The sequence below is a fragment of the Centruroides vittatus genome, unplaced genomic scaffold (genome assembly GCF_030686945.1).
Source record: "Centruroides vittatus isolate TY-2023 unplaced genomic scaffold, ASM3068694v2 contig_3084, whole genome shotgun sequence".
In the NCBI taxonomy this organism is placed as follows: Eukaryota; Metazoa; Arthropoda; class Arachnida; order Scorpiones; family Buthidae; genus Centruroides; species Centruroides vittatus.
Window position 1 is genome coordinate 14,601 of NW_027121983.1, and position 268,330 is coordinate 282,930.

The following is a 268,330-nucleotide window of genomic DNA, read 5'->3' on the forward strand; positions in this document are numbered from 1 at the left end:
GAATCAGTTTGATAGCAACATAGTTGATTTTGTATTTAATAATTATAAAATATTGACATCTTATAATAATATCTAATTTGTTCAACATTGATATATATTTGCAATACTGCAAACATATGTATTGATATATTATATCATATTACATAACTACAAAAAATTTTTTAAATTATACAAATTATCATCAAATTGTAATTTTTTTCACATACAAAATGCTTAGTTAGTATTTCATTGTTGATCTTGTTCGTCGCACGGAAGTTATATCTGTTTCGTAACACTAGTGCCTCGTTATAAAACGACACTTATAATTTTTGGGGGATAAAAACCCCTACATCTAGGATTGCACCAACTGCAAGGTTAGTCTGTATTATGACATATTATATAAATTTTTTTATGCAACAATAAACTTATTACCATTTACACTCTTAATTTGAGAGCAATTTTAATAAACTGATTTATCTTTTTTTAAAGTGTAAAAAATAAAATGTAATACCACATAAATTAAAATTATTCATTATTTTTCACTTCAATAATAATGATTACATAAAACAATTTCTAATTTTTTTTCCAGTTTATTAAGGGATAAATTTAATAAATTTATACATTTGCAATGGACTACAGAATTAATCATCTAATGAATGAAGAAATAAATGATAATGATGATGAACACTCAAAAATGATTTTCAAAAAACCACCTAATATATACAATATTTTAAGAAATGATAAGGACACGATTAAAAAAAAAGAAAACGCAAGCATATATAAAATTCAGTTTGCAAATCAGAAAATAGGAATTAAGAAAGACAATATTAGGAGCACATAAAGAAATTTAGCTACCAGACTTGAAGAGCACAAATACGATATTAACAAAGGGCACTGCAACACGATTATCGTATGGCACAAGCAGAGGACTCTGTGGTTAAACGGAATGAAGCGACTATCCTCAGGACTATGCATTCTCCATCAGTGGCAATGCAAAAAGAAAAAATCAAAATATATAAAAGTAAATTAAAAGATGGTTTTATTAATGCCAGGGATGTGGATGGACTAGCTTCCACAGGAAAGCTCTACATGAAAGAATAACAAACACAAAAATTCTTACCCAGCACCTGTCCTTATACTTAATGGCATTTTTGTGTATTTATTTTAATTTTTATTTTACATACGTTATTTTATTACATTATTTACATCATTATTGTATAAGTATATTTGTTTTATTTTATTATTTATTTGTTAATTTATCCAGTATTTTGGTTTTAAATTTAAATTGTAAAAGTGTTCAAACGTTCTGGCATTTAAATATTAAGTTAAAATACATTCGCAAATACTTGCATCTGAAGATGGCCTATCACATTAGGTTGAAAACGTTACTGTTTTCTTTAATAAACGTTTTCTCAGCATCAGGTGTTAGATAATTAATTAAAAAAATAAATATTGTTTTTTCCTGTTTTTCCAAAACCATGCAGTTTTATAGTTGTGGATTAACAACAAAATAAATTATTGTGCATAGTAATTCAACTGCTGTTTTATTTCATCAATTTGCTGTACTTTAAGGGTGTGAAGGTCAGGAAATTTGCACAAAGTTGGTCAGTAAAAGTCATGGAATTTAAAACAAAATCTTGAGTAAAAACCATATATATATTACATCTTGCTTAAGTGAAAGAGAGTATATATTATAAAATGCTGTTTCACAATTATTTAAGGTACATACTACATCAAGAAATGATGTACAAGTGAAGCACAAACAATTTTCATTGTACTGATTATAATTTCTCATTATAAGCAGGGGAAGCTAATGTTCTTGAGCAATAATGTAACAAAATCAAACAAAGCAAAAATTCAATACAATACTTTTGTTCATTTTAATTGGTTTTAATATATGTAATTTCACTAATGGATTTAGTTTAAAAAAATATGAATTGAGGAGCTGATTAATTCATGCTGTGTCTGTTTGCTTGTGGCATTATTTCTAGCCTTACTCTCTCTTTAAATATCTCATTTCTCAGTCTTGTTCATATATTATCTCCTCTGCCGCATTTACTTCCACTTCTATTACTTGCACTCCCCTTTCTACTCTCTCTTCATCATTACTCCATACTGATTCATCATTCTGTAGAACACAAATTTTATGTAAACTACAACATGCAGTTATAAGTTCTATCATTAAGTCCATGTGAAACATATCCAAAAACTTCAGCCTTCTAAACCTAACAACCAGATGAGCAATTGCTCTCTCAATAGTCTGTCAACATGAAAACTTATTGTTAAAAATAATTTTAGATGATAAAACACCATTGTCTCTGTAGGGAAATATAAAATACTTTGAAAGTTGGTATGCACCATCTCCTATAATACAAAAATCTGCATGTGGAAAGCCATCACCACTTCAAACTCTGTGATAAACTTCACGTCTCTTAAATCTTGTCCAGTCGTGAACAGATCCAACTTCACCGGTGTAACAATCAATAAAGTTCATTTTCTCATCACATACTCCCTATAGAACGAAGGAGTGAAATCCTGTTCTATTTATATATGCTTGGGGTTTCTCTATAGAAACCTTGATTGCTCTATTCTTCCTATTTACACAGCCAATAACTCCAGTAATACCATATTTCATAACAAATGTCTGAGCAGTTTTCCTTGCCTTCTGAGCTAAGGCCAATTTATAATATGGTTTTGTGTATTTAGAACATTTATGGCTCTAACAATTCTCGTCCAGCATCTCCATAAAGTTCTCTGACAAATTTGTCTCCAACTGCTCTGTAATATGTGTGGAAAACAGAATAGTACACTTAGATTTTACTGATTGAGGTAATTCAGTACTATCAATTTGCTTACTGGTACTGGAAAGATTCTTGGGTTGCAAGCAGCAACAGTGACATTGAAAGTTGCTGGTCAACTGACAGTGCATTTCCTCCTTTTCCTATTATTATTTTTTTGATTGTAATAAAATGGGAACAAGATCCTCCAGTAAATTTTTGAAAGTAAGTTTTCAATCCTACTTGTATACTTTCTGCCATGACATAAGCGATCTGTATCATGTGATAAGGACTGATCCATACAAAACAAACAGATTATGCACCTCTAGTAGATAATTGTACTGCTCAAACCAATATACTATCATTATGAAATGTTAAAATATTCTACTTTTCTCCCAATTGTACATCATTGCTGCAACCACTAGATATGAATATAATTTGGAGTTTTAAACAAATACACATTCCATTTAGTGCAAATAGTGTTAATAAACATTGAAAAAAGTTTCCAAATCCACATAATCTCAGCACCAAGATGAGGTTGAAATAGTTCTGAGGTTGGGATGACTGATCTACTTAGTCTCTTACTACACAAAATGAGTGGAAACAGTAAAAAAGAAAACAGACATTCTTTAAATCTAAAAGAAAAAACTGAAAATTCTGAAACTACTAACCAAAAGTGTCAGTAGGCAGACTATTGCTGAACAGTTTGATGTTCATCCAACTGCTATCAATAAAATAAAAGAAAGAGGAGTTGAATACTTAAATGCTGGTGGTCTGTCACTAACAAAGATGATAAAAAAAAAAAAATTTGATTTGGAAAATTTGTAGACTTGGAGAAAGCTCTAGTGGTGTCGGTTACAGAAAGGAATACAGTTAATATTCCCATTACTGATGATATGCTGAAAAAAAAATTTTTACAATTTTTCAAAACAATAAACATTCCAGAAACTAAATTTAAAGCATCTAATGGGTGGTTACAAAACTTTAAAAGATGTCGTGGATTTGTCTCTAAAACATTTAAAGGAGAAGTTGCAGCAAATGCTGATATTGAAGGAGCAATTGCTACTTTGACAAAACTTCAAGAGATTTTAGAAAAGTTTAAAACAGCTGATATTTGTAATGCAGATGAAACTGGAATTGTTTACAAAGCATTACAAAAACAAACATGAGAAAAAAATTACCGAAACAGCAAGGGAAAAACTTCAAAAGAGAGAATTACTGCTTTATTTTGTGTTATGCTAAAAATATTGGCTCTTCAAAATAACCTAGATGTTTCAAATACATAAAGATTTGTCGTCGAGTTACGCTGTTCGGTCCAATTCACGAATAAATTCAAAAGTATTTCAAGATTACATATATGAATAAAAAGCAGAACTTTTAAAATCTAAAAAAAAGTTTCTGTCATCATGGACAATTGTATTTGGTCATCATGGAATTAAAGCAAATTGTATCTATTTATTTGCCTCCAAATACTGCTAGTGTTTTGCAGCCACTAATTTGGGCATAATTCATTCTGTAAAATGCAGATATAAAAAAATGCTGCTTACACATGTCATAGCTACACTTGATGCCATTGATAAAATACTCAACATTAATCTAAAAGATATAATGTAAAGTGTTGAATGAAGTTTGGAAAGAACTGAACCCAGATATCATTAAACACTGCTGGGTAAAATCACAATGCCTTCTTTTTAAGATTAATGGTAAAATATCAGCAAGTAAAAGACCAAGGAATACTAAAAATGCAAGTGAACAGAATCTGCAGATCTATTTTTTAAAGCGTTTCAGTGACATGAGTATTGTTGACATTACCAACACCAATGTAATTAAGGATATGATATAAAGAAACATATTCAAACAATAAAGAAATTAGTGATAATATTTCTGACATTACTACTGACTTTCAAGAACTAGATGAAGACAATGACAGTGAAATAAATAAATGTGGTAATGATGCTTCCTCCAACACCCGCAGAAGCTCTAGCTAACTTACATAATGTTGAAACTTTTTTCCAAGCAAGAATCATGCACAAACTAAAGAAATAGCCCACATTTATAAAATCTTTCAACTAAATGACTATCCAAACAAGATCCTTGAAAACTGGCTTAACACCACCAACCCTACTGCAATCCAAAAAAATATATCAACTCAAATGACTTATATAAAATTTATTTACATCCTCACAATTTTTGAAATAATTAAAAAACTATTAAAACCACATAACATAACATAACTCTAGCCCCTGTATTAGTAATATCAAAAAATTACTAATAACTAAAGAAAATATTATTCAAAATATTGACATAATGCAACAAAATAATGTCATATATAGAAAATCCTGCAGCTACCAACCAGATTACCAATACATAGGTGAAACTGAAAGAACTCTGTAAATCAGACTGAAAGAACATTACGTGCTATTAAATTTAATTACACTAATCCTGCCATAACCATACATTGCAATACTGAAGGTTGTAAGATCTCACTTAATGATCTAAAAATATTCAGAATAAAATAAAATAGTATAAAAAGGAAATTACATAAACATCTTGAAATCATGAAAATAAAAACTTATAAAACAAACTTAAATGACGATCTAACCATTAGTGACATCTGGAAACCCCTCCTTAAAAGGTAGTAGCCACATGTGATTCCATTCCGCCCTCCCCGCATGGCCCCCATCTGGTGAACCTACCCTGCCCTCCCATATAGATACAACTTCATCCTACAAATGCAACCATATACTCAAAGACAATCCATACTCTGCGCAACCCTAATAAACTGATTACCAAATCAATTACCGAACATACTCTCTTATGTCAATTGTAACCAACAATCAACCATGTAAGTTAATTTTTAAGAACATTTTTGTTAAAATATTATATCTATTCTTTTGTATAATGTAACTCATATCTATCTCCTTTTTTTGTAAAGTCTAAGGATTGAAGAGAGGTCATTAAGACCCGAAATGAATTTTCCTTTAATAAACTATACATAAATCATCAGTTCCTTTTGTGATGTGTTACTGAAGAAAGAAAGACACTAGCTTTTAATTCTTTAAAATCTACAAAAAACCAGTAACGGAAACCTGATTAAGAAAAATTAACTTTTCAGACATGTTGATTCATAATTTTCGTTCAAGAGTACTCAAAATTTCACAAAGTCAACAGCAAAAAACAAAAATTACAATATGAGATGTAGTAGCTGTTATATACCTAATGTGAATGTATGTCTCTGTTATCAAAATAGGTAATTAATTCCAGTAGACTTTCTCACAGCTATCGGGTTAGGCACTCCTTTATTGGTATTCACAAATGCATTTCGGGCTTACGCGACATCTAAGCTCCTCCTCAGTGTAATGCTTCAGAAATTAAAAGAAACAAATTTGTGAAATAACTAAGTGTAACGCATGTAGATAATCTTTACAGACACACAAAATTTTTTTCATACCTAAGAAGGCAGAGCAGTGCCTTTCAAATTTTTCAATACACTTATACGATACTCCTAGTTATGTTTCAAATATAAAAACACGTGTGTGTATCGGGTGACAAAACAAAGTTCCCGTAAAATTGACAATAAAATCCTTATAGGTGCACCTTTTTTTAAAAACAGTGCTATAGTAACTGTCATATAAGTGTATTCAATAATTTGAAAGACGCTGCTCTGTCTTCTTACGTATCAAAAAATTGTGTGCGCCTGTAAAGATTATCTACAAGTGTTAAATTTGTGAAATAACTAAGTGTGTTCCTTTTAATTTTTGTAGCATTACACTGAGGAGGGGCTCAGATGTTGCATAAGCCCAAAATGCATTTGTGAATACCAATAAAGGAGTGCCTAACCTGATAGCTGTGAGAAAGTCTACCGGAATTAATTACCTATTCAGATTACAGAGAGATACATTCACATTACAAAAATTACAAATGTTTTTCCAATGTAAATATTTTCTTTTTACTTTAACTTTTTGTTTGATGTAGTCTTATCATTATAATATGCTTTCTATACACCGAATCTAAATATATCTGCTTTGTTTCACTCTTTCATACAGTAATGTAAATATTAGAAAAACATTTTTAAACTTTATTACAAAATTAAGAAATGTTATTCATATACCACACAAAATATAATAAACAAATATTAGTATAATATAAAATTTTAAAACAAAAATATAAACTGAATGCATTTTTGTGTGTTGATACAAAAGCATTTAATTTAGCCATCCAATTTCAATGTTCCCAAACAGATGACAAAAACAATGGACAAGTTGTAATGATATTCATCAAGATAACAAAATGGCAACTAAACCTAGGCTTTGCCCATCAGTGATCAAACAGAAACACAGAGTATGACAATTCATTTATAATATAAATGTATTAAAACATTCCAAAAAACAGAAATATACAATAATAATAAACCATTTACCAATGAATCTCAGCACAAACTAACAAATGGGCCAAGTCACACAAACTGGACTTTTTTTTACATATGTATCTCAACAAAAAATTAATTTCGATAATTAAAATGTGAATTAAATAATTACATCTCCAAACAACATATGATTAGAAATTGATGCAAAAAAAAAAAAACATAATATCATTATTGAAACCAATGACACTCTTTTTCTGTAACACTATCATTTAGTATCCATTTTGGTACCATTGCAGATGTGAATGACACTGTTGGGACCTTAACCAGCAATACATAGATACAAACAATGCCTCTGCTCTCCATGAACGATTCTCTGACGTCATCACAAAACACTGAACAGGTGAGTTACTAACCATTACTCCTATGTTTAGAATTTAAATGTCGTAAAAAAATTGCTACAACAGTCTAAACATTCTGAGCTAGAAAAATAAACCGTATGAATATTTTGAGCATAAAAAGAAAGAATTAGTATTACAAAAGAAGAATTCTTGTGTTGTGTAAAATTGAATTCATACACAACAAGTGATGAGATTTTTAATGCACTTAATTCTTATTTTATTAAACACTCTTTAGACTGGACAAACTACATAGGTGTATGCAGTGGTGATATTCAGCGGGTTCACACAGGTTCGGCCAAACCCGTTGTTAAAATTTTCAGTTTTCCGAACCTTGTTAAACACACGGAACATTTCTCAGTGGTTATATTAAAATATACGTATTATACTCTGTAATACTACTAAACTAGAGCCTTATACCCCGTTCGCACTGAGCATTTCAATCTAGATTGTGAGCAAGGTTGGGGACTATGTCTTGGTGCAATCTCTCTCAACCGTTTCAATCGATTCAAGAGAGTTCTTAAAACTAGATCCAGTCATAAGAGAGATCCCAGAATTCCACGCACACAAGAAAATACAAGATGGTTACGGAACACGTGTCGTTTGAGGCTCAAGTAATATATTTTTAAATTGCAAAGTGTGTAAAATTTTTAATAAAATAATTATTGGTCGTTTTTAGAATGAAAAGACAAAGGGTTTTGGATGATTTTATAACCAAATCTAAAAAAGCAAATATTGACAATGAAGAGCAACTACAAACAACAATATCTAGTGAAAACAGCAATGAAGAACAACCGGAAACGTCTAGTGAAGATAAACAGAAACCGACATCAATTGAGAATAATAGTAGTAATCGTTTATTACACTGCTGGAATGCTTTACAACAGGAATATTTTTTTAAAAAATACGAATGGCTTCATATTGCTGGCAATGAAAATGTTGGATGTCAATGGTGTTCACAAGTAGGATCATTAAATGTTGAAAGTGCTAAACATTCACACGTTTCATTAGAATGGAAATCATATTCTGTTAAACCTCACGGAACAAAAAAGGAAATTTTACAAGCATCAATCAGAAAAAAATTGAAACAGCATCATGAATCAGCATCACACAAGAAAGCTGGGGAAATAATCAAAACAGGTGAAAAAAACGTTATTTCCACAAACATTGATGTGGCTAATGAAAGTTTTTAAAAAGCACCATACACATTTTTAATACTGCCTATTTTATAATTAAGAACAATAAACCATTTACTGATTTTCCAAATTTAATAATTTTACAAAATAAAAATAATGTAGATTTGGGAATTACCTCGCACTCAAGATTTATGGTTCCACTTATCGTGAAGCATATCTCTACAGAAATAAGAAGAAATATTTTTGGAAAACTTATAACTGCAAGATCTAAAATTTCAATTATTATTGATGAAGCCTCAACTGTTTCACATAAAAGTGTGTTAATTGTTTATTTGAAATCTGAAGTGATGGATTTCGAGGACAGCATAACAATTTTTATTGATCTGATTGAATTAGAAGAAACAACATCAGAAAACGTTTTTAAGACTTTAATGACAGTTCTTGAAAAACATGGTTTTGACGAACAATATTTAAAAGAAAATCTTATTGGATTTTGCTCAGACGGTGCTAGTGTAATGTTGGGAAAAAAGTCCGGAGTGGCAACAAGAATTGAACAAAAATTTCCAGGTATTTGCATTTGGCACTGTCTAGCACATTGCATTCAGTTGTCCCTAGATGATGTAATAAAAGATATCAAAGTAGTAAATCATTTTAAACATTTTCTCAATAAACTTTATGTTTATTATCATACTTCAAATAAACATCAGAGAGAATTAAATGCCGTCGCTAAAGAACTTGGAACAGAAGTACTTAAAATAGGGAGAATATTTGGACCTCGATGGGCAGCCTGCAGTGCTAGGACTGTAACAAAGCAGTTTGGAAATCGTATCGAGCCTTGTACAGTCATTTTAATAATAATCCTGAAGCAAGATTGGTTTCATATTTTAAAAATAAAAACATTTTGAAAGATTTAGCTTTAATGAATGACATCTGAGAAGAAATTGCTTACATTTCTTTCCTGTAAGGCTGTAGAAAGTAATCACTTATTAAAGCTGACAGGTTAATAAGACAAACTATAACTGTACTTATAAATTTAAAAAACAATAAGGGCACACATGAAATAGAAGCAGAAAATATTGTTAGTACTAAAAAATACAATATTCCGTTTGAAGTTAGTAGGAAAAAAAACATCAATTGTATTTTCTAGAGAAACATTATTTTATTCTTTAGTAAAACACATGACAACTCGTTTATTGTTTCACAATAAAAATAAAAAGTATAATGATCTTTTGAATTTTTTCAATGTATTAAATCATGAAACTTGGCCAGATGATGTTTGTGAAGCACTGTGGATTGAAAGTGAAAATGAATAAAATAATAAAATACGTTGTTCCTGTAAACGATTTTCGAGATTTCGTGGATGACAGAGATATAAAACAGAAAAATATTCCAATTACTATTTTGAGAGCTAGAAGAATTTTAAATGTAATTGCTGTTAATTTGGCTGAAGCTGAAAGAGGGTTTAGTACGATGAATGATATTATGGATGTTAAGAGAAATTCTTTACTAATCGATACAACCAGCCATTTAATGACAATTAATTTAATGGGAAGAAGTTTGGAAGATTTCGACACTACTCCGCATGTTAAATCCTGGCTAAGACAAGGTCATCTTCTGGCTAGTGATAAAAGTGTGACCATCAAAGGTCCCCAATATTCAACCTGCAAAAACCGAAGTATGATATGGAAATTATTGGACTAGAATTATGACCCAAATAATGTTTGTTTTGGGTTCGATAATGATTATGGCTGTGTCTATTATTATAATAATACCTAATGATAAAATAACTGACTTAAAAAAGTTTTTGTTGTTTACCTGCTTTCCCTATGACTTTTTCTGACCAAAAAAAAGGCCAATTTTTGTTTATAAAATATTTTGAATGAAAAATATTAAAATATATACAAAACAAATCATTTTGAACACTCTTTCTTTTATTATTTATCAAAATATATATATATATATAGTTCTGGCATAAACAATGTTAAATTTTAACTGACTTAATTTTGCAAATGCCTCTTTTTCATTTATATGGTTATTTTAAGGTCAGTTTTTGCACTAATGTTGCTAATTAGTGCAGTCTTTAGGGCAGGGCCTACCGGGCCTGGGCCCTGATGTCACAGGGGTCCCTGAATCCGAATAATAAAGTTAGAAACAAAAACTAGGCTACTTGGTATAAAGAAACTATTTTACAATGTCTGTTACTCTATTTCTTCAATAAGTAGTTTAAAATGATGATAGAACTAAGCAAGCTTTTATAGAAAGTATTCCTGCCGATAGGTTCAGGTTGAAAAATCTTGCCGCCTAAAGATAAAAAAAAAAAAAAATGTCAATGGGACAGAACACACATGAAGGCGTTTAAACCTGCAACACACTATTGTATCCAGACCAAAATTGTTACGGAAAAATTTTCTGTTAGAGAACCCTTTGTTAAATGTTTCGAATATCACCACTGGGTGTATGTACTGATAGGGAGGCTAGTATGGTTGGCAGACATTGTGGTGTTACTAAAAGAATTCATCAAGTAGCTAATTCTGATTTACTGATTACCCACTGTATAATTCACAGACAATATTTAGCAGCAAAAAGTCTAGCCACAGATTTAAATGAAGTTTTAGCAGAATCTATAAAAATTATTAATTTTATAAAAAATAGCAGTGTAAACAGTAGATTATTTGCATCTCCTTACTGCCAATTTTGGAGAAGATTTTAGAGAAGTTAATTAAATACAGGTTGGAATGGCACGTGGAACATTCATTATCACTTCCTAAGCAACTGGCAGTGCAAATTTCGGCACAAGAAATCCGCGGAGGATGCCATAGAGCATTCCGTTAGTAACATTCAACACCTACTTCAGGACCACATGTATGTTCTGCCTTGACATCTCCAAGGGGTTTGACAGTGCCTGGTGGCCCCTAGTAACATTGCAACTGCACAAAACCAAGTGCCCGCACAACATTTGATATATTACTTGTGAGTAAACGAATTGTTTTAATATATCTAATTTTTCCTTATTTTCATCTATAATGTCACAACTCAAGATTGTTTGCAATTTTGTGTAACTAAATGGAATCCAAGCATGAACATTTGTTACTTTATGCAGAAGTGCAGTGGTTGTCATAAGATAAGGTTTTGAAATGCTTGTTTGAATTAAGAGTACTTCAATCTTTTCTACATCAATAAAAACTCTGAATTATCCAAATTTTTCCGTGACAGTAATTGGGTTACGAAACTGTCATACTTATCAGACATATTTTCTCTTATTAATGAATTAAATTTAAGCCTTCAAAGAAATAACACTACCATTTTTAACTTGTAAAATAAAATTGATGAACTTAAAAAAAAGTTAATACTGTGGAATAAATCAATACAAGAAGAGAACTATGATATGTTCCATTTTTTATCAGATTTTATTAATTTCAACGATCTAGATATAAAATACTTAAATCATATGGTCTGTAAACATCTGCAAGCACTTTCCTGTGCATTCAATGAATATTATCCATTTAAAGAAGATTGACGAATAGGAAATATGTGACAGTATACAACTATACAACCGCTATACAACCTCAGAAAATTTTTAAAAGAAGCCTACCAAAATTCAAGATTTTCAATATACAGTACGGAAGAACTTTTAACAGATATAAAAAATGTAACAATACAAAATACCTTTAAAATAGCCAGCTTAGGCATTATGTACCCCTCAATGACATGGGACATTGTGGAAACGAAATTAAAACAACTTAACGTAGAACAAGAAACGATAGACTTATTAAACTTTTCGTACAGAAGCAACTACTTTGAAATGGAAAGTGAATATTACACTCAAAACAATAGGATTAGCATGGGCTCAGTAATTGGACCTAAATTAGCAGAATTAGTAATGATCAATATAGACGAAGAAATCAGCAAGATACAGGGAATTAAATTTTACAAATGTTACGTAGACGACATTTTAATAATATATGATGACCAAGAAACTACGATTAATAACATAGAAACCATCATAAACAACATAAACGAAGAAATACAGTTTACTGTTGAAGAAGAGAACAAAACCAATAAGAGTATAAATTACTTAGATGTTACAATTAAAAGGAACGATTACAGCCTAGAATTTAAACCTTATAAAAAACCATGCTCCATAGATGTAACAATCAGATACGACTCTAATATCCCTTCATATATAAAACAAAACATCTTAAAAATGGAGTATACAAAAATCATCACTAGAACCAGCAACCCAACAGACATACATACCCATACAAAAGAATTAAAAAAGAAATTCGTTCTCAATGGTTACCCCAACAGTTTAATTAATCACTGGGAAAATAAGATAAACAGTAACATGAATAACAATAAAGCAAAGAAGCCAAATACGGACATAAAATTTATCAGCTTTCCATATATAAAGGGACTATACGAAGACATCAACAAAGATCTACAAAAAATGAACATACAGCTGGCTCCAAAATACGAAAAATTACAAAATAGATTAAGACCCACAAAACCCAACAGAGAACCAGAGAAAAAAGAAGAAACAAGAAATGTAGTGTATAAGATACCGTGCACCTGCAACACAACTAATTTCTACATAAAAGAGACCAAACGAAAACTAGGCATAAGATTAAAAAAACACATTGCAGACCTAAAATACCATAGACTAAACTCCGTTTTCCACGAACACTGTTTACTTAACGACTGCAACATAGACAAAAATAACGTTCAAATCCTATACAAGGAAAAAAATGTGTATAACAGAAAATTTAAAGAAAGTGTTTCAATCCTAACCGCCAAAAATTGCATTAATAAAAATCTAAGTGTAAAAATAAATGAAAACTGGTTAAAAATATTGTAAAACACACTGTATGTATTAATATAAGTTGTGATTATTGCAAGAAATTACATCGCTATTAACCATCTATAATAACTCTGAAAATATGCAAATTTGTACTACACCGCACGCAGAAAACAAGGCCGAAACAGCCATAAGACACTAATGAAAACGAATTTTACGTCCTTGCGAAAAATCACTTATTATACTCCGTAATATGAATATAGCTATAGTCTACATCTAGATATTGTGATAACTGGATATCGTAAAATAAGCAAAAGATTATGTACAGTACAACAAGTAATCAGTTAACCTACTTCCGGTCAGTGTTTCTAGAGAATTTTTACATTTTTTAAAAATATCTTATTATATATCGCTTATACTCTTATACATTGTTTTTATACCAGATATAAATATTGTGTATAAAAGAGATTACCCAGTTTATAAAAAATAAGATACATATGTCGTCAGAGTTTAAACCTTGTATGCATAGCAGATCAAATATGATAATGGCAAGAACCATACCTTGTGATATTTTTATTTTTATTTTTGTTTGGTAAAATACTTTATATAATATTTTAATTGTTGTATTATTTAGTTGACTGATGACGAGCTCTATGCCCGAAACGTGCAAATGGCACGTATCAACTAAATAAAGATGGAAATAAAGCCAAGTGTTTAATTAAAACTCAACTTTGGGTCTATAGTCCAACAATCAACAAAACAAGGTTTCAAAGAAATAAAAAGGAAATATGTAAATTATTACTCTATTTATCGATCAGCACTAATAGACTGAATGACTTTGAACAGAAAAAACTAATCGAATTAAGTTCAGACTTGGGATTAAAAACATTGTTTAAATCAATGGCCATAACACAGTTTTGGCCAATCAAGTTAAAACTGAAATTCCAGTTTTACACGAAAAAGCAGTTAGGATGTTACTACCTTTGTCACAAAACGTACTTATGTGAATCAACATTTTCAGCAATGGCAACAATAAAATCAAAACAACGAAATCGTTTGAGCGTTAGTTCTGCCTTGCACCTTGCAGTAACCACCTTAAATCAAAGAATTGATGAACTTAGTAGCAAAAAAGTAAAACAGCAATCACATTGATTTGTACACTAATGTACCAGTAAATAAATAAGTAATATTTATTGCTCAATGTAGTTTGCATTTTTTTTACAACAGAGAATTTTTTTAAATTAAAAATAATTTTGTCATTGGCCAGCATAAAAAAAGCAGATATTTTCCAGTCTGCAATGAGTTTTGGTTTGAGAAACACGGATCTAAAGTATATATTTCATATTATTATTTATTGGTATGTAATTGTTTCATTTTAATCAAATTTATAAAAAATAATAAGGCCATACAAGATAAAATAGATAATGAGTTGAATTTCAAAACTTTAGGATATTGTGAATAAATGCTATTACTCAAAACCGATCCTTTCAACAAATTACAGACGAATTCTGAATATGAGCTCTAAAAGTAATATTGCATTATACTATATTTTTCCTTTTCCTTCCTTTCTTTTTTTCCTTTCCCATAGCCTACTGAATTATTAACCCAGTTTAGTTATCTTTTTATTCTTTAAACATTTAATTTAGGCCTATACCATATGTATTTACTATTAGTAATATAAAATAGTTGGTATCGTAATATACTTTGTTCACAAATATTAATAGAATCACTTAAACCTAGACCTATGTCTTTAAAATTTTGGTTTATTGTACACTTTTATATTGTACACAACTACAGAATAATTTTCAATGATGAATATTTAATCTTATCTACTTACTTCAATTAAAAGACTTCATGTGAAAATGTCAACAAAATAGGCTATACAAGAAATCATTTTTAAAAATTATATATCTTGGGAACTAAATATCATGGAGTAATGTTTTACATAAAAGTCTTGCATTTAACCTGTAGTACCTCATTCTTTATATCCCTGTTGGCATAGGCAACTCCATATGGTGATATAATGGATATATCCTTTTTCACCTCCCAGTGTCTCATATTTTATCTTTTGAAAGAAAAATATGAGACAGGGAAAGAAGTTTTTGCTCAACATTTCTTATATACAAAAAAAACATGAATATGCCATTAGATTTTAACACCATCCATAGACCTTGTCATGTATTTCTCTGTAAAATACTGATCCTAACAAGTGCATGTTACAAAAGTTTTGAAGTGTCTCATAGTTACAAACATTGACCCTAAATATCATACTTTTTACATTGCGAATAAAATAAAATTAAAGATGTACCATTTAAACCATAAATTAAGCTAACCATTTTAATTAAAAATTCTGTCTTAAGTAAAATAAATTAAAAAGTTATGATTAAAAACTAAGAAGTTTGCACAAATGCAGTCCATCTTACAAGTCAGCAAAATGGTCTTCACAGAGCTATAGAGCATGCCCATATGAGCAAAATAGTAAATGGAACAATACCTCTAAACGCAACATCTATGCGAGATATAGCATCGCAAAATTAGATGCACGTGATTGCGATTTGCCACACACTCTACCAAGACTATCACGTTTAACTATTTAGCACACACAACAATGCAGGCTTGGAGTAGCCCATTTTAGTGTTGGGCACAATTAATTGTAAAAAGCCAACAATTTGATTGTTTTTCTTAGAATCAATAAATTCGGGCAAGATCGGTCTTTGGTATTTGAGCATACCAGCTACTTCAATACAGGAGAGAGAGCATTTTCAAAAGCTGAACGGATGAATGAATGAAAGAAATAAAACCAGAAAAATTATTCCCTTAAACTGTGTAATTACCAAATTATTAACTAATTTTTTAAATAAAAATTTCTCATAGAAATTTATAATCATTTTTTCTTCACCTGAAATTTAAAATTATGTTAAATATATGCAATTTATTATTTTAATAAATAAATGAAGTATTTTCTTGATCAATTATTGTATTATCATTTTCGTAATTTAATTAATAAGGATTTTTTTCAAATTGTGATATTTTGCGTCTAGAATAAATCGTTTCCTTATCTTTTATCATAAATGTACCACTTTTTAATTAATGCATTTCTTACTTGTTGTAACGTAGCTTACGAGATGAGAAAGGCTATCGCATTCTCAACTTTTCGCTTCGAAAAGAGGGTCGTTTAGTGTTGCTAAATTTTGTCGCTAGGTGGCGTCTTAACACCCCTATTCCGAGACAGACGTATACTAGCTAAGGCAGTATTCTCTGGCTAAAGTGTGTATCTGTCACGATTAAATTAACCATTATTTACTGTATTCTTAGTGATTACCTGTAAATATAAACAAATCATTGTGTTAATATTGTAATAATTTAAATGTCTCATCTGTATATCTGCTTATTTTGTATATCAATCACTATATAATCTTAATTGTAAATATTGCTATTTTTACAGATCTTGTTTACTAGATCACTCATTCTGTAACTTGGTCAATTTTCGTTGAAACTGTAGATTTGTCAAACTTGTATATTACCTAAATTTGTAATTTTAATTATTTGTCAAATTTATAGATATGTTTTAAATTTACAATGTAATTTATTTTCTCGACTGACATACCTGTATATATGTCAAATCAAAATTTGAAATAACGTAGCATATAGTTATTTTTTATACCGCATTATTTCTTTTATTGTAAAAGAAACTTCGATCCTTTTTACAACATGGTTTATTGCTGCGTGCCATTGTGTAAAAGCAGTGGACGTATGAAAGGTATTACTTTCCATGAGTTCCCCTCTGAAGCACAGTTGAAAACACAGTGGCTCTTAAGTATAAAAAGGGAGGGTGAGAAAAAAGGTAGTTATTGGATTCCTTCCGAAAGATCTAGAGTTTGTAGTCGACATTTTCTCCCCACAAATTACAGTGTTAGCACAACACGAAAAAGGCTTCTACCTGGCTCTGTGCCATCAGTTTTTGAGGAGTATCCAGAAAGATTAAAAAGAAAGAAGCCTGAACCCAGAAAATTGCCTAAAAAGAGATGTACACAGTCTACAACTGGTTATTTAACTAGTGTGGAAAATAATATTGATCAGGAAGAGGATGGTGATGAAAAGGATGAAGATGCAAATGAAAACAGAACAGCCAGCATTGGTGTTCAAGTTCACATTCCTGTTTGCTCATTCCTAAGTAAAAGAACAAGTACTACACTGAGAAATTTAAAAAGGAAATGTTCAAGGCTTACAAAACAAATTTCAAAGCTCAAATCAACTGTAGAAGCACAAAAATGTTTATTAAAAGAAAGATTAAGGAAAACTCCTCTGGAAAAGAAATTTCAGGAAATTGTATCTGAAGCTACATTCAAGCATTCATTAAAAGCTAATTTTTTAATTGAACAAGTTAACAGTTATGGTAAGAAAAAGGGGCACTATGAAGAGACCACTGTAAAGATTTGTGCATTACTGCAAAGGAAATCCTCCAAGGCCTACAAGTATTTGAGACAAATTGGTATTTTGCATATCCCTCATCCAGCAACCTTGAAAAGATACATTGGTTATGCCAGTGGAGAAATTGGTGTTACTTCACTGATTAAATGTCGACTTGCAGCAGAATTCAAAGGATTAAAGACCGATTCTGAAAAGTTGGGGTCCCTTATCATTGACGAGATGGCTATAAAACCTAAATTAATTTATGATAGAAAATTGGATGTATTTTTAGGCCAACCAAATATAGACATGAATCTGATAGGACTTGAAGACAAATTAGCAAATAAATTGCTGTGCTTCCTTTTCCGTGGCCTAACAACACGTTATCGGATACCTGTAGCCTTTTACTTTACTTCAAACATAACTGCATTTGACCTTAAAAATTTAACTCTTAAGGTTATCACAGCAGTAGAAGAGGAAGGATTTATAGTCCAGCGCGTGGTCACTGACAACTATTCAGTTAACACTTTGATGTTCCAACTTTTGAGTGGTGATGAATGCGGGCCATGTATCAGCCATCCGAATGACAAAACCCGTAAACTCTTCCTGGCATTTGATCAGTGTCATGTAATAAAGAATGTGAGGTCACAATTTCTGACCAAGACCTTCAGTGTAAATGACAATGAAATATCAGCAAACCATCTCAAACGTTTGTATGACTACCAGAAGACATTACCAGGACTAATTAAACCTGTTCGATTCTTAACTAGGAAACATTTATTTCCAACCAGCTTTGAAAAAATGAACGTTTTACGAGCAGTTCAAATTTTTTCAATTGAATTGATTGCCGCCCTGGAAACGATGGTTGATATTTCTCCTGAGAACGTGGTTCATAAAGCAGGATTACAGGAAACGATTAACTTCATGAAGATCATGAGGAAGTGGTTTGAACTTCATGATATTTGTAATCAAACTCAGTACATCTATTCTAGAAATCAAAACAAGTGTCCTTTCTATTCCTTAGATGATGAAACACTGCAGTGGCTCCAAAACGATTTTCTTCACTATATTGAACAAATTCAATCCTCACTGGAGAAAGAAAAAAGATTTAGTGATGAAACATATCACGCTCTGCGGTTCACAACCGTGTCCACTGTCCTCTGTGTGCGCCACCTTCTTCAGGAAGGTTTCCATTATGTCCTTTCCAGGAACTTTTCAAGTGATGACATAGAGGCACTATTCAGCCATGTACGCCAGTTAGGTGGCTACAATGACATGATGGATGTACGATCCAGTATATTTGGTATAGAAGCAACACTTAAAACAGGTTTGATTAAAGCTTCCATTAGTGCTAATGTGGAAGCAAGAGAACCACCACTGTCAACCACAACAGCTCTAATTTCATTGCCAGCAAAAGAAATTGCTTATAGCTCTTGCTCAGAAAACAACATTGCATTGCCTGACAAAGTAATGAAAATTCTGTCCAGGTTTTATAACCCACAAGGTTAGTACCATTCCTTTTCTTATTTTACCTTGTTTTAACTATAAACATTTGGAAGCTACTGTTTATTTTTTATCTTTTAATTACATGAAATCTGCTTGTGTAAATGACACATCTTTAGAACTAAGTGAAAAGTATTGTACACTTCAGTTTCCTACAGAAGTCTTCAATTTTATAGAATTTTATTTTTATTTTTTCCTTCAGGTGTTCAACCCACAATGAAAAATGCAGCAGTGGCTATGATTGCAGGATACATTGTGAAAGTGGCAGAGGAATCGACAAGCTGCTTTGACTGTCTGCAAAAACTTTCAAGACCGAAAAGCTGTTCTCCAGTTTTGAGGCTAATTTTTCATCAAGACCGTGGTGGTTTAAAATACCCTAGCTTTGAACTAGTGAGAGTTTTAGACATTATTTCTGATTTTGTTTTTGAAGCACTGAAGAATGTATGTTTAAAACAGAAAGGTATAAGAAAAGATATTGTGAGAATATTAATTCCACATTTTCAAAATTTACTTTGCTGCAAGAATTGTGACTCATCAGACTTTGTTAGAGTTATTTTAGAGAAATATGTAAATCCTCTATTTGATAATTTTGGGAAAGCTATGAGCGAGAAACTCCAGCCAGTAAAGACATTACATAATAAGCCACTGAGCAGAAAGGTTATGCGAGTGTAGAAACTACCCAATTGTTTTATTGGCTTTAAAACTTTATAATGTGAGTAAAAAGTTTACACATTTATTAACTCAGACTGCATCTAATGAATATATATATGATATAGTCTACATGTTTATCTTTTATGCACTTACATGGTATGTTATGAGAATTTACTAAAAGTCTACTGATAAAATTATTTGTGAAAATCTCTTCCAGAAATATTTATAAAATTATTGTTTATTAGTAATTATTCTTTTTTTTCATGCACTCTAAATCCTGAGATATGATTTCTTAAATTATTGATTTTTAATTAATGAGAAATTTTTTTAGATTATTTCACTACTGAAGAAATTCATAGTTACTCTTATTTTTCTACAAAGCTTTTATGTGATATGACATGTAACTGAAATCAATTATTACATCATGCAATAAGATTTTTTTCTATTTAAAATCAAATGTAAGACACTTGAAAATTTTTATAAATTTATAAAAAAAAAATATAAATATAAAATAAAAATCCATTTGTTTATAATAAATTAACTCTATGCCTTTTGTTTCACTTATATTTTTTTTAATTCAGCAATAATAAAACAGACAACAAAGTACCACGCCCCTATTCACTTTCCAACCATGGTATATTTACACCGATTGCGTTACGTCACGTGATTCAGAACACGCTCCTAGCAACTAAGGACTATATACTACATAATTAATATAGTCCTTGTAGACAAGACTTTACAAAGATTAAGTATAAAAAAACGGGAGCATCAGATGACAGGTACGATATTGTTTCATAAAGTAACTTTCTTAAGGGAGTAATATTTCCTTTCATTTGTATTCTCCATAAACGAGTGGATTGCAAATGCATTTAGTACGTAATCCCGTTGCACATTTTCTCTCGTATAAATCAGAATAAACATATGGGAGCATTAATATATACGAGGAACTAAAAAGCTACCCGTTGCAACGCTCAGGCATTAGGGGTGTAGCAGCGCCCCTGCCGGCCACCGCGAGAAACCGTTTTGTCCCCGGCGCATTATCGAAATGCGATAGCCTTTCTCATCTCGTAAGCTACGCTCATAGTTACAAACACTGACCCTAAATATCATACTTTTTACATTGCGAATAAAATAAAATTAAAGATGTACCATTTAAACCATAAATTAAGCTAACCATTTTAATTAAAAATTCTGTCTTAAATGGAATAAATTAAAAAGTTATGATTAAAAACTAAGAAGTTTGCACAAAAGCAGTCCATCTTACAAGTCAGCAAAATGGTCTTCACAGAGCTATAAAGCATGCCCATAAGAGCAAAATAGTGAATGGAACGATACCTGTAAACGCAACATCTATGAGAGATATAGCATCACAAAATTAGACGCACGTGATCGCGGTTTGCCACACACTCTACCAAGACTATCATCACGTTTAACTATTTAGCACACACAACAATGCAGGCTTGGAGTAGCCCATTTTAGTGTCTGGCACAATTAATTGTAAAAAGCCAACAATTTGATTGTTTTTCTTAGAATCAATAAATTCAGGCAAGATCGGTCTTTGGTATTTGAGCATACCAGCTACTTCAATACAGGAGAGAGAGCATTTTCAAAAGCTGAACGGATGAATGAATGAAAGAAATAAAACCAGAAAAATTATTCCCTTAAACTGTGTAATTACTAAATTATTAACTAATGTTTTAAATAAAAATTTCTCATAGAAATTTATAATCATTTTTTCTTCACCTGAAATTTAAAATTATGTTAAATATATGCAGTTTATTATTTTAATAAATAAATGAAGTTTAAATAAATGAAGTATTTTCTTGATCAATTATTGTATTATCATTTTCATAATTTAATTAATAAGGATTTTTTTCAAATTGTGATATTTTGCGCTTAGAATAAATCGTTTCCTTATCTTTTATCATAAATGTACCACTTTTTAATTAATGCATTTCTTATTTGTTGTAAGCACTGATCGGAGTGCCTATAACAACTTGCTCAAGCAAGATGGCGACCGAAATTGCCGCCGTTAGAGGTTCGAAAAGGTCAGGTGTCAGTCTTTTATCAATCTTTGCCGAAATTGTTAAAATAGCTAATAACCGTGCTGTACTAGGTACAATCCTAAATCCGAATGACGCGTTAGGCTTTATGCTGATTGGGGAGGGGGAAATATCTCGCGAAGAGCCACATTTACAGGTATTGGAGTTTATGCTCTACAGCTTTGTTAAGGTGCCAACAGTCATTCACATCTGCAATATTACGTCAATTTATACAAATGTTATCAAACTTACTTGAAATAAAAATAAAATCACGTCCATTCGACAATACGTGCACGAAGCTCCATGCCTTCGTTTCCCGCCAACGAAGCTGTAAAAGTAGTCATGTGACAGCCAAACGTTTTTACAATTCGCCCAAATTCCGCCAACTTAATTTTAAGTACTGTTTTATTTTATTTTAATACATTATTTTCACTTTACTTAATTTACAATGAAAATATAAAGAATTAATAATAAATTAATAAAATTAAATTATATTTAAAAATTGATAAATTCAGCGGCTAATTTAATCGAGATAAATGCCTTTTAAATCAAAAAAGTATTGAGGATTTTTATACTGTATTTCATCTAACACTACTGTTAATATAATTTAGTTTCATATGAAGTTTTTTATATAAAAAAAACCATCAAAAATTTAAGTTTTTAACCGTTAAATGAGTAAAAAGAAAAAAAATCGCTATATCCATCGTTAATTGATAGAACCAGAAAGTGATCCAAAGCATCCAGCCGTAATATTTACTATTGTAAAAACCGTTGAAATAACATGTCGGGTGACTAATATTCAAATATTCAAAGCAGGAAAAATATGTTTACCTAACTTGACCTATATTAACAAACCCCGCCACCCCCGCGGTCAGTCAGAAAGTAAGAAAGAGCAGATTGTATAACTTTACACTAGAAACGTGCAGTTTGTTTTATTTGAAAGAAAACATATCCCCTTACGTCACAAACTCAGCAAAATAATCGATTAAATTCTTTTTAATTTTTTTCATAACGTTCTTTTCTAAAATTACCATTTAAATATTATTTTAAATTTGAATTATATATTTAGTTTAAGTATCGTAAAGACTGATATATTCGTTGTAAAAGACAAAAAGCAGATCGATTGTAACTCGAATTTAAGCGAGATATTTCCAAATGAGTGTTTATATATTTTCTCTTATTACGTAACGGCGGTGGGGTGTTGACTTTCCCGGCTGGACAGTTCTGAAAACGTGTTTACTCGTCTAAATACTGTCAAACAACTTTCAATTAGTGAAAGTGAAAATGAAACGTAAGTCTTATCCCGTTTATTATTCTTTGTTTTTAAGCTGTATTGTGTACTTGAAATTAGTCCTACTGAAGAGGCCAGTGCCACTGGCGCAGTGGCGTAGCGTGGGTGTCAGCCGCCCGGGGTAGAGGAAAATTTCGCCGCCTCCTTATTTAGGTATTTTTACAAGATATTATTATTTATTGTGAAATTTTGCCGCCCCCTATAAGTACCTCCCGGGGCGGGCCGCCCTTGCCGTCCCCACTACGCTACGCCACTGGCTTTAAGGGTATCTGGACCCTATTCAGGTGTTACAGACACGGAGAAAACCCGGGAAAATCCATGTGGTCCAGCCTGTCCTGCCGAAACGAAAACCCACGACCGAACTGCCAATGATTAGGGAGTGGAACTGCTTCGCACTGGTTGGCCCTGTGGGTACTGAGAAGGGCTTTTTTAGCAAGCCCATTATGAGTTTGGCCAGATCCGCAATCGGGAAACCGAATAGAAAAAGACAGTACCCGACATATCCGGATGGACTACCCTTAAAAAATTCCTAGGAATTTTCGACCTGTCCGCATTTTATTCCGGGTCTTACAGAGCGGTAGGCTACCACCTCGACAGTTCGGCCCTTCGGCCATTTACAAATGATTGGAATAATAATGGCTATACAACAAATGAACTGCCTTCTCACAATGCTGCCTCAAGGAAATAGTCTTCATTTTGGAAAGTTCTTCCAGCTTATATTTAGCTGTTAAATACAAGTAAAATCGAATTTAGTTACAAATGATAGAATTGATGAACTAAGTTTTGCCATGTTGCTACCTCCAAGAACAACTATCCAAAATAAAAAGTCCTTCTGCGTTATATTTGGATTTCAAACACATGAGATAATCCGATAAACTCCACATTTGAATTTTGTCACGCGAAAAGCTGCCAAATGACCGTATAAAATCGAAGAAAATTGGTAACCTTTTTGATTTTATACACTCGGCGACATATAAGCTTTCTAGAAAGTATAAGCTTTTGAAGAAAAATATATAATATTTCCTATATTTTATATAAGTTTCTCATTATATGTAAAATTTTCAATATGTTTCCTTTTTAAAATCACACTGAAATTATCGTAGGGACTTTATTTCGAAATATCTTAAATTTAATCCATAAACTCAAAAATGAAGCTTTTGATTACAACAGAAATATTTACTAATTGGTAATTCTCTTAAATTGTTTCTAAAATAAGGAAATTGCACAACACAATGCCCAAAGCAATATATTGATTAAAACAACACATACTTCTTATATTATATAAGACATATTTAGAGCAGGATGCAATTAATTAAAATTCTTTATCGAAGTATATGTAGTCGTTAAAACAGTGTTTTGTACCATTATGATAAAATAGCTAACATATCAAACAATTTAGTATGCATACTCATACATAATTAAAAATAATTAATTTTCGAAATCCATTGCATGAAATATGCCATTAACTTAATACACTTAATAATAACTTAATGCACTTAGAAAATACTTTCTTAAACGGAAAGTACACGTTCTATCAAAGTTGAGCTTGAATGGAGTGGAGTGGTGAGGTAGACAAAGCAACAACACACTGAGATTTAACAGGGAAATATCTTTCGGGTGGTGACAATAAAGGGAACTGTTCCCTGTTTAGGTGTTAGATAAGTGAAAAACTCTAGTAAACTTCACGTGGTCAGAACTAGCTGAGGCACGAACCCGTGAACAACTCTTAGGGCTCAATGATTTTATCCCCTTGGCCGCTGTTAGACAGGTTAAGTTTACATTAAGTATTCTAAATTTGGAAGGCTGAAAAATATTTATTTCAAGTGACAATCTAACGTATTAAAATTAAGTTTGAATTAATGTCCCTGGATTGAAATGTTCTTAAGCATTGAAAAATATCTCATTTATTTATCAGTGTTTACAATTTGATAATTTTTCAATGCTTTGAATCAATTTTCGTAAAATGTATTCGTATTTAAAGCAGGATTACCCTCTCTGTAGCACAGGTAGGGAAGGGCTTCAATATTTTTATCATAGGCTATACTGAAATTTGTTGACATTACTTCTTCGAAATCAGTTTTCTAAGCATATATCTTCCCATAAATAGATAGTTTAATATCAATCTAATTTACTAAACGCTAAATATTCAAAATATTATTACAACTAAATGGGCAAATTTAGAAAGTAACAGAAGATAATTCTTTAGTTGAAATGTGAAATAAGTTAGATATTTCACTAAATTTCAGCTGAACCTTCAAAAACGGTCTTTTCTAGTCATTTTTCAAATACTTTGTATGCATTTTTAGTCCGAATAATCATTTATAATCAACGCCACCTTCGAACAACGCACAATTTTTACGTCTTTGTCAGAAACGACGCTAAAAGGTTTGAAGTAATGTTCAAAATATAACCACTTAGTCGGTTTGACGAAAAACACAAATTTTATATTTACAGTAAATGTACAAAATAATCCAATTTAGAGTTACAATTAATTATGCACAAACACTAATCTAACGACAACCGACTATTCCCGTACACGTTCGTCGAAAGAACTCCTTACGAACAAACACAAACAGACTTGTAATTAACACCACCTCCGAGTCAGGAACAAGTCCGTACTAAACCACGTAACGTCCAACGAGAGAGTTAGTTAGCACTTCGATAACGACGATTTCCTCCGATCCGATCTTCCCGATACGAATCCAGCCGATCCCGATACGGACTCACGATACGAGTTCACGATACGAACTCAATACGATACCTCCTCCGTTCCCGCCGAAACTACGGCTTAAATAGTCTCAACGTTCGAATCGTCCGCCAATCAAACTTGAAAGTTTCCACAACGGCCGACAACGGTCACTTCCCGCCGGCCAATCGTCTGTCTGTCGTCGATTTGAAACACAACGGATCTTCTCACGGTCGTTTCTAACGGCCGATCCTAACGGCTTTTCCGTTATGAAAGTTCGTTATAACAAAACAGGGTGGAAATCGCACGCCTAGGCGATTCCAAACCCTACATTTGACTTTTTCAATTTCGAAATATTGATTCTGTTAGTTCCCACAGAGCAGAAAGTTTAAACAAAGAAAAATAATAAAATATTTATTATTTAAAATCATGGAAAACACAAGTAATGAGATGGAAGTGCTTCTTTATTCCTTAAATGCAGCATCACAAATTCTCGGGTTAAATATATTAACATGTGGTCACCATAAGAATGCTTGGAATGTTTGATTTTTTCAATTTTATTCAAATTTTCTCGAATTCTTTCTTATTTTGAATAAGAAAGAATTTTCACGATATTTTCTGATAAATTCGTATGCGGAGACGTGTTTAACATATTCGTAGGTTTCAAATACATTATGCAGTTTTTTATTATTAGTACAATGGGATTCTCGACTTTTCAGTTCTCTTTTCTTAAACGAATTCGTTTACATCTTCCTAGCAGTAAATCTTGCTATGAAGTCGAGCAAACGTTAATTACTACTGTAGAATTTCAGTTTGCAGTTTTCTTTGCAGTCACTGCTTTATTGCAAGTCACTTGTTACTTCATGCTTGACATTTCTCTATATTTCCTCATGGAAAAAGCGACAGTAATGGAATTCTATCTGTGCAGTATCGATTGGGCATTATCACTATATTTTTTAGTAGGACAAACTGTTTACATATTATTTTTTGTTTGTAATTATTTATTTATCTTGTATAATGGATTTAACACATTGTCGAGCAAACTGGATGTAGTTTCTTATGAAAGAAGCAATATCAAAGATTTAATCGTATACATAATCGAAGAACATACAGAATTAATGGAAGACGTTCGAAACGTCAATAACCAACTAGAAATGTATTTTCCTGCTATCTACTGCAGTACTTTGTATGGGTTCAGTATCTCGATAACCATTTCTTTGTTTTACGATTTACCGGCGGAATTTAAACTGGGCGCATTTGTTATTATCATATACGTAATTTTCGTAATTATGATAATTTCATTCGGATTATCCAGATTTACATCCTCGGTAAGATCTATTTAATACTTGTTCACCATATTAATTTGTAATGTATAATCTTCAATATTTATTTGCGATTTACGGAAATTTCAACGAGATTAATAAATTCTCTTCATGCAGATGCTCTGTGGTTTTTAAATTGAAGGTAAATTCAGTGTAATATTTTTATGTTATCGATAAATTTAATGCTAAAATTATATACTTTTTCGAACAGATGCTGAATTTCATGAAGAGATTCGGGAAAACATCCATTGGACTTTCTGTGAGTGGATTTTTTCGAGTCAAACGCAGTTTCCAGATTAAAGTAAGTTTCGATTAAATAATCTTTTTTAATTTATTATTGTGGATTTTATCTTCATTCCTATTTTTCCTTTTAGATGATAAGTAGTATTTACTCTGTTCTCTCCGCACTCATCGAATTGGCAAAGAAGAACGAAAGTACGAAATGCACTTCATCACGTTTGCTGAATGCAAGTAATATTCAGAACGCATCGCAGTATGGAGAACGTTTCAACGTGAATACATAAAATCAACGAAGATTCGTTGATCTGAACTAAGGAAACAATCTGCAGCTGATCGAGATACTGCTGGTTTTTATATAACTACATACGTGAACGAATATAAAACGTTTGTAATATTGAATAACTAGAAGCACTTCTTATATATCTATCTAACTATCTTTTTCTGAGAACTGTTTAAATCAATTAATAAATAAACATATTTGTTTTATATTCGTTGAGCTTATTGTTTTATTCTGAACGTTTTCAGCCTACTATAATAGGCCATCTTCAGGCTTTTCATTTTTTGTTCGAAATGGTAACATTCGAATTTATTTGAATTTGCATTTTAAGTTAACGGATTAACATACTCTCAAAATGCGTTGCAAACTAACCAAAAACTTAAAGTAAAAAATAAATAATAAAATACAAAATAACTGAATAATAACAAGAATAATAAAATAGAATAACTGAATAATAACGATGAATTTTACATCTAGATTAATTAATTGTGAATACTAATTCCTATACAATCCAGCCCATAATTTTATGGATTATCAAATCCTATACTCTTTTCAATTTTGTACTTCCAAGCCGATGGTAATGTATTTGCATCTTTTGAGTTTAAGCATCTGTTCCTCATTTTACTTTTGTAAATTTCTATTTTTTCTATTTCCATTGCGATGGACGGTGAATGTCCTGTTTTAGCTATCTTTGCCTCATTCCATTTGACTACCGCTCCATCCGCCTGCGCCATACTCGCCAAAATCGTGCTCTTTAGTCCTTTACTCACACTATATTTATGTTCCTTTACTCTTACTTTGAGGCTTCTTCTTGTCACTCCTATATATTCTTTATCAATTCCCAATTGTTGGTTCTCATATGGTATACTGTATACACCCGCTTGTTCATCCATTCCAATCGTGTCCTTATCATTTCTTAATAGTCTATAAATGTTGGGTGCTCGTTTGTAAACTATGTTTGTGTTTTTGTATTTTCCCAATTCCTTCACCACCTTCCTTGCTTGCTCATTGTATGTGAACTTGTTGAAAGTTGTGATGCTATTATTCGTTGCCGTTGTATTTTTCTGTTTACTGTAACTCTTGATGACGCCTTTGATTGTGGACATTTTGTATCCCAAATTCTTCTCTACCTTTTGGATTCTATTAATTTCTTTGTTCCGGTCTAGTACATCGGTGCAGTATAAGAAGGTCCTTTTGATGAGCGCCTTAAATGCAGATAGCTTATACTTAAACGGGTCTTTCGAACATGCCGGTATATATAACGGAGCGTGTGTTAGTTTCAAATATACTGTCGTTTGTATGTTTCCTAGCTTAAATTCCATGTTAATATTCAAGAACTGGATGTTTCTTCGGCTATTTTGTTCTAATTGTAGTTTCAAACCATGTTCATTGTCGTTGATTGCAGTCAAGAAATCGTTAATGCGTTGGTCATCTTTCCAAATTATTAAAACATCATCAACATATCGTTTGTATATAACGATTCTATCTGCGAAATCTTCGATGATGTTCTTTTCCAACTTTCTTATTACTAGTTCACATAGGAGTCCCTTCATAAAACCTTGTATTGTCACAAAAACTATCAACTACAGTTCCCAAATACCGTTGTACATAAAACAAAACGTCTTCATTATGGAATTCAAGAAAATTAAAAGTAGAACTAGTAAACCTGAAAATATACAAAAGCATTTAAATAATTTAAAGAAAAAGTTCGTATTAGACGGATACCCAATCCGATTGATAAATACATGGGAAAAACAAATAGAAATGTTAACCTACGAAAAACAAATCCAGAAGATGAAAAAAACCAAGATATAAAATACAAAAGCTTTCCATATATAAAAGGATTGCACGAAGAAATTAACAAAGAAATGAAGAAAATAAATATAGAGATAGCACCAAAATATGAAAAATTACAATCTCGAATAACAAATAAAAGGAAAAGATAACCTGATGAAAATACAGAAGAAACCAAAAACGTAGTTTATGAAACACCATGTACAGTACTTGCAAAAATCCATATACCTACGTTGGGGAAACAAAACGGAAATTAAAAATGCGAATAAAAGAACATATAGCTGATATGAAGCATCAAAGAATGCAATATGTCTTCAATGATCACTGCCTAGTAAATAACTGCATTATTGATAAGGACAACACCAAAATTCTGTACAAAGAAAAAGACACATATAATAGAAAGTTCAAAAGAAAGTCTAGCTATACTTAACTCAAAAAATTGTATAAATATAAATAAAAACTGGCTAAATATACTATAAATCTTAACACTTTCGTCCGAAAAACACAACCAGAGGGCTTAAATTCGTTTCAACCCCTCTCCACCTTATTACGTAAATTTCAACTATCGCACAATCCAAACACCGCTCAATAGAAGAAAGTTTAAACTAAAGCTTACACTTGAAGGACTTGTCTCGAAATTTGTCTATAAGAAAAATTCTGAAATTTGTCTCAACATAAACGTACCAAAGGAAGTGCTCAAACGAACTTGGAAAACGTACGGTACATTAATCGTCTGTAATAGGAGAAAGAAGATAACTAATAATGTACAAGAGTTTTATAACCTTCTAATTCTCGGGTTCGTAATGTGCAAACTTACCGTGTACAAGTGCCATACTGGGGGAAGACTGTTGACTGATGAGGGGCACAAAGCCCGAAACGTGTACCGTATCAACTAAATAAAGGTGGAAAAAGCCACGTGGTTGTTATTAACACGATCTTGTGTTCAACACTTCTAATTTATATTTGCTCTGTACGAAATCATTTAATTGTAATTTTTGTTTCAAATTTCATTCCATGTTTTAAACTATGATATGTCGAACACTGAGTGTTGAATTCTGTTCTCAACGAAAATTTTATAAGTAAATATGAAATCAAAAAACGGGTGTATTACACGAGCATACTCCGTGTTAAAACAATATTAGTACAGAATCTGAATAAATGTAAAAACTACAATCAAGAAGCATCAGAGTATATCTCTAGTGATTTGATTGGTTAACACTAGGAAAACCAGGAGTTATTCATATCTATCTTGTGTCTGTTGTGAATCGTCTTGACTTATGTATGTAAATGACGTGATTTTAACTGATTATTTTATTCAAAGTAAACAATTATCTTACCTAATATAAAATCCGAAGAAAGCTACGGACATTGATATTTTTACAATTCCTACAGAATGTTCCATTTGGCCAATGTAGTACGACATTTCTAAAAATGTAAAGTAGTTACAGAACCTGTCATGAGCAGAAAATGTTACCCAAGTGCCCTTTCATCTTTGAAAGACAAATCTCAATTCAACGTCTGTCCGTCACGTCTGTCAATTCAACGTCAACGACGACCGTCTTCATCTCTACAGTTTACTTCTTGTACCGTTCATAGGGTTTAATAAAGTGTTTCTACAGGTAACATTTTTCTCTACTAGTTTAGTTTTCCGACATTTTATTTCTATTTATTTTTTATCACTAATTAAATGCAAAAACAGAAGACTTTCTTAAAACACTAGAAACTCACACCTTCTCAGTCTTCAGCCGTTTCGAACGTACTCAGTTTTCACCTGCTTTCCAACATTCTCGATGCTACCTAGTTTATTCCACCTTCATTACCAAATTGTTAAAGCAATTAAAGTATTTTTGTCACTTGCCAAATCAGGTACCGTCACAAAAAAAATCGTCTCACTCTCAATGCAATAGCCTTTAACTCTCAAAGTCAACCGAACACCGCCAGGAAAGACGAAATCTTCTAAACAAAATGGCGCGGGTAACGTTCTAAACTAGTGCTTTTCGAATTTTCTTTCTTCACCACCGCCCTTGGTTATAACTTTCTATTTTTGAAAAAGTTGGCAGTTAATATGGCGCTTTCCGCTAAGAGAGTTACAAGACTCTATACAGAAGAGTGTTAACTTGTCCCAGCGTGGACTCATATAGTTAGTCTATACTATTTTGGTTTATAATTTTAGTGGTTCTGTTATATTTGTGTTGTATATATGGTGAATAGAATTATATCTACTTACGTTTTCTGAGTTTCTGGTTGGTGGTTCTATAGAATGACTAGTGCATCGCATTTTAAAGATTATTGGTAAAGATGATAGGAAAATTTGTTAATTCGTTAAGTTACGCCAAAAGTTGGGCGACCTGCCTAGGGTGATAATTTTTTAGAGGACTTTTAAAGGGTATCTGGCTCCTATTCAGGCGTTACAGACGTAGAGAAAACCCGGCTGGCCAACCTGTCTGGGGAAGGCGCAAAGCCATGAACGAATTCCTAGTGTTTAGGAAACGGAACAGTTTGGTCACTGGTGAGACAGTGTTAGTTAACCTGACATAATATTTAGGTTACTCTTCATCAGTGGTCTAGAAAAAGATATTACTAAAAACACACCTTCGATAAATTCTTACCTTGGTTGCACTGTTAGTAGTAACGACGCCTGTTCTGGGGACACGAGGGCGATCCTGTCGTGCGTAACGCTTAGAAAAGTCCTTATCGAAGTGAGCGGTATTGCGCACTTTGAGAAGCACTGTTCAAAACCAAACAGGTGTAGGCTGTGCAGACTCAGCGAATATACTCAAATCAGGACTATATTAATTTTCACGTATTTTATGATGGCTGGACTGATTTTTCCTGTGTCCATTTCCTTTCTAGTATAGTAAGTAAAACTGTACTCGATTTCATTCAAAAGAATGAAGAATCATGTAACCGAGTACTTATTTTTCGGGCTTTTAAACTGTGTTTTTCTGTACTCATAAAATACTTATTTTAAGTTTTAAATAATTTCAATTTCTGGTCCAGTACTTGTCAATAGCGATGATGCATTTGATGAACTCCGACAACAAGGCGTTGAATTTGTTCAACAAGTCCATCGATGTTTCCACGTGACAGACGTTTTTGTTCTGGTGTGAGCTGGTGTGGCATTCACCTTCCGGACATCATCAACTCCTCACAATAGACTTGAAGAAATGGATGTGCCGGAGAATGTGATATTTTCACTTCTGCAGAAATTTTGTTGCATTACGTGCGACGTCTTCTCCAAGCAGTTCTGAAACGTGCACCACGGTAGCCTCATCAATCACAGTTCTTGGCCATCCGAGATGCTTCGACGGCCATGAAGATAATAGTCAGCCCAGCGCGTCATTGTGCTTTGGTTTCATTTCCACACACTTCCACCGATGCTTTGTGAACGTTTGGGTGTTTTCCCAGGTAGCAATTCGATTTCGATGTAGGCACGCTAATCTCCTCATGTTACAGTACTCAAGTGTTTTGTGGATGCCATGTCACTCGTCTCCTGCTCAGTGCTTGTTTACTACAGTCCGTCATGGCAATTTTTGTCTGTTTCTTACGTTTGCGAGAATGTTTATGCAAGAATTCAACGCGATTGCATCCACCATGTAGGCGCAGTTGCCAGATTGTGCAAGACTAGTACTCACCGTGTATTTTTATTAAAATGTTTGTTTCGAGTTAAACGCCAACAATCATCAAAAGATTCTATTTTCAACTTAAATTTATTCATAATTTATATATATAAATTATCTAAATACAAATAAAATGAATATTCATTCAAACATGTTGACAATTATGTTAAATATTCTTCTTATAACATTTTATTTTTATTCATTAAGTTTAGTTTTCAAATAATTACCAAGACAAACCGACTTTTATTTTAACGCAGTTTCTCAGAAATAGCATAGAACTTCTAAAAATTACAACTTTCAAACAATGTAAATATAATTTATAACAGTACAAAATCCACTTCTCCCACACTGTTGTCTTCTATAAACTGTCTAAAGTAGCCTGATGACTCAAACACATTTATATCACCAACAATCGTCTTGCTTCCAGATGCAACTCCAATTTGAATTTTTTTCCCAACATCATTTTTATATATTAGAGGACCTCCCGAATCACCCTAAATTCAAAAAGTTCACTTTTAAAGAAAATATCTTTAATATAAGTTTTATACATTTTCATTCTCTGGATGTTACATGTGTATATACTTACATACATGAGAGCTACTCCTTCTTTGACTGCAATAATTATGGAACCGTCATATGGTACATTGTTAATACTCATCTCTGTTGGATCGACTATATCTAATTCTGCAGCTCTAAGACAATATTCGTTGTCTGAGTACTTAAGTTCTAAATTTAAAATATATGAATATATTATTAAAACGGCTTAACTCATGAGAGTGTTATATTAAAATTATCTAAAATTGCTTACACTATATATAAACAACATTCAAATAATAAACAGTATAATAATTTATAGAGTAATTAGCGGAATGGTTTTATCGCATATCATGATAATTTGTACGTAGTATCAAATTACTTATAAGTATATACTGCATTGATGAAAGTGACAATATCGTCAGTATTGATGACAAAGATCGAAGGCAGTCTGTTTAATGTCAGGTGTTCGTGATAGGTGTGGTGTTGAAGTGAATTTTTTTAAGTTGACGATCCTGAAAATAACAACTTGAAAATCGAATCAATTAAATATACAGTGGTGCCTCGTATAACGTTGGCCCTCGAATAACGGACGCTGCGAACAACGGACTTTCTGTTTGGCCGTTACGTGACTCGAGCAACGGACTGGCTGCGAACAACGGACTTTTCGGCATAATTGGCGACTGCTCCATGGGTGCGTTAGTGTTTTCCTAACATACTAAACAAACGTAACCGGAGACGTAGTAGCGGAGCTCTGCGTCTCCGCTACTACGGGAGTGCGCTGCTGTTTGTAGGCATTTAGGAACGACGGTAAAAGAAAGATGGCAGCGCTCGCCCCATCAGATAGTATCGTAATGGAGGAATCTATAATTCTAAAATATGAGCTTTTAAAAGCAAAAGAAGAGTCACAATTGTAAAATTTAACCGTAAAATGGATTATTTGTTGAAAGAGCATTCAAAATAGCCACGAAAAAAATTAGAATGCCGGCTACCATTCGAAAAAAATTCGTAAAGACACTTACATCACCGCGTGCACTAACTTGCGCTTTCACAATTTTTAAATTTTCATTCATAAAACCACATAATGGACCCGAAAACGAAACTATCTGAGCCACGGAAGACGCCATGTTGCTTTTTACCGTAAACTACTGCTACAAGCGGCCGTTTTTGCCGTTCGACGGCGCGCACTTCCACCAGAATTTAGGAATGCGTTCCGCAGGAATTTTTAAACCGATGTCGCTCGCGCAGAGTTACGCGGAGGAATAAAAGAACGCACCCCATGTTCATTTTTTTATGATACAGTACGATTATTTTATGCTGAGGAACGAATTAGATGTTTTAACATGTATTTCTATGGGAAAATGCGTTTCGTATAACGGACGTTTCACTTAACGGACGTGCACCTGGAACGGATTAAGTACGTTATATGAGGCACCACTGTATTGTTTTATTAACATAAAACGATCTGCAACTGAGCTGACTTCTAAACAATGTATTTTAGAAAATTATTTTAGGAAGATTGTTAAGCTAAATAAAGGAAAGATGTGACTTGTTTTAATAGCCCAGCAATGCCTGTTTACCAGTCATATGCTCATCACATGAAAAGATAGTCTATTTTCTGGAGTATTAAACACAAGACTGTGTTATTTATTAAACACTTGGCTTTTTCCACGTTTATTTAGTTGATTCAACTAAATAAAGATTGAAAAAGCCAAGTGCCAGCAACTGGCTGAGTTGCTGGAAACCTGAAAACGGCACAATTCATATCAGAGGACGATTAGACTAACCGGAAAACAATTTATTAAAGTTAATTTGAGACGAAGCCATGTTAATATTTTCGGTGGGCTGAAATACTGGAGATATATTTATTTTATATAATAATAAAATTGCAAATTTGAATGTCTGAACAGCGGCGTAGCTAGAATGGGTGGCACCCGGTGCAGATATCGTAGTGTCATCCCAAGAATGAAAACTGTTAAATTAATAAAAATCCGATAAACGTAAAGTATGATTTTATTTAATTAATACAAATAAGAGTAATTAATTATCAACTTACAATATTACGATTATAATAGTACAGTTTTATTAAATATTCTTTCACATTGATGTATGAAAGTGACAGTTGAGTATGGCAAAAGAAGAATGAGAGTAGAATTAATATACTCTCATATACATATTATGTACAAACACTTTAAAAGCTCTTCTTTCTAGCTTTAACAGCCGAAAACACGGAAATCATATCTTCAAAATTTATATTTTGTGTTGACTCGTGTTCTATTGTTGATGCTCGTTTATTTTTTTCACGGTCGGGTGTCACCCCTAAACGGGTGACACCCGGTGCGGGCGACCCCGTCGCCCACTCCTAGCTACGCCACTATGTCTGAATGCCTTCATAAATTTACAGAAGTTAGACATCAACCGAACTAGGAAATAATGTTTGTGTTTTATTATTTTGATTCATACTGAGCCTTAAATTGAAATTGGTGGTTTTCAAACATGTTTACATTACAAAAGTTAATATCTCATACTATAATGACTTGGTGTTTATGATTGCATCAATGTTCACATAGATCAAAATAGGAATAAGATTTTTTTCACGAGGAAAAATCACATTTTCGATTTTATGTAATGACATCTAATGATTTGATACTAATCTAATGACATGAAAGGAAATCATAGAAATGTATTCGTCTCTACTGTGATAAAGCAAAACTTGTTTATAGCCAAGTTAGATCGCCAAATGAAATGCCTTTTGGCAGGTCATATATTGAGTAGTGGCTGTTATTTCCATTTTAGACATATGAAAAAACCCGGAAAATTTCATTCAACTAACCCGTTGTTCGAAGCAAACATACAACTAAATATTAGGGTTATGTGGTTTTAATCACTCAACAGAAATGTTAGTTTTCAAAATCTTAAATGTAACGGTTTTGAACAGAAACTCTCCTCGAGGAGGAATTCCTCTCTGCAGATTGCCCAAATTTCGTTTTGCGTATGCACACAAACAAACGTATATTATTTAACTCAGATCATCCTACCAATGTGCGTTTGACACACACATCACAGTCGCATTCCTGAGGGACCGTTGATTCTCGCGTTTAAAAATATTATGTTCAATGGTTGTTGTACTTACCAACGTCTCCCCATCCGACGGCAATTGCAGTATTTGGATAAAGTATTTTATGTTCAACTGGTAAAGCGATCGGTACCGGTTCTTGGGTTAGACATAAGTCAGAAATATCATTTTGTAATATTATCAGAGCAATATCATTTCTATGTTTCTCTTCATCAAATTCAGGATGTTCAATTATGTTTGAAAACTCTATTATTTTTCCCGCATATCTGTTAGCACTTCCTATTCTTCCAAACAGCGTATCAACTGAACTTCTGTAAAATATGAAAATTACAAATAAGGGAAGAGGAAAAAAAAATGGAATTTAGGATTAAATTTTATTATACTAAGACGTGTAATAAGTAAAGCACATAGATCTTTTTTTTACTCAAGGGTTATTATTTTTACAAATCCAAATATACTACATTATTTTCCAATTACTTGGCTACAAGTACCCTTATTCTACATAGTCTCCATTTAAATCTATCGCCTTATATCACCTAGATGCCAGACTCTGTATGTCAGTTCGGTACCACTCAGCTGGTCTCTCTCTCAGCCACTTCCTGTCTCCTATGATTTTTTCATCGTTGTCGTATCGCTTCCCTCAAATAGCATCCTTCAAAGGGCCAATCAAATGGAAGTCAGAAGGTGCAAGATACGGGCTGTAGTGTGGGTGAGGAAGGGTAGTCTATCCAAGATTTGTGATTTCTTGAAGCGTGCGCACGCTAGTATGTGGCCTCGTATTATTGTGTTGGAGGAGAATTTGATTAACATCTTTATGAGGACGAACACGCCTAAATCGTCTTTTCAACTTTTTCAGGGTGTTTATGTAAACCTCTGAGTTTATTGTTTCACGAGGAGGCAATGTGTCAATAAGTATCACACCTTCCGAATCCTAGAACATTGTGACTTTAATACTGCCAGCCGAGGGTCTTCTTAGAACTTTTTCTTCCTAGGTGAATTTTTGCGAAGCCACTCCATGGATTGTCGTTTGGTCTCAGGTTAAAAATGTTGAATGCATATCTCATCTGTGACAATCTTGGATAAGAAATGTTCATCAGCTTCACGATGTTCAAGCAACTCTACACAAATTGTCCTTTTTTGCTTCTCATTGTTTTCAGTTTGGCACTTGGGGACCCACTTGGCACAAACCTTTCAATAGCCTAAGCGGTGGATAATTTTGTTGGCACTACCCACAGAGATGCCTAGTTGAGCAGCAAGTTGTTTTGTTGTTTTTCGCCTGTCGTCTCGAATAAGCCTATTTGCGCGTTGAATTGTCTTCGGAATCACAGCAGCGTATGTCTGTTCCCAGCGTGAAAGATCTAACAGTTTCGTTTTACCTTGTTTTCTCTTTGACACTCTGCCAACCCAATGACTGACGGTACTCTTATCCACTGGTTCATCCTTATAGATATGTAACTGTCTGTGAATATAGTGGTCTTTCATACTCAGTTTAAAAACGCAGTATGTAAATGAACTTTATGATTTTGCAAAGAAAATACGTCGAATGTGTTTGAATTCTGTTGAAAGTCACAAATGGTGGTTAACTCAGTTATGCCTAAACTATATCCCAACCACGTCGGTTCGAACATATTTCAGACATCAATTGTAAATGATAGAAATAGGCTTACTTTGAATTTACGAATATATAAAATATACAAACTATGACCCGGCCCGACTGCAAGTTCCATGCACTTTAGCATAATTAAAATGATTGACCACAACTGATATAAGCGATTGTAAACATTAATTATGGTTTATTATTTTTCTCGATTAATAATTGCGATATTATTGTATAATATATCAAAATATTCAAATGTGTTAAGATAAGCGTGTTCAAAGTATATACTGTGTGTTATATAACTTAATGATTAATTCAAAAAATATACTTATGCGTCACATGAGCAGCTCCTAGTAATGTTCTACTTGTTATCAACGTGCAAGATCCTCTATGCAATGGAGGGGATATATTCCAAAAATATTTCTGGAAGATAGCAACCTGAAAAGTAAAAGTTTGTTTAGTTTTTTGTTTCTCATCTAAATAATAATAACAGGAAGCACAATGAATGCCGACTAATTATTGTTTACAGTGAAAATCAAATTATTATATTTCGAATTTCTCCGCGAATTTCTTATAAAAGGCATGACCAGAAGATTTTCCCCTCGTTATAAATGTCACGTTGTGAAGATGCGTTATTTCGCTTAATGTATCGTATGAACAGAAGTACTATGTCTTGAATTCTATGCAATAGAATGTACTGTAAAGTTTCCTTACAATTTATTGAAACCTGTCGTCTATATCTTCTATAACAGAAGTAAGGAGTAAGAATTTAAATATGAGTAACAGTACTTATCTTTGTGTGTAGTAGCTGTCTTTAATGCTTGATTGGTATTCACATCGGAAATTCACTTAATACCATTTACGACTGTATTCATCGAGATGGTTTTAAATCGTAAGTTTCATAATCTGAGATTTCGAGCAGGTAACTCTAGATTTAGAATTACTTTACTTTCATATTGATCGTCAATTTTAACACTGGAGTAAGAATTCTAAAATTGAAGCGATGAGCTATTCTTCAATTTTCTTAGTATTTCATGTTGTATCTGCAGAATTGTCATGGCCAAACAAAACACGTGATGTTAAGGTTTACTAGAGAATAGATTCGTATGGTGAAAGAAGTTATGCTAACTTCAAGATAAAAGTATTATTAGTATCACTTGTAAAATATAAAACTGTGTTACAACATAAACAAGTGAAGTAACAACTATACAGACAAACATAGAGGCAGAATATAACAGTAACCAGGGGATGAACTATAAACGTTGCAGTGATGTATTCGTCTATGTAAATTTACTGATTATTTATCACTCGTAGCGTCTTCTTATTTTGAATTTGTGAAAGTTTAAAACCGTCTTAAAATTGAATTTGTTTACGTAGATTTATGACGAGTTCAAATAAAACATGCGTTAAACTATAATTTGAGAACCAACTCGTCGGTTGCAACGAGTTAAATCAACAATTAATGCGTGAAGAAAACCGATTTTAAACTGAACTGGCGATTTATTTCTTACTAGATTTAACTCGAGATGGAGAATACCGCCATTAGAAATACATTTTCGTGTTATAACGATTTCGGTTGACACCTACCGTTATAAAGCCTATATACATCAGAATCAAATTTAATTAAATAAATTCATTCAAAATTTCTATTGTTAAAAAATTCTCAATGACTTAGTAAATTTTCATGTGAGATCAAGAAGAAACAGTTTGCAAAAAATGATATATATATTTAAATGTAACATTTATCAAAACACTTTACTCACCATAAATGGATAATCATTAATGTCGGCCAGGTTAGCACCAAACATTCTTTTTGAAATTGCTATATACGATATAAATAAGTGAAATTAGTTATCACAGATGAGAATAATTATGAGGAATTAAATATAATTGAGTTTTTTTACTACTTGTTTCATTTTTCTGTTCATATGCATCTGTGAACACGATCATAACACAGAGGAAAATAATTCGGAATCGCTTATTTAACACTCTATAAAGAAAATTAGCAACATAATTAAACACGAATAAAGTCACTGTTTACCTTAACTTTTCATTTAAACGAATTTTTCTGTTTATTTCTATCGTACTTACTTCAGAAAATGTTTTTCTTTCGCCATTATGACACGTAAATAATATATTATCATTGGAATAAATTATAAGTGGGGTTTATTTATATACAGCACATTTCAGTAGTTTATTACAAAATCATCGTTATATAGCAACATTTACGTTTATAAATTATTATTTTAATCTAATTTTAAAACAATTAGCAGTTGTAAACATTTATTTTACTAATCATTAAATTTTTGAATTATAATAATAATAATTTCAACTACTTTACTGGAAAATGACGCAACAACGTTCCCCCGAATAGAGCCTGTAGAGATGGAATTAAGCCATTCTCTAAAATATCAACGTATTTTGACGCTGTTAAATTGTCGTCGATGACAATGAACTAACCGGGTCCTGCAGAACTCATCCATCTCTACATACCTGCAAACGAAAAAATAAGTATAAAGTATTCATGATAATTACCTAGTTCAACTTTAATGATATTTACTCTAAAAATCTGTTCATTTATTAAATTATTTCTGATGCATCTGTGGTATGTCAATACTTGCATGCACCTTTCTGTCAGCTGCAGCAAGATTGGTAAACCAAGTCTACAAAAATGTTTTAGAGCCTGATATTCGTAGCCTTTCTAATGCAGTACTATTGTTGCAGCACCAATCACAAACAGCATTGATCGTTGCACCATAATCTTCAAGCTTAATTATTGCATGTGAACATTATAGCGTTTATGTTTGTGTTCTTGATTATTTTGTAAAACATGATATATAGCATTTTGGTGTCTCCCTGATAAACAATTTAAGTGAAGCACTCTTCTTGTTTTTTCAAGATTTGCAATCTTATGAGGAAGTTTCTTGTTTTCCAGCTCCAGCCACTGCATTTCCGAATGTATTTAAAAATTTCGCTTCAGGAGCTTTATACAGTTCATTCTTTACATTTCGATCTGTCGTTTTGATGACATTTTCTGATTTGTGTATGTTTGTATATGTTATTATACTTCTGTCATTGTTAATACAAGTACTGGGCAGTTGATCATTGTTTTCTATATTTAGGAAAAGTGGACCTAGTACCTTAAAAACTAAAATGTAAACAACATAACATGATCATTTATTACTGTAAAACACGTGTTCTACTTCTTACTTGTTTTGTCTTGGAGACAACTGCAGCTTTTCTTTCTGATAGACATCGTCGGTTTCAGGGCACTTTAATGCTTACATAAGAAAGACAATTGGGGTATTTAAATGGAAAAACATCTGGAGATCATAACGGCTTCTAGTGTGAAAATTATTAAATATATTTTTGATATTTTTTCAGTAATTTTGTTATATATTTATTTGTTTAGTACAAAATTTTTAAATTATATACGGGGAAGAGAGTGTGAGAAACAGTGAGGCTATTCCCATCTTTTACAGAATTGAAACATTGTTTAAAAATTGTAAACGTTTTATTAAATACTTTATGTAGAAATTGTGTCAGATAGTTAATATTTTCAGTTTATATCATATATCAAAATCTGTAGAATCTTTAAGAAAGTGGTCAGAAAATAATTTATTTTCCAACCAATACTATTTTTAATTAACAAACATATTTACCCATGTTACGTTTCGTATATACATTAAAACAAAAAAAAAACAAAAACAAAAAATAATATACGAAATTCAGAATATTTCTATTTTAAATTTGTATCAAAAAATGTGACAAGTATATCCAAATATTTAGAATGTTGTTAGTCAAAAACAGTTTTCTCATGAATACTTTTCATTTTAAACAGTTAATTATTATAATATACAGCTACTAAATGCGAACGGAATATTGTAATTTGTTTTGAAAAGACTGTATATCTTATATATAAAATTCTCCTGTCAAAATTTTTGTTACCGTACTCCTCCGAAACGGCTTTACCGATTTTTACCAAATTTTATATGCATATTCAGTAGGTCTGAGAATCGGCTACTATCTATTTTTCATACCCCTACACCATTTGCCCCCTTTCAAAAATATATTTATATATGGATCAAGGCTTTTATGTCCAACAGATGGCGCTACCTTCCGACGACCTAAGTTTGTTTTCCTGTGAGGCATTATGCTTTTCTGTGAGAATGGACTGAAGCAGATCATTTTCTATCTATCTATATAAATAAAATATTTAATATAACGTATAATACGTATAATATAAGTATAAATAAAATATAACGTTCGTTTGTTCCTACCGATTCCTTTGAAATTTTGACACAACGTTGCATTCGAATACGCACGTGTTTTTATATAATATACATGTCGAAATTCCCCCCAGTGGGGGGGAGATGGACAGGATTAAGGCTTACCGTGAAGAACTCGGCTTCTATTATACTATTTTACATGCGGTTTTTTTGCGTTTTTAATTGTGTTTTAATAGGTTACGTCAACAGAATATACACTAAAAAGGGATTTTTCGATATTCCCCAGCGGGAAAAGTGACGGGATTAAGGCTTACTGTGAAGAACTCGGCTTTTATTATACTATTTTAGATGCGTTTTTGATTGCGTTTTAATAGGGTACGTCAAGAGAATTTACACTAAGAAGGGATTTTTTGAAATTCCCCCCACGGGGGAAGTGTTATACATTTATAATAGATACATTTTGAGCCACAACAACGCGTGGCCGGGTCAGCTAGTGTTACTATAAAAGTAGAAGGGATGCCAGGATCACACCGCATCTCTTTTACTTTCTACTTCTTCAAACTGAGGCCAAAGTTTCAGTGTCACAACAATACTGTTTAAGATTTAAATGAGCCATGTTAGTTAAAAACAGAAATTAGATTCAGGAAAAAGTTATATTAAGTTAAACAGTTTTTAAAAATAATTTCTAATTATGTTCGGAATAATTGTAATTTATAAATGACAGATAGAATATTTAATATAATTAACTACTACACAAAATAAAAAGTACAGTATATTTTGTTGGTTTGTAAAAAACAAATTATTACAAAATTTGACTTCAATTTTCTTTTTATTTGTTTTTTGTAGAAATTTTTGAGCTACCTTGAAACTCGAGGCCCTAAGCTAAGTTTACATAGCTTGCAAATTCGGCCCTGGCTCTAGCTTTTCTCGTAATTCATTGCATAAATGTAATAGTAAAGGCTTCGAAAGACGACAAAGTTCTTTAAAGCGTGTATCATTTAGCCGAAATGAATTATCTCGAAGACGAAAAACCAAGATTCATGACGTCCTATGCTAATTTACTCTATCTCCAATTGCTCGTTAAGTAATATCATCCTTACACCTAAAGTTGCCATGTTCTTTTTACTTTCGTTACGTTCCTAACGGCACCTCGAGAGTGATCGATAAGAAAAGCTTAGTGGCTATAGGAACCGAAAACGAAACGTACGGCTCAGAATAGCATTTTCACAGTTAATTAAATGCCAATCTCGTGGTTCCGATAGAAACTGGTTTTTGTCGTATTCGTTAGCTTAACTACTGAGAATAAGTCCCCAGTTCTAAAACCTCCTCGTGTCCTTGGGATTTAGGGTTTTTATATTATTTTTACCCAAAACCCCGCATTTTGGTTGGTCCGAACAGTGGTCTCCTAACATACGATTGGTCCCTAGTCTGTTGTCCGGTACGCGATTTGGAGAAAAACGGCCCGGACAAGTGTCACGGAACACCCCACACCCCTGTCCAGGCCGTTCTCTTCCAAAGTCAGGTCATGCCCTTCCCTAACTCCCGTCCCGTAAATTTTTGTCTAATATGTTTTTCTGACTCGGAGAAGATGCAGCTGGATCCAATCGGTCCTAGCCGCCACCCCCTCTGAAGAAGAATCCACAAATCTCCACTTTGAGCTTCGTGTAAGCTGACTGCTGAACTCTCCCCGATGGTTGATTTCCCGCTCTTTCATACGATGTACGACTGAGAATGTGTCAATATGGTCCTGGAATGCGACAAATAAATAGTCTCACACCCCGTTCCTTTGCAGTCCTGGTCGTGTTTACGAAATAAGTCACCAAACTATTGGCTTTAGCTCGACAGACAATTTCCTGTCGGGGATGGGATCCCGGCCAAACAGAGTTAATTTTGTAACTCTTTTCTAATGTGAAAGTCTGTTATCTTATAAAAGCTTGAGATCAATTTCTTGTATACTATTAATTGGACGACCTATAAGGAAACGTGCAGATGTCAGACCTTCAAGACCTTCCGGATCATAAGATAAATGGAGAATGGGACGAATATTTAAAATTTCTTTTATTTGATTCGTGATTGTAAGAAATTCTTCCTATGTGAATATCGCACTTCCTTCAACTCTTTTTTTAAAATTCTATTTAAAAAATTTACCTTTTGCTTCTCACTTTCCAGCAAAATTAGGGGCTGTAGGGGGTTAAATATTTACTGAATTTCTTGAGGACAAATAATTAGCTAGTTTCTCATCTGGATTTTTTACCATGTTATATAATTGCTTATTTTAAGCTGCAATAAACGTCCTTGCAATGTCATTAAATAGTTTGGCACTTTTACCACGTCTAATAAAGAATCTTTTTATTGCATACGTAGATTTTATTGTACACGTCCATTCTTTGATTGTTATATTTTATAAGAAAATGTCCACAAAAATCAATCCCTGAACAGTTAAAAACATAATTTTGATTTACTCTCTCATAAGTTACTGTGGGTTACTTAGAAGTTGTTCCGAAGCGACTGATTTAGTTTTAAAACATGTAATACATCCATGAATAATATTCCTACATTCCTAATAAAAATTAATTAATTAAGGTTGGCATTTTGTAATCGGCCTTCAGCCCCGAATACACTACGACTATATAAAAATGGACACAAATTGCTAGTTCTAGAAATTTTAGGCAATAGTTTTCCAGCATGAATGATCTGGCAGTGAATGCTTTCGCAGCAATGGATGGGAAACTAGTTTGTAACCCAGGCTGGACATTAGCACTGAAGAATTTCTTTCTTTAGAATAATACAAGTGTCCTCTTGCAGTTTAAACAAAATGTGGCATTATAGTGTTTTTACACCGTGGTTTTTTAATAAATTAACAAGCCATTAAAACATGGGTTTCTTCTTTTTACAAACTTTATTCTATCATTCACCTTAAACTCGTGAAATTTTGCACATTTATACACAGAATGTTCTCCCTTACATTACACGCATTGTCCCTTCATTTGAGACGACAGAGATGTAACCCTAGCTGTAAACCTTTCACTAGTGTGAAATTTGGTTGAGTGAAGAGTTCTAACATGACTTCCCAAAAAAATGTAACAAATCGTTTAACGTAGGAATATAATCACCTTTCAGAGAACGAACTATTTGCTCAACATTCATAATACTGGCAACCTCAGTATTTTCTCAATTAAAAGTAATTTTAAGTATTAGACGACTTACATAAAAAAATATATTTTTTCGATTGTATTGTTTACAACTTCACATTCTTTTTACAGTTTAGAAATAACAACAAAACTTGCTCGATACTATAACTAAATCTTCATTAAAGCACAAATATAGATTATTAAAAAATTACACAAGTTTAAAATGATCAAAACGCCGATTTTTTATTGTAGGATTCGGCGCTTTCACTATAAAACACTGATAATATATTTTACAATAGCTACCGTGTCTTGAAGCCATAATATATAACTGCTTGGATCCCTTTGGGGGTCCTTTCGAGCCAGTTTTGCTGCTACTTCTGAGATAGATTGTTAAAAAGAATGGAAAGAATAGACTTGAAAAAATTATATTTTTTAATGTATGTCTTCTAATACTTCAAATGAAGATAATCCTGGATTATGTAATTATGTTGTTTAAGCCACTATTTTTTTATTTTTACTAGAATACCCCTGGGATAGTAGTTCCTTGCTATTTCAAAACTTCTATTAAAAATTGATAGAGATTGTACAATGTTTAGACATTTTCCTTTTAATGAGTAACAATTGATTTAAAACTTGCTAAAGTTATTGCCGTTTTTGATCATAACGTTTCGCACCCCTTAAAAAGCTCCTCGCATTTTCAGGTGTGTGTGACCCTGGTTAAATTCATTTATAATCATTTCGCGAAATGTATTCAAACCAATATATAACATATTTTTATTTCCAGTTAAATAAACAACAAATAATACTCAAAAGGGATTTCCAGTTAAATAAACAACAAATAATACTCAAAAGGGATTTCCAGTTAAATAAACAACAAATAATACTCAAAAGGGATTTCCAGTTAAATAAACAACAAATAATACTCAAAAGGAATTTCCAGTTAAATAAACAACAAATAATACTCAAAAGGGATTTCCAGTTAAATAAACAACAAATAATACTCAAAAGGGATTTCCAGTTAAATAAACAACAAATAATACTCAAAAGGGATTTCCAGTTAAATAAACAACAAATAATACTCAAAAGGGATTTCCAGTTAAATAAACAACAAATAATACTCAAAAGGGATTTCCAGTTAAATAAACAACAAATAATACTCAAAAGGGATTTCCAGTTAAATAAACAACAAATAACACTCAAAAGGGATTTCCAGTTAAATAAACAACAAATAATACTCAAAAGGGATTTCCAGTTAAATAAACAACAAATAATACTCAAAAGGGATTTCCAGTTAAATAAACAACAAATAACACTCAAAAGGGATTTCCAGTTAAATAAACAACAAATAATACTCAAAAGGGATTTCCAGTTAAATAAACAACAAATAATACTCAAAAGGGATTTCCAGTTAAATAAACAACAAATAATACTCAAAAGGGATTTCCAGTTAAATAAACAACAAATAATACTCAAAAGGGATTTCCAGTTAAATAAACAACAAATAATACTCAAAAGTAATGTCAGTTTTATGAAAGATGCGATTTTCACTTTTAACGTGAATTCAATATAATATTTTTGATAAAACATTACATTTAATTTTACTAGTATTTACAACAACCTTTCCCTGGAATTGATGAAAACGATTCTCAGCATTTGCATTACAGTTGTACATACTTTTCATAGAATCTGTTAACATTTGTGTCTATCAGTTCTAACCATTTACATATTTTCATAAGTTAATTCCCCTTCGCTGTTTTCTTTTATAAAATTTGAGAAGTAGCTTGTAGACATAAAAAGATTTAAACCTCCGGCTTCTAACGTTCCGGCACCTATAACTCCAAATTGTACTTTGCATCCATTCTTGTCTTCGTATATCAGAGGACCACCTGAATCACCCTAAATTCCAAAAGTTAAAGATATTATAAGGTCATTTCTTTTATATTGTCCTTACCTTTTCCCCGTATTTTTATACTTACATGCATAGTACTGACTCCGTGCTTTTTTGTCAGAATTACTGAGCCGTCATATGGCTCCTTATCAATTGTCAAATCCCTAGGATCGATAACATCCGTGTAAGCAGCTCTAAGACAGTATTCGTAGTTTGTGTACTTATACTCTAAATTTAAATTACATACATATAAATGTAGTGTTAAAATTATCATGATATAATTCAATTTTATAATAAACTATTAGAAATTTTAGTGCTTTATAATATATTTATAACAAACAACGTTCAACTTTAAAGTCTTTATAATATTTTGTCAGTAATTAAAAAAGTTTTCTCGAAATTCAAGGAAAATGGTAATAAAATCGGAGGGTGGATAAACTGTTAAGAGAGAAGAATCGGCTGAATTATTTAACTGAAAAAAAGCTAAATTACACAAGATAAGAAAAGCAGTTGCTTACACCTTTGAAATGTAAACGTCTGCGAAAAATAGGGCATTTACAACATACAAGTGGTAAATTCATATCGTAAAGTTGGAACCCTTATGATCCACTATGGTAAAATGTTGTGAAATAGGAAAGAGGCGATTACTCGAGTAGGAATGCATATATACGCTGTCTTGTTTGACAAAAGATAAATTAGGAAATCGTAAATAATTTGGAATAGTGTTATATTTTGGAATTCCTCAAGTTTAAAAAATGCATGAGAAATTCAGGATTGATTGTAAAATTTCCAAAAATTTGGAAATAGCACTAGTAATAGCACTAGCAAATCACTAGTAATACGTTGAGATAAAGTATAATAAATAGTTAACGGCAGCCCCTACATATAGGTAGAAAAAAACATTACTTTTATATAGTGAAAAGATTGCAAATCTGAATGCTATATATATACTATATATAGCATTCAGACAAAATATTTATTATAGTGCAATATCTAATAAAATCTAAAAAATTTTATCGATAGTTATTCGTTTTGTAATTAACCTTCAACGTGTAATTGATAATGTTTTGTTCTTCAGGCGAGCCAGACATATGCGCCTGAACAATACCTGTGCAGCTAAGTAGGAAATTATTTGCAGCATTTACAAGTGAATTCTATCTATCAAGGTCTGTATAAGAAAGAGATGGTTTCTGGAACAAGTTTTACATATAAAAACTGTACAATATGACAGTATGGTTTGAAAACAGCAGCGATATTCTGTTCAGATGATTATTTATGATATCTGTCAGTTACTGATCAATCTAATAAAAAATTATAACTTGGTAATGCAGGCGATATAAATACAGCTAATGCAGCTAAACGAGTCTAAAGTTTTTAAATGTGATTTTTCGATATGACTGAATCTGCAAATCAGGACTTTAACTCATGGGGCAAAACAAATTAATATTATCCAAAGGAAAAAAATTAATTAAATGTTCTATAAATGGCGTCCGTAACCAGAACGCCGATGCTTGACAAATGTCCTTATCCCGTATAAGTCCATTCAGGAAAGTCGCCTTCCGATGAGATGGCACTTCCAGGAAACACCACTTTTTCGACGACGAGACGTATCTACTCGTTCGCCAGATGATATCTTCAAAATCAGACGACAATTCCTTTTCCTCGACAAGCGAAACGACTTCTTCTTAGCAAGACCAAAGCAAACTCAATTAGTGATTAGGTGGAAGATGCCTAACATTTTGCTTACGAAGGAAATTATAGCGATAATTTGGGTTTTGGGAACCTCTATCGAAAATATCATATTCTTGAGTATGTTTTTCAAATAAAACTTTGAAGTATATAAAAAATAATTATGTATTGTGTTTGCAATGACGACTTTTCTACTCTCTGGCATTTTAGGCATCTTACCCCGAGTATCCGGGTGAGATGCCTAAAGGATTAGGGTAAGATATAATTGCATAAAATTATTTCTCGAATATTTTAACCAAATTTAATTTATTGCGTACGTAATACAAAGTACTTTAAAGTAAATTTAACAGCACACTGTAAGTATTATTAATGCTTATTTTCACAGTTATTGCACATGATTTCTTTTTCCGTACAAGACTCCTGAAGCTACTTGTTGCAAACAATGAATCTTATCGAATCCACTTGTGGTCCATTTTGATCATAGTTATTTACCTTTCATACTGCAAGAAGAATAAAACAAATTCTTCTCAGAAATAGACAATGTAGTAACGGTCGCCAATTTCACCTCTCCGCACTCATATTGGCGCAACGATTGCTGATACAAACACATGACAGTATCTGACATCACCGTTTGAAAATAACAAAAATTAGGCATCTTCCCCCCGCTTACCATCTTACCCCGAGTCACGCTTATTATTCGTTTTCTTTGCCCAAAAAAACTATCTATCTTTTAATTGTAAAAGAAAGAAAGTGCTGTCTTTTCATCAAGGATGCAGATTGAAAAGAGGGATAATATTTTTCCTAAATGGTAAAGATAATTTATATAGTCCTAGTTTCAACAGTTTAAAATATATAAAAAGAGAATTGAATATTCCTGTCGCAAATGAAATACATGGAATGGCGTAATGTAAATAAATTGCAAGTGATTTAATATAGAATTTCTGTTCTAAATGTTCTGCTTATACTTGGAACATATAATATTAAATAATTTATTTAAAAGATATTTACTCACCCATGTCTCCCCATCCTACTATAATTGCATTATTGATAGTATTTTCCTTCTGTGACAATGGTAAAGCGATAGGTACAGGCTTTGGATTGGTTAGGCACAAATCAGAAACATCATTTTTTAATATTAACAACACAATATCATATTTAAATTTCTTATGATTATATTTTGGATGTTCAATTTTTTTCGAAAAGAAAATTAATTTTCCCATAAATTTGTTACTGTTTCCTATTTTTCCAAATAAATTTTCGGCTGTGGCACTATAAAATATGAAAATTCAAGTAAGAAAAGATGGAAAAACATTTTACAATGGTAATTTATGTTATAAGCGATTATAATTTATGCTAGCAAGAAAATACTGGACTATATTTCATTTACAATTCTTAAAGTGTGCAATTATTTTTATTTAAAATTTAAAAATCATACTTATACGTCACATGAGCAGCTCCTAACACAGTTTTAGTAGTTATCAACGAGAATGAACCTTGAAAATAAGGAAGGGTTACACCGGATGCTTTTATATAGAAAATAGCCACCTGAAAAATCAAAGTTTGGTTAGTTTTATCTGTCTGAAAATGTCACAGGAATGACAGCATCAGGAGCACTCGTCATTGAGTGAACAATAATGTTAATATATGAAGAAATGCGGAATTTCAGCAATTTGTTCGTAACGTTTGTTTCGTACAGAATAATCTTGAAAACTTTCACGAAATGTCCTTATCATTCTAAACTTATTATCTGGTATCAAATCACTCTAAACGTAAGAAAATACTAAAATTTATCTATACTTATAATTTTCATTATGTTTAATGCCGACCATTGGCGGTCCCTTTCATTTTATATGTGGGAACTGTCGCTGGAGGTCGTACGGTTTGCAACGCAAATAAAATTGTTTTGATTTCATCTAATGTTCTGATCGTCGATAACTTTGATAACATCATTAATTTTAACTTAAATGAAAACTAGCGCCGATCAAAATATAACACGAATTCCGAACCAATTTTTAATAGTTACGTACAGTACGTAGCATCCCTTTGAGTTCTAAGTAGTGGCGATTACAACGTCATAATAGTGAGCATATTACGAACTGGATAAAATAATTAATGACATCATTTTAGTACTTGATTGCTTGCTGTTTTCTGAATCGCAGTTCTCTCCTAGAAACCAAGTATAAAATTGCTATTGAAAACTTATCATACAGGAACATTCCTCTTGATGGAAAAAGTTGTTCTTAACCGAAACATCACATTACTCCAAAGCGTTACCTGAGCTCTAAGACAAGTATACATAAAAATACAACAAAAGAATGTTGGAAGATTATAAGATCAAATTATTTAAGAGAATCCTTACTAGTAACTTCGGGAATTTAGTCTTCAAGTTGTTTATGATATATTTGATCCCACCTCATACCTTTCAGCCAATCCAATTGTGAACCTAGCGAAACCACTGAAAGGTATGAAAAAAAGCTGTTTTGGGGTGCCTACAGGACAGAAAAAATACCTAATTACGACATATCATGATACATAAAATAGGTAAATATTCTTATGAAGTTGAGTGTTTACAAAATCTCGATAGTAACAGTTGTAATGTTATTATTCAGGATTACGCCTATATTAAAGGAGTAGCAGTCTCGCCGATTTTTTCATGAAAAAACAGAGATTTATTTATTTATTACCCAATCTCATGCTATACAATTTATAAACGCTACATATAGAACAAATTCACGTGAATTCCTTATAATATTTAACTTGCTTTCTTTTTCTTATGACATGTTCGAATATTTCAGTATGATGTAAAAATTTTTTCGAGTGCATTTCTCACAGAAATCTGTTTATAGACGTATAGACATAAAGCAGAAATCTCATACATAAAAACTTACGTACAGATGTACAATGTTACATAATTACATAATTACATAACATACATACCTGTATATATCATATAACTGGAAAATTGCACTTTCTAGAAATAAATTTTTTTCAGAAACCGTCGTTCTATGACAAAGTATTAAGAACACAAAACAGCGTTGGAACTAACAAAGATATATATATAATATATTTATTTATAAAATCATTCCAACGTTTTTTGACAACTATTTTTATGGATTTTTGTGTGACTTCTATTCAGCGTCACTTCTCTTATGGCGAATTTTTTTCTCACTAAAATTTTATAGCTAATTTCTGCTTTCTCCTCGTTGCGACTGACATTAAATTATCGTTTTCTAATACTAAGACACAGATATAATGGATTCTTTACCTGCAAATATATTTGCAGGTATTGCAAATATACCTGCATATATATTAATAATAAATAAGATATAACATTGATAAATAAAAGATAACCACATCATAGACAGACAAGTTTATATAAATCATATACGCGCTCTATTAGTGCCTTATATATGAAAGAACTTAATCGAATAAGATAAATAACTACACCGAACTCAGTCAACTTGTAAACCTGACGTGAAAAATTCACTATGTCTGTAATCCGTTTTTTTATTGTAGCCATACTACATAAAATGTACGAAAGACTACAAATATTTTAGTCATTCACGTTTAGTCGAATGAAGAAACTACTGAAAACTTATAATTAGTTACTGGTTTTCACCTGGTCAATTCGGCCTACATGTAGAGTTGTCCGGGTTTTCCTTTTCTCGTCTAACACCCCAGTGGGGACTAATTTCCCATAGGCACTCCTCTCGGTAGTCATGTTTCTTGGATCGCCAACCGTTGCGTTGACTTATTCCTTCAACCTTATCTTGAGGTATACACTGAGGCCATACCATCTGCCAGTTCTTCTGAATATTTTAATATCACAAGGATTAAACTTAACTAATTATTTCAAGATTGAATTAAACATTATTAAGTATTCAAGAAACAAGCGAACAAGTAAATTGCTATAGAGCATTCTCTAAAAGAAACGATTTCTGTATCAATATAATACGTTCTTTATAATACATGACCGATAGAAACAATTGATAAAGTACAAAAATACACTTTGTTGTTTATTGACAAGTTTAAAAGTTTAATGTTTTTTTTAAATCAATTCTGTAATCTCTTGACACACTTTTCGTGGCTTCTCGATCCACCGGTTTAGAACCACTACCATATACCATAAAAGACCGAACGATATAAAATCCAATCAAATGCATTCAACTATCATATATTGTTCGAAATTTGTATTGACGAAAAAATAAATGTAAAAACTTTGTATTACAATACAAGACTTCATGTATAAGGAATACAGAAACAGATTTTTAACCTTAATCTAAAACAAATGGAAACATTTAACTTACCATGAATGGATAATCATTAATGTTGGCTAAGAATCCTCCAACAATTCTTTTTGAAATTTCTATATATGATATAAATAATTGTAATGAATCACCATCAATCACGAATTAATAGAAATTTCAAATATTTTATTATTTTTCTTACTAACCAGACACAGCCTTCTGCTCGTATGCATCCGTGAAAAGAATTAAAACAAACACAAGAATAATTTGTAATCTCTTCAATGATCTAGAGAGGAAATTGAAGACATAAATAATGATGAATAAATTCACTTTTACCTTTACTTTTAACGCAAGTGAATTTTTTTCTGTTCGTTTTCTTCGAACATACCTCAAAAAATGTCTTTCCTTCGACATTATAAAGCCTGTATACTGTTCTATCTTATATAATAGACTAAAATATAATTGTTTTTTATATATATTTCAGTTGTTACTATACTATCTTATTACAGTATCATCATTACACAGCAATATTTACGATTATTAAGTGTTTTTAACATGGTTAAAAACAAGTAACATTTGTAAGTGTTTATATTATTAATCTCCACTTTTTTATAATTCGAATTACATTACTTACAAGTTTAATTTGACTGATTATTTTTTCATAAACGAAGTGTTTGATTAATTAAGTGAAATTATATAATAGAAAAAACAAGAAATTAAATAATTAAAGAAAAATAGTTAATGAACAGAACGTTCGATTCGCTCGAAAAATTTACTAAAATAATAGACAGATGAAGTAATCAAATAATATACAACGTGGACAGCTGTAATTTTGTATATATATGACCAAAAATTGTCAATATCTGTGTTATATTGTTACGTCTTAATGTCCAAGCTAAAAGATGAAAACTGCTTATGTCATACGGAAACAAAGGCTTTATTGTACTGTACCGAAGCATACAGTTGCAATCTCCGTCTTTCTCTTCAAACACATGAGCTCAAAGTGAGCGCTAACAAGAGACTCGCGAGACGTTCACGCGACTTCTTTACATTCTTCCCCAGTTAATTTTAATACGTTGATGGCGAGAACCGCAACACCGGTCTTTTAGTCCTCTGTGTTCTGGGGGTCGTTGCTTTTGTATTCTGTAGTGTTTCGTGGATGACAAAAAAAGTTTTATTTTTAATCTTACATTATTTTATATTATAGATAATAATCAGACGGAATTTAATTGATTTTGCAAGATCTCCTGTTTTAGCAGTTCTTATTCGCCCAAGAATCATATATAAAATTAAAGACTCTCGTTAATTCGAACTCAGAGGGTAGGCCTTAACGAATCGAATTAAAAGATCACGCCTGGATACTACCGTAAAAAAAAGTAGTGATTTTAACTACATGTTAACACTACGTGGAAAACAGAATAAGGCTTAATCAATTAGAAATACAAAACAAAGGTACCGTAGTGCATTCAATGGAATAAAAACACGAAGAGAAACCGTGACAAGAAAGCATCGCAGAACCACGTGGACCATCCTAATTGTGTTCCAACTGATTTCAAATAGTTTTAAAATTTAATTTATTAATTTTAAATCTGATCTGAGTATATTAAAAGTAAGAAGATGTTAATCTATTAACACGTACTTTTCGTTCGAATAAGCTGGAAGTGACACAATCGAGTTCGAATTAAAAATAGAATTTTATTTTGATTTAAATAGGAATCAAACAGGGAGTGGTGTCCTTTTCGTTGAGTCAAACGCTAAAGAGCAAAAAGTGTAAACAATTTGCTTAACTTGAATGAAGAAAACTTTTTGTATAATTTTACATATTTAAATAGCAATGTTATAACTAAAGCTTTTTAATTACTACCTCATGAAGAGGAAGGAACGTGACATGAGATTGCCATGAAACTATATCGATGACCTACTCTACGTAGAATATATTTAATAAAATATTTGGAATTTCGAAATGTACTTCAGATATTTTTGCCCAGTGGGCACTAAAAGAACCTGTTTTTTCTCATATCCATCATGAATTCGGAAGCCCACAAGGAATGCAGTCAGAAATCTCAAGGCCATAATGCATAAGAAAAATTTTATGGTTGGTTCGCACGGATACGAATCCATGCTAGACAACCTTTTCAAGAGCAACAATCTGGAGCCATGACCGCCTCGACCAACCGCTTGTCACGCTCGTAAAACAATTGAAATTCTTTAGTTCAGTTTAATGGCATTATATAATAAAAATCAAACAGAATTGTTTGTAATCACTTAAAATAATAGCTAAGAATTTTTCATGATTATATTATGAATTTTGTTTTACATAAAATATACTACAGGAAACACTTTATTGTTGAATTATTATATCATTATACATCCACCAAAGCCGAATTATCGGCTAGAGTCGGCAATAATAAATAAATAGTTAATATGACAATTATTTATTAATATGACAATTTATTTATTATAGCCGACTCTAGCCTGATAATTCGGCTTTGGTAAATGTATAGCTTTGTAACGGGTTAGTCGTTATTTATTTATATTATATCATTATAAACGAGGAAAAGTACCTATAAAACGGATTGTGGTGAAGCTGCCAATTTCTCTTTTCAGTATAAAATTAATTTTTTTAGATTAATATTAAAATAATGTTTTATTCCAAGTAGATAATTGAATTTTACATGTATGATTTACTTGGCTTAATAGACGTAAAGTTATATATAATGAATCCCTAAATTATACTAAAAATTTGAACAAAGTAACACTTCTTGAACAGAGAATAATGTAAATGTACTTGAAATGTAAGTTTTTTTGTATGGTGGATTTACTGCAGCACAGTAACGTAAATTTTTGTGTAATGCATATTTAATACATTCCATCCATTCATTAGCGTGAAAATTATTGAATATAAAATGCAGATTTATTCTTGTCTATATTTAGAATTCTAAAATAAATTTCATTAAAATTTTATTGATTGATGATATAATACAGCTCAATACTTGAACTAGTTGTCGTGATGACGCACTTCTAGGAAGACTTCAATGGGAAACTGACTCCTATTTAAATATTAGACGACTTAAAAAAACAAAGAAAACTCAATGAGTAGTCCGTTATTTACATGCAAATGAATTGTATTTTTTTACATTGAAAGTATTAATATTAGTATTATTATTCACGCCTGTATTCTCGAGATTTCATGTGTTTAAGGATAAAAATAGTCACCCGAATGGCATCCAAATACAGAATTCAGGTTCTAACAGTAGTCTACGTAAAATGGTTTGTTATTATTGTTATTATTACTTCATCATTGTTGTTAGTTGTTACTATTTCGTCATTATTAACCGTTCTCTTATAGTTTATTAAATAATTCGAAGTAGAAATTATTCTTCTATACATAATAGCTACATTGGAGAATAACAAGGTGTAGATTATAATGTTTACCATATGTAAATCATTTACAGTTACTAGTGTTTCGCATCGATATGATATTCACAAAGAATATTTATTTTTCTGGTTATGCTGTTTTATTTACTTCACTTTAATCTTATCATCAGTCGTTAATTACATACTTTTAACTTATAAAGTATCAATTTTTCTATTCCTGACATAATTCTTACTGCTATGTTCATATTTTTTAATTAATTATGTAAAATTTCTAATATTTAAAAATAACTTAGTTATGGATTTAAGAAAACGTATTATACATAAAATACATTAACTACATTTTTTACAATTAGTAACACATCTATCAACACATGCGATAAAAGAAAAATTATATTATCGACTCAAAAGTCGTTAAAATTCAATTATATACACGAATTTTCTTTTCTCTCACATTTAATTAATTATTTTTAATTTCCATTTCAGGCAACTACTCTGCAACTTAATTGTCTATTATGTTAGCCATTATGATTAATTTTCTATCAACCGTATTGTATCGATTGAAATATTTACTAAACGTACTAGCTAAATGAAAAAAAATATTTATAAATTAAGTTAGAGTATTGTTTTTCAATCTTTTTTTAATTACGGCACTCTCAACTTTGTAACTTTTATTTATTTATTAATTATTTGTTAAATACCCGACTTCTTTATCAAAGTACAGTTTTCGTACTTTTAGTAATACACGTAAAAATTGTTAAGATGCTATTCACTATATTTTGTAGCATCGTAGTTTGTTGCAGCACCCCTATTGAAAACTACTGAGTTAAAAGTTTTATTAAAAATATTCAATAATAAACGATATAAAATCACGTATATTTACTACTATGGAGCGTCAACAGAATGAGATTAAAATTCTCCTTCTTTCCTTAAATGCAGCCTCACAAATTTTGGGACTAAATATACTCAGGGATCGATACTGTGAAAAGTCCCAAATTAGACATTTTGATTTATATTCAAATCTGATCGAATATATTCTTCTCCTAAATAATTTTGCTTTCCTCTCGACAATATTTTCTGATAAATTTATTTGCGGAGATTTCTTTAATGTGTTTCTTGATTTTAAACCTATTATGCAAGTGTTTATTATTGGAATGGTAACAATTTGGACTTTGCAGTTTACTTATCTCAAACGAGTCAGTTTAGAGTTTTCAAATAATAAATACTCATATGGAACAGATAAAGATTTAGCCAATTTGATTGAATTTCGTAATGGATTGTTCTTAGCAAGTATAGGTTTTTTGCAAATACTAATAATTCTTCTGCTCGATTTATATTTATATATGACGATGGAAAGAGCAACAAAAATCGAATACTTAATCTGTAATATAGACATTGTAGTGTTGTCTATTTTATTGATAAGTCAGGTCATTTATGTAACGTTTTTTCTTTTTAACTGTTTTTCTATTCTCTTTCACGGATTTACTTTATTGTCAAAAAAACTCGACAAAATTACTCGAGGAAAAAGTAATGTAGAAGATTCGATTAAAAACTTTATTGTAGAATACACAGAATTAATGGAAGACATTCAGCACATTAACAATAAATTCGAAATGCTATTTGCTATAATGTATTGTTATAATCTATATGCATTTAGTGCCCTTGTAACAGTAGTTGTGTTTTACGATTTACTCAAAGAATTCGAAATTGGCGCACTGATCATTATTCCATGTTTTATGTGTGCATATGCGATTATCGCCTTTGGATTGTCTAGATTGACATCTTCGGTAAAGTTTCCTTATTATCTGTATTATAAATTATAATATATGTCTTGATCAATGATTAATGTGTATTTTAGCTTTATGGAAATTTCAACAACATCGATAGATTCTTTGCATCGAAATTTTCTCTTGTACTCAAACTGAAGGTAAAATTTATATATATATATATATATATATATATATACTACTGAAGTTTAGAAATATATTTTGATATTTTTTAAATTGTTTCGTATATAGATGCTGAATTTCATGAAGAGATTCGGGAAAACTCCGATCGGAATATCTATAGGTGGATTTTTTCGAGTCAAACGTAATTTTCCGATTAAAGTATGATCTATTTACATTACGGTATTTTTTAATTGTTATCTTCTAATTCAGTTCGTCGTTTTTACTTTTAGATGTTGAGTAGTCTCTACTCTATCCTGAATGCGTTTATCGAATTGGGAAAGACGAGAAAGCGTACAGAATGCACTTCATTTCATTTTGCCAACGAAAGCAATGTTCGGAACCTATCGGAATATTGATGACATGTTAAATTATATGGATATAATTGTACAAATATCTAGAAATTCTTTATATTTAGCAATAATGATGTATACCAGAGGTTACCAAACTTTTTACCAGTGGGCTCCATAACCATTTTGTTCAATACAGTACACTGAATACACAAAAAATAAAGGCGACCAACGTATTTATTTACTAATACCCAAACACGATCGTTGCAGAAAGCTCATAATCGCTTTTCCCAGAAACTTTATTGCATATACTTAAACAAAAAGCGTTATGATATCCAAAGTCGCGAATACTCGCCGAATTTTTTATTTTACTGATTTTCCTAAAAATTATGTTACTGCTATATGCAAAAATTAGATTGAACCAATTTTGTCATTTTTACTTACACTTATTTCAATATTTTCTACATTGTAAGTTTATCTATAACATATGAAATTTCCGTACAAATAATTATATTTTAGTTTATTTGTGGCTAGTGCGGCGACATGCCGAATGAACTGACCTCGCGGGCAGTAGTTTGGTGACCCCTAATATGTACCATCGAAATTTATTTTAAAGGAATCTGTGATTTCTACTCGTTTTAAAACAAAGCAAATATGAAAGTCCATACATTTGTTAAGACGCCAGACTTTTACCATTCTAAGGGTTCCGAATTCGAATACTAGAATATTTCTGGAAATGTTCTATTCCAGATACGTCGGGCCTCGTCTTTCACTTTACAGTTGACATATATACATCTACGACGATTATGAAGAAATTCTTCTTACTGTCATAGGGCGGGAAAACCCAAAAATCAAACAATATAATGAAAATGCAATAAATATGAGAGAATATGAAGCTAACAAATTTTTAGTAAATAAGTGTGTTGCCTGATGAACGTGGATTCGATAACACAAGTTTATGTAAAATGATTTCGGGGTTGTATAAATGTCATAAGCGATAACATTCATGTAATAAGAGAGTACACATATAAAATGATATACTACAAGGTATAGTAGAACAAAGATATACTACAAGGTGCCTTGTGGTATATTTCATTTATTGTGTACACAATAGTGAAAAATTATAGCAATCTTTCGGAATATGTAGATTTCTGATATATTATGGTTCATAATAGAAAAAAAGCAAGATTTTACAACGTATCTACGCGGGAGGATAAAAATAGCCAAAGAGCACATATAGGTATCGCAACGACATCCTTACAGGTTTGCTTAAGAAATATAAAGAGGCTATAAAATGACGAAGTAAGACAACAGCATTGGTCAAGAAAAGCACCGACTGTGCAATGGAATATTGCTCATATTCTGCACAAAGTCGACAGACAAGTTGGTATCAGAAGGAAAAATGTCGGTATACAAAAATATTTTAGAAGAAAATATATTAAGGTTAATGACTCAGAATTCTTTTCTAGAGCATGATTCTCGAATGGACTTTCGTATAAGCGGGGCATCATTTCCTTCTGACTTTTGTCAATTTATCGTATTGTTTATTTTCTTTGTGATTTAATTGTTGGACCGAATTTCGGACTCTTCAGAGAACAGACTGAAATTTACATGTAGCTGTATGACTTATTCTTATCTTAATCCTGTTTTGTGCCTATATTTTAATATTCACATTCAATTAAAATTAATCGTATTACTTATTTGTAATTTTTATTTTGTGTTGAGAAATATTATATAATAAAGTTCTCAAAAATAAATATATTATTGTGAATATTTTGTACGTTAATTACAACGATTACATATAACAAAGTTTAAACTTAATAACTGACGTTACAATTGTAGATGCGGTAAATACTTGAATCTGCCACTCTGTCAGATACTTTGGTTCGAGTTGTATTGGATTGAATTGACATTGCAAACGCCGGTCCGTTGATGACTAGATGACCGACCGATTAAGGCAACAGCCGACTGTAAGGAAGACCATTATCGTATGCAAGCCACTGCAAACTTTCGGCCGTTGAAGAGGCAAACTTTACTGAATGGGCACTACAAATGATGTAATGTCTACAGGTTTGACGAGTGATAATTAAATTGCTGTTTACAATAATTTAGTAAAAACCAGCTTGGAAATTTAATGAAGGTTGAATAGTAAATTTTTTACTTATTAGCATAAAAATTTATTATTGAACCATCATATTAGTATGAGCTAAGTGCTGTTTATGGTAATGCCAGAAAATTTTAAAATTATTAACATCTAAAAGTGATAAAAATTCGAAAGATTTTATGTCTGAAAATCTGTAAATATAATTACAGTATAATTAAAAGAAAATTATAATCAAATATAACTTTGCGAAAAAACGTACATAAAAATAAGGGGCCGTCCATAACTTACGTAAGGTATTTTGTGGTGAGTGGGGGTCAAGAATTTCTTACCATTTCTTACTCAGGGGTAGGGGGATAATATATCTCGTCTTACGTAATATTGTCATTTTTTGATCTCGTTGAGTGGTGAAGTTTCGAATTTGGCTTCAATTTGGCGGTTTCTATTAAGAACGCTCGTTGTACTAACGCCGTCTCGTGTGACGTGATAGAATAATAACGCTAGCAGACTCACGCTCTACACATTTTTTATCATAAGAGAAAGGCAGTGTGGTGGTTTCTCTCTCTTGCTTTGTTTTGTATGACGTTTCTGTTTACACGTGTAGTAGCTAGTCGATCTGTCAAAGTTTTTTTCTGTCTTTTCGTGGAAATTAAAATTAATATAAAAAATGAATATTATGACGTTGATTAATGATGATGATAACGAAAAGATTGTTGATAATTAAAAAATAAAGTTCTTAAAATAAACTGTTCATTCGAATTCATTAAATTTTTATATTTTTAAATTTGTTCACATAAAGTCTTTATAAATAATAGTACATATTAATTAACTAATTAATAATTATATATTTTGGACTTAAGATTTTTAGGGTTTCATTAAAATATTTTTTTTGTTAAAATCTTTTTTTAAAATAATGCCTAAATATTACGTAAGATAGGAAAGGGAAGAGGAGTATCAAAGAAAATATTCTAGACTCACACAGGGGTGGGTGTGAGTCTAGAATGGCTGGAATCGCCCTTACGTAATTTATGGACGGCCCCTAACATTGAATACTCTTTACTTTCTAAATCTTAAACAATTTACTTAGTCAAATAGCTCCCTACCAGTGGCTAAGGAGTAGAATCGTTGGAAGCGTTACACGTGTGTAGCTTCCACTAGCTAAACCAGGTGAGGTTGGTGCTCTGTAAAGCGCATGCGCCAATGCCCTCTGGCTGCTTTACACCATTTAGTTATTCTCGCCGTGGAAGCTGTCTCGTAAGCGTTTCCATTCAGCCACTGATATTCGAATATATAGTAGCGATATTATCGTTTTTTTCACATGTAGTATACTAATTTGTAATAAGATACATAATGCAGTTATAATAAAACATTAATTTTAATTAATTCAAAGTACGTTAAAATATGAAAATTTATATTTTAGAAACTACAAGGGAAGGTCATTGGAAGGTGGAAGCGGCGCTTCCATCGCTTCCAATGACGTCACGCCACTGGTCTTATATCGGGAGTCACGGTAGCGACTCCTCGGGAAGTAAAAATGACACCAACTGACTATGACTACATACAGGAATCGATGTTTCCGACTTTCGAGGGGTCGATTTCTCCGTCCCCGAATAGCTGCAGTAACTTTCAATATCTCGTCTCGTTCGAATTCTTAGTGTGCAAACTTTCAAGATTTTGTATAAAGCGGTTGCCGAAACACAAGCAATCGAAAAGTGCTAAGATCTGCAAAAAAGCTTATTTTCTTATCATTTTTCTTCATCCGGCACGCAGAGAAAAACTACTGGCTCTAGAAAGCTCAAATTTTAAACTTAAGCCTTTCTCGTTATCGGTGAGGTACTGGCGAAACTTCCGGGTCGATAAGTCAAAGTTCACAAGGGTTACCCATAGAGCTAATGACAATTATTTAGATAAATATATACGACTTATTTGGGAGTTCCTTAAAATCGAGAGTGCTAAGTAAATGTCTTTTCCTGAATGTAAATAAGATTTTAAAAATAATATGCGAAAATGTTTATTGATCAAAGAAATTACTTATAGAAACTTTAGAATCGATCCATCTAAATATTTTAAAGCGCATTTATGAAAAATTAATGACTTGTTTTAAAATCTCTTGTAAACGACTTTTTGGATTAGAAGTTTTCTGCATTAATTTCATTATGAATTTTTTATAACTGATTAAAACGATACGAGACAATTTAGTTTGTTCTAAGAAATTAATTACGTATATTATGTGTATGCATGGGAAAATATTTATGTTCTTTACAGGTAGTTTAGATCCACAATGGAACCGAGCAGCGTGAGTGGAAAATAAAAAACCATGCTTCGATCCGAACTGCTAACCAAAACTTATGTGGGAGGGCTGGATGGTATTCGAATTCGAACCCGACCTTAATGTACCAGCAACGTGCTATGACATTTGATGATAGGGAAGCTGTGTTTTTGTAAGAAGCCGACTTCCAGGGGTAATCAATTAATTGTTTGTCACTGATGGTCTAGGATCTATTCGTATGCGAGTGGTGGCAGAGAGAAAACAGAGACAACAAGTATCTAAAAAAACCGTTTATTTTAACATATAATAAACTTACACTATATACAAAATAGTACGCTTTAGGACAATCAGCTGTTCGGAGGTTCTGGGCGTCGATAGAGTCTTTGATCGTCTATCGAAGGTGGCCCCGGGGCAGTGACGTTGACAAGTCCAAAAGACAGTGGGGAGATTTAGACCGTGTCGCCGACGCCAACAGACAAGGTTCGAAGTGGCAGGGTTACAGGTTGGCAAAATAGATGAGAAACTGCTTTTTTTTTGCGTCTTAATACACGGCGTTTTGGTTATTTGGAACGTTAACCGAGTGTGAGGTGTCCTCGGTTGAGGATTATACCAATCTCCGTTCTTTCTTTCGTCCATTTTGATTGGTTGTTCTCCCTTAGTCACGCTTCTCGAGTGTCTAGTCCCTCGTTACGCTTAGTAACGAGACTCCTACCTGGATCGCCAGAAAGGTGAAATTCGAAGATGAATTCGATCTTTCACCGATCATAGAACGACTTCCTTCTGCGATATATGGTTTCCGCCTGGCAGTTTGATATAAACAATGGGTGTCCGACTACAAACGACTTTTACCTATGTTTTCTTAAACTAATAAGTTTTTCTCTAAATTAACCGTTTTTTCGCGTCTTCCGTGACGGATCAGACCTGTCCGGTACATGACATTTCCATAAAATGACTGGAAATGACAAAAATAAACAATTTATGTATTTTAGTTCTAAAATACAAATACAGTAGAGCATCGATTATCCGACTCCCGATTAACCGACTTATCGGTTAACTGACCGCGTTCTAGTCGGCAAATTCAAATGTCAGCTAGTGATGTGGCGCTACAATATTTAGATATGTCTTGGCAACTTTAATATTATTTTTGTTAAATTTTTGCATCTTTTAACTGGCAGCACTGGCTCGACCATGAAAGGGAGGCTAGTATTTAAACCAGGCCTAATACACTATCCTAATAATGTATTTTTTCATACTTTTCGGTTATCCGACTTTTCAGTTATCTGACCAACTCCAGTCTCCAATTGAGTCGGATAATCGATGCTCTACTGTAATACATACATAATACAAATTGATGTGATACAAACAATGATAGAAAAACTTGTTTATTAATTTTTTATAAACTAATTCTATTCGGCGATTTTTCTGCAAAGTGGTTAATTACTTTATCATAAAAGTCACTGGTCATCGACTCCATCAATGTATTTGAAAGCTCTTTTTCTATCGAAAGCAACGCTAGCGACCACAATTTTTCTTCCTACCGAGTGTTCCTGGCCAATGTATGAATTTGCTTCGTAGCCGAAAAACTGCGCTCAGCAGACCCATTGGTAGATAGTACCGTAAATATTAATGATATTAAATCATATAATTTTTTAAATATGTCTTTGTTCGGATTGACATTATTTATAATATGTTTTATGGTTAAGAGTTACTTGTCAATACAGTCCGGACACGAATATAAATTTTGCGATTCGCTACGTAGTTTGATAAATCAAAAAATTTGCCGTGAAATTTACTTCTTTAAATATATAAAATTCTCGTGTCACAATGTTAGTTACCTTACTCATCCGAAACGGCTTTACCCATTTTTACCAAATTTTATATGCATATTCAGTAGGTCTGAGAATTGGCTACTATCTATTTCTCATCCCCCTACACCATTTTTCCCCTTTCAAAAATATATTTATATATGGATTAAGGCTTTTATGTCCAACAGATGGCGCTAACTTCTGACGACCTAAGTTTGCTTTTCTGTGAGGCATTATGCTTTTCTGTGAGAATGGACTGAAGCAGATCATTTTCTATCTATCTATATAAATAAAATATAATGTTCGTTTGTTCCTACCGATTCCTTTGAAATTTTGACACAACGTTGCATTCGAATACGCACGTGTTTTTATATAATATACATGTCGAAATTCTCTCCAGTGGGGGGAGATGGACGGGATTAAGGCTTACCGTGAAGAACTCGGCTTCTATTATACTATTTTACATGCGGTTTTTTGCGTTTTTAATTGCGTTTTAATAGGTTACGTCAACAGAATATACACTAAAAAGGGATTTTTCGATATTCCCCAGCGGGAAAAGTGACGGGATTAAGGCTTACTGTGAAGAACTCGGCTTTTATTATACTATTTTAGATGCGTTTTTGATTGCGTTTTAATAGGGTACGTCAAGAGAATGTACACTAAGAAGGAATTTTTTGAAATTCCCCCTACGGGGGAAGTGTTATACATTTATAATAGATACATTTTGAGCCACAACAACGCGTGGCCGGGTCAGCTAGTAATTTATAAAATTAAAACACGTTGAAAAAATTGTTTTTCATAATATTAACTGAGAAAATTTTTAACGTTAACTAATATAATTTTTATTAACCTCTTAACAGTGAGGGACGTAAATAGTCGTCCAAAACGATCGAGTGGCAGTGGTGACAGACGACTATAGTCGTTAAAAAATTCTTATAAAATACCTGGACCATTTCGTGAAGTCGTAGAATTTTCACGAGTAGTTGGGTTCTCTAACTTTGTTTTGGAATGTCTTTTAGTTTTTGAAAAATTACGATAAAAGAGAGAAAATTAAAATAAATATGAAATTTTAGACGGCCATCTATCGACATAAATCGAATTTAAATTTTTCGCCGTCATCTGATTGGTTAAAAAAATTAATATTCCTAATTGGCTCGCGTCAGAAAAAAGTAGTTGTGACTTCTGTAAATGACGCTATCGGAAGAGCACTGATGCAACCGGAAAAGTAAACAGCCTACATCATTAGTCTAACGGTCCATGTGTGGCCTACTTTTTGTAAAATCAACATTAGAGTAAGCTGTATTAAGACGTAGTAGTTTATATTAAAACGGTCTTCTCTAATATTCATAGTACTTTGTAAAGCTTGAATTTCAATTTTATAAGTATTATTTAGTTCAGAAACATTATAAATACATCATTAAGTAGGAAAATAACGAAAAACTTTATTTTTTAGTATAATACAATTTACAAAATCGAAATATTCGTAATATTATAAAAAACTAAATCGAAACATACAAAGTCACCTAATTTACTTAAATTCAGTTCATTATATAACTGTCGATACTCTTGCCGTCCTCAGTTTCCTCAAACAATATTCGAAAACTTCAATTAATCCTATAAATATTTAAGCACCATTACTATTCAAATGATATATTATTATATCAAGCTGAATTTTACATAATTTGTAACTGTAATTACAAATATAACTGAAAAATATTTTTGACAAAATCCCTAGGCCATAATAATCAAAACGAAATTCTTCAAGTATAAATTTTTCTGATCGAGTAATATGTAATAATAGTTTTATCTATTAGTCTTGCCAAATTCTACTTTCTATGTTCACATCCATTTAGTTTCATCTAATTACACTTTAAATGTAAAAAAATCTACCAACAAATTAGTTTGCTAATAAAGGCACTACTTGCTAATTAAAGTTAGTATTCTTCTTTGACGTAGTTCTACGTTTTAGCACTAAATTGGTAGACATGTCTAAATAACACGCTTATAAACACTAAAAACCCTAAATGTCTCGAAATTAGAACTAGATAATTATATGCAGAAATAAATTAGTAAACCTATTATACATGCCTTCATTTACATCCAAACAAAGATCAGTTCTCGCAAATTGTCGAAAATAAATTATTTTCAACTTTTCCTTTTGTAAAGTAGCATATTCTGAAAAAACAAGTTCTAAATTCAGAGTAAAATTTCCACCTTTTATCCGTTAAAATCAACGCGAAATGTATGGATCCACGTAATAAAAAATTATCGCAGTGAACTTCGAAAAAACGAGAAACACAGAAACATTAAATCGCACTCTTCAAAATTCTGCCGCAAACTGATTCATATAGTATTGCTCCTGTGAAAAATTTCATCACATGAAAAGTTTTTGAATAATAGCTAAAAGTTTTAAAAAATTCTTTCATGAAATCCGATGAATTTAATTAATACACAATAACTAAATCTGCTTAATAAACATTAATAATTTTCCATTATAATTAGGCAAATTAGATATAAAAAAGATCATTGCACAAATTCTCCTGCCAACCATGGATGACTCTTATGTCATCTGGATTGAAGGTTTCCTGCAAAATACTAAAAATTTTATATAATTATTTTACTAATCCAGTCAAATTTAAATAATATAAAATGTCTAGATCTTTTTAATAAAGATTAGTAATGTACTATCACTAATATGCAAATTAGATATGACAAAGATCAATGTGAGAAAATTCCCGCCACGATAAAAATAGCTTTCGGTCACTTCATCACCAAGAAATATGAAGAAATATGCCTAAAATTTAATGTTTGTGTACAAATTAATAAATTTTAACTAATGTCATCGTTTAAAATTGAGTGTGTCTGTAAAAATTAGTAAACTGTAACAAATTTCATTAAAGACAACAGAATAATTTTCAGCTTATAAAAACTCTACAATAAATGATTATTTCTTCGATAGACGTCGATATGCACGAAGAAATAATAAATATGTAATAATGCTTTTATCCAGCTTAAGTGGATATTGTAAAAATTAAGTTATTTAATTTGTTTGGCATTTATAATTTAGTTTTCGAATATTTTACTGTGAAATTCCATTTAGTAAACAGAAACAAAGACAAGCTATTAATTATAAACAGGACAATAGAAAAATTTTTATGTAAATTGAGTGTAAATACAGAAAAAACGAATTACTTAAAGGTAACATAAACATAAATAAATTAAAATAAATATAAGTGAAAATATTAATCATGATTAAACTATACATTTTGTTACGTTAATAGGATTCGAGTGAGGCAATCGTTTAGACAACTCATATTTTTCGACACTCTATCGAATTATTTTTACTTTTCGGTTGGTTACATATAACAGAGAAAAAGTTTGCCAATCGGTTGATCAAATTTGTGAAACAAGAAGAAGAACGTTTCTTCCTAAAAGCTGCCATTTTGATTACGTATAATAGACTATTTCAGAAAGTCGATGTGACGAATATAAAACTGAATCATATTTAGACATTAAGCATGAGTAGACTGTGATTGGTCTGTCTCAAAAATCGCACGATCAGCGTACCGAACTACAATACTTATAAATTTTATATAACCTAACAGTGGCCGAGAGGTTAAATCAGTAAACAGGTTCGCATCCAGAACAAAATACTAGGAATTCGCGAGAGAATTAAAGCGGAGCCGGAAGGAAAGAAGCCATCCTTGCACCTGTTAGGCACAGAACACACGATTCTTGTTGAGTACCTTATCAACTTTGCACTTACCTTCACAAGAGGCTATCCTCGTACCTGTAGGCCACGGGAGACACGATCCTTGAACTGGCTAGGATCAGGCAGACGATAGAAGGAATTTATAGGGGTACAAACTTTTCAAATTGCAGCCTAATTCTATATTTCTGTACTTTTAATATATTTGTCTCCTGTTTTCAACGCTTAAAACGTATATACATATATTATTTAGTTCAACGATGTACATATTATCTAACCCCGTTTATACGTTTTTCGAGGAAATGAAGAAAATATCGTGTAAGTGAAAAAAAAAACGGTACAAATAAAACTGCTCCTCGAGTAAGGAGAAACGCTAATTAATATTGAATGATACACGTAAACGGAAAAGCGGAACAGTAAAATGAAATCACGTTGTTTCACAAATTTGATCAACCGATCGGCAAACTTTCTCTTTGTTATATAACCAATCGGAAAGTAAAAATAATTCTATAGAGTGTCGAAATGTATGAGTTGTCTAAGCGATTGCCCCACTCGAATCCTCTTAACGTAACAACAAAATGAAGACTTTAATCATGATTAACATTTCTAATTATATTTATTTTAATTTATTTATGTTTATGTTACATTTAAGTAATTTTAGTTTCAAACCCGCGTAATTAGAAAAACAATCGAATTGAAACAATGCCTCAGAAATGATTACGAAGTAACAATGAATTACGTTTGTTAAAGTATTTTTATTGTGATAAATTGGTTTTTACATTTTACGTCAACCACGAACTTTTCTTGTGTGTTGCTTTAACAATTTTAAGTTTCAGATACGCCTTGCTTTCACAACTATAAGATAAGTGTAAATCCAATTTTTGATAATTTCAAGAGTCATTATTAATGTGAAATCTTTTCATTTTCAGTGATCAAGTCGTGCAAACGGGAAGGATCTGTCCATAATTGGCGTATTGCTGATTTGCTTTTCTATCGGAAACATTGCAATATTATCCAATGATAATTAAACGTTTCTGTCGCAGTGTCAGACAATAATGAGTTTGTCAACTGATATGCAATCAAGTTACTCAATTTCTGCTTCGAGATCCCTGGCTACGAGAAATTTTGTCGTTCTTATGCAATAATGTATTAATAAAAGAATGTTAGATTATATAAATATTTGTGTGAGTCGCTTTTCCTTAAATTAAATCTTTTCTATTTACTTAGATTGTTTTAAAAATATTGTAAGGTGTGGTTCTCGTATTAATTAAAACATGTTATTCCGATGAAAAAAAAACATATTTCTTGTTTTACGTAATGTAATACATTAAGAAATCCACAATAAAGGATGTGTTAAACTTCTTTTAAATTTTAATTGTGATATTCCACTCGTGATGTATATATTTTACGACGCCAGTGTACGTTGGTAATTAAACTTACGTATTCTTAAATTCTAAGCTGTTATCTACGCAAAATATGCATCTAATTTTTTAAAATTTTATATTGTCTACTCGGTCTTTGTCTATAAATAGGATTTATTACACTGGTGTAGTTTCTGATTAGTCTTAGTCAAAATGTAAAACAATTATACTATTATTTCTCTGTTATATGTAACCAACCGGAAAGTATAAATAATTCTATAGAGTGTCGAAATGTACAAGTTGTCTAAGCAATTGCCCCACCAGAATCCTATTAACGTAACAAAATGTAGAGTTTAATCGCGATTTGTGTGCACGTAAATACACTGTAACCATATGTTTGGTGAGGGTGAAATCATTTCAATATTCTTCACAACAATTTCAAAACTATAACCAAAATAACCGTGTTTATTGGTAATATTTTTGACACTGAGAACGTGTAGATTATAATGTCATCTTAAGTCAAACTAATTACTTCGTTCTTTATCTTTATTGCATATTGAGTAAAATGTAAAATTAATTCTACTAAATTCATTTTGGTTTTTTCAATTTTTTTAAGGGATCAAATATTCATCAAGCTTAAAAAATGTGTATACTTCAATTGTTTATATATTAATCGAGATGTTCAGTCTTTATAATGTAATCGATTAATAAATAATTTGTCTCTTTGTCTTATACATTTGTGAAAATTTTAATTTATTTATTTCAAAATTAGTTTAAAAATTTTAATTTTTATTCTAAATACAATACCAACCAACGGACAGGTCATTGAAATTATAATATCACAAACCGTATTGGTCTATTTATAAAAGTTTGCACTCGTCATAATTACAAAATAAGTATTAATTACAGAAGAAAATAAAAAATAAAATAATAAATTCGTCGTGCAGAAAACCATAACTTTACTAATATAGTTAATCCGCATTACAAACAAATCATAGGAAATGGTTTCCTATTCAGTTTTTACTAACGTTAAGGAATCCCGAAAAACGCACGTGGACCCACGACCAAATAACTGCGTTTCGTTCTTTTATTCACTCGCAACTGTTGAATACGTGTTTAAAAAAAATACATTTTAAAACTATTTCTGAATCTTTCTGCCGGATGAAGTTAGTGACAAAAAATAAATTTCCTTTCAAGCCACGGAACCATCGTCAAGGTTTCAGCCTTCTACGTGGGTTTTTTGTTCGTCCAGAAGCCCCGTAATGTCCAAGTAGCATCCACATTACGGAAAAAACCGGAATCGCGCCATTTCCATAAGACAAATGTTAATAATGGATTCGAAACTTTGTCTAAAATTATTATTAAACACTGGAATTATGCTTCAAACGAGCAACCGACTACCGAAATTTGTACCTGAAATAAAAGTAAAATCGTAAGTAATCAATCAACAATACGCTAATTATAGACAGATACTTTCCTTTTAAACTACGTGAAACCTGAAAATATTTCACATTAATAATAACTCTTGCAATCATCGAAAATTAAACTTACACTTATCTTTTAGTTATAAAAGCATCTCGTATCTCAAACTTTAAATATTTAAAGCAGGAGACACGTAAAAAGAAAATATCTTAGCAATCGTTACACTTGAATGTGGATTTTTCACAATAAAACAAATAGAATTTATTGTTATTTCATATTATTTTTTGAAGCATTGTTTCAATTTAATTGTTTTACTAATTACACTTTTTTAAAATAAAATTACTTAAGAGTAATATTGATACGAATAAATTAAAATGAATGTAATATAAAATATTAAATTATAATTTTATTTTTCGAAACATTATATTGTTTTTGTGTAAGCTATAAAAGAGAATTAAAAAATTATAAAGATTTTCTTTTAAGCATGTATAAAACTGTATATTGTTCGTGTAATCGACAGGTAGAAAAGATTGGCGCGATAAAGCTTCAAATTAAAAATAAGACACTCGTGTCACGATCGTACCTATTAAAGGATAATGTGATACAATGTAAGGAAAATTTAGGAGTTATACAATAATATAGAAAAAAATTTTAAAAATACTGTGAAATTCGCAAGTATCGCGTAATACTTATTTTTCTGGTTCGGGACACGAGAGAGCTGGTGTACAACTTAAATTTTTTTCGCTAAATGCACAAATTTTAACTTTAAACGGTCATACTTTTAAACGGACGACCACTTCTCAAGTTTCTGAACCATGCTTCTAAATATATAAAAATCTCAAGCCGGGTTAATCGGGGTCGATTCTACACGGGATCGCTGGTGCGACGGTAATCACAGGAGTAAAAATGTCTACATTCTCCGAAACGGTAGTAGGCGTTCCGAGTACGATTGAAATGTCGAAAAATGGACAAGAATTCGAAGGTAATGTTTGTATGTATAAATGTTAGAATGTGGTGTGGAATGGGAACAATTTTGCTCACTGTATTTGAAGCTTAATTACTCCTGTGTTATTCATCAACATTTTCTGAAATTTTGAAAAATGGTTTACTTATTAGGGGAATTAATGCTCTTAAATTTTGGTGGTTTAAAGTTCAAAGGGGTGGAGAGATAAAGGAAGTCGAGTGTATCTGCAGTAGGATCAGACTTAATGACGATTTTACTAGTTATTAGCATTTACAATTTTTATGGAATCCATCACTGCCCTCAAAATTAAGGTTTTTGCCATTTTATAATAATAGAAAATATAAAATATATTTAAATAAAATATCATAACAGATGACTTCACTATATTTTGGTGGAAAACTTAGGCCACCATTGCTGGAATTTTTTAATTTATGCGTTAAAAAGCATAACGTTAAATCGGTAATTGAAGATAATAAATAATTAAGCGAATTTTCTTCAGGTTATTCTACACTGGCAGAAAATCGCCTCCGATGCAAACTCATACGTATTACGTATTGTTATATCTGACTTAAAATCGGCTCGCCAGATCTAACACGATCAAAACTTTCGCTTTTCACATTTTATACTCTTAACCAATTTCGTATTCGCTGTCGTTAACGCCTATTAGATTAATAGAAATTGTCCTTCAGTTGTATTTTCAGTCACGTGAAAGATCACCTGATGAAAGGACAACTGATGTCACATATTGTACCAATGTATGACACGTCAATTTGACAATATAAACAAAAAAAAAAAAAAACTTGATCAATTTTGTAATAAAACATGACTTAATTTTCCTCGAAAAACGCAAAAACGAGCTTCGACTGTATTCGACTGTACCGAAACCTAACGTGTTACTCTGATAGTTGATTAGATTTAAGTATGAGGTTGAGGTTTATTTGATTACGGCATCGCCACAAATTGGCTATATGAAAAAGAAGTGTTTTCGGGACAACTTTTACGGGAAACTGGCCCATATTTAGATGTTATAAACGTGAAGAAAAACCAGAAAATTCGATGTGGTCAGCCTACTGACTGGGCACCAACCCACAATTATTAATGTTCAGTTGGTGGTGGGTTCCACTTGGCCTCTGCTGAGCACATTGAAATGTCAGGCTACCGCGCTGGGATCCGATTCGAAATAACTACAACAAGTTTTCGATTGAAAGATTTTTGTGGTTATTTCAATACGTTTTCTGACGTCTTTCACCATCTAACTGTTTCATTGTGAAAATGGCCAAATCTCTAATGGCTGAAAAAAGACTCTCTTAGACCTCACTGGCCAGAACAAGTAATAAAAAAATTAATAATATTTACGTCGTATTGAATAAATAGTGCAACAAGTTTGATAACAATAAGTGCAGGTTTGTCTAATAATTGTTGAGATCGTAATGTATATAAATAGTTGACGAAGTCTTAGTCACTAACTTAAACCATACAAATTTGATTCGGTGTCACTGAGCATGTGAACAAGACATGATTTCATCGTTGCCAAAAAATTTAAAAGACAAAAGTCTGTCACCTGTCAAGGAACTGTCCAGTTTCTCAGTAGGTTTTTATTTAATTCAACTTCGCGCTGTTTTTCGGATAGCTCTACCATACCATAAATACAAGGCACGTTCAATAGAACATAAAAGTTCCATTAAAAGTAGGCAAAATGATCATTAGGGTAGAAAACTTAACAGACGAGACTTTCGAATCATAGGCAATAGTAAATATTAATGGCACCACTGTCGATGATCGAGAACCTAACGCAACAAGCCGATAAAATAGCAACATTTCTCCAGAATTGTACGAATCAAGAGCGGTGTAATGTTGTTTGATTTACCCATAAACCAATCAACATCCATTCCACATGCAGATACAATAAAGAGACGAATACATCATTGCACACAAATGTTAGTGTTCTCTATGTCTGGGACCACAGTGAATTCAATGGAGAATCGTATTAGAATTGTTACAGTTTTGAAACCTCAAAACTCTACTCGTACACGTGTGCGACTAATGTTTTCGTATTCTTTCGGAAAGTATTCGATTGGTTATGTTCAAAATTTAACAACACTACATCGCATATGCTACATTCACAGCTGGAGATGCGCCACCATTTTATCGGTCCGTTCTCACACATTAACAGTGTTGCCTGTTGCACTTACTGTTGCCTCTGACTTTGAAGTTTCGGGAACGAAATTAAACGAACATTTAACGAGAAGTGCATTTTTTTATTCAACATTTAGTTAAAACTGTATTTTCGAGAATATGACATTGAGGATTTCTCCAAAGAACTCGACTTGAACTGTACTATTTTAGATGCCAATTTTTGCATTTTTGCTGAATATCGAACATGTTTTTAGCCCCATCTTAACGATATTTATTGCTCCATTGTATTTAAAGTTGACACAGGAGCGCGTACGCAGAAGTTTGATTTATTCGAACTTTTTGTCTTAATGTTGGATTTTATATTTGAATTTATATTTATGAATGATTCTGGAAGATCCAGCTTATTTTTCAAATTAAGTAAACCTAAAGAAAAATCGAAAAAAGGTTTTGAAAATGTTTTTTATTCATTACTTAGTGGTACTACGCGCCGGTTGGTGGTTACAGTGAATCTTAGTTATCGTTTTTCTGGTGAGGTAAGAAAATATCTAAAAATTTTTTAAATTAGTTTCAGAAAACGGGGATCTAATTTTTGCAGTCTTTCAAAACGAGGAAGTTCGGCTATAATGTAATAATTTTTATCGTTGCTATCGTTACTTTTTGCCCGAATAACACCGGGCTCATCTGCTAACATTTCAATATTTTCAATTATATTTATTATAATTTATTTATGCTAATTAATATCGCATTTATGTGATTTTATAATAAAAACGCATAATTAGAAAAACAATTGAATTGAAACAATGCGTCAGAAAATAATATGCAGTAACAATGAAATTCTATTTTTTAGAAATCTTATATTGTGAATATTAATTTTCAGTTATAATATCATAATTTGCCATAATTTCTTCTTACGTGGGTCGTGCTTTTACAATTTACAGTTTAAGATACGCGACGACTTCATAACTAAAAGATAAGTGTAAATCCAAATTTGATAATTGCAAGAGTTGTTATTAATGAACAATCTTTTCATTTTCAGGTTTCAAGCCGTCCAAAACACAAGTATGTGTCCATATTTAGCGTATTGCTGATTGATTACTGATGATTTTACTTTTATTTCAGGTACGGTCATTCCATTTATATATTTTAAAATAAGTCATCAGCTTGTTTCATTTCCTACAGTTTCATCGCAAACGTAATTTAACTTCATCGAATTGTTACATGCGACATAGTATGGACTGTACTACATTCAACATGTAAATATAACTGATATTATATACATTATTCTCGAAAGAATTCATCGATAGAAGATTGTGTGGAAAACCTTGTAAGCAAACCGTCAGATCAGGAGCACGAGTGTAGTGTGTTGCTCCTTTAATGCATTATTTGAATCTGCAATACTTACACAAATTTTCGTATTCATTATCAATGATTTAATTGTGGAAAGTGCACGATTCCAGTTTTTCCCGTAATGCGGATGCTGCCTAGACATTACGCGGTTTCTGGACAAACAAAAAACCCACGGAGAAGGGTGAGACCTTGACGATGGTTTTGTGGCCTTAATCAGAATTTGTTTTCTGTTACTAACATCACCCGGCAGAAGAAATCCTAAACATTTTAAAAATATATTTATTTTTCACATTTATTTTTACTGGTAACCGAGTGGATAAAACCGACTAACACTGATAGTTTTCGTGACTTCGTGCCTGTACAACGGGCTAGTTACGTGAAGTTTCCGTGTTTGTTAAAGATTGTAACTTTTTACTTGTATCATTTTTGTGCATTTTCCGACTTTACAATGACTCTCGAGTCTAAAAATGTAAAATCTTGGGGGTCAATTTTTCACCGTTCTCTATACTCTTCCTCTGTTATGTATACCAGCCAGGAAAGTAAAAATTAAACTACAACACACAATTCCTCAACTATAGCAATGTGAAAATAAACTGTTTTCAACTACAAATTCCAAACTTTTGATTTCGTGACGGGTATTTTTGTTTTCGCTTGTGGAGATAAATTCGGTTTTACAATCATTTACGCTATTTAATATCTATATAAACACGCTGCAAGTTATGGAAAAACATGATTAACAGAAAATAAGCGAAGGGAGTGGAAACAATAATTGATCGACAATTAGGTAAGAATTAATTTTAGAGTTAAAGGTTCTGACATAAAAACTCTATTCGTAATCCTGATTTGTCCTTATTTCAGATTGAAGAAAGTTCTTTCATAGAAATGTTTTTCACATCGAAAATGAGTAAGTGTACTGTACATTAATGTGCCATATTTAATTAATGTAATTACAGATTATATATTTGTATACTTTTAATATTCGTTATAAATTTCGCTAAAATTTCTGAAATATTATATATATATATTCACTGAATAATTCTTAAATTAAATCAAATGAAAAACAATAAAAGTCATATTAGGCATAATTTTAATTTATTACAATGGTTAACTTAATAAGCATTTTAGACACTTTAATTAACTTTTCTTACTTAAAGGCGTTATTTAATCATATTCGTTGTTTAACCAATGAAATGAGAAATTAGTTTTATTTGTAAATTTGAAATTAATTATTGTTTATCTATTAATTCTTTTACAGGAATCTGTTCTTTATGCAACCTGGAAAACGGAAGATCTGAATAATTTGAACTTTAATTATTTATGTTAATTAATTTAAATGTTAATTTTTGAAAATGTAATTAATTAATAAATAATTTATTTTAATTTGTAATTTGAACCCGTTTTAATTTTATATGTCACGTTCGATTTATTGATTTTGGGTTTGGTTTATGAAATAAATTCGTCACTACGCAAGGGCGATTGGCCAATGGTTGATAGAATATTTTTGAAAAAATTTCTCTGGGGTATTGGCTCTTGTTTACTTGTTTCACTCGTGAAGAAAACCCGCGAGGCCAACTGTGTTGTTAAAGCGGAGAGTTAGCGACCCTTCTTTTATTTAACTTACATAATTGTGTTTGTTTTCAGAATCTGTTTCATACATTTGAATTACATTTTAGCATTTTCTATTAATTGCGATGCAGATTCTAAAAATGCAATAAACAACTTCTTCCATGATATCGTTTACAAGTTATAAAGTCGATTCACCAGCGTGGCGTGACAGAGCGACATCGCACCAATCTCGCGAGATTGTCGTGCAATGTTTCACGATCTCTAGCACGTCTTTTATGAACTTATAGAATCGAGTTCGTTCTCAAAATTTAATGGATCGATTTTGATTAAACTTTGTCATTTTTTTAATTCAGACGAGAAATCCATAAATGTAATGTGGGTCCATTTAAATGTAAAACATCCAGTAATAAATCGCTTAAGTTACCTTACTCGAGAAATAACACACGACCATTTCTTTTCATCTTTTCACTCCGTCAACCTTAAACCACCAAAATTTAATAGCATGAGTCTTTCTAATACGTACCTATAAAAGTTCAAAAATTTTTGACGAAAAGCACTGGAGTTATTAAGCTTCGAACAGGGCGAAGAAAATCGGGCCCCACATACACACTAACATCCATACATGCAGAAATTACCCCTTCCCCATTTTTGTGCTTTTCTCTACGCATCAAGGTCTCCTAAATCCAAAAATGTAAAAATCTTGAAGGAATAATTTTTTGACCGATTGCCATACTTCCCCTCTATTATCCATAACAAAGACAAGAAAGTGAAAATAGATGTCCATGACTTCGTTTCTTCTATACAACGATATTACAGTGACAATGTCAATAGTCTGCGATGCGTCGAGTGCACCTAACGGAATTTCGGTCTATGGGTAAAAAACAAAAACAGTATTACGTGTGCCAGACTGAAAATAAACACGAAAAACCAGAAAAACACACTAACAAAGCAATCGCCCGTTCTTGGATCGTCTCTCCGTACCTGCCCAGTGCAGGAATCGTGACTGTCGTGGCCCGCAAGTACGAGGATAACTACTTTTGTTGCGACAAGTGCAAAGTTTACCTGTACGCGTTTGTCAGGTACTGTACAAGAATCGCCTCTTCTGTGCCTAACAGGTGCAAGGATGGCTTCTTTCCTTCCAACTCCGCTTTAATTCTCTCGCGGCGTCCTAGTATTTTGTTCTAGATGCGAACCTGTTTAATGATTTATCCTCTCGGCCACTGTTGGGTTCTATAAAATTTATAAGTATTTGATACGCTGATAGTGCGATTTCTGAGACAGACCAATCACAGGCTAATCATGCTTAAACCTTTTTTGAACCTTTGGAACATCGGCAAGTATATTTCCTCTCTGCAAATTATCGCATATTTCACACAAAACTTTAATTTGATCCGGAGTAGCTTCTTTCAATATTGCTTTTCGTTGAGAAGGAGTAATCTTAGACAAAAGTGATAACATATGATAATTTTTCTTTACGTTCTTCATTTTATTGGTAAGTATATCCAAAAAATACCTTGTTCGTCAAGAAAACACGAATCTCTCACAGAAAATTTTTTATTCGTTTTAGGATGAAAATCTAATAACAAATAACCAAATTCTTTTTCTGTCGCTTTTTTATATGCATCCATAAAAAAATCACATTTACCAGCAAAAGCTTGCCGTTGCGAACAACTTACTTGACTTTCATCGCAATTATTTTTAAATAATATCAAATAATGTGTGTTTAAAGTTATATCTCTCATAATTCTATTTTTCGGAAACAAATTTTGCATTATCACGATCACGCTTACATTATAATGATGAGACTCTGTTGTAAACAAAAATGCAGTTTTTGAACTGAGTTCATGCATCAATTATTATTAAATCCCAACTTTGCACGGATTCAGGTAAGCCATACATGAGTGTAACATCTTTTTCTTCGTGAAAAAACAGTAAATATACGGAATAACATCATAGAACCTTTTTTAAATGTCTTTTCATAAATTTTGTTACAAATGATTTTTCTCAGTAATGTTGTCTTTCCGCATTGCGAAGGTCCGACGATTATACAGTTACTAGAACGTTTGAAATACATATTAATCAAACTTATAAGCTTTAGTAAATTTATAATGCTTTGATCCACAAATTATCTCCCTAAATATTAATATATTCTTTTTGTTCCTATCTATATAAATTTCTTTCATAACTTCTGAACATTCCTCGAACGAATAATATAATTTATTACTAACTTCATAAATTCTTCCATCCTCGTCAACAATTATAAAACCAAATTTTCCATCTTCTTTCCATATTTCGTCGTTAACTTTAAAAAAACGTAAAACAATAGGAAGATTATCAGGAATATCGAAAAAAAAAAAATTATTTACCGCAGCAATACACGTATCTATAGACTTGTACAAACGAGGAGAAACAGAACAATTTCTATCACTGTCGTAAGTAATAATAAAACCATATCTCTACATGATTGCAACTTTTAATCATGGTATTAAAAATAAATTCTAACTTTCCTTAAAACTTAATTTATATCAAAAACCGACCAATTATATATCTTCTATAAAATAATTAATTTATAAAAACATTTAATACTTAATACAGAAACTTTGCCTTATTGTAATTAGAAAATTTAATTCATACTGATCACAAATTTAATTCAAATTTGTGATCAGTATGTGTCATATTTATGTGAAACAGTTCAAGTATATTATTGGGGGGTTTATATTTGTGAAGTTTGGTGATATTTTGTTGCTATTGTTTTTGTCAATATTTTTAAAATTAACATGATTTTAAATGTTATCTTTTGCATATGATAAGAAATGCTCATTCTTTGCTTTATACAGTAAAAAGTCGTTAATCGGAACCTTGGTTATCCGAATCGCCGGTTATCCGAACGATTTTCAGTCGGACTGTGTCGTGCTGAATCGAAAGTTTTTGATACTAGATTTACTTCTAAAGTAAAATTTTCATGTTTTTATATTCTTCAATCTATTTATTTTGTTCGTACAAAATAAAGAAATAATTTTTAACGATACAATACCCTCGATTATTATTATAAAAATTTTCATTAGGGTTATAATCGACGAAAATTCAACGCGAAGCGACACGCAACGGAGAAAAGTTTGAACATCGGATAAGTTAAAATATTTTTTCGTACATAATCGGTAATCCGAACAAATCACTAATCTGAACAACTCCAGTCCCCAATTGATTCCGATTTCCGACTCTCTAATGTATATAAAATAAATTATATAGTAGTTACTCATCTTCTAGAAATAAATGATTATTTCATTAAATACGATAAGTTTCAATGAAACGTATCGTAAATCATTTTAAAATATCGTAAAAATATTAAAATATACAAGAATACGAATATAACATTATTAACTAAACAATAACACTAATGCCCGATACGTTCTAACCTACATGCCATCAATGCCACAAGATATCGGGCTAGATAATGGCTGTATTATTATTTAATTACGAAATAATTTACTAGAGTTAGACGCTATTCTTATTAACTTTAATAATTATAATTTAATGTTTAGCATTAATAAAAGTTTCCAAAATGATTAATTTACTGTGTTTTTGTTATTTCTTACTCCTGTTTTTAGATATTCGGTATTCGGCTGAATAGCGAAAAATAGACCGAATTGGCCGAATACTGGATAGTAACCGAATATTTGTTACATCACTATTAATAACAAATAAAATATTCATTTACTCTTTTTTTCTTAAACTCCCCCTACCCTGAAAATTAAGCTTTTTGCCGTTTAATGGTAATTAAAAATATCAGAGATATCATAATAAAAACTTTTTACAACAGATGGCGCCACACACAATTATATTATTGATTTTTTAAAATAAAAAACTGATAACACCTGGAAAAATTATGTAACTCGCGTTGCTAGATTTTTTAATAGAAAATAATATAAGATTAAAAAATAATATATTACAATTAGAAACAAAAGTTGTATTTAGTAAAGATTGAAAGCTTTGTCATATCCGTACAATACTTACAAAAATAACAAAGAAAATTACTGTAATTTTCGACTGAACGCACAGTTAATAGTTAAACCATTACCGCCTACATTTAATTCTGACAAAAGATGACAAATTTTTGATAATTATTATTGTATTTGTTAGCTAGGTGGCAACAATGTATAAGCAGATGTAACGGCTCTGTTGTGTATAAGCAGATGTAACGGCTCTGTTGTGTATAAGCAGATGTAACGGCTCTGTTTGTTAAGGCAATCCATTCCAGAAACGTTGTTATTTGATAATAAAAACTATAAAATTTCATACGAAGAGCGTACTGTACATTAACTATAAAATAATTAAAGTCCCATAAATAAAGGACTGAATAAAATAAGTAGATATTGAAAAGTAACTTATTACACACCTAGCCTGTTTAATTATAACTATATATTCTGTTTTTTGTATGACATTTAATTGATAAGGGCCAGTAAAGACAAAATGCATTTTGGTTAAGTTAATTAACTAAGCTGTGTGTGATGAGCCTATTCATCACTAATATGTAACAAAGTAGTCTTTTGTAATTAAATAATACAGGCAAGATTCTTTTTAATATATGAAAAGGTGAGTTCGCGCCTGTCCAACTACTTGTCACAAATTTTTCGGTTTTTTTCATCTGTGTATTACCTAAACACGTTTCTAATAAAATTTCGCACAAAACTAGTGTCGTGAAAATTCTCAGCTGTTCTTTCTATATACGAAAAATATTAGATCTGTTGCATGGTCACTGTTACGATATTTCGTTAGGAAATGTTCTACAATTCAATAATTAATAAATTAAATAATTAAAGTAGTTTCAAACTTTATTTTCTACATTACTCATTAAGTGTACATTGTTTTTTTGTACATTGTTTTGTTTTCATTCGTATAAGAAGTGCTTCTAGCTATTCAATATTATAAATGTTTTATATTCGTTCACGTATGTTAGAATATAAAAATCAGCAGTATCTCGATAAGCTGTAGATCGTTTTCTCAGTTCAGATTAACGAATCTTCGTTTATTTTATGTAGTCACCTGTTTCAAGGTGACTACATAAAATAACCGTACAGTGATGTGTTCTGAATATTACTTGCATTCAGCAAACGTGATGAAGCACATTTCGTACTTTCGTTCTTTTTTGCCAATTCAATGAGCGCAGAAAGAATTGAGTAAAGACTACTCATCATCTAAAAGGAAAAATAGGAATTAAGATAAAATCCACAATAATAAATTAAAATTATTTTTAATCGAAACTTACTTTAATCGGGAAATCGCGTTTCACTCGAAAAAATTCACCCACAGAAATTCCAATAGGTGTTTTCCCGAATCTCTTCATAAAATTCAGCATCTGTTCGAAAAAGTATATAATTTTAGCATAAAGGTTATCGATAACGTAACAATACAACATTCAATTCACCTTCAGTTTAAAAACGAGAGAGAATCTGTACGAGGAAAATCTATTAATCTCGTTGAAATTTCCATAAATCTAAAATATATATATTGAACATTACACATTATATATTAATTTGGTGTTACAAGTATTAAATAAATCTTACCGAAGATGTAAATCTGGATAATCCGAATGAAATTATGATAAATTCGAAAATTACCTCTATGATAGAAACAAATGCATTCAGTTTAAATTGTGCGGGTAAATCGTAAAACAAAGAAATGGTTACCAGGATACAAAACCCATACAAATTACTGCAGTAAACAGCAGGAAAACACATTTCCAGTTGGTTATTGACGTTTCGAACGTCTTCCATTAATTCTGTATGTTCTTCGATTATGTATGCGATTAGATTTTTGATATTGGTTTTTCCTCGAGGAATTACATCAAGTTTGCTCGACAATGTGTTAAATCTATTAAACAATATGAGTAAATAATTATAAACAAAAAATAATATGTAAACGGTTTGCCCTATTAAAATAAATATAGATAATGCCAAATCGATATTGCAGAGAAGGAATTCCATTCCAGTTGCCTGTTCCATGGCAAAATATAGAGAAAAGTCAAGCATGAAGTAATATGTGACTTGCAATAAAGCTACGACTGCAAAGAAAACTGCAAATTGAAATTCTATAGAGGTAATTAACGTTTCCTCGACTTCACAGCAAGATTTACTGCTAGGAAGATGTAAACGAATTCGTTTAATTAAAGAGAAAGTAAAAGTCCAGCATACGATCGTACCAATAACAAAAAACTGCATGATGTATTTGAAACCTACGAATAAGTTAAACACGTCTCCGTATACGAATTTATCAAAAAATATCGTGGAGACTAATGCCAGACTATTCAGGATAAAAAAAAAAATTCGAGAAAATTGGAATAAAATTTAAAAAATTCCATTCCATGAATTCTTATGGCGATAACATGTTAATATTTTTAACCCGAGAACTTGCGATGCCATATTTAAGGAATAAAGAAGTATTTTAATCTCATTACTTGCGTTTTCCATGATTTTAAATTATAAATATGTTATTATTTTTTATTGTTTAATCTTTAAGCCCCGTGGGCAATAATAGAATGAATATTTCGAAATTGAAAAAGTCAAACCTTTTAGCGTCGGTTTCTGACGAAGACATAAAAATTGTCCTTTGTTCGAAGGTGGCCGTTCATTATAGGAAACTATTCGGACAAAAATGTGTACAGACTTGGAAAAAATGGCTAAAAAAGGGCCCTTATTGAAAGTTCAGCCATATTTTAGTGAAATATTTCACTTACTTCACATCTTAGGTAAAATATTGTAGAACTTCCCCACCTGCGATAAACAATCTTGTTTGTATAAATTGCATCCTACGCTAAATGTGTGTTATATAACATAGGAAGAATGTGTTGTTATGTAAGACAAATCAACATAATGATTATAAGAAAATTATACACACAACAAAGATGCGATTATTCAATCAATATATTGACTGTATATCTGTTGTGTAATTTCCTTGTTTTAGAAATAATTTAAGAAAATTACTAATTAATAAATATTTCTGTTGTCTTCAAAAGTTTTATCTTTAAGTTGCAGAATTCAATTTGAAATCTTTCGAAATTAAATCCTCACGAAAATTTCAGTATCATTATAAAGGTCAAACATATAAACTCTTAAAAATTTTCAAACTTTTTTTTAAAATAGAAATTTATATAAAATAAATATATATATATACACTGCAAAAGCTTATACTCTGTTAAAAGCCCATATTTCTCCGAGTGTATAAAATTAAGCATGTTACCTGTACTATTGCGAGTTTATACGGTCTTAGTGCATTTGACAGGTTTTCGACTGACAAAATGGTTACATAGAGTTTATCGGATTATCTTTGTGCGTCTGCCTCTAAATATAAGAAACTTATTTAAACAGTAAGATTTTAAAACACGTTTAGACAAAAAAAACCATCGGATATAACTGGCTGGATTGAACATAGTAATTTACAAAATTTATTAAATTATTTTACAACGTATAACGAATTATTTTGATTTAATGATTGACAGATAAAAAAAATCTTTTTAAAAATTGTAACTACAGTTATTTACACATGGAACTTCTTGGGTGTCAAATATCAAAAAATATTAAAAAGAATTGTTATTACCACAAATCTTTTAGAAAGTAGCTTTAAAATCCTGACTCATTTTACTTTCTAAGATGTTAACTACACATAACAACGAAAAGATGTTAACTGTACATAACAAAAAAATTCTGTAGATGGCTGTGTGTGTGTGTGTGTTTAAGCTTGTATCTATCACGATGAGATAAATATTAAAAAACAAAATTTGGCAAAATGGCTGCTTATATATTAAAGACATGGTTGCTGTTAAATTTTCGTGGTGAAAGGTCGAGAGAGTGAAAGATAGATGGGGTGATTTGTCTGGAGAGGCGTGGGACTTAATGTTAATAACTAGTGATGTATATTTGGCCTCAGCCGAATACCGAATATTCGGCCAGGAGCGTGACCGAATGGCCGAATATTCGGCCAAACTATTCGGCTTAATTAACGCACATATAAAAATTAGCGCGCAAACCTCATTATGCAAGGATCGCGCACCCTGCTCTCTATTGGCTCGATGTCACTACGATTTTTTTTCCAGTAGGTCTAAATTATTTAAATGTATTAATTAAATTATAATTATTAACGTTAATATGAGATGGAGCCTGACGTCTACCTCTAGTGCCAAATTGGTTTATAATTTATGTAATAGTCGTAAATAGCCCGATATGATTCGGCCGTTGTTGGTATTTAGATGTAAGTTATTACTTATAAGTTATTTTATTTGCAATCGATCTTTTTAATTCTTTAATTAAGCAGTAAAATTTTATTTTTACTACGTATTTGTAGACTGAATAGTACCCGAAGGATATATACTTTAGTGGGGACATATGGTCTAGTTTGTCCCCAGATGTGAAACAGTTCAAGTATATTATAGGGGGGTTTCTATTTGTGATGTTTGGTTATATTTTATTGCTATTGTTTTTGTCAATATTTTTAAAATTAACATGATTTCAAATGTTATCTTTTGCATATAATGAGAAATGCTCATTTTTTGCTTTATACTGTATTTAATGAAAACACGTGAATTTTAATAAGTAACATGACGAGATTGGAGATCCTAGAACTTGCAGCAAGTAACTGCTTGTTTAAATGATAGAAGAATGTACCATGTGAAGAAAAATAAATACCGAGATATTTAAAATTAGACAGAATTTCCAATCTATTATTTTCTAAACTGAAACTATCTGTTCTTTTAAGTTTTCCACCTTTACGAAAAATCATAAGCTTTGTCTTTTCCAAATTAATTATTAATCGATTATCTTCACAGCATTTCCAAGTAAGATTAAGTTTTTCTCTAAGCGAAGAAGCCGAATTAGCCAAGAGAAGGATATCATCAGCATAAAGAAGACAGTTAATTTCAACATGGTATCATGGAACTTTGACTTATCAGAAGTTTAAAGAGATCGTTCAAAAACAAAACAAAAAGGATAGGACTCAGTGGTTGTCTTTGAGGTAGCCCTCTATTGGACTCAACATAATCAGTACAAAATGAAAAAGTTTCTATTAAATATCTAGTATTAGAGAAGTAAGTTGACAAAAAACGAAGAAACGCTTCTAAGCTTATACCATGACAAATCATGATCAAATGTGTCGAAAGCTTACTTGAGATCAATAAATACAGTATACAGTTTCCCTCGTTTTTTCGAAAGTGATATTTGAATAAGACCAGTCAAAATAAACAAGTTATATTCGACACCTCTATTTTTAACAAATGCCTCTGGAACAGGTGTAATAATATTAAATTCATTCCATCCAATTTCCGAGCCGATTTGCAATAATAGTTGAAAAGACCTTTTTAAATACATTAATTAAAGCAATTGGTCTATAATTAGTTGGCGTCAGCCCACATCCCTTCTTATATATCATTCTCAAAGCAATTTGTTTCCAAGATAATGGAATGGAGAGCCTAGACCAAAAGGAATTTAACATATCCATTATATCCAATTGTATTTCTGTAGAAAAACATTTTATCATTTCATTCCTTATATTATCAGAACCTGGGGCTTTGGATGGTTTTAGTTTTCCGATTACAGCCTCTAATTCGCTCAGAGTAATAAAGTCATCCAAAAGAGGTACATTATTATCAAGACTTACATCAGTGTAAATTACTGTATCTGGTCCAGCGAAATACTCATGTAAATATTTTAACCAATCCGGGGGAAATATAGCATTTTCACACGGTTTCTTAATTCGAAACTTATTGACTAGTGACCAAAAATCTCTAGTATTTTTTGTCTTCAATAATAATGAGTTTATTTTAGCCACAAAATATTCTTCTTTGCCTTACATAGCGACTTGTAACTTTTATTTAATTTACAATATTCGTTTAAGAGGGTTTTTTTTCTTAAAAGTTATCTAGTTCTTCACCTATTCGTGTTTCGTAAAATAACTACGAAGTAATCGTCGTCAGGGAAATTCATCAACAAGTCTTCTATTTTTTTAAAAGAATATCATAAAAATCTATTCTCATATAAACAAGAACAATAATCAAACTTCGACTAAGTGAACAAAAATTTCTTTCCTGATTTAATTTAATCACCATAAGATTGTCGGAGTTAAACAACATTTCCGAGGAGCCCAATTTCTGGGAAACTGCAAGAATAAGACCGCCGTAACGACGGCCGGGACCAACTGGTTTTTTAGCAAGTTGTTCATATAGAAACAAATCTGCGTTCAACATAGAGAGAACCGGTTTATAATAGTTAGTTAACCATGTCTCTGTTAAAACAACTAAATCATAATTTTGCAATAAGTAAATGAACTCTTGGTCATTAACTGTTAAGTCCAGCGTTCCTTGGAAATTCCAGGACAGTATCCTCACTTCCAAAGTTTTATTTGTCTCGTTAGCAGTTGTTCTACTTAACCTTTTTGGCTGGATTTATCTAAAAAGATATCGATCTTCTGTAGTTCATTCGTTTCCAAATTAAAGGTGAATTTGTCACCATCGACCGTCAGGTAGTCGGCATTCAGAAATGCTTTTTTGTTCAGAGATTTTTTTTCCGCAAAAAAAGGCAACAGTTTTCTACGCCTTAATCTTGATCTGTATGACAAATCGTCAAAGACTGTAATGCGCGAGTATGACGGCGACGCCTGAATTTTCTTTAAATTTTTAAAGATAATTCTTTTGTCATCTTGACTACAAAGTTTAAACAAAAAAAGCCGAGTTCCCGATATTCGATAACTATTAACTAAAGGAATAGACTCCCGGCTCTGTTTTTTAAATAATTCAATAAAGCGATTAGCATTATTAACTATTTCTTCGTCATCGCCACTCAAACCAGAAACAATAATATTATCTTTCTTCGAGTCGTTATGTACCGAGTCTATATAATAATTTTGAGGAGAAAATTTATCCATACATACAGTTCTGAAGGACGAAAGTTCAGTAATTTTTTCTTCCAGGCCAGATAGACGTTCGTCGTACTCCTTATGTAAATTAGACAGCCAGTCAAATTTCAAGTTTTAGTGTTGTCAATCGTGAAGGTACTGTTATCAAGCAATATGACGTCATTAAAAGGAAATAGGTAAAATTTGATGACACTGAAATAATCATCAGAGTCTACGAGCAAGTGAGAATTAAATTAAATTGAAAAAACATACAAGTATACCAGAAAAATGTTCATAGGGCTGCAATTTGAAAAATTGTACACCTATAACTTCCCACTGTCTTCACGTCTGTCCGTCTTTCCTTAATCTAGAAAAATGAGTTAGATAGATGAGATCCGACACCCAATATGGAACAAAAAAATACAGGAGGCCTTGATTAACTGTGTAAGGACTTCAGGTGCAAACTGAAAGTCACCTCATTCTAATTCAAATCATTGCAGTACTAGAAAATCTAAAAAATGGGAAGAATCTCTTACCATAATTGACAGCTGATAAAGGAAACAGATGGAGGTCGCGTATGGAAAAACCAAAAATATCCAAATTCGTGTCTCTTTTGTTTAGTTTTCCAAGAAAAATACTGAGCCAGCAGGGCTATTAACCAGAATTTTGGGACCAGTAGGCGAAGTACATTATGCTTGCGTTATAGAATTTGATTCCCTTCTTTAATGTTTTGTCTTAACACACAGCATGTCCTACTAACCGACCGGGCTAATGAACAGAATCGACTGTATTAATGCGATGTCTCGCGCTGTATTAACTAATGACTCGGCGATGAGACTTACTCGAAAGGTGTTCGGAAAATTTCATGCATCGTAAATTGAGTAAAAGAAATAATTGCACAACAGAATAACAACAAATAATTCGTTCGTTAGTAAAAAAGTTATTATGCTGATAAACTTCGCCCTACTGTTTTGTAATATAAATATTTCCATATTAAAACGGTTGAAAGTTATTGACTAATTAATTAAATTTTTGTCTGATGTTAAATATTAATTAATTTAAAAATTTATAATTTAAACGCAACATCTCTTCTGTACTAATGTACAAAACTTATGCATTAAATTTTAAATACTACTTACCTCCGCCTCCACTAGTAAATGCAATGCACATTCATATTTGGCCAGTTAACCATAGATAAGTTGAAAACACTCTGAACAACAGAACTATATTTTTATTCGGCGATACATCCTTTCTATATCCGTGTAACCCGTATATTGAAAATAACATTAATGTAATTGAGCATATCCAAAATATGAAACTGGTTTTCTAAAATAAAATGTTAAATATACATTTAAACTTTTTTACAATTATGACAAAAATTATTTTAAAAAGAGGAAAAACAGGTGTTAGATACATGATCGGCATTACTCTGTTGATAACAGAAAAACTATAATGTACTGTACAGGAGCAAGACACTACTAATTTGAGGTGGAGAAAATATATTTTAAATTAAATAAATTAAAAAAGTATGGTGAAAAATTGCAGTTCGGCATTGTGACGATGTCACAATAAAGTATATTTATTATGAAAATAGTCTCGTCTTTCATCTATCTAACTCCGTTCTCGAAATTAAGAAAACACAGATATCGACAGTATACGTCTACAATTTTTTTAAATTTCATCCAATTGTAAAGAAATTTAGATACATATTTTATTGCCCACCAGTAGTGAAGTAGATAACATCAGTAATGATATTCGCATTTAGAAATTTTCGGATTTTTATCTTATGTTACTACTACCTACAAAGGGGCTACTTTCCCATAGACTAAAAAGTCTTCATGGAAAGCACCACGCTTGGCAGATCGTACATATATTGTGTTATTTTCTTCTATTAATTCCATCTATATTGTTATATTGCAGCAATAGGGTTATTTTGATGTAGCTACTCATCATAAAAATATTGTTATTTAACTTTAGTTTTATGTTATTTTTATTCTAGCTCCACATTTCAGCTAAATACCTTTTTACCACATAATTACTTCTTAAAAATTCGTCTTAAATAGAACTTTGACAAACCCACCAGTGGCCAAGTGATAAAAACCATTGAACGCTAGTAGTTAGTGCTCGGTTCTCATCTAAACAACGGAAGATCAGTACGTATATGATCTGCCGAAGAGGAATGTCTGTCGAAAAGACTTTCTCTGGAAAACTGGCCTTTACTAAGATGTTAGAAATCTGAAAACACCCAAACTTGACAAGGCCAACTCGGGTGCGAATCAGCGACTAGAACTTCAAGTGTTCAGTGGTTTTATTCACTCGACTACTGGTGGGCTACTTTGTAATTGTATGAAATCCAAACATTGTTTTCATGATATAGTTCATAAGGTGAAAATACACCTATTTTTCCGAATCTCACGATTTTTTCTTCTGATAAAATGTATCCAACCAGCAACCTCATACATTAACTACTTAGATGTACGGTATATGGTTTGTATAGAATGTTATCGTAATATCTAAATGTTTTCCTATAAAAGAAAAATGCAGATATTTTAAGATAAGTATTTAATAGTAATGAAAAGTGGTAATATTAATTAACAATAAACTATTAATTACAATAGCGTACTCTAGGTCAAAAGAATATCCAAATGTGATTAAGCAATCAGAAATGAAGAGAATTGCAAAGTTCGTTGAAAATCTGATTAAACTGAGTAAGGTCATCGTTATAATTTTAAATGTTCGCCACCTGTAAATAAATAATACTATAATATAATATTAACGTTTTAATAGGTGGTTGTCTCTTTAATCCGAAAACATTCGGTAGACTAACTTACAGCTAAACAGGCTTAAAACTTTTTTATTGGTTCTTCATCAAATTCATTTCGGACCAGTTTTATGAGTCCTGGTCCCTCATCAGTGCTACAGGAAACCAAAGGTTTTTTATTAACATGAATGACGCGATGTAATTCTTATTATGTACGCACTCGCGTCACCCATGTTAATAAAAAACCTTTGGTTTCCTGTAGCACTGATGAGGGACCAGGACTCATAAAACTGGTCCGAAATGCATTTGATGAAGAACCAATAAAAAAGTTTTAAGCCTGTTTAGCTGTAAGTTAGTCTACCGAATGTTTTCGGATTAAAGAGACAACCACCTATTAAACATATATACAGCTACTAAACAAATTTAATTAACGTTTTAACTTATAACTTTTTAGATTCTTTGAAATTGACAAATCATTTTTGGTAAACAATCAGTGTGTTGCATGTTAAAGCGGCATCAATAGAGCCGGACAGGAAAACGAATTACACAGTTCCTTGCAATTGTAACAGACTATGTCATTAGTTTCCTTATCAAGTTATGTTAAAGCCAGACAATATGACCAATAACACAGAATATTCGTGAAAGGATTGAATTGATGGTATATGAGAACTCATCACCATAGACAATTTGCCAAACGTTATCCCCGAGTGGAGTTTTCTAGGTTCTCTTCACGTTTCTAACACAAAATCGATTCAGTTTGTCATAAAAATCCTCAAGGGAGACATTTACTTTGGTAGATCACCCATACTTTGTACTTATGTTACTCTTATATCATCAATCCGATCCAGATAAATAGATATGAATTTCAGTTACTCATTTACAAAAATTTCGAAATGCAGCACTGTTATTACTACAAAATATGTTATGCAATCGTATCTTCACAACGGTCAGATGTAAACTGCGGCCATTTTTTTCATGAACGTCGAACAAAACTACTTACAAAATAATTTCTAGAGAACGGCCATATTTTTATTTCCTCACCAGTGCCCTGTATTTATACTGTATACGGTGTAAAAGACATTATATTCGAATTATTATTTCCATTATAATTAATTCATTTTTCTTACCTGTCAACTATAAATAATACGGGTGCAGTTATAATATTTAATTGGAACATTGCATTCATAATCCACATGTGAAGAAGTAACTGCAAGAAAAATAAACTATATATTACTGATTTATCTTAGACAAAAGAATAATATTCAGTTTAAGCTTATTTTCAATTACCAATGGTTGAATTTTATAGAAATTCGATATATGTAAAACGTATTTTCACATATTCTCTTCAATTGCACTGACATGTTTCTGTAGAGAATTCGAATGGGGACCATCAGAAAAAATTGGTAATATAATAGCAATTGCCGAAGTACACAGCACTGGAAACGTTAATCTGAAACAACATAATTAAAGAAATACGGAATAGAATTTTTTTATCAAACCGTAAAATAAGTTTGTAAAAAGAAATGATTTTTCAATCCTGATGAATCTCATCACAACAAACATAGTATAGTAGGAAATAGAATGCTTCACATTATTTCTTCGTAGATAAAGTAATAAAAATCCGCTATGTAAAAGAAAACATTATACTCTCGAGTTTTGTACGCTTCTGTTTACGAACAATTCGGTTAAACACGTAGTAAAAATGACATGTACGAATCCTTATTTAAAGGTGCTTAACTCAAATTAAATAATAAAAATTGATTAATATAATATTATTAACATTAACCATTATCGTTAATATTACCTATGGTTCCAAAATGACGGCTCGTCTGATTCCAGCAAATAGAAGAAAGGAAACAGTGGGAACACACGTTCTATCCTAACCTATCCTATTCTAATAATTTGGTTAGTAATAATTATGGTAATTTATTAGAATATGTTAGGTTAGAACGTGCGTTTTCACTGTTTCCTTTCTTGTTTGCTGAAATCAGAGACAAGTCGCAATTTTGGAACCATAGGTAACATTAACCTTATTTATAACCTTACTAGTAGTACTGAATTCCTTTTAACTCCTACAATTTTTGTCCAATCCAGATGAAATTTTGTCTAGTTATTCTTTATGTTACACTCAGGTAGGAGAAGCTATTTAATCTATAGAAATATTAGCAACTTTTCTTGAATTTCTTGAAATCTCTACTATTCTCAAATCTGCAATCTCTACTTTTTCATAAAAAGAATTTTCTTCATGCTTGACATGGAAATTTCAAGTATAATATATTACAATATTGATTGCATGTGTAGGCATTTTTATGCATGAAATACTGATAAAAGGAGTAAAGAAAATACTTTGTTTTGGGATTCGGGACGGACTAATCCATTTTATATTTTAGGTATTCTTGAAACCGTGTTTTCTTATATGTTGAGCATCAAACACAAGACCGTGTTATTTATTAAACACTTGGCACTTTTCCACTTCTATTAGTTGACAGAAGTGGAAAAGTGCCAAGTGGAAAAGTGCCAAGTGTTTAATAAATAACACGGTCTTGTGTTTGATGCTCAACATTTTATATTGTTTATTATCAGAAAATTTGTTTGGTTTTAGAACAAATCACATCTTAGTGCTCATTCTGGAAAGCGTGGTGCGTGATCTCGAAGGAAGACAAGTATTTTCTCTTAGGGGAGAGCGGGGCTAAAAGTTCCCGGGTAAGTTGTTCCGATTGAAATAGCTCCACAAGGAAAAAATATATATATAATTAGTAAATATGTCATGAAATCGAACGTTCCTGCGCACCGATGGCAGCTATCTTAATCAGGCCAGTGACGTCCGGTACATTGGAAAGAGAGCCTGTACGTCGCTAATCCACATAAGTAAATATTTTCGTGTTTGATATTTTTGGTATATCTGGCGAATTTAAATAATTAGCAATTAGTTGTTTGGTATTTTTATTCAAAAATTTATCGAGTATCTTGATATACTACTCTAAAACTTTATATGTCTCGTAACCTAATCTAGTAGCTGCTGTTTTGAACTCATGTGCTATCGAGGCTAGATGTTCCCTTCTTTGGGGGCATGTTGTGACCTTGGAACAACTTGCCCCAGTTCATCTGTACCGGTAATGCAGTAAAAATAATGTATTTTTCCTTTTGCAGTATGCGGACTTATATTCGAAAAACAACACGGGGTTCTGTATCTCAGGAGTTGATGCAAAGAGCTGCAGATGCTGTTATTAAAGATAGTTAAAAAGTAAAAACTGTTGCCAGAGAATTAGATATTTGTCATATGACGTTATATAGATTTGTAAAGAAGTTGAAATCTGGAATAAAAAACGCTGCGATTGGCTACAAAAAAGTAAAAAGTAAAGAAAAGGGGAGAAAGGATGTTCCTTTCTCCCCTTTTCTTTAAGTAAAAGTTATAAATGTTGAAACGTAAAAATGTTTTCTTTATAATAAATTTAAGAAAAACAACTAATTATTGATAAGATATTATTGATTAATCTTTAAATACATACTTAGTTAAATAAATTATTGTTTTTTTTACATATTACACCTTCCATAGTTCTTGTAACAACTTGCAACACCCTGTTAACAACTAGCCCCGAACCGGGGTAAGTTGTTACTTTCCGACTTTAGGTATTGTATTACTAATTATAAAAAAACTTACAAAAAATCAACCTCAAAAACTGTATTTATAGCAAAGTTAGATATATTACTAAATTTTAATCTCTTAATACTTATGCTAGAATTATGTTTCCTTAACAAAATATAAGGTTGATTAAAAAACGGAACTTGTAGCCCCGCTCTCCCCTAATTCTTAACAGCAGTTCCCATAAGCAGAAGAAGTCAGTCCTAGTCTAATGAATAATAGAACTATGAATGTGTCTTATTCAAATTTGTAACATTTGTCACAACTTTTACGTTGTCGTATTGATTTATATTATATATTTTTACAGTCTTCAAGTGCACTAAAGGTTTTGCTTTAAATACAATTGAAAATTTAGTATTTAATATATAATATATAATTTTTGAAAATATACCAGGTTTAAAGTTTTATACCAAATTAAAATTCATATTTTTCAAGAAATAGCAATTTGACTAAACAAAGCACGGAGGTTTCATATTTTTAAAAATTAATATTACGCTGGGCAGATGAATGAGCAAAATCGCTCATGTGGATACCCAACATTTATAAATAGAAACTTCCATTTTCAGTTTACATTCTCCCCTTTTCCAGTACCGAAAATAAAATAATAAATGCAATCAACACACACTCCAGCATTGGAAGACACACTGAAAAAGTTTTTGTAGTTGAGTGCTATGTATAAAGCAGCATTATCTGTAATTGGGTGCAGCAACAATTGATATTTTCAACTTTATGTAGAATTGTTCAAACAAAAATCTTAAATTTCCTATCCAGCTTACAATCTGTTTTACAGTGCATCGAATTAAAAAATGCACCGCGGAGTGTAAATGCAACCATCAAACAGGTCTTTTGAACTCCCCTGTTCAACAGTTAGCCATTATTGTGCTATAAACAAACTACAAATTATGCAACATACAAATCAAGACAAACAAAGTTTGTAGAATTTTATACAAAATTTACTGAAATGATAGAAAACGAAAACAGTGTAAATTAATTACCTGAAAAAAAAGTATGATTCGACAATTGCAGTTCCATTCTTTATCGTTCCAACATCAAAATCGAAAACCATTTAGAAATAATTTCGAAGTTTTCCTAAAATTATATTTTAATTTTGTGATCAGTGCTACTCAAATCACTACTACTGATATAATCTAGGTATGTCGTATGGTTTTTAGGAAATATTTAAAAGAAAATACTGTAGACACTCTTTAATCCGTCATATATCGGATTATTGAATTTTACATGCGTGTATTGTATGTGCTGTACAGTAAAAAACACACATGGTAGAAAAATTAGTGTATCGTATTAATCACGATTGTTATTGTTCTGCCAACTTGCAACAAATAACTAGCGACCGGCAGTACATGCTTACTCTACATTAGTCTGTCACATACATCGTATTTGTTGACAATATTTCAAATAGCAAGTAATTATTATTATTTACTTGTTGCAATTATCGATGTTATATCGTTATTATTAAATTTCCTTTGACTCGTGAGTAAGGCGCGAACTCACGACCAAGTGTTCAGTAGTTCTATCCAGTTAGCCATTGATTGGAGGGAAATGGTCGTTCCTTCTTCAATGAATAGAGTTAATAGCGAAGATAAAGCCGAAGTTTTCAACGCGAAAACGTGTACGTCGGATGTTCAGCGCCACTTTCCTGTAAGCCTAAAAGTTTGGCTTTAGAATGTTGAGCATGATTCCACTGACTTTCCAAACGCCATTTCCAAATTTCTAGGCTTACAAGAAAGCGGCGCTGAACATCCGACGTACACGTTTTCGCGTTGAAAACTTAGGCCTCAACCTCGCTAATAATTCAGTAACCTTACATTAAACAATTAATATTATTATTGAATTTCGTCTTTTAGGAACCGTCCATTAATTATGTGTACATATTTAATGAGAGAGAGGTCGTGAAAGGTCGTCAATGTAATGTATATGACCGGACGGTAGAAAGTCTGGGCATTGTCTACATGGATATTTTAGAGTTATTTATTTGCGTGCGAATTTATTTTTACAAGTCTACTTACGGACACGTAAATAATCTATCAGTCAAAAAATACAGAATTTCTACAGTAACTTTTCACAAAATAAATAAATTAAACTTACTTAAATATCCTAGTTTACTTGAACGAGTAAATTACCCATCACCTATTACTTCCCTCATTTTATATCCCTTTCCCTATTACTGTCGTCATTAATTATACTCTGCCATGATTAGTGAATTTCGCATCCTACGTTATTGTCTATTTTATTGCTTTGTCTTTTTATGTAGATATATTTAAATAACTGACGTTTAAAATCGTTAATTTCTTTTTTTCTTTATTTTAATTCAGTTTAAATTTATATACACATCCATTACTGTTGCAATGTTCTATCACTGTAGAATTTGCTTAATTTCTTTTTATTGCCCGTATATGAGCCGTTTACTTTGAAAGTGACCTCAGTCCATTTATGTTAAAATCGATATATTTAAGGGTTTTCGTTTTAATAAATTCAAAAATATTAGTAACTAACCATTATACTACCATTTTGGTAGTATAATGTTTTTGTGTTCCTAAGGGTGTATAATTTATCAACCCAATTAGAATTATTAACATTGTTTAACAAATAATATGTTTTTTATGGCTTCAATGGACTTTCCATTTCAGCAGGCAAATGCTATATGTTATCTGTCGAAGTAATGCTTTAGCGCGTCTATTTCGCTTTATATCATTGTCGCAGTAATTGATTTATAGAAATCTAATCGGTGTTTTCAGGTGGGATATATATTATCTAAATTAGATGTATTTGAGCGATACTGACGAGTTTCCTAGCAATTGATCGAATGGTCTAAGCGTGTATAGCGTGCAAAGAAACAAACATTATATATATATATACATATACAATATAACAATAAAGGAAGGTATAATACAATTAGGATCCAGCCTTAGGCCAATCACGTAAAATTTCCTTGAATTCTTGCCAACTAATGTTCTTTTCCCCACCTTCTTAACTGTGGTTTAATTGTCCTCTACTGCTTCTTGTTTCTGTTAAATGCCCTCTGATTTTTTTATTTTCAGATTTCAGGGATTTCACTAATTTAATTCCCGTATACACACACATATATACTGGGGCGCCCATACATTGGGGCACGTGTCTCCTATTTTGTCGTTGGGTTCAAGGGAGCTCTAGTGTTTCATTTTATTTTTATTTAGTCACTTATTTTTATTATAGAAAACTCTATTTTTTTCGATGACAAAATTAAATTAAGAATATTTGTTATTAACCGAAAATTAGTTCTAGCGGGTCGTGATTGTTCGAACAAGTACCGAAGTACCACTGTATTTAATTAATACAAATATACAGATATCTCTTATATACATATATTGGTACAGTATACAGTATATATATACTGAATATATCGGTTTAAAAAATCTATATATTTTGTGATAGGTAAGATTTGAAAATTTTAAATATGGAGAAATAGATAGTTGCTTAGTCAAACAAAATTTACAAGGCATCTAGCAATTATAGGGAAGACATGGCATCTGTAGGGTGCTTTGTGTGATTCATATCACGAGGAGTCAGCGAACCAATGCTACCTGGTGGCAGAACAACTAATTAATGTTATATTCACAAATATTCTTTTTTGTCATTTAATTGAGATGACCGCCATTTTTCACTGGGATTTGTCGGATAAATTCTTCTCTACACTACTCTTAGTATTATCAGTTTAATTACAACTTTGTACCTAAAATTTATGAGGAAAATGTCAATTTTCTTTTTAATATAATACACCTGGTGTTTTTTTTAAAGCACGTATAATATGTTGACGGTAATAATGCTTTATTGTAATCAATGGAGCGTGTTTTTCTACAGGAAAAATACATCACGTGTTTTTCAAACAATAGGATATAAAAATAAAAAAATATTAAGACAAAAGAATTTCACTGTAAATTGTCGTATATTTCCATCTTTTAACAATAGAACAATGTGGTTTATTATCTATAAGTATGACTTATTGAATATGATCAGACATAATCTTTTGAATTTTAAAGTTAATACTAAAGTACTCTTCTATTTTTCAGTATACATCTAAATGACTTATTTTTATATTCATTATTTCTGGGATGATGTAATAGGATGACTATAATTAAAATACTTATGTTCAACAGTATCTGAGAGATGTTTTCACTCCCAATGCTACGAATTCTAGAATGTAAAAGCATCTTTAGATATGCGGAAGATGTTTCCGTAAAAAATTAATATTAAAACTTACTAATATCACACTTTTAGCCTGTATACAACAATTGTTTTATTTTTACACGATCCTCATGATATTCAGAGACCTTAGTGATGAGGTAGTGCTGCTCAATGTAGTCTCCATTCTCACCGTATGAAATCTGAAGGCAATGAGTAGTGTGTTCAATGTCTGACCATAATTAATTCTCTTGAATACATTTTACAATCAGTATGATGTTCTTTTGTAAGGTCATCAAATCTGCAACTTCTTATCAACAAAGCAGAAATTTTACGTGTGCCTCACCAACAAAAACACCACAAGTTAAATTCCGAGCGCTTTAAGTTCCATTATGGTATGTGGTGGTACTACGTCCTTTACAGACATCTCCTGCAATGTCCCCGAAACAAATTTAATTGTATTTGGACTGATAGAGATTTTAATGCACAACGTTGAATAGCAGTACAGTTTCAGATCTCGCTGTAATGGTTTAATTTTGAAGTAACCCTTTTTCCGAGAATCAAAACCGCATAATCAAGACAGCATGTATACCAAATTTGGTTGAGAATTGCCGAAGAATTTTATTTACAAAGCGTATTAATCCTAACAATCTTATACATGGAAATCTGTGTGCACAACAATATGACGAAAATCATTTCTTAAATTATCTACAGATGGATTCCATAAAAAATTTTATTAAAATGATTTTCAACAATTATGTCCTTATCAGATCATAGATACGTTTTGGTATCTAACTTTGAAAAAATAGTAAAGCATTGGTTATTATAAGTTCAGAAACTGCAGCATATGAAAGTTTTCTATTTATAGATCGCTATGCAAGTTTTCAAATATCATTACAGTATTTTTGCTGAATGATTGATTCCGGGACACATTACATGAATTGAATTGGATTAATAATATTGATATAAGGCAACGCAACACAGAATCGATCTGTCAAGGAGTAGATGCCAGTGAAGACAGTCATAAGAAACCGGTTCTCATTTAGGGGTCAGACATACAAAGAAAACTAAAAAAACCCATGTGACCAACCTGTTGGTTAGGTGCAAACACACGACCAAGAAGTGCTTACTCTTTTATCCATTCGGCGATTAGTAAGCCTATATTGCAATGAACTTATAATAATTTTTAACTAATGATGAAACACAGTCATAATATCAACTATTTTCCTTGACTGATTACAATAGTGAAAACTTTTAAACAGGAAGTGCAGCTTCATGTATAGGGAGGTCAAATTTTTCATTGTATTATTGAGTAATTTTCCAGTCCACGTCAGCTTACGATTACAGAATACATAATATTTATTATTTTGACATTCACAAAAACATCAAAACAATCATTACTATGTATTATAAAATGTTTCATACTTCATTGGAAACGGTAATTGTCAGAAGAAAATTTTTAAATAAGTCCAAATTTTCCTCGAAATAATTTTTAAAATATTATTTAAATATTCTACTCAAAAATACTCGGAGCTTATTCTGTGTTCAGTTAGTTATGAACTTCAATACTCTGCAATGTATATTTATCATAATTCTGCTAAAGAGTTTTGTGGGATTAAGTATAATGGATGAATCTGTTAGAAATAACAGTGTCGAAACAATAGAAGACAGTATTAAAAAATCACTGGACAGCATTGACAGTAAACTAAAAGAATATTTGATTTTCCTTACTGAAGGAAGTATTCCTTACATCTTGAGAATTGCAAAAGAAATGAATATATCCACATCCTGTCAAATTTCTGGTATTCAATTTGTAGAAGACTTACTGCAGTTAAAAGCCTGGACTATCAAGAGTAAGTATACATTAATTATTCCTTATATAATAATAAATAATGAAAGGTTTTCTAATGATCTCGATCAGCAGCGTTTTCAGTATTATTTCGAAATATTACCAGGAAAATATATAAACAAATTAACGGGCAATTATTTATTGTGACATCGTTACAATACCGGGCAGCAATATTTTTATCGTAGTTTTAATTTATTCAATTTAAAATATATATTCTCCATCTTAAATTTGTAGTGTCTTGCCCCTGTACATTATACTTTTTCTGGTAACAACAAATCATGCCGGTCGTTTTTGTAATTTTGTTCAGGGGAAAATTTTTGAATTGAAGTGACGTGACTTCCGTTCTATTCCGGAAATTCGTGTATAGTTAATCGCAGTTTTCTGCTCCTAATCTTTCATACCTGTCTTTGACTTTCATCTATCTTCGTTTTCGAGATTAAGAAAGGACAAACGGACGACAGTGGTAATTTATAGACTTACAATTTTTACTTTCCCGGCCGTTATAACAGAAGTCATGGCGATCCAGAAAAAATGGCCTTCTAAATTCTTACAAGTTTTGGCTTAGGTCACCTTTAAACATCGAGAAATAAACAAATATTCAGAGGTAAAAATTCCTGTATGTATGTATGTATGTATGTATGTATGTGTGTGGGTAGATGGGGGGTACAATTTTGCTCATCCTGTTTGAAGCTTAATAACTCCTGGGCTTTTAGTTAAAAATTTTTGAAATTTTGCAGGGAGGATTGTTTGTTAGGGAGATTGATGAAATTAAATTTTGCTGATTAAGGTTGAGGGTTGGGGAGATAATTGGGTTGTGTGTATCTCCAGAAGGTCGGACATGATGATGATTTTACTCGTTATTAGCATTTAACAATTTTTTATAAAACTCATCCCTACCCGCAAAATTAAGCTTTTTGCCATTTTATAATAGTTAAAAATATATAAGTTTTTAAAAATAAAATATAACAGTGGAGCCTTCAATATTTTAAACATTGCCGGGGAAGTTTAGCAACTCTTCGCTGGTTTATTTCATATTGTAGCCCAATAACCTCTAAATTTTATATTACTGCTTTTACAGTAATACCTCGGTTTTCGTCGATAATCCGTTAGAAAACAATCGGTGAAATCCGAAACCGACGAAAACCGAGGCAATTATTTCCACATGAATCAATGTAAATCCAAATAATTCCTTCTAGACACTCCAAAATACATACCAGAAATACATTTTATAAAGAATTAATATTGCGTTAAATACTAAAAGCAATAAAAAAATTAACATAAAACACTAATTAGCATAAAGATAAAAGCATCAAGATTAATAATAAGATAATTAGCATTTAAATGACAGCAATGGAATTGTTTGGCTAGACACGCGGGTAAAATTAAAGTCTGCTCTTCTAGAAGCTAGTTAGACACGAGCTTCTAGCTTATATCGCCCCGCGTAAAGTGTGACGCAATTGTCATGTAATAGTAGTTGTATGCGTCTACGATGGTCGTATCGAGCAGAATAACGCTTTCCGGGAAATCCGTTTAAGGGTAACTGGCCCCTATCCAGGCGTTACAGACGTAGAGAAAACTTGGAAAACTTCACGTGGCCAGCCCGCCCTGCCGAAGCGCGAACCCAGGACCGAACTCCTAGTGTTCAGGGAATGGAACCATTGGCCAATGGTGAGCCGTCACGGGATAATGTTCACACAATAACGCCACACTGCGCCAGAAAACGCGTGGGTCGCATTTTGTTTTCGCAAAATTAGCAGCGAGGTCACTTGAGCACGCCGACGAAATCCGAGACAATCGACGAAAACCGAAACAAATTTTTCGCGGAAAAAATCGACGAAAACCGAAGTCAATGAAAACCGAGGTATTACTGTATTTTATTTTATACAAATATTCAGTTTTATAGTTTCGTCGAAACAAATTATTTTCGGTTAATGTTATCTATGGTTCCAAAATGGTGGCGCTTCCGATAATTATTCAATTCAATTATTCAATTATTTATTTTAATGTGCAAACGCACATACCCTGGCTTCGCTTTATAGCATTACCAGGCGCTTCCGATAATCTCGATTCAGAGCGTTCGGTGAAATCGTTGACATAGGGAACTCTCTAATAACACGTATGACAAAATATGCAAATGTATTGAACGCGCCGTGAAATATGGTCTTGCGTAAATATTCAGATTAATAAATATGGCGTAGTAAATGTCTGTCTCGTGGAAATATGCAAATTAATAGGTTGTGCAACGTATGCGAAGGTTTGTCATTTGCATGCTGTGTGTACTCTACGATAGTTTTCTGTACGATTTTTATACAACCAAGTTATTTAGGAGAAATTTATTCCTAAATTTTTGTTAATCGTTAATTGTTTGTTATGATAATTGTTTTTTGATAATCGTTTAATTGTTTGTTATGATAATTGTTTTTTGATAATTGTTAATTGTTTGTTATGATAATTGTTTTTTGATAATCGTTAATTGTTTGTTATGATAATTGTTATTAATTTTTAATTCTGGTGGCATACGACTATTCGTGCTCCAGACAGACCTCCCAGAGGTTAGTGATTCATCCTTTACTGTTCATAAGCTAGGTGATGTTTCTATTGTATTCCGAGGTTGCGCGATAGCATAGCCGAAGCGGCGAACGAAGCGAGCCGCGAGGCTGCAGTTTCCCATAGGCTTAAACTTATACGTACACTCCAGACAAATCCTGTTCGAACCACTGATGTATCCAATCTCGTAATTCACTATATCCAATTATCGATGGATTTCAGGTAGTACGATGAAATTTTTATTTTTCGATCCAAAAGAAGGAAATAAAACCAAAAGCACGTACGGGAAAAAGTAAAAAGCAAATTTACGATTTAAAAATGTTTTAGTTTAAAAAATAGTTTAAATATAGGGGCGTTTAGGTTATTGTCGACGGTCGGCATCTTGTTTGCACATGTGCCTGAGTAAACAAGATGGCGACCGGAAGCGCCGCCATTTTGGTACCATAGTAACATTAACCGAAAATAAATTTACTTAACGAGCGAAAATATTTTGCATTTATGTCATTCTTCTTCTGATATTATATACTGTAAATATTTTGTTTAAAAATATGAACTCTTTATGTGATTTATTTTTTACATTTTTAAAAATGTTTTAATAAATAGATTAACTTCTAATGAACTAGTGATTAAAAAAATGTTTTTAACTGAAAGTATATTTAATTACATATAAATAACATTGAACATTTATATTGAATGTAACAGATTTCTACAAATGTACTGCTTTTCCTGGGCATGCACATTATCACTTATGATATAGTATCTATAGGAAATTTTATCCTAGTTAAAAGCATTCGGACAGACGTTTTAACTCGTTTATTGGACCCAACCATTGGATTGGGCTTAGAATGTATTTTGCAATAGAGATGTGTATACGCAAATAAATGTAATAATCACATGAAACATCGATATTTGTATGCTACTTGATAACTAATTAACGCTTTTAATTTAAGTACAGTACAATTTTCATAATATTTATATAACCAATCTAAACAAACACTACGTACCTACGTTTTAAGAATTTAGAAGAAAATTACAATCCAGCTTTTACACAGAACAATAAATATAATTTTAAGTTTATGTTACTGGGTGTATTTGAAAAGAAAACATTGGATTATCGCAGCGCGTGGCCCAGTTGGGTTAAAGGCCCAACTACAAAAGGCCAAATTTTTGGCCTTTTGTAGTAAAAAATTTTCTAGCAAGTAGCCGACTCGAAAAATTCATTTTTAATAACCCGAGATTTCACAATTAAATAAAAAAAATCACCTTTTGTTCTTTTCCAGAAATAAGTTTATTCATAAAACAAAACGATTTTGGCCACTTTACAGGCCTGAAGCAGGTCTGTAAACTGATCCGAAAATAAGGATCGCAAAAATGAAAATACAAGCATAAACTGTAATTTACTAATACAGTGGGCGATTGGTTAACGAACAAATCGGATAACGAACACTTTCGCAAAAGATTTTTATGTTCGGGCAAAGAACACTTTACAGAACATTTGGTGAACATTCACGGAAAAAGAATCACCTAAATCTGAGATTCCGGGGGGAAGTAAGAGGAAGTCGTATCTCCCCTTCCGGTAACAGGTCGTTTACATACTCACTCATCAAGGATGACTGTTACGTTTTGTTACGCGTTACACGAGTGGAGGAAGTAAGTGGAGCCGACGATAAGCGAAGCGACAGTCGAGTAAAGACACAAATTTGTAACAAAACATGATTTATTAACATCGAAGGAAATAAAGCTACACTTCTACCCTCACACACGCGAAAAGGGGGCGAGAGAGAGAGTTTACAAATATTCGTTCATACCTCTACAAGTTCTCTAAGAGACGGAGTCCGGTGAATGTCCTAGATGGAAATATTCACTCGGAAGTGATAATTGACTCTCCGCCATCCGGAAAATACATTATCTTGATAAAGGCACGTAGAAAAACTTCGGGTTCGGTCGACAGAGCCGTGCAGTTAGTTGAGGAGAAACGATCAGATACTCTCCCAGGGGGAAGGAAGCGTCTTTTATACATTCTTAATGGGTAAATCGGTCACGTGATCGACAATGGATTGCAATTAGGGCCATAAGTGTTCCTGGAATTCAAAACAAAATGACGAATTCGGACGATAACTGTAAATTAACATGCAAGTTGATCTACATGCTGCAAGGGAACAATGACTTGTTGACTGTTAGTGGAAGAATGTTGACAGTTCGGGGTCTTATATTTTTTGTTGTCTAAGCTTTTATATAAGAGAAGTGAAAATAATTTAGAATTTTGGGAATTTTTATTAACTTCCCGATTTCACACAAATAATAAATGCCGATTGGTCTTCCCTTGTTTTCAGGCAACAATTCGAAACTTTTCGGAGCGCGGGAGACGTCGACATCGACAGCCAACACGGTATATATTTATCCTAATCGGATAATATTCCTCTGAACTTGGAGACTCTCCCTTGTAATTTTAGTCTTTTATTTTTCTGACAGAAACAATTCTTTTATAGTATTCGGGTGGGCACTCGTTAAGTTTTGCGTCGGTTCTTATTTTCGAAAAGTGAGAGTATAATAGTAAAGATAGAGAATGGGCAGAAGATGTCTGATGTTGCTGGGTAGTATCGCTCGAACAGGTCTACGGTAGGGCGCAGTTCAATCTTATCTAAAAAACATACAGTATAATTAAGAAGGCTCAAGCAGGTTAAAAAGCAACAAAAATCACATCTCAGAAACAAAGAACATTCAAGAGCTTATAATAGAACCTGAAACGGATCTGACGACAGAAGAACGCCAAGAACTCTTGAATGAAAAACACCAAGAACTCGGCAAAATATGTGGGTGTACTATAGATTACCACCTATGGAATTTCAGGACTTTGATTATATATTTGAACTCAGGAGACCGAGCCGAGTTCAACGGTACCCTACTTTTAGACCGGAGACGAAAAATAAAAAAGTTATCATACTTTTTTAACGCTCTCATGCAGACAGACCGTAGTTGCTAATACTGCCATCTTGCGGTAAAGTCTGCAAACCATTACGTTTGAGTACGGTCATTTCCCGGAGGGTTAAACACGCGATACGAGAGCGGAGAGAGCGACGCGACTTCCGACTATCGCGCAATCGCCGGAAAAAAGTATAACTTTTTTATTTTTCGTCTCCGGTCCAAAAGTAGGGTATTGTTGAACTCGTCTCGGTCCCCTCAGTTCAGATCCCCCTACTTTTGGACCGGAGACGAAAAATAAGAAAGTTATCATATTTACCATTTCGGTTAATGTTACTTATGGCAGCGAACATCTGCGGCTGTTCCGACTGTTCGTGCTCTCGACTGACCTCCCGGAGGGAAGCCGCCGGCAGGCCGCCATGTGCTAAACGTCACTAGTTATTGATTCACGGTAGTTCTTGAACAAATGAAAAAACAGGAAGTAGCGTTTGACTGTTCGTGCAATTTCTTACCTTTCACGGAACTTTTTTTAATGGTTTGCAGAATATACCGCAAAATGGCGGTACTAGCAACTACGCTGACGTGTGCTTAATTTTTTTTTCTATTTAAGTTAGTTATTTATTTTTATTTAATTTTATTTATTTAACTAAGTTAGGTTATTTAAGTTATTTAAATAACTTAGGTTAAGTTAACTAAGTTAACTAGTTTGGTTTGCACATTTTCACCGCTACGTGGCGTTGCTTCCAATTACGGTGTCGTATGCTTAATTTTCTATTTTCTACGCAGCAATTTTGAAAATGAACTTCCTTAAGCTAGCATTAGAAGTAGTCAAAGATAAGGAAACATGTATCAAGCGGTTACAAGATCAAAGTCTCCTTCGTAAAGCAAAAAAGTGTAATAGATGCAGAGAGTGCATAAAATTAGAAGTGTTGATAATTGAGGAAATGGCATAGAATGCATTTTAACGGCAAGCGACGCGACTCCCGATCGCGATAGCGAGGCCGACTTAGCGGAGAGAGCGACGTGACTCCCGATCATCGCGCGATCGCCGAAAAAGGTATGATAACTTTTTTATTTTTGTCTCCGGTCCAAAAGTAGGGTATCGTTGACCTAGTCTTGGTCCCCTGAGTTCAGATATATACCTAAACACTCGAAATTCCATAGGTGTTAATCTATAGTATCCCCAAATATGTTTTCTTCTGAAAAAGAGAATTAATGTCCATATCTGCTATTAAACATATTTTTGACGAGGAAGAGGGAGGATGTCAGAACAACGGTCTTAGCATGGCATCCAAACCAGGTTGAGGTTATTAGGCTTAGGAATCTCTACAATTACAATGTTATTACTGTAATTACTTCTGAAAAATCCTGAAGAAGAGAGAAAAGCAATTGACATTAGACAGATTCTTTAATCCACACAAACGGAAAATACATGATTAACAAAAATGCAAGACTGTGTATATATGTATTTTTATTATTACATATAAAAAAACGTAGTAAGAACTTATATATCTTTTTTATTTTTTGGGGTATCCAGAACGAATTAATCAAATTCCGATAAAAACCTATGGTAAATCGATGATCTGTTAACGAACAATTCGGATAGCGTACAAAGTCATGGAACGGAGTACGTTCGTTTAATTTAACTGATCATCTACAGTATGTCAAAAACACGCATTTTTATGCAAAATCATGAAAAATATGCAATAAATGATCTTGACAAGACGGACTTTAATTTAAAATTCAAAAGATGAAACAGAAAAAATATAATGTAAACAAGAAATAAAACACAAAAATAAATCAAATAAAATAAATATTTCTAAATAATATGAATAAATAAAAACAAAAACAATAATACTAATAATTCAGTTCAACAATTTTGTTTATTAAGTATTATTTGTTTAACTACAAAATATCACATTTTCTTTGATATAAAGATGAAAAAAAATAACCAATAGCATTATTGAATTGACGTCGCGGGCCGCAACTAATTGTTTCGCGGGCCAGTCATTGCCTGCGGCCCTATCTTTGACATGTCTGGTTTAAAGCATAAGAATTGTTTTTACTATAAACTATGAAATTGAACAATTCTACATCAAAAATTATACTTTTTTATGAAAGTAATGATTCAAACCATAATTTTCATATTATTAAAAATGATATTAATTGATAAACAGGTGAAATTTTAAAATCCCATTGCAACGAATTAATATTATTAAATTATGAAATCGTAAGAACTAATGACATTTGTTGCACTTTAAATTAATTAAAAGTGCATATTCATTTCTTTTCAGTGTTGGATGCTTTCGGGAAGCCTGAATTTGTTTTCAATGGTGCCAATTGGATAGGAGGTGATTACGATCAGTGCCTAATGGTTGACAATACGGAAGAGATGAAAATCGAACAGAAGTCACTTAAAATACGAGGAAAATTCTGTTATATTGGTATCGAAACTGAAAGAATTAACACTAAAGTATTAGATATTATGATGACTCGTCTAACGAATAGCTCACTAATGCAATTTCTTCAATACTTTATTGTAAGTACTGGATTTATTTGTTAAAACTGAAATTTAATGTGTTCAAATGAGTAATTTCGATTACTTTTGGAGCTATGTGTAAACAATGTATTCTTATTAAAATCCTTCGGCAAGAACATGTTAACTCAATTTCTACACATCTTATAACAAGTATAATTTCGACACTCATGGCCTTAACTTCTCTGTTCGCCTGGTCTACCAAACTCTAATATCATTAGTTATGCACAATCTGTCAAAAATACAGAGCAAATTCGGAAATTAGTGGGATATTCCTAGAAATTAAATATATATATATATAATCAGATGTTTTTCCATCAAGTCCTTCGATTATCTGAATATATATTAACATTATATTTTAAATTAATACTAATTTAGTTTTCATACAATCAAGAATTTTGCGGTTATACTATTCATGAATATCCCGAATACGTACACAAATAACTGTTTCATGAGAATTTATTTACTAATATTTGAGAAAGATTTCTTGCAAAATTATAGTACATAACTCTAAATTTTATTGTCTATTAAACTTCTAGTATGATATAGTAACAATCCTATGGTTAAACTATACAATTTATTTCAGGAACCATTTACGTTTTCTCGAATAAAAGCATTTCTGAAGGAAGATTTAAAATGTTTTATTGATGTATGCATTCCAAATACTTGTTCTAAAGATGACATGCAGAAAATTCTAGCATGGGGTAAGTTCATACATTCACTTACATAAATGTTTTGTTTACTGTTATAGCTTCTTTTACTGTTAAACATTTGCTATTCACTTTTATCTTTAAATATCACGGGAAAAGTAGAAATAAATTATTACTGTTATAAAGTAGAACAATGTAGAAATAAATAATTTTATTTAATTCAATCTAAGGATAACATTGTCAAAGCAAGTCCAAATGCTAACAACTAATTTAAAAACGCGCGAAAGTTAATTCTATAAAAAAACAAAATTTATGGAGTAATAGTTTCTGATATAGGAGTTATCCTTGACTTCGAAGCTTTCACGATTCGAGATGAAAAACTTCCATTCAACACCTCGTGTAAACAAATTTGCTTTGTAGCAAGACATGCAAACAATTTTGGGAAGATAGATTTTCATAAGCAATTCATTACTTTTGATTATTTATCACCACGAGGTAAAAAAATCTGTTAAATTTGGATATTTCTTACATCAGCTGTATTTATCATATATATAAAAAAAAAAAAAAAAACATAATTTCGCATGTTAGGAATGTCATAGTAAGGTATTTTTCATTTTATTTAATTTATATGAAAAGTACGGTATAATTTATTACAAGGGAGGGTAAATTTAATTTAATTTTTAAACTTAACCGAAGCAATATATAACATTAAAATTTCATCATTTGACATTGAAAAGTTAAGAGTACCTAAATCGTCAAAAATTGGCAAAAAGTGGACAGATAGAAACTTTTTATTTTTTAATGAAACTACAATTATTTAGACACCGAACGTCTTCGGTGTCTAAAATTGGATGCTATTTTAAAAAAATGTTATTACTACAAATATTTTAAAAAGAATATCGCAAAAAAACATTTCCATCTTACGAACAATTGTTAATTAAACAGAAAAGAGATATTTTCAAAATAAATACGTTATATAGGTATTTAATAAATAAGTAAGAAATATAATTTAAATGATTATTATATTAAACTATTTCCGTATTTTACTTTGTGTTATTGTTATAATATTATTTCAGGTTGTCGTGTTTTAATTTACCCTGTATATTAAAACAAATTGTATTGATTGAGAAGTTTTCTAAATATTAAAATTATTTATAATTGTAACTTACTCGATAAGTTTCTGGTTTGAAAATAATTTATAACCTGAAAAATTAATTTGAAAATTAAACACAACAAATTATTTCTAATCTTAATTTTGTGATCAAGATTTCTCTTGGAAAATCAATCTATTGGAGTAAGTCGCCGAATTTCAAATCTATATATATAATCGAGACGAGTTAATAATAATAATAATAATAATAAAATTAAAAAAAGAGAAGAAAAAGAAGAAGAAAAAGAAGAAGAAGAACAAAGAATTGTTGATCAAAAAAGAACAATTATACACAACAACCTTACTCCACAAACAACACTTGAACTTATCAAACAACAGGTTGCTGGTCAAATACATCAACAGACAGAAACATCTAACATTAATGCAGATCATGTAACCTGTCAAGATAATCCAGCAACAAGCATTGATAATAACACACATACAACAATTACCACTAATGGTACTACAGACACTTCCTCATCCATCACTGATAACATAGACATGGATTTAGTTAATACGCTCTCACTTATATTTCAGGAAACACTCACTAAATATACAGGTACAGATCCCACACAACGACCACGAATACCAAAAATCAACACGTCAAAGGAAGTAGGAAAAACACTAAATTATGTAAACACTCACTTACTACCACACTTCATTCATTCAATTTCTACACTCGCAGACATTCATATATTAGTTCATGCTGGGGCAGTCACAGTAGTGGACTGAAAGTACAATCACAGACAAATACGCAGAAAACACAATTCTATCACAATCCTGCCTGGCAGAGAAGAATAGAAACACAAATAAATGACATTAGACAGCAATTAGGCAGGCTGACACAATACACTAAAAACAACATAACACCCAAATTAAGGAAACAGCTCAAAAACATTTTCAAGAAAATAAAAACACACACAAAACATGAACATCACGACACACGCATTACAGAATAAATTGATACACTAAAACAAAAACTTGCTGCCAAAACACGTAAACCCAAACGATACAAAACATGTACACTACGAAAACAACAAAATAATATTCACAAACGATGAAAAACTCTTCTACAGACAAATCAGTACCAAAACAAACAATGATGCACAGCACAGTGGCACACCAACAGAAGAAGAACTCACAACATATTGGTCTTCTCTTTGGTCCAGTGCTGTCACGCACAATGCTGATGCAGGCTGGATCGAGGAGGAGAACAGAAACTTGCACAACATATCAACTATGCCCTGTGCTGAAATAAACATACATGATTTCCAATACACTGTTAACAGAACACACAACTGGAAGACACCTGGTGTAGACAACATTCACAATTTCTGGTACAAAAAGTTTACATCACTGCACCAGGAACTAGCTAAACACCTAACACACATCATCAACCCACAAAACATGCCAAATTTTCTTACTCAGGGCATCCCCTACATGAAACCTAAAAACAACAATACCACAGACCCCACGCAATACAGACCAATTACATGTCTTCCAACACTCTACAAATTATTGACATCCTGTATCGCAAACAAAATATACAAACATGTTGAAGAACATGACATTCTAACGGAACAACAAAAAGGTTGCCATAGAAACCACAGGGGATGCAAAGAACAGTTACTCATAGATTCAGTCATTCTACGGCAAGCACACAAACAACACAGAAACATACACATGGCATATATAGACTACAGAAAAGCATTCGACAGTGTTCCACACAGTTGGCTGCTACATATCCTACACATGTACAAAATGCATCCATCACTCATTGCATTCTTTCAAAACACTATGCAGCACTGGAGAACAACACTACATCTCAGGGTTAGTAACACTTTCATACAAACAAACGAAATTTTTATTAGGCGAGGAATTTTTCAAGGATATTCCTTGAGTCCTCTCTGGTTCTGCTTAGCCCTGAACCCATTATCCAAAATGTTAAACAACACGCAATATGGTTACAATATCAGACATGAAATAACAACACAGTTTACACTGTCACATCTCATGTACATGGACAACAGAAAGCTTTATGCATCTACACAAAAACAACTTCATCAACTCCTACAAATCACACATTCATACACCAAAAACATACAAATGGAATTTGGCCTAGATAAATGCAAAACACTTCACATAGAAAAAGGAATCCTGAAGAAAGAAGATTTTGCACTTGGAAATGGAGACGTTATTGAATCCATGAAAGAGGGCGAGTTCTAAAGGTATTTAAGATTCCAACAGGCCAAACTAACAGAACATACACAAATAAAGCAAAGATTAATTAAAGAATACCAAAGTAAGTTAAATGCTATTCTCAGAACATAGTTAAACCAATAAACATTATATGTCAATCTAGTACTTACATATTCTGTGTGAGTCCAATGTATAACTTCAAAAGATTTCGAGCAACTCCAAAGGAAAACAAGAACAACACTTACTAAGCATAAACAACATCATCCTAAATCCGCCACAGAAAGATTAACCCTTCCACGTAAAGATGGCGGACGTGGCCTGATTCACATAGTAAACCTTCATTACAAACAACTACAGTCACTGCGAGAGTTTTTCTACAAAACACAAGAAACATCACAGTTACATAAAGCAGTAACTCTAGCAGACTCAAATAACACCCTATTAAACTTACACTCACATCATATGGACACAACACAACATATAAAAAGGATAGATACCATTAACCAATCGTGGGCTCGAAAGGCACTCCATGGCAGGCATTCTTATGATCTGGCCCAGGGTTTTGCTGACAAAACTGCGTCAAACAGCTGGTTAGCTCGGGGATGCCTCTTTGGGGAGAGGGAAGGATTCATGATTGCCATACAGGATCAGGTCATAAATACTAAAAACTACAGAAAACACATACTCAAAGATGCAACACTCACAAATGACACATGCAGAAAATGTCACATTATGCCAGAAACTATACAATACATCACCTCTGGTTGCAAGCTCTTGGCACAGACAGATTATATACACAGACATAATCAAGTAGCAAATATAATACACCAAGAGCTTGCAAAGAAACACAAATTAGTAGACATCCACGAACCATACTACAAATACATTCCACAGACACTATTGGAAAACAAAACACACAAAATGTACTACGACAGAGCCATAATCACAGATAAAACAATTTACCACAACAGACCAGACATCACACTCATTGACAAACACAATAAAATCACATACATTATAGACATATCCATTCCAAACACTCACAATATACAAAACGCACGTACTGAAAAAATTAGCAAGTACACAGAACTCGCCCAGGAAATAAGGCATCTGTAGAGGATGGAAAGGTGCTTATTGTACCCGTTGTCCTCTCCTCTACAGGTGTCATACCACACACACTACACAAAAGCCTGGGCACATTACTATTGAATAGAAACACATACATCACACTACAGAAGGCCACTATATTGAATACATGTCATATTGTGAGAAAATTCCTGAATACAGACACACACACTGATACACTTCTTTAATTTCTGTTTGGTTACTATGCCTTGATTTTGGTCCGGCATAGTACACAGCCACCGGTGTTCACCGAATATATCTCACTTAACCTAACATAATAATAATAATAATCAGTGCAGAGCCCAAACGGTTAGGAGTTAAAAGTTGAAATTTGGTACACAGTTAGGGTACGTCACGAGGACGCACGCTAAGAAGGGATTTTTCGAAATTAGTCCCCACGGGGGTGAGGGACAAGATTAAGTGTTAACACTTCCATTGTTGATGGAAGTGTTAAGTAACAATGGAAGTGTCAACAATGAAAGTGTTACGTAACAATGGAAATGTTAAGAGAAAGCGACATGCAAGACGCAGATGCAGTTTTTTTCGTTTTTGCGGGAAATCGAAATATTTTTAAACCCACCTAAAAATTCTCTAATTAGTCTGGAAACAGGGGAACCCAATTCTTGCATTCTGTGAAAAGGTTGACTATAACGTAATAATCTTAATCTTCGCTATTGTTACTTTTGCCCGATCAACGCCAAGCCTATCTGCTAGTTATTTGATAATTTTATTAGGCGATACATACATACGTTTGATATTAAAAAAATTTTTAAAATACCGACGATTAAAAGCTATGACTTTACGCATAGTAAAAGATTATCTAAACTGGAATTATGTTTCTCATTACCAAATACTTGACCAGCAAATTACCGACAACTTCCAAAATGAAATTTTTGGTGTCACATTTTTAAATTTAAAAAATTGAATAGAGAATTATCGTCGGCAATCGTGAAAATTTATTCCTGAACTTACTTGCAGAAATATGTCTTACTTGAGATAAACTGAAGGAAACAGTGGAAACACTTAAATAAACTGTAACGTAAAAACCTTTTCAAAATAATTTCAGTGTTATATTATTTTGTGTACCCGAATATCAATCAAGAAAATTAATTTCAGTATTGATAATAAAACTATTATTTGACAAATTATTTGTAATCTTAATTTACTCGACAAATTTTTATAATAAATATCAATCCAGAAAATAATTAATTTAAAAACATAATTTCAAAAATTAATTCTGTATTGATGATAAAACTATTACTTGACAAGTTTTTATTTGTAACCTTAATTTATTCGATAAATTTTTATTTTCAAAGTTATCAGTGCAACTTAGGGTACGTTCGTTAAGTCAACTGAGTTAAACGAGAATGACGTAATCGTTATTCTTGTTTCGTTAGACTTTTCGAACGATTCGTTATAACTAAATGGCTGTTTCTAAAATCGAAGATATGAATGTTGCTAGTGCAGTCTTATCTAAAATATTTTTCTTAGGTTGCTTAAGATGGACAGTTATTTCAATCATTTCACCTTTTAATTCACAATTTAAACACTCGAGTAGATCTAGAAACATTGATATCGTCGGGCGCCATTTTCTTAACTAAGTAAACTAACTCTTTCCTTCGTGAGCTTCGTTAGAGTTTCGTTCGATACGTCATCACCGCGGAGCATGCGCACTGAGCGAGACTACTACTTTTCGAACGATTCGTTACTAATGCGTTTAACTCGTTCGACTTAACGAACGTACCCTTAATAAAATATTATTTCATCAGATTTTAAAAATTATTTGTAATCTTAATTTAATTTACTCGACGAATTTTAATTAATTTATCCCCTTAATTTTATATTAAAACAAATCTTAAAAAATAGTTTTGTGATCAAAGCTTCCTAATATTTTAAAAATAAAATTAATTTAATTCAAATTTGTGATCAGTATGTGTCATATTTGTAATTAGAAAATTAATTTTGTGATCATTGCTACTCAAACTTATACTACTCATCTGTTATGACATTTTGTTAAAAAAAAACTTTATATATTTTTAATTATAAAGTAGCAAAAAACTTAATTTTAAGGGTACAAGTGAGTTTTATAGCACATTGTAAATGCTAACAACTACTAAAATCTTTAAGTCTGACCCCTCGCGAGATACGACAGGTCAGGACCCTCTATTCTTTATTCCCTTGACCTTTTACAACCAAAATTTAAGTTATAACATCAATGCCACTTATATAAAAGCTACCTTATTAAATTTCGTTTTTCTTTATCCTGTCTTGACATATTAATTAAGCGAAATAGACGTCAACACACACACACGCATTCATTCACGAATATACACGGAATATTTTAGCTGTTATTTTAACTTTTTCGAGTTCAGGGTCTGAAAACGTGGAAATTTGCAAAGAACTCGGAGGGTCAAATTTGACTCGATTCCATTACTTTCCCTTGTTATGCACATAACAGCCGGGAAAGTAAAACCACCTGCTGTTGTTGTTGAGTTAATGAACAAATAACGTTGCAATTTCTGATAATTCACAGGTAGTGTCACAGTAGTTGTATCCTGTATAGGAAAGTCCTGAAATATTGGTGCATTATTATCTATATAAGATCAGTATAGCCAGCTGTGGTTTAATGCCAGAAAGGGAATCACGATTAATATTCACATTAAGGTTTCTTGCAAAAATAAAAATGAATATTACATGGTCATTGGAGATTCTATGAAATGACAAATCATTTTCATTTCGATGACATGCATAACTATTGCATTTGAACTGAGGAAAACACGTTATTTCATCAGATTTTACTGCTTTTAAAGTTACAGTCTGGTGTAGAATAACACTCACGTACCATTCTTCAATGAAGAAGCTGGTCAAATGGGCTTGTGGCATGTTCCATGACAGCGTAGATATTCGAAAAAATGCTCAGTACTATTGTTGTACCCAAACTACAACAGTTGCAATGCTTTGAGTCAGCTACTTTGAAACAACATGGAGTCTTCGCATATTGCATGCTGCGCACCAGTTTGAGACTATTTCACCGAATGTGAGTTTTGGTGGTGGGTCAATTAAAACTTGTCGTGTTTCGAAGAAATATAAATTTGGCAGTCTTGAAAGAAACTATCGCACTGCTTATGAGAAGCACCAATTACAGTCGTCCTTTTCAAACACTGATAATAGTTATCAGATGGAGTGGAGTACATTCAACAGTGTTCCCTATCTCGCAGAGCCCTCTGTTTAGGAAAAGTAAAATATTTGTAATAACATTTTTACGGACATGCCTTTCGCATGTCCTGAAATGTCCTAACGTTGTAGACATTGCTGTATGCTTGTACACTTTAGTGCTTCGGTGTATTTTCCGCAACAATTCCGTGCCGGTGGAAAACGGTCTTTAAATTCTAGTGACGATCCACCGTCCTTACACACGCAAAAATATCAATCACTGGGTGAAGTAGGCATGGGATGAGATTCCTGATGATTTAATCAAGCATTTTCTCAAGGTCTGCATGATTTCCAAGGTCTGCATGATTTCTCAAAATCTGCATGATTGTCTACAACTCACAGAAAGTAAAAGCGGCGACAGTCTTGAGCCATAAAAAAATGAAAATATTTTACCTGTACTTTAAGCTTTTCAGTCTGTATGAGCGATCATAAATGTAAAATCAAGAATACCAGGACGATGAGGAGGCACAGCAGTTTGAAAAAATAATCATTACTATTGATTAACTGTAAAACCAAAAAACAATGACACAGAATATGCGGAGTAGCTTTTATAAGTTACCGATAGGTGGCCTGAAGTACTTTCCATTGTACTTCACTTAAAGCTGACATCTGTACTACCGTTCTGAAACAATAAGCGCCCATAATTTTAATCTATGCAAATGAATAATGGCCGGGAACTAATTCAAAAAAAGAGTCAATTGAAAAACTTATCTAAATTGATAAGAGTGTATAAAATGTATAACAAGTTATACTTTTTGTTCTCGGAATTTAGACCTTCTCATCGTTAAACTAAAAATAGTTGAATCGTCTTTATATTATTTTTATCAAATAAAAGGCATACGCTTTATTTTAATGTTATAATATGTTTTCATTTACTTTTATTACAATTTTTGTTTACAGTAATCGGAAATGATGTATTAGTCGTGGAAGGATGTACAGAGCTAGATGAAAAGCGGATTTATTCTACATCCCAAATAATTTGCTTGTAAGCTACGTTTTAGTGTATCGTATATTGTTTACATTTCTATAGCAAAAAATATAATTAATCCTTATACTAAATGATTAATTTTAAAGGATTTAATGGCTCTTTAATTATTACAATTATAATATTGCTGATAAAAGACTTTTCAGTTATGCAATTAACAATAGTAATTCAGATTTTTCTAAATGGATGATGAACTTTTACAATTAACAAAACAAGTATGATGAATATCCAAAATAATAATTTTTTATGTTTTATCCGTTTTATAATCAAAAGACCCACAACAGAAATATATTTTCAAATTTCATTATACAATTCAGCGTATATATGTTCTCTTTAGACAAGTCCATTAGTAATGACCAAGTGTATGCTGAACTGCGACCAGTGAACACTGGTAGTTGGTTGCTGGTTCGTGTCTGACCACGTGAAGATTTTCAGGTTTACATTATATATATAACAGCTAATTAGAAACAAGTAGCAGAGGAAAATTTATCTTCGTTTACTTTATACTGTGAAATCAATAATTTCATAGTATTTGCAGGCCATCGATCGTGTGTCCTGCCCTATCTGAAGTTTGGAACGACACGGCTTTCTGTTCTTGGTCGCTTTGTGCAGCGGAAAAAAAAAAATGTTTTCTTTCCTATCAATTTTTAAAATCACAACCACATTCACCACAACGATAAGTTATGTTCGATAACTTTTAATTGAAGAAAACCGCTGCAACCGCTTTGTCATCGTGGTCACTTCGGTAAATACCGCAGAACAATCGGTGACGTCATGACAATGGTTGGTTATTCAGGTTACATTTTCTAACCGGTGTAACCAGCAGTTACCGGTAACACCGGTTAGATAGTCTACATTGGCAGATAGTCCATGTGTTGCATTATCGTATCCCGTCAAACAACTATTGAATAAACTATTGAATAAATGAAATATTCAATAAGTGATAGTTGTATTTATATAATAATATATTTCATGTTCATCACTTATTGAATATTTGATTTATTAGTAGCCAGAGGAGGACTTACAAGCAGTCATGCAATGAATTTTGATTAAATATTTCTTAGTCTACTGTGAATCTTTTGGTGACGTTAAAACTTTAAAAGACTACTAATTTGGATATTTTTCATATCTTTTTGATTATAACAGTAATTTATTTTGCATGAAAGGTTTAATTTTAAATTACACTCTAATTTCTGCAAATTTGCATTTTAACAGAAATTTTACTTTTTGTAGGAGAAGGCGGTATTAAACTATATCCAATACCTTAAACAAAGAACAATTTACCAAATGTTTATTATCTCAAAACTCTTATTTTGTGACCGGGTAACTTAGCTTTAATTAGAGAAGTTGATTGTATTTACATGATATAACTATTTTTTTCCTTATTATTCCTGTAATGTCATAAGCTATTGGAGTGGTTCTGCACCCCGACGTTATGAGTCTCGTTTTTTGGGTGAACAATATTTATATCAGCTACTCAAATCTATTCATGTAATTATTAACAGAAGTTAATTCATAGTTTATAATATAAAGTGGAACGGAATATATAAACTGAATGTCTCTACTCTCCTAAGAAATCCTGGTTAATGTTACCTATGGTTCCAAAATGGCGGCTCGTCTCTGGTTCCAGTAAATAGAAGAAGGGAAACAGTGGGGACGCACGTCTTAACCTAACCTAACCTAACCTATTCTAATAAATTATCCTAATTATTTCCAACAAATTATTAGAATAGGCTAGATTAGGTTAGAACGTGCGTTCCCACTGTTTCCCTTCTATTTGCTGGAATCAGAGACGAGCCGCCATTTTGGAACCATAGGTAACATTAACCGAAATCCGTAATGAATGTTCTTTGCAGATACAAATGCGCATTCGGCTGACGTTCACGGCCTTTAAATTTTTAAAGACCGCGAACGACTGTAAATGTTTAGAATTGTTATAAACATTAAATTATTACTAGTTGTATGTATTAATATGTTTCTGTAGGTCATTTGTTGGATCTTTCTTCATTTTGGTACTGCTTTCAACTGTCGCAGATAATTTACTTAGGACAATGAAAAATTTACATTTTTCAGATAAAGGTAAGATTTGGAATATATAAAATATATTTATTTAAATTCATAACATATTTTGATTTTTATTTATCACACTGGCCTTTAAGGCATATTTTTACATTGTAAAATTTTTCAACTATTTCATCATAAACTCTTAACCCATAATGGTTTCAAAATTCTCTTGTAATGAATGCCTACAGAACAGACAAAATTTAAAAATATATGTTTTAATTTATTTTTCTTTCTTGGAAATATTTAGGGTTGTACAGCAGTGGCGTGCCGTGACATTTAAAGATAGGGAAGCTGCGTTTCTGTAAGAAGCCGACTTACAGGGGCAATCAATTAATAGCGCGTCAGGGCCCGTTCGTATTCGTTTGTTCGATAAGCCAGTAAAACCGTATACTTCTTTAAATGTATTTTTAATAGATTATCTGACGTACTTAATAAATAACAAAGTTCAATATAATTACCTTCGTTATTAGTTCAATAAATTCCCTATGCCCTCTAAATGCCAATTCTTGCTTTGAGAAAAAACATATAACATCTATTAATTTAGATATATCTATTAATCGTAATTATCTTGTTATAATTTTCGATATTTATTTTATATTGTCTACCAATGTTATATTCTATTCCGCTTTGATTTCTAAATTGCTTCAATTTTACGAAAAAATCGTCATTTGTCATAAATTTATCGTCAAAATGTCGACATTTTTTTGTTGACGTATTTATATTTAATTTAGGCATTGGTCTTTCTCGTTTAATAATATTTTCTTTTTCATTATACGGTCATGAGCCAAAACTTTTTTAAAATAAATTTTTGCATCACTAGCCACGATATAAGGGCTAAAATTAAAATTATAAAAAAAACTTACTTGGTAAAACATAATGTGTAATGAATATACATACCTAGTACAAAAAATTCTTCAATTGTGTGAATATACTTTTAAAGAAACTTATAATTAATATAACTTTGTGAAGAAACGTACATAAAAATAACAAAATATTCTTTACTTTTTAAATCTTAAAACAATCCACTTAGTGAAATAGCTCCCTACGAGTGGCTAATGAATGGAATCAGAGACGGTCCAGGTAGGTATGTGCGTGCCAAATCCCGAGGGTACCGATACCGGTCAATGTCAAATGCCTCTTTTGACGCATCACTATTATATATCAAAGAACGCGACAGGGTTGTTGTAGATTTTAAACGTTTCTCACCATAGCTGTAAAAATCTAAATATGTTAAACTTAACAGATTGTCTGTCTTTCGTTTTCTAACTAATTTGTTTTAGGACCAAGTGTTCACGGAAATTTCCAAAATTTGCAACTTTTCGGTCACTCTCATTGAACTGGAAAAATTTCTGTCTTTATTACATCTAATATTATGAAGAGATCAGACCCCACTGTACTCGGCAAGAGATTGGTTCGGTTAAGCTTCTGTTTAAGTAAAATTTCGGCTCTCAACAGGGTTTTATTTATATTTCTAATTCCCTAATCGCTTAATTATTTAGCTACTTCTTAAGTAGAAATAAGTTGAAACCGGTTACTTTGTACTTGAATGTCTGTAGTCTTGGGAAAGAAGTGGAAAGAAATTTTTATGACAACCAATACATAAATCGTAAATTTAAGGAAAATAAATTCTAGAGCTTTTTTCGTACCATAGTACGTCTCATTCATTAAATTTGGTTGTAAATGATGCTGCCAAAGTAACAGTTAATTTTTTAACACTGTACACGATTTTTCTGCATCCCTTTACAATGGGACATACTAAATCGTAATATCACCGGTTTAACATTGAAATCCGTAGTAATATAAGATGGGAGAGCAGAATAAACGCAGAATAAATATATCAAATATTTTAATGGATTTTTTTTAAAACTCCTGTCAACTATACAGAACTATCATAAAAACATGCCAGTAAATTCCTATCGGTTGGGTTAAGTTATAAATCTAGTCTAGGATGGGCAACCTTTTTTATAACATGGGCCAGAATAAATTTTACGTTTTTTCTGCGAGCCGTAGTAGTTAATTGACACCTTCTTGTGACTTGTAATTTTTTTAGTCTGCAAATATGAAATAAATAAATAAAAAGTTAATTACTACATTTATTTCTCTTATCGTTTTCGAAAATTACAAAGAATTGGAATAATAACTACAGTAGAACATCGATTATCTGACCCCCGATTAACCGACTTATTTTTTAACCGACCACGTTCTAGTCGGCAAATTCAAATGTCCGCTAGTAATGTGGCGCTACAATATTTGGTTGTCTTGGCTACTTTAATATTATTTTTGTTAAATTTTTGCATGTTTTAGCTGGCAGCACTGGCTCGACCATGATAGAGAGGCTAGTATTTAAACCAGGCCTAATACACTATACTAATAATGTATTTTTTCATACTTTTCGGTTATTCGACTTTTCAGTTATCCGACTAACCCCAGTCTCCAATTAAGTCGGATAATCGATGCTCTACTGTATTAACAATTTAATAATCTATTAAAGATTTCGCGGGCCGGATAGAAACTTTTTGCGAGCCGTAGCTGGCCCGCGGGTCGGGGGTTGCCCGCCCTTGATCTAGTCTACTCATGATTCACATAATCGGGCGAGAGCGGCCGAATATCTAGCATGCAGGCGGCTAACAGCCCACAACCGGTCCGGGATATAAAATTAGAAGCCTTATGCGTGTGTTGCTTCTACCAGCTAAACCGCGTGAGGTTGGCGCTCTGTAAACCGCACGTGCCAATGCCTATATAATCTGGCTGATTGGAAACTGACCCGGTTTCGACACTCCTTCCGCCACTGAATTATTCGAATATACAATAGCAATCTTATCGTTTTTTTCACATGTAGTATAGAAATTTGTAAAAGATACATAATGCAGTTATAATAAAATATTAATTTTAATTAATGCAAAGTACGTTAAAATATGAAAATTTATATTTTATAAAATACAATGGAAGGTCATTGGAAGGTGGAATCGGCGCTTCCATCGCTTCCAATGACGGCACGCCACTGTTGTACAGTACATTACGATCGTACAGTCCCTCGCAGTGGTCACATCCGTATGGCTCAGCCGAGTAGTAAGGTCATAACTTATTATGCCTGTGACTTCATTATTTTGTTCCTGGATAACCTATTTGTTTCCACGCTCACTGAGGAGTGATTTTACTAACGCATTGCATCATATCTTTAAATTTAAAATAATTAAAATAATTTTTAAAAATTTTCAATATACTTTTGAAATTTAAATAATAATATATTGTTATACCTATTGATGTATTTTGTATTTTCAGTGAAGATTTTGAATGATTTTCTGTCTGTCTCTCTTAATGCATCTATACAAGAACTTGCTCATGTCAAAATTAAAGAAGAAACAAAATGGATTTGTGGCATGAAATTTATACTAATGACTGGTTTGATTTATCCTCACGTAATAAACTCTATGTTTTATTTTCCTTCAACAGGTAAGAAATGGAAAGCGTACGAAACACTATTTACTTAATTTATCTTTAGGTGAATAAATAATGTAATCTGTTTTTATTTTTACTTGTATAATGTTCCTATTGTGCATATTCATTAGTTACATTTACGTATATTCTTTTCCTATATAGTAGGTAAATATAAACTGATATATGCTAGCGTCAACTGTAGAAAAACAATAATTTTACACAATGAGATATCCTCGTTCCTCAGAATAAACAAGGAATTGTTTGCTCCGAAAAATGAGCAACTGAGGACAAGCGCTACAAGCGAATTTCAATGTTTAACTAGGAATATGCTCTATTTTCATAATACACGCGTTTTAAATGTTGCTTTTTATACGAAATTTGTTCCTATCTTTAGTGTCAAAGATCTTTTGTCCAAATTAATTATTTTTAATTATTCTGTAAATTTGTATAATACAATGAAAATCGTCACGAAAATAAACTCTTGCCGGTCTGGAGAAGTAGAATACGAAACACTTTTGCTTTCAGTAAGTAGGGTTATAACACAATAAACCTTGTTTTTTTCTTTTCTTTGATTTGACTGAAAGGTTTAAGTGGACAAGAGATGTTTTTAAAATCAGCGGTCGGTTAACGGAAAACAAGTACTTTATTATGCAATTTGTTAGGTTAATTAGCTGCTTGATTCTTAGAATTACTTCAAGTGTTCGTACACAGTATCCTTCTTTATTAATCTCTATCAAACAGCACTAATTCATCTAAAATTTAAATGTTTTACAAAATATATTTTACTGGGAATGGATTATTTCATTCTATTCTCCGGTCTTCTTACTTCATCTATAAGCCGCAGTGGAAAATACAGAGTGATTGAGTGGGTAAAACTATTGATTGGTATTTGATTGCCGATTTGGGCCTCATTAACGAACAGACCACGAGGAATTTTCTTCACGAACCAAACATGTAAGAAGGGGTCGTGAAGGACTTTCTAAGAGAAACTACTCTTAGAAAGTCCTTCACGACACATCTTCTTGCCAATGGATTATAGCACGCTAGTGCTATAATCCATAATCCATTAATTCATACACAAATCCATTCCTATGAGTTGAACATTATGTCGAACTTTGTAGTGTAAGATTGTTTTATATTATCACTGAACTATTGTCTTAATAAAGTACAGTACATTACTAGTCCATTATCCTGATGAACACTGTGTTTAGATGAGTGTTTCATATTTTTCTGTTAAAAAAATAGAAACAATTTACATTTTAATTTTAATAAATTCAAATTATAATAATAAACAATGCTTTTAGTCTTTTTTTCTGTCGGCCTTGGTGTGATAAGCTTTTCAAATTGTTAAGTCCTATTTATTTAGGTAATTTACTCTATCTAATTCAAATTATAATGTTGTAAAATGTTTCAAATTTATGTGTATATATTTGAATTCCTAAAATATTTATAATTACATTTTAAACTATATAATTTTAAAATATAATTTTAGGAAATTTTCGAAATTATTTCCAAATAATGTTTGATTTTGATATTGCAACGATAACGCATGGAGGTGCAATTGTCGAATCATCCTTTTTCTTCAGGTAATTAATTTACACTGTTTTCGTTTTCTATCATTTCAGTAAATTTTGTATAAAATTGTAGAGACTTGGTTTGTCTTAATTTGTAAGTTTCATAATTTGTAGTTTGTTTATAGCACAATAATGGCTAACTGTTAAACAGGGGAGTTCATAAGACTTGTTTGATTGTTGTATTTACACTCCACGGTGCATTTTTTAACTCAGCACTGTAGAACAGATTATAAGCTGGATAGTAAATTTAAGATTTTCGTTCGAACAATTCTACATAAAGTTGGAAATATCAATTGTTGCTGCTCCCAATTACAGATAATGCTGCTCTATACATGGAAGCACTCAAATACAAAAACTTTTTCAGTGTGTCTTCCAATGCTGGAGTGTATATCGATTGCATTTATTAGTTTATTTTCGGTAATGAAAAGGGGAGAATGTAAACTGAAAATGGAAGTTTCTATTCTTAAATGTTGGGTATCCACATGAGCGATTTTGCTCATTCATGTGCCCAGCGTAATATTAATTTTTAAAAATATGAAACCTCGGAGCTTTCTTTAATCCAATTGCTATTTCTTGAAAAATATTAATTTTAATTTGGTATACAGCTTCAAACGTGGTGTATTTTCGAGGGAAATTATGTATTATATATTAAATATTAAATTTTTAATTAGACTTAAAGCAAAAACTTTAGTGCACTTGAAGTCTTTAAAAATATATAATATAAATTTATACGACAATGTCAAAGTTGTGACAAATGTTACAAATTTGAATAAGAAACAATGAGAGTTCTATTATTCATTAGACTAGGAATGACTTTATCTTTGTGCTTACAGGAACTGCTGTTAAGAATTAAGACAAAATACTTGTCTCCTTCGCTATCACGTACCACGCTTTCCAGAATGAACACTAAGATGTGATTTATTCTAAAACCAAATAAATTTTCTGATAATAAACAATATCAAATGGATCAGTCCGTTTCCGAACTTCAAAACAAAGTATTTTCTTTAATCCTTTTATCAGTATTTCATGCATAAAAATGCCTACACATGCAATCAATATTGTAATATATTATACTTGAAATTTCCATGTCAAGCATGACAGAATTTTTTTTACGAAAAAGTAGAGATTGCAGATTTGAGAATAGTAGAAATTTCAAAAATTCAAGAAAAGTTGCTAATATTTCTATAGATTAAATAGTTTTTCCTACCTGTTGTAACATAAAGAACAAGACAAAATTTCATCTGGATTGGACAAAAATTGCAGGAGTTATAAGGAATTCAGTACTACTAGTATTAATAAATAATAATATTATATTAATCAATTTTTATTATTTAATTTGAGTTAAGCACCTTTAAATAAGGATTCGTACATGTCATTTTTACTACGTGATTAACCGAATTGTTCGTCTACAGAGGCCTACGAAACTCGAGAGTATAATGTATGTTTTCAATTTTCTACATAGCGGATTTCTATTACTTTATCTACGAAGAAATAATGTAAGGCATTCTATTTTCTACTATATTATGTTTGTTGTGAAGAGATTCATCAGGTTTGAAAAATCATTTCTTCTTACAAACTTATTTTATGGTTTGATAATAAACTTTATTGCATATTTCTTCAATTTTGATGTTTCAGGTTAACGTATCCAGTGCTGTGTGCTTCGGCAATTGCTATTATATTACCAATTTTTTCTGATGGTCCCCATTCGTATTTTCTACAGGAACATGTCACTGCAATTGAAGAGAATATGTGGAAATACGTTTTACATATATCGAATTTCTATAAAATTCAACTATCGGTAAATAAAAATAAACTTAAACTTAATACTATTCTTATGTCTAAGATAAATCAGTAATGTATAATTTATTTTTCTTGCAGTTAATTCTTCACATGTGGATTATGAATGCAATATTCCAATTGAATATTATAACTGCACCCGTATTATTTATAGTTGACAGGTAAGAAAATCGAATTGATTATAATGGAAACAATAATTCGAATATACTGTCTTTTACATTGTATACAGTATAAATACATGCCACTGGTGAGGAGAAAAAATATGGTTGATTTTTAGAAGTTATTTTGTAAGTAGTTTTGTTCGACGTTTATTAAAAAATGGCCACAGTTTACATGTGGGCGTTATGAAGATTCGATTGCATAACATATTTTGTAGTAATAACAATGCTGCATTTCGAAATTTTTGTAAATGAGTAACTGAAATTCATATCTATTTATCTGGATCGGATTGATGATATAAGAGTAACATAAGTCCAAAGTATGGGTGATTTACTAAAGTGAGTGTCTCCCTTGAGAATTTTTATGACAAACTGACTCGATTTTGTGTTAGAAACGCGAAGAGAACCTAGGAAACCACTCGAGGGACATCGTTTGGCAAATTGTCTATGGTGATGAGTTCTCATATACCATCAATGCGATCCTTTCACGAATATTCTGTGTTATTAGTCATATTGTCTGGTAAAGCGGCTTTAATACAACTCGATAAGAAAACTAATGACATAGTCCGTCACAATTGCAACGAACTGTGTAATTCGTTTTTTTGTCCGGCTCTATTTAAGCCACTTTAAGAGGCAAACACACTGATTGTTTACCAAAAATGATTTGTCAATTTCAAAGAATCTAAAAAGTTATAAGTTAAAACGTTCATATTACACTATAGTATTATTTATTTACAGGTGGCGAACGTTTGGAATTATAACGATGACCTTACTTAGTTTAATCGGATTTGCGATGAACTTTGCAATTCTCTTAATTTCTGATTGCTCAGTCACGTCTGGATATTCTTTTGACATAGAGTACGCTATTGTAATTAATAGTTTATTGTTAATTAATATTACCAATCTTCAGTACAATTAATTACTTAACTTAAAATATCTGCATTTTTTACTTTTAGGAAAACATTGAGATATCTCGAACACATTCAAATGAAACCGTATACCATACATTTAAGTAGTTACTGTATGGGATTGTTGGTTGGATACCTTTTATCAGAAGGAAAAATCCTGAAATTCGGAAAGGTAGGTGTATTTTCACCTTATGAACTATATCATGAAAACAATGTCTGAATTTCATACATTTACAAAGTAGCCCACCAGTAGTCCAGTGGATAAATCCACTGATCACTTGTAGTTCCAGTCGCTGATTCGCATCTGAGTTGGCCATGTCGAATTTGGATGTCTTCAGTTTTTTAACATCTTAGTAAAGGTCATTTTTCCAGAGAAAGTCCTTTCGATAGACATCCCTCCTCGGTAGATCAGATACGTACTGATCTTCCGTTGTTTAGATGAGAACCAAGCACTAACTACTAGCGTTCAGTGGTTTTAATCACTTGGCCACAGGTGGGATTGTCGAAGTTCTATTTAAGACGAATTTTTAAGAAGTAATTAAGTGGTAAAAAGGTAATTAGCTGAAATGTGCAGCTAGAATGAAAATAACATAAAACTAGAGTTAAATAATAATATTTTTATAATGGGTAGCTACATCAAAATAACCCTATTGCTGCAATATAACAATTTAGATGGAATTAATGGAACAAAATAACACAATACATGTACAATCTGCCAAGCGTGGTGCTTTCTATGAATCTTCTTAGTTTATAGGAAAGAAGCCCTTTGTACATAGTAGTAACATAAGAAAAAAATCCGAAAATTCTCAAATGCGAATAACATTACTGATGTTATCTACTTCACTACTGGTGGACAATAAAATATGTATCTAAATTTCTTTACAGTTGGGTGAAATTTGAAAAAATTGTAGACGTATACTGTCGATGTCGGTTCATTTGTCTTTTCTTAATCTAGAGAACGGAGTTAGATATGTTAAAAACGAAACCAATATATTTTTTTCATAATAAATATTTCTCTTTTATTGTGACATCGTCACAATGCCGAACTGAAAATTTTCATCAAACTTTTTTAATTTATTTAATTTAAAATATATGCTCTCTACCCCAAACTACTAGTGTCTTGCGCCTGTACATTATAGTTTTTCTGTTATGAACAGAGTAATGCCGATCATCTATCTAACACCTGTTTATTCTCTTTTTTTTAAATTAATTTTTGTCATAATTGTAAGAAAGTTTAAATGTATATTTAATCTTCTGTTTTAGAAAACAAGTTTCATATTTTGGATATGCTCAATCACATTAATGTTATTTTCAATATACGGGTTACACGGATATACAAAGGATATATCGCCGAATGAAAATATAGTTCTGTTGTTTAGAGTGTTTTCAACTTACCTGTGGTTAACTGGCCAAATATGGATGTGCATTGCATTTACTAATAGAGGCGGAGGTGAGTAGTATTTAAAATTTAATGCATAAGTTTTGTACGTTAGTACAGAAGAGATGTTGCGGTTAAGTTATAAATTTTTAAATTTATTAATATTTAACATCACCTTTTCTCACTCGTCGTGGACTCTGATGATTATTTCAAGGTCATCAAATTTTACCTATTTCCTTTTAATGATGTCATATTGCTTGATAACAGTAGCTTCAATATTGACAACACTAAACCTTGCCTATATACTATCGCCTGTTATATTATCTTGTTTTTGTTCTTAAGTGTAAGAAACTTTCTTGGTTAATATGAAAAGTTTATAAAATACAATTGGTGATCGGTTAACGACAATAATTCGTTCCAAGACTTCGTTCGCTATCCAAATTTTTCGTTAACAAATTATCGATTTATCATAGGTTTTTATGGAAATTTGATTAATTCGTTCTGGAGATCTTAAAAAATAAAAAAGATATATACTTTCCTACTATGTTTATTTATATGTATATAATAAAAATACATATATACACAGTCTTGCATTTTTATTAGTCATGTTTTTTTCCGTTTGTGGGGGTTAAAGAATCTGTCTAATGTCGATTGCTTTTCTTTCTTCTTCAGGATTTTTCGGAAGTAATTAATAGCATTGTAATTGTAGCGATCCCTAAGCCTATTAACCTCAACTTGGTTTTGATACCATTCTAAGACCGTTGTTCTGACATTCTCCCTCTTCTTCAAAAGTGTTTAATAGCAGATATCCTCTTTTTCAGAAGAAAACATATTTCGCCGAGTTTCTTGGTGTTCTTCATTCAAGAGTTCTTGGCGTTCTTCTGTCGTCAGATCCGTTTCGGATACCATTATGAGCTCTTCAATGTTCTTTATTTCTGAAATGTGATTTTTGTTGCTTTTTAACCTGCTTGAGCCTTCTTGATTATACTGTATGTTTCTTAGATAAGATTGAACTGTGGCCTACTGTAGACCTGTTTGAGCGATACTGCCCAGCAACTTCAGACATCTTTTGTCCATTCTCTACCTTTGCTATTATACTCTCATCTTTCGAAAATAAAAACCCTTGCAAAACTTAACGAGTGCTCGCCCGACAGTCTCGCGAATACTATGAAAGAATTGTGTCTGTCAGAAAAATAAAAGACTGGAATTTCAAGGGAGAGTTTCAAAGTTCGGAGGAATACTATTCGATCAGTATATACCGGGTTGAGCATCTCCCCGTACTCCGAAAAGTTTCGAATTGTTGCCTGAAGACAAGAGAAGACCAATCGGTATTCATTATTTTACGTCGGTTTCTCTTGTGTTTGTTCTGTGAGCTGTTCGTTAAAAGAACATGTGCTCGTTGTCCGAATATAAAAATCTTTTTCCAAAGTATTTGTTATCCGATTTGTTCGTTAACTGATCATCCACTGTATATTATGGAATAAATTACTAATTCATTTTTTATATATTGTAGGTGCAGTTAAAAGGTTTTTGTCTCATAACGTATTTTTGATATTGGATCGTCTAAATGTATCTCTCTATATAGTACACGTCTCTATTATAATATACATCATCGCTTGCAGTAAAAAACCTTTTTATCTTTCAATCGTGACTTTGGTAAGAAATTTATTTACTAAATAGTCATAACAGTTTGTGACAATACTGTAATAAGATATTTTTTACAGTTTATAATACCATTTTTATCATAATTTTCTAACATATTTACAGTACTTTTTCAGACTGGCTTTTAATATACAGAATGTTGGAATTTTTCAAACGGTTTCATATCTCCTTTATTTTTCCAATCGTAGTGACTTAAATGTCTTTATTTAAAGCTCCCATTATTGGATTTATACAAAATTATAATCATGTAAGCCTTAGAGCATTTCACACAGGTGACTATTAGTCGCGCTACAAAAAAATCGCTGGTTGCTCGTGTGTTGGCTATGCGAAGAATCACTTGCGATTCATCGCATTGCCAACCACATGAGCAACAAATATGTAATTGCGATTCAAAAATACCCGAAAGATTTAAAATTTATAGTTTTCAGCATTAGAATAGGTTTTGTAGTACTTGCGTGTATTTCATTTCTTCTTACGTGGCCTCGTAATGGAATACAAAGACAATATTGGGTTTATCCTGTCGTAGTCTGGCAGCTACTAAAAGAGCAGTTTTGTGAAATATATCCTTTTTTAAGATATGAAAAAAACAGCAAACGTATTTCCCTGGATAGCGTAATTGTGACGCTACGTAAACAGATTCCACTTAAATAAATATATGAGATTTGCACGGAAAGTTACGACAAAATAATCGCCTATTATTTCATAGAGTGTGTTCATTAATTGCAACAGTCATATAGCGACAGCGACTGGAATGGAACATATTGCACTTTTCTCTCTCGGCTACAAAACCAGTCACTTGAGTGCTTGACTCCATTGAAGCACTGCAGTGTTATTTCAATGAGGATTTCTAGCAGTAACAAAGCTCTGTAACTCAGAATGTTACTTTATTACCGCTACAAGTCAGTAACAAAGCTCCAGTAAAAAAGTGACTTTTAGTCATTCTGTTACTGAAAGTCACTGGTGTGAACGATCTTAACTTACATTTGTACCGTTAACGTTGGTTTAGCATGAAATATTTCTTCACTTTGAATTTCTCATATTATAGTTTAATAATAATTTATTATAATTGTCACTTTTTTCTTTTACAGAGGATGTTATATCTATTCAGCACACTTTTTTCTATTGTCGCATCCTTCGTTTTATATTTATTTGTAGAAGCGCCATTTAATGCTATTTTCAAAATGATATTTCACAAAAGTAATTCGAGAAAAACTTTAACACAAACAAATAACTGTCAACTTCACACAATGAAGAAGTACGAATAACTAATAACTGTTAAATTTAATACATTATAATTTTTATAGTGTAATGAATTATACTTCTATAAAACTTTTATTTTTATTCATAAACACAATTTGAGTAAACAAATATTAAATATTGTCTAAAGAAACAATTTATTATTCACGGCTGTCCAAATGCAATCCATGGTGACATTTCTGGCCACAAAGAAAATATTTGAGTAAAATCATAGTCCAATACTCACCACAGTGGCACTTTGGGTGCAAGCAACGAAAAAGAGGAGACACTTAAAAATGTGCTTTATTAAGAACATATTGCGAATTTGGCAAGAACGAAAGACAATATCACACCGCATTTGAGAAGCATCACAACTAATGAATTATGTCGGCCATAGGACAAAGTGATATTTGGGTTTTACATCTTGAGCGTGGTGACCAAATTCAGAAGTTCTGCATGGATAAAATTTGTGTTTAGCATGAATGTCTTAAAAGAATGTTTGTTCTATTAAATTAAATTCTTTCGTCGAATATTGAGTCTTCGTGTAGGCCAACTTATGATTATGTATTTGCGCTTTTTTCAATGTCAAAATTGTGAATTATGTTTGTTAATAAAGTATATAAAAGGATCTGTACATTTTGTTACCGCAGGAGTATTTTAATATCAACAGTTAAAATTTACTTGAGATACTGTTATTAGTGAAGTTTCGATCTTATTTATTTTCCATACTATCTCGAGTTTGTGTAAATTCTACGCTGTACTATACTATTTTAAATCTAAAATCTTTATATTGTGTTTACTTATATTTCTGTAATATTATTAGTTTATATGTCCAATAGTGTTAGTTAAGTTTAACATGTAAATGTGTTTATTTAATACAATACGCAACACAGCTTAGCATCAACAGATTGATCAATTGAAATGAATCTGGTCATTCTCATTTCAATTTTACATTTAGTTACAGAGAATTTTAGGAATATAAAAATATAAATTCGTATATTATATATGTAAGCAATATCTATAATTTTTAACAATTTAAACTTTATTACCATCCAATGATATTATACATTCGGATTGAAATTATTTCACAAAGATAAGCCACTTAATGGCAGCTGAAAATAAATATTTACCAGGTGGCTTCTAGTTGCCTGGGGAAGCTCAAACTACTAAAGTGCAAACGTTAGTAGTTTGCACTTTTTTGTCTGAATTTTAAAACGAAATTTCCACGGTAAATTTTGACAGTTTTGGTGAAAAAATTCTCTCGATAAACATGTTCTTTGCATAAATTACGTTTTAGAATATAATTAAGTCTGAGAAAAGTTATGTTTAAAAAATTGAAGTGTCGACTTTCACCTTTTTGACGCTTAGTAACAAAAGAGTATATTGACATTTTTGTTTGTTGTTTACTGAAATATAAAGCCAAACAGTTGCATGATAGTTTTTCAGAGTTTGGTGAATTTCGGCTGAAGTATGGAAAAGTAATCCGAATTCTAAAAGAGGAACCAGATTTACGTTTCTCGTCCCCACTACATGGCGCAACGTTATCTAGCTCTTCAATTGCCTTGCTGTAATAACAAGGAACTTCTGGAACAATACGGATTTTGTCATTTCTATCAAGGTGTGGACGTTTCGATTTCAGTTTTATACTAAAATTCAGTCGATTCCGTTTAATTGGGACACCGGTTAATTGGGGAAGCCGCTTTATTGGGGCAAATCTCAAAGAACGGAAACCAAACTAATAAATTAACACATAATTTAAACGCTTAATTTGAGACAGTAACAGAAAAGGAATTTAACAACATTTAATATATTTTATAGATCTTTCGATAATATGTCATAAAACTCTACATACACTAATGGCTTGTGGGCCTAATATTCCGTTCACACTGAGCATTTGAATATAGGTCGGCGACTGTGCGAAGGTGCGACCTCTCTTCACCATTTCAATCTCTTGACAGAAATGAGGTTCAATCCCACAATCCCACGCGCCCGAGAAAAAACAAGATGGCTACAGAACACGTGTCGGGCTATCAACAAAGAAATAAAAAAGATATTTGAAAGGACTAAGAGATCTGGTTATTATTAGATATTAGATATATGGCAAGAAAAAGTATTTGTTTCTAAACAAAACTTCCATTTTTTTCTGTTGGTGTTCATGAGTTATTGCGTAGTTATGTCAATTTTATCATCGCTTGCAATAGCTGGGTTCTTCTCAAGCGGATTTCCTGTGGGAACAGCTCGACGTTTGACTGGCGACAGTTACAATCAAGATTGTGGGTAAATTGAGATCGAAGTGAGTCGTGGATTGCATGCAAACATAGCATACCGGTTGGCAGAGAGGCAAAGCAATTTTGTCTTTCGCTCGGGCAATTCGGATTTTCCAGAGGGGGTCAACTTATTGGGACGTATCACACATGGATCCCACTTTTTAAGCACGATTAACGAAAATAGATTTTAAGCTCTTCATTCCTTATCAAGACGAAAACATTTGTACAAACTTATTTGGTGTTTACTGTTTCATAATTATTATTTTTTAAATAAACTTATATTAGTCTGATGTGAACCCAAATGCGAGCTACTGACCCTGACTGGCTAAACTCCTTCCTCTTATCCCATCCCAAATTTTTAACTTTTATGTAACTATTTCGAATATGTTTTTAGTCGTGTCAAGCGACAGACGAACGTTATGTTTCGGACGCAGTTCCCTAAGTCCCGACTGGACAAAATCTCAAGCGGCTGCTTTTAACTGCCCCTGATGTACGGGTAGTAAATTAGTAGTGGTTTGGCCCTGATGTACAGGGGCAAGCCACAACTAATTTCAGGTGGACAACGTATATTTTTGATGGAAAAATAAGGAGAGAATGGTCATCCAAAATTTAGCCAGTACATCATGATGTTCAATGGAGTTATGAAAATCTGCAAGGTACTGTAAGAGATAAATTCTTACAGCCAAATGTGTCCACTTCCAGTTAGATTTAACTAAGCAGATTTCTCGAATCGTGCAAAATATAAACTGAATTTTTGTTTAGATTAAGGTAACATTATTGACAGGCTATCTGCCGATAAGGGATGCTTGCGAGGAGGAATATCTGTGGGAAACTATCTCTTATTTGCGTTACAAACGTGAAGACAACCGGAAATACTCGACGTGGCTAGCCCGTTGTCGTTTGTGTACCCATGACCTATGTGCAGGGGTTATATTTATTCGAGTATTGGATGTCATCTAGAAAGCACTTCCATGATTGCAACCTAATGATACAACAGAGAGAATGAAGCTAGTATGAATATAATATTTTGGCAGAGGAACACAATATTATTTACGAAAATTATATTACAATCGTCGATATGACATTGAACTGTGTGAATAAGTACTGTTTACGATTTCTAGAACATAGATAGTAAATTATACTAGAAATATTATTTTATAAATAAAACATATGTTTAATTTGTAGATTGAAAATTTCAATGTCGTATATAAGAAGTTAAACATTAACTTTATCATGTGCAGCATGTAGATTTCGAAAATTTTAAGCGTGAGAATGTAGGAATAACTTCTTATGCATTTTTTTAAATTTTAAAACATACAAATATTTTAAATTTAGTTAAATAAATATATTTTAACTCTTAACTGGTTTCCTGGGGGCTGCACTGACCCCACGCGTCATATCTTTACGATTTTCTAAGGATCAAAGCATCGTGTGCAGCTGCCATTTTATGTAATCTCAACATGTCGCGACTCGCAGCGGGTGTCGGACGTTCGGCGCTGTAGCACTTACCAGGACGGAGATACAGTACCTACGTTCTGGGGGCCGCGCGGACCCCACCATATCAGTTACGTTAGGTTTTTGTGGATGTGTGTTTTTATGTTTTTTTCATTTTTACAGTTATTTTGCAAACATGTCGCAACTTTTAAGTAGTATAACAAATAATACAGGTATGGAAAGATTCAAACACTGAAAAGAAGATGAAACGAAAGAAATACATGAAATCAATAGGGATGGCACTAATTAAAGAACACATTATAAACAGAAAAACTGATTATTCGAAGTACCCAAAAGAATTGCGTGATAAAATTGATCGTTTTTTATCGTCAGCTTGTAACATAACAGTGCCTCTGTCCTCGACATCTGAAGATGCTAGATCAAGTCAAAATCTCCTGAAAAGAAGACGTTCTCATTTATGTGATAGGAAAAAAGAGATGTTAAACGTGATACTAAGTGCAACAGTTGTTTGAAATGTATCTGCAAAGTGAATAGCACCACAAAAATATTATGTGATAACGTTCTAGACTGAACTATGCAATTCGTTAAAATGTTCTTGAGTCTTAAAAGTAGAAGTGATTTTGTTACCTGTAATCTTTTAATAAATGATAGTTAGAGGCTATAAGAGTTACATTTTTTGTGAGATTAGTTTCTTAGAAATAAGAAATATGGTTGCTTTTGATAACAGTACAAATAAAAAAAGAAAAAAGGAAAAATCTACCCTATTGAAAAAATCTAACACCAAAAGTTGTAAAATTTTTGTGATGTCTTATAATAATTAAGTAAGAAGAATTATATAAATAAAAAAAGAGTTGATTATACTAAACGAGTGTTTTCTTTAGCATTTATGCACTTTTAAACTGTCACATTGTTGAAACTTGCTCTCTAGAAATAAATTTTGCTTGGGGTCAGCGCAGCCCCCACGATACCAGTTACGCATATAAAATTTACAATAACAGTTAAGGGTTAATGTATGGCTTTAAATTACCGTCCTTTAATTTTCAAAAATTTACACTTTGTAACATTATAAATATTCTTATAAAATACATTTATTTATTAGTCTTTGTACAAGCCCATGTAAAAATATCCAAATATTTAAAATCTAGAATACCATTACTTAAAATGTTGCAAAGATATATGTAGATTTAATTTTATCGAATACTATATATAAATTAATTCAGATTTTTAGTGAATATGGTATTTTAGAGCTAAAAGCACACATCTAGCCACTAAAAATTGTATAGTTTTTATAATTATTTAATATGATTTTCAGTGCATGGATATCCTAATTATGTAGATTTTCGTGCTCGTAAAAAATGGTTCATCTTAAAAGACAATCGAGAGAATTTGTAGTTACAAGTAAAAAGTGATTGTAAATTGTTTTAAATTATTTACAATTACACAAATGTTAAATCTCCTACGCTGTTGTGTGTTATGAAATCAATAAAGTAAATTGTTGAGACGTGAAAATTAACACCACCAGGTTTCTTCTCACTTGCACTTGTAACACCAATCAGTACGGGTGTATTGCCATTCTCTCGGGATATAAGAGGACCACCAGAATCACCCTAAAATTATAAAGATTACCTGTAATAATGTTTGTAGCACAAACCACAGAAACTGTAATGGAAAATCAATACAACAACGAAAAGACAACAAAAGAAATACTATAAGTTCGCAGTGATTATTTAAAATAATCAATACCTCGAATACAAAAATATATATATATATATATATATATATAAATTTTTTAATAAACGTAATTACATATAGGCCTATATATATATAGAAGGCTTAAAGATACACATACAGTAGAGCATCGATTATCTGACCCCCGATTGACCGTCACATCGGTTAACCGACTGCATTCTAGTCGGCAAATTCAAATGTCCGCTAGTGATGTGGCGCTACAGTATTTGACTATGTCTTAGCTACTTTAATATTACTTTTGTTAAGTTTTTGTGTGTTTTAGCTGGCAACACCGGCTCGAGCATGAAAGGGAGGCCAGTATCTAAACGATTAAACGAAGCTTAATTTTATTTAACGACGCTATACAATTGCTGTTTTTAACCATGTGCGAGATTTAGCGGCAAAAAAAAAAAAAAAAAAAAAAAAAAAGAGTGCCAGCTGTGAAGCAAAAGAAAATTTTGGACTTCTTTTTTAATGTATAGGCCTACTTTATGTAAAATATGTAACACGAGTATATATATATATAATATATATATATTTATTTATTTATTGTTTTATATTTTTCAATATACAGTACAATACAGTATTTATTTTGTGCAAAATAAAAAAATAATATTAACGATACAATAGCGACGGTTATTATTTTTTAAAAAATTTTGTTAGTCTTAACACTGATGAAAATTCAACGCGAAGTAGGTTAAGAGCGATATACTAATTACATGGGATATACTAATATACTATACTAATAATGTATTTTTTCATACTTTTCGGTTATCCGACCAACTCCAGTTGCCAATTGAGTCGGATAATCGATGCTTTACTGTACTAGTACAGTTAATTGGTAGGACCGACCCACTAAGTTTCAAGGCACTTGACTGCACGAAACTCAGACGTTATTATTGGCACACAAAATGTTGCGACAATGGAGAAATTCCGAATCTATATCCAATTTATCCCGCGAAACAGCGAATAGACGAGACATAGTTAATAAAAAACTGCGGGGTAGTGACAAAATCGGATAGAAGAGTGATGACTTCACGTGATCTCAATAGACAAACAAAAATTCTATGAATTACTATAAAGTACTTTTTACTACTTTTTCTAGCTCTTCTCCAGACAGAATTTTCGATTCTATCATGTTCTTACCGCTACTCGTGTAATTACTGATCCCGACTTCTAAATCGCGGAATATAACAGAAATTGAAAGTTCGATCAACTCAGCATTTCGATACCAACAGTCAGAGAGCACGTTGTCTCGTGAGGAGAAATGCTCTATCGTTCAATCTGCACTCTTCCTCTCTCTTGTGAAATCTCCACTAAAATCATCTCCTACCCATTTTATTTCACATATATATATCCGACTTGGACGAATCGATGGTCGGGATCTTCCTGATGAATTGAGAGTCTATTCTTTAGGAGAACACAGTTAATGTCTTGTGTTACTCGGCAAACCATTAAAGGATGAAAACAGAAAAAAGAAGTAGCAACAGAAAGGGAAAGACAGTGGCGTAGCGTAGTGGGGCGGCAGGGGCGGCCCGCCCCGAGCGGCACTTTTAGAGGGCGGCATTATTTCGCAATAAATAATATCTTGTAAAAATTTGAATCATTTTATTTCATATTTTTGTCGTACCTACGATTCGGACTGATTGAAATAAACACGGAATTTTTTATTACTTATTCTGTGACGGAACTGGGAAATCTCCTTTCTTTAATTGAATGTATAATAATGACATCTTGTTCATTGTAGCGACTGACAACACCGTCTGCACTGACTTGTAAGGATTCCCGTATTTTATTTAAGGGGGCAAAATTTTAAGGGGGCAGCTGACATCCACGCTACGCCACTAAGGAAAGAACACAATGGAACTAGACGAAAAAAACGAGTTTTAGGAAGGGGAAACAAAAGAGAAAAATAGCTGGGAAGCCACAAAACGACCGTGATAATTTTACTGTAACGAATTCGTATATATTTCGGTACTTATGGGTTAAGAAGACGCCAGTCAGAAATTGCGATCAAAAGCGCGTTTTTGAATTAAATTATCTCAATAACAATAGACTAGTAAATTCAACTCTAGAAAAAAGAAAAATTACTGTTTAAGTAGTAAAAATGAAAAAACAGCAAGAAAGATGATTACTGATATCGTGTCTCTGATTCCAGCAAACAGAAGAAACAGTGGGGACACACGTTCTAACTTAACCTGACCTATTCTAATAATTTGGTTGATAATAATTATGGAAATGTATTAGGTTAGGTTAGGTTAGAACAGTGATTCTCAAACTTTTTCGATCCACCGCCCCCTTTGTTCCATAAAGTTATACACAACGCCCTCTAATCCACTTTTTTTTGTGTGAGAAAGGATTGGAAATATTCTTAGGAAAACCTTCCTATGAATCTCACACTTCGTCGCCCTTACCATACATTGTTCTCAACATCTGGAAACCATTAAACGCAACGTTTCCTCTTATCAGCTTAACAGAGGAAAGGAAACGGCTGTCAGTGACCCCAACTTTTGTTTTTGGTCACCATTCAGTACCCTGCCTCCAGCGCCCCCAGATTTACTCACCGCCCACAAGGGAGCGTTATCGCCCACTTTGAGAAACGCTGGGTTAGAACGTGCGTCCTCATTTTTATTCTGTTTGCTGGAATCACACCAGCCGCCATTTTGCCACCATAGGTAACATTAACCGTTATCTGTAATCGTAAGAAGTAAGCAGTTTTGGAAATTTTTAGATATTAAAACTAACTCTTTTGTAAATCGTTAATTTATTGTTTGATTTAACAATTGTTTTAGATTTGAAAAATAAAAACTTGCATTATTCGGAAAAATCGCAATTTCCGACTGACGTACTCTTAACCCATAATTACCGATATTTCAATTATTATAACTTTTATTTTCCTTTTTTCGACATTACTATTACGCGCTCTCAAATAAATTCGTGAAAATAAATATATGAATTAGGTTCCTATTGTTCTGTGTCCAAGCTTTCAAATTACTAAAATTGAAACTACTGAACTACACGAAAATAATTTTAATTCGTAATATGTTTTGTTTTCTATTCATCCACATAAGGTTTCCATCGCGCTTCTATGTTAGTATTACTTTTAAAATTATTTTCTATCGTCTACTCTGCATTTTATGATTCTGTTAGGTATTCACATTCCTGGTTAACAGTACGTTTTAAATACTATTTACACAACGTAAAAGGCCTGAAGATAACAAGCAATAACGGTAAATTTTAAACAATCATACGACACAAAATCATTACATCAATCAAAATAAACATGAATGTAGGGGATGACGACAAAAAAACAGAAAATATAACTATAAACCGAAAAAATATTTTACAATGTATACAGGTTTGTACTTACTGTCATTATGGAAACACCTCGTTCACGTGTGAGAATTAGTGATTTAGACTCGTACTTCGGATTATTTTTGAAGGAAGTGTCGTTAACATTGATGATATTGACATCAGCCGCGTGGAGATAACGTGTCGTGTCATGGATACCTTCAGACATGAAATTTACAATTAAATTATAGTCCTTATTAAATTTACAAATAATGCAATACAATTCAATTTTAGTAAAAGTGCAAATATAATATATATTGTTAGCTGCTCAAAAAATATATTAAATAAATCGCTCAATAAAAATAACAGTTGCATGTTTAACTACTACTTCGAGGATACATAGGAAAATGAAGTCAAATATAAAGCTACTTGGTATGCGATTAGAAAATTGCAGACCTACAAATTCTCTGTCTTTCGTCCTTCGTCCTTTAATCTCGAGAACGGAGTTAGATAGATTAAAGTCTAGACCAAATGTGGAAAGATAAATGGCATGAGACCCCAATCAATTATATAAGAACGTCCGGTTTTCACCGAAAGCGGCGTTAGTTAAATTCAAAGTTTTCTTCCACTACTTTGTTGTCAAAGGAAAATTATGAAGTACAGGAGAAAGCCATTACTAATTTGAAATGGATAGCATACATTTTACCTTAAACAAATTAAAAATATGATTAAAAATTTCATCCCGGCATTGTAATGATGTGACAATAAATGATAGCTGGTTAGTATATATATTTTCATAATAGTTCTTTTGGAACTCCAAAGAATGAATAAAACTCCACATTTTTTCGTGTTTTTCACAAATATACTTTATAGTTTTAAATATTACTCAAAATTCAAAGTGTACTTACCTGTTCCAGTTCTTCCCCATCCAATTATCAATGCCTTAGATAAATGGTAATCTCTATTTTTGTGCGGTAGAGCGATTGGATGTACAAATGAAGGAAGAACAGAAGGGGCGACTTTAGAAACGACGTCTTTTATTATTAAGAGCGCGACATCATAATGAAATAAGTCTTCAACAAAATTCGGATGTTGAACTTTTTTCGCAAAATACACTTTCCTTCCAAAGTATTTATCTTTGTGTCCTACTGTCCCGTACAATCCTTCAACTGCGAAACTATAATATATAAAGATTGCAATGGCACATAAGAATATTTTAGTAAAATATATTGTAAATAAGTACATTTCATTTTTGTATTGTATTAAAAAGATTAAATTGCTTTACATTTTTAAAAGCATTGTTCATTCGTTATAATAAATTGTACAATGAATACTTAGTTATAACATGAGCAGCTCCTAGTGCAGTTCTCGTTGTTATCAATGTGAATGTTGCTAGAAAATCGCCAGAAAAGCGTCCTTGATTTCTTTGATAGAAAATGGCTATCTAAAATCAAAATGTTATTTACTTTATTTCATATACAGTTTATTGTAAAAAATATAATTATTAAAATTTTGTTCGACAGCCAGAATGTAGAGGCAGTTAAAACGTAAACCTACGCCACTGCGGGTAAATTTATTTGGGAGGAATTACCAGAGAAATATTTCCAGGAGTGGCATCAGATATTTTGAGCCCGCTCACTTATTATTCATCACAATTTTTGTTGGCCTGGCCGAACCCATTATAAGTATTAGTAATTGATAATTAAGTGGTGCCCAATGACGGAAAAAATCAAAACTAAGAAAGAATTTAGTTTACCATGTATGGAAAATCTTCAATTTCAACTCGCTTACCACCAATCATTCTTCGTACAATTCCTGCAAATATCATTATTGATTAAAAATGATAATTATTTTTGATTATTTAAACTGTATTTTCAACTCACTTGAATTATTTTCACTCTCCTCTGTGTTTCCAATCCAACAAAGAATCATAACCGATAAAAGGATCATTTTTAAATTCTGATTGAACATTCTGTAACATAACATTGACAATATTACGTAAATAAAATAATATCAGTAATTTATATTAACAACTAAACAGGAATATACAAATACACGTCTCCACACGGCTTACTTTTGATAAATATTCATGTTTTTCTCTACAGTAGTTGATAAACAGAACGAATAATACGAATAACAAATTAAAATTACATGTTTTTTACCTTTAACTTCTGTTGAAATCTTTATTACGTCAAAATATTTCACAAATTATATTTCATTTTGAAGACATTTCGTTTATCATCATTACAAAGTAAATTAAATTTAAAGAACTTCGTAAAAGGTAATTGCAATTAACTAAGATATTTTAATTCTAATTGATTAATATTTACTATTTTAACAATATTAATCTGTACATTACTTATTTATGACAGAATTTAAATCCTTTGCAATGTCTGTTATTTAAGCTCCTAAATATTTTTCTTTCATCATCAAATCGCATGTCGGAGTGTAATTATTGTGTCGAAATAATTATATGATTTTTATAATGGTAATTCAATGATAAATTCTATATTTTATGGGAATATTTTTTTATTTAATTGAGAAATTAACGTAATTTATATTTTGCTTTTTCTGTAGCAAATAAAAAGTTAAGATGTTGAAATGTTTGTTAAATTATTTTTATAATCTTTAATTATAGTGAAGTTTTTCTATGTTTAACTCTATTGTTTTGTATGAACAATTTATAAATATTTTGGTAATTGTTTTTCATAATCATCCAGGCCATGACCTTGCATAGTAGAATCTATAACAGGAATAAATAACCATAAAGCCTGTTACTCATTTGAGTAGTTTCAACGATTTCGACACTGAGAATTCTGGAAATACGAGTGTCGAAACTCCACGATTTAGGCTGGGAACACACTAATATTGCGATCTTACGAGGCAGAATTCTTTCTGTCTCGAAAGATTTCAGAGCAGATCGTTACAACACATAGAAGTGAATGACAGCAAACCTAAGAACAGTAAAATGCAATTCAGAACAGTGAAAAGCCCTTGAAGCGTGCTCAGTTTCGAATCAAGTTTTATAGTTTATGCAGATTTCACAGTAGTTACCTATTCTTTACGATGACTTATACAGAAAAGGGTACCGTTTTCAGTGACAAATATACAAAATGTCACAAACATTACTGTCAGTAATTGAGCCAATTTTGGACAAGGGATATTGTCTCACAGCCAACTACTTCTAATATTATATATCTCATAACCTCTTGTCTTTTCTCATATAGCATAAGACAGGCATCTACTGAACTATTCGATTAAATACGGAAGAAAAAGCTCTGAATAATCGGAAAAGAAAACCGCGAATTGGTAGCTGTAAAAAATGGAAGAATAACTATATTGAAGTGGCACCAAAAAGACATTGGTATGTACAGTACAATACTTACGAAGAATGTAGTGAGAGAAATAATTTAGTATATAAAGTCTCATCTACACATTGATACAACTTTGTTTTATTAATACAATGATAGATAAATCAGGTCTACGAAACAACTACTTAACCGAACCGCAGATAGAAAGATACGTTACTAGTTTTATTCCACCGATAGCAAAATCAGTCGACAGGAAGAGGAATACTGCAGTATACTGCAAAGAAGAATACACTAAATGGAAGAGAAGAAGTCTCGTTACTTTTCTGAACCATATTATGTTGTTTGTGCTGCACAATGTTTTCATATTTATCACAGGCAAGAAATCATTTGTATTTTTGACATTGAAATCCACAAATAACAAAAATTCTTCTGAAAATCGAGGATCTTCTGCATATGGGTTTATAGTCTGAAAAACATATAAAATAAACTGTGACAGTCGTGCTAAGAAAGAGACAAGCTGTGAACGATTACAAAGCTACGTCTACAGGCAAAAATTAGATCTGATTAGATAACGATGCCATGTCTCAAACACCTGATCATTATCAGTTTCATACTTTTAAAGTATGCTGTACTCCCATACAATCTTCCAACTTACAATAATTATGTTTTAGAGCCACACAAACAGAAAAGTAGATAGCCACAAGACACTTGATATGAAAAAATTTTTTTCAGACGCATTAGAGTTCCATTGTATAAAAATCAGGATCATTACCAAGGCAGTAGTTTTCTGTTCGTAGGGCATCCCACATTATCTATACTTGCGCAAGCTCCATGATAGGAGAAGCTGTGTTAAATTATTTCGATTTAAATCTCGTAATGTACACATTCAGAGGATTAACTGATCGAACAAGAAGGATCAATTGCGTCTCTTTCAGTGTCAGCACAGAGGTGTCACATTACATTTTGCCATCCTGTACGTTTATCGATCAGAAAGTACTGATGGTTCTCGTGTTAAGTTGGTTGATTTACTGGTGTTTCGGAGTTTGTAAAGTGTCTGGAGATGACGAGTCATTGACCGGATTAAAAATAATCTTACCGGCAAATGTAGATTTCAGTTTGAATGATTCAAGTACATGTAAACAGGAATGGTGGTATGTTTCTTTTATAACCTTATGTAGCGAAATCGGGGAAAAAAATTTTTAAATTTGTCATTTTTTTCCATTTCAGATCAACAAACTCTGATTATGGTAAAAAATGTTTAAAATTAAAGGAGTTTAAATAGACTTTTCTAAACTAATATGCATAATAATTAAAAGTGTCTGCAATTAATAAATTCCATCATACATTATGATAATAACTTAATTTTAATATACAGAAAAAATAAAAAGAATATTACCTAAAGAAAAATTCAATATTTTTCGAAAATATTATTCGTAAAAATTATATTTAGAAACTCGTACTGATTTTCAATATAGCTTTGTGATATACTGTTTTCAATTTCCAGGATACGGATGACAATTTATACTAGGATTATTAGTTTAAATATTAAATATGAGTATATAACTTTATATGTTTATTTATATATAAACCAGGCATTTAATTTTATTTAAGCAGTTATAGATCGAAAACTTCAAAATGATATACGTTGTATATCGTTAAGTTAACATCGTTCTGTTAAATGGTTTATGAATTTTTTAGTATTTTTATCCTAATTTTAAACTAGCTTACATGATTGAATTCATAATCATGCAGTTGCAACTGCTTTCACACGGGTCAATTATATCATAAAAACTTAAAAAATCCACCAAAGAATTATTCACTTCGCTACTGACAAGAGAATAAATATTCCTTCAAAAACGAGTTTTTATGGGAAGATCACTTTAAAAATTTAATATAATTTAAAATAGATGCTTGTAGTTAAATATATATATATATATATTAGCAGATAGGCCCGGCGATGCTCGGGCAAAAGTAACGATAGCGAAGATTAAGATTATTACGTTATAGTCAACCTTACTCGTTTTAACAGAATGCAAGAACTGGGTTCCCCTGTTTCCAGACCAATTAGAGAATTTTTAGACGGGTCTAAAAATATTTCGATTTTCCGCAAAAACTAAAAAAAACTGCATCTGCATCTTGCATGTCGCTTTCTCTTAACACTTCCATTGTTCACACTTCCATTGTTACTTAACACTTCCATCAACAATGGAAGTGTGAAGACTTAATCTTGTTCCTCTCTCCCGTGGGGAAGAATTTCGAAAAATCCCTTCTTATTGTGCGTCCTCGTAACGTACCCTAACTGTGTACCAAATTTCAACTTTCAACTCCTAACCGTTTGGGCTCTGCGCTGATTATTATTATTATTATCAACTCGTCTCGATTATACATATAGATATAGATACAGGGATAGTTATTCTTTCATTCGAATGGGGAGCAACTTGACACATGCAGTCTAGTGTGTACAACCCGTTGACTTTGAGAACAGCTATTAATGGTCGTTCCTGGGAAATTCACTACTACACTTTAGTGTATGAAGGCTTTAAAGCAGGTGTGTATACTAATTAAAACTGTAAGTTAAGTATTAATAGGTTTATTAGTATATTATACTCAACTAAATTATTATTGAATTGAACTGCAATTTTAGGGAGAATATTGCACTATTTCTTAACATATACGCATTCTTTGTAATTGTTCCTCCGTTAACTGCCTTCGTAGCACGATCCAATCGATAGTGACAAACTTGATAGTCGTACCCAATGTAATTATTCAATCGAACACTCAATTAATTAAATTAACAGAATATGTCTGCCCGGACACTTTTACATAGGTTATCATATGTCAAGGATTAGGATTACCTCAATCTGTCAGGAGCAAACGCTATCAATAAGTATAAATAGGTGCATTCCTAATATTGTATTTCAACTACATTTATTTTATATTTTCGCTTAAGTTGTTATCATAAAATTTAGGAAACAAATGTAAAAAGTTGTGTTGTAGCAGGTGCTTCGGTAAAGTGGAAAATACAAAAATACGTTTATGTAAAAGATCTTTAAAATACACAAAAGCGACAAAGTGAGTTCTTTTGTTAATAATATCTTCCATTATGAACCATTGTATTAATATAAATAGTAGAATTTAAATTTTTGAAAATAAACAAAAATAAAGAAAATAAGATTAAACTGTTAATTTGCTTACAATTTATGTACGATATTCATTATCAAATATTTATGTTTTCTTAAAATACATATGATAATTTTTATCTATGTAATACATTTATGTCAAGTTTTATGACATTGTTCTCGTGTCCAAAGCCTCATATAGGGGTACGTTTCCCATATATAGACCTTCCAAATAACACATAACTATACATTTGCAAATAACACATGGTCAGACATATTAAAGCATCTAAATATCCGCTGGGACAATTTGAAGTAGCGGATGCATTGTTTCTAACACCGGCACAGGCATTACTCCTTTAACGTTTTAAGCAGTTTGTATTTTGTGTAATGATGTGTTAAACCAAGAATTGTCAGATTAAACAATTTTACGATGATGATTGCAACTGAAAACTGCATTTCGGACTGTCCAAAATCTACTAATTGATACCAAAGGAAAGGTCCTGATGACACATGCTTTAGTTACAACACTGAATATATTAATAGCAAGCAAACTGATCATACACATGCTTAAACTACAGATAAGCTTACCTATACGTAAGTTTCGATGTTCTTCCACGCGTAGAAAAAGAACGAGCTAAATCTTAGGTTAAAGTACTCAAAAATGATTAACTAAGAATGCAGGACATTCTGTATATATTGCATAAAAATTCACGTGACATATAAAATTCAGGTAGAAGAAAAAAAATAAATTTAACACAATAATCATATATTACACATGAAAATTTTTTCACCGTAATCATACATTGTTTAAAATTTTATTTGTGTACAAATAGAATTTTACACAATAATCATACATTACGAAAATAAAATTTGACACTATAATCATACATTACAAAAATATAATTTTATGTCTCTAAACATTACATTGTTTTCGTGTATTTGAATGCACGTGGTTGTAAGCTATAAAAAGGAATTAAAAAGTTATGAAGATTTTTTTTTCAGCATGTATAAAACTATATTGTTCGTGTAATCGACAGGGATAAAAGATTGGCGCGATAAAGCCTCAATTTACAAATAAGACACTCGTGTCTCCAACGTACCTGTAAAAGGATAATGTGATTTAATGTGATGAAAATTTAAGAGTTATACAATAATATAAAAAAAATTTAAAAAGTACTGTGTGATTCACAAGTATGGCGAAACACTAATTTTTCTGGTTCCGGACACGAGAGAGCTGCGTACAAATTAAAAGTTCTTCGCTAAATGAGCAAATTTTGACTTTAAAACAATCATATTTTTAAACGGACAACTACTTCTCAAGTTTTTGATCGATGTTTCTAAATATATGAAAATTTGAAGCCAGGTTAATCGGGATTATGCTACACGGAATCGCTGGCGCTACGGTAATCACAAGAGTAAAAATGTCTACAATCTCGGAAACAATAGTAGTCGTTCGGAATACGACGGCAATCGGAGCAGACAGGTTGAACAAAACACCATTAATCAAAGACAATATTCAAAAAGACGAAGTAGGGGGTACGACTCCAGTGGCTTTGGATCTCGTGATTATCGTCAGTTCGGCCGTGGTCGAGGTCGTAAGAATCGCATTGCAATTTCAAGTAAATATTCGTCTTTTGCTGTAGGTTACCGAAGAAATAACTACGATCCTCAATATAAAAGCGATTACGGTGGAAATTACAGTCCCACCTACGACTAATGGGAGAACTGAGAACTGTTCATAACACATCAACGATGGAGGCGGCAATGAACTATTTTGGTGTAATTTACGATGTTTCTGTTTAACAGTGTGTTTGTGACAATAATAATAACTTTTATTTTGAAGCGTACTGATAGAATTTGTGAGCATAATTTGTGTAAAAGGAAAATCGTAATGAGTTTTGTATTGCTTATATGAACATTATGTTTTCGCCAGAAGCTCCATTCTATTGTACCCTTATTGTTTGGAAGTTTAGTTTAGATCTGTGTTTGTGTTACCACCCTAACACTTATCTTGCGGCGGGAATATAGTGATATCAAACCTTACTTGCTACTTGAAATACTGTCAACAAATACGATGTATGTGACAGACAAATGTAGAGTACGCATGTACTGCCGGTCGCTAGTTCGATCGTGATTAATACGATACACTAATTTTTGTACCAAGTGTGTTTTTTACTGTACAGCACATACAATACACGCATGTAAAATCCAATAATCCGATACATGACGGATTAAAGAGAGTCTACAGTATTTTTTTTAATTTTTCCTAAAAACTATACGACATACCTAGATTATATCAAAATATTAAAATGACCACACCAAAAAAGTAACTGTTTTTCGCGATACTTGCAAATATGATAGTACTTTTCAGATTTTCTCGGACATAATTGTATAACACTTAAATTTCTTTTAGATCAAATTACATTAACATTGTCCTTTCGAGACACGATAGCTTTTATTTCGAAACATGGAGCCGACATAGACTACATTTTCTTCTTCACGTGAATCTTCTGTGCCTGTCTATTACTTAGTGTATAAGCGCGTGCATTCGGATACAGGAAAACTGTGTAATATTTTTAAAAAGTAAAATCATATTTAGATATTTTCAATCATATTTTGATTTATTTACGTTAATTTTACATTTAAATAATTTTGTATTAAAACCTTGTAATTAGAAAAACATAACTATAACAGTAAAAGTGCTCAGCAAGTAAACCCCTATAATACAACACCTTCATTTTGCTGAGAATTAGATATTTTAATTACAAACGCTTTCAACCTGATTAACAGGCCATCTTCAGGTCTAAAACACGATAATGGAACAGAAACTTTCCATGTATAGAATATAAATATTTAAATCAAAATTTTTAGAACAAAAATTTAAAAAATATACAATAGAGACGGAATAAAATATAAAATTAAAATATACAAGAGAATAAATAAAAATAAACTAAAAAATATAATATACATAATAAATCTTCCCATAACTGATTCTAGCATGAGTTTTCAGTGAATTTTTTAATCATGTATTTCCACGCCGACGACAGGCTCTCAGCATCTCTCGCATTCAAACACCCTTCCCGTAGCCTACTCTTATATATTTCAATCTTCTCCGCTGTCATTGATAAAGTGGGGGAAGATACTGGTTTTATAATCGTTGCCTCGTCCCATTTTACTATCGAACCTTGGACTTGCGACATTTGTGACAAAACCGTGGTATTGGATCCTTTTTTTACGTTATACCGATGTTCTTTTAGCCTTACCCCTAAGCTCCTGTTGGTGACGCCGATGTAGTCTTTCTTAACATCTAGTTGGATGTTTTCATAAGGAACTTTATAGACCCCTGGTTTCTCTTCTGTCTTTATTCTATCCTTATCATTTCTCAATATCTTATATAAATTTGGGGCTCTTTTTAAAATCATTCTTGCTTGTTTCTTATTAGCCACTTCTTTCATAATACTGTTCAAATTACCGTTATACGTAAACTTCAAGCGTCTATTGTGATCCGTATTTAATCCTTGTTTCTCATTGTTCTTTTCATATTTTTTGAGTAACCCTACTATGGTGCTTTTCTTGTAGCCTAGGGCCTGAGCTACTTGCAATATTCTTTCAATTTCTTTATTTCTGTCACCGATTCTATCACAATATAAATAGACCTGAAGATGGCCTGTTAATCAGGTTGAAAGCGTTTGTGATTAAAATATCTAATTCTCAGCAAAATTAAGGTGTTGTATGCGAGAGATGCTGAGAGCCTGTCGTCGGCGTGGAAATACATGATTAAAAAATTCACTGAAAACTCATGCTAGAATCAGTTATGGGAAGATTTATTATGTATATTATATTTTTTAGTTTATTTTTATTTATTCTCTTGTATATTTTAATTTTATATTTTATTCCGTCTCTATTGTATATTTTTTAAATTTTTGTTCTAAAAATTTTGATTTAAATATTTATATTCTATACATGGAAAGTTTCTGTTCCATTATCGTTTTTTAGACCTGAAGATGGCCTGTTAATCAGGTTGAAAGCGTTTGTGATTAAAATATCTAATTCTCAGCAAAATTAAGGTGTTGTATTATAGTAGTTATTAGAAAAACAATTGAATTGAAACAATGCTTAAAAATTAAAAACAAGTAACAATAAATTAATTTGTTACAATTGCATTATTGGGAAAAATTTATCTTTGGGTGTGATGTTCGCTATGAACTTTTCGGTTAATGTTACCTTAGGATCCAAAATGGCGGCTGGGGAAATTTTCCCCTACTTCGGAGACTGGGACAGGGAAAAAATTTTTCCCTAGAGTCGAGACGTCGACGACGTGGGGGTTTTTTCTCCGTTCGGTTTCTACCCTGCGTTCGACGTTTCCGAGTATCCTGTAACCTCGAAACGGAGACGGTAATATGTAAATTTGCGACGGTAGAGGGAGCCTTTTTGTGACGTCGTGCGAGAGTAAAATAGGCGGGAAATTCGTAGGGGTGTTACGAACGAAAATGCAAATGCATGATCTGCGACTTGATTTCAGTTCATTTCTGGGCAATTTTATGCAAATCGACTAGTTTCCTGTTGGAATCGTTTACTGCTGTGTTGCGACGAATTGCGTATTGGATTAATTGCTGTGTTTTTTTTTTTCGTAACGATATTTCATTCGCACACAAATTGCTGTCGGTGAATATTTATTATTATTAATTCCTCCAGTATAAGTAAGTACTTTTATTTCTTTTATTACAATTTAATCCTAAAAGTTAGAGAACCAAGTAATCAGAAATTAAGGAAAGACCGTGTTTTTTTCCTCTCCTTACCTCCCCGCGTTTAGTTTATTGCCAATTGTCCGATAATGACTAGTTTTGCCGATTTTAGTTGCAACGACGAATTTTGGTCGAGATGCACTTCCCGTGATTTCTACAAGTTAATGGAAGACGACTTTTCGGAGCTATTTTTGCCTCCCCGTATCGATAACGCGTCGAATTTTGCTGTAAAATTAAGCATACAGCCGACCGAGTCCGTTTCCATTCATTGCGATGAAGATAAGAAATGCTTTATATGTCAGGTGAACGACAGATCAGAAAACACTGTGAATTGGATCGTTTGTAAATACATGAATTCCGGCAGTACGATAATAACGGACGACTGGAAAGGATATATGCACATTGACGACATAGAAAGAGTAGTGGTCGAACATAGAACAGTCAACCATTCGAAAAATTTCGTCGACCCCCAAAGAGGAGATCATACTCAGAATATCGAACAATCGAAAAATGAGTAAAAAAACTCCTCTTTTTGTTGTTTTTTATTCTTTATTTCGGTTACAAAATCCGCGGAGTTTGCAGAGAAATTCAAGATTGCGGCCGGAACCACGGCCATCTTGAATGTAGAGGAAAATTTTTTCCCCCGTCGCAGTCTCCGAAGTAGGGAAAAATTTCCCCGGCCGCCATTTTTGATCCTAGGGTAACATTAACCATTTTTCTTACTACATGCATCTTTTTTCAAATATTTAAAGTTTAAACATACGCGGTGCCGTCGCAACTAAAAGATAAGTGTAAATCCAATTTTCGACGATTGCAAGAGTATTATTAATGTGAAATCTTTTTATTTTCAGGTATCAAGTTGTGCAAAAGGGAAGTATCTGTCCAAAAATAGAGTATTGCTTATTGATTACTTACGAGTTTGCTGTTATTTGAGATACGGACTTTCATGTAGTCATTTGCTCCTCTGATGCATCATCTAATTGTGTTATAATAGTTTTAGACAAAGTTTCGAATCCATTATCGACATTTGTGTTATGGAAATAGCGCGATTCAAGTTTTCTCGTAATTGGATGCGGCCTAGACATTACGGGGTTCTTGGGAAAACAAAATCTTACGAAGAAGAGTGAGACCTTGGCGATGGTTCCGTGGCATGAAATGGAATTTAGTTTCGGTCACTAACATTCGGCAGAAGAAATGAGAAAGATTTTAAAAATTTCTCGTTTTTTTGCACATTTTGTCTTTCTGTCGAGTGAATAAAACAACTTAAATCTGTTATTTGGTCGTGTGTTCGCGCCGAGACAACGGGCAGGCTACCGGGTTTTAATCACGTTTCCTATATTTAAATTTCAAATTCTTGAAAATTATACGTTTGTGCGGAAAAACATATTTTTAGTTCATGTATATTATATTATATAATTACGTAAGAAATTGCTGAAGGAAATTTTGGACGCATTCTTTCTTTCGATGTACTGTACAAATATCAAATGTAGGGGTCCGAAATATAAGTGTAAATTTAATTCATACAAATCTTTCCACGCCACATCTGAACAATGTCCTGTTAAAAATATGCAAATATTTTTTATTTTAAAATGTTTGTTTATATGAAGATTTCTGTGTATATTTTCTTATTGCAATAAATTCTGTTAAATGTGTTTTGTTTATTTTTGAAAACTAAGGCATTAATTATGCATACAAAAATCGTTCAGAAAGTCGTCATGAGGATTATGAAACTATAAATTACATTTCGGTATTAAACATGATGTAAATGTGGTTGATGTCTTTGACAAACTGCACGATTTGTGTAAAATGGAAAAGCAGAAACTCGTGCGGATTATAAAAATAATGTAATTACCAAACTGTGATGATTCTATTAAATTTTAGAAACCTACAACAGTGGAAAACACCACTAAACACATACGAATCTGTTTAGTGATGTTTTCCCCTTCCACTGAACCACATGCGAGTCGGACAAAATACCAGAGTATAGTTTCCAGGGTTTCTTACACGTGTGTAAGAAACCCGGTAAGGGCCGTTGGCTAATCACCCTCGTATAATGTCTAACTAACCCACTGAAAACCAAAATCATTAAATCGAAGTGGCATATGATATTTAAACGGGTTCAAACTTTTAGTCGGTCTTTAAAACATTTAAAACTTGGGTCTTTGAAACATAAAATTTCCTATAACTGTTTCAACTCATAATTAGAATTTTCATAGGAATTTTTTAATATTTTATGTTATTCATTATTTTGTTAGGGTACTCTTTTTGTTAATAATTGAATTATTAACTTAATATAAACAAATTGAGAAACGCGAAAACATAGAAAAAAATAAAACAAATTATTTATTAATTGATTACATTTTCAAAAATTAATATCTTGTTTAACATAAATAATTAAAGTTTAAAGTATTCAGATCTTTCATTTTACAGCTTTAATGAATATAAGATTCCTGTAGAAGAATTAAAAGATAAAGAGCTATTTATTGCGACAACGTCACAATGCCGGTTGCAATTTTTAATCATATTTAAAATTATTTACTTTAAAATACACGCTTTTCACCTGAAATTAGTAGTAGCTTTTCCCTGTACATCACACTTTTCCTCTAACAATAGAGTCGTGCCAATCATCTGTTCAACACTTTCCGGGGGGGGTTTGAATTGAAGTAACGTGACTTTCGTTTCAAATTGGAAATATGTATAAATATTTATGTATTATGAAGTAATTTTTCACTCGATTCACTCGAATCGTCGTTTTCATTCCCTTGTTTTCCAGTATGCTTTCCAAAAGTAGCAGCATGTCTATATAGATATTGAATAGTGTAAATGATTGTAAAACCGAATTTTTTTCCACGAGCAAAAACAGAAATATCTCTCGTGAAATCAAAAGTTTGGATCTTGTAGATTAAACAACTTATTATCATATTGCTATAGTTGAGGAATTGGGTGTTGTAGTTTAATTTTAGTTTCCTGGGTGTTATATATAAGAGAGAAAGTATGGCGATCGATCAAAAACTGACCCCCACGAAGATTTTTACATTTTTGGACTCGGGGTCTTAAAATGCAAAAAATTCGGGTTTTTCTGAACGTACATATGTGTGTGGGGGGCGCAATTTCACACACTTTATTTGAAGCTTAATAATTCCAGTGCGTTTTGTCTAAAATTTCTGATATTTAGCAAAAAGGAATTGATGCTTATTAGGGGAATTGATGCTGTTAAATTTTCGTGGTTAGAAATTGAAAGGGTGGAAAGATAAAAGAAGTCGTGTGTATCTTCAGTAGGGCCAGTATACTTCTGCATGATATAATCTAGTCAGAATTGCATTTACAAGAACTTAATATAAACTTTTTTAGTCTTAAATTATTGTGTGATGCAGGCGTAAATCAAGTCTTTCTACAAACCTATTACGAGGTCGATCAGGCGTACAATGCAACAACTGTGAGATGTCCAGGTTTACTCCCTTCAGAAAATTACGAACGTATTCAGAACGATAACCTGATTCTTTCGTGTTCTTTCTGATATACCCATCAAGTAATCTCAATTGTTGGACTGCAATTTGAAATAATTGTTATTTAAATTTGCACTATGGTCCATCTGGTGCTGTCTGCCCTTCCTTAATCTCGTGAATGGCGTTAGGTAGATGAAAAGCGAGACCAGATATGGAAGACTTTGGGGCAGGAGGCCCGAATAATTTTATGCAACTTTTTGTCTAGACTGAAAGTCGCATGAATTCTTTTATAAATGGAATTAAATAGATGTCCGGCAAGACTCTGTTGTTATCAGGAAAAGTATGACGAACAGGGGCAAAAATTTGAAATGAGAGCATATATTGAATAAATTAAGAATACGATTAAAAATCGTGACGATGTCACAATAAACAATGGCTCGTTGGCATTAGACTTAATCCAAATATGGCGGCTAGCCTAATAATTAATTTCATATACAATACTTCGACTTACGCTACCCCGACTAAGCGAATTCGGTGTTACGCGATTTTCAAATCTTGACAATTCGTCTTTTGTGTGAGTAATCAAGAGTTGCGTGGCGCAACTCTTGATTACTCACTCCCCCCATAGCTACACACTATTTTCTGTTATTTATTTCTGTGTTTTTATATCTTCGGAGACTTCGATACAAAAATGAAAATTTGTGAATCGGCAAACTGGATTCTTTGGATCCAGTTTAGTCAGATGATCGAATGACGGTTGGAAACTTGACAGAAGGCCTCAGTTTAATTGAAAAGAGGTTACAAATTTTAGAAAATATAGACTCCAGCGGAAAGCTCACTTCTTCCACGAAACGAGAAATCATATGTATAATTGTTTTCTTTAGACATATGTATTATTTATATGTCTAATTTATTGTTTTCTTTAGTCTCCAGCCCCAACTAAAAATAATTTGTATGTATTTATATGTGAAGTTATAGCGCAACTTACGCGAATTCGACTTACGCGGTTATCTCTCGGTCCCACCTATCGCGTAAGTTCGGGGTATTACTGTACAGTACATGTATCTGTATCAGCAAATATCGTGGCATTACCGTTTATACATAATATGAATAGAAATTAATTGCGAAAATAGTCTGTACTCCATTCTTTATATGTGTGCAACAGGAAGTTATAGTGTATAAAATAACTACAAATAGTTTATCGTTAATCTAAATTTATTAAAATATCAAAAGACTTATCGACCAGAATTTGATATTAGACAGGTAGTTTTGTTTCTTCTTGTAAAGATAAATTTGGATTTACAATCATTTACTTTATTCGATATCTATCAATATATAGCCTAAACGTGTAACAAGTTATAGGAAACAAGATGCCATTTGTGGTAGACTAACGAAGGGAATGAGAACAAATTCGCAGCCACTGTTAAGTAAGCATTAATTTAAAGAGCTGTAAACTATTTTTATTTTATTATAAAATAATTCGATATTGTCGTATTTATTTCTATTTTAGCTAATAATAAAATTTACTATGAAAATCTTCATCTTGTTTAATGGCAGTAAGTCCCCGAAAACTTCCTGGGGATTATTTGACAAGTGGATTTTTCGGGGGGGCGGTTCGTCCGGATATGTGGACTCTCGTCCCTCACTACCCGTCCGCTGCATTGTAAACTTGGCCAAACCCGTAATGTGCTTACTATAAATGGCTCTTTTATTCATACAGGGAAGACAGTTTATAGAAAAAACCTGTAAACATAACGAAATGTAGAGTTCAATTATGATTTGTGTGTCCGTAAATACACTGAAGCGATGTGTATTGTGAGAGTGTGGTCATTTTACCAACCCTCACCCCAAAGTCAGAAATATAACCGAAATAACAGCGTGATTTGGTCATATTTTTGACAAACGCATACACGCAATGTAATTTTAAGTCATTATAAACACTTCATTTTTTATCTCTTCTGTACATTGAGTAAATTGTAAAATTAATTTTACTGAATTAAGTTTGTTTTTTCAATTGTCTTTAGGGATCAATAATTCATCGAGCTTAACATGTGGAAAGTATTTATAATTTAATGTTTAATTGCAGATGTTAATGAGGATGCTAATGAGGATTTTTTGATAATGTAATCGATGAACAAATAATTTGTCTGCCTTATATTTCTGAAGGTTATAATCTCTTTATTTTAAAATTAGTTTAAGCAATTTACAATACCTCATATTCAATAGCAAAACACAATACCAACCAACCGACAGATCATTAAATTTATAATAACCCAACCGTTTTCGATCTATTCATAAGGATTTGTACTCGTTATAAAAAGTAAATAAATAAATATAAATTACAGGAGAAAATAAAATCTAAATAATAATAACAAGTTTTTCGTAAAGAAGGTGGCCGTGGCCGTACTAATATAGTTAATCTGCATTACAAACAAATTCTGAAAAATGGTCCCCTATTTAGGTTTTACTAACGTTAAAAAAACCCGGAAAACTCATGTGGCCAGCCCGTTGACCCAGAGCGAACCCACAGCGTTTAGTTGTTTTATTTACTTTACAATTGCTGGCTCAAAAAATAGAAGTGAATAAACAACATTTTAGAAATATCTCTGATTCCTCTTGCCAAGTGAAGTTAGTAACACAAAGTAAATTCCATTTCAACCACGGAACCATCATCAAGGTCTCACTTTTCTCTGTGGGTTTTTCGTTTTTTAAAAACCCCGTAATGTCTATGCAGCTTCCACATTACGGTAAAACTTGAATCGCGCCACTTCCATAACACAAATGTCGATAATGGATTCGAAACTTTGTCTAAAATTATTATTACACAATTAGATGATGCATCAGAGGAGCGAGTGACTACATGAAAGTCCGTATCTTAAATAACAGTAAAATCGTAAGTAATCAATTAGCAATATGCTAATTATGGATAGATCCTTCCCTTTTGCACAACTTGATACCTTAAAATAAAAAAATTTCATATTTCATATTAATAATAACTCTTCCAATTATCAAAAATTGAATTAACACTTATCTTTTAGTTGTGAAAGCATCGCGTATCTGAAACTTTAAATAGTTAAAGCAAGACACAGGAAATGTTCGTGATGGACATTAAATCTAAACACGAATTTTTCACAATAAAGATATTTTAACAAACGTAATTCATTGTTACATATTAATCATTTCTGAGGCATTGTTTCAATTCGATTGTTTTTCTAATTACGCAGTTTTGAAACAAAAATTACTTAAATGTAACATAAACATAAATAAATTAAAATAAATATAATTGAAAATATTAAAATATAAATTTATTTTTCAAAATATTACATTGTTTTTGCGTTTCCGAATGCACGTGCTTATACACTACATAATAAAGATTCACGTGTAAAAAAATTTGTTTCAGGCCGGCGCCAAGTTACAAAGGAAAAACAATATTAATGTGATTTAATCTAAAGGAAATTTAAATGTTATAGAATTATATCTGGAAATTCTGAAAAGTACTGTCATATTTGCAAGAACTGCGAAACAGTTAGTTTTTTGGTGTTGTCATTTTAACATATAATATAGATATGTCCCATGGTTTTTATGAAACATGACAAACGTAGGTGTAAAAATAAAATACAGCAGAGTCTCTGTAATCCGGCATAAATCGGACCGTCCGTGTACGATTACTGGATAGGATCGCGAGTGACGGAATACAAAGACTTTATAGTAGTTCATTGTTTTAGTGTTAACTCAAAAACGCTAAAAAAATAATAAATAAAATTTGTGAAAATTAATGTCCGAACGACTGGAAAGATCGTAGCAAAAGAGATTCGAATAATCGATTAATCAATTTACATATTCGTGAGCAGAGAAGAGCCACAAAGGAACGGTCGACTCTTTTTATGTAAACTGTGTGCTTGTGATTGGGAAAAATGTAAGAAGACACGAAATTTTTATTTGTATATTGTCTTCAATTTATAATGTTTTAAATATATTTCCTCCTGGACTTTTTAAAATTGTTTCAAGAAATTATTTAAATAAAATCATCGAAAGATTTCGCAAACGTGTGAATTAATTTTGAGAAACGTTTTAATGTTGGCCTTTCTGAAAATACTAAAACTGTTAAATGATGCTCGTCTATTCACAATTGAAGGGCCTGCTTGTTCGTTTTTCCGTTACACGAAATTAGTCTGCAATTCTGTGTATTCTGTCTTGAAGTATGATTACCGGTTGATAAATATGGCGCAGATTTTATATTTAAAAACATATAAATAAATATATTGTCGTAATTTGGCGACGTTTATAAATTGATGTTCAATATACAGTTATCGTATTTAATTGTCAGGAATAGTCACATATTTCTGCACAAACGTTCGCTCGTAAACTTGTATGCGAAATGTGACTTAATCAATAATCACAATTAATAATTTTTGTGATATAAAATGAACGTGTTAAATGTGTTTCGTTTCTTTCTCAAAGCTGCCATTTTAATTAGGTTTTAATTAGACTATTTCAGAAAGTCGTCATGACGAATATGAAAATGAATCATATTTAGACATTAAGCATGAGTAGACTGTGATTGGTCTGTCTCAGAAATCGCACGATCAGCGTATCAAACTACAGTACTTATAAATTTTATAAAACCAAACAGTGGCCGAGAGGATAAATTATTAAGCAGGTTCGCATCTAGAACAAATACTACGACGTCGCGAGAAAATAAAAGCGGAGCCGGAAAGAAAGAAGCCATCCCTGCACCTGTTAGGCACAGAACAGACGATTTAGTTAAGTGTTTGAACAACTTTGCACTTGTGGAGGGCGCTGTTGACAGTGCTGGCTGCTGGCGTGTTTTTTCTGCGAATTACTGTTTCGAACTACAGTTTAACTGTCTGCTATTAATTGACTTTATAAAAGACGCTATTTTCCACTGCGATACTTCGATTTTTAATTCTGTTGTTTTTGCTTATTATTGAAGGAATTAAACTTAACCCAGGTCCAATGTCTCGCGCACCACTTTCTTCACCTGGCAATAAAGCTGTGTTTTCCGCCGGTAAACGCCGTCGATCTCCAAGCTTACCAACATTGAAATCATCTCGACTAGACGACTATTTTGCATCGCAGGATACCTCTTCTCAACTACCTCAGCAGATTCTGTGTCTCCTCGAGGAACGTTTCGATACTGTTCTATCGAAACTGAAGGAATTGTCATCGAAATTTGACTAGCTGTCTAATTTACATAAGGAATACGACGAACGTCTCTCTCGCCTGGAAGGAGAAATTGCTGAACTTTCGTCCTTTAAAACTGTATGTATAGATAAATTTTCTCTTTAAAATTATTATATAGACTCGGTACTTAACGATTCGAAGAAGGATAATATTATTGTTTTTGGTTTGAGTGGCGATGAATAGTTAATAATGCTAATCGCTTTATTGAATTATTTAAAAGACAGAGCGCGGAGTCTATTCCTTTAGTTAATAGTTATCGAATATCGGGAACTCGGCTTTTTTTGTTTATACTTTGTAGTCAAGATGACAAAAGAGTTATCTTTAAAAATTTAAAGAAAATTCAGGCGTCGTCGTCATACTCGCGCATTACAGTCTTTGACGATTTGTCATACAGTTCAAGATTAAGGCGTAGAAAACTGTTGCCTTTTTTTGCGAAAGCGAAATCTCTGAACAAAAAAGCATTTCTGAATGCCGACTGCCTGACGGTCGATGGTGACAAATTTATCTTTAATTTGGAAACGAATGAACTACAGAAGATCGATACCTTTTTAGATAAATCCAGCCAAAAATGGTTAAGTAGAACAACTGCTAACGAGACAAATAAAACTTTGGAAGTGAGGATACTGTCCTGGAATTCCCAAGGAACGCTGGACTTAACAGTGAATGACCAAGAGTTCATTTATTTATTACAAAATTATGATTTAGTTGTTTTAACAGAGACATGGTTAACTAACTATTATAAACCGGTTCTCTGTATGTTGAACGCAGATTTGTTTCTATATGAACAACTTGCTAAAAACCAGTTGGTCCCGGTCGTTTTTACGGCGGTCTTATTCTTGCAGTTTCCCAGAAATTGGGCTCCTCGGAAATGTTATTTAACTCCGACAATCTTACTGTGATTAAATTAAATTATGGAAGAAATTTTTTGTTCACTTAGTCAAAGTTTGATTATTGTTCTTGTTTATATGAGAATAGATCTTTATGATATTCTGTTTAAAAAAATGGAAGACTTGTTGATGAATTTGCCCGACGACGATATACTTCGTAGTTATTTTAGGAGACACGAATGCCAGAATAGGTGAAGAACTAGACAACTTTTATGCTGCGAGTAATATTAATGTCCTAAATTCTTGAAGATCTAATTACTTAATATTGAACCAAAGAGGAAAAAGCTTTCTACAATTGATTAAGTCGCCCGGATTATATATTTTAAATGGTCGATGTGCCTCAGACAATCCGGCTAAATTTACTTTTCTTTCGACGGTCGGTCGATCTGTTATGTTAAATTAGTAATGTTAAATTACTAGATAGATTATTGGATTTTAGAGTTCTTGATATTTTCAATTCTGATCACTTTCCAATCTCAATTTCACTCGAATTTACGACGGATAGCGTACGGACTCTGAAACTTCCAAAAATTCGTTACGTATGGAAACAAGATAGATCGGATGACGATTTATCTTTGGTAAGCTCGCTGTATACCTCGATTAAAACAACCTTTTTGCTGGATGCGCAGAGTTACTATGATGAACTATTAATGAAGAAGTTTTTATTCACTACAGCCTCGAAAATCTTGAAAACAGTTTATGTTCGTTTAAAACTAAAACCATGTCTAAATAACAAACGAAAGAGTTTATAAAATTTTCAAATACATTTAATAAGAAACTGTGAAATTATTTACAATTATACAAATGTTATTTTTCCTTCGCAATTCTCTTTTATAAAGTCAAGAAAAAAACTCGTCGAAACAAAAACGTTTATCCCACCGGATATCCACTGACTTGTACTTAATACTCCAATTTGAACTCGTCTTCCATCACTTTCCTGGTATATAAGGGGAGCACCAGAATCACCCTAGAATAAAACAATTCAGTTGTTTTAAAGTTCGTCTGCAGTATTAAAGTATATATGTTACGCAAGTTTGTACTTACTGGCATCATGGAAACACCATCTTTCTGTGTAAGAATTGTTGATTCAGTCAAATAATATGGATTGTCTTTATAAATTGTATCGCTAGCGTTAACTATATTCACTGAAGCCGCTTTTAAGTACCGTGTAGTGTCGTTCCACTCTTCATACATATCAGATTTACAATTAGATTATAGTCCATTAACATTAAATTATATAAAAATAATAATAATTTCGTTAACAATTAAGAAATAATATATGATTTTATCTTTTTAAGATATATTTTAACCTGTTCTGTGACGAATGAAAATAAATTTAATCTTTATTATTACGTATAATATTAGATAAATTTAACTCAATAAATATAAAGTAATATCAATAGTGAAAATATAACTTATGTAACAATATTGAGTAAAGTTAACTTGTTATATTTCGATTACTTTCCTTTCTTGTATTTCACATTTCATATTTTTACAATAGTTGTGCGTATTAAATGAAAATCAGAAACAGAACTAAAAAAAAATACAAATACAGTAGAGAGTCGTTAATCGGAACCCCGGTAATCGGAATCGCCGGTAATCGGAACGATTTTCAGTCGGACTGTGTCGTGCTGAATCGAACGTTTTTGATACTACACTTACTGCTAAAGTATAATTTTCATGTTTTATATTCTTCAATACATTTATTTTGTTTGTACAAAATGAAAAAATAATTTTTAACGATACGATAGCATCGATTATTATTATAAAAATTTTCGTTAGGCTTAAAATCGACGAAAATTCAACAAGAAGCGACACGCAACGGAGAAAAATTTCAACATCGGACAGGTTAATGTATTTTTTCGTACATAATCGGTAATCGGAACAAATCACTAATCTGAACAACCCCGGTCCCCAATTGATTCCGATTAACGACTCTCTACTGTAACATAGTTTAATAGTAACTAGTCTACTTAAAACATATTTATGTTTTGTAGCAAATGTATACACCTGTAGATTTACTAACTAAAAAGTAAAAAATATAATCTCTGACAATTCTTCCTGTATTTTCTTAATCTGAAACGTTCAGTAAAAAGACATTTATATACTTTTTCACAGTATTTTCTCGGAATTCAAAGCAGTGAAAAGTGGTAATATTATTTCAGTTTATTTTAAAAAGAAGTTATAATAATTAAAAATATTTGGAAAAATTCATCATTTACTAACTTTTTCCGGTATTTCCCCATCCAGCCATTACTGCTGTACCTGAATAAAATTCTATATTCGTGCGTGGTAAAGCGATTGTTTGTACATACGGGGAAACAGAAGGACTGCTCGATAAAGAAATGGCGCTGTTTAGTATTAAAAGTCCTATGTCGAAAAGGAATAATGTGCCATCAAAATGCTGATGTGGAATTAATTTTTCAAAATGGACTTTTTTCCCAAGGAATTTATCTTTGTGACCAACTGTCCCATAAAAGTGTTCAGGTTTTTTTCTATAATATAAAGTTATCAATATTAAAAATAAAAATAATGAATGTATGAAAATATGATCTAAATCTACAAGAATATTTTATCGAAGTATATTATAGTAGACAAAATCATACTTAAATAATATGTGAGCACATCCCAATGCAGTTTTCGATGTTATCAATGTGAAAGTTCCAGAGAAAAGGCCATAATCTTGTATTGAATCGCCTTTAAAAAATAGTGCCATCTAGAAACAAAAAATATTTGTTTTAATTATTTTATAAATGTATTGCATAAAATGATTAGGTTAATGTTACCTGTGGTTCCAAAATGGCGGCTCGTCTCTGATTCCAGCAAACAGAAGAAAGGAAACAGTGGGGACACACGTTCTAGCCTAACCTAATCTATTCTAATAATTTTGTTGGTAATAATTATGGTAATTTATTAGAACAAGTTAGGTTAGGTTAGGTTAGAACATGCGACCCCACTGTTTCCTTTTTTCTATTTGCTGGAATCAGAGATAAGCCGCCATTTTGGAATCATAGGTAACATTGATAATAAGGAATATAAATAGTTTACCATAAATGGAAAATTTCGAATTTCAACTTCCTCACCACCGATCATCCTTCGTGCAATTCCTGCAAATTCCATGAAATGGTCAGAATTAATAAACATTTGTAATTAAAAAATTATACTTATCTACTCACCCCGTTCATTTCCATTGTCTTCTGCATTTACATTGTAACAGAGAATAGCAAGGAATATAAATATTTGTAAATTTCGATTAAAACCCCTGTAAAAGAAAATTTGCATCAATTATATAAAACAATTTGTAATTAAATTGTATATGTATGCACATGTATATTTCAATAAGGCTCACTTTACAGGAATATTCATATTGCTAGTGGCACCAATTGAGAAAAAGTACGATGAATACAAATGATGACTTTAAATTACACGATAATATCTTTTTTATATAGCTTAAAATTTGTCTAAATCGTAACTTCATCCAAATGTTTCGAAATATAAATTTTATTTCAGGTGTAATGCTGTATCAGAGTGACTTTCAAAAATACATTGACAAATTACTGATGTAAATTAAATATTAATTTTGAAATTAAATTAAATTGCGATAATTATGTTTTTTAACGATATTTTATACTACATTATATATTTTTTAGCGCAATTTAAATCCCCTTCAGTATGTTTCAGTTAAGTGTTGTAAAGCTGAAACATTTGTTTTCAGCTTTACAACACTTGTAAAATTACAAAATTATTACATAAGTTTCACAACGTTAGATGTTATGAAATTTTGTAAATTTTGAAATGATTGAAAACTGAAAATAAGTGTTTTAAGAGTAGAAAAATATAGTCTAAAAGCTCGAAAAATAAGTTCTCGGTTACATGATTCTGCATTCGTTTGAATGAAAATAAATACAGTTTTACTTACAACACTAGAAAGAAAGGGGACACAGTAAAATCAGCCTAGTTTGTCTTAAAATTCATAAAAATTAATGTAGTCCTTGATTTGAGTTTATTCGCTGAATCCTGCGCAGCCACACCTGTTTGGTTCAGAACAGTGCTTCTCAAAGTAAGCGATATGGCTATTGAAGGCGTTTAAATTATTCAGCGGAGCATCAGGCATGATAGGATGGCCCCTGTGTACATAGAATAGGACGCAGGCATTACTATTAACAGTTACAACAAACGTGATGATGATCCAAGAAAGTTCGAGAAGCACTACTCCAGATCAACATATTCATGACTATTCCGTAATATGGAAAAAGCAAAAAAACACTACGTGAAACTATTTTTTCCATTTATTCTATATTTGCATATTGAACGCATGTGTGTTGCATGCCTATACAAAAATAATGTGGTGTTAAAAATCATTTAGTGTTTCAGAAGTTTCATCGACACATTGATACTATTTTATCAATCTGTCAACTACTGAACCAATACGACTGATAAAGATAAATTTTCCTTGTTTCATTCCATCAATAGCAAAAGCAGCCGACAGCAAGAGGTATACTGCTGTAAACCTCTTGCTGTCGGAATGCTTCGGAAATTCGAGGATCTTTTGCATATGGGCTTATAGGGCTAAAGATACATGGATATACTGTGACAGTCGTGGCAAGGAAGAGACGAGCAAAGAACGATTACAAAGCCACGTCTACAGGCAAAAGATAAATCTGATAATATCAACGATGCCATGTTCCTGATTACTATTAGAATCACATTTCCAAAGTATGCTATATTCCAGACACTTATACAATTTTCCAATTGTCTTGTAACAGTAAGTAGCCAGAAGAGACTTAGTATCAAAAAAGTTTTTTTCAGATGAATCATTTTTTCATTGTATAATATTCAGTCGACACTGGGAAGGTAATATTTTACTGTTCGTAGTATCCTACTACTTGCACAAGCCCCATGATGGGAGAATCCGTGTTAAATTATTTCGATTTAAATCTCTCTATATAAAACAATCAGGGGATTAACTGATCGAATTAGCGGTGTTCAGTGTTTTTCAGTGTTAGCAGAGACGTGCCACTTATTTACATTTTACAGGTGTGCTGTCACCTTTCTGTACGTATATCGATATGAAAGTACTAATAGTTTCGAGTTTATAGTAAAAAAAGTATGAATATACCTTTTTGAACTAAAATGCATAAGAGCATATAAGAATAAAATATCTGCAATTATGATAATAATTTAATTTTAATATATAGAAAATATTTAAAAAATATTACCTGAAGAAAAATTCCATATTTCGAAAATATTATTTTTAAAAATTCTATTTAAAGACTCGTACTAATTGTCAATATCGCTTTGTTATATACTGTATTAGATATTGTTTACAATTCAAAGGGTACGGATGTAAATTGATTCCAGGATTATCAGTTTACAAATAGAATATGACAAAGTAGCTATAATATTAGCTAGTATTAGCTAAAATATTATAAACTAGCAGATGAGCCCGGCGTTTCTGGAGGAAATAGTAAGGATAGCGAAGATTAAAATTATTTGATCATTGCCGATTTTACCCGTTTTTACCGGGTGCAAGAATTACGCCGCACTATTCCGAGGCTAATTAGAGAATTTTTAGATGAGTCTAAAAATGTGTTTTCCACAAAAACGCAAAAACCAGCATCTAAAACAGTACAGTAGAAGCCCAGTTCTTCAGGGTAATCGTTAACTCTCTCCCTCTTCCTCGCGGGGAAGAATTTCCAAAAGTCTCTTTTCAGTGTGCATTTACTTAGCGTACTCTAACTGCACTGAATTTCAACTTTCAACTCCTAACCGTTTGGGCTCTGCGCTTATACGGCGCTTAGTTTTATTTAAATATTTATACATCGAAAAGTTCAAATTTATATACGTAATATAAGGTTAAGTTTCACTTCGTCATCAACCGTTATTGTCCACTGTAGGGCTTATGTGTGTACAATAACTTATATTTTGAAATTTCTTTATGTAGTTCACATTCAGTTGCTTTTCATTGCTTTTGCTTATTTATTGTTACACCAGGGAAACAAGAGGAATGAAATGAAAGTACATTTAAGCAATGAAACAATGATATTCACCTATATTCAGGGCTTGAGTATCAAAAGTTTTCTTAAATACATGTAAAAACGTAGAAATCTCTCGCCAGCTGATTAGAAATGTGTATCAGGACGATACTAAACTTAAATCAGATTAAAGTTTATAATATAATGGCGATAATAGCACCTGCATTGTGTAGAATAAGAGAAATACAGCCGAAACGAATGTTTTCGTCATGTTTTACAGATTTTCGAACTGTCGTTAATTTATCATGTTATGTAGCCTATATTTAATTTATTATTTGTTATTTTAAAAATTCCGATATTTAACCTGAATTATCAAATTATTTATTTGGTAATAAATATCAGTTTGATTCAATTTACATTCAAACACAAGTTTAAATTTCAGTAGATGTAAAAAATGTGTAAATAGGAACGAAATGCGCTAGATATAATTTCTTGATCACTTTAATTACTAGTAGCCAAATGAATAATTGGTAAGATGGTTCATTAAATTTTTATAGCAGACAGGCTTCTTGAGCCATGATTATGAATTCAATTATGTAAAATAATTCTAGAATAGAATAAAAAGACTAAAACCATTCAGACTTGTATACACGTTAACTATTTATACTTTAAACACACATCCTGAATAACAGCTTTTGAAATATGTTGATTTTTATCCTGTGCAGTTCATTGGGTTGTAGTTTGAAAAAAATTGTAGACCCATGAATTCTCACTATCGTCGTCTGTCCGTCTTTCTTTCCTTCATGTTGAGAACGATGACCGGCACGACTCTATTTGTAAAGGAAAAGTATAATGTACAGGGGCAAGCCACTAGTAATTTGAAGTGGAGATCACAAATTTTAAATTAAAAGTATTATTAAAATTGCAGCATGGCATTGTAACGGTGTCAGAATAAACAATTGCCCGTTTGTAACTTATAATATTATTCAGAAATAAAATGCTATTCAGTATAATTGCTCATATTGCCATAAACGAATTTTTATTTAAGGCACGTTTGTCCAATAATTTACCTTTCTGTTCTCGTATTTTTTTTTATTTGTAATACTAAGTATTCCAAACTTTTTTTCTATCTTACTCAATAAAATTTGCTGTGGTGTTCTTATATAGTTTATGGACATTGGAATCGCTTTATCGTGACCAGAATTACTTACAAATAATAATTGAACAACTGTAAATTTTACTAAAATTTATTAAAGAATATTCAATACGCATAAAAATACAAAATGTATTTTAAAATAATGCCGACAAAATTAATAAATTAGATTAATAATAATCATTGAAATACATCTGTATTACTGAAATGAATACTGCAATACGTTATACAGGTTATACGTGGCACAGTATCGATTTTCATTCGCATTTTATTTTCTTTAAAGGCAAAAAATACATAGTGAAGCGTGTGTTATGCACTAAAAATCTGTTAGACTAAGTTTAATTCGAATAAAACTTCTCCCTTTATGAAGAAGATTCGTGTTTATAAAAAAATATTCCATCTAAAGAAGACAAAGAGGAATAATTTATAAAGTAATTTCAATACAGTTTCAAAGAAATTGTAAGGTTATTTAAATCATTACAGTTATGCAAATTTCAATACTCCTAAGCAGTGCTTTACTATAAATGGAACGTAGTAGCTTGTCGAAATGTAAACATTAGCACCACCTGGTGTCTCCTGACTTCTACTTAAAACACCAATCTGAATTTGCGTTTCATTGTCGTCATATATAAGGGGACCACCGTAATCACCCTAAAATGAAATATTTATCTCGTTTTAAAGTTCGTCTGCACGATTATAATATATGTTCGAGTATATGGGTTTGTACTTACTTGCATGGCGGAAATACCGTATTGTTCGGTAAGAATTACTGATTCAGACATGTACAGTACATTGGATTACCTGTATAAATGGTGTCGTTGGCTTCGACTATGGTGACAGAAGCAGCTTTTAGGTAACGTGTTGTGTCGTTCAGAGCTTCATAGACGTAAAATTTACAATTACTCTATAGTTATTATTATTGTTATAAGTACAATATGCTTTTGCGTATTGCACTTATAATAATAGTAAGAATAATAATTACATATATGTATATATATATATATTATCTGACTAAGTATAGGAAGTCAGATAGTTTAGGAAGTAAAACTAGACCTACAATTTGGTCGGTGCGGCAAGTGAAAGTTTGAGTTGATGTAGTAAAAGAAATTCAGAGTGCATACACTCTATTACGACAGGATCCATCTGTCACTGTAAACTCGTTCCCAGTGTCACGCTGACAGAACATATAAATAAGATTGTATGAAAACGAAGTTAGTGCCTATAAGGATTCGATCAAAAGTTAGAGTCTAAGCCTACTTAGATCCTGTTGCATTTGAACGTTTCCTTGAGAAAACATTTCATAATTTATGCCACCATTTGATGACGGTGCGAATTCTAAGAGGGGGTGGGTCGTGCAGATAAGCGCTCCTCCGAAAATCTGATTGGACACCTAACAGGGTTTTAGAGTGGAGGAAAAACTACTTAAAAGGGAAAGATAATGAGCTCGAAACGAGTAAAATATAGCATTGTTTGTGAATGGTTTACTTGTAAGAGATTACGGTAACACTTAGTTCCAACAGCTAAGTAAGAGATTAAAGACAACTAACCACCCAATCTTTCTTCGGTGGTTACAATGCCTTAATCTTAAGGTGCGCCACCTAGACCTGCGAATTCACCTAATTTAAGAGAAAACTAGTCAAGGACTATGGAAGGATAATCTTTGCTCTGGTCACTGGGCCAAAGGAATTCAATTATTAGCAATATAGAAAACCATATACGAAGAGTTTAGAAAATTGCTACCAAATACGTTACCAAAAATAAAAATCTTCATTAAAATTGTAACTACTACAAATCCCTAACACGAGTCTATTATTGTATAACTTTCACATTAGTACTGTCTTGTACAAATGGTTTTAAACTTCTCCGTTTTTAAACATACTTTCTTAATATTTATAACACCTACACCTATCTCTTGGAGGCGCAATTCTTGAAATTCAATAGTTATTTTGTTACTTTAGAGCGTCAAGTAGATATATTCTGATAAATTCTTTATATACCAAAAATAATAATATATAAGAATCTGTTCAATAATAAATTATACTAGAAAGATGGCTGAGCGGTTAAGTCATTAGAAAAATAAGTAAAACCTAAATATAATTCAGCAGTTAATGTTTTCCAAAATATATTCTAAAATCTGATGTAATAAATAATTAAAAGTACATACATTAGACTCTAGGCATTGCTTCATTTTTGCTGTTTATACTGTTTCGTTTTATAATAGTTTTGCATTAATTTTAGTGGATCTGACATTTTAATTAACAAAATGTTTAGCCTATGTATTTGAATAATAGTTTTATTGGTTGTAAAAGCAGCCATTATACTGATCTTATCATTTCGCTTTATTTTACAAATAAATTATGTAATAATTTTTAATATATATATTTTAAATTCAATATGCACTTACTTTTTCCAGTGTTTCCCCATCCAACCGTAAATGCGAATCCAAAGATGTATCTGTCATCTGGAAATTTTACATGTGGCATAGTGACCTGTGAGAGAAGAATAGAATTGTCTACTTCAAAAAGAGCGGTGTTTATCATTAACAGTGCAATATCGTTAACAAATGACCCTTCCGTAAAGTTTGGGTGTTGAATTATTTTCGTAAAAAACACTTTCTGTCCAAGAAATTTATCTTTATGTCCAACTGTACCAAACAAATCGTCGGGTTCGTTACTATAATATATATAAATAAAATTATGCAAATTTCATTTATATACACAATATTATTTTACTCAAATCTATTACATTATAAATGATTTTATTATTTTGAGTATTGTAAAATTACATGGCTTTAAAAACTTTAATGTATTCGTGGTAAGAAATTAGAGAATTCATACTCAGTTATTACGTGAGCAGCTCCTAATGCTGTCTTCGGTGTAATCAACGTGAAGGTTGCAATAAAATTGCCAAAATCTGATATTGAACCTGATTTTAAGAACAGGGCCATCTATCAATAGAAAAAAAAACAATATTCAGTTTATATAAGTTAGTTATATAAAAAATTAAAATTGATATTTATTCTACCATATATGGATAATGCTTAATTTCAACTTCCGAACCACCAATCATTCTTCGTACAACTCCTGAAAATGCCATGAAGTAACCAAGTTAATGAATACATTTCTTTTGTTGAAATCGTGTCTTTATTTCTCAATGAAGTGACGATTGAAGACCTCTGACTTTGTCTTTTGTCTTTACTTCCGCCGTTCACACCATCAGCAGACTTTTAGGATTCACAATCCCTCGGAGACGACCTTTCTTTTGAGACTACTGCTTCCGTAAAAGAATGTAAAACAGGTAAAAACCGGTTTAATTTTATTACATTTATACACAGTATTGTCCAATTACATTACATGTCATAATACACTGCTTTTACAATAATTTGTTTTTATAATAATAATATGTTTTTAACAAACTGAAAAGGGATGGTAATTCATAATGCGTAATGCAAACAAATGTTTAAAACATACAGTACTGTATAAATACATCTAAGGTTTCAAATCATCACTTCATTGTGAATTAAATAAATAAAACAGATTTTTTTTTAAATTCAAGACAGAATATTTTCCATTTCACCTCGTTTATTTCTATTCTCATCTGCATTTGCATTCCAAGTAAGAATTGTAAAAAATACAAGGATCACTTTTAAATTCTGATTCAAAACTCTATTAAAAATTAAAATAAATTGTGCAATTCTATTGATTAAACTATAGATTTATATGCTTAAATATATGTTTCCAGAAGACCTACCTTATATAAATATTCATGTTTCTGTTTATTAGCATCAATTCAAATTTATTACCGAATGTTGCAAATGTTAACTTTACATTACACCATAACGTAACTCGGTTTGAAATCGTTATTGCATTAAAATATTTTATAATTTAAATACTATTTTATGAAAATTGTCGATGTCAAGGTGACTAAGAGAAACACGTTAAAACAATTTCGTAAAAAATATTTGAAATGAATTTATTAAAATAATTAATTTAGTTTAGTTATAATTTAATTGTTAAATTTCCCTGTTGTTAATAGTGGACAGAACATAACCGGGAAAATATTTGATTTCCTAGAGTTTTTGCAAATTTCGAAGACCCCTGAAGCAAAAAGTAGTGAAAATCAGCAGAAAAATTCGGTGGTTGTTTGTTTCAAAGATTTCCGAATGACTTCTTCAGATTTTTTCACTAATCGTCATTCTTTTTCATTTTTATAGGACTATACTGTATAACAGTATAGTCCTATTGTATTAATTTTAAAATTAAATGAATTTGTAATATTTATGTTTTTTACGATATTTTACTCTACATTATATAGTTTTGGCGCAATTTAAATCCACTTTAGTATATTTCAGTTAAGCGTTTAAAACATTTGCTTTCGGCTTTACAATACCTGTATAATTATAAAATTATTACATAAGTTTCACAACGCTAGATGTTATGAAATTTTGTAAATTTTGAAATTATTGAAAAATTAAAATAATTACTTTATGAGTACAGAAAAACGCAGTCTAAAACAGGGGTTTTCAACCTTTTTGTTTTTCCGGGACACATTGAAAGAAGTCATGGAGTTTTGTGCCACAAGTATCTTGTATATACTTGTAGCCCAATCCTTAAATATACGAGTATACCTCGTATTTAAGGATTAACATGTCTAAATTATAGTAATAAGTATTAAAACTTTATCAGGAAAAAGGAGATTTAAAAAAAAATTCTTCTACAGACACTTTCAACTTTTACTTTGAAATAGATAAATTCATTTATTATAAAGGAGAGAAACAAAAATTTATTTGAAAAACACAAATATTTGTTTTATTTGGGTATCTATTTAATAAAAAAAACAACGAAACACCATTTTAAAGTGCATTTTTACTGGATTAATATATTTATAAATAATATGTAGTCCAAAAAGTAGCCGAGGCGCTAAATGATAATTTTTACGCTAAACTAGAAAAATGGATAGCCAAATTTGGCGCAAAGTAGCCAAATCCTGCAACTCTGGAATGAATACTAAATAAAGCTGGAATTGGAACTCAAAGGATTATAGACCCAAATGCAAGGACAAGTAATAAAGAAGCGAGGAACGATGGAAAATTAAGTGTCAATATTTGCATAACAGAAGGTCTATTTAACCTTTCTCACTACTTTTTTATCTTTTGGCCTTTCTCTCAATTCCCCGAATTTGGGTCTATAATCTTTTGAGTTACAACTACAGCTTTATTTAGTATTCCTTCCTCATTTACACATTTTCAAGTATTTGAAAACATTTCCTTTCCACTCAAAAATAAAATATGTATAAAGGTTTACGGCTTTGTGAAACTTCTTTTTGAGTTTATGCCGTTGAAATGAATAAATAAAAATAAAATTTAAAAATTTGTCGGTTTTGTTTACACGTTCATTCGGTCGCATTGGAACTTGCCTTGGGCTGCGGGTTGGACAACCCTGGTCTAAAAGCTCGAAACATAAGTTCTCGGTCACATGATTCTGCATTCGTTTGAATAAAAACGAGTACAGTTTTACTTACAATAGTATAAAGAAAATGGACACAGGAAAAATCAGCCAAGCCATCGTAAAATACATGAAAATTAATATACTCTTGATTTGAGGTTCTTCGCTGGGTCCTGCACAGCCTACACCTGTTTCGTTTAGAACATTGCATCTCAAAGTGGGCAATACCGCTCACTTTGATAGGCACTTTTCTAAGCGTTAGGCCTAATAGGATGGCCAGAACAAGAATCCTTACCACTAACAGTGCAACTAAGGTATGAATTTATCGAAGGTGTCTTTTCAGTTATATTTTTTCCCAGTCCACTGCTGAAGAGTAATCTAAATGTTACTTTAGGTTAACTAACACTATCTCACCAGTGACCAAACGATTCCGTTCCTAAACACTAGGAGTTCGTTCGTGGGTTTGCGCCTCCTGCACGGGTTGGCCAGGTGGAGTTTTCCGGGTTTTTTCTACGTCTGTACGCCTGAATAGTGGCCAGTTACCTTTAAAGGTCCTCGCAAAAGACATCCCTCTAGCCAGATCGCACAAGCGCTGCCGTAACTTAATTAACAAACTAACAATCTAAACTTTCCTATCATTTTTACTTATAACATTTAAAATGGGAAGCAGTAGTCATTTTATAAAATTACCAACCAGAAACAGAAAACGTAAGTAGATATAATTATTTTCACCAAACATACAACACAAATATAACACTGTTAACCAATAAAATTATAAACCGAAATGCTATAGATTAACTACATGAACCCTTGCTGGGACAAGTTTACACTATTCTACATAGACTCTTAGCGGAGAGTGCCATATTCACTGCTAACTTGTTGAAAAAAAAGTCACAACCAACGGGGGCGGTGATGAAAGAAATTTCAAGAAGCACTAGTTTATAATGTGCCTTGCGCCACTTTGTTGAGAAGAGTTCGTCTTTCTTAGTGTTTTGTGGTTAAATAAAATTCACGTCTCCTACACTATTTTCTTTTATGAAGTCAATAAAGTAAGCAGTTGACATAAAAAAATTGAATTCCGTAGATTCAATGTTACGTGCACTTATAATTCCAATTTGAATTTTTTTCCCGTCATCGTTTACATATATAAGAGGGCCGCCGGAGTCACCCTAAAATCGAATATTTGAAATGTTTTTAGTTCAATAAAATAATTTTCGTCATATTTTTGTACGCAATAAGCTTATACTCACAGGCATTGTACTAGTCTTTTCTTTATGTGTAATAATTACTGAATCGTCAATTAGTTGGCTATCTAGGGACCACCATTTAGGATCAACAAAATCCACGTAAGCAGCTCGTAGAAATGCTCCATTGTCCATTTTGGATTCCTCTAAATCCAAAATATATAAACCACTTTAATATAAAACTGTAATTAATTTTCTTTGTATTAAAAGTAATTACAATAAATATACATTAAAGAATTTTAGAAGTAACTGTAAGATTTCTATCGCTCTATCAGACTATCAGATGTCCCATAAATGTCAGTGTATACATTTTGAAATTATTTATATTTATGTATTACAGAAACTGAGTAATAAAATAGCGTATTAGCAAATAACATGACCACTTTTACGAGCCATTCATACATGGCATGACCCTAAGTTTAAATTTATTTGAAATGATTTATTTGAAAATTTAATGCAGAAGTTATAAATTTTTGTCCTAGACTTGAAAGGAAAAATGTTGGCAAGGACACACAAGCCTCTAACATTCTCGTTGTATGAATTGAAGAACACGTTACAAGTCAATGGAAATGGAAATAAAATCTTTGTTAATATAAATGCAATAAGTGGTCTTTGTTCCCGAACAATGGAAGTTCGGTTATGGGTTCGCCCCGCGCTCGGATGGGCTGGCCACGTGGAGTTTTCCGGATTTTATCTTCATCTGTAGAGAAAATCCGAAAAACTGTAGAGAATAGGGGTCAGTTTCCCTCAAAAAGACCTCCCGGAAGGCATCTACCCAGGGGAAATGCTTTCTGGGAGGTTTTGTGTTGTGTTGCCGTAAATTAACAAACAAACAGTTAAATTCAAAACTTTTTTCCCAGTCATAAGAGATGCTGAGTTTACAAATTTAGTTAATACCGAATATAATTTTTTATATTTCATTTTTCATTGGATATATACTGGAAAGAAACATTGAAATTTTGAATAAAATTCAATAAACATTTCTCATAAGTCTAACACAGTAAACAACTCCTTAATTTGTAAACACAGTATCCTGTACTCGACCTCAGTCCCAAACATAAAGGCTATACAAAATTATTTTGTTTATATCAACAAATCTTTTGGAAAAAGACTACCTAAAGTACAAAAATTTCATAACATTATATATTTGAACATTTGCATGACTATGATCCGATGGGTCATTTTTAACATACGAATAGTCAAAATGTGATTAACTTACTCCCACACTATTATAGTGTCAATCACATTTTTTGTCTTTAACAAATTAAAATGTATTACGATCAACAGTAAAATAACTGTGTGACAATATACATTTAAGTTGTGCTTTCTTTCAGTGTTCTTGTATACACTGAAGCACATTTTTAAACAACGTGTTTCAATACACTAAATATATATATATATAACCCTTGCGATTTACGATTTTCATGAACTTCTTACGGGTTTTTCCTTAAATTCTAGTTTTTAATAAACAACATTCAATTCTTCATTCGATTTTCTTGCCGCTCGAAAAAACCAGTAAAGAATCCTCCAGAATAATACACGGATTGAGTTTCATGTATTTATTTCGTGTATTACAAAAGTTAGAACGAATAGAAAATTTTAGAATGACAAAAAATTTTATTTTAAATACTACTTATTGCATTAGAGGAGCATATATACTGTAATATTGATTATGATATGATAAACATGAAATGTGACGACATGAGAATCATTCTTATCCCTTTGTCACTTTGCCATACATTTTGAACTACTACTCCCTTTTCATCTATACATTATTATATTGAGAGCACCGTAACAAGGACAATTTTATGCTACAAAAAATTCAATAAGAAGTACGTTAATTCGGAATCAGGTAACCCAAAATCAAGATTATCGGCATCCTGAGCACTAAAGTCGGAAATTATCTGAAAAATTTCCGTTAATTTTTAATTCTTTGAAAATAATACCGAATCCGATTATTCCACGATCTGAGGTTTGTTTAATTATGTGGGTTGCTACAGTCCTTGGGTGGAATTGAACTACGTAACTGAAAAATAAATGTTACATACACACGAATAATTTTAAATATTAATTTTCCGCAGTAGCGTGCTTATTAACGTTTGGTCCAACAGTGGCCGTATGCATAAGACTGTTGAACACGGGTCCCGGGTTTGTGCCTGACTAAAATCTTAAAACGAAGTTTTCTTGTTTTTCTTAACTTTTCTAACAGAATTGTCGTAGGCCGAAGGTCGAGAAATTAAGGAGTCAACATACCACTATGCGAAACGAAACCCACGAGGTCGAGAACCCGAAAAGTTTTTCACGATAACGAATGTGTCAAACTTTGCTCCTCATAACACGAGCGTCATATTCTTTTGCCTAATCGAAGCCACGATGGACTTAATATAAAGGTCCTCTAGAAGTATACGGGACAGAAAAAGGAAGAAATAAACATCAAGAAGGAGACCCGTCTTCTGTAAAAGTCCTCCTGGGGCATCTTTGGAAGATAGTCCATGTTAAATTGTACTATTCCATCAATCCATTACATTAACGTTTGTCCAGATTTTTTATTCACTCTTAATATCATGCAATATTAAGAGTGCAATATTTTTTTCGGTTAATCATGCACAGTATCAACTTTAAACTGATTAAACGGTGTGCGTAAATAAATACAGTAACGTACATTAGTTGAAAGCATACAGAAACATCTGATACATTCAAATTATACAGCCTATAACTTATCAGACTTTAGGCTGCATAATAGAAATAAACGTGATAATCTGGCATAACTGTTGTTCCTATGATGCTGGATTAAAATTCTATTGTATTTTGTTTTAATATATAATTTAGTTTAATTTCTTTCTTGTCTATATAATTTACTTCATTACTCTTAAATGTTGTATCTGTAAATTTGATAAATGCATGCATATGTAGAGTTGCATATGTCTAGTAAAACAAGTATTGAAAATAAGCAATTAGAGATATAAATAAAGAGAAAATAAATTTATTATCTATTGTTGTATGTTATGTAATCCTCAACGAATTAGTGAAAATATTGAGAAATCAACAAAAATGAATAATAAATGCTCATGTATTACATCATAAAGTGACATGGAACTCTTGACCATCAGGAGTTGTCTGGGTGTAGATAATGTATTCTTAATTATCCGACGTATAAAATTACTATTATTTTCCCATATTACAATATGTACTTACCAACGTCTCCCCATCCTACTATAATTGCACTTCCTGAGGAATATTCTTTAAGTTCTCTTGGTAAAGATACAGGTATTAGCTTAGGGTGGTATATACACAAGTCAGTAATGTCATCTTGTAATATCAACAGCCCAACATCGTGGTCAACTTTCCTTCCAATAAATTTCGGATGCTCAATTTTCTTTGAAAAAAATATTTTCGTCCCCAAGAATTTATCGCTGTTGCTCATTTTACCGAACAGATCTTCGACTGAGCTTCTATAAAATAAAAAAGTCAAGTAAAATAAAATGAATTTCTATGCGTTAAGCGAATATTGTTTTCGTTAGATATAAATTATGGAGCTTTAACTCTCTTATAAATTCAGAAAAATTTATGCAACAATCTATACAGTAAATTTTAAAATCGTACTCATAGGTCACATGTGCAGCTCCTAACAATGTTCTAGTTGTTATCAATGTGAAAGATGCCAAAAAGTCGGCAGGCTTACTGTGAGGTCTCTGAAAAAATATTCCGACCTGGAAAAAAAATTATATTTAATTTTTGTAACTTAGTCACATTACTGATAATGTAAAACATAGACACGTCTTAAATTTTCGATACAATGCCTTGATAAAAGAGTCAGTAAATCGAGCAATACAAATAATTCAAATTCGAAGGTTATAATCGGAAATTCAGATCAGTACGAAAACTTGAATTTGACATACCAGAACATAGAAAATCCAAATACCAATACAAATCGGCAATTGGTTCAAGTTCATTTACGAAATAATTCTAACCTAGTTACTGATAATTAACATTTGTCAATGTACGTTAAAAACGGTCATTAGAAAAGCTAAAACTCAATTTATCGATAATATTTTTATCTTATTTAATAGAAAGAAGTAAGGCAGAAATTTCAAATTATATCACTGATTTTATCTCATTTTATAAATCCATTTTTACTTGTTTATAATGCAGGCTGGTGAAGGCACATTACAAGACCTTTTTAGGCCTGTGACTGAATGTTTTTTATAAGTTTTATTTAAATATAAATATATAACAGAAATATGAGTTATGTGTTAGGAAATTGAAGACGGGTCCCCAACAATGACCCAGTGTTTTCTTCTGTTAATGAGTTTTACGTTTCATCTTGTCAGCAGTAGAAAATTACAATTAGCAGTCGTTGAACGACAACTTGTTTTACTTGAATTAAACAAAAATTAATTACAAACAAGTGAATTTGATATTACTGTGGTAAAATGGTACTTTCGTGATTACTATTCCGTAGAGGTTTGTATCGTTTTAAAAACTCATGGTAGTGCCCACGGGATTTAAATACACAATGGTTTGTGAGGTCAGAAAGATAGGCGACCGCTTATCTAGTACATTTAATATGAACCCTGAATTGTTAATGTTGGTGTACATTTTTCTTACAAATCTAACGATAATCAAACTACATAAATAACAGTAATTATAATAAAAGGGAGCATTATATTCTGTGTTAAACATAAAATAAATAAAGTGTACAAACTGAAATAGATGAAGTGTAGAATAAAACAAGTACAGTACGTCGGAATTACAATAACATAGAGTACATTGATTAATAAGTGTTACTTGAAAACTACGTAGTTTATTTTCGAAAACACAAATGCAAATACAGTCAAACCTGTTTTTATGCGCTCTTTTTATGTGCGATTTTTATTTGTGCGATTTTTTTAATGCGAATTTTTAATTTGTGCGGTATAGTTGGCGACTAGTCTCGTGCGATTCGTCATGTCTTACGTTGACTTATTATAGCTAAATAAACTTATTATAGCATAAATGCACTTATTATAGTAATATTATTGCATGAATATGCGAAAAATGAAATAATTTACTTTTTAAGTCAACAAAACACCACCTGGACAAAAATATGTAAAACAGACGATAGACCAGACGATGCAGTCAAGTGCTGACATCTGTTGTCAATAAATTCTATTTCGTACGGTTTTGAGTTATTTTCTATGTGAGACTTTTTTTATGCGGTCCCTGTTGACCGCATAAAAAAATTATTTTTTTAATTGTGTTGCGAAAACTATTATTTACAGCCATTCGTGAAGTTTCGTGAGATTTTTTTTAATGCGTTTTTTTTAATGCGGTCCCTATCCCCCGCATAAAAACAGGTTTGACTGTATTATAAATTAAAAAAATCATTAAAAAAATAGCAATCAAACTTTCAATTATTGGAGTGTATACACGTTATTCGTTAAATAAATTATCATTTCTACACTATCTGAATAGACGTTAATGTGAGGCCCCGAAAATAAAAAAAAACGGGGAAATGTAAAATTTATTAAGGTAAACCATCGGGTAAAGAAGTAATGACGGAGACACCGGACTTTGACATCGTGGCTCAAAAAGATTAGAGGGAAAAACAAAATTTTAGAATAAAAGAAAAGTAAAAAGAGAAATATTTATAACTTAAGACCTAATTAGAGAAAACGAAACGAGAACGAAGAAAAATGCGCATAGGTGTCTTACTCATCAATAAAAAGCGATCAGAGACTAGAGGATGGTGTTGGATAAACCAACCCCGGCAGACCTTTCTTGTGAACTAAACTGGACTCAATTTTCACCTAGAAACACAGAAGAGACCAATAAGGGAGCGGGGAAGAAAGAGCCCGACCAATTAGCAATGAATCGATTCCCGAAAACCTTATAAAACCTCTGCCGTTAAGGACAAAGAAGCCTCCTCTAGAGTATTTCCCTTCTTCTTCTTATTCTTGTTAATAATCTTTATTTCGTTCCCGACAACGCGAGGCACAGTCGGGTAAAGTACAGAGTGGTCTATAAATGGAAATATTCCGAAATTAAGATAGGAACAGTCAGATATAATGCCACGATGTTGTTGCAAACAAACGACTTACAGAACCTGGGTCGTGAACCATGTTAAGTCACGACCCAACAGGTACAGCAAATTTGACAGTTGGTATATCGCACGTGAACAGAAGGACAGAAGACACAAAACAATCACCAGACGCATATTACAACATTGTGGCACAAAAAGCTAGTTACCGGATGAAAGTCTTTTCAAAATAACTCTTGATAAGATCTTTCAGTAGGAATTAGTTGTCTTTGTTCTCAAGAAAAAGACTCAGATCACAGAGCCAATTCCAATTTTTAGCATGTAAATTGGGTTTGCCTTATGTCATGAATCATTGGGCAGGCATAGATATAGTGCCGAACCCCTGTCCTCTTCTCCACAATAACTGCTCAGCTTTGAACTTGATTTATGGAATTCACAGAAATACGTGTTGAACTGCCCGTGTCCCGTGAGAAACTGAAACACCTGATACTTTGGACTAAACCACCGACTGTGGAGATGTCGCTCGATACTTGGAAGGAAGCTCCTGCACATGTGATCCAGGAAAATAGATTCCCACTCGTGCTGCCAAAACTCAATCATTTCCTTGCGAAGGAGATGATTAAGTCTCGAGGCTGGAAGAATACAGTAGTCAGGGAAGATGTCACGACAGTCGGCGGCAGCCCGCACCAGCTGGTCAGCTCTTTCATTCCTTGGAGTACTATAGTGCCGTCTGGTCCACTCAATAGAAAAAATGTTGGAACTAGTTGAGATGATGTTGAGAATGTCCCTGCACAGTGGATGAAGACCGTCCTTGTTTTTCAAGGCATACACAGCCGCAGAGCTGTCGGTGATGATGTTAAATCACCCTTCCAACAAGGTTCTCCTGACACCAACGAACTACCAAAAGAATGGTAAGGACCTCAGCCTGGAAGACCAAGCACTCTGGATGAAGAACACATGTGTCAAAGAAAATTTTTTTCCTCCCGAAAACACAGAAAACGCACACCCAGTGCCCTTACCAGTCCTCGATCCATCGGTGAAAACTTTCATGTCTATCAAGTAATGCTGTCTTGAATATAGCCCTCTCCTGTAGGCAGGGTGTGGAAGTTTGACTACTTTCCTGTTAACCTACGAGGTTAACAGGAAAGTACGTTTCCGTAGGAAAGAAAAAGCTTCCAATATCGATCTCAAACCCTCTGGAGAAAAAATATTGCTTAGCAGCCTGCTGAAGCTCTAGGTGGATGAGAAGCTTTTTAGCAATGACCTGCAGGGACTGATTGGAGGCAGTAGAGTATGCACGGGTAAAGTATCCCCTTGGGATCATCGCCCTCTTTTCTCCGTGCTTCTGCTCGTCGCTATTATGTTCCTGTGTTACTACTCTCTACAACGAACTGTAACTTGCCGCCTCGCCGGGGGCTCCGCCATCGCCGGAAGAAAGGAAACATCTAGAAATGCCAAAAAATTGGACTGTGACTCTTAGGACCTTGTCAATAATATGTAAGCATCATCATTAGAAAACAAAATAAACGGTTTCTTTGTGAAACACCTGTCTTTTTCTGCTTTCGAAAACCGCCACCCACATACGCGTAGACCTTAGACCATCCTGACGAAAAGAGAATTAATAAAAAAACCCTCCTTTACAGTGAACTTACACTGGTGTCCGAGAAGTGAGATTTTAAATCACCAATTTCCACCAGGTCGGCGAACTTACATTTACTACTACGAAATTAATTGAAAACGATAACTGCTGAAAAATCCTTGAAATGAGAAACAAATCCAAATAAAAAGAAAATATTTATGTCTAAGTTAGAAACAAAATGTAGGAACAGGCGTGTGAACTTAATTTTAATACTAATTACATAAGACTTATCGTACCATAAACGGATAATCTTTAATGTCAGCCATGAATCCACCAACTATCCTTCGTGTAATGTCTACAAATGTTATAAAATCATTAAAATAAATCATTTCCTAGTTAAAATTTTGTATTTAAATATTACTTACTTGATTTATTCCTAGGTGCATATGCATCCACGAAAAACAATGAAAGAAACACGAAGAGAACAAGCAAGCGCTCATTTAATATTCTGTAACGACGATAATAATATAGATATACGTAAAAAGAAAAATCCGCTGTTCACATTAACCTTAATTTAAATGAGTCTTATGGCTTGTGTTAACATTTAATTCGCACTTCAAACATAGACGTTTACAAAAGTGTAGAGCCAAATACACATGACTAAAATATGTGAATAAAAATATATTGTATATTAAACACTGAAGACGGATCCATTTTCTGTTCAATTTCATTAAGCAGTAATGGATATTTTTGTGGAAATAATTTATGTGTCAAAAAGGAATGAAATTTTTATCTATACATTTAGTACTGTACTTTTGTTTAATTGGCTAATCTACATTTAACCAAACTTCGCAAATGCACTTAGCGTGGTCCCACCAATAGTCAAGTATATAAAACTATTAAACAGTAGTAGTTGGTATCTCATCAATGGACTAGCCACGTATAATTTCCCAGGTTTTAGTCAAGTTTCTAACACCTGCGTAGGAATCAATTTCCCGTGGTAATTTCTCATTTGCATATGAATCATGTGTTGAGTGTTGTTATCCCATCAATTCTACGATCCTACATTTAGTTCCGATGGCGTCGTATCGTAACTTACGACAAAATTTTGTGAATAAAAAATATGCGTTAACAAAACTTATCGTAAAACGAAAATGCTGTAAATAGGCGTCGTTACATATGACATAGAATGAATTGTAGAAGTCAAAACAATCCATGCTGACAGGTAAGTATATCCTTTTCTGAGCTTCGTGAATCGAAGATACGATATGTCGCAAATTTGTCGTATTTAAAGAGGCGCAAAAATACTACTAATTACAACAGAAAAGCGGTTTTTCGTGTTGTAACTAACGACACTTTAGTGAATCCAGTCCTTGATGCGGAAATAGAAGAAAGACAATACTTCCGCATTGCATGTATTTTGTTAGAACTAGTATAGAAGATTATTTAGTACTAAAGACAACTTGTCTGCCGACTTTGTGCAGAATATGAGCAATATTCTGTCTCACAGTCGGTTCATTTTTTTTCTTCATTTTATAAAAGCTCTTTATATTCCTTAAGCAAATTTGGGTACTTTATGCTTAACGGGACACCACTCAATTAGTTTCCTTGTGTGATTTCCTAATTGGTTATCTTTATTATCCCTCATAGGTACTTTCTAGAACCCTGCTATTTCCTGTCATGAGCCATCATATCTCAGAAATCTACATCTTCAAAAAGGTTGCTATAATTTTTTACTACTGTATTAACAACTACAAATGAAATATAGTACAAAGCATATTTACTAAAATATCATTTTATACCTACATCGTCGTTTCACATGAATGTTATCGCTCATGACATTCATATAAACCCAAAGACATTTCACGTATACAGTACTTCATATATTTATAACTTATAATTATTTCCAAATTTTTTCATTCAAGTAAAGTCGAATTCGGTTATAACGAGTACTAGGGAACTGGCAAGATTTCCTCGTTATAATCGTTAATCGTCATATCTTTGAAGAGCGATGATATAACCAGAAATAAAAAGCGCTTCTTTGGGCGCAAACACGTATGGGACGTCTTGCAGGCGGCAAAATTTGTCGCTACGCTACTGATGATTAGTGTAATGTATTTTTTAATTTTAAATAAATTGGTAAATTGCTATGTACAGTATTTACGAAGAGAACAAATAAATCAGGTCAACAAAATACTACTAACCCGGTACAACTGATAGAGAGATACATTACTTGTTTTATTCCACCAATTGCAAAAAATAGCGACGGCAAGAGTCACGCAGTATACTGCAAAGAACAGTAAATGAAGAGAAAAAGTACTCGTTACGCTGCACCATTCTTTCATATTTGTCACAGATAACAAACGATTTTAATTTTTAACATTTAAATCTACAAATAACAAAAATGCTGCGGAAAATCAAGGATCTTCTACGTATGGGCTTACAGGACGAAAGTTATATGGAAAAAACTGTGATAGTTGTGCCAAGAATAAAACAAGCAGTGAACGATTACATAGCCACGTCTACAGAAACAGTTGGAGCTGATGAGATCAGCAATGCTATGTGCCAAATTCCTGATCATTATTAGTATCATATTTGCGAAGTATGCTGTACTTCCAGACAGTTGTACAAATCTTCCAGCTTACAATAATTGTTTTGTAGGGCCGCATAAACAGAAAAGTAAGTAGCCAGAAGAAACTTGATATGAAAACATTTAATTCAAAGGAAACATAGTTCCATTGTATAATATTCAGCGGCATTTGGAAGGTAATATTTTGCTATACGTAGCATCCCACTTTGTCTATACTTGTACAACAATAATGACGAGAAAAGCTGCATTAAATTATTTCAATTTAAATTCCCCTATGTAAACATTTAGAGGATTAACTCATCGAATGAGCGGTACTCGGTGTCTTTTTCAGTGTCAGTTGCTTACATTTTAAAGGTTGCTGTTGCCTTCCAGCACGTTGAACGCTAAGAATGTATCCGTGGGTTTTCGTGTCAGATTTGTTCATTTACTGGTATGTTTTGGAGTTTGTAAAGTGCATAAAGATGACGAGACCTTGGTGAAATAAAAACTGATCGTATTTGCAGAATGAAGATTTCAGTTTAAACAATTGCAGTGGAAGTAGCATGTAAATAGGAATGGTGGAATGTTCCTTTTATAATAATATGTAGCGAAGTCAAAAATGAACAGTACCTAGAATTGTTATTTTCTTTCACTCAACGTTTCAGATCAACAAACTTTAAATCAGGAACAAACCAGTTTATCAAAGAAGTTTAAATATAGGGGAAATACGTACAAAATGACATAGGTATGTCATTTAGTCCATAAGAGCTCAGTCAAGGAACTTACCTCTTAACGTTTTATTAATTATAAAAAATAGCTTCCAAAAACATCTTTCATTATTATTTAAAAGAAACCATCGGTTTTATTTAAAAAAAAAAGGTTTTTAAATTTTCTTCAATGCGTCGAACTTGGTTCTTAAATTGCTTTTTACTCTTTGGATAGCCAGCTAAACAGAGGACCCCTGCGATTCAGTTTCTGTGTATCATTCATCTGCTGCTACTGAAGAACATCCACCATCCTTTACCCTTGCTGTGTCTATTAAGTAGATTTCTCCAGTCTCGAAAGGACGTTTTATAAGTGGTCAAGGAAAACGTAAGCCAAAGACTCGACAAACCTGTTTAGTTTTAACTTCTGCTTGTAATATGAAGGCAATTAAATTAAAAAATGAACCCGAAGCTCCGCCAGAGAAAAGGAGACGAAACGTTACTAAAACGTTACTTGAAGAAGACACTGAAGAAGAAAATTTTTCTGAAAACTCTCAAGATGATGAAGAGGATTGTCCATGCATATACTGCAATGATCTTCTTTCCAGTTCTAAGCCTGGAGAAGACTGGTTAAGGTGCTTAAATTGTTTGCGTTGGGCTCACACTTCTTGCGCTGACGTTTTTAAAAGAACCAAGCGTTTCATTTGTGAACTTTGTCAGTAATTTTATAGTTTTTACGGGTATGTCATTTTGTCCTTACGTAATGTGTCATTTTGTCCATAGCATATGGACAAAATGGATTTTGGCTGATCTCAATTAAACTAACAATTTTTTTTCTATTATTTTTATATTATAAATGTTTATTATATTTCATAGGTAAAGAACCAAAGATGATTGGTGTAGAATATGACAGTGCTGTGATTTACCAATAAAGAGTTATGAACCTAAAATAAAATCATGTGTCATTTTGTACGTATTTTCCCTACTTTTCTACACTAAAACGCGCAGGAATGCAAAATAATAATAATAATAATAATAAAATATCTGCAATTAATAAGTTTTATGATACATTTTGATAATTTAACTTTAATATTTAGAAAATATCAAGTAAATATTACCTGAAGAACCATTCCATATTTCGAAAATATTATTTGTAAAAATTATATTTAGAGACTCGTACTGATTGTCAACATCGCTTCGTTATATAGTGTGTTAGATATTGTTTACAATTTGCAGGATACGGATGCAAATTGATATTCTTTCAATTGCAAAGGATACGGATGCAAATTGATACTTCGATTATCAGTTTACATTTTAAATACAGGACAAATTATAGCACTTTATGTGCTTATTATAAACACAACGCTTAACTTCATTTAAATAATTATAGATCGAAAACTTAAAATTATATACGTAATATATGATTAACTTAACTTTCATCTTTGTCATCAACCCTTATTTTTCACTGGAGGGCATTTGCATCTTTAATAAGTTCTATCCTGAGTTTTCTGCATCAGTTCACACTTAATTTCTTCAGTTTTTATCTGTGTATTTCCTGCTTCGTCGTCTATTCATTGTTAAAAAATTCTTATAAAATACCTGGACCATTTCGTGAAGTCGTAGAATTTTCACGAGTAGTTGGGTTCTCCAACTTTGTTTTGGAATATCCTTTAGTTCTCGAGAAATTACAATAAAAGAGAGAAAATTAAAATAAATATGAAATTTTAGACGGCCATCTATCGACATAAATCGAATTTAAATCTCCCGCCGTCATCCGATTGGTTAAAAAAATTAATATTCCTAATTGGCTCGCGTCAGAAAAAAGTAGGTGTGACTTCTGTAAATGACGCTATCGGGAGTGCACCGATGCGACCGGAAAAAGTAAACAGCCTACGTCATTAGTCTAACGGTCCTTGTCTGACCTACTTTTCGTAGAATCAACATTGGAGTAAGCTGTAGTAAAACGTAGTAGTTTATAGTAAAACGGTCTTCTCTAATATTCATAGTACTTTGTAAAGCTCGGATTTCAATTTAATAAGTATTATTTAGTTCAGAAACATTATAAATACATCATTAAGTAGGAGAATAACGAAAAACTTTATTTTTTAGTATAATACAATTTACAAAATCGAAAGTTCGTATATCGTAATATTATAAAAAACTACATCGAAACATACAAAGTCACCTAATTTACTTAAATTCAGTTCATTATACAACTGTAGATACTCTTGCCTTCCTCAGTTTCCTCAAAACAAAATTCGAAAACTTCAATTAATTCTATAAATATTTAAGCGCCATTACTATTCGAATTAACTGTAATTACAAATATAACTGAAAAATATTTTCGACATAAACCCTAGGCAATAATTATCAAAACAAAATTCTTCAAGTATAAATTTTTCTGATCGAGTAATATGTAATAATAGTTTTATCTATTACTCTTGCCATATTCAACTTTCTATGTTCACATCCATTTAGTTTCATCTAATTACACTTTAAATGTAAAAAAATCTACCAACAAATAAGTTTTCTAATAAAGATACTACTTGCTAATTAAAGTTTGTATTCTTCTTTGACGTAGTTCTACGTTTTAGCACTAAATTGGTAGACATGTCTAAATAACACGCTTATAAACACTAAATGCCATAAATGTTTCGAAATTAGAACTAGATAATTATATGCACAAATAAATTTACATGCCTTCATTTACATCCAAACAAAGATCAGTTCTCCCAAATTGTCGAAAAATAAATTATTTTCAACTTTTCTTTCTGAATTTAGAACTAATTCACAGTAAACTTTATGCCTTAAAATATCCATTGCAATCAACGCAAAATGTATGAATCCACGTAATAAAAAATTATCGCAGTGAACTTCGAAAAAACGAGAAACACAGAATTATTAAACCGCACTTTACGAAATCTGGCGCGAACTGTCGTATACAATAAACAAAACGAAAATGCTCTTGTCCAATGTCATCAGGTGACAAAAAGTTTTTAAATAAACGCTAAAAGTTTTAAAGAATTCTTTCACAAAAACCGATGAATTTAATTAATACACAATAACTAAATCTGTTTAATAAAGATTAATAATTTTCCATTATAATTATGCAAATTAGATATAAAAAAGATCATCGCGCAAATTCTCCCGCGAACCATGGATGACTCTTACGTCATCTGGATTGAAGTTTCCTGCAAAATACTGAAAATTTTTATATAATTATTTTACTAATTCAGCCAAATTTAAATAATATAAAATGTCTAGATCTGTTTAATAAAGATTAGTAATGTACTATCATTAATATGCAAATTAGATATGACAAAGATCACTGTGGAAAAATTCCCGCCAAGATAAAAATAGCTTTCGGTCACGTGATCACCAAGAAATACGAAGAAATATGCCTTAAATTTAATGTTTGTGTACAAATTAATACATTTTAACTAATGTCATCGTTTAAAATTTAATGTTTCTGTAAAAATTAGTAAATTGTAACAAATTTCATCAAAGACAACAGAATAATTTTCAGCTTATAAAAACTCTACAATAAATGATTATTTCTTCGAAAGACGTCGATATGCACGAATAAATAATAAATATACAATAATGCTTTTATCCAGCTTAAGTGGATATTGTAAAAATTAAGCTATTTAATTTGTTTGGCTTTTATAATTTAGTTTCCGAATATTTTACTGTGAAATTCCATTTAGTAAACAGAAACAAAGACAAGCTATTAATTATAAACAGGACAATAGAATAATTTTTACGTAAATTGAGTGAAAATACAGAAAAAAACGAATTATATCAAAGATGGGGACAAACAAGCTTACATCCCCAGAACAGAGCTTATAATTCGTTGTTATTTTCAGCCTGTTTCTACTTCGACTGTTTTTTGTTGGTAAAAAGTTAATGTTTTAAGATGTTCTTAGTGAAGAAACATAAAAGTATCGAAATATAATATTCACACACACAAAAATATTCATGTATGTCGACATTAGAAATTTGAAATCAATTATAGAATGTCCTGGATAGAGATATCGTGTGATTGTCTGTTTCTTCTGTCTTATTTTGTTTTTCTACGTGAAAATAAGATATCTTTTATAACTATTGATAATATAAACATTTTGTTTCTTTATATATTACTTCAATTACAGCTGCAAACTTTAACACATGGAGCATGTGAGAAAGTATTATTGTATAGATTATTATATTTTTATGAATACACCTGAGACTCGTGACAATATAGGCCTATATTAACCTACTTTAAGTGTCAATATTTTATTTAGAATCATTTTAAACGTTATTATTACATCAAATTATGAAATGGAATGTTCCAAGTATAGGAGTAAGAGGGAGGGGAAAGAAGCCATGCGTGGGGAAAAAATGAGTTTTTATCTAAATTATAATAAAATTTACTTATATTTACGATAAATATCGATAATTTTCTTCTGGAGAAATGTATCTTGATAAAATTAATTATCTATATGAATGAAACTTTCAATAATACATTAGTTACAATGACTGACGTTCCTTTCTTACCCTTTCTGTAGTATGTCTTATTATTAAACATAGTTTCCTAGATTATAATGTGTAAAAAAAAAATGGAAAATTCTGTTAATTTGTAAACGCAGATACTATCACATAACAAGCATACTGTATCCTCTGTATATTTAAAGTCAGTTATTCGCGATTGAATTTTTCTAGATAAGCCTGTTTAATCCGTAATTTATTTGACAGAAAGAAATTGTTTATGGCCGTATTTTATTTATATAATGTTTTTCTCGTGATATTATTTCTAATATCGGAAAAAAATATACATTTCTAATATGGACATACATCAATATTTTTAATTCTGAATATTATATTTCGATACTTTTATCTTTCTTCACTAACAACAAAGTACTTTTATTTTAAAAAAATAACTTTTTACCAACATAAAACAGTCGAAGTAGGAACAGGCTGAAATTGACAACAAATTATAAGCTCTGTTCTGGGGATGTAAGCTTGTTTGTCCCCATCTTTGATATAATTTGTTTTTTTCTGTATTTTCACTCAATTTACGTAAAAATTATTCTATTGTCCTGTTTATAACTAATAGCTTGTCTTTGTTTCTGTTTACTAAATGGAATTTCACAGTAAAATATTCGGAAACTAAATTATAAAAGCCAAACAAATTAAATAGCTTAATTTTTACAATATCCACTTAAAATGGATAAAAGCATTATTGTATATTTATTATTTATTCGTGCATATCGACGTCTTTCGAAGAAATAATCATTTATTGTAGAGTTTTTATAAGCTGAAAATTATTCTGTTGTCTTTCATGAAATTTGTTACAATTTACTAATTTTTACAGAAACATTAAATTTTAAACGATGACATTAGTTAAAATGTATTAATTTGTACACAAACATTAAATTTAAGGCGTATTTCTTGGTGATCACGTGACCGAAAGCTATTTTTATCTTGGCGGGAATTTTTCCACAGTGATCTTTGTCATATCTAATTTGCATATTAATGATAGTACATTACTAATTTTTATTAAACAGATCTAGACATTTTATATTATTTAAATTTGGCTGGATTAGTAAAATAATTATATAAAAATTTTCAGTATTTTGCAGGAAACTTCAATCCAGATGACGTAAGAGTCATCCATGGTTCGCGGGAGAATTTGCGCGATGATCTTTTTTATATCTAATTTGCATAATTATAATGGAAAATTATTAATCTTTATTAAACAGATTTAGTTATTGTGTATTAATTAAATTCATCGGATTTTATGAAAGAATTTTTAAAAACTTTTAGCTTTTATTCAAAAACTTTTCGTCATGTGATGAAATTATTCACAGGTGCATTAAAATATGAATCAGTTCGTGGGAAAATTTTGTACAGTGCAGTCTGGTGTATCTGTGTTTCTGGTTTTTTCGAAGTTCACTGCGATAATTTTTTATTACGTGGATTCGTACATTTTGCGTTGTTTTTAACGGATAAAAGGTGGAAATTTTACTCTGAATATAGAACTTGTTTTTCAGAATATGCTGCTTTACAAAAAGAAAAGTTGAAAATAATTTATTTTTCGACAATTTGGGAGAACTGACTTTTGGATATAACATATGGATATAAATGAAAGTATGTATTATTGAGCTACTAATTTATTTGTATAAATTCGATTATTAAAACCAATGGGATCGGTGGTAATATTAACACACTAAAAATAAAAAATTTTTAGTTAAAAAACAAGTAAAAATTATACTCTTTCCATTTCCGACTTCGAGGATTCTATGAGCCAAAACAAGACAAACAAGTGGCAAGGAACAATCATTACTTTATTAATTTATCCATATGCATTTCGCCATCTAGGCCTCCTCAGTGGATACATCAGGATGTTATTCGTTGATTACGTTTTATACTCAACAACCGTTCCCAGCATGCATCAACAACCACTCCAGCATTCAAATTAAGTAAATTTACATGTTCGGCGATACAGAAATGTTCTACAATTTTTCTTTCTAAGTTATTTTCTATTCTATACAAAATTTTAGTATTTTTTATATTTATATTACAATTAAATTTATTGCAATGTAAAAACCATGCTGATTCCGTTCTTCTCAGTCTAATGGCTGCCTCATGTTCCTTTACTCTCAACTCCAATCTTCTTCCAGTTTCTCCAATGTAATAACTTGGGCTTCCACATGTACATGACATCCTATATACGACGCCGGCGATTTTAAATTGGTCTCCGGGCGAATTTTCACTGTTCATTATACTGATAATGTTAGACATCTTATTCTTTTGGTTCGCAACTATGCATACAGAAAATCTTTTAAAAATTGGTTTATATTTTTCAAAAACTTTAGCAACATAAGGAAACTTTGCATAAGAAATATCTTCTATGTTATTTTTAACATTAAATCTACGTTTTAAATATAAATTGTACCACTTACAAAGAATATGTTTCGGGTAGTCATTTAACTGAAATTTTTTGAACAATTGTTTTACTTCGATATCTATGTTTTCTTGCTGAGTTGTTCTATTTAGTATCTTTCTCAATTCCATATTAAAGACATTCTTTTTATTTTCTAAAGGACAGTAAGATTTAAAGTTAATAGTTTTACCATTATTACATAGTTTTTCATACTTACTAAAGAGTATAATTTTTACTTGTTTTTTAACTAAAAATTTTTTATTTTTAGTGTGTTAATTTATTTGTGTTTATGTGTATTGTTGTACTGCAACTTACTTTGTTTTACTACGTTAGAGAAAGTAGGTCACACATTGGATTTCTGACATAAAACTGTCGGCTTTTTCAGAGTGAAGCGGACCTTCTCAATGAAGTGTGTTTTAGGGAAGTTATGCTTTCTTTTTCTGATGCATGCCAATTGTGAAAATTGTTTTTAAAATTAAATATCGGTCAATGACGATAACATATGTTATAAATGTGAAGATGAATATAAAAATATTTCTACATTTTTTTATTGTTTTGTTGTTTCTTAAAGATTAATTTATTTAAATTTATTATATGTCAAGTAAGTTTATTTACAAAATGCTAATATTTTAATTCGCTTTAATATTTCGGCGTAAATTTGAACAAGGAATTTTAAAATTTTAAATAAACGATATACTGAAATTTTCTTTTATTTACAATGATTATGTCACTTCTACAGAAAGTAGAACACGAGACGACCTTCACCCACATTTCAGTCTGGGGGGAAAGGCCGCCAGATGTAGTCATAACAACCTTTAAGTCTTCTATTGTTGTGGATGAAATTCGTTAACTGTCAATTACATTTTCTTGAATTTGATTCGCAGGTTGGAAAAAATCGTCATTACTTAAATGCCTAAAACTTTAAAAAATTTTATAAAATTGAAAATAAATTCAAAAGTTTTGAAAAAATCGTATCGGATGGAAAATCAAAAAAGAATTTAATATAAATTTGAAAAAAAAATTTTAGCAAAAAATTACCGCGAAAAAAATTCATATATAAAAAAATTATGTGACAATAAAGAACGATTTTTTCTTTACAAGACGTTACTGTTTAAAAATTTTTTTTCCTAAACGGAAACGAGAAAAACGCGTGGGAAAATTTTTAAAAAAATTCCCACGGTTTATCTCCACAACTAACTGGTAGAGCCGAGTCCGACTGTTCCACTGTTAAGAGGTTAATCTTGATTTTGGTATCCATTCTGTTATTTTCTACTTTCGTCTGAAACTCTTCTCCTACATCTAAACTATCTCAGCGATGTTTCCTTTCTCTGGACCATTATTTATGTTTAACTTTAGTTTGTTTTCTTATTTGGTCAATTTTTAACTTATCTCTAATGACGATCTCTAAGTAATTCTCTCCAGGTTATTTTGTAGGCCTAGTATCCTTAATCTATTCCCTTGTAATCTCATAGCCCCTGTCTCGAACAATATGTCAGCACAGTAATTTCTGTACAATTGTCATCCATTTTGTAAACTCGCATTTATTTTATCCTCTTTCCCAAGTTAAACTTCATCATGTACAAAATGTAAATTTCTGAAAATTTTAAATATACTGAAATTTTCGTTAGGATTCTATTTCGGAAGATTTTAAATAGAATCCCTAAGCTGAAAAATGAAAGTTTTAATAATAACAAAAAATTTTTATTTATTAGTAATTTTCTTAAATTGTTTCTAAAACAAAGAAGTTACACAACAGAATGCCCAAGATAATATATTGATTAGAACGTGGCATCCTTGTTATGTCTATAATTCTGTTATATAAGATACATTTAGAGTAGGATTCAATTAAGATAATTAAGATTCTTAGTGTTTAGAATAAATGGCATTCTCCCATTGAGGATTGTATCATTATAAGGGAATACCTATCATATTAAATGTTTAAGTAGGTGTAATTTTATACACGTTTATAATTGAAGATAATTTATTTTCGAAATTCTTTACATGAAGTATGCTATTAGTAACTTAATGCACTTAGAAATTACTTTCTTAAACGGAAAATATGCGTGTTGTTGAGTTTGAGTGGAGTAGAATAGCGGGATAGGCAACGCAACAACTCACTGAGAGCTGCCAACAGGGTTGTGACAATGGATAGAACAGTTCCTTGTTTAGGTGTTGGATAAGTGAAAAAGCCCGGTAAAGACCACGTGGTTAGTAGTAGTTCAGGCACGAATTTATGAGAAACTCTTATGGATCAGTGGTGTTATTCACTTGTCCACTGTTAGGCAGGATAAGATTGATATTAAACTAAATTATCAAAATATTATTACAGTTAAATGGTCAAACTTAGAAAGTAACAGATTATCGTTCTTTACCTGAAATGTGAAGTAAGATATAAATTACGGCTGAACCTACAATAACGGCCTTTTCGTAGCCGAATTTTTCAAAGATTTTCTTTGCATTTTTTTACCGAATAATTACATATAATCAACGATCACCTTCGGACAATAGACGATTTTTATGTCTTTGTCAGAAACCGACGCTCAAACGGTTGATTGTTTCAATTTGGAAATATTGATTCTATTAGGGCTCATACGAGAGAAAGATTAAACAAAGAAAGACGATAAATTATTAATAATTTTAAATCATGGAAAACACAAGTAATGAGATTAAAATACTTATTTACTCCTTAAATGCTGCATCACAAATTCTCGGGTTAAATATATTAAGATGTGACTACCATAAGAATTCATGGAAAATTCGATTTTTTCAATTTTATTCAAATTTTCTCGAATTCTTTCTTATTCTGAATTCGATGGCATTAGTCTCCACGATATTTTCTGATAAATTCGTATGCGGAGACTTGTTTAACGTATTCGTAGGTTTCAAATACATCATACAGTTATTTGATATTGGTATGATTGTATTCTGGACTTTTCAGTTCTCTTTTCTTAAACGAATTCGTTTACATCTTCCTAGTAGTAAATCATGCTACGAAGTCGAGGAAACGTTAATTACCTCCATAGAATTTCAATTTGCAGTTTTCATCGCAGCCGCTGCTTTATTGCAAGTCACTTGTTATTTCGTGCTTGACTTTTCTCTATATTTTGCCATGGAAAAGAGAACTGTAATGGAATTCCTTCTCTGCAATATCGATTGGGCATTAATATTACCTGTTTTAGTAGGACAAACTATTTACATATTATTTTTTGTTTATTGTTAGTTTCTCCTATTGTTTAATGGATTTAACACATTGTCGAATAAACTCGATGTAATTCCTCATGGAAGAAGCAACATCAAAGATCTAATCGCATACATAATCGAAGAACATACAGAATTAATGGAAGACGTTCGAAACGTCAATAACCAATTCGAAATGTATTTTCCTGCTGTTAACTGCAATAACTTATATGGGTTCAGTATCCTGGTAACAATTTCTTTGTTTTATGATTTACCCGCGGAATTTAAACTGGGTGCATTTGTTATCATCATATTCATAATTATCGAATATATGATAATTTCATTCGGATTATCCAGATTTACATCCTCGGTAAAATTTATTTAATACTTTTACCACTATATTAATATATAATCTATAAAGTTTAATATTTATTTCAGATTTACGGAAATTTCAACGAGATTAATAAATTTTCCTCGTGCAGATTCTCTGTGGTTTTTAAACTGAAGGTAAATTCAGTGTTTTATTTTTATGTTATCGATAAATTTTATGCTAAAATTGTGTACTTTTTCGAACAGATGCTGGATTTTATGAAGAGATTCGGGAAAACACCCATTGGAATTTCCGTGGGTGGATTTTTTCGACTGAAACGCGATTTTCCGATTAAAGTAAGTTTCCATTAAATAATCCACTTCAATTTATTATTGTGGATTTTATCTTCATCCCTGTTTTCCTTTTAGATGATGAGTAGTCTTTACTCAATTCTTTCTGCACTCATCGAATTGGCAAAGAAGAACGAAAGTACGAAATGTACTTCATTTCGTTTGTTGAATGCAAGTAATATTCGGGATACATCACTGTATTGAGAACGTTTGAAGTGACTACGTAAAATCAACGAAGATTCGTTGAATCGAGAAAACGATCTGCAGCTTATCGAGATACCGCCGATTTTTCTATAACTATATACGTAAACGAATATAAAACATTTGTAATATTGAATAACTAGAAGCACTTCTTATACGTATGAACACAAAAAACAAAGTACACCTAAAGAGTAATGTGGAAAATAAAGTTTAAACAATATTATTTTTTTAATTTATCAATCATTAAATTGTAAAACATTCCCTAACGAAATATAGAAACACTGAACATGCAACATATCTAATATTTTTGTATATAGAAAGAACAGCTGAGAATCGTCACGAGACTTGTTCCATGCAACCTTTTATTGGAAACGTAGTTAGGTGGTACACAGGTAAGAAAGAACAGAAAAATTTGTGGCAAGCTGTTTGGACAGGCGCAAACTCACCTTCTCATATATTAAAAAGCATCTTGCCTGTATTATTTAATTACAAAAATCTACTTAGTTACTTATTACTGATGAATAGGTTCATCACGCACCCAGCCTATTTAATTATTTTAACCAAGATTCATTTCAGAAGGAGGACCAGCTTCAGTTGCTCAACCAGGTTAGTCGTTTGTTTCGCTATCCTTTCCTTCTGCACAGTGGAGCTATTGTTTAACAGTGCAGAGTCTCCAACTGGGCTCCTATACAAACGCTTTTCCAGCTTTTGGGCTAAGTTACACATAATCTTAAGGGTTACACTTGCTACAATGGTTTGAACTAGGGTTAGTACACTTATCATCGATCGGTATGGAGCAACCAACACTTTATATAACAATTGGAAGACACAATTTTGAGAGATGCCGGACGCAGAATGAGCATAATTGTAAACTTGTGCCCCGAAACTTCGTAAACAAAAATGAAGAAGCAGAAAAGAGAAGAAATTAGAGACAATGTTTCAAGGTTTTGCGGATTCCCAAATCAGATAATGGGATTGAGAAATGAGCATAAGAGCACTAGGCAAGGTAGCCTACTAATGCAAACTACAACCTACGCAGAGGTATTATCGATAAGGCCGAAGCCAAGTTTCACAACTGAGGTGATCACTAAATTCACACATAAAAAAATTAATCAAGAAGGACTGGATAGCAATTACGTGGTTATTATACATTCATGGCAAGACAATGAGAGACAAGTGACAGACATGGACAACATGACAACAGCGATCATGAAGGAAATTCAGCCACATAAGCTCAAACTAAACATTAAGAATGCCAGAAGAGTTGGAAACAACGGTCTGTGCATTAGAGTTTGTAGTAAAGTAGAAAGCGAAAAACGAAAGGAAGCTGAAATTAACACAAAGGAACCTGTAATACCTCAGAGAGCATGATGCCTCATGTGATATTACTGAACGTGCCGCAAAGTACCGAAGGTAAACAGACAACCGAAATCACAAAGGAACAGAATGAATGATGTGCTATAATAAAGAAAGAAACCTTCTTAAACTCATGTAAACTGAGATTAACATTTAATAAAGGGAGAGTACAGGAGGGATGTTGAGACATCGTTTTGTCTGTGACGCCACAAAGCAGAAATTCACTAATGAAGAAAAAATATACCTTGATGGAGTGGTCAAATATTAAAATTGATGACTTCTTGCTAATCATGAGGTGTTACATTGTTGTAGATTTGGCCATATGGCCAGAAATTGCACAGATGGACAATGTTGCTCGCAATATGCCAAGGGACGCAAGAATCATGATTGCGAACGGAAAGTTAACATGTGCGATGGACGACACACAAGTGGCATTTATCTTAACGTGTAAAATGGCAAAACAAATTTGGACCCACTTAAAAGAAAAATATGAAGGGGACCTAAGGAGACAAGCAATAGAAGCCAGAAACAATATGGAGAGATTAGGAATGAAGCGTGACAAGACATGGCGAGATTATCTATTAAGAGAGTGCTAAGATAATGGGGGCTCAAACAGTAGAAAAAGTATTCATCATCGCACTACTGAAAGGTTTACCTCAAAAGTACAGTACATTCTAATAGCGATGACATTCAACAACCTAAAAGACCCCAAAATCTCCAATGTGAGAAAAACGTTCGTAAGATATGAAGAAAAAAGTTGGCTCGAACAGAGGGAAAACCTCGCAGCCTACAGAGCATATCACCCACCAAATTACAAAACCCCAAAATGAAAATGCAGAAAGAAAATCTCGAACAAGAGAAATGCTATGCTACATCTGCCGTAAACAAAATCACAAGGCATTCGAATGCTGGTTAAACCCGATTAACACAGCAAAGAATAGAAACAAATGGGAAAACAACTTCGATCTCGATAATCGAAGATCAAGTTCTAAATAGTTGGGGAAAACTCAGCTAGATAGGACGGAAACCGACAGAAAGGGAAAAAAACCAACAAATGAGGGTAACAACCGACACAGAGTAATGACTTTAAACACAAACGATGAGCCAGATACATGATAGACAGTGGGGCGACCATTCACATGACTTCAAATCGCCAATGGTTAGAGAACATGAGGGAAGACAGAAAAACAATCACCATGGCCAATAATAATGTCATAGACTCAGAAGACATAGGAGTCGCAGAAATAAGAGACGATGACTCTAATAGATTAGGGTTGCGACTATGCAGACACGAATTTAATCTCGCTCGCACGGAAAATTCGCTCGCTCGCGTCTGCATAGTCGCAGCCTTACTCCTCGAAGACGTACTATATATCCCGGATCTGAGCAACAACCTAATTTTTGTAACTAAACAGGCAAAAAGCAGGATTAAGATAATCTTCGACTTAATGTAATATGGGTACTGTATATTCAAGTTATATATATATAGTCACTTTAATCGAAAAAAATATTTTTTGGTTGACGGTCTCACAGTACTACCGGACAGAAAATTAAGACTATTGCAAAAATTGACCGCAGGCTACAAATGCATTTCGGGTTGTTGTAAATCTACAACTCCTCTTCAGCGCTGTTAGAAACAACAACAGTATAATTAGGAACCCGACATTACTATATATTGTAAAAAAAAATTACAACAAACACTTACTTGTTTCACAGAAAAACGACATAAAAATTCCATTTTCACACTTGCATTTTCTATAAATATACATTAAAAACCTCACTGTATCGTACAAAATATAAATTATAATGACATAAAACAAAAATTCAATAAAATTCACAAATCTTACTTTACTTTAAATTTATCCAGTATTTATGTATAGTATTTTTTTTTCTTTTGTTTCTGAAACACAACAAATTTTTTTCTTGTTTTTACAATAAAAGTAACTGAGCATCAGTTCTTCTGGATAAAGTACTATATTTCAATATAATACAATTTCAAAATCATTAAATATAAAAAACATACATTTTACTTACAATTGATATTTTCTGCTTGCATATATTCACTAATTTTTCGCAACGTACAAAACTTGAGTTTTACAATGCTACACATCCTAAACTGTAATATTATATTCCACGTGTCGAAGCGCAATGTATTAACTGGCACCATTTAGAGTTGATTGTCGTGTCCTCTGAAATATTAATTAAATTATCTTCTAGTTGTTTTTTCTTTTTTTTTATTTCAATGTGTTCTTTGAATTTTCTTTTGTAAATATCTTTCACAATATGTAAAATTTTTATATTATTTTTATTAATTTGACAGTTTATTGTGTGTTTATACCACGGAGAATTATTATATTTAAGACGGGTAGCAGCTTCATGTTCTTTGATTCATATTCCTAATATCTCCTATACTTTTATTCTACTCACTGTACAGGTCTTTTACTTCAATAAAATTATATATATACAGTGAACTTTGCGAAATGAAGAAATTTAGCTAAAGGAAGGTAAGATATTTATTAACAACAGAAATTCAGTATATGACATATTCTTTACATAACACATCGCTTATGTATTTAAAGAAACTGATATTGTCTGGAATTTATTAAATAATAGAACGTTCCTAATCAAACGAGTTAATTAATATATTGGAATTGTATGGTTTATGCCAACATTATATATAAAAATTGTGTAGATGGAAGTATAGTCAATTTGAAAAAATATTCCACTAATTTTGTTCTTAATAACTTATCTTGATAACTAACTTTTTAGACCTTAAATGTCCGGGTTTTACATGTGTAACAACTAAATAGACAGTAGTTTCTCAGAGAAAGTCTTCCCATGCAGCATCTCCGTGAAAATTGAACAACTTTAATTTGCTTTATTCCATCAATTCAATTTAATCCATTTGTTTTACCATTAATGTAAAATATGACACGTCAATTTAAATAACTGTTATGTAATTGCCATATTAAAAAAAAACTTTTGTTACTCAAGCACTGTATATAGGTGAATATCATTGTATTTTTGTCATTGCAAATGGTTTTACTATAACAAAGATTTAATTTAAAATGGTACAACTTTAAATATCGAAAACTAATTTCAATATATAAATACAATAAAAGTCTGTTCTTAAATTTTATTTTTCTCAAACTGTCCATCTTAAAAAATATAACGTATTTTTCTTCTTTTTCTTTGAGTGTTTCACTTTGTCCTTTTGTATCTAGAAACATAGAACTTTTATAACTGAATAAATTTATTGATTATTAAATTTCGTCGTTAGATAATTTTTAGTCGATTCAAGAAGACGTAGTCTGTTCAAAAAATAATTTTTGGGTCCACCATTTATTTCTTAACTGTGTTCTAGAACACCCTTTGACGACCGGACCTTTCCTTTGAGGCTGCTAGGCCGCCGGGTTAAAATAGTTCCTTTAAAAAACACAATAAAACATCCAAATTAAAACAAAAGTAAAAAATTCAGAAATTGGCGGATCTTACAGACATCTTCAATTTTAATCTATCCAGCGGCAGACTTCCAGACTTTTATATCCACTCGAGAAGCGCTGTTTAATGCAGATTTCTGGTGTCCCCCTGGTGACGAATTAACTTTAAAATTTTTGATTATTAAATTTCGTCGTTAGATAATTTTTTAGTCGATTCAAGAAGACGTAGTCTGTTCAAAAAATAATTTTTGGGTCCACCATTTATTTCTTAACTGTGTTCTAGAACACCCTTTGACGACCGGACCTTTCCTTTGAGGCTGCTAGGCCGCCGGGTTAAAATAGTTCCTTTAAAAAACACAATAAAACATCCAAATTAAAACAAAAGTAAAAAATTCAGAAATTGGCGGATCTTACAGACATCTTCAATTTTAATCTATCCAGCGGCAGACTTCCAGACTTTTATATCCACTCGAGAAGCGCTGTTTAATGCAGATTTCTGGTGTCCCCCTGGTGACGAATTAACTTTAAAATTTTTGATTATTAAATTTCGTCGTTAGATAATTTTTTAGTCGATTCAAGAAGACGTAGTCTGTTCAAAAAATAATTTTTGGGTCCACCATTTATTTCTTAACTGTGTTCTAGAACACCCTTTGACGACCGGACCTTTCCTTTGAGGCTGCTAGGCCGCCGGGTTAAAATAGTTCCTTTAAAAAACACAATAAAACATCCAAATTAAAACAAAAGTAAAAAATTCAGAAATTGGCGAATCTTACAGACATCTTCAATTTTAATCTATCCAGCGGCAGACTTCCAGACTTTTATATCCACTCGAGAAGCGCTGTTTAATGCAGATTTCTGGTGTCCCCCTGGTGACGAATTAACTTTAAAATTTTTTGATTATTAAATTTCGTCGTTAGATAATTTTTTAGTCGATTCAAGAAGACGTAGATTAGAATTGAAGATGTCTTTAAGATCCGCCAATTTCTGAATTTTTACTTTTGTTTTAATTTGGATGTTTTATTGTGTTTTTTAAAGGAACTATTTTAACCCGGCGGCCTAGCAGCCTCAAAGGAAAGGTCCGGTCGTCAAAGGGTGTTCTAGAACACAGTTAAGAAATAAATGGTGGACCCAAAAATTACTTTTTGAACAGACTACGTCTTCTTGAATCGACTAAAAAATTATCTAACGACGAAATTTAATAATCAAAAAATTTTAAAGTTAATTCGTCACCAGGGGGACACCAGAAATCTGCATTAAACAGCGCTTCTCGAGTGGATATAAAAGTCTGGAAGTCTGCCGCTGGATAGATTAAAATTGAAGATGTCTGTAAGATCCGCCAATTTCTGAATTTTTTACTTTTGTTTTAATTTGGATGTTTTATTGTGTTTTTTAAAGGAACTATTTTAACCCGGCGGCCTAGCAGCCTCAAAGGAAAGGTCCGGTCGTCAAAGGGTGTTCTAGAACACAGTTAAGAAATAAATGGTGGACCCAAAAATTATTTTTTGAACAGACTACGTCTTCTTGAATCGACTGAATAAATTTACTTTAAATTTCTTTGATTAGTAAATTTGAAATACTTATATACTTGAAATTAAAAATGAATAACATTAAATTATTCTCATATTCTTTTGGCTAAAATTTTCAAAAATTTACAATTTGTACATGATGAAGTTTAACTTGGGAAAAATGATAAAATAAATGCGAGTTTACAAAATGGATGACAATTCTACAGAAATTACTGTGCTGACATATTGTTCGAGACAGGGGCTTTGAGATTGCAAAAGAGATTGAGGATACTAGGCCTACAAAATCACCTAGAGAGAATTATTTAGAGATCACCTTTAGAGAGAGGATGAAAATAGAACAAATAAGAAAACGAACTAGAATTAAACAAAAATAATGGACCAGAGAAAGAAAACATTGTTGAGCTAGTTGAGATGTGTGGGAAGAGTTTCAGACAGAAGTAGAAAATAACACAATGGATCCCAAAATTGGGAATAAGTATGACTAGACGACCAAGTAGGAATTACACAGAAAAGACAGAAGAAATTAAGTGTGAACTGGATGCAGAAAACTCAGGATAGAACTTATTAAAGATGCAAATGTCCTCCAGTGGAAAATAAAGGTTGATGACGAAGATGAAAGTTAAGTTAATTATATATTACGTATATAATATTGAAGTTTTCAATCTATAACTATTTAAATGAAGTTAAGCGTTATGTTTATAATAAGCATATAAATGCTATAATTATGTTTAAAATGTAAACTGATAATCAAAGTATCAATTTGCATCTATATCCTTCGCAATTGAAAGGATATCAATTTGCATCCGTATTCTGTAAATTGTAAACAATATCTAACACACTATATAACGAAGCGATATTTACAATCAATACGAGATTCTAAATATAATTTTTACAAATAATATTTTCGAAATATGGAATTGTTCTTCAGGTAATATTTACTTGATATTTTCTAAATATTAAAGTTAAATTATCAAAATGTATGATAAAACTTATTAATTGCAGATATTTTATTTTTTTTTACATTCTTACACGTTTTAGTGTAAAAATGTATATTTAAACTTCTTTGATAAACTGGTTTGGTCATAATTCCAAGTTTGTTGATCTGAAACTTTTCAGTGACAGAGAATAACAATTCTAGGCAGTGTTCTTTTTTGACTTCGCTACATATTATTATAAAAGGAACATACCACCATTCCTATTTACATGCTACTTCCACTGCAATCATACCTGTCAGCTGTGCACTCGATAATCCGAAACAACACCGCAGAAAGAATGGTGCAGCAGAAGCAACATTAAACGGAAATGAAAAGTATCCAGACTTTTTTTTATTGACTGTCTTTTTTTTTGCTGTATACTGCGTGCCTCTGGCCGTCGGCTGTTTTTTTGCCATTGGTTGAATAAAACAAGTAAAGTATCTCTCTATCAGTTGTATCAGGTCAGTACTATTTCGTTGACCTGGTCTATTTGTTCTCTTCGTAAGTTTTCTCCATAGCAATTTCTCTCTCTTTCTCTCTCTTTCTTTTTGTTTTTTTTTGGTGCCATTTTATTATACATTTTCACCATTTACAGCTACCAGTTCGTGCTTTTCGGGTTAGTTGTTCGATTGTTCTGAGCTGAATCTTCTCAATTCACTCGCTTAGTTCCACGGATGTCTGTCTTGTGCTATAAGGGAAACGCCACAAAATGATATATAATAGTAGTTGGTGTGAGACAGTATCGCTTGTTCTTTATTCCTCAAGTACTGACAGTACAATTTGTGACGTTATTGGCAGTTTTGTACATTTGTAAATGAAAACGATACCTTTTCCTGTGTGAATTACCGTAGAAAATAGGTAACCAATATCTAATCTGCATAAACAATAAAATTGATTTCAAAGTTAAACACGCTTCCAGAGCATATATTGCATTTTACTGCCCTTTGGTTCACTGTCATTCACTACTATTTATTCTCACGATCTGCGCTGAAATCTTTCTAGGGAAAAATAATTTTTCTCCTGAGAGATCTAAATATTATTCCGCGTGTTCCCAGTCTAATTCGCGTAATTTTGACATATTAATTTTGTCAACATTTTCGTAATAATGATTATAATTGTTTAAGAAGTTCATTTATAAATAAATCTATTTACAGTATTTCAATAACTACTTAACACTTGTTATTAATTTCCTGTTCCCAACTTGCCGCTCTCATGGTCGATGTTCCCCGTGTCTCCTGTAGAACCTGGAGATGCTCTGTTAGAAATCCTGGATTTAAAATCCGCTTGGCTAGAGAACAGAGGACCATGGATTCTGGTAATCCTAACTCTTTGGAACTCAACACACATTCTCGTGATCTTCCCATTTCCCTCGGTGGCACGAGGTCGATGGTCAAACGCTAAAAACGCGGCCAGATGCATTCAGTATAGCCTCAACCTGTGGCAGCGCGACCCACTTAAAACTGTTTCCACACAGTAAAAGAAGCAGTTTCCTAGGAGGAAGACAGGGCTTTGCACACCAAGCGCTGGACTAGGACCTGTGGTCTGAATGCCGAAGTCAATGGGTCAAGGAGTCGTACTCCCGTTGCCAAAGTCTCGCTGGTGGCCGGGGGATAGCGCCTGCAGTGGCTTACAGGATCCTTCTAGCTGTTGTCTACAGTGACATGTGGCTGGCAGAGCTGTGTATGGCCTAGGGCAAACTTCATTATGACTTGGAGAGGAAGGTGTTTAAACGCCAGTCATGCGTTTAATGGGCCGTAACAGCCCCAGAGAGTCACTCACAGGAAGAAAGTGTCCTAGTTGAGATAAGGAGGCGTCCGAAGCCAAGCAACCAGCCAGGCTGGGGTGACCTTTGGTAGGCGGCCAATTAAATGGGTAGCTGTAGTAGTTAGCAGGCTAAACCACTTGTGGGGAAGCTCTTAAACGCTTACTGTAATGCGAGAAAAGATGTAGGGCACTTGTGGAAGGTTGAGAGTGGCCTCAACACCTCTTCTTTTATTTTATTTGTAATGGCTACATAAAAGAGTAACGTGCATGTGAGTCAGTGCTCTGAAACTTGTAAAGCCGAGAATCCCGAGCTAACGGGATTTTCAAAGGTGTTGATAAGCAATGGAGACCGAAGAAGTGGCGCTTCTGGCACTGCTTCCATAATGCAGCAGTCCCGCAAGTAGCGGAACGCTAGCAAAAGAAACAAAGCAGCAAAGGCAGAATTGCAGCCAGTTGTTGTGATCGAAAGGTCCGAGGAGATCGTGGATCTAGCCTCTGACTTGTGCCCTGAGATGCCGACTAGATCGCCTCAAAGAGGAAGTTGTGGTCGATAACATGGCGACACAAGAAATGAGCGGGCAATGCGCAGACAGATGCGTGTTGAAGAGAAGCATCTTCAGATACTGCTCCTTCTGGGAGAGTGGTGACCCTTCAGTGCTCTCCTTCTGTTCCCCCAGCTGATGTTAAGGCCACGGCTGGGGATAAAAAAGAGAGGGCATTGAGAGCAACTAAAGACATTATTTTCAAAATCTGCGAAGTAGAGACATCCTGTACGAACCCAGGACAGATGATCACTTCAGTGAGTGTTGAGAAAAACCCTTTTTCTGCCGAAAGGCAAAAAGGGACTGCCGCGGTAAAGTTTACATGCCCAGTAGTGGGCAAAGAGATAGAAGGCATCACTGAGTCACTGGCAGCTCTGTTAGGCAGGACCGATAACTGCTGTCAAAAAACGATAGGCTCTGCCATCCAGCACCTCTTTATCAAGATGACTTCGTTAGTGAGGCAAGAGTGCGAGCTAAGCGCTCTTTGCACTAAAGCGAGAGCCTTACGAGCTCTAAGTGAGAGGAAGGTGTTCACGCCCCACCAACTGATCCAAAGAACCACAAGAGCGAAGAAGGAAAGTTCTGCAATGGCGAAAAAGGGGACATATGCTCAGGTAGCACGTGGACCTCTTAAGCCAAAGCACCAGCCTTCCATGCCTTTGTCGAAAAACATGTTCTCCTCGTGTATCCAAAGGATAGAAAGGAGAACAGTGATGCGGTCCACAATTGAGTCAGAAAGAATATCAACTCCAAGTTAAAAATAAGAGTGAATAATGGCTGCCAGGTTTGGAGGAATAGTGTCCTTTTTGAGGTCGCATTCCCGTAAGGACATCGAAGTACTCCAAAAGGAGTTGTCAGATAGGAAGATGCTGAAAGGGGCGGTTGCCTATCGGCTGCCAAAGAAGCGTCTTCCCAGAGTAATCATTTACGATGTCAGAGAGGACATCAGTAAAGATAGACTGGCAGAGGTTATCTCTGTTCAAATTGATTTGAGCAAGAAGGCTAATGACCTGAAGCCCAACGTTTTCCTTAAAGAAAAAGGGACCTCTTCAATTGGGTCTGTGAGGTGACGGCCCCCTTTTTCAAAAGGCTTCTTGAAACAGGCAAGGTCCATGTAGGGTAACCCAGAAACTGGGTCAGGGGATGTCGCGCCTTGACCCAATATTACAGGTGCTACGACTTTGGCCATATTGTCCCCCAGAGCAGGACAGAAGCTCAAACACATTGTTCGATGGCAAACTCATACAAAGAGTGCAAAACGAAGTTGCTGCAATCAGCAATTGTTGCAAAGCCAACAGAAAATTTGGTTTGAAGTTGGAGACAGGCCATACCTGCCTATGTCCCAGCTGCCTCTCCTACCCGAGGGAATTGACTGTAGTTCGGTCTCGAGCCGACCGCGGCTAATTACCAATTGATGTTGGTCCAAAATAGATAGAATTGACAGATCATTGCATAGTATGTCTATGACCTACAGCTCGATGTTTCAACCGACAGAGCTAACTCGAAGCCCCTCTGCCCATTCTAAAGTAATGTGGGACATTTAGGCCTAACTCATACTATGGCCAATGTAGGTAAGGAACTTATCTTGGGTTCGACTTATATTGTCCAAGACACTTCAGTAATAACTGGGTGCCCGACCAACGGATGATTAAAGCAGAGTATCTTTGTTTCTCCATAGTGCCATTTGGCAGAGCAGACAATTTACTGAATTTACTCAGAGTTGTCATATGAGCATGGGCACGAGATCGTGCCTGACTAACAGGCTGACACACTCAATGATTAATACTTCGTAAAATAGGAAATTCTTTGGTTTACAGTACAGAAATTTTTGTATAAGAGAATGTTTTGTGCAGACTTTTATATTTATACTATTCTCACTATTTATGATAACACAACGCGCGTTATGGTAAAATAATTCTGTTAATTATTACGATGAAACACAGAAAAGAATCAGGAATCAGACCAGTATTATCATAACTTTTCAAAATTTGAATCTATAAATTATTTTTCGAAATCGTCAGTCGTATTCTCTATTCTATTGTCACTCAATAAAATCGACTTTAGATTTCCATTTTCTGTAATAGAACTTTAACAATGAAGTGCCACAATGGAAAAACTGGTCTGATGATCTGTCTAAATGATGTAATGAAAAACACTTCAAGCATTTCATTCCCTTAATGACACACTCCATAAGAAATACAATGCAATCAACTACACCTAAACGTTTTCTTTATATTTTAAAATGAAATTACTAAAAATTTTTATATTTTCAGGTTTATTCTACTTTTAAGCATGCTAAACATTACTCTATCAGAAAACTACAGAAGTCATTCAAGTAACTATTTGTTCGAAAAATTTACAGTTAACATTATTAATTTCATCTAAAAGAACTATAATTATTATAGGAATAATAATGCGACGTATGATTGGAGGCACTCCGGCTACAAAGGGTGAAGTACCATTTATAGTAAGATCTAAGAAGAGTTATATAGAAAAAAAATTCATAAATCCCAATAAAATAAATTGATTCCTTTAAATATTTTTAATTACAGGTGGCTATTTTCCGTAGAGGTAACTTTAAAGGGTCATTTTCATTAATTACTACCACAACAGCAGTTGGAGCTGCCCACGTCATAGATCGGTGCGTTTAATCAATTTTAATATTTTAATTTTAATATTTGAGACTCGAAAAATTACAAGTGAGCAAAAGGTTTCCAGCGGTCTCGCAACTTCTCGCTCGCTCTCGCAAAAGAAAGCCATGTACAAGCGAGAAACAGGAAATCTCGCTGGCGAGAGCGAATTACTGGTTCTTGTAGATATCTGATAGGGTTTGATATTTATCGCGTCTCGCTTTGTCTTGCCAGATATTCTCGCTCGCTCGCATCGCATAGTCTCACCCTGAGCCTGTTAGTTAGTTGTGAACCCATGACCAATTACTTGTCATCAGTAGAACATATAATGGACAGAACTTGAGTTCTGCACTTGTACCATACAAAAAAAAAATAAATATATTTAATTGCAATTGAAAGGATTGGCGTAAGAAGGGGGTAACTAAGATTTTCGTGAAATTTGAGTTAGTGGTGCGTAGGAAGAGGGTATGCGCTTATCCATCTCACGATAAAAAAATTCAAAAGGTTACCTTTATGAATTCTGCAGTTTGATAGTGGAAGAAGATGGTATGCGAAATAAATGTAACGTATCATTAGCGAAAGGCGAAAGCAAGTATATTTACCATCTACTTTCCATGATGCCAAACGTATTTACCGCTCTTTGTCACAGTGTGCCCCATAACAGAAAGATGGCGCTAACATCGTGCAGCGTCGAACTTTGCGTGTGAATGCTTTCGCATTTGGATTGTGAGTGACGTTTTTAACGAGGTTAAAAGAACATGTACTTCAGAATGATGTATTTACAAAATAAAACTGGCAGATATGCTTAGAGTATGTTGATCATATTAGAGAGGGCAAAACACTACATGAAAATAATACCGATTCTGGGAACGATGCTGACAACAATGCTAACGTCCACCGAGACTGTAAATCTGATAATTCGTGGCATTCGTTTGCATATTGCACATGAATGTTAAATCAAGTGCAATATAAAATAATCCATTTAAATTAAATACAATAAAACCTATAAAAATTAAATAACATGGTACCAAATTTTTTTGTTTACGCAGGTACCGTTTTAGGCAAATTCCTTTATAAACATGTATACTCTACATAATTGAACAGTTTTAATTTAGTCTGTATACGAAAACTATATAATAAACTTTTAAATATATCGATAATTTTAGCTCATTGGTCATACATACAAACATACATGCAAGAAAGACATAGGCCGTATACGTAGTGTTTAGCTGGCAGAAAAGAGAGTAAGAGAAACGTAAGAGAAGAAGGAGGGAGAAGAGATAGGCAGTAGAGAAAGGTTGGATCCCTCTGAACGGCGTACATGTGTTTACAGTATCCTCTATGTTTAATGTTGGCTTACAGTTTTTAGGCAGTAAGGCCGTAGTCTTTCTTAGCGTCTAAAAGAAAACCTGAGTGTAGCGAACACCAATAATTGTGTGCCGCCACGATTACCAAAGTGTAGAAGTTAGTGCCAAGTGGCTGTTAATAAGAAAATTTATATCTACTTAATACTAATAAAACTGAGTGCGATCGCGAATCCTAATACTAATTAACAGCTTGACAGACAGCGCGAGAAGCAAACGATCAGAATGACAAACTAGACAAGACTGATACATTGACAAAGACAAGCAAAGCAACAAATTTTTTATTTATTAATTTGTTTTTTAATTCTTTTAAACGCTTACTTATTCACTAACTAAACTAACCTACCATTACCTAGGACGAAAGTAACCAGACGACTCGAGACACGAACAAGTTCATTGGTCATAGACTTTTACGGAGCAATTGGAAACATTAACAAAAATAAAGGTTCCTTGGTGTTTTTCAAAAGAAAAATTATGCATCCTAATTATAATCCAGACACGTACGAAAATGACATTGCTCTTTTAATTCTGAAAAAGCCCATCGTACGTACACCAACATTATATCCAATAGCAGTAGCAAATAGAAACCAAATATATACTTCAGGATACGCTACATTAGCAGGATGGGGAAGAATAGGAGAAAGTAAGTTATTCTCTTAAGTTAAACAATTGTTCTTCTATTATATAAGTATATATTATAAAATTTCTTTTATACGATGATAACATTTAGACATAACTTGCGATGATCTTCAAATAGCTGTTGTAAAGCTTACAGATCCATCGCCATGGCTGACACGTTTTAAATTTCCTTTAAAACGAACCGATATCATTTCGAGAGATTCAGGAATTTCAGCAATGGAAGTAAGTCTAAACTTGTATAAATGCTTTTACTTGCGTCATAGTGAATATACTAATACAATTTCAGGGTGATTCCGGTTCTCCTTTGATACGCAAGGATCAATTTGGAAGGCAAATTCTGATTGGCGTAGTCAGCGCAAAGGACGATTTTTGGCATGTCATAGTTTACATGTCGACTAGTTTTTATTACGATTTTATCAAAGATAATAGTGAGGGTGAAGTGACATTTCTGTGAATCGCAGTGTAATTTATTCATGTTCTCAGTATAATTGTTTTTTTCCGAAATGTTATTTTTTGTATTCAGCATAGCAACAGACTTTGACATTATTTTTAATCATGTATCAATCACATTTAGAATTATATGTGCTTATATTAAATTAATTTTCGAAATAAATTTATAATTATTATCATGCATAAGGAGTATCAAAGATAGCAATTATATAATTACCATAGAGCAATGCGAACTCGGCAGTAGGGGAATGGATGAAACTATTGGTAGTTGTGGGTTCGAACCTTACCAGCAAGCTCACACAGTGGAGTTTTTTGGGTTTCCTTCCTAAATAGTGAATCAGTTTCTATGGAAAGTTCTAGGAGGCATCCCACATTGCTAGATCGAGTAAGTACTTTATTCCGCTACTTTATCCCATTAAATCAAACAATCAAAGAAAAGTAAACAATAAAAATAGAAGGTGCAAAGTGTAATTTCTGTATCATAAATCTTAAGCTTTATGTAAAATGCTTTGTTTGGTATCAATTTTCACATTTGAATCATCGTATCCTTTTTTTACGATGATCTTGTTTATACAATTTTGAAAATTTCATGAATTTTTCCAATAAAATAATTACGGATATTTTCAACCTGTAACATTAAAAAACTCTTTAAATATTAGAAACCCATGATGGCCCAAAAGTCAGTTAACCATTGTAAAAATAATATTCTTGTCTTGGTATTAAATACAATTATACAGGAAAGATACAAATATATACATAGACAGGTATATACAGTCAAACCTGTTTTTATGCGCTCTTTTTATGTGCGATTTTTATTTGTGCGATTTTTTTAATGCGAATTTTTAATTTGTGCGGTATAGTTGGCGACTAGTCTCGTGCGATTCGTCATGTCTCACGTTGACTTATTATAGCTAAATAAACTTATTATAGCATAAATGCACTTATTATAGTAATATTATTGCATGAATATGCGAAAAATGAAATAATTTACTTTTTAAGTCAACAAAACACCACCTGGACAAAAATATGTAAAACAGACGATAGACCAGACGATGCAGTCAAGTGCTGACATCTGTTGTCAATAAATTCTATTTCGTACGATTTTGAGTTATTTTCTATGTGAGACTTTTTTTATGCGGTCCCAGTTGACCGCATAAAAAAATTATTTTTTTAATTGTGTTGCGAAAACTATCATTTACAGCCATTCGTGAAGTTTCGTGAGATTTTTTTAATGCGGTCCCTATCCCCCGCATAAAAACAGGTTTGACTGTATACAGTTCTTTGTAATTAAAATTATAAAACTATATTTTCTTCAGTGAAGTAGAATATGTTTGAAAAATTTTAACAATTTCGCCTTATATTACGTCCGTTTGAACATGTCGAGAGTACGATGAACCTGTGAATAGTAATACAGATAATGGTGGATCTAAGAAATGATTGCTGCATCAAGTGCATAAATAGTTGAAAAAGTAAAAAATAATGTGCTTAACAAATGCGTTAACAAAAGAATGGGTAACAGAAAAGCTAAGTTGTTACGCTTGGATGTATTCAAACGTAACGACTTGGCTACCCTGAAAAGAGAAAAATCTTGAATAAGTGAAATTCTTCTATTGTTTTGATGCAAACCTGAAGATTGGAAAAATTATCATAATGAGAGTTATGTATATAATTAAAAATACGGACAATAAACTATTTATAACATAGGGAGTTGTTAAATAAATAGAATAAAGTATTAATTACGTAATAAGGTGATTTAACAGCTCTTTCCGCCTAGTTTCATGGAATGAGGAAACGCAACACATGGAAAAAAGCGATCTATTAATGTCATGCCTACTGTTTAATTAGAAATTGGCCTTATTTAGTTGTTACAAACTGTGCAGAATATCCGAAAACTCCAGGTGTCCATCTCGTTTGTGAAGTGCGAACACACGACCGGTGTTAGGTAGTGGTGCACATACTATATTCATTTCTAATCCCGATTTTGTGTAAAATTTTGTCGCGACCCCTGGATTGATAGTAGATGTTTTCTCAGTCGTCAATGTAGTGTAAGTGAAATTATTCTGGGATTTTCGCCTTATTACAGGTCTGAACCATTGTTTCATAGAACAGTTTTATTAAACAACGGTTTTATTTATGCATATGAGTATAAATATTTATTTAATTAAAAATACTTTAAAAAAAACTTTATATCATAAAAATTCAATGTGAGATATGCGTTTGGAAAGCGCTCATAATTGTTCTATGTTTGGATCTGTATTAGAAATCGCAAGCCGTAAGTCATCCTCTGTATTAGGTAACAATACAGACAATAGTTTTCGTAAAAAAATATAGTTTTATTTTTATAAATAATATAATTTCATTTCATTATTTTACTGGTATCTGATACTTGTTAAAGAATAGGATTATATCTTTTACTAGCAAGTAGGCCCGGCGTTGCTCGGGCAAAAGTAAAGATAGCGAAGATTAAAATTATTACAGTATAGTCACAAAAAAACAGTAATTTCATCAACGAACTAAGTTTTTCTAAAGAAAGGTCGAATTTGAAAATCGAATGTTCTAATATTCTTCGATTTTCACGACGTGTTCTGATTATATCCTTCGATTTTCATCGAATGTTCTAAAGAAGAAAGGTCGAGAAAAACCGAACTGATCTGTTTAAATTTGAAAATCGAATATGTTTCAACATATTACTCTTTTTCTTTCTTTTTTTTCCAGCGCCCGTAAATTTTGCATGTCGCTTTCTCTTGTTCTCCATTGCTACTCTATCCATGTTACGTATATGTATATAATTCTTAATATATGTAAGTACAAACTTATATGTATTTAGTGTTTACTATAACATAATTATAGGTATATTCTATAAGCATGCACACAGGTAAATTTTACAATTTTAGGGTAATTCCAGTGGCCTCTTTATATACGAAGCCAATGACAGAAGAAAAATTCGAATTGGTGTTGCAAGTTCAAGTCGGCGACGTCCCGGTGCGATTAGCACATTCATGTAGACAAGTTACTTTATAGACTTTATAACAGAAAACTGCGTAGATGAATTGACATTTGTGTAGTTGTACATAATTTAAATAAATTCACTTCTTCCTCCTAATGATATTTTAAAATATCTATAAATTCTGTTTTCCGTATTGCCAAAAGTATGTATTTATTGTAGATTGTAGGCTTATTTTTATATAAATAATAATAATAATACTCCATTACTTCCAAAAACAGTTCAAGTGTCTTCAGTACGTGCCACTATAGCTTTGTGTGCCACTGAAATCAAACAAATCCTAATTGATTGATTGACCAGTATATTCCCATTGCCATCCGTTTGTCATTCTGTCTTTCCTTAATCTCGTTCTAGACCGGAAGTCATGTGTATTCAATTCAAAAATTTTCTCTTAAATGGCGTTAAATGACTGGAATTCCTGTTCTTATCAGAAAAAGCATGATGTACAGAGGCAAGACACTACTAATTTGAGATGGAGAGCACATATATTAAATTAAAGAATAATTTTAATAATTAATAATATGATTTGATTGATCTGATTACTATTTGTATATCTGATAACTGAATGCATTCTATTAACCGTGTATATTTTATAATCGATAAAGACATCAATAATTTATGCTAGAAAATAATGAAAGCAAACAACCAATTTAATATTTGGAAAGAAAAATCATTGATTTAGTGGACATTTAACCTGTAGATTGTTAATAAATATAGACATTTACTAACATGTAGAACCCAATTTACATGACGGTATATATCATAAGGCAGTGTACGTCGAAGCAAGCTCGGCAAGCTCAGCAAGCTCAGCAAGTAATTAGGTGTTTGTGTATTATATTTTTGCTTAAAGAAACGTTGCAAATGGTTTTGGTGAAGCCCCACAAATAGGCGAATGGTAAAACCATTTACACACTGATAAATTAGTTGATGGTTTGTTTACGCCTCATTAGTAGGCTGGCCACATGTAGATTTTTCAGATTTTACACGTGGCTAATATTTAAACAGGAGCGAGTTTGCCACATGGAGTTCTTACAGAAAACATCACTTTTTTGCAGATCGCTGAAGAGTGCGAGAGTTAACCAATCAATCCCACAATTTAGTGCGGAAATATATTAATAAACTTCATTACAAAGTTTTCAGTGTATTAATTAAATCTAAAAGATTCGTTAAGTTAGAAATATGCAAGTAGAGATAGATAAAAACAAAGAAAAAATGAAAAAACATTACTAAAAAAAGTATTATATTCTAATGTATATATATTGATACAGATAACTACCCATCATAAATCATTTATGTTTGAAAATTATTATTTTTCTTTATATTACTATAATGTATAAAATAATAATTTCTATTTGAAAAATAATCCAATAAACTATAAGACCCGTTTATGATTGGGAAACAATTGACGAAGTAACAGCTAACAACAGACAATTTCTTATAGGCTACGGTTAGAGACAAGAATCTACTTCGATAATGCCATTCGGAAGCCATTCATTTAATTTTTATTAAATTCACATGACATCTTGAGAATACAGAAATGAATAATAAAATAAAGTTTATCAAATTCACTATGTAGTGCACGGATTTCACTTACGAATACCCCTGACAGTAGCGATTAACCGATGTTTACAAACAGTAAACACCGGTTAATACCAACTGGCAGCGGGTTAGCACTTGACAAATTGCCAATTTTCGGAATTTTATGAATTTTTTACACTCAAATATTTATTAATTTCCTACGGGAACTCTTCCTTGGTCGTCTGCAGCTTGGCAGATCGCCCAAATGTTGCATTGCTTATTCCATCACTTTAATCCAATCAATTATAAGTCTTATAAAATTCATTTTAAAGTTTTATACATCTTATTGCTTATTCAATACTTGGAACTTTTCACACTAATGAATACTTTCGAGAATGAAATGTATTAAAAATGCATTACGCAGAAAATTCACCATACATGAAAAATTTTATTTCTAGTATATTTTCGTTATTCGAGTATTACATTGTTCTTATATTTTTATAATTTCTTACATATTCATTCCATATAATTTTATTTTATAATTTAACAAAAGTAGTTTATTTAATTTCATTACATTAGTCGAGATGTCATTATTATAATATTAAAATCTCAATTTTACAGTAAAGAGGAAGTAGCAGCTTTACTCTAATGCATCTTTCACCTACTTTCCAACGTTTATATAAATATTATTAACTGAATAAAGTTCACAAAGCTCCACTTGACCGATCCATTGATGAGGTGTGAACCCACAATAACTGATTGAATAAACAAATAGTTTATTCAATCGGTCACTTGTAGGCACAGAGAATTTATTAATTGGGGAATGTAAAATCATCAGAAATATAAACCTAGACTATATTTATAACTTTTAAATTATAATAAACAAATACAATCGAAAGCAGACATCGAAATATTTATTACAAGAATATTTAAATTCCTAAACAGAATTGTTTTTATTTATATATAATCAGACTATAAATTCTCTTTAACTGCGATCGAGTTTCATAAATCGTTCGATTCAGCAAATTTACTGTTTATTAGATCGTAACTTCACTAAATTCGGTTGAAACCTGTGATTTAATTATTTGAAGAAAATTCGTTGATATAATTAAATATGATTGTTAATAGAATCACCACTTGGAGAAACCAAAGGTATGTTCACTTAAAATTAAATTTTAAATTTTCTTGTATTCACTGATGTAAGCTTAGAAATCCCAAATATTATAAACTAGCAGATAAGCCCGGCGTTGCTCAAACAAAAACTAACGATAGGGAAGATTAAGATTATTACATTATAGCCATTCTTATCTCTTTTCACAGAATGAAAGAAGTACGTATCTCTGTTTCCAGTCTAATTAGAAAATTTTTCGATGGGTCTAAAAATATGTTTGATTTTTCTCAAAAACGTAAAAAACCGTATCTGCGCCTGTTAATCTTGCATGTCGCTTTCTCTTAACAATTCCATTGTTACGTAACACTTCCATTGTTGACACTTCCATTGTTACTTAGCACTTCAATTGATGATGGAAGTGTTAAGCCTTAATCTTGTCCCTCTACCCCGTGGGGATGAATTTCGAAAAATTCCTTCTTAATGTGCGTTCTCGTGACATACCCTAACTGTGTACCAAATTTCAACTTTCAACTCTTAACCGTTTGGGCTCTGCATTCATTATTATTATTATTATTATTACTATCAACTCGTCTCGATTATCTTATATATAAAATTCTCGTGTCACAATGTTAGTTACCGTACTCCTCCGAAACGGCTTTACCGATTTTTACCAAATTTGATATGCATATTCAGTAGGTCTGAGAATCGGCTACTATCTATTTTTCATACCCCTACACTATCTCCCCCCTTTCAAAAATATATTTATATATAAATTAAGGCTTTTATGTCCAACAGATGGCGCTACCTTCCGACGAACTAAGTTTGCTTTTCTGTCAGGCATTATGCTTTTCTGTGAGAATGGACTGAAGCAGATCATTTTCTATCTATCTATATAAATAATATATAACGTTCGTTTGTTCTTTTCTATGTTGTTTATATTAGTTTTAGTTTACGTTGTTTAGCATCGCGCGTGAGTTCTTTTGTATTTTATTTAAATTTGAAATTGGTTATTCGGAACAGTATTCGAATGTTGTTAGCCTGACGATGGCCATGGAATGGGCCGAAAACGTTTGTTTATGATTAAAGTTAAAGGTTCTCAGCATCAAGGTGTTGTTGTCTTACAGTGTAATAGAGTCTGAGTGAGGTTAGGAGGATAACTATTAATTATTCCTATTTTATTAAAATTATTACTTAATATAAATATTAATATAAATAAAATATAACGTTCGTTTGTTCCTACCGATTCCTTTGAAATTTTGATACAACGTTGCATTCGAATACGCACGTGTTTTTATATAATATACATGTCGAAATTCCCCCCAGTGGGGGGAGATGGACGGGATTAAGGCTTACCGTGAAGAACTCGGCTTCTATTATACTATTTTACATGCGTTTTTTGCGTTTTTAATTGCGTTTTAATAGGTTACGTCAACAGAATATACACTAAAAAGGGATTTTTCGATATTCCCCAGCGGGAAAAGTGACGGGATTAAGGCTTACTGTGAAGAACTCGGCTTTTATTATACTATTTTAGATGCGTTTTTGATTGCGTTTTAATAGGGTACGTCAAGAGAATATACACTAAGAAGGAATTTTTTGAAATTTCCCCCACGGGGGAAGTGTTATACATTTATAATAGATACATTTTGAGCCACAACAACGCGTGGCCGGGTCAGCTAGTATTTATAGATTATTCTTACTATTTATGATAACACGACGCGCGTTATGGTAAATGAATTCTTTTAATTACTACGAAGAATCACAGAAAAGAATCAAGAATCAAACCAGTATTATCATAAGTTTTCAAAAGTTGAATCTATAAATTATTCCAAAATCCTCAGTCGTGCTCTCTATTCTATTGACACTCAATTAATTCGACTGTAGATATCAAATTTTTGTAAAATAACATTAACAATGAATTGCCACAATGGAAAAACTTGTGATACTAATTTATGTAATGGAAAACATTTCAGGCGATTCATTCCTTTAATGACACACTCCATAATAAATACAATGCAATCAACTACACCTAAACATTTTCTTTATATTTTAAAATGAAATTACTAAAAATCTTCTATTTTCAGGTTGTTATTAATTCTCCTTTTAAGCATGCTAAACATTATTCTATCGGAAAACTACAGGAGTCATTCAAGTATTTATTTGTTCGAGAAATTTACACTTAACGATATTAATTCTATCTAAAGGAACTTTTGTATAATTCTTATAGGAAGAATAATGCGACGGATGATTGGAGGCACTCCTGCTACAAAGGGTGAAGTACCATTTATAGTAAGATCTAATAAGAGTTAAGTATAAAAAAGATTCATAAATCCCAATACAATAATTTGATTCATTTGTATTTTTAATTACAGGTGGCTATTTTCCGTAGAGGAAACTTTAAAGGATCATTTTCATTGATTACTACCACAACAGCAGTTGGAGCGGCCCACGTCATACATCGGTACGTTTAATCAATTTTAATATTTAAAACTCGGAAAATTTCACCCAGTTAGCTTGTTAATCAGTGGAGAACCCGTAACCTATTACACGTCATCAATAGAACATTTAATAGACAAAACTTGAGTTTGCACTTGTACAATACGAAAAAATGCGTACATTTAAATTAATCATATTCTTAATTGCAATTGAAGACTTGGTGGAAGCAGGTAACTAAGATTTGCGTGAAATCCGAGTAATTGGTGCGAAAGAAGGGGATAAACGCTTATCTATCTGACGGTAAAAAATTCAAGAGGCTACCTATATCAATTCTACAGTTTGATGGTGGAAGATGGTATGCGACATAGGTGTAACGTGTCATTGGGGGAAGACGGAATCGAGCACATTTACATCCTTTTCACGATGCCAATTGTATTTAGCGCCCTTTGCTACGGTGTGCCCCGGAACAGCCAGATGGCCCTATATCATTTTCTTGCTAAGCAGCATCGTGCTTTGTATTTGAATGCTTTCGTATTGCGCTTGTGACCTGACGTTTTCAGCTAGGATAAATGATCATGAACTTCAGAATGAAGTCTTAATAAGATAAACCTGCCAAACACGCTTAGCGTGTGTTGGTCATGTTAGAGAGGTCAAAACACGACATGAAAATAATACCGATTCTGGGAATGTTGCTGACAACAATGCTGACGTCCACCGAGACTGTAAATCTGATAATTCGTGGCTTTCGTTTACATATTGCACATGAATGTTAAATCCGAAATTACTACATATAAATTAAATACAATAAAACTTATATAAATTAAATAACATGGTACCAAATTTTTTTCGTTCAGGCACGTACCGTTTTAGGCATGTTCGTTTTTAAACATGTTTTACTATACATGTTTGAACAATTTTAATTTATTCTTTATAAGAAAATTAAATTCTACTTTCTAAAATATATTTTCGATTGATTGGTCATACATACATATACACATACATACAAGAAAGACATGTGCAGTACACAAGGTGTTTAGCGGCTGAAAAAGAGTAAGGAAAAGGGAAGGGGAAAGAGGAGAGAGAGGGGATTGACAGCAGATAAAGGGTGGATCCCTCTCAACGGCGTAAATGTGGTTACAGTACCCTCTATGTATAATGTTGGCGTACAGTTTTTATGCTGTAAGGCCGTAGTCTTCCGTAGTGTCTAAAAGAAAACCTGAGTGTAGCGAACACCAGTAATTGAGTGCCGCGACGAATAGCTAAGTGTACAAGTTAGTGTCAAGTGGCGGTTAGTAGGAAAATTTATATCTACTTAAAACTAATAAAACTGAATGCGATTTCGAATCTTATACTACTTAACAGCTTGACAGACAGCGCAAAAAGCAAACAAACAAAATGAGAAACTAGACAAGACGGATAAATTGACAGAGACAAACGAGCAACATTCGAAATTTTTTATTAATTTATTTGCTTTTTAATTATTATTCTTTATTTTTTAAAACGCTAACTTATTCAATACCTAACCTAACGTACCATAACCTAGGACGAACGTAACTATACGACTCGAAACAAGTTCACCGGTCATAGACATTTACGGAACAATTGGAAACATTAACAAATACAGAGGTTCCTTGGTGTTTTTTAAAAGAAAAATTATACATCCTAATTATGATCCGGTTACATTCGAAGATGACATTGCACTTTTAATTCTGAAAAAGCCCATCGTACGTACACCAACATTATATCCAGTAGCAGTAGCTGATAGAAACCAAACATACACTTCAGGATACGCTACCTTAGCAGGATGGGGAAGGATAGGAGAAAGTAAGTCATTCTCTTAAGTTAAACAATTGTTCTTCTATTATATAAGTATATATTATAAAATTTCTTTTATACGATGATAACATTTAGACATAACTTGCGATGATCTTCAAATAGCTGTTGTAAAGCTTACAGATCCGACGCCATGGCTGAGCACGTTTTAACTTTCCTTTAAAACGAACCGATATCATTTCGAGAGATTCAGGAATTTCAGCAATGGAAGTAAGTCTAAACTTGTATAAATGTTTTTCTTGCGTCATAGTGAATATACCAATACAATTTCAGGGTGATTCCGGTTCTCCTTTGATACGCAAGGATCAATTTGGAAGGCAAATTCTGATTGGCGTAGTCAGCGCAAAGGACGATTTTTGGCATGTCATAGTTTACATGTCGACTAGTTTTTATTACGATTTTATCAAAGATAATAGTGAGGGTGAAGTGAAATTTCTGTGAATCGAAGTGCAAATTATTCGTGTTTTCAGTAAAATTTTTTTTTCGAAATGTTATTTTTTGTATTTAGCATAGCAACAGACTTTGACATTATTTTTCAATTAATGTATCAATCACATTTAGAATTAAATGTGCTTATATTAAATTAATTTTCGAAATAAATTTATAATTATTATCATGCATAAGAAGTATCAAAGATAGCAATTATATAATTACCATAGAGCAATGCGAACTCGGCAGTAGGGGAATGGATAAAACTATTGGTAGTTGTGGGTTAGAACCTTACCAGCAAGCTCACACAGTGGAGTTTTTCGGGTTTCCTTCTTAAATAGTGTGTCAGTTTCTATGGAAAGTTCTAGGAGACATCCCACATTGCTAGATCGATTAAGTACTTTATTCCGCTACCTTATCCCATTAAATCAAACAATCAAAGAAAAGTAAACAATAAAAATAGAAGGTGCAAAGTGTACTTTCTGTATCATATATCTTAAGCTTTATGTAAAATGCTTTGTTTGGTATCAATTTTCACATTTGAATCATCGTATCCTTTTTTTACGATGATCTTGTTTATACAATTTTGAAAATTTTATGAATTTTTCCAATAAAATAATTACGGATATTTACAACTTGTAACATTAAAAAAACGTTAAACATTAGAAACCCATGGTTGCCCAAAGTCAGTTAACCATTGTAAAGATAATATTCTAGTCTTGGTGTTAAATATTATACAGGAAATATACAAACATATACATAGACAGGTATATATACAGTTCTTTGTAATAAAAATTATAAAACTATATTTTCTTTAGTGAAGTAGAATATGTTTTAAAAATTCTAACAATTTTAAATATTTTTAGAGTTTAACAGAACTTTAAATTTTCTTTAATTTAATGATTTAAATTTGTTTTCAATATGCCTGTATTTTATGAAATGTAATAAAGAACATAAAAATGATCAATGTTCATTAGCTTAATAAATCTAAACATGTCTTATAAATGCAGTAGGCTTTTTAAATATAAATTATAATTTATTGTTTAGTTACTTCATAAAATTTGCCTAAACCCGTGCAGTATATAAAGAAGTTTAATAGTACTCTACTGCTTTATATTTTCTATTTCTATTTATTTTCTACTTTTTTCAAAATATCACACAGAAAATACGTATTATTTAATTTAAATTTTCGGGTACAGTAATTATAAAAACAATTTAATATATACCTTTCGATAAACTGAAAAAATATAATGAAATTGAAATGTAATACATAAATATTACATTTTTAAAACTCTATTTTAAATATATATTTTAAAATTACAAATTATAAGAACTTAATTGTCTAAATCTATATTTTTCTTCACTTTCATTTGTCTTTCCACAAGCTCATCATATCCGTTCCTGCAGTCTTCTCTTTGATTCTATCTTCCATTCTCTTCTCTTGTTCAGGGCTAAAATGATTTTTCCAATCACCAATAATGCCTTTACGAACAAACTTTCCTTTATAAGTCGGTGATAGCTCAGGATGCTTTTTCAAATATTCACGAAAAGCTTTAGCACCTGATGGCACAGGTATACCTTCAGGAAGAGATGCCATATTTGCAATATAAGATTTCACGTTATCTTTCATATATTTAAAGCTACTATAATAAAGAACACGTTCTAAAATATCTGGATTATTGATCAGAATATCATGATATTCATCTCCCATAAATTTTGCAATTTTTAGAATGTGGTTTCGGGTATCCAATTTCAAATCTTCGTAAGTTATAAATAAAACATTATTATCGTCTTTGTGTTCGTACCAAGATAAAAGATGATCGAAATAATCTCCGTAATCTTTTTTACCATTAATGAATAACTCAAAATATTCGTCGAATGTGCCATCGGCGAAATTGTAAAATTCTGCATTTTTTGTATGATGATAGTAAGATACGCAACAATCTTTTGGGTTTCTTGCCACATATATGTATTTGGCATCCGGAGAATACGGTGCCAACTTAAAAGGTAAATGAATTTTGATCGCTCCAGGTTCATCCATATAATCTACAGCATCTGCTCCAGCAAACTCCAAGAAAGGCGAAATTTTTACTTGAAGAACGTTACTCACAGGTTTATCTTTTCTAAATATGAGAGCCACTATTTGTTGCAACCATGTACTACCAGATTTAGGATGCGAGACTATAAACAGTTGGCCCGGTTTTGGTTTATAATTGATGGCAAAACGAAATGCTTCTCTTGAAAAAGCTCCGGGTAATATAAATCCATCGCAGTCTTTGTAATGAGGTCGTTTGATTTCATCTTCATCTTCCATTTCAAAAATTCTAAATATAAAACAATAAAATTATCAGCACCAAATGATAAGTAAAACAATAAACTACAAGCACCGAAAATGTCAGCCAACAATTGGTACTTTTTACTATTGAAATATAACTTAATACTGATATAAATTAATATTTTTACACGTAACACTTTTTCTGTGCACTAAGTGCATCATTTTTCTATATATTTTGTGGATTTGACCAGGCCTACAATGGGGACGAACAGATGGTAATAGACAAGCTTGACATATGCTCAGATTCGAACCCGGGTCCTTGAAGGCGGTAGACTGATGTTTCAATCACCGCCATGAATTTTAACTCTGCCATTGACCAGTAATTTCATTTTTTTAATGTTAGAATTCGTTTTCATTATTCCCTCCTGTAAACCCGTAAATCTTTTATAAGAGGTCCATTTTGGGTTCAGTTATGTCTACAACTATTAGGTATGGTTGGCGTTGCCCGGGCAAAAAAAAATATGAACAAACATTAAGTTTATTAGATTATTTTGTACTTCTAACTCTTCTATTATATTATATTATAGTATTCTTTAAATTGTGTACAGTAGAGGAATAAAGAATTTTTAAAACGTTTTCGATTAGTCACTCGGTGTGATAAATCCTTACGTAAGATAACCGTTGTAGTTATATAAATCAAATACCATAAGATAACAACCTTTAAAACGAAAACCATATTTAAAAAATATAATTTAAACATGCCAGGACAAAATTCATACGTTACATAAATATACATATAAAAGAGTTTGGTTATTTCAGCCTACCAAAGTCACGTTTATTGCAATACTCGGAAAAACTCCTGAAAAACCACTTAAATTATATATTGTGCTGGCCGGTAACTTTATATTACGTGATTTTCCTATTCGAAAGCTACCATACCGCTGGTCCGACAGAAAGGGAAATCTGTCGCAGAAGGGAATCGAAGTTAATTCGACCAAAAGTAGTCGTTGACCTCCTCCCGGAGGAGAGGACGGTCAAAGACTACTTATTAATAAAATTCTACTACTAATATCTGAAATGTGATCCATGTTGGATGGGCAGGTGATCGAAGTCGCTAACCTTAACATCCGAGAGACTTTGTATAACTTGTTTAAATAAAAAAAATCTTGTAAAAATAGTAGAATAATTGCTTATATGTGATAATAAACTTTATAAAATTTTGATAACAGATTGTATAAACAATGCAGGAAAATTTATGTCAGGAAAATGTATATTTTATGAAGAAAAAACTCATGTTGTGCCATTGTAAAAAAAAAAGTGAAATAAGCAAAATTAATGAGAAATAGAAAAAGTGATGAACAATGATTCAAAATCTTTAAATAATACAAAAATGAAAACGTGTTTTTCAACCGCTGGCCCACGAAAAATTCTCATCGGTCGGCAGAAAATTATTTGATTGTACTGATACCGGCGCAATTGATTGCGGGTGACATTTAGTCATATTTATAGCGCAAAAAATCAATGACCAATGCCTAAATACTGTAAAATTTGCAATTGATCACGATATTGTCTCGGGAACTAAAGAAGGATTAGTTAAAATACATGACAGGATAAATAATGAGTCAAAAATCTATGATACGAAAATAAACTACATACCATACAACTAGACAATGGTGATAAATAATCACTGTAATGTTTTATAAAATTTTAAAAAAAGGGTGCTTTTAGTGGTCCTTCACTTCGAGATTGGATGGGGTCGGAATAGTAACATCGCCCAGTGGCTCGTTATCCTATGAGCAAAAGAGGCAATTTTCCGGGAACTCAAAACCAATCTTTTATAAGAAAATATTTCCCCAAAAATCTCCTTTAAAGAAAAATGAAGTAAACGTTTTATATGAGGCCCCCTAATTCAAATTTACCGAGGCCTGGTTAAGCTATAACACGCCACTGACCGCACCCCCATCATTACAGTGTGTTTGCACACAGACACTGTCGTGATTAAATTCTACATTTGATTATGCTTATCGCGCTCCGTTATGCTCCTAAAACATGACTAAAATATATATTTATCGAACTTAGGTATGTTCTCAAAGTTTTAGCCTTCTATTCTTAGTGTAAGTCCAATAGGATCGAAAAAACCTACAATGGGGCAGCCAGGTGACCATTGTAGGTTGCCACATGGATTTCTCGGCTATCCGGCAGCCCAGCCTTCTGTCTTAATTAGATATGTATGAAATTTAAGTTGCAAGACTTGAGGGCATGATACGCAGCAAGTTGAATAAAATCGTTTAATAATAATTGTAAAGAAACCATCTTAGATATTAAAATTGAAGACAGACCGTCTTAAAGTTTGATTTTATGGTATATACTTTATTTTCAGTTCAAATTCGAAATTTTAAAGTTAAATGAAATAAATACAGTAATGATTTACTTACCGAATTAATTTTTTTCTATTGTAGACTGTTCACTTAACGTGTAAGTATTGATAGCATTCCGAAAGAACAATTGCCTATTTATTAAATTCACAGTGAAAGGATACACTAAGTACGGCATGCGGTGTAATCTTTCATAACACCTACATTTATGTGTATAGTATACATTAATTATTCAGTTATTATAAGATAATAAATTCTGTTTTGAATTAAATATCGTACGTCTAGATGTGTGTAGTGGTGTGTGCGCGTGACACGATTTTGTACACCCTGTTTGAAGCGTAATAACTCCTGTGCATTTTCTTGAAAATTTATGAACTTTGGCACGGCGGTATGTTTATTAGGGAATTAATGCTATTAAATTTTGGTGGTTAAAGGTCGAGGGGACAGTATTCACATTGGCCTTCTGTTAAATTGTGAGGTTCCGGAAGTGTCCCACTATTGGTTAATATTTGATACCTTCTTTCCACAAAAGGAAAAATTAATAATAACGAGTAATTATTTATCGTGTCATCCTCAAAATTTTGGGCTACAATTTATAATCATATTTTTAATTTAAAATATATTTTCTCCATCTCAATTTAGTAGTGGCTTGCCCCTACACATAATACTTTTCCTTTAAAAATAGTGTCGTACCGGTATTCTAACTAACTCTAGTGTGGGTATTTTTTAATTGAAATAAATTAACTTCTGGTATAAACCGGTAGTTCGTAATCGAGGCTTCCTGCCTTTAAGCTTTCCATTTATGGTTTTGAATTTCATTTATCCAACACCGTTCTCGAGATTAAAGAAATAAAGACAGCCTGCAGACGACAGTGGTAATTTACAGGTGTACAATTTTTTTTTCAAATTGCAGCCCAATGATTGTCACAATTCTGAGAAAGAGTTTTTATAATAGAAAACAAGACGATGTAAGTCCCGTGATCAACTATCTCCGGTTGGGATCGAATTAAATGTCGATTTTGACTCGTCTCGCGACACAGGTTAAGAACATGTTACACTTAGTAACGAGTGAACGACCACTCAAAAAGCGAGAACGAGGAAAAGCGACCATTCGGAGTGAGAGATCGTGGACAGAAAATGATAAAAACTCCGAATCTCAAGGAGAAGAGAGAGCTCCGCCCTCCGATTTCTCTAAGTATAGGATATTTCTTGGTTGTGTCTTCAACGTCACTCTCCGGATTGACATCACATCCTCTCTGTATCCTTGACAACTCTGTCAAAGAGCCTCCGAAACCAGGAAAAGATCCTTCTTACTTGGACAGATCCTCTCCTCTCAGGAAAAAATACAAAACTCAACGGCCTTTCTCATGTAAAGAACAACAGGGACACTTTTTTGTAATCGTTAAGTCTGTCTCGGTATCACACCCACATACGAATCTCCACTTCTCTTCCATTCTTATTTGTGTGCACAATTCGACAATCTCACAAAATAGCGCTCCATATATATATCTTCTGTGACTTACAATCACGCATCCTATAAATTTTAACTTATATATTTTCGTTTTTCGTGTATATAACATACATATTAATTCAAATATTATATTCTTTGACACGAAATATTTGAAAATTATTGTTATTTTTCATTGTCAAATCTTTCATTCTTTGTGTTAGTAACCAGCCTGGCTCCCAACCATCCATTTTCAGTGCACTGCATCTCCCGCACTTATCATAATCTAATTATTCCGGTGTTTTGGATATGGAAACAATTTGTGAAAATTCGGAAGCCATTCTTTTCATTGCTGTTTACTGCATATTCGAGAAAACGCAGATCTTATACAAATCCTAATAGGAATGCTGTGCAAATCAATTTGTTGTATTACTATTTACGAAACATATTCTTTAATTATTTCATCAAGTGGTAGTTCGTAAGTTAGGGGCCGTCCATTAATTATGTGCGCATCACGTGCCTATTTTAAAGGGGGAAAGTAGAATTTTGAGATCTAATGAGAAGAGTCTACTTAATTTTTGTGATTTCCAGTATCATGCAGATGTTTCTATATATATATTGTGTGACAGATATATAATTGTAGAAAATACCTAATATTTTATGGGATTATCTACGGGAACTTAAGCTTAATTAAAAGGTATTGTTCGAGTATGGCGAAGTCGTACTCTACATTGATACCATTAACTTGTTTTCAGGTTAGAGAGACAATAGAATAGATTAGGATTACCATAACCCTATCATATTAATGTCTTATAGAATTGCTTATCGTTTTAAATTCAATGGTATATCCTGTTTTATAAAAAAACGCTTATCGTTTCACAGATCAAATAATTGAAAATAGATAACTCTTAATGAAATCAGGAAATATAAACAGTTATTTGATATACAGGAAGTAAATATGATTTATTATTTAATAAAACTCTATTCTATTCTATGATTATATCATTTTTAGAAGTCTAAAAGAAGTCAGAAGATACAGTAAAATCTTCAGATTTTACAGTATCTTCTGACTTCTTTTGTATTGTAGTCACTGTGTCATGTTTGTTGTGATAATAACAACTGACTGATACCATTAAGCAATGTGAATAATACTATGATTTTTACTTCTGATAGACACAGGTGCAAGAGTTACACTTGTTGTGCAAGAGTTGATGTTTTAGCCAAATTAAGTTCAAACCCTCCCAAATCAAGTAAACCGTTGATCCCAATCCAAGAGATCACAGGGCATAAAATACGTAGTGAGGAAATTTATCATCTCAACATCCGATTGGGACCCTTACGCTTTTCACATCTATGCTATGTAGTCGAGCCCTCTATCACAAATCCGTATGAGGGAATATTAGGGCGAGACTTACTTGAAAGGTTTAATATTGATGTTCTCTTCTGCTAAAACAAACTTAAGATATATACAGCGTGGTTCAAAAGTCAGTAAAGAATGTTTCGTGTTCGAAGTGCATTTGTTCTTCTCGTGTTGAAAAAAGTTATAATTAAGCAGTATTTGAGTATTTTTTCAACAACGGTTTACTGACTTTTGAGCCACCCTGTATTTATTCTATTAAGATTTATTCTTTTTTTTCAGAGCTATTTCCATCTGATTTTTATGGAAAATACAAGTAAAATTTCGTCTTCCCTGCTAGATATGTAATAATTTCTTATAAAATTTCAAATGAAAATGATTAAAACTAAAATAACTAAAGGAAGCATTTATAATAAACAAATTTATTTGACCTATTTTATCGATATTTAAGCATAAATTAACACTGAAATAAACCCAAATTAATATCAAATTTTCATAAAAATAACTAGATTAATTAAAAATTTCATTTAAATATAGAGGAGATCCTTGTATCTTGGGACACGTTTTTTTAAACCTTCATAATTTAAGTTCATGCAACACGGTTTCACTAGAGAGAAAGGAGAAAAAATGAAATAAATAGTTGAGAAAAGCAACGCCTTGTACCTTGGGACAGTCCCAAGGTAGAAAAAATTCATTGTCCCAAGGTACAATTTTCTCTTGTTTATAACAAAGTACGGTTATAATTTTTGAATTACAGAAATCCAATGTTATTTATTAAAATATGTGGTTACGAATGTAGTTATCAACTAACTGTACCTTAATTTAATTACCCAACTTAAAATATTTCGATTAAAACCAATATCCAAATGGACTGCACAAAAACAAACACCTATAAAAATCACATGACGTGTCACAGCGGTGAAACGAGTCAAAATGGCCGAATTTACGTCATGCATTCTGAATGTTGTAATGAAATAGCTACTAGATATCGCTACTTACTACTTTTCAATGTATTATCTTTCAAATGACGAGCTTGTCCCGAAGTACAAGGTGTACCGAGGTACAAGGTATACTCGTATATATATGTATGTATAAAATAAAATTGGGAAAAGTTTTATTGTATATTTGTTTGAATTTTTTGCAATAAATGACCATGAAAACTTCGTTTAGGAAATGTTTTACTATTAAATTTGACTATTCTCTAGACTTGTGACAAAATACCTTTTTTTATCTCTTCCTTCTTTTGTCAATTTTTGGGAATAATTTTAAATCCAATTTCAACAGGATTAAAATTCTTATACAGGAAAACCTATCAAAAACGGAGCCCGAATAAAAAGAAAACCTGTTTTTGTAACGGGTAGACCTGTGATGTATGTGGCAAACGATTCAAGTGTGAGAGTCGCAGGTGAAGGCGATACAGTAGGTGATCCGATAACGAACACTTTAGTGAACAAACATTAATAGAAGTGACAGAAAATAACGAATACAGATTAATTTTCTTTTGTTTTCAGGTAACATTTAGAAACCTTTCAGAGTGCGGGAGATCTCAACATCGACGCTCAACCCGGTATATACCGATCAGATACTATTTCACCGAACTTTGAAAGTCTCCTTTGTAATTCAATCCTTTTAATTTTGTGACAGAAACAATTTCTTTGTAGTATTTGCAAGACTGTCGGCGGGAACTCGTTAAGTTTTGCGTCGGTTTTTCTTTTCGAAAGGTGAGGGTTTAACAAGTTTTTAATACATTTCATTCTCAAAAGTATTCATTAGTGTGAAAAGTTTCAAGTATTGAATAAGCAATAAGATGTCTAAAACTTTAAAATGAATTTTATAAGACTTATAATTGATTGGATTAAATTGATGGAATAAGGCAATGCAACACTTGGGCGATCTTCCAAGCTGTAGACGGCCAAGGAAGAGTTCCCGTGGGAAATTGGTAAATATTTGGGTGTAAAAAATGCAAAAAATTCCGGAAATCTGCAATTTGTCAAGTGCTAACCCGCTGCCAGTTGGTATTAACCGGTGTTTGCTGATTATAAACATCGGTTAAATTCGGCTGATAATAAACATTTAAGAAAAAATTTTTGAATTGAATTCACATAACTTCCGGTCTAGAACGAGATTAAGGAAAGACAGAATGACAAACGGATGGCAATGGGAATATACAGGTCAATCAATCAATTAGGATTTGTTTGATTTCAGTGGCACACAAAGCTATAGTGGCACGTACTGAAGACACTTGAACTGTTTTTGGAAGTAATGGAGTATTATTATTATTATTTATATAAAAATAAGCCTACAATCTACAATAAACACATACTTTCGGCAATACGGAAAACAGAATTTATAGATATTTTAAAATATCATTAGGAGGAAGAAGTGAATTTATTTAAATTATGTACAACTACACAAATGTCAATTCATCTACGCAGTTTTCTGTTATAAAGTCTATAAAGTAACTTGTCTACATGAATGTGCTAATCGCACCGGGACGTCGCCGACTTGTACTTGCAACACCAATTTGAATTTTTCTTCTGTCATTGGCTTCGTATATAAAGAGGCTACTGAAATTACCCTAAAATTGTAAAATTTACCTGTGTGCATGCTTATAGAATATACCTATAATTATGTTATAGTAAACACTAAATACATATAAGTTTGTACTTACATATATTAAGAATTATATACAGTAGAGAGTCGTTAATCGTAACGCCGGTAATTGGAATTGCCGGTAATCGGCACGATTTTTAGTCGGACTGTGTCGTGCTGAATCGAACGTTTTTGATACTAGATTTACTTCTAAAGTATAATTTTCATGTTTTTATATTCTTCAATATATTTATTTTGTTTGTACAAAATGCAGAAATAATTTTCAACGATACGATAGCCTCGATTATTATTATAAAAATTTTCGTTAGGCTGAAAATCGACGAAAATTCAACACGAAGCGACACGCAACGGAGAAAAATTTGAACATCGGACAGGTTAATGTAGTTTTTCGTACATAACTGATAATCGGAACAAATGACTAATCGGAACAATCCCAGTCCCCAATTGATTCCGATTTCCGACTCTCTACTGTACATCTACGTAACATGGATAGAGTAGCATCTGTCATCTAACTCAATTGAAAACGAGGGAAACGACAGTCATTCCCTTCGTCTTTTCCTTCGCATGTTGTGAGATTTTAACGATTAATGAAAAATCTCAATTAGTATCTTTGAATTATTTTGAAATTTATCTCTGATTAGAAAGAGTAATATTTTTACTTTAGTTTAATATGTATATCAGTACAAAACTCCTAATTGAAAATCATTCTTTATGATATAATAATTTTCGTATGAATATCATTATATCCTAGAAGTTGTTATTTTCAAATGTAGCTGCTGTGTATATTATAATAATTAATGTTGACAAAATAACATCACAATTGACGAACTAAAAACTAACAACAGTCCTTTTCTTGTAGACTCTATTTGAATAACGATATTCCAACAGCTATTCATGTTTTGTTCTTAAATATACGTGAAATCTTAAAAATACAGTAGTGAATAATAAAATAAATATTTTAAATGTAAGAAATTAAATACTGAGGGTTTGCATCTGATCACGAACTAGATATGTGCAGTTTCCCATTGAAAGTCTTCTTGTACGTGACCTTATTGCCAAGATTGCCAGGGATTGCGTTGCCTTATTCCATCGATATACTCCAATCGATTTGCAAATTAATGGAAATTTATTTTATACCTTCAAATATAGACAAGAATAAACGTCTATTTTCTATTCAATAATTGGAGTTGTTCACAATAAAGAATGCTGTCGACAATGGTATGGGCAAAGTATGTATTACACATACAATTCACGTTTGGCTTCTAAATTTCCCATACAAAGTAACTTTCATTTCATGTATATTTCTATTATTTTCCTTAAAAGATTAATATTTTATTCATAAATTCTTTTAGAATGTCTTAGATTTATTTCATATTGCTTTACTTATATGAAGTTAAATTAATTTAATAATAGTAGAGAATAGTGTCTGTAATTTAAGAAATGTTATACCCTTGGGTGTCAAATAATGACAAATTACCGGATTACAGGATTTTTGTATGTATGTATATACATACAAAATGAATGTAAAAGAAGGTTCTTGCTGTATGTATAAACATACAGTAAGAATCAGTAACAATCGCACTCCGTTTTACACATATTAATTAGGATTGCGTCTACCTTCGGCTTCGCTAGAATCCATCTTACACATACTTTACCACGTTTATATAATTCATAACTATTTCCTTTATGTAAAATAAAATTTTTAATATAATCATGCATTTAATTTTCAGTAACTGTAAACAATATACATAATAATTTTATTGATTCCTCCACTTTAATGTACATTTTATAAATTTCATTATTCTGAGAATGTTTTAATCCAAATAAAAATAATTAATTTTAAAAACTTTTTTATAAACTGCTTTTTAAACAGTTTATAGGAATTTCGAAAATGTTCTCAAAATGGCTTCGAACACATTTTCCGAATTACGATTCTGTACAGTAATTGTTTCACTCCTTGTTAATACAATCAGTCAATATTTTCTGGCTTTTACTTTAAGTAACTGTAAACAATATACATCAAAATTTTATTGCTAACTTCACTTTAGTGTACATTTTATTGCTTACCTGAACATAATTTATATTTAATTTTTAGTGAGGATAAAAAAATTCCGTGGTTTGTAAATAAAATCGGTGAATTTATAAATCTACCGATTATAATTAAAATAGATAGAATGTAAATCAATCTATTATATAAACAGAAGTTTAGTGTTTCTGCTTGTTTATCATTTTTTACCACAAATTTGACGATTTTTCGAATTATATCATTTGATTCAATAATATTTGTATTGATGTTCCAAATAGTTAAAAGATTCCTTTAGTTTATCTTAAAGTAACTACGATTATTTAAAACAAACAGAAATATACTTTAAATTGTTAAAAGAAAAGATACCGGAATTCCAGAATCACTAGAATTACCGGAATTGAATCCTTTCAGAAAAATATTTTAATTGTAATAATAGTAATAGCATAACATCTTCTGTTACGTGAATTTATAACGTTATGTAAGCCAATATTATTTTTTATATAAAGGAGTAGAATAATGCAGAAATAACATTGCTTTATTTTTATTAATAACTCTGCTCTTTGCCCATACATTATTATTATTTAACATATGTCGAAAAATAATAATGTAAGGGGATAAACTTATGTTGAATAACGTTAAATGTGCCCACTCTATTTGTTTTAATTTCATAATTTTTTTAGTACCGAAAATTACTGTTACTACTACAGTAGAGAGTCAAATATCGGAATCAATTGGGGGACTGGGATTGTTCCGATTAGTCATTTGTTCCGATTACCAATTATGTACGAAAAAATACATTAACCTGTCCGATGTTCAAATTTTTCTCCGTTGCATGTCGCTTCGTGTTGAATTTTTCTCCGTTGCGTGTCGCTTCGTGTTGAATTTTCGTCGATTTTAAGCCTAACGAAAATTTTTATAATAATAATCGAGGCTATCGTATTGTTAAAAATTATTTCTGCATTTTGTACAAACAAAATAAATGTATTAAAGAATATAAAAACATGAAAATTATACTTTAGAAGTAAATTTAGTATCAAAAACGTTCGATTCAGCACGACACACTCCGACTAAAAATCGTGCCGATTACCGGCGATTCCGATTGCCAGTGTTCCGATTAACGACTCTCTACTGTAGTTTTGAAAAAATTTCGGCACTAAATTACGTTATTTAATTAAATATTTCCGCATTGATATACCACTATAAATAATTTAGTTTAGGCCCGTTTATAAAAAACCGAAACCGAACGTGCTACTCTGATAGCTAAACAGATTGAAGTATGAGGCTTAGGTATATTTGATTACGGCAGCGCCAAAAATTGGCTATTACAACGGGGTATTACCGGGACAACTTCTTCGGAAAATTGGCTCATATTTAGATGTGATAAACGTGAAGAAAAACCAGAAAATTCAATATGGCCAGCCCTTTGGCCAGGCACCAACCCACGACCATTAATGTTCAGTTGGGCAATTTAAAATGTCAGCCTATCGTTCTGGAGAATATGGGATCCGATCCGAAATAACTACAAAAACTTTCCAACTGTCAAAACAGACAATTGAAAAATTCTTCTGGTAATTTCGACACGTTTTCAGCTCTTTTTCACCATCTAACTGCTTCATTTTGAGCATGGCCAAATTTATAACGGCTGAAGAAATGCTCTCTTAAACCTCACTGGCCAAAATAAATAATAAAAAACAAACGACGAAAAATTTACTTCGTATTGAATAAATCTATATATATAATCGAGATGAATTGATAATAATAATAATAACAACAACCGCAGAGCCAAAACGGTTAGGGGTTGAAAGTTCAAATTTGGTACATAGTTAGGGTACGTCACGAGAAGGTACACTAACAAGAGATTTTCCGAAATTCCCCCGCGGGGGGAGAGAGAGGAATATGGCTTACGCTGAAGAGCTCGGCTTCTACTGTACTATTTTAGATGCGGTTTTTTTGCGTTTTTGATTGCGTTTTAATAGGGCACGTACACTAAAAAGGGATTTTTCGAAATTACCCCCGCGAAGGGAAGTGTCAACAAGCTCTCCCCCGCGGGGAAGTGTTAGCAATGGAAGTGTTAACAATGGAAGTGTTGACTAACGATGGAAGTGTTAAGAGAAAACGGCATACAAGATTTACAGGCGCAGATGAGGTTTTTTGCGTTTTTGCAGGAAATCGAACATATTTTTAGACCCATCTAATAATTCTCTAATTAGTCTGGAAACAGGGTACCTAGTTCTTGCATTGTATGAAAACTAATAAGATTGGCTATAATGTAATGATTTTAATCTTCGCTATCATTACTTTTTGCCCGAGCAACGCCGGGCTTATCCGCTAGTAGTGCAATAAATTTGATAATAAAGAGTGCAGGTTTGTCTAATAATTGTTGAGATCATAATGTATATAAATAGTTTACGAAGTTTTATTCACTGACTTAAAACTTACAAATTTGATTTGGTGACAATAAGGTACAAACATCAATAAGACATGATTTCATCGTCGCCAAAACATTTAAAAAATATAAAAGTCTGCCACCTATCAAGGAACTGTTCAGTTTCTCAGTAGGTTTTTATCCAATTCCGCTTCGCACTGTCTTCCGGATAGCCCTACCATAACAGAAGTACATGGCACGTTCAATAGAACATAAGAAAAGTTCCATTAAAAGTCGGGAGGATGATAAATAGCGTAGAAAATTTGACGCACCAAACTTCCAAACCATGGCAACAGTAAATGCTACTGGCAACACTGTTCATGATCGAATACCTAAGACAACAACCCGATAAAATGGCGGCATTTCTCTAGCATTGCACGAATCAAGAACGGTATACTGTTGTCCGATTTTTTACATAAACTAATCAACATCCTTTCGCACATGCAGATACAATAAAGAGACGACATCATTTCACACAAGTGTACGAGTTCTCTACGTATGGGACCACATTGAATGTAATGGAGAATCCTCCTCAGAATTGTGACAGTTTTGCGTCCTTAGCACTCTACTCGTACACGTGTAGTCGTATTCTGACAGCATGTATTCGATTGGTTTATGTTTAAAATTTGACATCACTACACCTCATTTGCTTAATGAACAGCTGGAAAACCGCCGCCATTTTATCGATCCGTTCTCACACATCAACAGCGTTGCCAGTCGCATTTACTGTTGCACTCACATTGAAGTTTCGGGTATCGAAATTACACGAACATTTAAGAACAGGTGCTTATTCAACATGCCTTGTAATTAAAACTATTTTCGAGAATATGACATTAAGGATTTCCCCGAAGAACTCGGCTTCATATGTACTTTTAAGATGCCATTTCTTGCATTTTTGCTGAAAATCGAACATATTTTTAGTCTCTTCTAAAAATTATCAACGACATTTAGTGTTCATCGTATTTATTCCATCGTTTCATTGTAAAATCGAACATTAAGACAAAAAGTTCGCTTTATTCGAACTTTTTGTCTTAATGTTCGAATTTATATTCATGAATGATTCTGAAACATCCAGCTTATTTTTCGAATTAAGTAAACTTGAAGAACCCAGAAAGGATTGTGAAAACGTCTGTTATTCCTCACTTAGTGGTACTACGCACCGGTTAGTAGCTGCAGTGAATCTTAGTTATCGTTATCCCGGTGAAGTACGCAAATATCTAAACATTTTTTAATTAGTCTCCGAAAAAAAAGGACCAAATTCTTAACGCGTTAGAAACGGGGAAGATAAGTGTGAATCCAATTTTCGATGATTGCAAGAGTTGTTATTAATGTGAAATATTTTCATTTTCAAGTTTCAAGCGGTCTAAAACAGAAGTGTGTGTCCATATTTAGAGTATCGCTGATTGATCACTCGTGATTTTAGTCTTATTTCAGGTACAGACTTGCTTTACAATATATAAATGGCGCCTTTCTTACTATTACGGTCGCTTCGAGAAATGATTATTTGTACCACTTCAGTTGGTGAGCGAAAAAATTTACTAGAATTGAATTTGAAAAATGTCGAGATATTGCAATGCGTGATGACAGATAGAAGTCTTGTTAAATTAGAAGAATTATTTTAATCTCAATTGATTTCAAAAAATGCAGAATCATCAGCTTGTTCCATTTCCTACAGTTTCATCGAAAACGTAATTTAACTTCATCGAAGAGTTATAACCGATATAGTATGGACTGTACTACATTCAACATGTAAACATAACAGATATTATAAACATTATTTTCAAAAAAATTCATCGATAGAAGATTGTGTGGAAAACCTTGTAAGCAAACTGTTAGATCACAGAACGAGTGTAGTGTGTTGCTCCTATCAGCCTAGTATTGCCATACAGGCAATACTAGTTTAATGTATTCGAAAGTTTGTTTTAAAGATAGTAACTTATTAATTGGGACCAGTTTCCCGTATAACATTTCGAAGATGACATTTTTCTCTCGACAGATCGTTCATGTATCGTATTTTTCCTTATCATCCCAGCTTTCCTATCATCAAATGTCACGGCACGCCACAGATAAAACAATACAAACCGATGCGCTTACTCCCGCTAGTTGGTAGCGTTCTAAGGCAGCTACAGATGACAGTTCTGCGCCATGTAACATGCAATGAACAAGATGTTCGCTTGTTTGGACAGCCTGTAAACACATGCTGTTCCGTTGCTGTAGCTGTGCGCCCCAAACCATTTTATGTCGGTCTTTGCCACGAACACAAACGGTTTTGTCAACGCAGCATTATTTATTTCCGATGCTCACGCACACCTCGGTGCTCATAAGTGTGATATAAAATATCTTCATGAATCTTAAACATAAGACATAAGTTTATGTCACAAAATTGACAAAAAGCTTAATCTTTTCAAAAATCAAGACTTTTTAAAAACGCCGCGGGACGTCAAGCAAATTGTTAACAATTGGGACTGTCCCGCCAAAAGCCAGACATCTGATCACCTTATATATAGTATGTATCAATATATATCCCAATAGTAGTTAGTGCAATGGTGTTTCTCACGTGTTATGTGTTTTTAGCTGTCTCTAGTAAACTGTAAAATAGTTAATTTTTAATATTGTTTTGAGAAACAGTTCCAGGTTTTTTTATTTTTAAATTTTCCATTTTTGAGTTTTCAAAATTCCAGATATGCTGATTTTGAGGTCTATATCTCGCAAATGAACCCACAAAGACCAACTGTTCTTCTAACTTATTTATTCTTATGGGAAAGTCCATAGCTCTGATAAGGTGGCTATCGCCTCATTCTGAGCTACATTTCTACCTCAATACCTACATATTTATAATTGTAGAAATAACCTAAATGTAACTTATACTATAAAAAATTCACTTTTAGTTATAGCTGCTGTTAATGTAGTTTTCCCATGATCAAAGTGACCAATGGTTCCGAAGTTGCAATGTGGTTTAACCCGTTTGATAATCTATTTTTTAGCGAAACACTAGCCGTTGCCAAATTTCTACAATATTTCAAGTTTACAACTTGAAACAATTTGATAAACATTTTATGTCTAAAACACATTTTTATTTGGAAGTTTATAAATATAAAAGCTGTATTATAATAATTAAATGCTAATAATAATCTAATAATCTGTTACTTTGTGTATTCGCTAATAAACAAACATGCCTTCCACGTGTGAATAGACTAACGCCATCTAACGATTTTAATACATTTTAAAAATTAATTTGGAAACCTTTTAAATGTTTTATAAAAATAATTTTCTATAAATAATCCTTAAAAATTTTTAAAAATACAAAATAATATATATTTATAATATTACAAAATGAAGACTAAATACGAATAAAAAGTTGATGCTTTCACACACCCTTTCCAACGACAGGAATACAGTTTAACACGAGCAGAAACAAACTTTCCTTTGACGATATTCTCTGCTTATGAATGTGTAAAATTGATTAATCGATTATTCGAACCGTAATTAGTACAATCGTTTACCAAGCACCGACACTACATTTTATGAACTTTATAATTCTCCTTTTCCAATTTGTTTGGAGTTAATGTTAAAAATAATGCAGGAGGTCTTTAAATGAGCGTGTAATTAACAAAAACAGAAAACATTTACATTAGGAAATAGAACAATGAATTGCCTCCCGCTTAAAAGAAATAAATTGCTACACAAAGCGCGAACGCTCGAAATGCTGTTCCCATGGACTCAACACTGTACAGTACATTTGCCGCTTCACCACGCCCGAACGGTAGTGAATTTTTTATTTCTGATAGCATTGCACTTAGCTACAACTAAGAGCTTTATTTTGATATCCGAACCAGATTCCTACCCTAAGCCGTTGACTCAAACGAAGCTGGACCGTATTTCAGGCTTACGAAATTAATATATATATTAATCTAGTAATAATTATATTATATATATATATATATATACTAGCTGACCCGGCCACGCGTTGTTGTGGCTCAAAATGTATCTATTATGAATGTATAACACTTCCCCCGTGGGGGGAATTTCAAAAAATCCCTTCTTAGTGTACATTCTCTTGACGTACCCTATTAAAACGCAATCAAAAACGCATCTAAAATAGTATAATAAAAGCCGAGTTCTTCACAGTAAGCCTTAATCCCGTCACTTTTCCCGCTGGGGAATATCGAAAAATCCCTTTTTAGTGTATATTCTGTTGACGTAACCTATTAAAACGCAATTAAAAACGCAAAAAACCGCATGTAAAAAAGTATAATAGAAGCCGAGTTCTTCACGGTAAGCCTTAATCCCGTCCATCTCCCCCCAGTGGGGGGAATTTCGACATGTATATTATATAAAAACACGTGCGTATTCAAATGAAACGTTGTGTCAAAATTTCAAAGGAATCGGTAGGAACAAACGAACGTTATATTTTAATTATATAGATAGATAGAAAATGATCTGCTTCAGTCCATTCTCACAGAAAAGCAAACTTAGGTCGTCGGAAGTTAGCGCCATCTGTTGGACATAAAAGCCTTAATCCATATATAAATATATTTTTGAAAGGGGGAAATGGTGTAGGGGTATGAAAAATAGATAGTAGCCGATTCTCAGACCTACTGAATATGCATATAAAATTTGGTAAAAATCGGTAAAGCCGTTTCGGAGAAGTAAGGTAACTAACATTGTGACACGAGAATTTTATATATAAGATATGTAATACAGTTATTATATAGATCGGACCCACTCAAAACTCCAACAGAAACAAGCAATTATATTGACTATTATGGCTCCATCCATTTTTGCTCTTCTTATTATCATATTCTAAAATTAATTTTTGAAAATTGCAGCCCAATGACACCAGACATTTCGTCAGTATGCAAATATAATAAGAGCAAAGAAGAAAGCAACGCCAGCGACATCAATGTTCACGGATGCAGAAAATTTTCATTAAAAAAAACGTGTAAATCGAAGGCTCAGTTTGAAAACTAATTTCTAAACATTAATATAAATGTGTTTGTTGTAACGACTAGGTGCATAGATTGACACTGGGCATTTCTGCCATCATCTTTATTCGGAATATCCTATAGGCCACTACGCGTTTCGGGCATAAGCCCTTCTTCTGTCGGCATGACTTGCAGGATTTATTGTAGGTGAGATATGTACTGTACGTGTTAACACCACCTACAAGTAATCCTGCAAGTCATGCTGACAGAAAAGCGGCTTATGCCCGAAACGCGTATCGGCCTATAAGATATTCCGAATAAAGTCGATGTCAGAAATGCCCCTATCTATGCCCTAGTTGTGACAATAAACACAAGTAAAAAAAGGCACGGTTTCAGAATACACAATTAATAGAAATTTTAATGCTAACACTCGTTACGGGATGGCGAGATTACCTTCGGAAGTTAGATTTCGTGGTTATCTAAAACTATTTATGGAAGAAACGATTCACTTTGAAGAAAATCGGAGGAAAAAGTACCAGACTGAGTTGAATGAAACCTTTAAAAATTCGAGAAGCCGTTTCGTAAATAAATGATTTAGAGTTGTAAAACACCAGCAATAAACGCGCCCTGCGCTGAACCGGTAGCTCGCCGATTACCTAACGATCAAAAACTTTAACGTTTAAAAGAATCCTGATCAAAAAGCGTCAATTGTGCAGTGTTTCGAACGACAAACTTGCAATATGAAGCGGAAGATGAGAATTGACTGTAATCCCAGAAAGAAGCGTGATTTGTCATCTCCGGTAAAAGAAACAGATTCCGGTTCCGTCATTCCTCCAGATATTGTTTCCAAATGGGTACAAGATTCGATACTGGTCGACAAGTGTCTTACTGCGCTGAAGTTAGTGACAAACGACTGTTCTGCGAGTGTTGAAGTGAAAGACGTTTAAAGTTGTTCAAATTCGACAACTGAATTATTATTGTTAATTATTTTCTGTCCTAGTCATCAAACATTTAAAAATGTATGTGATATATATCTTTTGTACTACATGACAATACTCTAAACATACGACAGATTCCGGTTCTGTCCTGCAAACCCCTTTTGTAACTGGATCGCCTTCCGGATCCCCTTTGGGATTTTTGCTATATCGGCGGTCCTGGGGCCAACTGTCTAGTCGGCAGAACCCCCTCGACCTACAAAAAAAAAACAAAAATAGAAATAATATAAATACGAACGACTCAGTGGCGTAGCGTGGGTGTCAGCTGCCCGGGGTGGAGAAAAATTTCGCTCCCCCTTAAATAACATACGGGGAATCCCTACAAGTCAGTACAGACGGTGTTGTCAGTCGCTACAATGAGCAAGATGTCATTATTATACATTCGTTTAAATAAAGGAATTTTCCCAGTTTCGTCACAGAATGATAAATTCCGTGCTCATTTCAATCGGTCCGAATCGTAGGGGCGATAAAAATGTAAAATTTGAACCATTTCATTTCAAAAGATATTATTTATTGTAAAAAAATGCCGTCCCCTAAAAGTGCCGCCCCGGGCGGGCCGCCTTCACTACGCTACGCTACTGGAACGACTGAGTTCTAGTCCCTGTCATACGCTTCGTTTCGTTTTTTCTTACACACATACACACTTCTTGCACTGTGCAACCAATTTTTCTTGTCTGCAACAATGTAATTTCTTTTCAACCCCCTAAACTCCCCATCATTAGTGAAAAACTCGTCATTTAACTTTCAACAATGCAAACCACAATGTATTTCATAACAATTGCTTAACGACAATAAAATAAACTAAACTGATTCTTTTATTATACACAAATATATTTATTTATTTATTTATTTTTTTCGTGGCCAAATCATAGAAAGATAATTACCGTCCATTTAATTCTCTCACTACTTCGTACATCAGTCTAATTTTTCACATAACACACATGGCTTATATGTTCTTTTTTTTATACTTTCAGGAGCACTTGAGTGATAGTTTATCGTCTTTTTAACGTTGGAAGGTTTTTGTATGTTGTAAATGAAAATCTCTCTTTTTTTTGTTATAGTTATAATAAGGAAATTAATTTTATTGTGTTTTTCTAATTCGGTGTCAAATTTTATAAATAATATAAACCAGTATATTATATTTAAAATTGTTTTTTCGCTTGTTATCTGGTTATTAAAGATCAATAAATAATCATCCACGTATCTCATGACTGTTTTCACACCGGGTATGTTTTGTATCTTATCTATATCTTTCATTGCCAATTCAGCTAGTTTTGCCCCATCCTTGACTCCATGTTAATACCATTTATTTATTTGTAAAAATCATTGTACACTTCAAAATTATTACTTTTATAAGCAAATCTTATGAGGTTTATTAATTCTGATTTAATGTTACTTTGCTTTGAACTATGTTCTATTAATTCCCATTTTATGTTCGGATACATATTTTTTATATCTAAACTTATTAGAGTATCAGTTTTTTTATTTTAGTTTTTTGAATTATATTAATCACTTCATCAGTGTTTTTTATACTATTTTTGGAAGTTTCAATATACAAGAACCACCAAAAATATTGAGTTAATCAATCTAGATCGAAAATTTATCCTTAATAATTATCCGCAACATGTTTTAAAAAAAGTGGCATACACAATATGATAAAAAACAGATTTAACATAAAAAATAAAAAAATAATATTTATAAAAGTCTCCCTTACATAAATAATATATTCAATAATTGCGTTAAAACTCTCAAAAAAGACAACGTCGCTTTGGCCCCATCCTTCACCAATGTAACCTTAAAAAATATTCATAATGTTAGGGTAGGAACAAACCAAATTAATGTAAATAAAGGGAAAAAACAGGGACTGTATATAAAATTAATCGTAGTTGCCAAAATCCGAACATATACGTAGGTGAAACAGGCCGTGCTTTAGAAACACGTATTAAAGAACATGAAGCGGCCATACGGCTAAAATATGACAGTTCTCCCTGGTTTACTCACATAAAACACAGCAATTGCCAAATTGATAAGAATTATATTAAAATTTTACATCAAGAAAAAAATATATACGAACGGAAATTTAAAGAACATGTTGAAATAATAAAACATAATAGTAAAGATAATAATACATTAATATATATATCAAATGGCATGCAAATAGACCAAAGGTGACATGATCTGATAGAGGGCGCAGCGAGTTAGTAATAAGAGTATTATACAATGTCGCGAACAGAATATCGGGAAAAAATATTGTATTATCAGTCAAAGAAGTTTTACTAGTGATGTTCTTTTTGAAGATCAGTGTGTAATTTTAAAAAACTGTAAAAAGGTGGAATTCTTTTAAGGGAAGGAAACTTGTACGTATGTATAAACATTTTAAAGTGTATTATATTATACTTTGTGAATAATGATAACGAGTAGTATATATTTATTGTCACTAATACAGCACCAATGTAATACGCTGACACAAATGTGTAACGACGACAAATATGCCGGAGTATAGTATGAACGGATACGCAAAAGTACCGTAAAGGTGTGAAGAAACATCAGGAGAACTTAGGGTATAGTGGGATAGTTTTAAAGTGTTTTTATAATGTCTTCTACTCGCGTTGTTTGTTAAGAAAATAAATTTATTTTGTAGCACTGAAGAGGGACCAGGAGGAAAACACTGGACCGAAGTGCATCTGTAGTGAAACAACAAAAGAGTTTATAACCTGTATAAGCTGTAGGATAGTCTACCGTTAAAACAATTTTTCGGATTAAAGAAACTTTTATTAGTTCATATAACATATATATTAATTTCGTAAGCCTCAAATACGGTCCAGCTTCGTTTGAGTCAACGGCTTAGGGTAGGAATATGGTTCGTATATCAAAATAAAGCTCTTAGTTGTAGGTGAGTCCAATGCTATCAGAAATAAAAAAATTCACAACCGTTCGGGCGGGGTGGAGAGGAAAATGTACTGTTCTGTGATAACCGACAGCAAATGAAAAGTAATTATTTTCGTTTTTTGCGAATAAAACGAGGATTAACAAACACTTTCTTATCAATTTACAAACTATTCTTTAACTCGCTATATTATCCAGTATTTTGTACATTGGATCCCACAACTTTAAACGTCTTTCACTTCAACACTCGCAGAACAGTCGTTTGTCACTAACTTCAGCGCAGTAAGACACTTGTCGACCAGTATCGAATCTTGTACCCATTTGCAGGCAATTTCTGGTGGAATGACGGAACCGGATTCTGTATTTTTTACCGGAGATGAGAAACGATGCTTTTTTGTGGGGTTAATGTCAATTTGCATCTTTCTTTTCATCTTGCAATTTTATAGTTCAACCTCAAACTGCACAATCAACGCTTCCCAACCAGGATTTTTTCAATCGTTCAAATTTTTGATCGTTAGGTAATCGGCGAGCTACCGGTTCAGTGCAGGGCGCGTTTATTGCTGGTGTTTTACAACTCTAAACCATTTATTTACAAAACGGCTTCTCGAATTTTTAAAGGTTTCATTCAACTCCGTCTGGTACTTTTTCCTCCGATTTTCTTCAAAGTGAATCGTTTCTTCCATAAATAGTTTTAGATAACCACGAAATCTAACTTCCGAAAGTAATCTCGCCATCCCGTAACGAGAGTTAGCATTGAAATTCCTATTAATTGTGTATTCTGAAACCGTGCCTTTTTTTACTTGTGTTTATTGTCACAACTAGGGCATAGATAGGGGCATTTCTGACATCGACTTTATTCGGAATATCTTATAGGCCGATACGCGTTTCGGGCATAAGCCGCTTTTCTGTCAGCATGACTTGCAGGATTACTTGTAGGTGGTGTTAACACGTACAGTACATATCTCACCTACAATAAATCCTGCAAGTCATGCCGACAGAAGAAGGGCTTATGCCCGAAACGCGTAGTGGCCTATAGGATATTCCGAATAAAGATGATGGCAGAAATGCCCAGTGTCAATCTATGCACCTAGTCGTTACAACAAGCACATTTATATTAATGTTTAGAAATTAGTTTTCAAACTGAGCCTTCGATTTACACGTTTTTTTTAATGAAAATTTTCTGCATCCGTGAACATTGATGTCGCTGGCGTTGCTTTCTTCTTTGCTCTTATTATATTTGCATGCTGACGAAATGTCTGGTGTCATTGGGCTGCAATTTTCAAAAATTAATTTTAGAATATGATAATAGGAAGAGCAAAAATGGATGGAGTCATAATAGTCAATATAATTGCTTGTTTCTGTTGGAGTTTTGAGTGGGTCCGATCTATATAATAAGTGTATTACATATATATATATATATATATATATATATATATAATTCAATTATTACTAGATTAATATATATATTAATTTCGTAAGCCTAAAATACGGTCCAGCTTCGTTTGAGTCAACGGCTTAGGGTAGGAATCTGGTTCGGATATCAAAATAAAGCTCTTAGTTGTAGCTAAGTGCAATGCTATCAGAAATAAAAAATTCACAACCGTTCGGGCGTGGTGAAGCGGCAAATGTACTGTACAATGTTGAGTCTATGGGAACAGCATTTCGAGCGTTCGCGCTTTGTGTAGCAATTTATTTCTTTTAAGCGGGAGGCAATCCATTGTTCTATTTCCTAATGTAAATGTTTTCTGTTTTTGTTAATTACACGCTCATTTAAAGATCTCCTGCATTTTTTTAACATTAACTCCAAACAAATTGGAAAAGGAAAATTATAAATTTCATAAAAAGTAGTGTCGGTGCTTGGTAAACGATTGTACTAATTACGGTTCGAATAATCGATTAATCAATTTTACATATTCATAAGCAGAGAATATCGTCAAAAAAAAGTTTGATTCTGCTCGTGTTAAACTATATTCCTGTCGTTGGAAAGGGTGTGTGAAAACATCAACTTTTTATTCGTATTTAGTCTTCATTTTGTAATATTATAAATATATATTATTTTGTATTTTTAAAAATTTTTAAGGATTATTTATAGAAAATTATTTTTATAAAACATTTAAAAGGTTTCGAAATTAATTTTTAAAAATGTATTAAAATCGTTAGATGGCGTTAGTCTATTCACACGTGGAAGGCATGTTTGTTTATTAGCGAATACACAAAGTAACAGATTATTAGATTATTATTAGCATTTAATTATTATAATACAGCTTTTATATTTAAAAACTTCCAAATAAAAATGTGTTTTAGACATAAAATGTTTATCAAATTGTTTCAAGTTGTAAACTTGAAATATTGTAGAAATTTGGCAACGGCTAGTGTTTCGCTAAAAAATAGATTATCAAACGGGTTAAACCACATTGCAACTTTGGAACCATTGGTCACTTTGATCATGGGAAAACTACATTAACAGCAGCTATAACTAAAGGTGAATTTTTTTATAGTATAAGTTACATTTAGGTTATTTCTACAATTATAAATATGTAGGTATTGAGGTAGAAATGTAGCTCAGAATGAGGCGATTGCCACCTTATCAGAGCTATGGACTTTCCCATAAGAATAAATAAGTTAGAAGAACAGTTGGTGTTTGTGGGTTCATTTGCGAGTTATAGACCTCAAAATCAGCATATCTGGAATTTTGAAGACTCAAAAATGGGAAATTTAAAAATAAAAACACCTGGAACTGTTTCTCAAAACAATATTAAAAAGTTAACTATTTTCCAGTTTACTAGAGACAGCTAAAAACACATAACACGTGAGAAACGCCATTGCACTAACTACTACTGGGATATATATTGATACATACTATATATAAGGTGATCAGATGTCTGGCTTTTGGCGGGACAGTCCCAATTGTTAACAATTTGCTCGACGTCCCGCGGCGTTTTTAAAAAGTCTTGATTTTTGAAAAGATTAAGCTTTTTGTCAATTTTGTGACATAAACTTATGTCTTATGTTTAAGATTCATGAAGATATTTTATATCACACTTATGAGTACCGAGGTGTGCGTGAGCATCGGAAATAAAGAATGCTGCGTTGACAAAACCGTTTGTGTTCGTGGCAAAGACCGACATAAAATGGTTTGGGGCGCACAGCTACAGCAACGGAGCAGCATGTGTTTACATTCTGTCCAAACAAGCGAACATCTTGTTCATTGCATGTTACATGGCGCAGAGCTGTCATCTGTTGCTGCCTTAGAACGCTAGCAACTAGAGAGAGTAAGCACATCGGTTAGTATTCCACAACCACGTGCATTCAAATACACAAAAACAATGTAATGTTTCGAGAAATAAAATTATATTATAATATTTTATATTACTGTATATTCATTTTAACTTATTCATGTCAATATTATATTTAAGTAATTTTATTAAAAAAAAGTGTAATTAGTGACACAATTGAATTGAAACAATGCTTCGAAAATAGTATGAAATAACAATAAATTCTATTTGTTAGAGTTATTTTATTGTGAAAAATCTACATTCTTAAGTTTAAAGTTTGCTAAGAGATTTTCTTTTTACGTGTTTCCTGCTTTACATATTTAAAGTTTGAGATACGCCATGCCTTCGTAACTAAGAGATGTGTAAATCCAATATTCGGTGATTGCAAGAGTTGTTATTAATGTGAAATATTTTCATTTTTAGGTTTCAAGTAGTCCAAAAGGAAAGTATCTGTTTATAATTAGCGTATTGTTGATTAATTACTTATGATTTTACTTTTATTTTAGGTACGGATTTCAGTAGTAGGTTGCTCGTATGAAGCATCATTCCAATGTGTAACAATAATCCATTATTAGCATTTGTGTTATGGAAATGGCGCGATTTTAGTTTTTCCCGAAATGCATTCAACGTCTCTGTTTTCTAATTACATTTTTTACATCAGAATCGAAGAAGTTTTTCACAGGAACGGATATCGATAGCTTCTCACACTTTTTTAACACTTAAAAAGTGTGTAATGTATAATGAAATTTGAAATAGTTTAAACTTTACAATGATCCATGATTCAAAGGAATATGTTTGTATGGAGAGGTCTCTTCGATTTTTATAAAAAACGAATAACTAGGTACGTAATTTATTGTATTGTTGTTGAAATAGATTTAAACGGGAGAATTAATGTAAAAAAAAATTTTTTAGACGGCAATTTGTCAAATGTTAAAAGGGATTATACGGTTTTAACTTTCAGTGATCTGTAATTTAGAGGTGTGTTTTAAAAAACACAATTTTTGTATATATGGTTTGTGTTGTTGTTACTTGTAACTTCTATTTTTAGTTTGCTGAAGAGGGGCATGAACTGCTTGAAACGTGTACAAATACGATGTACACGTATCAACTAAATAAATATTAAAGATGAAATTTGCCAAATGTCTGAATTAATACAATAAATGATTTGTGTCCGAATTTCTAATTTGAATATTTTTTAACGCCGTAATGCTGAAATTTAACAGTTTCTTTCAATAGGAAACTAGTAAGAATATCGATGCCTTCTATACAAAATGGCGCAAAGTCACGTTTAATGACTTTGCGCCATTTTGTGTAGTGATTCAAATAGATGTGGATTATGGCACGCTCTGTTGTCGAAACTTAAGTAAGGAACTAGGTTATTTTTTATATAGTTTACAATGCACTCGGTTGGTACACAGTTTTTTGTATTCGTTTGTTTGCAAAATGTTGAATCGTGTGCAGAACATGTCAAATAACATTTATCGAACTTTGTATTCTCTTTTCTTCGTATTCTTAAAATACTTGCTTTAAAGTACCGTCAAATGCTGCCTTCAAGAAATCTTGAGACATCGCTTGGTATGTGGCACGGTCCTCTTTTTATTCCAATACGTTGCAGTTTCTACAAGTTGATCCGTGTTATCCGGTGTGGTATGTTACCGGAACGTTGTACATCACGTACAGTACATTCATTACACGTTCACCTGATATCGGTAACCACCAATCTGATATTGGCCCTGCTAGTTACAAACTTCCTGAATTACTCAGGGGAATTTGTTTAAATTTCCGTGCATTTTATCCCTTATAACATTGATTAAATTCATGTTTAATTTAATAAATATTTATATATATAGTAACACACTAACTAACAATTCACTATTTTTACTTTAGAAATGATACTGAGTAAAAATTTTTCGAATATGTTTTCAAAGAATAAAAGCATATAATATATTTAAATTATTAATGAATGTCAAAGTATGTACAGTATAAACAATAGACTATCCAGAAATCTTTAGAGGGGTACAGACAGGGAACAATATCCCCCACAAAATCTTTACTACCTGAGTTATCCAGATTTACTCGGGAAAAACCCTCAGAAGGAGGGTGCAATTACTCCCTGCGTAACAATCAAATCCGCCGCTTAACAAGTATTTAAGCAATAAACTAATTGGTTACAATAAATTATAATTGTATCATGTGATAACTATTTTGAACAATTAAAACATGTAATTTCATCAACTCTGTAGCAACTAATTTGAATATACGAAATACTTTCGAACGGCTTTACCAAAGCTTTAAAAATATATTTTGCTTAGTCACTATGATATGTAAAATTCCCTCAAAAATTAAATATTTCGGCAATGCGTTGACGTAATAAGAATTTCTTAAAATCATCTGTGAAAGATATTATAATCCATTTTACTAACATTTCCACTGATCATTCAATAGAAAATAAAGGTGGAAAGACTTACCAACATGTTTTTAAAGTAAGCTCTATATAAAACCAGATATTTTTATTATTAATGTTTACTTGAGGAAGCAAATATCATCGGAAATTATTTTATTTAAATATAATTATTATTTTACGTATGTAGTTTTAAAATTCTACACAAACTAGTACACGTGTTAAAGGTCTTCCTTCTGTTTTTTACAATACTCTGTTTGTATGTAAATGCAGAAGATAATAGAAATAAATCAGGTGAGTTTAAAACTGTAATATTTGTTGATTATAATTAGTGATTAATTAAATTATAACAATTTCGAGATTTTATAGGAATTGTAAGAAGAATGATTGGTGGATTTCCGGTTAAAATTGAGGATTATCCATTTATGGTGAACCAAATACCAATCATTTTAATTTATATCGCTTGAAGTAGTAATAATGTTTTATTTTCAGATGGCCCTTTTCCTTAACCGAAATTCAAGTAACGTTAATATTACGTTTATTGGAACTTTCACATTAATTACAACAAGAACTGCGTTGGGAGCTGCTCACGTAACAAATTCGTAAGTTAATACGTTACGGTGACGGATGTAAACTTAAACTTCTAAAAATATCTTATTAAGAAATCTCACATTTCTGTATTAATTTTTATTTGAATTATTCGTATAGTCATGCTTCTGAAAGTTTGGTTGGGAGTGTGGGACATGCAGATAAGTTCTCGGGACAAAGGATATATTTTTCAAATAAGATTGAGCATCCGAACTACACAGAAGAATCCTGTCACAATGACATTGCATTGTTAATAATACGAGATGATACTTCTGAATTCGGTAAATTTAAACTTCCACTAAATGTCCAACCAATCGCTTTGCCACGTGACAATAAAACATATACTTTAGAAAGGGCATCGATGGTTGGATGGGGTAGAATTGGACGAGGTAAGTACACATTTTTTCCATCATGTTTCAATGATGATAAGATTTATATGTAAAATAAACAGAAGAATTGCACGAACGTTCATTATTTAATACATTGCATAGATCCTTTCTTTATAGTAAAGCACAGAACGGAATAAGTTTAGTCATCTATTATGACAATATAATCCTTTACAAGTTAAAGGAACAGTTACGAGATGCGGTTGGGAATGCATTTCTCTCACACTCGTAAATATATAAGCTTCATATTGAATAGTTTCATGTTGGTTCTACGGATGTTCAATCATATGCAAATCTGAAGAAGGCAATATCTATTTCAATACAGGATTCGGAACACTTGTACTTTTCCTTGCATTTATCTACATAAACTTTAGGAATAAGTTGAGCGAAGTAACGAATTCCAAAATATGTCTAGAAATATGAAACAGGTTGGATTGGGTTTAATTGATAGAATACCGGGCGAACTGCCAAGGAAGACTTTCTACAGGAAACTGGTCTCTATTTAGGTGTTAGACAGGTGAGAAAAATCCACGTGACTGATCACGTGGAGTACCAGCGAGGCGCATACCCGCGACCAACAATTGATAGTTTTATCTAATTTGCCACTGATGAACCTAAAACAACTTGAAACCGAACACTTCGTCTAAAATTAAGCATTGGCATCCAGGTAATAGAGACTTTGCAAACTCAATCATTGCTCATTTTTTTTTTTGGTTGAATAGATATGTTTTATTACTTTAAAACAGGAAATTTTCACTACATTTTTAAAACGTAAATAAAACGTATGTAGAAAATTAAAATTTAAAATTTGAATTCTACACTAATACATTTATTGGTGTCATATTTATAAAGATATAAAGGACAGAACCCCCTTCCTCAGAGCGGCATACGTCAATATAATCGATACCACCGAAAACGATAAATTAATGTGTCAATCAGTAATTGTTGCACGAGAAGAAGGTGTATCCTTAATGTACGTAAGTACAAACTTATATGTATTATAGTGTTATAACACAGTATAAATATACGTATATACTATAAACATGCAGACACGTGAATTTTTCAATTTTAGGGTGATTCCGGTGGTCCCCTTATATACGAAGCCAATGACGGAAGGAAAATACAAATTGGTGTTGCAAGTACAAGTCAGCTACGTCCCGGTGGGATTAACAATTTCGTGTCGACAAGTTACTTTATTGAGTTTATAACAGAAAACTGCGTAGGAAAATTGACATTTGTGTAATTGTAAATAATTTAAATAAATTCACTCTTACCTGTGAATAATATTTTAAAATATCTATACATTCTGTTTTCCGTATTGTCAAAAGTATATGTCTTTATTGTAAACGTATATTTTATAAATAATAATAATAATAATAATAATACACCCTTACTTCCAAAAACAATTCATGTGTCTTTAGTACGTGCCTCTGTAGTTTTGGGTGCCACTTAAACAAATCCTAATCGATTTGGCTGCTACAAACATGCACAAATATGTTTGCTGCTTCAAACACACGATATAAAATAAGAAACACAATAAAATTTGCATACAATTTATTTTAAAATTGATATAAATCGCAAATTTTGCTACTTAGCTAATAATTGTTTGTTTTCACAGAATATAAGAGATATACAGGACGTCCCATAAATTTATAACTGTAAAATTTAACTTACACAAGATCAACGTTTCGAACAATAGTAACTACGTCACATAAACGTCTTTCATCTTCAAAAATCCAATAAAAACGTCGATCTTGGGTCAGAGTATTTGGAATTAAAAATTGGTTGAGCTATCCCGGATATGCCAGACTCCGCTCTTTAGCATTGTGAGTGAGTCGTGATGGGTTTGATTAAAAGACTTTTTAGTGTTTTCAAAGATGGAATTACATGCAATATATCTTAACTTTAAAGTTTAAAAAATTGGTTATTATTTTTTTAAATACCCAATATTTTTAAATAAAACCTTCAAAAGGATCACTTAAGAGTTCGCTCGAAAACTAACCACCTCTTAAGTATACAGTATGCACACTCCTACATTGTTTGGTAGCTCTGTGTCGCTATTTGAAAATCTAGCCGACAAAATCTGATTGCATAGGTCCAAAACGACCCAAAGAATTTATTCAAAATTCACGATGTCCATAGTATTCATCGTGGACACTAAATATTTTAAATTTCATCCAAATTTGTTCATTGGATTTCGAGATATTAAGAATGATAATTGGCACTTTCACATTTATTATACGTTTGGCTGAGCTCAACTATAGATGAGAATTCTATTTTAATCACTGAGTGCGTTAGCATTCGGTAGTTAACGTTTTGTGGATTTGCTGAATTGCTAAGAGATCGATGATGTAAAGGAAAAAGTTAAGATATTTTTTAAGTTAGAAATATGCAAATAGCGATAGATGACATCTTGAGAATGAATAATAAAACAAATTTTCATTTGTAAATTTTCGTCCGATGGAGAATTAGTTTTTAATAAAAGTGAAGACAAAATCTGCCCAAAAGAGATTACCATTTATTTTCTGTGTTCCGAGACTACACACTTTTCCGGCGACTGACCTTTCTTTGTAGGATACTTGTCGCCGGAAGTAACAAAAAATCTTTTTAAAAAACACAAAACACATCCAATTAAAATTATAAATAATTTCTAAAAAAGGAACTGGTGACATACAGATGTCTTGCTTGCATCCATTTAAGCAGATTTTGTCTTCATTTTTATTAAAAAATAAATTTTGTCAAAGTCACTTGGTAGTATACTGATTTCACTTACGAATATTTCTGACAGTAGCCAAGTGGGTACAACTAGTAAACACCGGTTAATGACAAGTAGCCGTGGGTTCGCACTTGACAAATTGGAGATTTCCGGAATTTTTCACATTTCTTACACTCAAATAGTGACCAATTTCCCACGGAAACTCTTCCATGGAGATGTACACCTTCGGCAGATAGCTCAAGTGTTGCATTGCCTGATCCCATTAACATAATCCAATCAATTGCAAATCTTTAAAATGAATCAATTGCAAATCCTTTAAAGTTCTAAACATCCCATTTCTTATTCAATACTTGGAATTTTTCACACTAATGAATAATTTCGAGAATGAAATGTATTAAAAATGCATTACACACAAAATTTACCATACAAAAATACTTTTATTTCAATTATATTTTCGTTATTCGAGTAATAGTTTCTTCTTAATTTATTATAATTTCTTACATATTCATTCCATATTATTTTATTTTATAAATTAAAGAAATTACTTTTGTTACAGTATTTCAGTAACTACTGAACACTTGTAATTAATTGCGAGTTCACGCCTGACCAACAATGATTGAATTCATTTGATTAGACGAAATATCATTATCATAATATTAAAATGTCACTTATACAGTAAAGAGAAAATAGAAGCTTCACTCTAATGAATCTTTCACTAACTTTTCCATGTTTATATAAATATAACTGAATAAAGTCCACAAAGCTCCACTTGACCGATCCATTGATGAGGTGTGAACCCACAACCAACGACTAATGTTTAATAGTTTACGCAAACGTGCCTTACTTATGTATAATACTCAGAAAACCTTTCAAATATCGAGAAATGCCAAAAAATCAGAGGTCCTTTTTTTTGAATGTACAGATGTTAGTGTGTGTGGGTGCACAATTTTGTTCATCCTATTTGAAGCTTAATAACTCTTGTACTTTTTTTCCGAAGGTTTCTGAAATTTTACAGGTCGGTTTATACATTAGGGCGATTGATGCTGTTAAATTTTGGTGGTTAAAAAACAATGAGGCGGGGAGATAGACGATCCTGTGTAGTATATCGAATAGTGTCGAACTGAATGACGATTTTACTTATTATCATTTATAATTTTTTATAATACCCATCCCTATCCTCAAAATTAAGCTTTTTGCTATTTTATAATAATCGATTATACAAAATCATTTTAAATAAAACATCGTAACAGATGGCGTCATCAGAATTTTAACTGTTACCGGGAAAGTTAAGCAACTCGTTGCCTGATTTTTATAAAATTAGTACGGGTGAATGTAGAATAAAGTTGCCAGTTTTAAAAATCGAGAGAATTCATTTATTTTCCCTAAACATATTAAGTTTTCAACATGAGCATAATAAAATTTCAGTAAACAACAAAGTCAACCTGACAGTTCCCGTTATTCTACAAACACCTAATAGCCCGTGTTTGACACTATCACACTTCTGCAAGACATGTAATAATTGAACATTTTGTCAACATTTTCATAGTAATAATAATAATTATTCTTATTCAAGAAGTTCATTCGTAAAAAATAAATCCATTTACAGTATTTCAGTAACTACTAAACACTTGTAATTAATTGCGCGTTCACACCTGACCAACAATGATTAAATTAGATACGGCAATGCAATACATGGATGGTCTGCCAAGGGACTGCCTCTTAAGATTATATTCTAGGGAAATCCTCCCTACATAGAATTAGACAGGCGAATATTCCTGGCAACTCCACGTAACCAGCCTGTTGGTTAGGCACGAGATCGTGTCTGACCTGACCAACAGGCTGGTACGCTCAATGATTAACAATTGGCAAAATAGGAAAATTCTTTGGTTTACTATACAGAAATTTCTATATAAGAGAATGTTTTGTGCTGACTTTTATATTTATACTAGCAGGTAGGCCCGGCGTTGCTCGGGCAAAAGTAACGATAGCGAAGATTAAAATTATTACTTTATAGTCACAAAAGAAAAAAGTAATTCCATCAACAAACTAAATATTTCTAAAGAAAAGTCGAATTTGAAAATCGAATATTCTAATATTGTTCGATTTTCACGACATGTTCTGATTATATCGTTCGATTTTCATCAAATGTTATAAAGAAGAAAGGTGGAGAAAAACCGAACTAATGTGTTTAAATTTAAAAATTCAATACGTTCTAACATATTACTCTTTTTCTTTCTTTTTTTTCCTCCAGCGCCGGTAAATCTTGCACGTCGCTTTGTCTTGTTCTCCATTGTTACTTCACACTTCCATTGTTACTTGACACTTCCATTGTTATTTAACACTTCCATTGTTGATGGAAGTGTTAAGACTTAATCCTGTCCCTCTCCCCCGTGGGGAGGAATTTCGAAAAATCCCTTTTAGTGCGCCTCCTCGCGACGTACCCTAACTGTGTACCAAATATCAACTTTCAACTCCTAACCGTTTGGGCTCTGCATTCATTATTATTATTATTATTATTATCAACTCGTCTCGATTATATATATAGATTATTCTCACTATTTATGATAATACGACGCGCGTTATAGTAAAAGAATTCTGTTAATTACTAAGAAGGAACACAGAAAATAATCAGGAATCAGACCAGAATCATCATAAGTTTTCAAAATTTGAATCTATAAATTGTTCCGAAATTGTCAGTCGTGTTGTCTATTCTAACGTACCTCAATCAAATCGACATTAGGTATCCAATTTCTGTAATAGAACTTCAACAATGAAGTGCTACAATGGAAAAACGTGCGATACTAATTGATGTAATGGAAAACATTTCAGGCACTTAGTTCCTTTAATGACACACTCCATAAGAAATACAATGCAATCAACAATACACCTAATGCACCACAATGCAATACACCTAAACATTTTCTTTATATTTTAAAATGAAATTACTAAAAAATTTTATATTTTCAGGTTGTTATTAATTCTCCTTTTAAGCATGCTAAACATTATTCTATCGGAAAACTACAGGAGTCATTCAAGTAATTATTTCTTCGAGAAATTTACGCTTAACAATATTAATTTCATCTAAAGAAACTTTTGTATAATTCTTATAGGACTGATAATGCCACGAATTCCTGCTATAAAGGAGGCATTCCTGCTACAAAGGGTGAAGTACCATTTATAATAAGATCTAAGATTTAAATATGAAAAAGATTCATAAATCCTAATACAATAAATTGATACTTTTGTATATTTTTAATTACAGATGGCTATTTTCCATAGAGGGATGTTTAAAGGATCATTTTCATTGATTACTACCACAACAGCAGTTAGAGCTGCCCACGTCATACATCGATACGTTTGATCAATTTTAATAGTTTAATTTTAATATTTAAAACTCGAAAAATTTCACCCAGTTAGCTTGTTAATCAGTGGAGAACCCGTAACCAATTACACGTCATCAGTAGAAGATATCATGGGCAAAACTTGAGTTTGCATTTGTATCATACGAAAAAATGCGTACATTTAAATCAATAATATTCTTAATTGCAATTGAAAGACTTGGCAGAAGCAGGTAACTAAGATTTACGTGAAATCCGAGTTAGTGGTGCGCAAGAAGGGGGTAAAAGCTTATTTATCTCACGGTAAAAAATTCCAAAGGCTACCTATATCAACTCTACAGTTTGATGCTGGAAGAAGATGGTATGCGACATAGATGTAACGAATCATTGACGAATGACAGAAGCAAGTACATTTACCACCTTCTTTCCAAGATGCCAAATGTATTTACCGCCTTTTGACACGGTGTGTCCCGAAACAGCCAGATGGCCCTATATCATTTTCTTGCTAAGCAGCATCGTGCTTTGCATGTGAATGCTTTCGGATTGCGCTTGTGAGCTGACGTTTTCACCGAGGATAAAAGATCATGACTTCAAAATGATATATTTACGAGATAAACCTGGTAGACATGCTTAGGGTATGTTAGAGAGGCCAAAACACGACATGAAAGCAATACCAATTTTGGGAATGATGCTGATAATAATGCTGACGTCCACCGAAACTGTAAATCTGATAATTCGTGCCTTTCGTTCGCATATTGTACATGAATGTTAAATCCAAAAATAATACAGTTCAGTTAAATACAATAAAACCTGTATAAATTAAATAACATGGTACCAAATTTTTTCCTTTAGGCAGGTACTATTTTTAGCCAGGATCCTTTTTAAACATGTTTTACTTTACATATTTGAACAATTTTAATTTATTCTATATACGAAAACTCAATTATAAATCTCTAATATATTTTTTTAGTTCATTGGTCATATACATTTTCGGAACAATTGGAAACATTAACAAATACAAAGGTTCCTTGGTGTTTTTCAAAAGAAAAATTATACATCCTAATTATGATCCGGTTACATTCGAAAATGACATTGCTCTTTTAATTCTGAAAAAGCCCATCGTACGTACACCAACATTATCTCCAGTAGCAGTAGCTGATAGAAGCCAAACATCCACTTCAGGATACGCTACCTCAGCAGGCTGGGGAAGGATAGGAGAAAGTAAGTTATTCTCTTAAGTTAAACAATTGTTCTTCTATTATATAAGTATATATTATAAAATTTCTTTTATACGATGATAAATTTTAGACATAACTTGCGATGATCTTCAAATAGCTGTTGTAAAGCTTACAGATCCATCGCCATGGCTGACGTGTTTTAAATTTCTTTTAAAAGGAACCGATATCATTTCGAGAGATTCGGAAATTTCAGCAATGGAAGTAAGTCTAAACTTATATAAATACTTTTTACTTGCATCATAGTAAATATAATAATACAATTTCAGGGTGATTCCGGTTCTCCTTTGATACACAAGGATCAATTTGGAAGACAAATTCTGATTGGCGTAGTCAGCGAAATGGCCAATCTGCGCGTGTCATAGTTTACATGTGACTAGTTTTTATTACGATTTTATCAAAGATAATAGTGAGGGTGAAGTGACATTTCTGTGAATCGCAATCTAATTTATTCGTGTTTTCAGTATAAATTTTTTTCGAAATGTTATTTTATGTATTTAGCATAGCAACAGACTTTGACATTATTTTTCAATTATGTATCAATCACATTTAGAATTAAATGCGCTTAGATTACATTAATTTTTGAAATAAATTTATAATTATTATGTAAGGATTATCAAAGATAGCAGTTATATATTTACCATAGATCAAAGCAAACTCGTCAGTAAGGGAATAAATAAAACCGCTGAATACAGGTAGTTGTGGGTTCGCACCTCACAGCAAGCTGTCCACGTGGAGTTTTATGGGTTTCCTTCACGTATCTCATACGTAAAAGGTGAGTCAGTTTCCGTTGAAAATCATCCCAGGAGACATCCCTCATTGGTAGAGTGTAATTAAGTGCTTTATTCTGTTGTCTTGCCTTATTAAACCAAGCAAGCAAAAAAAAAAATGAAAAGAGAAGATGCAAAGTGTACTTTCTGTATTATAAGACTTATGCTTTATGTAAAATGCTTTGTTTGGTATCAGTTTTCACGTATGAATATTTACAGCCTGTAACATTACAAAATCGTTAAATATTAGAAACACATGGTGGCCCAAAATCAGTTAACCATTGTTAAACTAAATTCTTGTCTTGGTATTAAATATAATTATAGAGGAAACATATACACAGACAGGTACAATATACAGTACTTTATATAATTGTACAGTACATCTTAGCCCAGAATTATTATTAAATTGTAAAGTGAATTTCTTAAGGTAATACAAACGAAGGTTGAGTCTTTATCCTACATCCTTTATTCCAACCAGGAACCACTAAATAGCAGGCGACTTTGATGCAAAAACTTATAAAACAACAAATAAACACTACCAGACGATTACACGCAATTTAAAAATCATCCCGACGCTGACCTCTTATTGTAAACTACGGCGTATACAAACATTAAAAATCGCTAAAAATCACTCACAACAGTATCTTTGTTATATAATCGACATTTCAGCTGAGAGTCCTCTGGCGGATCGTCTGATAGTGTTTGTCTGGTGTTTTAGAGGTTTTTTTGCTTCAAAGTCGCCTGCTGTTTAGTGGTTCCTGGTTGAAATGAAAGTTGTAGGATACGGACTCAAACTTCGTTTGTATTATCTTTAGAAATTCAGCAACTTGAACACTAACTATATAGTGTAAATACACTATATAGTTAGTGTTCAAGTTGCAGAATAAGTACCGGCACGGTTTCATAAATACTACAATTAAGAAATCCACTTTACAGTACAGTACTTTATAATTAAAACTATGAAAATTTACTTTCTTGAAGTACAGTCAAGGAGAATGTCTTTGAAAAATTATAACAATTCGGCGTTATGTTACGTATCGTTTGAACATGTCGAGAATACGATGAACTTGTGAATAGTAAGCGTGAGAAGGGTGGATCTAGAAAAAGATGGGTGCATCAATAGTTGAAAAAGCGAAAAATAATGTGCTTAACAAATTGCATTAACAAGAGAATGGGTAACAGAAAAGCCACGACTTCGAGCGTAACGACTTGGCTTCCCTGAAAAGAGAAAAATCTTCTTGAATAAGTTAAATTCTTCTATTGTTTTAATGCAAACCTTAAGATTGCGAATAAATTTCTTTGAAATTGGCGACTCCAAAAAATTTTCTCGCGATCCCAGAGGGGTCGCGACCCACGGTTCGAACACTAGTTTAATTAATCTACTCGCCCATTGGTGGGCTACGCAGCTCTTTTATCTGTATTCATTTCGATATTTTGTTATCATTGTTCCTTTTTTCTATATTAAAATAATTGCACAGAAAATCTTCCTTAATTATTTTAAGCAAAGGAAGCGCATGGATTTCGTGTAATTAATTAAAAATTACAATCTTGAGAAAATAATTACAATATAAATACAATATTTAATTACTTGATACGAAATTTTCTTATCTGTGAAATTAAACCGAATTTCAATAGGAAAAGTTAACAATAACATACTTTTACTCTTTAAAATATCGTAAATGGCATATAATTAAATGGAAATTCCAACTGGATTACTTCCAAACCTCTTCATTAAATCCAGCATCTAATTAATAATAAACAAGTATAAAAATATGTAAGAACTTACCGTCAACTAACACTGCCCAATCCACATTACAAAACAGGAATTCAAATTTAGTGGTCTTTTTCATTGCCATGTACAGATTCATATCGAGAATAACATGAAACAATACCTTAACTAACATTACAGAGTTAAGCTCAAAGCAAGTCTCAACTGTATTATCTTAGTTTACGTTTATAAATAGAATATAATTGACTTTCACCTCTAAGGAAATTTACTGTATGCATAGCATTAGATTTGTCTGATTGCATAAAGAATTATTCAACTACATACATACACATAAATATGTATATTTAGGATATGTATACATAAAGTACTAATTATTAATGTCTTTTACTTCATGGCTGTTATATAACAGAAGGAAAATATGGCGATCGATAAAAAAAAAACGATCCTCTCAACATTAGAGAGGTTGCGGCCGACGTTTTCAATATACGAAAACGTGTACGTCGGACGTTCAGCGCCACCTTCCTGTAAGCCTAGAAGTTTGACAACGGCCTTTAAAACGTCAGTGGAAACATGCTCGACGTTCCAACGCCTTTGTCAAACTTCTAGGCTTACAGGAAGGCGGCGCTGAACGTCCGACGTACACGTTTTCGCGCTGTAAACGTCGGTCACAACCTCTCTATTTTTAAATGTTTGGACTGGGGGCATTGAAACGTCGGTTTTTCTGCATATGTGGATGTGAGGAAGCACGATTTCGTTCATTTACTTTGAAGCTTAATAATTTTTGTGTCTTTTGTCAAAAATTTCTGAAATTTTGCAGGGAGGTTTTTGTATTAGGGAAATAGAGGATATTAAATTTTAATAATTAATTACACAAATTCTTTGTTTTTAATAAAGTGTCATTACAGATGGCGCCATACGAAATTTTAAATGTTACCGGGAAAGCTAAGTAACTCGTTGCTGGATATTTTTATCCTACATTCACAGAAACTTTATTGTGTCATGAAAGGAAACGGCATTTAGAAACGTTAGACTGACATGTTCATAAATTTTATAGTATGTAGTGCTGTGATCATAACACCACAAAATATGAACTGTATCATCACATCAGAGATCTTCAAAGAAAGAACGTAATAGAAGTTGTGTATTGTCCAACACAAGGAATGGTTGCTAATATCTCCATAAACTTTATGCCGAGACCTCGTTTAGAAACCCATAGATGTGCTCTAAACATGCATTCATTGTGTTCGGAATTAGTGGGGGATGTTAATGAAAAAAGATCTCAATTTTCACAGAACTTACTTTCGCTAGCCTCGTCAACATCGTAATTTGTTCATAACGAGCTGTATTCTGGATCCAGACTAGGTTGGTACCTGCATGCTTTATTTCTAGACGTCATAAGTGTTTCCGTCTTTCTGTCTACTTCATTTGATTCTTCGTGAGAATAAGGAGCAGTACTGGTTCGAGTTAAAAACTGTTTCTGGTGAGTAGAATAGAAGGTAATGCTTTTATTATGTATGTTATTGGCACTGGTTGCCGTAATAGGGCCGGTGGCAGCAAGATGGCAACCGTGAATTCCACCAATAGGGATCCATGTTTGGAAACGTGTATCTCGGGAAAGGTCGCGTGTGGAGGTATGTTTCCTTTGACTTTTTTGCTCCTATGGACATGATCTACACTTCTGTTAGATCCCAACAGTGTTATTTGGAGTGTCATATTGTCTTTTAATAATACAGTGAAACCAGCGGCCGGATGGCCGAGCGGTCAAGGTTAGCAGCCTGCTGCCCTGGGGGACCCGGGATCGAATCCGGACGGGTCGAAAAATCCCCAGGAATTTTCGGAGGGTGGTGTATTCGGATATGTCGGTCCCCGTCCCTCACCACCCGGCCGCCCCATTGTGGTCCTGGCCGAATCCATAATGGGCTTGCTATAAGAGGCCCTCTTAGTGACCACAGGGCGGAAAGAGTTACAAAAAAAAAAAAAAAATACAGTGAAACCTTCATAACGTACTGTACATTTTTACAATTCCCAGACCCTTCAAATAGGGCATTTATTGTATTTCCCTCTAAATAGTGGACGTTGTCGTCCATAACCAACTCTACGAAAATTAAATGTCCCCCCTTCGATACTCTGAAACAATGAATTACGTACGAAATATTTTAAAATTGAAACAAAGAATCGATTCAAATATTCTCACGTGACAAATTTTGACCGTACTCATACAACAATGATTGGCCGAAAATACGATAAGAGGAGGAGGGCATCTTGTAAAAACACTAACAATAGTCTTTATCTGTAAGAGAAGACTAATCTGGTTACGTTGCCAGTCGGTTATTGTTGGAATTAGTCTTATGGTATTGTACCAAGAAACCATAAACTTTTCCCTTGTTATTTATTCATTCGACAAGAACAGTGACACAATAGTAACGAAAAAGGAAGTTAAAATGGTAACGACAACGGCGTGTATGTGGTGAAGTTCGAAGATCGTGTTACGAAGGCGATTTACCGAGCACTTTAAACTGTGGGAAGACATTCGGTTTTTCTCGCATTTATGACGTCATTTATGGTGTAAGAGACTAATAAAAATTGATTAATTGATTTGTCTGCTTTGTAGTTAACGAGTAGGTGTAATTTTTCGAATATACTTGCTTTCTTTGAATAAATGATTTATTAAAAAATACATCTAACCAACTACAAAGCTGTTAAGATCATAAATGACGTCATAAATACAAGAATTCCGAATACAGTAATGTACAGTACACTTCCATCCCCTTGTAGTGGCCAGCAAATCGCTTCGTAACTTTTCGGTCACGTGACTATTCATAAACGTCACACTCGTCAGCCGGGTGACATCTCTGACGTATTTCTCGAGAACTTTTCGGACTCCAAAGAGACCGCGGACCACAGTTTGATAAACATTGCATTAGTTACGTTTCCGGTAATACCGTAATTTATTGTTTTTTTTTCTTTTTACAATAAATAAATTACGATATTTCGGGAAATATGTCAGAGATGTCACGTGGAACGTTTGTAAAAAATTTATAATTAAATGATGTTTCACAAATTAAATATAAATTGTATAAGATTACGCCAAAACCAAGTCTCCTATACCGTTCTTTATTATGCAATCGTTTTTTATTATGCAATTAATTAAGTAACCAGTTGACAAAAAATTTAGTACAACGGGTTCAACTATCCTCGCGCTGATAATTCGAATTTGAATTTTTTCCAGCATCATTTACATGTATAAGAGGACTGCCAGAATCACTCTAAAATCGAAAAATGGAATATTTTATAACAATTTCATGCCTGTGTCCGTGCCCTTTGTCTTAAATGTGTTTATACTTACAGGCATTGCACTAGCACTTGCTTTATGTGCAATGATTACAGACGCATGCAATGGTAGGCTGTTTAACATGTCTTCCTAGCATCGACTAAATCTACGTAAGCAGCTCGGAGATAATCTTCGTAGTTTATGTTGAAACGCTCTGAATTGAAAATGTAATACTAAAACTATTATGAAGTAAACAACTTTTATTATATATTGTAATTAATCTGTGTTATAAGCAAATAATGTATAACAAGGTCTTTAAACATAAGGTCAAGACACGATACCGTGATGCAGTGCGGCATTCTCCACGTTGAGTCTTTTTCGATGTGTACGGTGTTTCTAAAGCGAAGCTAATTGTTTGTTTCTTTCGATATGAATTAGTTGGATTTTCTGTTATATATATATATATATATATTATATTAAAAAATATTTCCAAATTTCTTCTCTAAATTTGCATTTCAAAACTAATTAAATTTATCCTTGTACTTTATCATACGAACCATTGACATATAGCTTTTTATTTTGATACCTATTTAGTTAAAGCCTTTAATTATATATACCTTTGGCTATCAAATTTTTACAATTCGGTGCTGAACACCAAATCATTTAAAAAAAATATACATATAAATAACAAGAAATTCAACTAACTGATATAGAAAGAAACAAACAATTAGCTTTGCTCTAGAAAAACCGTACACATCGAAAAAGACTCAACATGGCGACTGCCGCAGTGCATCACGGTATCGTGTCTCGACTATATGTTTATACACGTTGATGTATAATAGCTTTGAACGCCACTGGGGCAAACTTAAATATGGCACCTTTTTAATTAGCCTTTTATTAGTCTGTTATAAATTTATCTGTTGATCGGCAACGATTTGCATAACTTTCCTGACTGTTCTGACATTTTATCAAAAAAAAAAAAAAAATTAAATTACACTATAATAAATAAATTTGCATGTAGCGCCATCTATTATGAGATTTATAATAAAATAATTTTTGTTATTAATTATTATAAGATGACAAAATATATATTGATTTTGAAGGTAGAGACAAGTTTTTCATAAAATTTGCAAATGACAGTAACGAATAACATCTTTATTACGTTCGATCTCTCGTGAGATATGGCAGGTAACACCCCTCTATTTCTCCACCCTCTGGACCTTTAAATATCAAAATTTAATAGCATCAATGTCTCTTATACACAAGATACCATGCAAAATTTTTCTTTTTTAACATTACCCCATCTGGAGATATAAAACGAAATAGATGCTAACACGTAAGCACACATCCACAAAACTTTTTTCTGTTTATTTTTACTTTTCAGACTGTTTTATAAAACAAAGGAAAAGTATGGCGATCGGTGAAAAATGACCAAAATTTTTACATTTTTTGACTCAGGAGACCTTAAAACGTCGAGAAATGTAAACAACTTGGGGGGGAGGTTCTGTATGTATAGATGTCAGCGTGTGTGAAGCACGAGTTTGCTCACCCTCTTTGATGCTAAATAACTCCTGTGCTTTATGTCAAAAGTTTCTGAAATTTTGCAGGGAGATTTGTTTATTAGGGAGATTGATACGATTAAATGTCGGTGGTTAAAGGTTGAGAAGGTGAGGAGATAATAGGTGTCGTGTGTATCTCCTGTAAGATTGGACTTAATGACGATTTTACTTGTTATTAGCATTTACAATTTTTATAAAACGCATACCTTCCCTCAAAATTAAGCTTCTTGCCAGTTTAATAGCTAAAAAATACATAGAAGTTCTTAATAACGAAATATGATAACAGATGATGCCACTAAATGTTGCCGGAGATGTTAAGAAACTGAATGAATTTTTTTGACATTTGTGTGTTCAGGAAGTTTCAAAACCTGGTGATTCCCAAAAGACTCAGATTAAAGAAAGACAGACAGACAAATGACAGTAGGGATTTATAGGTCTACAATTTTTTTCAAATTGCAGTCCAGTTACATTATCTGCAAGACCTAAAGGAATATAACACATAATTTGTATATAATACTAATCCCTACCCTCAAAATAAAGCTTTTAGTCATTTTATAAAAATTACTGACATTAAAAGATTTTTATAATAAAATCCAATAACAGATGGCGCCACAGACTATTTTCTTTATCATAATTAATAAGATAAAAGTTATTTTTTTTTTAAATAAAATTCCAAAACAGTCGAGAAAGTTACACAACTCGTCGCTGCATTTTTTACTAATTATTTTCTAGAATTATTAATATTAATTTTAATTGGATACATGTAATTCATTTTCTTAAAATAATAATGAAGATTTACT

The 268,330-nt window shown here is 32.2% G+C and overlaps 13 protein-coding genes and 1 long non-coding RNA gene across 21 annotated transcripts; 7 read left to right on the forward strand and 7 right to left on the reverse strand.

The window, feature by feature from the left end:
* Positions 1-7,468: 7,468 nt before the first annotated feature.
* Positions 7,469-9,558, forward strand: LOC136973072 (E3 SUMO-protein ligase KIAA1586-like). Its single transcript, XM_067267760.1, has 4 exons — positions 7,469-7,522; positions 8,031-8,131; positions 8,197-8,657; positions 8,816-9,558. Exons 1-4 carry the CDS (start codon positions 7,469-7,471, stop codon positions 9,556-9,558), a joined length of 1,359 nt encoding a protein of 452 aa, XP_067123861.1.
* A 2,798-nt stretch (positions 9,559-12,356) lies between these two features.
* On the forward strand, positions 12,357-13,508 carry LOC136973073 (uncharacterized protein MAL8P1.12-like). The gene has a single exon (XM_067267761.1). The coding sequence runs from the start codon at positions 12,357-12,359 to the stop codon at positions 13,506-13,508; it is 1,152 nt and encodes a 383-aa protein (XP_067123862.1).
* Positions 13,509-28,394: 14,886 nt separating this feature from the next.
* On the reverse strand, positions 28,395-29,423 carry LOC136973075 (uncharacterized). The gene has a single exon (XM_067267762.1). The coding sequence runs from the start codon at positions 29,421-29,423 to the stop codon at positions 28,395-28,397; it is 1,029 nt and encodes a 342-aa protein (XP_067123863.1).
* A 4,108-nt stretch (positions 29,424-33,531) lies between these two features.
* Positions 33,532-184,228, reverse strand: LOC136973094 (trypsin-3-like). 6 transcript variants are annotated; one of them, XM_067267789.1, is made up of 6 exons: positions 40,399-40,497; positions 40,255-40,313; positions 38,820-38,929; positions 36,952-37,205; positions 33,871-34,010; positions 33,532-33,778 (listed from the first exon to the last, which is right to left on the reverse strand). In XM_067267789.1, the coding sequence occupies exons 1-6, from the start codon at positions 40,439-40,441 to the stop codon at positions 33,602-33,604; spliced, it is 783 nt and encodes a 260-aa protein (XP_067123890.1). In that variant the 5' UTR covers positions 40,442-40,497; the 3' UTR covers positions 33,532-33,601. The 6 variants fall into 6 exon arrangements, with proteins under 6 accessions (XP_067123890.1, XP_067123889.1, XP_067123891.1 ...); XM_067267788.1 differs by having other exon boundaries at positions 40,396-40,497; XM_067267792.1 differs by having other exon boundaries at positions 33,634-33,778; positions 33,875-34,010; positions 40,396-40,498.
* LOC136973090 (trypsin-7-like) lies at positions 47,524-54,089 on the reverse strand. The gene is made up of 7 exons (XM_067267781.1): positions 54,064-54,089; positions 53,882-53,961; positions 53,736-53,794; positions 50,864-50,973; positions 50,441-50,697; positions 47,828-47,967; positions 47,524-47,747 (listed from the first exon to the last, which is right to left on the reverse strand). The coding sequence occupies exons 1-7, from the start codon at positions 54,087-54,089 to the stop codon at positions 47,571-47,573; spliced, it is 849 nt and encodes a 282-aa protein (XP_067123882.1). The 3' UTR covers positions 47,524-47,570.
* On the forward strand, positions 118,518-124,070 carry LOC136973091 (uncharacterized). Its single transcript, XR_010880435.1, has 3 exons — positions 118,518-118,603; positions 120,588-120,682; positions 123,950-124,070. It is a non-coding gene; the product is annotated as an uncharacterized lncRNA (long non-coding RNA).
* On the forward strand, positions 125,675-133,452 carry LOC136973092 (nose resistant to fluoxetine protein 6-like). Its single transcript, XM_067267784.1, has 9 exons — positions 125,675-125,691; positions 127,142-127,228; positions 127,315-127,477; positions 127,558-127,637; positions 128,373-128,492; positions 128,591-128,714; positions 129,806-129,992; positions 131,434-131,576; positions 132,671-133,452. Exons 2-9 carry the CDS (start codon positions 127,203-127,205, stop codon positions 132,845-132,847), a joined length of 1,020 nt encoding a protein of 339 aa, XP_067123885.1. The 5' UTR covers positions 125,675-125,691; positions 127,142-127,202; the 3' UTR covers positions 132,848-133,452.
* Positions 137,977-146,282, reverse strand: LOC136973067 (CLIP domain-containing serine protease B4-like). Its single transcript, XM_067267755.1, has 7 exons — positions 146,267-146,282; positions 143,443-143,531; positions 143,316-143,374; positions 142,894-143,003; positions 142,468-142,736; positions 141,639-141,778; positions 137,977-138,147 (listed from the first exon to the last, which is right to left on the reverse strand). Exons 2-7 carry the CDS (start codon positions 143,528-143,530, stop codon positions 137,977-137,979), a joined length of 837 nt encoding a protein of 278 aa, XP_067123856.1. The 5' UTR covers position 143,531; positions 146,267-146,282.
* LOC136973093 (trypsin-1-like) lies at positions 162,971-167,537 on the reverse strand. 3 transcript variants are annotated; one of them, XM_067267786.1, is made up of 7 exons: positions 167,492-167,537; positions 165,449-165,534; positions 165,321-165,379; positions 164,879-164,988; positions 164,499-164,767; positions 163,317-163,456; positions 162,971-163,239 (listed from the first exon to the last, which is right to left on the reverse strand). In XM_067267786.1, the coding sequence occupies exons 1-7, from the start codon at positions 167,506-167,508 to the stop codon at positions 163,069-163,071; spliced, it is 852 nt and encodes a 283-aa protein (XP_067123887.1). In that variant the 5' UTR covers positions 167,509-167,537; the 3' UTR covers positions 162,971-163,068. The 3 variants fall into 3 exon arrangements, with proteins under 3 accessions (XP_067123887.1, XP_067123888.1, XP_067123886.1); XM_067267785.1 differs by lacking the exon at positions 167,492-167,537 and adding an exon at positions 165,622-165,688 and having other exon boundaries at positions 162,972-163,239; XM_067267787.1 differs by lacking the exon at positions 165,321-165,379 and having other exon boundaries at positions 164,879-164,969; positions 167,492-167,532.
* On the reverse strand, positions 175,843-179,737 carry LOC136973068 (trypsin-2-like). Its single transcript, XM_067267756.1, has 4 exons — positions 179,719-179,737; positions 179,284-179,540; positions 176,095-176,234; positions 175,843-176,013 (listed from the first exon to the last, which is right to left on the reverse strand). Exons 2-4 carry the CDS (start codon positions 179,510-179,512, stop codon positions 175,843-175,845), a joined length of 540 nt encoding a protein of 179 aa, XP_067123857.1. The 5' UTR covers positions 179,513-179,540; positions 179,719-179,737.
* A 12,468-nt stretch (positions 184,229-196,696) lies between the features above and the next one.
* LOC136973076 (uncharacterized) lies at positions 196,697-198,131 on the forward strand. The gene is made up of 5 exons (XM_067267763.1): positions 196,697-197,062; positions 197,105-197,431; positions 197,500-197,568; positions 197,638-197,727; positions 197,800-198,131. The coding sequence occupies exons 1-5, from the start codon at positions 196,697-196,699 to the stop codon at positions 197,923-197,925; spliced, it is 978 nt and encodes a 325-aa protein (XP_067123864.1). The 3' UTR covers positions 197,926-198,131.
* Positions 198,132-218,167: 20,036 nt separating this feature from the next.
* LOC136973077 (serine proteinase stubble-like) lies at positions 218,168-260,566 on the forward strand. Its single transcript, XM_067267765.1, has 7 exons — positions 218,168-218,281; positions 220,325-220,392; positions 220,468-220,529; positions 220,613-220,701; positions 259,937-260,187; positions 260,275-260,405; positions 260,471-260,566. The coding sequence occupies exons 1-7, from the start codon at positions 218,244-218,246 to the stop codon at positions 260,564-260,566; spliced, it is 735 nt and encodes a 244-aa protein (XP_067123866.1). The 5' UTR covers positions 218,168-218,243.
* On the reverse strand, positions 224,205-225,261 carry LOC136973085 (sulfotransferase 1C2-like). Its single transcript, XM_067267774.1, has one exon. The coding sequence runs from the start codon at positions 225,250-225,252 to the stop codon at positions 224,305-224,307; it is 948 nt and encodes a 315-aa protein (XP_067123875.1). The 5' UTR covers positions 225,253-225,261; the 3' UTR covers positions 224,205-224,304.
* Positions 252,129-254,155, forward strand: LOC136973069 (tryptase-like). The gene is made up of 5 exons (XM_067267757.1): positions 252,129-252,232; positions 252,431-252,540; positions 252,647-252,915; positions 253,765-253,889; positions 253,985-254,155. The coding sequence occupies exons 1-5, from the start codon at positions 252,206-252,208 to the stop codon at positions 254,153-254,155; spliced, it is 702 nt and encodes a 233-aa protein (XP_067123858.1). The 5' UTR covers positions 252,129-252,205.
* Positions 260,567-268,330: the final 7,764 nt, after the last annotated feature.

What these genes read in the sequence shown, in the direction of transcription:
- LOC136973092 (XM_067267784.1), top strand. Translation starts at nt 127,203, where the DNA reads ATGTTTGTTGTGAAGAGATTCATCAG. An exon ending in TCTATAAAATTCAACTATCG is followed by an intron (nt 127,478 to 127,557) that starts GTAAATAAAAAT and finishes TTTTTCTTGCAG; the next exon opens with TTAATTCTTCACATGTGGAT. An exon ending in GTATTATTTATAGTTGACAG is followed by an intron (nt 127,638 to 128,372) that starts GTAAGAAAATCG and finishes ATTTATTTACAG; the next exon opens with GTGGCGAACGTTTGGAATTA.
- LOC136973067 (XM_067267755.1), bottom strand. Translation starts at nt 143,530, where the DNA reads ATGTTCAATCAGAATTTAAAAATGATCCTTTTATCGGTTATGATTCTT. An exon ending in GCTGCTCATGTTATAACTAA is followed by an intron (nt 142,737 to 142,893) that starts GTATTCATTGTA and finishes TATATATTATAG; the next exon opens with TTTCGCAGTTGAAGGATTGT. An exon ending in ATGGGGAAGAACTGGAACAG is followed by an intron (nt 141,779 to 142,467) that starts GTAAGTACACTT and finishes TCATGTCTGAAG; the next exon opens with GTATCCATGACACGACACGT.
- LOC136973072 (XM_067267760.1), top strand. Translation starts at nt 7,469, where the DNA reads ATGCCTCTGCTCTCCATGAACGATTCTCTGACGTCATCACAAAACACT. An exon ending in ACGTGTCGTTTGAGGCTCAA is followed by an intron (nt 8,132 to 8,196) that starts GTAATATATTTT and finishes GGTCGTTTTTAG; the next exon opens with AATGAAAAGACAAAGGGTTT. An exon ending in TGGGGAAATAATCAAAACAG is followed by an intron (nt 8,658 to 8,815) that starts GTGAAAAAAACG and finishes AAAATAATGTAG; the next exon opens with ATTTGGGAATTACCTCGCAC.
- LOC136973068 (XM_067267756.1), bottom strand. Translation starts at nt 179,512, where the DNA reads ATGAGCAACAGCGATAAATTCTTGGGGACGAAAATATTTTTTTCAAAG. An exon ending in AGTAGGATGGGGAGACGTTG is followed by an intron (nt 176,235 to 179,283) that starts GTAAGTACATAT and finishes TTTTGGATTTAG; the next exon opens with AGGAATCCAAAATGGACAAT. An exon ending in AAAAGACTAGTACAATGCCT is followed by an intron (nt 176,014 to 176,094) that starts GTGAGTATAAGC and finishes ATTCGATTTTAG; the next exon opens with GGTGACTCCGGCGGCCCTCT.
- LOC136973085 (XM_067267774.1), bottom strand. Translation starts at nt 225,252, where the DNA reads ATGGAAGATGAAGATGAAATCAAACGACCTCATTACAAAGACTGCGAT.
- LOC136973076 (XM_067267763.1), top strand. Translation starts at nt 196,697, where the DNA reads ATGGCATTAGTCTCCACGATATTTTCTGATAAATTCGTATGCGGAGAC. An exon ending in CATTAATATTACCTGTTTTA is followed by an intron (nt 197,063 to 197,104) that starts GTAGGACAAACT and finishes GTTTATTGTTAG; the next exon opens with TTTCTCCTATTGTTTAATGG. An exon ending in AACGCGATTTTCCGATTAAA is followed by an intron (nt 197,728 to 197,799) that starts GTAAGTTTCCAT and finishes TTTTCCTTTTAG; the next exon opens with ATGATGAGTAGTCTTTACTC.
- LOC136973075 (XM_067267762.1), bottom strand. Translation starts at nt 29,423, where the DNA reads ATGAAGGGACTCCTATGTGAACTAGTAATAAGAAAGTTGGAAAAGAAC.
- LOC136973093 (XM_067267786.1), bottom strand. An exon ending in TTCGAAATTTTCCATTTATG is followed by an intron (nt 164,989 to 165,320) that starts GTAAACTATTTA and finishes TTTTGTTTCTAG; the next exon opens with ATGGCACTATTTTTTAAAGG. An exon ending in ATGGGGAAATACCGGAAAAA is followed by an intron (nt 163,457 to 164,498) that starts GTTAGTAAATGA and finishes ATATGTATGAAG; the next exon opens with AGTGGAACGACACTACACGG.
- LOC136973090 (XM_067267781.1), bottom strand. Translation starts at nt 54,089, where the DNA reads ATGTCGAAGGAAAGACATTTTTTGAG. An exon ending in GCTGCTCATGTGACGTATAA is followed by an intron (nt 50,698 to 50,863) that starts GTATGATTTTTA and finishes CATATTTTATAG; the next exon opens with TGCCACAGCCGAAAATTTAT. An exon ending in AGTAGGATGGGGAGACATGG is followed by an intron (nt 47,968 to 50,440) that starts GTGAGTAAATAT and finishes ATTTAAATTTAG; the next exon opens with AGTATAAGTACACAAACTAC.
- LOC136973094 (XM_067267788.1), bottom strand. Translation starts at nt 40,441, where the DNA reads ATGATCGTGTTCACAGATGCATATGAACAGAAAAATGAAACAAGTA. An exon ending in ACAGAAAAATGAAACAAGTA is followed by an intron (nt 40,314 to 40,395) that starts GTAAAAAAACTC and finishes TATCGTATATAG; the next exon opens with CAATTTCAAAAAGAATGTTT. An exon ending in AAGGAGTAGCTCTCATGTAT is followed by an intron (nt 33,779 to 33,870) that starts GTAAGTATATAC and finishes TTTTGAATTTAG; the next exon opens with GGTGATTCGGGAGGTCCTCT.
- LOC136973077 (XM_067267765.1), top strand. Translation starts at nt 218,244, where the DNA reads ATGATTGTTAATAGAATCACCACTTGGAGAAACCAAAG. An exon ending in AAACTACAGGAGTCATTCAA is followed by an intron (nt 220,393 to 220,467) that starts GTATTTATTTGT and finishes TAATTCTTATAG; the next exon opens with GAAGAATAATGCGACGGATG. An exon ending in CGGAAATTTCAGCAATGGAA is followed by an intron (nt 260,406 to 260,470) that starts GTAAGTCTAAAC and finishes ATACAATTTCAG; the next exon opens with GGTGATTCCGGTTCTCCTTT.
- LOC136973069 (XM_067267757.1), top strand. Translation starts at nt 252,206, where the DNA reads ATGCAGAAGATAATAGAAATAAATCAG. An exon ending in AGATAATAGAAATAAATCAG is followed by an intron (nt 252,233 to 252,430) that starts GTGAGTTTAAAA and finishes TTTTATTTTCAG; the next exon opens with ATGGCCCTTTTCCTTAACCG. An exon ending in ATGGGGTAGAATTGGACGAG is followed by an intron (nt 252,916 to 253,764) that starts GTAAGTACACAT and finishes ATATTTATAAAG; the next exon opens with ATATAAAGGACAGAACCCCC.
- LOC136973073 (XM_067267761.1), top strand. Translation starts at nt 12,357, where the DNA reads ATGACATGGGACATTGTGGAAACGAAATTAAAACAACTTAACGTAGAA.